The sequence below is a fragment of the Hesperophylax consimilis genome, chromosome 12, assembly GCF_061612785.1.
Source record: "Hesperophylax consimilis isolate HC1 chromosome 12, BYU_Hcon_1.0, whole genome shotgun sequence".
NCBI lineage: Eukaryota > Metazoa > Arthropoda > Insecta > Trichoptera > Limnephilidae > Hesperophylax > Hesperophylax consimilis.
This window is the reverse complement of record NC_142847.1, coordinates 28,903,611-29,191,968: the sequence shown is the minus strand read 5'-3', so window position 1 is coordinate 29,191,968 and position 288,358 is coordinate 28,903,611. Positions and strand designations below refer to the sequence as shown.

Genomic DNA, 288,358 nt, shown 5'->3' with positions numbered 1-288,358 from the left:
GGGTAGGTACCAGCACTCCATTGTGGACTGCTAGCTTCGCTTCTTTGGACAGTTTTTAGTAAGCTCCAACCGCGTCCAATCATCCATTAATTATCCATTATAACCAAGAACCCGGCCTCCCCTACTAAGTCACGAAGCGTAATCAGGAGAGATGGTAAAAGATACAAGTTCAAAATTTTCTACATAACATTATTCCTTTTGCCGCCATTTTGGATTTTTATGGTCGAAAGGTATCCCTCAACCAGTTTCTTTCGATCCGGCCCGCCACGCAGTAGATGGGCAAACGCATCCGCCGCCAGGACTTAGACAAACCTCACCCTATGAACCCGTGTACCCCTGCTAAGTTATGATTTTTTTATGGATTTCTTTTTGCGAAATATTCGTTTCAATCTAAATACGCAGACATTTCTTATAAACAATTCAAGAAACACACGTCATTTTGATTTGAAACGGTACCATCTCACAGTCATTTCATGCGATATTCGACTCTAGAGACTAATACTTTGAGTTCAATATCACAAAAGATTACGGAATCACATAAAACCTTGTGATGAACAGTCCACCGATTGCCCCCTTGATTGGTTCATTTAGTAAAACCATATATAGGGACACAGATCAACTTTGTCTAATAACTTCTTACCTGGATCAACATACTACTGGAATAGATCAATATATATGAGATCAACAAAATCTTTTGAACTTGATTAAACAAAAATGTAACTTAAATGCATCATTTACTACGTTTCGTGACTTAGCAGGGGTGCCCGGGTTCATGGGGTGAGATTTGTCTAAGTCATTTTATAAGAGAAATTTTGAACATTGATTGAATAAAATTTTATTTTAATGTATCTTTTACCATCTCTCCCGACGTAAGTTTCTTGTAATGATTAAGTTGAAACAAAGCGTAATATCCATAATATGTGCCTATTAAAATTGCGGTGATTAGATTGGTGAGAATTTAATTTTTCAAATTTTAAATTGAAATTGCTGAAAAATTTATTCTTTTTATTTTTTACTAAACATGGCTAAAGTCATTTCAAGCACCGATTCCAACCAACGATGTTTTAGTATATGTTCGTCAATCAACAGGGGCCATAATGTCTGTACATCAGAGCCCTCGAGAATTATTACAATTATGTGTACCGCCGCCCCGGGAGCCAATATATTAGATAACCAATACACCTACCATTAGTCACCGCCAACGTTTTAGCGAGATAGTTGTTTATTTTTTGTATTTTTTTACATCGTCTCCACACAGGAGGCCCTAAGGAAAATCGTAACCCTCAAGGCCTATGTCATCTTTGTGAATGCTGTGTTGGGGGAAACTATGTCGCCAACCGGTTGGGCAGCGTTATGAGGCGGGTTAAGGTAGGGGCTGTAGGAATGAATTTATTAATGCGGGTCTTAAAAGGCCCGGATTATATTGATAGCTCGTTCCACATGCGAGCCGACTTACGATAAAACGAGTCGGAGAAACGACCCGTTCATATATGTATAGATAACATCAACTTAACTGTGAACGTGTATTCCGCTCGGTCCGTCGAGTATCAAGCACGTGCACGGTGCACCGGGGATCAATGCTGCTAGCTCAACAGGCTCTAATAAAATATCTGTAGAATAGACACAGCATACGCACATTTCGTCATACATGATTTTATCGCACATATGCCTCAGGGATCTCATTTCTACAGTATTCTGTCTACTTTCAGCCTTCTTCTGCCAATTCCATGCCTCATTTCCATATATTAGGGTAGGTACCAGCACTCCATTGTGGACTGCTAGCTTCGCTTCTTTGGACAGTTTTTAGTAAGCTCCAACCGCGTCCAATCATCCATTAATTATCCATTATAACCAAGAACCCGGCCTCCCCTACTAAGTCACGAAGCGTAATCAGGAGAGATGGTAAAAGATACAAGTTCAAAATTTTCTACATAACATTATTCCTTTTGCCGCCATTTTAGATTTTTATGGTCGAAAGGTATCCCTCAACCAGTTTCTTTCGATCCGGCCCGCCACGCAGTAGATGGGCAAACGCATCCGCCGCCAGGACTTAGACAAACCTCACCCTATGAACCCGTGTACCCCTGCTAAGTTATGATTTTTTTATGGATTTGTTTTTGCGAAATATTCGTTTCAATCTAAATACGCAGACATTTCTTATAAACAATTCAAGAAACACACGTCATTTTGATTTGAAACGGTACCATCTCACAGTCATTTCATGCGATATTCGACTCTAGAGACTAATACTTTGAGTTCAATATCACAAAAGATTACGGAATCACATAAAACCTTGTGATGAACAGTCCACCGATTGCCCCCTTGATTGGTTCATTTAGTAAAACCATATATAGGGACACAGATCAACTTTGTCTAATAACTTCTTACCTGGATCAACATACTACTGGAATAGATCAATATATATGAGATCAACAAAATCTTTTGAACTTGATTAAACAAAAATGTAACTTAAATGCATCATTTACTACGTTTCGTGACTTAGCAGGGGTGCCCGGGTTCATGGGGTGAGATTTGTCTAAGTCATTTTATAAGAGAAATTTTGAACATTGATTGAATAAAATTTTATTTTAATGTATCTTTTACCATCTCTCCCGACGTAAGTTTCTTGTAATGATTAAGTTGAAACAAAGCGTAATATCCATAATATGTGCCTATTAAAATTGCGGTGATTAGATTGGTGAGAATTTAATTTTTCAAATTTTAAATTGAAATTGCTGAAAAATTTATTCCATTTTGTTTTTTACTAAACATGGCTAAAGTCATTTCAAGCACCGATTCCAACCAACGATGTTTTAGTATATGTTCGTCAATCAACAGGAGCCATAATGTCTGTACATCAGAGCCCTCGAGAATTATTACAATTATGTGTACCGCCGCCCCGGGAGCCAATATATTAGATAACCAATACACCTACCATTAGTCACCGCCAACGTTTTAGCGAGATAGTTGTTTATTTTTTGTATTTTTTTACATCGTCTCCACACAGGAGGCCCTAAGGAAAATCGTAACCCTCAAGGCCTATGTCATCTTTGTGAATGCTGTGTTGGGGGTATTTTGAAAGAAAGGAAGGTCAGTGAGTTCTGGGAAGGAAATAGGTATGGATGGGTGGGTAGTATTCTGGGGGTCAGTGTGTTCGAGTGATAAACATAAGATTCCAACTCTCCTACTGCGTTGCAAGGCGATGCGTTGAAAGAGGATTAATCGATCCGGCCCACCACGCATTTGGTAGGCAAGCGCATCCGCCGCCAAGAACCGAACAAACCTCACCCCATAAACCCGGGCACTCCTGCTAAGTCACCAAACATATCAAACTACTTGAGGTGGCTCTCGACTAGCAATCCGTAGGTCGCGGGTCCAAATAAATTTTATTAAAATTAATTTGCACTATTTTACAATTAGTGTTTGGTTATATCTGAATAGTTAGGTACTCTCCCACCTTCCTCCTCGTCATCTCCTTTGAGGTCTCCTTTGAGGATGCCATAGTCTCACTGGCTCCAGACGGAAGTTTTTGTAAGTCTCCATATTCAAATTCGGCGGTATGATTTTTTTATGTGACACCTCTCACTAGAGCGCCCCTGTCTTTACACGTTAAATACATAGAAACTATGTCGCCAACCGGTTGGGCAGCGTTATGAGGCGGGTTAAGGTAGGGGCTGTAGGAATGAATTTATTAATGCGGGTCTTAAAAGGCCCGGATTATATTGATAGCTCGTTCCACATGCGAGCCGACTTACGATAAAACGAGTCGGAGAAACGACCCGTTCATATATGTATAGATAACATCAACTTAACTGTGAACGTGTATTCCGCTCGGTCCGTCGAGTATCAAGCACGTGCACGAGGCACCGGGGATCAATGCTGCTAGCTCCTTTTAACAGGCTCTAATAAAATATCTGTAGAATAGACACAGCATACGCACATTTCGTCATACATAATTTTATCGCATATATGCCTCAGGGATCTCATTTCTACAGTATTCTGTCTACTTTCAGCCTTCTTCTGCCAATTCCATGCCTCATTTCCATATATTAGGGTAGGTACCAGCACTCCATTGTGGACTGCTAGCTTCGCTTCTTTGGACAGTTTTTAGTTAGCTCCAACCGCGTCCAATCATCCATTAATTACCCATTATAACAAAGAACCCGTCCTCCCCTACTAAGTCACGAAGCGTAATCAGGAGAGATGGTAAAAGATACAAGTTCAAAATTTTTCTACATAACATTATTCCTTTTGCCGCCATTTTGGATTTTTATGGTCGAAAGGTATCCCTCAACCAGTTTCTTTCGATCCGGCCCGCCACGCAGTAGATGGGCAAACGCATCCGCCGCCAGGACTTAGACAAACCTCACCCTATGAACCCGTGTACCCCTGCTAAGTTATGATTTTTTTATGGATTTGTTTTTGTGAAATTTTCGTTTCAATCTAAATACGCATACATTTCTTATAAACAATTCAAGAAACACACGTCATTTTGATTTGAAACGGTACCATCTCACAGTCATTTCATGCGATATTCGACTCTAGAGACTAATACTTTGAGTTCAATATCACAAAAGATTACGGAATCACATTAAACCTTGTGATGAACAGTCCACCGATTGCCCCCTTGATTGGTTCATTTAGTAAAACCATATATAGGGACACAGATCAACTTTGTCTAATAACTTCTTACCTGGATCAACATACTACGGGAATAGATCAATATATATGAGATCAACAAAATCTTTTGAACTTGATTAAACAAAAATGTAACTTTAATGCATCATTTACTACGTTTCGTGACTTAGCAGGGGTGCCCGGGTTCATGGGGTGAGATTTGTCTAAGTCATTTTATAAGAGAAATTTTGGACATTGATTGAATAAAATTTTATTTTAATGTATCTTTTACCATCTCTCCCGACGTAAGTTTCTTGTAATGATTAAGTTGAAACAAAGCGTAATATCCATAATATGTGCCTATTACAATTGCGGTGATAAGATTGGTGAGAATTTAATTTTTCAAATTTTAAATTGAAATTGCTGAAAAATTTATTCCAATTTGTTTTTTACTAAACATGGCTAAAGTCATTTCAAGCACCGATTCCAACCAACGATGTTTTAGTATATGTTCGTCAATCAACAGGAGCCATAATGTCTGTACATCAGAGCCCTCGAGAATTATTACAGATAATATAACAGATTACAGTGTCACACACACGTCATTTTTCGCTCTCTTAAAATAATTGCTTTCCTACAGTTAAAACATCAAATTGTATCATTGAACCTCGCAAAATTTTTCAGTGAACTCACATAAAATTGACTCTTATATAATCTCTACAGTGTTGATGTTAATTTGCTGTGAAACCAATATTATAAAGTCCAGTAAGGTGCAGTTCCGCGTAGCCATATTTAATACTACCTACTAGAGGCAGTGCAGTGCCGTGCGTGCTCTGACAGACATACATACTCAGCTATATATCCACTTCATCGCCGGTGCCCGACAATCCAGAGGTGCCCAACCTTTTCAACATGAACTGTTCTAAGTGCCAACTAACTATTACCGACGGCATCACGTGTTACTCCTGCAGTAAGCAGTTTCATTACGAATGCGGAGGAACATCTGAAACTACATTCAGAAAGGCTAATAACGAGAAAAGAAGAAGCTGGCGCTGCACTGCATGCAAAACTTCACTCCAATCATCCGCTACGTCAACCAACCCAATAGAAGATGTAATGGTAGAAATAAAAAAAATATCTTCTGAACTTGCCTCTCTCAAAACACTTAATAAGCAAGTCAAGGAAGACATGTCAGAACTGAAAAAATCTGTGGACTTCAACAACTCAAAATTGGATGACTTTTCCAATAGATTCCAAGCTTTCGAACAGTCAATGAGCAAAGTAGACTTTTTGGAACAAGAAGTTTCCTCCCTTAAATCGACCATCAAACAAATACAAGAAGATTCCAACAAAAGGGAGCAATGGATGAGACTACAGAATGTCGAAATAAAAGGAATACCTCAAGATAACAATGAAAACATTCCAAACATTCTATCAGAGATGGCAAACAAACTTGGCTTACACAACTTTAAAACTAACGAAATTGAGTTCGCCACCAGAGTCTCGGCGAAAGACCCACTTCATTCCAAATTAATCAAACCAATAATTGTTAAATTTACCACCCGCTCGCGTAAAAATGAATTCATCACCGAAATTCGACGAAGGAAAGGAATAAGCACGAAGGACCTGAATTACCCTGGTGACGATAGAAAAATCTATGTCAACGACCATCTGACTAGTTCTAACAAAAACCTCCTTTTTCGGGCCAAGGGTATTGCCAAGGAGAAGGGATTCCAGTTCACGTGGATAAAAAACACCAGGATATTTGTGAGAAAAAATCCCACTTCGCCTCCCATACCAATTTTCAAGGAAGAGGACCTAAAGAAAATAGCCTGAGTCGATCTGCATTCTCTTCGCGTCGTAAAATGGATTTTTCATATACTCATGTGTCTCCCCATACATTTCCCCCCTCCTTTTATCCACTCCTATTACACTCACCCTCCCTCTACCATTTCACCCTCTCCCACAAACTTTCTAATTCTTTTCTAAATCAGTCAACACTTCTCAAGAACCAACCTGGAATACATTTTACCGCATGTTGGCGACCCCCTGCACTCCCGACAATCAGACCTACTCGACGGACAATCGCGGTCTCACACACACTAATTATATTCTCCGCCGTGGTAAGCAAATTACCGTATACTCATTTGTCAACAAATATTTCACTCAAATATAAACTGAATAGTATTATTAACCGCTCTTACCTCAAATATGGATATCTACCTCCATCTAATTATATCAACATCAGAATAATATTATCACTAGCCGAGCCAGAGATGCGTATTACAAGATTTTTATACCATTATTATTTTAAACTACTTTATGCACCCATACCAAGAAATTATTGTGTTAGATGTACTTACTTTGTAAAACTGCATGACCACTATAACCGAACTCACTTATTGAAGTTATCATTTATATGTATAACTTACCGCCTACTCACTAATATTTATTCGAATACTCCCCATGTCTTTAGCAATATATCACCAGAACTGTAGAGGTCTTCGTACCAAGACTACGACGATCCTTCAAAATACCTTTTCAAACGATTACGATTTAATTGCCCTCACAGAATCATGGCTCACCAAAGGTATCAGAGACGAAGAACTTTTCGATCCTCGATACTATGTATATCGTAGAGACCGCGATTACGCTTCCACCGGTCAGCGTCTTGGCGGTGGTGTAGTGATAGCTATTAAACAGGAGCTGATCAGCGTCGCCAGACCAGAATGGACTTCTTGTGCTGAAGACATTTGGGTCACCATTCGCACCAATACTACACCTCACAGTTTGGTCCATATATGTTGCGTGTACATCCCCGGAGGGACTCAACATCAATATTTAATCGAAAATTTCCTAAACATGTTATCAGACGTAGTATCAAATAACCCCAATGATTCTTTTATTATCTTAGGTGACTTTAATCTTCCTGAAATTTCATGGATCCAAACTACGCCATCTGCTCACTATGCAGCTAGTAATTACTCTACTCACGTTTGTAATTACTTCGTAGACTGTATGCATTTTCTGAACCTCTCTCAATATAACGGTGAACTAAACTCAAGCGGCCATATCCTAGATCTGATTCTGTCAAATCTACTAATCTCCGTCGAATCTAATGACGACCCGCTAGTTCCCGAAGATGAACATCATAAAGCTCTATCCATTAGTGTGCCATTTCAGGAAACTCCTTCATTGACAAATGCGAAAAGAAAAGTTTTTCTATATAATCGTGGAGACTACGATTCAATTAATTTCGCCCTTGAACAAGCTGACTGGGCTTCCATTTTTTCTACCTCTCAAATAGAACCAGCGCTTGACGGTTTCTATACGTTTTTGAAATACCTCATAAATCTTCATATTCCTCATAAACTTTCGTGGAACTCGAAATATCCTCCTTGGTACAGTGCTGCCCTTATTAAGGTAACTAAGGAAAAATCAAAATACTTTAGCAAATATAAAGAACACAAGAACCAGGCTGACTATGACGCATTTTCCCTGCTTCGTAAACGGCACAAAGACTTATGTCGGAAAAGCAAAGCCCGTTTCTTGAGTAATATTGAAAACAATATTTCCTCAAACCCTAAAAACTTCTGGAGCCACGTCAAATCTTCTAACGCATCCCAAGGTGTCCCAAAATGTATGTATTTTGGAGAGCTGAAAGCCAATAATGGAACGGAAATTGCAAATTTATTTTCAAAATATTTCAGTTCAGTTTTCAGTAAACCCTCCGATCCACTTACCCTTGATCCAACTGACGTCGGGAACCATACATCCAATATAAGCAATATTGAGGTGACACGAGAAATCGTCTTAAAATACCTTAAGGAAATTGATATTCGCAAAGGTGCCGGTCCTGACGAAATACCTTCAATCTTTATCAAACAATGTGCACACAATCTAGCCTTACCCCTTTCTTTAATTTTCAATCGTTCCCTAACCGATTGCACTGTCCCTGTTATATGGAAATCTGCTTATGTGTCTCCTATTTTCAAAAATGGCAAACAAACAGACGTTAAAAACTACAGGCCAATCTCCAAACTTTGTATATTTAACAAAAATTTTGAAAAAATAGTCTATGACCAACTATATTCTGCTCTTAAGCCCAGCCTGAATACGACCCAACACGGTTTCATTAGTGGTAAATCTACAACCACAAATCTTTTAACCTTCACAGAGTACCTGCAGGATAATTTGGATAACAGAATACAAGTGGACACTGTCTATACCGACTATAGTAAGGCGTTTGACAAGGTCGATCATTCAACCTTGTTGAACAAGCTTTTAAAGATTGGTATTCACGGCAATCTTTATCGTTGGCTCTCTTCTTATATCTCCAACCGTAGTCAAATAGTAGTGGTTGCTGGATTTAAATCCGACTCTGTTGCTGTAACATCGGGAGTTCCTCGAGGCAGCCTGTTAGGACCGTTACTATTTAATATCTATATCAATGATATTGGTCACTGCTTTTTACACTCGCAGACCATCCTATATGCAGATGACATGAAAATCTTCTCACCTATAAAATCAATCGAAGACTGTCACAAGTTGCAAAAGGATTTACAACGTTTAAACGCGTATGTTAATGCCCATTGTCTGGAATTAAATATATCCAAATGCTTCATCGTACGCTTTACTAGAAACAAAAACATATTTATACACGAATACTCAATTAATCATCAACCTTTATCTACCAAATCAGAAATTAAGGACCTTGGGGTTATACTTGATAGTAAACTGAATTTCAATAAACATATTGACCACGTAGTCACTAACGCATCTTCTATGCTGGGTTTCATAATCCGTTCCTGTAAACAATTCAAAGACATTGCTACTTTCAAAACACTGTATTTCTCATACGCTCGTAGTATCCTTGAATACGCATCACAAGTGTGGAACCCAGGCTATGCAATACATAAAAATAGAATTGAAAGTGTTCAAAATAGATTTTTAAGGTACCTTAATTTCCACTCTTTTCGATCTCATATCAGTAATGAAGACTCTGCAAAGTTCTTCAATATACAGACGTTAACTTTCCGAAGAAATGTAGCAGATTTGGTAATGTTATTCAAAATTACACACAATTTAATCGATAGTCCTGATCTTCTTCAACGCCTATTATTCCATGTTCCCAATCGCAACAGCAGACAGTCGCTTACTTTTAATCTCCCTCATTGTAAGACAAATTCCAAACAAAACTCATTTATCTACAGATCCACACACTTTTTTAACTTAAATTATAACCATATTGACATATTTAACTCGACTTTACGCGACATAAAACAAAAACTCAATAATCAACAAAACTCAAACTAGTTCAATTCCTATATATTCCCGTCCTTTGCCTCTTAATCCTTATCCTATATTTCCCCCTCCTCCCCCCCCACCCTCCTTTATTTTAATATTTTTAATATTTCCTAACTAAACAAGAAATTAATTTAAGAGAACATCTCTATGCCATTGTACACCATTGTAACACCATTAACTATTCATCAGTGGAAAGTTCATAATTGGCATAATTAATAATATTATTGTATCATTATATAATTACAGATTTGCTGTCAACTTTTCCAAATAAATAAATAAATAAATAAATTACAATTATGTGTACCGCCGCCCCGGGAGCCAATATATTAGATAACCAATACACCTACCATTAGTCACCGCCAACGTTTTAGCGAGATAGTTGTTTATTTTTTGTATTTTTTTACATCGTCTCCACACAGGAGGCCCTAAGGAAAATCGTAACCCTCAAGACCTATGTCATCTTTGTGAATGCTGTGTTGGGGGTATTTTGAAAGAAAGGAAGGTCAGTGAGTTCTGGGAAGGAAATAGGTATGGATGGGTGGGTAGTATTCTGGGGGTCAGTGTGTTCGAGTGATAAACATAAGATTCCAACTCTCCTACTGCGTTGCAAGGCGATGCGTTGAAAGAGGATTAATCGATCCGGCCCACCACGCATTTGGTAGGCAAGCGCATCCGCCGCCAAGAACCGAACAAACCTCACCCCATAAACCCGGGCACTCCTGCTAAGTCACCAAACATATCAAACTACTTGAGGTGGCTCTCGACTAGCAATCCGTAGGTCGCGGGTTCAAATAAATTTTATTAAAATTAATTTGCACTATTTTACAATTAGTGTTTGGTTATATCTGAATAGCCAGGTACTCTCCCACCTTCCTCCTCGTCATCTCCTTTGAGGTCTCCTTTGAGGATGCCATAGTCTCACTGGCTCCAGACGGAAGTTTTTGTAAGTCTCCATATTCAAATTCGGCGGTATGATTTTTTTATGTGACACCTCTCACTAGAGCGCCCCTGTCTTTACACGTTAAATACATAGAAACTATGTCGCCAACCGGTTGGGCAGCGTTATGAGGCGGGTTAAGGTAGGGACTGAAGGAATGAATTTATTAATGCGGGTCTTAAAGAGGCCCGGATTATATTGATAGCTCGTTCCACATGCGAGCCGACTTACGATAAAACGAGTCGGAGAAACGACCCGTTCATATATGTATAGATAACATCAACTTAACTGTGAACGTGTATTCCGCTTGGTCCGTCGAGTATCAAGCACGTGCACGAGGCACCGGGGATCAATGCTGCTAGCTCCTTTTAACAGGCTCTAATAAAATATCTGTAGAATCGACACAGCATACGCACATTTTGTCATACATGATTTTACCGTACATATGCCTCAGGGATCTCATTTCTACAGTATTCAGTCTACTTTCAGCCTTCTTCTGCCAGTTCCATGCCTCACTTCCGTATATTAGGGTAGGTACCAGCACTCCATTGTGGACTGCTAGCTTCGCTTCTTTGGACAGTTTTTTGTTAGCTCCATCCTCGTCCAATCATCCATTAATTACCCATTATAACCAAGAACCCGGCCACCCCTACTAAGTCACGAAGGGTAATCAGGAGAGATGGTTATAGATGCAAGTACAAAATTTCCCATATAACATTATGCCTTTTGCTGCCATTTTGGATTTTGATGGTCAAAAGGTATCCCTCAACCAGTCTCTTTCGATCCGGCCCGCCACGCAGTAGGTATTTTTTATGGATTTGATTTTTGCGAAAGTTTCGTTTCAATCTAAATACGCATACATTTCTTATAAACAATTCAAGCAACATATATTAGGGTAGGTACCAGCACTCCATTGTGGACTGCTAGCTTCGCTTCTTTGGACAGTTTTTAGTTAGCTCCAACCGCGTCCAATCATCCATTAATTACCCATTATAACCAAGAACCCGGCCTCCCCTACTAAGTCACGAAGCGTAATCAGGAGAGATGGTAAAAGATACAGGTTCAAAATTTCCTACATAACATTATTCCTTTTGCCGCCATTTTGGATTTTTATGGTCGAAAGGTATCCCTCAACCAGTTTATTTCGATCCGGCCCGCCACGCAGTAGATGGGAAAACGCATCCGCCGCCAGGACCTAGACAAACCTCACCCTATGAACCCGTGTACCCCTGCTAAGTTATGATTTTTTTATGGATTTGTTTTTGCGAAATTTTCGTTTCGATCTAAATACGCATACATTTCTTATAAACAATTCAAGCAACACACGTCATTTTGATTTGAAACGGTACCATTTCACAGTCATTTCATGCGATATTCGACTCTAGAGACTAATACTTTGAGTTCAATATCACAAAAGATTACGGAATCACATAAAACCTTGTGATGAACAGTCCACCGATTGCCCCTTGATTGGTTCATTTAGTAAAACCATATATAGGGACACAGATCAACTTTGTCTAATAACTTCTTACCTGGATCAACATACTACGGGAATAGATCAATATATATGAGATCAACATACATAAGTATGCCAATTTGGGTAGATCAACATACTACGGGAATAGATCAATATATATGAGATCAACATAAGTATGCCAATTTGGGTAGATCAACATAAATTATGCATCCGATTTTCATACAAATTTTGAAAATTTTACTAACAGTATATCAAATGGTTTTTCTGGCAAACTGGCAACATTGATAAGTATTGTACCACTGTTGTCAATTCATTCAGATGTATTCCATAATAGCCAAGTTATATGGTGTTTAAGGTGGATCAACTTAGTCTAACAACTTCTTACTGGATCAACATAATACGGGAAGAGGACAATATATATATATATATATATATAATATATATATTTATGGAAACAAAAAAAACATCTTACTGTGGTTTCAGCCAATGAATCCATCTATATTTCAGGTTCTACAAATGCGGTACATTATGACAAGTGATATGTCCACAATCGGATGAGTGAATATTATGAATATACTAAAAGTTTATTAGGAGACGGCCTGCAATCTCGTTCTTAAAAGGATTTTAATACATCAGCAATACTATTTTTTCTCCCTGTATATCATACGAAATGTATTTCTAAATTAGAAAGAATATGAGATGAGACAAATTACTTTTAAAAAGTTGAGATATTTTTTTAAAATTAACTTTTCCTGAAAGTAAATTAACCACTTTGCTTCTAGTCTTGGGGTTGCAAGCTTAATATCTTTGATATTTGTTTGAAATGTTACAACCGTGTAGGATATATAAAACTTATTATCTAGGTATATCATTATGTATTCCGTGTGTCAGAGTATATCATTTATCTTATCTTTAGTAAATAACAAAGGCATTGTAGGTCCAACTTTTCGTAAACATAGATTGAATTCAACTAAAATAGAAGAGCTATTATTCAACGAAACCAAGATTAATTACTCCGTACTTGGGTTTCTCCTTAGCCGCTCGCCGTGAATAGTTTCAGGCTATTATATTTCTTTTAGAAACCTTTACTAAACGGGAGGCGTCTATCATACTAAGAAAAAATAATGTTTTCAAGATTTAAGCGTTTTATCTGGACGAGAGATAAATTACTGATTGTAGATTTACTGATCGTTTTTTTCAGTTCAATTCAATTAATTTATTAACTAACTGACATGTACCTGGCGTTTCTGGGGATTACCACTAGGAGATAGACATAAAACATCGTGGAATTTCAAGAAATACAATTCAGTAGTACATTATTTTGATGCAACTCATAAGATTTAGCAAGCGTTAGCAATGAAAATATATGAAAATATATTTTTTACGACTTGATTTCAAAATATAATTTTTTCTTTACTTTGTGTAAATATACTATGCGTGTATTATAAACTTAAACCTTTCGGAAGAAATTTTCTAAATGATAGTGAAAACCCCATCAAAATTCGTTGCGTAGTTTAGAAGAGCTAAGCGCACAAACAAACAGACGCGGAATGCGAATTTATTTTATATTACGTAATTGTAAAAAGCATTCACTTTGTGGCTCATCATAATTTATAATTAAAACACATAAATTTGTTTTTGAAGATATTTTTATGAATAACTTAGAAAATAAGATTTTTAATTGTAAGTCATCACTCTTAAATAATGTTCTCACTTGGAAACGATATGTAGACGATATTTTTTGTATCTGGACGGGAACAGAGCGGCAACTAACTAAATTCCTTCTTCTTATAAATTCATTTCATAAAAAAATTCAATTCACTGTAGAGGTAGGCAGTAATGCATCGATTAATTTTCTAGATTTAACACTAACTTCAATAAATAATACAATTGAATTTAACATCTATCGTAAACCGACATTCACGGATATAACTATACATAACACGTCAAACCACCCGATATCACACAAACATTCTGCCTATCATTCAATGGTACACCGCTTAGTAAAAATCCCACTATCAGCTGTTAATTTCGAAATTGAACTGTCAAAAATAAAACAAATTGCTCTAAATAATGGTTACTCGACACACTTAATTGATAAAATCCTGAATAAGAAACTTAAACTCATTTCGACGAATACATTTTTATTTGGTACACCTGAAACTAATAATAAAATCATAAATCCCTTTCAATGGCGTAAAATCTTATACATATCCAATTTTTCTTCACTTAGTACAAAAAATTTGCCTACCCACATTAAACCCGCGTTCTATACTGATAACAACTTGGGAAAATTACTTAAAAATACTAAAGATAAAGATCACAAATTTAGCCACTCAGGCATTTACCAACTATGTTGCAATGATTGTCAATCGTTCTACATAGGTAAGACAACTAGAAATATAAATATTAGAATCACCGAACATTTAAGATGTTTAAATAACAATAATTTTTCAGAGTTTGCCAATCATCTCATTTCCACCGATCATACTTTTAGTAAAGATACAGGGGTTAAAATTCTTCACCGTAGTAATAAAGGCAAAAAATTAGATAATTTAGAAGCACTTGAAATCAGAAAAGCCATCAATAATAACTCCAGTATAATAAATAACCAAATTAATCTGTCTTATAGTCCTATTCTTGACATATTTCCAGTTAACCGCTCTGTTCTTCCTGGAATTCCCGTAATTACCCCTTCCACTTTGTCGACATCTCTCTCAAACACTTAACATTTTTGTATTTATGTGTCAATATTTTGTGTAGTAGATTAGTTTTAAATATTCTCCTGACGATGGAAGGGATCTTCCGAAACCGGTAGAGTGAAAATAAAACTATCGTGGTCAAAAACAAATTTATGTGTTTTAATTATTATTTTATATTATTTAGAGATTTTAAAAACATTACAAAATTGTTCCTTTAATTCGTTTTTAAATACGTTTTTTTTGGAAAATTCTTTCATAAATATAGATAGTGAGTAAATCATTTATATTACTAAAACAGAGCTTGTCTTTTAGAGGAGCTGCATTGATGATAAACATGTCAATATTCGAATTTATTCTGTTCAACAGCATAGATTGCTCTCCTTACCAGCATGACCCTTGGCATGTTAGTCCTACAGACTGGGAGATAGAACAGTCTATGCTGTCAGTGACGGAGATAATTATCGGGAACTTAGAAATGAATGCTATTCATGATGACCGAGTTTTCAAATCATCCATAAATCAGTGTGTCAAGAAATGTGTAAAAATGCGCACACCCCTCCTGACCCGTAGATGGTTCCTTCTTAGATACCGAAAAATAAAGTCAGTGGGATAGTAGATGGGTAGTAAGTAGCCTTACTCCCTCGTGTAGAGAAATCTCCAATGTGAGAGAATAATTTACCTGGTGTGGACTTAAATTTACCGGTCCACTTATAATGTACGACGATTCCTCGACTACGAATCTAGAGGTCGTATATCAAATTTAAAACATAAAAAAGTACTATTGGTTTATTGTTTATATTTATAGAACTAATTTTCACAATCTAAATCAAGTTTAACTAGCAGTTCCGTGAACAGTAAACCTTGCGTCCAAAGAAGTATATTTCTATTTTTCTCTTATATTTTAAATCAAACTTTCCTCTGACTTGGAAAAGACTTGTGATAAAATACCTACCTACAATTATAAACTAATTATTTTAAGCAGTTTTTTTTAAAGTTTCAAACAAGGAATTACGCAATTCCAAAGAAACGTCACTATCTCAATGAAAAATATTTTTTAAAACTTTCTATCTACCATAATTGATTCCAAAGAAACGTTACTATCTCAATGATCACTCATTTTTCAAACTTTCTATCTATCATAAAATTGAAAAATTGCGAATAAGAAAGTGTAAATAAAACACGGCAGTTTAAAGTTTAAAAAAAAAGTCTTTATTGAATCATTAAAACGGCCACCACCATGAACCGCAGAACGGAATGCAGAAAAAAATTACCGACGGACGAAATGCAAATGATTGAGTTAAAACAGGAATTCGCTGCGCTGTCAATTATATTATTAATTTCTCCAAGTACCTACCCATTTCAGTTTTTTTTTATTATTGTGACAGCTGTTTTGGCGTTCATCACTATTTTCAAATTGTGGTTTTTAAAAAAACTCTCATTATCTCTCTGAGGAAGTTACAAATTTCAACTTTGTTATAAACATATGTAATACTCAGTATTCAGATTAAAAATAGTAAGTTTTAATAAAAATGAAGAAATGCAGTGAAATTAAAATGTTTTTTTTTTATAAATGACGACATAAACATAACATATTATCACGTAGATAAGGCAATACCATCTGCCTTTCCCTTGATCGAGCAACGTAGCCTGCGAATAATGCTTCGCTCAATGGGCTGTTCAGATGAAGTGCCGCCACCAATGTCAAAAGACGTCACGACGCGTCGGTACCTCGGCGGCCGGCTTAGCGCTAGACAGAAGCCTGGCACAAAGCCTTCGTCTGGGAGGCGTTACCAAGAAAAGACGTGATTAAATTAATATAACTAGCAATTAACTGTTCTGCTAGGTCTTGGTGGTGGCTATAAAGGCTTTGTCTTTGATTATATCGCTCCGTAGCATACAACGCTTACATGAAATAAGAATACATAAGTATCGTAAGTTTTGGAGTTTATGCGAACAACGCATATACTGTATATACTATGCTATCGGAAATGATATATTCGCGAAGCGTTAGCGAGAAACAACTTTTGTCTTGCCTAAGTCTACATGTTGTTTTAAGTGAACATTTTTTGTAAATACTGTTTACATCAAAACAAACTTTGTATTTCAAAATAAAAAAATGGGCTAGTGGGCGTCTGATATCAATTTCTTACTGACTGACCACTTCTTACTTTTTTTATTTTTTAAAGAAAACCAATAATTCTGGGTTACGAATAACCTGACAATATTTGAAAATCTCTATCTACCACCACAGTAACCGGAAAATGTTGCTTGTTTTGTGATGGAGGACTTAGCCAGCCGAGGAAGTTAACACACTACGTCTGGGTGGGAACCAAACGCGTTGTCAATTCAACCACCAACCGGCCACTACACTTATTCCTCCTTTATTTTTTACTTCTTTATACATTATTTTTTTAATGACAAACTAATGTTTATAAGACATGGTTTTATGTATAGCACAGAGGAAACCAAATTATTATAAGCAATAATTATTTGCATGAAATATCAACACAAATTGAAAATATTTCACGAGTAGGGGAATTGAATCCGCACCTTCTGATGTCCGGTCACGTGCTCTGAACCACTGAGCCACGTTGGGTTATTTCCAACACTCCAAATAATTCAATTTATACTAGTACTGTCTAACTATAACTGTACTATCCTAACTCATCTATACTCAAATATACATAATTACTACGAAAAAAGTTCAAATAAACGATGTACTCGAAGCAACAACAAAAATTTACTACAAATACCGATAACACATACTACGTTTGGTCAACGAAACTTTTAATACTTTGCGACAAGACTCTACAACATTCTTCCAGACAGCATAAAACAATGTGATTCACAAAAAAATTCAAAGATAATGTAAAAATTTGGATCAAAAATAAGAATAGGGCCTTCACCGGTGTATTCACCCAAATTCGCAGTTATTGAAGTCACCACATTTTTGAGCGAATACCTTCAGAGCGGGAGCACACAGAGAGCGGTCAGAGTTCTGCGTTCTAGTGACCGTTGACCGCTCAAGAGTTCCAAAGCACACAAGCGGCGTTCAAATTCTCGCGTTCTAGTTTCGTTTGGGTCTTTGCATATGCAACATGTCACTAGAAAGTTCATCATCCGATGAAGAATTATTGCTCTTGTGGAGCTTAGCAGCTTCTTAAAAGAAAAGGAAGTATTGCGTGCACCCAATCAACACAACGCGAGAAGAACAAGGCGAATTTACTAGTATTTTTCAGGATTTACTTAAAAATGAACAACGATTCTATATTTATTTTCGAATGTCGATTAATAGTTTTAATGAATTGTATAACATCATATAACCCGATATCGAAAAACAAAATACTAACTGGAGGAACTGTGTTTCATCAAAAGAAAGGCTGGCTGTATTTTTAAGGTATGTATTTATTTATTAAGGATAAGAAAAGACATTAGAATATTTAGAAATAATAAGAAAATATACGAATAAATAATTAACATCACTTAAATCGTATAATAAACTCCTTTCCCTAACCAATTCAATGAACTTTTCCGTGTTTGTAACCTCAGACATCGCGGCGTTCTGGCGTTCTCTGCCTCGGCGGGAAAAGAACTCTTAGAACGCAACGTTCCGTTTTGACCGCCGCGGTCTGACTGCCCGCTGTGTGCGTTGTTGTTATAGTATCAGTACATTCTAATGAACGCCGAACGCGGAACTCGGAACTCCTGACCGCTCTCTGTGTGCTCCCGCCCTCAATATCTTAATACAAGTATAGGTATGTTCAAAGGTATTAGGAACTAACACGAAAAATTCTGCCTTAACACAGGCTAGCCTAGTGAGGCAGTATTTGAGAAACCTCAACTGTACTTTCATTTTCTTTTTACCTTCACAATATTATTTTTGTATTTTTTTGTTAATTTTATAACCTTAAATATAAAAGTTACAAATCAATGTACACCATAATATGTATGTATAGTTGTAATGTGTAAACTTTCCTAAATAAAGATATTATTATAATTATTACTTTAATGAACAATTACTGCTTATTATAACTCGGGAAATATTTTCAATTCGTATTGATATTTCAGGCGGCTACTTATTGCTTATAATAATTTGTTATTCTTAATACATAATTACAAATACCAATTTCGTTTATGACTCTGTATACAAATTCTATTCAATGAATTTTAGAACTTTTGCTTTAAATTTAAAATTTATTTTCAAAATCGGATGTGTTTATTTGGAGAATTCCAATGACTATAAAAAAAGATTAAATTCAGGCCAACGATAAAGTGTGTACCTATAATATTCAAAATTAATATTTTACTTGTCATTTTCAAAATTGGAAATGATTTGACGAGAATTCAAACTTTCCTCCATTGATGATTATATTTAGATGAGACACTTCAACAATAACTTTTTACCCCAAATTAGTCCAACTTGACCTCCAACTACCGAATCCGACGAGATATTAGTACCCAAGAGCGGCTCTATGACTATTCATGTGTTATTTTTCATGGCTTTGCAGTAATATCATATATTTTTCTGCTCTCTAATGTTAGTTTTTCGTTTTCCCGTATTGTATTGTTTTTCTCTCAATTTTTTCTGACTTCACTGGTAGTCTGGACACCCGGTCGAATCTAAAGGCTAGAAATTTTTATCATCCTGGTATAGCTACCACTACTTAAAGTTGTTATCGTTACAATTTAATAAGATACCAGGCGCATAAAGATTCATGGAACACCAAATCGCCAAAATCTTCCAAATAATTAATGTCTGAGTAGGCACTTCCGCCCTTCGCAGCGAGTAAGTACTTACCACGAAAACTAGGTCAGAGACCCACCTCAGGTCATAGCCCAGGGATGTACGAATCATCCCCTTCCTCTCAGCTACAAGGTACAAGGGTACCTACCCCAAACCTCTCCAAATTAGACCGAAAAATTCTAGGCTTGAGTTCCCCAAAAGCTGCTGGGGTGAACCTGATGTTCACTTGATGTTATTTTCAAGATTGATAAATAGTTTAAAAAAGTAATTGTAAATTGGAGATAGAAAAAAATCTGTAAAATTCTTGCGATTTATTCCGCGTTTAAGTTGAAAAACAGTTGAAATATTTCGTCACATTTTACTTTCAAGATAAAACAAATTAAAAAAAGCAATCTTAAACTTAATTCAAAGGGTAAAAATGTATATTAATTTTTTTTAAGATGTGTTACGTGTTTTAATTGAAATAAAGCGCTTTATAGCTCGCGACATTTTATCTCATTTTAAAATTGTATTTGTTATTGTTACATTAAAATTTTATTATTGTTACATTTATTGTTGTTACATTTATTATTGTTACATTTAATATTGTTATACTTATTATTGATACATTTATTATTGTAACGTTTAAGGCTTTGAATATTTATTTCGAAGCATGTATATTATTTTGAATCACTATTTTTGGCTGCCAACTCAAAATTGAAAAAACCCCTTTTGTGCGGTTTTTTAAAAATTGAAAAAACCGCACAAAAGTCCCAACTGCCTGGAGTCAGTGAAACCATGGCATCACCAATTGGGTTATGTTGTGAGTCTGAATGTAATGCGGAAGGGAAGGAGATGGGGAAGAGGAAAGTCGGGAAGTACCTGGCTATACAAAAACCATTTCAAGCAACGTTTCAATTCTGAATGGTGGTCTTACGCAAGGGTGATACTGAGAGTATCTTCCACTCAGATAAAATATACTTGCGCACACCGGTATTTGAACCCGTGACCTCCAGCTTGCAAGTCCTTTAGACAAAGCTTTACCCTTAGGCCACGGAGGCCGTCAGTCCTCGTAGATTTTAAATATATATATATATATATATATATATATATATATATATATATATATATATATAAATATATATATCTCACTGTCCATCTTCAGAGGACTTATGTCCTGAATTTTGTCTCAAACTGAACGCTTTCGCGTGTCTGTTCGGTCCAGAAGTCAAGATACAAGTGGGTGCTTATCAATTCTTATGTCTAGGACGAAGTATGCGTGTTGATAGTGATTTGACGGTAGAGGGGGTGGGATCTGTGAGATCTGTCCGAAACGTCAGAAATTAAAAAGTCCTTTTAAGGACTACTTTACGCGGGTAAACCGAGAACATTATTCTACATATATATATATATACATACATTATTTGTGGAATCCCACTAAAAATAATTTTTACGGAATTGTATTTACAAACGGAATATGAACGAAATATATCCGAAGATTTCGTAGAAAACTTACATCGCGAATTCACAAATTATGGGAAATTTATTGCTGCTTTGAATCATTTAATGAATTAGTTATTAGGATTGAAGAAACTTAGATTCTTTTCCCATCTGCGAGTGCTATTTTTAAACTTGAATTGGATGAACTGAATAAATGAATAATCTGTTCAAGATTTTTGCCGATTTTGTAAGAAAAATATTTTTAAACGTGAAATGATTTAATCAAATAAATTCGCAAATAAAACACCCCATGTTCTTGTCCGTACTAGAATCGTTTCGAATGAAATATTTATTTTATTTTTTATTATTTTTATGAAACATTATATTATTTTTATGTATAGGTTAGGTTATCAGATGAATATTGCTGATTTATTAAAAAATCTCTTCAAATTATTTGTAATCCGGTTTGCTGATAAATTCCTCATATATCGGAATATGTGTTCAAGTATCTGCATTGATAATAATAATAATGGCGCCGTTTTTGTACAAAATCACCTCAAGGGTGCTTTACAAACTTATAATACATTTCTACAGTGATCTATGTTATTACTTAACTATTTATGGAGATAATATACAGTACAATACTTACCTGGTAGGTCACTTGAGATTAACACTTAATTAACATTATCTAATACACATAGCACTCTCTTTAGGGTGAATTGCCTAATACAAAAAAAAAAAACATTATCTAATTGTTAATGAAATTTAATAATAATTGTTAGCGAAATTTAGATACAGGATTTAGGACATAATTGGAAAATTGAATATAACCGGTCTTTCTCTTAGGAATGGTTTATTTAATTGGGTCGACAGCTTAAAAAGGTAAGTTTTTAGTTTAGATCTGAATTCTGTTGGAATTTGTATCCGTTATCATAATCTACACTACGAGAGCGAGTCACTACGTCTCCTATTACCGAACACTTTTTCCTTAATGGCGAAGCGACGGAACGTCCCCCCGGCTCCATTCATTAGCTGACGTGACCCCGTGAAGCGTGGATCGGGCCTCCGAAAGGGCAGAAATATATTTCCCGGCCGCATCCACGATCTCCAACTAATAATGCGTGCGTATCCGGGTTCTGAGGATGCTGCAACTTATGCCAGTAGCTTTCTCTCGGCCGCCGGCCACGTGCGGTTGGAATTCCAAACATCAAACGTCCAAAAGATCGAGATTCCCGCTTGACGGTTTTGCGTAGCCTGAATTTACAATTGAATATCATTTAATCTTACGCCGGATGGATTATTTATTTATGGATTACCGCTCCAACTTATTTCGCTAGTCGCGTGGTTCGCCCGTACACTATTTCTTCCAAAGAAATCTCCATTACCCACAACGGGAATGGTTGTTTTAATGGTTGCGGAAACGAATCTCGTCGTGCCCGAAGCAAACTCGCACTCGACGGTACAAAAAGGGAATGGAATCCATCCATACAAATAATTACTCCAAAATGGAAATCACCGCGACTATCAGCTGTCCAGTCCTCGATCCCACACGTTGACTGCCCAGCTAAAAAGTGGTTCCTTATTTTCGGCCAGGCCCAGATGTCACTCTCCGCTCGCCGCACGAAAAATTTCCAAACTACCATAGACAATCGTCCAGTTCCTAACTAGATTAGAGAAACGAGGGAGATAGATGTGATGATGCAGAACAAAATAATTAATAAAATATAAAAACAAAAGGAATCTAGCCGTGCATCATAACACATCGTTAATATCACCCTGATGAAAACCATAATTCAGAATCTAAACGTCGCTTGAAATGGTTTTAGCCTTATTTAGCAACATTCATCAATTGGGTACGATGTACATAGTCCGATCAGCAAAGTTTGAAGACATACGGAGCTTTTGCACGATTATACACAAAAAATTTAAAATAAGTCTAATGTATTCTTCTTCTCGGTGTCGGAAAGCTTCATGAGAATTACAAAAATGGCTGTCGGATATTGAAATAAACATACAAAAAATCATGGTTCTTTCTAATTAAAAGAAAAATATTATTTGAATCGTAAACATTTTTTTAAATGTGAATACCACCCAAGAGTCCAAACTGCTCCCAACCATCTCTAGCCAGAGAGACTTTGACATCCCTAATTGGGGAATGTTTTGAGGCTGAAGGTAGTGGGGAGGGAAAGAGATGGAAAAGAGGAAGGTATAGGAATACCTGGCTATTCAGATCACAATGGCTTGAGCCATTTCAAGCAACTTTTCAACTCTGAATGGTAGTCTTACTCCAAGACGATACTGAAAGTATCTGGAACGTTCTGTAAGTATTTTATGCATTATTTTAAAATAATGAATAGTCTAATAACACAAATTCACCAAATAAAATTTACTTGCGCAAGCCGGGATTGGAACCCGTGACCTCTGGCTTGCTAGTCGAGAACCTAACCCCTCGACCATGCAGACCGTCATAAATAAATCATCCAACTACAATGACTTCTTTCATGCATAATGTAATATTGTTAAAAATTGAATAAAACGAAACACAATTCAACTTTAAAGGTGAATTATCAACTTGATATGAATTGAGTGTATGGAATTAATCAATCATCTCTCGCTATTGTCCACCCCAGAATAAAAGCATTATTTGGAGAATAAAAAGTCTAAATATTTTCATTGTTTGCAAATAAATACGTTATGTTCCAGATGTATCTATGCTCAGGAAATTATCAATCAATTTACTATGTTTATAACTCTCATAATATAATGACCGTTGAGTCAAACAAGTTAGCAATTAAAATATTGGTGATCTCTTGTTGTGATTATAATATTTCATTGTTGTTTCAAAATATTCTCAATTTTTTGTAATTAAAATGGAAATGGATACATTTGGGAAATTCAAGGATAGAATAAAATGTATTGATTGGAATCCCAAAGGACTAGTATTGTCTGTTTTATATCAAAGGGTCTATTCTCTCCAACAACAAATAAACGTAATTAACTTTTGGCAGAATACGGTTTTGACAAGGGGCTAAAATACGATATTATTTCATCTGAAACATTTTCATGATAATTTTTTAAATATCTCATACTAAATTGGTACCTTACTAACAGGTTGATACTTTTTTTTTCTTTTTGAACAGTCAAAATGCTAAAAATCAAGTCTCTGTTTAAGCTGGGGGTGTAAATAATCAAACAAGAAGGACTTTCAACCTTTAAAAATAATTATTAACCTTCGCGGCGTATTTTCACTTCCAGGATTGTGGTCATAAATTGCCTGAATGTATACAAGGTGTTGGGGGGTAAAGTGCACTAACTTCGGGATGTGATTCTACGTGATGGTAAAAGTAAAAAGGAAATGATGTTGATTAAATGTGATGATGTTTAACCAGTCTCAATTAAAAATAAAACTATTACGCCATTTTATTACAGGATATTATTATAGGTGGGCAAAATTGATGGAATGCCGCACAACTCGAACTTAAAACACATATTTTTTCATACATCGTTTTAAATACATTCTCCTGTCATACTCACCCTCGACGTCATATGACTCATTTAGACTGCCTCGATCGTGCCATGTCCCTGAATTTTTCTACCAACAGTGAAAACATAAATAGAAGATTCAGATTACTCCGTGATCGATTGGTAAGGCTCTTGACTAGCAAGCTGGAGGTCGCGGGTACAAATCAGTACAAAGTACCGGCGTGCGCCAGTAGTTTTTTATTATTTCACAAATTACTCGGTACAAATAATATATCGTAAATTTACGGCATGTTTCAGAATGTAAAATACTCTCATTATCGCCCTGGTGTAAGACCACCATTGATAATCGGAACGTTGCTTGTAATGGTTTTGGCCTTATTTCACATTATTATACCCAACACAGGGTTTGGCGTTTTGACACTTTTTGTAATGGCTAGTGTTGATTTTTGTAATTACCAAACCCACAGTAAAATCACATAATTTTTTATGTTAGTTTGGTTAGGAAACGGATATGTATATTATTTACTGTGTGGGAGGGACAAAGGACGCCATGAGGAAAATAATTTCTCTCATGGCCTATGTCATCTTTTGGAATGCTGCGTGGAGGGTATTTTTTGAGGAACGGAATTGAAGGAAGTTCTGGAAAGGTAAAATATTCTAGGCTTTTCCAGGAGTGACAGAAATATGAATATATCGATGGATCGAGAGACCAGGTGGAGAGGTCAAAGAGTCTTCTCAAACCAGCCTCTCCCGATCTGGCCCGCCACGCAGCTGATGGGCAGGCGCATCCTGAACAAACCTCACCCGATGAACCCGGGCACCCGGTTACCCAAACCCCCCTCCCAAATTGATTAACATATTTTGCGTTATAAAAATTACGTGGTTAAATTTTCAGCTGAAGATTCGTACTATACAAATAAAATTAAAAAATAAAGATCTTTTAAAAGAATAGATAGAATATGTTAAATTCAACTATAAAAATAATTCACATACCAACCATCACAAGAGCCTTGTATCTTTAAGGCGAGGAAAAACATTCACAGTTTAAAACGTAATAATTTGTAAAAAATACACATTTGAATAAAAAATCCTAAAACAATAAAAAGAAGAAAAATAAACATAATGAAGATGAGAAAAATTACTTGAAGATTTTACACAAGGGTTTTTAATTATCCTTATGATTTAATATGCATTTAGTAAATTTATCAGAGGACAAATGTCAAATGTCATCGACTGAAAATATGTTTTTGAATTTCAGAAATATGAATATTGTGTGCAGATAGGAATGGGATGTGAAATAGTTGGTTTTAATGTTTTAACATTTTGAAGTTAGTAATTTGCTTGCAAATTAGGCATGTTGTATCATTTCTCAATTTTAATTACTATAGAAGATGAACATATTTTGTAAATGAATTTATTCGATTTTAAGATACATATTTATTTCAAGGGTTGTTTGTTTTTTTAAAGCAGAAAGTACGTGAAAGTTTATGGGTAGGTACCTTCTATGAGTTTTCCTTTTTAATTAACTGTTACGTTCTGTTTTCCTTTGAACAGTTGTTGATTGCACAGCTAAGATATTATGCCCGATTTTTTGTGAAAGAAATCTATTGTTTCAAGCTTGGAATAGCATTTTCATTTTTTTCTGATATTAAAATAAAAAACGTTTTTAGCAATCAAATCTTATATTTTATTGTAGTCCACGTAGGATAAAAAATACATAAGCAAAAAGCTTTAATATCGTTTTTGGAAGTTTGATGAAAAAATTTCGTTCATAATATATATTACATGTTTATTTTAAAGATTGCCCTTTTTACAGTTCGACAAAAAAATATCTTATCAAAAGAACTTAAGTTAAAAGAACTCTGAAAAAAAATGGAAGATATAGTTTTTGAATGGAGTTATTTAATTTGCCTACAAGATGTAGACATGAATTTTCTTCTCATTTTAACCCTCCGCATACCTAATTTCTACCAATTTAAAACAAGTTTCTCGTTAAGTTTTTTAGTTAAAAAAATGTTATTTTTGAAGATAATTTCTATACATTTGTTATGTCGAAAAGTTAACTAAATTAAATTCCCTCGATAGAAAAACATCGCATAGTAAGCTCCGAAATTTTTTGAAATCACGTTTTGCTCTATTATTTAATATGTAATAAGCATCAAAAAATTGACAGTGTATCTTTAAATGCAACCAAAACATTCGTATCGTGATTTATTAAATATTTTCACCATTTTTGCTTCATTATTGTCATTTTTAATATAAGCGCGCTCCCTCTAAAATTTGTATTTACATATCTTACATTCAAACCATCTTTGAACGCTTACTACGGGGCCTTAAACGTCAAGTGTGCAAAAAAGGGGGATAGGGGTGGTTTCTCGAAATCTCATGTAGACTTTATTTTGTGTTGAAGCTCAGGTGTGCACACTTTCAACAATCTCGGAATAAAACGATAGATTTATATTAAAAAAAACATCCGACACTTATCTTATTGTAAACATTTAAAAAAAGATAAATGATGAAGATTTAAGCTGGTGTTTCTCGAACTAGAAACTAGACGTTGAATATCATTACTGATAAATACAAAATAAGTGTATATTATGTAATGTGTAAGCACTTATTTTAAAATATATATACGCGTAATGCTTAAGTTCAAAGCTTTTTTTTTAAGAGAATTTTATTTTTAAAATAATTTTGAGATTTCATTTTATTAAGTCATTTTAGAATGCAAATTTGCCATAAATCAATACAAATATTAAAGTCGCCGTTAGCAACGGTAGCGTAATAGTAATCAAAAAAAAAATGATGATCGAACATTTTTATAAAGCTCCATTTAGTAATAAAATCACCTCAATGGCGTTTAACGATCCTGCCTATATTTTGATATATTAATGGTACCTAAAATTAACGATCCATTGAATCTATCGAAAGCCTCCCTAATGACTGGTCAAAGGGCAAGCAATTAATTTAAATAGAGAACTTCTACAAAAAAATGATGTTGGAATGTTTTTGTCAATAAAATATCATAATTTATCTTGACCACTAAATTTATATTGTGTTTTTATGTTGAATAATATAATAGGCAGATACCTTTTTTTACATTAGCTCCACACAGGAGACACAAGGAAAAAAAGTCTTTCCAGGCCATCATCAGCTTTGGGGATGCAATGTGGATGATTTTTTAAGGGAAAGGAAAGGGAGGAAGTTCTAAAGGAGAAATTTATGAGTTGGGTAGGAATTTTATGTATTATTTTTATTTAATTTAATTTTTATTTTATGTCCATGAGTAATGAACGTTCAAATCCATCCTTCTCACCGGGGTGCAGGGCGATGTGTCGAGAGTGAGAGTCCGGCTAGAGAGGTAAAAAGATCTCCCTCAGTCTCTTCCGATCCGACCCGTCAAGCAGCAAGTAGGAAAATGCATATGATGTCATCAAATTTCAGAAAAATGAGTGTGTGTGTGTACCATTATTTCAAATGTCTTATAAAGCGTTGGTAATAATAATAATTTTTATTCCAGAATTTGGGGAGGTTAGTGCAATCCCACTCGTCTCATATAGGTAAACATATATTTTTTACAATAGATATGTGAAAAATGCAAAAATATATGAAGAAGAATTACAACAAAGTACAACTTTGCAGGGCGTGGTCTTGAGTGAGCTTGGGAATAGCGCTCACTCAGGAGTGGCGCTTGGTGCTGGTAAGCTGCGGTCACCACCATATTGGCGGAGGCCATTAGCCTTGTCGATGCGCTGCTGTATCTTCGGTATCCAAATATGATAAAAAATGAAAATAAAATTATTGAGGATTAAACCTTCCTACCTAGAAACTTTAGTCGACTACTCTATAAACCTAACCAAATCCGGATTGCAAAAGACCGACTTTAATTTCGTTTATTTACTGCTATAATGTCTTTTGATTTCAGAGAAATGCGCATATGTCCACGTAGTGTGCGTGATTTATTTATTTATTTGGTACAATATTTTTTATATTTCAAAGTTTTCCAGTAATGTTGGCCTCACTGGGTGGCTTGTCCGTACTGAGGCCTTCATTTTATAATATATAAATATAATCTTCATAATACATTTAAAGAGAAAATAATACATTTAAAATATAATATTGTGTGTTTGTGAGTGATGTGTGTTTATATTGGTTTTGTGTGTTACGTGTAGGTTTTATTTTTATATTATCCTATGACATTTTGGTAAAATTGTCTTTTTTGTTCTTTAATCCATTTTGTAATTTTGTGTGTGAATTAATTTTTATTTTTCTCAATTTTAATTTCAAGTTTCACAATGTTGAAAGCATTTATAGCACGGTATTGGTAGTGTCTTTGTCCAAAGCTTGAATTTACTGTTTTATGTTTTCTTTGTACGCTTGTCTAACTTGTTGCCAACAAAAGTTGACAGAATGCATTGTCATCGTCAACGAGTCTGCCAAGTTTCAGCTCGATCCGATGTCGGTATATGGGTTTAATTCCGCTTCTAAGATACCACTTCGAATAGATAAACAACTGTGAAATTCGCTATCTGAAAAATCTGAAACAAAATGTGCAGTATTAGAATATAAAATTTCTATATGGATGGGTGAATATTCAACGGGGTGTAGGTCATTATTAACAAGAGAGTAGTTCTTGGTTTATTTTTATTTTATAAAGTAGGAAGAGAGCTAGGATAATAAAAATAATCACGCGTTAAAATACCCGTCCCAATGTTTGTTCAGTGTCCTGCGAAATAATGAATTTTTATTGCGTAGCATATTTCAAATATAATCTATTCGTATGGCAGAAATTATTCGCTTTTGTTTGTAATCTGACTTTAATATGAAATTTATCGTGCTCGCTACGTAAAGCAAGTTTATTTGTAACTAAGTATTAATTAATTGAAGATTTGTGGTTGGAAGTTGGGTAGTAAAATTTTCATAAGACTTGGACCTAAGATTATTTATTTATTTATTTATTGGATGATTTATATAGCGCCGCTTTTGTGAGATATCACCTCAGGGGCGCTTTACAGTTAATGCAGATATTACAAAAAAATATATAAATATTACAAATTGAAATTGAAATTAAGTTAAATAAAATGAAGTACAGAAACAGGTGACAAGAAGATAGAGAATCTGCTGCAAGAATCCTATGTGGTGAGGAAACTGGACCAGCTGCTGCAGCAAGAAAGTGCACCGCGTCCACCAACAGTGCCAGCACGAGGTTCGTCATCCATCCAGGTATGTGTCTGCTGCTAATAGAGCGCTGACACAATGTCCTCTCATGGATTCCAGACCTTGGCAGCACCGCTGTGACATTCGACGAAGGTAGAGGATGGAGACTCTGCAGCAAGAATCCTTGGTGGTGAGGAAACTGGACCAGCTGCTGCAGCGAAAGAGTACACCGTGCCCACCAACAATGCCAGCACGAGGTTCGTCATCCGTCCAGGTATGTGTCTGCTGCTAATAGAGCGCTGACACAATATCCTCACATAGATAACAAACCTTAGCCGCACATCTGTGACGTTCGGCAAGTCCATCTCCTTGTACACTTGTTCCTGGTGATTATGTTAGTGGTGCATTGTCATAATAAATTACCCTGGGCACTTGTTAGGGCTTCCAAGAATTCCATTGAAAACATCTGGCGTACCTACAGTTACCGATTCTCGTCCCAAGTTCAACTTCATCGAATTTAGAATATTTTTAGCACAATTTTCGATAATTCATTTTTAACACACTGCACTCTAATCACATTACTATAAAGTTCTGATTACTAATTGGTAAGTTAATTTAAAATGTTGATTGACTGATTTTTTAAATAATTTCAAAGGGATGTTGCCTCGTTTCCCTTGAAAATACTAAAAAAAACACAAAGCGGTTGGAAGACGGCATGACGCGTCCAGCTGCCACAAAGGGCGCTAACTAACAAAAACGAGAGATAAGATGAGAGATTAAGAAAAATTAGATGATAATGAAATATTTTATTTTCATTGGTTTTTCAATTTTTCCCGTGATTTGTTATTTCCATGATTTATATAAAACAGATGTACAAAGGTGTCCGGGAGTAAAGTGAAGTACATTTGTAAAACGTTTCTGAGTGAAAGGTACTCTTAGTATCGCCCCGGTTTCCACTTTTTCATCCGTCGAATTTATCGGCCTTTAAATACTACAGATTATGTAATATTAACACTACAGGTTTTAGCAGCTATACTTTTTAATATATTTTATATTTTTATACTATCACGTAGAATTATTTCCAAAGCTACGCAATTTACCTCCGGACACCTTAATATACTTATAATAAATATATATATACATATATACCTATTATAAATTAAATTACCTGTTATTACCTTTTTAAAAAGATTGTAATTAATCAGTTTTTATTCATCTATTTTTATCCGTTTATGAGAATTAAGGAAAAAAAAAAATATATATATATTTTTTTTTATAAATTCTCATAAACGGATAAAAATTGATGAATAATGACTGATTAATTACAATCTTGTTAAAAAGGTAATAACAGGTAATTTCTTGTTAATTTTTTTTAACATTAACCCCACACACGAGGCCCAATATTTTCCGTCAGAGTCTATGTCATCTTTGGGATGCTGTGTGGAGGGTATTTTTTGAAGTAAGGAAGGCGTAAGTTATGGAAGGTAAAAGGTATGAGGATTGGGTAAGAATCTAGGGATCGGTTTGTCCAGGAGTGACGGATATATGAATGAATCCCTCCCACTACGGCGCAATTAGATTGGTCGATAGACCAGTTGGAAAGGTCAAAGGGTCACCCCTAATCAGCCTCTCCCGATCTGGCACGCCACGCAGCTGATGGACAGGCGCATCCTGAACACACCTCACCCCTATAAACCCGGGCACCCCTGCTAAATCACCAAACGTATCGAACCACTTGGGATGACCTATGGCAGAGGTGTTTGCTGTCCAATACATAATTCTGGGGCGGCGGTATTTACACCCGCCTCTCAAAAACGATTAGTACTTTCGTAATATATCGGAATATGTATTCATGACGAAATGCGAAAATATTTTAATTTTTATGAACACGTGTTCCGACATTACCATAACACATTGTGCTTTACTGATTTATTGATTTTATTTATTTCGTCAAAGGCCTGCAGTCCAGAATTTAGCAGGAATACGAAAAATTTAAAGAGTTTATTTACGTAATTGTAAAAAGCATTCACTTTGTGGCTCATCATAATTTATAATAAAAACACATACATTTGTTTTTGACCACGATAGTTTTATTTTCACTCTACCGGTTTCGGAAGAACCCTTCCTTCGTCAGGAGAATATTTAAAACTGTTTTAAATATTCTCCTGACGAAGGAAGGGTTTTCCGAAACCGGTAGAGTGAAAATAAAACTGTTTTAAATATTCTCCTGACGAAGGAAGGGTTCTTCCGAAACCGGTAGAGTGAAAATAAAACTATCGTGGTCAAAAACAAATTTATGTGTTTTTATTATAAAGCGTTTATTTATTTTATTTTATTATTTATTTATTTAACGCCCAGAGGGCATTTACATGTAGGTGGTAAAATTTTAATGACAGACAGTTTTGAAACATGCGAAAAAAATAATAAAAATAAAATTACATTAAAAAATTATATATGCGACAAACAAAATTAAAAATAACAAGAACATAAATTAAAAAAAAAACAGCGATTTGACTGGTTTACAAAAACATAACTTCCATTTAGGAATAGTGTTGAAATAAGTCTTTTACGTAATACACAAAATTCGCAAAGTTAATATTAAATATATCAACATCACCTAAGTATTGGTTTCCCATTTGATTAATTACCAATATTTTGTATCAGTTAGTTTTTTCCGTGTTATACATTTTATTTTAGTAATGTTCCATCGCTTGTTTTGCACATTAAGCTCGTAAAAAATGATTATTGCAAGTTATGAGTTATTATTTCTCCTCGTCACTACAGCCGAGCTTTCAACTCTCTGGCCTAGAAATTATTTGCTTCACAATAGAGGTGACTCGAGTACCTACTTTATACATTTTAAAACAGCCAACGTGTGGTTTGTTTGAATTGTTCAATCAACCTTGAACTGTCAACAATACAACACAATTTCCAACATAACATACGAGTACTAATGTAAAATTTGACATTGCTTTGCTTACTTATACATGCTCCAAATTAAAATTATCGTGTCGAATAACCCTCAGAATCATGAAATACTACCGGTTTACACTACAGGTAGATAGATTTGTAAGAAGTCAACTATATTTTTAAAATCTGGGAAGGCTCCGTTGGGAAAATTATCTAGAAAGGGTGGAAGGAAGCTGACCAACAAAGAAGGTCTTTTAAAATAAGTCTACAGATGAGAGAGTGTTGGTGAGTCCAAACATTGGAATATGAACTATCTTATAAGCCAAATTTGTATTGTTGTTGTTTGTTAAACTGGACGGGGATATGAGACCAAGTTAACGATTCTCAAATCCAGGCCGCTCGCAATCGCCGTCGAAAGTACATTCGTTGATCGAAATTCTTATTCATCTCGAGTCTCGTCGAAGGTTCATGCTTACATAAGCCAAACGTCAAAAGTCATGAATGTTTACGTCGAGACGCGAGGCCCTGTACCAGTAGTATATAGTTGATTATTTTTATAACTAAATAGTTATAATGATCAATAATAATTATTAACTTTTTGTGGCGCCGTTTAGTCATATAATCACCCTGAAGCGCTCTTTGGATTGTGTTTAAAGTTGGTAGCCCCTTGTAATTTATGATTTATATTCAGGAACAACTTTATCTTTTTAACTTATTTTAAAGGTTATACCCAATATATCATTAAAGAAGAAGATAAAAGTAATAAATAAACAAAACATGAAACAGAACAAGACATATAAAAGTAAAAACATACCGATCACGCTAGGAATTAAACTCAGGATTTAGCCAGGATAAACCCGGGACAGAGATCAAGAGATGCTGGGTACAATTCTTAGTTGTGACCGTTAATTTTTTCACCTGTATCTTGTTCTGTTTCATGTTTTATTTAGATTTATCAGTACTATCTTCTTCTCCAATGATAATTTATTCATCCATTTTAACCCATTTACGCCTGCCGTGCCCAAACGAGGACGCCTTCAAATCTACCCACCATTTTGTTATTAATGTGATAAGTTTTGCTAACAGTGCATTATTGTCGAGTTAATTGATGTGTCTTACATTTTATATCAAACATTTTGGATAACACCATTTATAAAAAGTATTTTAGTGTCATAAATAAAGTGAATCTCAGAGTCGCGGTGATTACCAAATGTGAGTATTTTTTTTAATATGTTTACGTTCGTAAATTTTTAATTTTTCTACATAATCTTATTGAACACTTTGTTTACTTTGGAATAAAAATTTGATAAGTTAAAATATATAATTTACTGAACTGTGAACTACTTTTTTTTGTTGGTGTCCCCAAATAGGGACAGTGGGCACATAAAGAGTAAAATATTCTTTTTTTTTTACAGAGTTTTGACTGCACATAAATATGTCAAAACGGCAATTTGAAGTAAGCGATAACTATCATGGACTCCAGAAGGCCCTTGATGCTATTATGACAGAAGAGGACTCAGATGTTGAATTTGATATCGTTGCTCTTCCCCCAGAAACAAGTATCCTCACTGACGAAGAAGAAGGCGATGAAGACAATATTATTACCAATGACATGCCAAGAGATATTCCTGGAAATATCGAAGTTTTTGTAAACAGAAACGAAGAAGATTGGGACAGTTCTGATGAAGAGCCTTTGTCGAATTCCGCTAGAAGGCAACGATGCAATGTTGGGCCCCGTTGGCGTAAATGCGAGCCTAGCTACGATCACATGCCTTTTGATGAGAATAATGTACAACAACGATGCAAAAACCTAATTACTGATCTCAAAGGTAAAAATCCTGTTTCAATTTTCGAGAAGATTTTTGATCAGGAAGTAATCGATATGATTCTTCAATATTCTGATTTGTATGCATCATAAACAATAAACATGATATCAATATTACCGTTGGTGAGTTGAAAACATTTTTGGGCATTCTATCTCTATCTGGTTATCACACTTTGCCTCGCGAACGTCTATTTTGGTCTTTAGACGAGGACTGTAATGTACCTGTTGTTTCTAAGGCAATGACGAGAAACAGATTTTTAGATATCAAAAAGTACCAACATTTTTGTGATAATACTGTAGCTGCTGAAACATCAGATAAAATGTTCAAGATGCGAACCCTTGCTGAGGTTCTCATGAAGAAATTTATGCAATGGGGAGTGTTTCACACAAATCTGTCAATAGATGAATCCATGGTGAAATATTTTGGACGTCATCCGTCGAAAAAATTTATTCGAGGTAAGCCTGTACGCTTCGGTTATAAAAATTGGATGCTCGCTAGTGCTGATGGCTACTGCTACAATTTTGATATTTATTGCGGCAAGTCGCAAATACCCACCAATGAGCCGTTGAGTACACGAGTTGTGAAAAACCTGTTGAACAAGCTAAACACAGATCCTAGAGACCATGTTGTGTTCTTCGATAATTTTTTAACTAGCTATGCATTGCTGCGGGATCTATGGGAATCTGGCTACAGGAACTGTACGTGAGGGTAGGACCTGCAAATTTCCTTTCACACCCGTCAAGGAGATGAAAAAGAAAAGTCGTGCTGACTTTGACGACCGGTTCAACACGGTCAATAAAATATTGTTTGTTCGCTGGCTGGATAACAGCGTTTGTACAATGGGAACAAACTACGATAATTTTCTTCCGAGCTCAATCGAAAAGAAGAAAATCGATGAAAATATTCTTCAAGTATTTATGAATTACAACAGAGGCATGGACGGTGTCGATCAAGCCGATCAGTCGATTTCAACGTATCGAACTTCAATACGAGGCAAGAAGTGGTGGTGGGTGTTATTTACATACATGTTCGATCTACACATACTTAGTAACGACGTGAAGATGGACCAGCTACAATTTCACCCATCAGCCTCTGTAGTGCTCAATTTACAGTTTGAATTTACACTTTCCGGAGAAGTTGACAAAACAGTTACGATGCACTATTTGCCATAGTAAGGGACGTGAGGAGTGCAAAAAATGCAAAAAAACTTTGTGTATTGAAAAACCATCCTTCGAGAAATACCATACTGAATGTGCCCAGTGTCCCCATTTGAGCACGGCACTTTTTTTCTAGTAAATAAAAAAAAATTAAATATATTTTTTTTATTTTTGTTAAAAATCTCTATTTCCTACTACATAAAATGAATTTATTCTTTTTTCTACGATTACTTTAGTCTTGGGCGTAAATGGGTTAATGTTGCCTTTTGACCTGAAACCTGAGTAATATCTGAGTGTTTCTGGAAAGGGAGAACGAAATATTAAGATACAAGTTCGCTAAGATATTTTATGAGGGACCTTAGTAACCCCTTTAGGCAGGTACGTTAAGGTTAATTCGTTTGCCGTCATGTTTTCTCCTGACACACATTTAACCGTACTAAACAACAATCTTAGCGTCCATTGCATGACCGGAGGGGTGATGAACTTTAAGGTTCCTATCAACAAAACTCAAAGTTGTGTAATAATCAGAGATGTGATTTATTTCAAATAAATCCATTTCAAATGGAAATGCAAAATGCAAAATGGGTATTTTCCATTTTGCATTTTAAATGTTTTTCTAAAAACCATTTTGCATTTTGCATTTTAAATGCTTTTATCAATGCATTTTACATTTTAAATGCTTTTTTGCAACACTATTTCCACTCATCTTTTTTTCATAAGCCCCAAATATCAGTCGGTCCTCAACCTCGCTATGAGAGATAATTTACATTTGTCAAGTTGCTCCCTTGTAGGAGCCCTGGCAATTGAGTGATACCATTATAAAAAATACTGATTCAAATACAGAACATGGGGCCATGACGCTGTAATATTAAATGTTAGATAGCAGTATCTATGTTTTTACGTTGGCAACATTAGTCCCGCGCAAATTTTTTGTGGTTTCATAATCTGTAGTCGCGGTGTTTTTGGATTTACCATCATGAAATATGTTTGTTCTACATTGATGTCCATTATTAAATGACAAAATTGTTTAAAAATTTTATGATTATTTAATTGTTTGACCTGAAAAACCATTTTGCATTTTCAATGCATTTTGAAAATAGGTATTTTGCATTTTACATTTGAAATGCTTTTCTAAAAACCATTTTGCATTTTGCATTTTCAAATGGAAAAGTTTTGACCCTCTTCCATTTTGCATTTCAAATGGTTTTGGGTACCCATTTTGCACATCTCTGGTAATAATTATATCCTGATAATACATATACAATTGAAATATTTCCCTACTTAATAACATAAAAATAAGGATTAAAATGTATTTTCTAAAAAGAATTATAAAAAATATTACAATGCTAGTGAAAATCAAGGATTTTATAATTGGCGGATTTGTGAAGCTAAAAGTAATTATAAAAAAATATATTTGTGTCAGGATCATTGCATTTCATTGGTCATTGGTAATTATTGGTCTGAGGCAGTCAACTATAAGATAAGCAATATCATGGGATTTATTCACAGAATAACTAAACCTTTCAAATATCCTCAATCAATTCTAACCCTTTACCATGCCTTAATTAGAAGTAAACTTGAATATGGAAGCACTATTTGGAATCCACATTATTGCAAGTATGAAAACATTATAAAATCGGTTAAAAAAAATGCTTAGATTAATATCTTTCAAATGTCGACTACATGACCATACGACGCACGTCGTGAATACTTTAAGATTAATTCACTTAAAATAAGAAGGCAATTGACTGACCTAATATGTTTTCATAAAATTATCCACGGCCATCTTGACACCTCATTATGTCTTAGCAATATTGAAATAAATGTCCCCAATTCCCATTGTTTAAGACACCAAAGCATTTTTAACCTGAATATTTCCAAAAATAATATAGCATACTTTAGCCCTCTGAACCAAATGTGTATGACTGTATAATAAGATTGAGTGTGCTGAAGTAGATATTTTTGTTGATAATTTATATGGATTCAGAATTTTTTTTTGCTATTGTTAAATAATATGTTGCACTGATTATATTATGTATTACTTGCGTCTCTTGATTTTCTGTAATATTTGTATTTCATATATATTTTTTTATTTTGAATTTTTATTTGTTTTATATTTTAATCTTTATTTAGGAATGTGAAAATTAATGTGTCTTTGTATGTTAACTGAGTTTTTATAACTGGATTGTTCTCACGTAAGTGAGATCGTTTGTAAAAACCCAGTATAAATAAATAAATAAATCATCTAGATCTAAGGCTTAGAATAAACTCCCTCCGGAACTCAAGTGCTCAGGTATAAAGTAAAGAGTTACCTTTTTAATCTCTCATTCTCTTAAATTAAATATACCTACCTGAGAGTAGCATTCTTGTATTGTCTATAATATAACCTGTGATTATTTAAATAAAAGAGTTCAGTTTTATGCAGTAATAACTTTATTCTTCTTCTTACAAATGTACACATTGACAGGTCTCTTCTTAGTAATAGACAATAGGACAAGGTTAAACAGTATTGCCAACAAAACAATGTTTACAGATACCTTATAGCCAACCTAAGATAATTGCATTTATATTTCCATATTCTAACATAATCCCACTTTTTCTTATTAAATTTTTTTTATTCGAAGCCTTACAGCTGTTTCTTTCTCATACAGAGGGACGAATCTCATTTAGGAAGATAAATTGTAATCAAATCCTTGTACTGGTGTACCGCCCAATATAAAAGTTTTTCCTCTACTGACCACGCTCATTAAAGAACATACAAATACATTTTTATAAAAATAAATACTGGAATTAATGTGGTCTCAATTATGTCCTTTGCGTGCGAACTGTATAAAAATTTCTCTGATAAATAATTAACGGTGTTGATCTCATGTGACCTTCCAGGTAAGTATGGTCCTGCATATTATCTGCATGTACGTGTGCAGAATATAAACAAATAATAATATATGTACAGCATCACGTTCTTTGGTCGAATGCATCGTACATATAGTTTGTCTAGTATATGGTCAGTAATAAGATATCTTTGTAGAAAACTATTAAATATTGTTACATCGCCCTTGAGTTGATTATTCATAAAAAACGGCGTTATAATCCATTTTAATAATAATCCATTTTTTTTTATCCACTAACCCCACTCAGGAGGCACTGAGAAAAATAATGGGATGCTGTGTGGAGTGTCTTTTTAAGGAAAGAAAGGAAATTCTGGATAGGAATCATTTCATTTTTTATTTATTACAAGATAATACATTGGAATATGATAAAAAAATTATAATGTATTATTCCCGGTGAGTTTACAAAACACATTTCGGGAAAGACAACATTAGATTAAAAAGAATACAACATAAATACATTAAAATAAATAAACGCAGAAGTTATTTAGGAATTCCAAAGAAAGAATGTGTCAGTCATTAATAAAACTGCTGAGGAAATAGCTTTTAAGAGCTTTTGCCAATGTTTTTTTTGTTCGTTGACGGAAGTTTTAGATTACTAGGTAATGCGTTGCATTGCTTGTGTGCAATGTATTGTAAGGAGGTAATTCCAAATTTAGTCATGTAAGTAGATGACAATAAGTGTATTTGATTTTGTGATCGTGTTTTGTGCTGGTGTATGTCAGAATTAAAGACTAGTTTAGTGTTAGTGTGTGAGAAGTGTTGAATTATTTGTAGAATGGCAGTTGTGATGTTATACTTTGGCAGAATCGTCAGAATCTAGGGGTCAGTATATGCAGGAGTGATGGACTTATGAATTCATCCCTCCCAGTGCAAGACGATGGGTCAAGAGAGACCAACTATAAAGGTCAAAGGGTTTCCTCAAACCAGCCTTTCCCAATCCAGCCCGCCACGAAAACTGGTAGGCAGGCGCATCCAACACCAAGATCTGAACACACCTAACCCGATGAACCCTTGGGTGACTTATGGTTGGTTATCCAACACCTAAATAGTTCCCTTAAAAACAAATAAAGTAATCATAAAAACATTGTTATGATGCAGGGCTAGATTCCCTTTGTTTTAATATTTTATTCATTAATTTGTTCTGCATCATCACATTTATCCCCGCCGATTCTCTAACCTAGTTACGAACTGGGCGATTGTCGCTGGTATTGGTTTTGGTTGAATTTCGCGTATGGTCGCTGAGAGCGACATCTGAACCTGGCGGAAATAAGAAACACTTCTTGTCTGGACAGTCAACGTGTGGGTTCGTGGTCTGTACAGATGATGGTCGCGGTGCTTTTCGTTTTTGAATAATTAATTGTACGGAATGTAATTCCATTTTTGTCGCCGATGAGTGCGAGTTTGCTTACGGGCACGACGGGAAACGTTTTGTGACCGAAAATTAACCATTCCCAAAGTGGGTAATAGTGATTTCGCTGGACGGAAGTTGTTACGGACGAACCACGCGACCGGCGTTATTTGATTGAACGGGAATCCGTAAAGTAACGGTCAATCCTGCGTAGGATTGGATCATACGCAATTAATTTTTCGTGCCACGCATGGCTGTCAAGCGGTAACCTCGTTCTTCTTGATTTTTGGAGTTTGAATCCCGACATCGCACGTGTTCGGCGGGCCGAGAAAGAGCCCTTTAAATGGGTTGCAGCATCCCCAGGAACGGCTACGCGCTTATAGATAGCTGGGGTTTATGGATGCGGCTGGGAGAAGTATATCCACCTTTCCAGAAGACGAATCACGCTTCTATGGAGTTACGTCAGCTGCCGAATGGGGGTGCGGGACGTTCCGTCGCTTCTCCCATCAAGAAAAAGCAGTGTTCGGCACTAGAAAACGCGATTTTCTGCTCCCGTAGTTTAGATACAGATAGCTAAAAAACTGGTCGGTCTTTGGGGTAAGTCAAACTTGTATACTACTGTTGATCTGTCGAGCTAGGGCTCACCAGCAAAATATTCAAAGGTTTCCAATACATGTAATATCAATCCATGCACCGCCTTTTATTTATGTACAATGAGATACCATCCTAAAAAAACTATCATGATACTGACACGCGACCTGGTTGCAAACTTTCACCCCTGAGTTTATTTGTGCATAAACATTTTAGAAATTTGATACTACCTAGATTGGCGCGTTCTAATTGAACAAAGTTTATGTAACAAAATATTTGTATAACTAATAGTGAAGTACGGTAGAGAACCCCTCTGTTTTGGTGTATGATCTTCTGAGACTAAATTCCGCTTAACAACATCTCAAAATATCCTGAAAATATGAACTCATTTCGAATTTACGATTATTTTTAATTCATAAAAATAAATAATTTTCAGATTACGGTTAAGTTTTTAATTTAGAAAATTTCCAAGCTAATTTGAGTTCATTGTACGTAAATAATAATTCTACCCAGAAATAATTGCACACGATGCGATGTACCGACAATCGAAATTAGTATTGTTGATATCGGTAATTTCATAAATAATATAAGGTTACTTTTAAAATAAAACATTTTATAATACGCACAATTCACATTTTCATATCAAATAAAAACTAAAATAAGTGTTGTTACGCTGTGAAATATTTATTTTTATCTCTACTGATGTGGTATTGTTTAGGTTTTACGTTACCTCCGCTAGATTAAGCAAATCCTTTAAGCTGATTCTCATTTAAAATACAATCCATTTTATATGGAAATACGAGATATTTAATCTGAGAGCATTCTGAGAAATGTGGCTCCTCTGATTGATTTTAATTTATTTTTTACTAGCTCGACTTTTATTTACTTTCAATAAATATAATATCCATCTAGTATATATATATATATATAAACTTTCCAATTTTTTACTTAATGATGGTGAAAACCCTATCAAACTCCGTTGCATAGTTTATAAGAACTAAGCGCACAAACATACAGTTATGTGACTTTGTTTTTTGTTTTATTTTTATTTTTTTTATTTGGTACAATATTTTTTACATTTCAAGTTTTCCAGTAATGTAGGCCTCACTGGGTTGCTTGCCCGTGCTGAGGCCTTCATTTTATAATATGAAAATATAATCTACATAATACATTTAAAGAGAAAATTATACATTTAAAATTAAAAATACATAATAATATATTTAAAATTAAAAAATAATACATTGAAAATAATTTTATGTGTTTGTGAGTGATGTGTGTTTATATTGGTTTTGTGTGTTACGTGTAGGTTTTATTTTTATTTTATGCTATGAAATTTTGGTAATATTGTCTTTTTTGTTCTTTAATCCATTTTGTTATTTTGTGTGTGAATTTATTTTTATTTTCCTCAATTTCTATTTCAAGTTTTACACTGTTGAAAGCTTTTGTTGAATGGTATTGGTAGGGTCTTTGTCCAAAGCTTGAATTTACTGTCGGAGTTTTTATGTTTTCTTTGTACGCTTGACTAACTGGTATGTTAGTGTTATTTTGTGTATGTTGAAAATTATTTTTTTTGTAAAAAATGTGGTTTAGTAGTGTTTATAATTGGCGTATATCTAGTACGTCACAGCTGTTGAATATTTGGTCTGTATCAGTCAGTCTATGTTTTTTTAGTATTACCTTTAAGATCGTTTTATACTATTTAGAGATTAGAGATACCAATGTATTGTCACGATTATGAATTTACTAAAGTTTTTCAGGAAACGGATAATCTCTGTAATCTCGTTTTTAGTTCGTTACGATCTGGGATGTTCTGGGATTTTCCCGAACGTTCCAGACTATTCCCCAACAGTACAGAATGTTCCGGAAGATTCTGGAATGTTGTGGAATGCTCTGGAACACTCCCGAATGTTCTGGACTGTTCGAGAAATTTCTAGACGGTGAAACTTCTAGCCCTTATATCTTCAAAAATACGCCCTTCCGGTAAAAATGGGAACCTTCTTCATGGATGGGGGACAGAGGGATACCACACCATATATCTCCCTCGTTCGTACCGGGACTCATTTCTGTTGATAGAGTTGTCGACTCCCGTTCCTGGGTAAGAAGATTCAATCCTCAATCAAACATTTTTTTTATTTTTTTAAGCTTTAATTAAATTTTCTTAAGAGATTTGAGAAGACAATGCAAACAGCACAATGAAAAACACTGTTTTTTACTGGTTAATTAAAAAAAATGTATTGAGTGTGTTTCTAGTTGTTTTAACATTTGTATCCTTAATGTTTGCATTTTGATTATCACTCAGTTCTCTCACCCATGTTTTGAATTTAGTTTATACTAATTCCTGTTATTTTTATCTGTTGTATGCTTTACTACATGCATTAGTTGATAGACCCACCTTCGGCCGAGTGTGGAGACACAATAAGGGGCCTTGCCTATTTTTTCCAATTAAATGGACATCAACAGAACGAATGATGCAAATAACGTAGAAAGCTGAAATGGCTCACCGTTTTAGCAGATTCAGATATAGTAAAACATATCGTTGTTTTCCTTTGAAGAATCTTTTAAATATTTACTCGCCGTTCAGACAAATGTCATAACGGTTTAAATTATCGGCACGGGAAACTGTTTGTCAGTACCTACATGATTTATCGGTAAGTTTTCCTGACATAACAACAACATTGAATTTATGGCTCGTATTTCGCAAATAATCTAAGGTTTATATTAATTTTACGAATCGATTAGTCGGTCACTTCTGCCTATTGTGTGGATTCACAATAATACATTTATCAGTTTCTATTCAGGTTTGTTTTTGGAAACATATCAGGTTTCCAAGCGAATAGAAACAGACAATTTTGTTATACAATTCGCTTCGATTCGTTTAATGGCACCTTGGGATTTAAATTGTATTTATAAATACGTTACTGGCGTAGTTCAATCGTTTCCCTAAAAAGGTTTTGACGATATTTTTTAGTAGACATCTTTTTCCTATTGGACAAGTTTTGTGATAGTTATGGAACAAGCGATATAGCGTCTTTTATCCGGTTTGTACTGTTAAGGCGATGCACTACGTCGTGTAATATTTTAAATTGAGCCGCTATCAATAACAACCCTTACGTAAATGGCGATAAGGATTAAATTCCCACTTAACACCATCCTTCTGTTTTGATTTATGCAAGAAAAAAACATGGCGAAAAAGTGCCTTTTATTTTATTTTGTGGATGTTCAGGCATAAATATGTAATTTTTTTCGATCATTTTATAAATAACTTAATTTGCCACATTATACAATAAAATCATAACCGAAAATGGTTTCGTAAGTAGGAGATTTTGAACTTTAAAGCAGTTTTCATAGGCCTTATACATTATTTTTTTCTGGGCTTACAAAAAGACTTATCTAAAAAATACTCGATTATTTCAAAGGCCAAGATGTATTCTATTCGCAGTATTTAACTAAAGCATCTGAAACTTTTCTAGGCGATCAAATTTTCAAACCAAAAACACATGATTTTGCATTACTACGTATGGCATCGCCTTAAAGGAATGTTTTTATTTTATATTTATTAATTCTAAAAAAATAAAAAAAAACAAATGTTCCCGGGTTACGAATATCCTGACAATATATGAAAATATACTACTACCACCACAGTAAGCGGAAAATATTGCTCGTGTTGTGATGGAGTACTTAGCCAGCCGAGGAATTGAATACACTACGCCTGGGTGGGATCCAAACGTGATGTCAACTCAGCTACCGACCGGTCTATTATCTTATCTTGAGGATTATATTTTCCTATTTTATATTATTGGTGCAGCAAAACAGTCAGTGCAGTTTTGGGTCGGTACATCCCGTGTAGTAGGGGTAGGGGCCTGGGAGGGGTCTCATTGTGTCAGAAAGGTCGTGCCGTTTTTAGTCGTTACCATGGTTTCGTCCGGACAACTACAGGGCTTCACTATCCGCACGTTTATTGAAAATTTCCGTTCTTTCTTCGCCACCCATCGTGCCTTCCGGCTGCAATTTGCGACTTCTTCCTGTGGGGCTGCATCAAAAAAAAATCTTTTTAAACATTAGCCTTACATATTGGAAAACTTAAAGATTAAATTTGGGAGGAAATCACCGTTATACCCGTCGAGATATTCCAAAATGAAAACTTCAGAAATCGCCTACATTAATGTTTCGCTGCTGGGGGCTATCTAATGTCATCTTCATATATTTCTGATGTGATCTTCAAGACTTGATTCATAAAACAGCATGAAGTACCGAATACAATCAAATAAACCCTATAAATATAAAGCTAACCGATTTTTCTTATTATGGAGGCACAAGAAAATAAAATAATCAAATAAAAAGCGTCGTGGTCAAAACCTGAAACTAATATGATCACAAGAAAGAGACAGGCGGTGTTAAAATAACTACTATTTCTGGGAAATATAATGCATACTGATATATTATATGTAATGCCAACCATTTCACAAATAAAATTATTGGACATTCTCAGTTTCGTAGCAGATTTTAAATTACAAAAGTACCTACTTTTTATTGGTAAATGGAGTTCCAGGACAACATTAACTTTTCTATTTCATATTTTTGCTCAAGGTATACCAGCAGTTCTTTGTAATTTTGTTTTGTATGAAGATGTTATTTGTATTGTATTAGTAGTTTTTTTGTCGTGTTCTTAATCACCAATAAATTGAGTACCTATGTATCATGTAATGTTATTTTGATAATTTTTTATTTTATATTTTCATTAGGGTGGATCGCCATTGTATGGAATTTTTTTTTTTTAGAAATTAGTTTTCGCGGGGTGCGGAATAGATGCTCTAGATACATACAATTAAGCATACAAAATATCAATTTAAAATTTTGATAGCAAGTACTGCCCCAAAGCAGTTGAATTATTTAAAAATCTGGTAAAAAATTGTCCCTTTATAAAACACTTTTGTGTCAATATTAATACTTTAATTTTTACTTTTACATTTCATAATGAATAAAAATTGCCGCGCCTTAAATAATAATATTTTAAAAATGCGATAATATTTATTTTCCGCGAAAATTTGACAAATTGCCGAGTTCACTTTCTCGCGCCTCGCTCGCGCACCGCGCATCTTTAGATCAACCGTCCATATCTCGCAGTACAGTTTCAAGTTTTATTAATGTTGATCTTCCAACTGACCAACATTACTTTGTTTCACCTACTCCTTCTTATGTAATAAATCCAACAGACAGTGGACTATCTGTTGTATCCAGAACATTGGATCGATACAGTATTTCTGATCAGGCAGGTGCTGCCATCGTCTGCGCTACATTGCAAGATATTGGATTAGTGACAACAGACAATCTAACAAACGTGATCGATCGTAATAAGATTCGACGTGCTCGTGCCAAAACTAGGACCACACTGACTGTCATCAATCAGCCCCATTTTGATTTGTGCATTTGCATATCGTTTGACGGTCAAAGGATAAAACATTAATCAAGGAGGATGGACGCAGAAAAGTTATGATAGAAGAATATATCAGTCTTTTGAAAGAACCTAGCTCACAATACATTGACCACATAGGCGTTAAGTTCGGCGATGCTAAAACAATAGCTCACAAATCGTTTGCATATTTTGTGGCAAAATCCATTGATTTAGCGTGCATCGTGGCTATCGGATGTGACGGAACAGCAGTTAATACTGGAACTAAGTCTGGCATTATTCGACTTCTTGAAGGAAAGCTCCATCATCCACTTCATTTCTCGGTCTTTCAGTTACATACTACAGAGTTAAGTTTGAGACACCTTTTCGAATACCTTAATGGATTGACAACAGGTCCTAGAAGATTTAGCGGCCAACTAGGAAAGTTATTCGAGAACTGTGAACATCTTCCTGTGATAGAATTTCAAGCAGCAGAATGCAACTTACCTATGAACCTTACTTATGAAATTACAAAATCCCGTGACGACCTTAGCTTGGCTTTATTTACTGGAAATGTGCCGAGCAATCGCCGAAGGACAATGTAATGAAAACTTAGCGAAAAGAAACCCGGGTAAAATCTGTCATTCGCGTTGGTTAACAACAGTCAATACTATTCTCCGACTTTGCACATTGACCAAGAATCCGACAGAAATCAGGTGAAATTGACATAATTTGTGCTAAGAGTGTATGCTCCGATGTGGTTTCAAATAAAAACACAACCTTCGAGACAACCAAGAGCAGACTTCAACCGGCAAGACACCTCCACGAAACCATAAAATTGTCTCGTTACCTTCCAGAGCATTTGAAAAAGGTGGTAGATCCCGTAATTCAACGCAACGGGTATTTTGGCAAAGCGAAAATATACTAATTAGTATGTTAAACGACGAACGAAGACAGATTAGAGAGTTGGCTCTCAGACGGATTCTAAGTATCCGAGAACTTACGTTGGGGTTCTCTCCAATAAGAGTATTTAAGCTACCTACTTTTAATTTCAACGCAGAAGACTATATTATTGACTTAATCTACAGGGAAAAACCATCAGAAGCACCTCTTACAAAACTGATATCTAGCGAGACAATAATTGATGCCATTGTAGTCCACGAAATTATCGAATCCAACATTTTGTGTAAGTTCCGATTGATGCCCTGTCACATGCAAGCCACGGAAAGATGCATCAAAGTGGTAATGGCATCATGCTCTGCTGTTTGCGGCCCTGAAAGACGTGAAGGGTGGATACAAAACAAGCTAGAATCTTGTCGTATAATGCCAGTATCGAATTCGAAGAAGGACTATAAAATACAATAACTTTTATGATTTTTGACTTTATTTTTTAACAGTGTTTGTGATTTTTTGTGTAGCAAGGTTCCTCCTAATATTTTTACTGCAATCGAATTGAACGGTTCTTTCTAATATTTTTACTGTAATAGAATCAAACGGTTCCTTCTAATATTCTTATTGCAATCGAATCAAGCGGTTCCTTCTAATATTCTTACTGCTATCGAATTGAAGGTTTCCTTCTTATATTTTTACTGCTATCGAATTGAACATTTCTTTCTTATATTTTAGTGCTATCGAATTGAACGGTTCCTTCTTATATTTTTTTTATTGCTATCGAATTGAACGGTTCCTTCTAATATTTTACGACAATCGAATTGAACGATACCTTCTAATATTATTCTAAAATTTAATAATAATATATAGTTTTTAATTTTTAAGTATAGATAAAACGGAGCAAATTAACGCGTTCAAAAGGATTTTACACTAAGTTTATTTATCTTTTAATTTTATTCTTCGCCTTTTAATTGTATTTTGTTATGTCAAAGGGAATAAAAATTTCTTCTAATTATTTTCTGACAATACCGTGAAGTTCCTACTCCATAATTCAAATTTAATTATATTATTCTAAAGCGATCAAACTCCGCGAATTATTTAATTACAGTTTGCCCAAACAAAGTTCTATGATTTTTAATATAACCTGTCTTCTGTTGTCGACATAATAATCAGCTAACGTTTCCCTAACATCATATGGGTAAAATTATTTATTTAACAAAATAAATAAACATAACAACATATTTCTTATATCAAATAGAATAATAATTTCAGTAAATTTAACTTTTGTATTTTAAATAATCAAAATAAAATTATGCATATAAATTCCAATTTCGTTAAAATTTATAAATACTGACGTAATTTGGAGTTTACGGATGGAAATTGGAATAAAATTTAATCGCATAATTTTACGCCTCTTTGAAGTAAATAGTGGTTTTTTTATAGTAAATACGTTGAAACTAAGTGACATTTTAATTATATATAAAAAAAAATATATTAAATTTAGACTCATTTTTATAATACGCACAATTACCAAAAATAATACTATGTTTTAACTTAATTACTGAGAAGAAAAAAAAATTCAGTTACGCGAAATAGAAAATAGTGCATTTAAATAACAACTTACTGACTAACTTACCACAGCGCCGTTTCGCCGAAGGGATAGGCAGAGAGGACGGACCGCCAAACAACTTGGTCTTGGCACACACTTCTTGCCTCATTCACATTCATACATCACCTCATACATACTCTTCTATTATTCTGACTCTTGAAATAACCCTGATCGTGCCATGTCTTTCTCGGATGTCCCCGACTTCTGCTACCATTCGCATTCGCATAATATATTCTCCTCACACTCTTTTCTTCGCTCAAACCATCTAAGCGTCCCTTTCTTCATCTTGCTCACCACGCTTTGCGGATCTCCACATTTCTCACACGATCATATATAGTTTTACCACACATACGCCTCAGGGATATTATTTTAACAGCATTCAGTTTACTTTCATCCTTTTTATGCCAGTTCCATGCCTCACTACCATACATCAAGGTAGGTAGCAGCACTCTATTGTGGACTGCTAACTTCGCTTAATAATAATTTGGCTTAATAATAATAAAAATTTCTACAAAATTAATATAAGGATAATTTTCCGTCTTTAATTCTAGCCATGTTAAATTAATGACATTAGGCAATAGTGCCAACCGTGTAAAATGCATTTTTACCTGCTTGCAATAATCTCTGCAAATTATGTAAGTACCCGTTTAGCGGAATTTTCACGTAATGGATAATTTTTATTTTATTATTTGGTAAATATTTAATTACATCTGAGATGAGACTATGTTTGAATGTGAATTAAATTAGGAATGGATGCCGAGGCAGGGTTTTGTGGCATTTAATTCTGTCTTGCTAACCATGCAGTGAAAGGGAGAAATTGTTCATACAGCAAAAGAGTTTGAGCTGCCTGGAGCTAGTGGAAAGATGTCATCACGTATATTGTGAGTTTTGAGGCTAAGGAAGTGGGAAAAGGATGAAGAAAGACGAGGTTTGAAAAGTACCTGGCTATTCAGATCTGGTCAAATTTAAAAAAAAAAATCAGATTTTCAAAGCCAAAAGTATTAGATTGATATATTTTTGGGGTATGATGTCGTGTTGCGCTACTTTCTTCTTTAGCCAATATTTCGGACAGCATTACAATTTCCGTCATCAGAGCAGATAGGTGAGTTCAGCTAGATGCGTGAGAATAGTTAGATGTGAAAGATCAGTGCGACATATCACACATCTGCCTTGATGATGGACACCGTAATGCTGTCCGAAACATAAATTATAAAAGCAAGTAGCCAAACACGGCATAAAATGTATTAAAAATAAATTGCTATTAAAGCAACCTTATGAAATGCTGCGTTTCATTAAAATGTATTCATATTATATTTATATTTATAGCGACTTTATTATTATTAAGCTAATACGTAGTTCAAGTGGTTGTGTACATAAAATTAACGATAAGTGCTTTCCGCAAGTACCGCAAGATGGCACTAAACCCCCTGGGATGTCAAGAGACGCGTCACACATCCGGCGGCACTCATCTTCTGGGGGTGACTCGTGACGGAGATTGACGGCCATCGAGAATGCGCCGCAACGCTTTGCCGCCCCACCGACCGACAGCCGCCCACGCTAATGAAGGCTTATTATTTTGATGAATCTTCTAGAGATGTCGCCAGCATGCAGATGACATATTTTGCGATGAAATATTGTAATGATGTGAAAGGGGACCTTAATATTTTTACTCTCGTGGTTATGTGTGAACATACACATGACAAGTATAAAAAGTATTTGTAAAAACGGTTGCTTAAAACCGATCAGATATACCGGTAGACATGTGTTCTACACCAATTATTTATATAACTACCCTTAGGGGTAGAATCTCATAGGTGAATCAGGCGCTATTAAAATCCTGATTGTGGTGATTTTGGTGAGGTTTTAAAAACTATAATATATATCCTCAAACTGTATTTTTGTCTCCTTATAAGATTAATCTTATAAGATTTTATAATATTCTTAAACCTACTACCTGTACATGGTATAACAGCACGTACCCAAATGATTTTAACAGGCGATTTCTGTGCATATTTAGAGAAATAATGTAGTTGTGATTTTGGATCCGATGGAATTTAAAAAAAAAAAAAAATTTATATATACGTGTATGTCCATCTAAATCACACGTTGCAACTGAGTAGTTGGGCACAGCTTAGAGGGTCACGTGATACGCACTGCGTCTCGTTCCAACAGTACGGTAACATACGAGACAGAGCACGCATCAGGTGATCCCGTCGCGATGTCTAGTGGTGTGATCAGTTGCGACGTGTGGTAGATTTTTTTTGTTTTTTTTTTACTGTAGAAAAATGATACGATAGCAAAATGACTTCACTACTTTTTTTTCAAAATATTCTCAAGAATCGCTGATAAAAATCCTATAATTACTAAAATACTCCTGGTCAGGTGTTCACGATACAATATAATATTCAAATCAATTACAGAATCAGTCTCACTTCAATGTATCATTACATGTAAAAAAAATCTTTTATTGAATATTGCTAGTTTATAAATAATCTTTACAAATTATTAGTAATTCGATTAGAAACGGGGTTGCAGGCCCTTAACGAATAAATTGATATGTTTTTAAATAAGATTTAAAATACGATTGTATTATCACGATGTCGGAACACGCGTTCATAAAAATTCATTTCCGCATTGTATATTATCAAGGCAAATGCAGATGCATGAACACGAGGTCCGATGTTTTTGGAATTTACAAAAAAAAATCAGGAACCGGCCTGCATTCCCGTTTTTAACCGGATGACCAATAATTTGACGAGATTTTTTAATATATTAGCAATTATCGTTTTTCTCCATATAGGTATAAGAAGTCTGTTTTTTCGTTCATACATATAAGTATAAGGAAATAATTTAACTGTTAAAACATGGAAATAAACTCACTTATTAGATAACTAACCATCACGCCGTTTCCCCTCAAAGAGGACGGACCAAACAACTCAGTCTTGACACAGTTCGTGCTTCATTCACATTCATAAATGGTCTCGTACATACTTTTTTGTTATTCCGATACTTGGCATGGTCCGACTCAAGTATCTGGTTCAATTGATCATATCATATCTTCCTCGGGCATCTACCATTCATATTCGCCTCGTATATTCTCCTTAGACTCCTTTCTTCGTTCAGTCGCTATAATGCCCAAACCATCAAAGCGTCCCTCTCTAAATCTACCTACGCTAAATTAAATACAAATATATAAATAAAATCAAAAAGACATGAAAATTGCACGTTTTATAAAAATATATCTCGTCCCGACTTATAGATCGGGTGATGGATTACAGAAGTGCCGGACTTTATGAAGAATCGGATTAACGAGAATCTGCTTTATTTGTATAATTCCACAAAAGAAATTTCACCAAAAAATCAGTAATCTATAGGGGTATCAAAGTGCCACATTTTTCCAGAAATAAATATTACGCGGGGCATATTTCACAGACGAGTTTCCCTTCAGTGCGCCTCACTTTAGCAAGATAAATGTTCAGTCATCGTGACCACCCTCCCTTACCTAGGTACCTACCTGCCACGGAGACCGCCTGTACCACCACTGCTAGTGTCACGTCCATATGGTGACTAGACACCAGCTGATGTGCCCGGAACGTGTGGGGACTATTTATTTTTATCTACGCTTTTGCATCACTATTTATGATAACATGTATGTATACCTAGACATCCTTTCTATATTCTTCATATTCATCATATTGAATCCGTACTATGTTGACAAATACGTGCATGAATTATCAGCATCAGCCATTGTCTGTATAATATATTTATTAGTAGTGTTTGGTTTTAAAATGATGATATGCATAGTTCCTACCGGGGTGTCATTTATCAAGTTCCTAACTATATAGTTATACCTAACCACCTCCTTGCTGTAACAGTGTTTGAAAATTGGAACGATGGCAAGAACAGCACATTTGTTTTGAGTACACAGAAGAACGATTGAACAATTGAAAGCTGTTGAAAGTTGTTGGTGTTTTATCGTGTTTTAGAGACGGACGTTAACTATTTTGAAAGTGTTTAACATCATTCAAGTATTCATTCGTTGTGTTGTGTTATAATTACCTCGAAGTATCGCGGTGGAACTCATTATATTGTGATTGTGTTATGCTTGAACTCATTATATTGTAATTGTGTTATGCTTGAACTAATTATACTGTGATTGTATTATGCTTGAACTCATTATATTGTGATTGTGGTATGCTTGAATTCATTGTATTGTGATTGTGTTATGCTTGAACTCATTATATTGTAATTGTGTTATGCTTGAACTTATTATACTGTGATTGTATTATGCTTGAACGCATTATATTGTGATTGTGTTATGCTTGAATTCATTATATTGTGATTGTGTTATGCTTGAACTCTTTATATTGTGATTGTATTATGATCGAACTCATTATATTATGATTGTGTTATGCCTGAACTCATTAAATTGTTATTGTGTTTTGCTCGAATTCATTATATTGTGATTGTGTTATGCTTGAACTCATTATATTGTGATTGTGTTATGCTTGAACTCACTATATTGTGATTGTGTTATGCTTGAACTCATTATATTGCCATTTTGTTCAAAGAGATACAGTGGTAAGTGATTGGACTTCCGTTTTTCCTTCCTTCCATACATTGTTCATTCCTACAAATACTATCACCCAATTCGAACAAGCACCATTTCATTTCGTCAAGTTTAAAAAATATTTATAGTCCATGTTCATGTTCATTTGAAGCTGCAGTACGCAAACAGTTTCGGATGCAATAAGTATACATATAATAAATTAATGAGATAAAAAGTTAAATAAACAAATTGTAGAATAACAAACTAACCTGTAATAAAAACTTGAGATTATTTCACCCGCGATAGCATACACACAAATCTCAAACTATAAATGTGAAACAGAAAAATCTTTTGCACCTAGGTATTGAACCTAGGAACTCAGATTTGATGGGGCTTTACCTTACCACTGAGCTAATTCGACCATATCAACTTCGGTCGTATTTTAACTATAAATACTTTGACGAAGAACCACCAACATTGTCTTTATTTTTTTACGCATAATTTTAGGAGCTATCTTTATTATGTATATGTGATTGAGAAAACCTTCCCGAATCTAATTACGATCTAGATAGTGTCTTGGATAAATACATATTTTTTTTAAAGTGCGATATTTATTGACTTTGAAACCCCCAACGGTTTAATCATATTCAGACTGTACCTACCTGTCTAAAAAAATATTCAGCACATTTAATGTAATATATTTTTTCGATAAGTTTTTTTAATGTACCTTCATATCACACGTTGTCCAAAATTAGAATTGGAAAATCACATTTTCAAAAAAGGGAACACGATTTGAAATTGAATTGTAAAAAATCAAATTTGACCCAAAAAATTACTCCATTGAACGCAAGGAATATCTAAAAGCAAAAAGAAACGAATGGTCGATCCGCCCAGAGGTATGAAAAACCGGATATTCTGTAGAGACCTATAGCTGCTTATATGTAGAGTCAACCGGATATGGCACCATTTGCTACCCTTATTGGTCTGAATTTGTAAGAACAAAAATATTGGTCCTATTCTATACCATTTATATGCAGTTGGTCAACATCCCAGGGATACGAGATTAGACTGATTATCTTTTCGGATGATTTTTTTTAAATGTGAACTCACACGAAAGTCCCAACTACTCCTAACCATCTGAAGCCAGTGAGACTATGTCATCCCTAATTGGGATATGTTATGAGGCTGAAGGTAATGAGAAGGGGAAGGAGATAGCAAAGAGGAAGGTGGAAAAGTACCTGGCTATTCAAATCTGGTCACCAAACGCGTCCAAAGCCATTTCAAGCATCGTTTCAATTCCGAATGGTAGTCTTACACCAGGGCCATACTGAGAGTATCTTCCCTTTTATAACGTGCCGCACTTATACTAAATATGATTCTAAATAAGTAAATTGTGAAATAACACAAATTAAACAAATAAAATTTACTTGCGCACGGCGGGATTTGAACCAGTGACCTCTGGATTGCTAGTCGAGAGCCTTACCTCTCGACCACGGAGGCCGATTGACATATATCATATTTAAAATTTAAGATGATTTCTCTAGTATGCTACAAAAATAGTATAGTTTTTTTTTCTATTTGAGATACTTAACATAAAACTTTTTACCACTGATGCTGGACATTATTTCCTGCGCATGATAATAAAATAATTCCTGAAAAATTACCACGAACGAACTATGTGTACCATTTATTTCATGATGTAAATTAAGAACATTGACGATGGATAATATTATCAACTCTCCGAAATATGTGAAAAAAAAATCAGAAAATGATTCTGTTTCATCTAGGAAATGAACTGAACTTTATCTTAGACTTAGAAATACCAACATTATTTTCACTTTCTTAACGCATATTTTTTATCTGTTATATTTATACGATATCGCAAGATTCTAGTTGAATTTAATTTGCAATCTAGATAATGTCTCCAATAAATATAATGTATATTTTTATTTTTAACTAGCTCACATGTACCCTGCTCTACTCGGGGTTATGAATGGTTTGCAGTAAAGTTTTAAAGTAATGAATTCTATTATACCTGAAAACTAAGTGTATTTTTATTTGGTAAATATTGTAACTCTAAAGATTTGAATAATTTTTACTTTTTAAGTATTTGTTTCACTTGGTTGTCTCTTTTCTTTCTCCTACGTCCTCAACCTCTTCTGCCATTCACTTACACATCATACATTCTACTAAAACACCTTTCTTTATTCTCTTCCTCACATATGCCACACTTTGCCACACATTTATGCCATCCTCGGGGGTCCCCAAATTTTTCTACCATCTACTTTACATACTATCATGAAATTCGACTAAGTATGTCATTCAGTGCAGATAAAATGCGTTAAGTCTTCGTCGGGAGTCCCCAACTTTTTATGCAATTCAAAGTAGTCTCTAAACTCTCCTTTTGTAAATCAGCTCCACAAAGAAGGTTCTGAGGAAAATAATTCCACTCATAGCCTCGTCATCTTTTGGGATGCTGCGTGGGGGGTCTTTTTATGAGAGACAGGGGAGTATGTTGTGGGAAGAAAAAAGGTATGAGGGGAGGGTAGGAATCTAAGGATCAGTATGTCCAGAAGTGACAAACATATGAATCCATCCCTCCCACGATGTAAGGCGATGTTTTGATCCTGGCACTCATAAGAACAAACTCAGAAATTTACAGTGAAATCGGTCCAGTTGTTTTGTGTCAATAGGGGATAAACCAAGAAACATTAATATATTGTGAAATATGGTTGAGTATTTAATCGATAGATGGCGCTAGTCATAAAGCTTACTCCAGAATCCGTTAGATGTCGCTAGAGTGTAACAGGTACTTGTGAGATTACATTGTCAGAGAGCAAGCTCCTCGGGATCCAGAGAATTACCTACCCTTGGGTAATGAACAGTGTAGTTCAGACCTTTTTATTGTAACGTAAATAAAAATAATTAAAATAAGAACCTTTTACTAATTTCAAAGAGTTCCCAACACCGAAGTCTGCATAGTAAAGGCAGAAATAACATATATATAGAAGATAGATATGCCAAATTTATTGACTTTCTTGCACGGCTAGGATAAATATTCAACAGCTCTATAGTCGAATAACTCATTGAGTACCTCAAATTGTAATATATAACGAACGATACACAAAGTATACACACCTTCTGCAGTCAATTGAAATTTAATTATTATACATTACTTCTATTTTTTTATTCTGAACGCATGACTTTATACCAAGAGATGCTTGAAAATTACGCCTTCTACATCGACAGACATATTTGGGTACTTTCACCTGACAACTGACATTTCTAATCATCCTGTACTCGATGGCCGGAATTGCGACGTGTGAATTTAAATTCCTTTTACCTTTCCTCCGAATAGGTCCTTCATTTTTTTATAGAGGCCCAAGTTTCTTATATCGAGTGATAATACTATCCCATCGGGGTTAGGTAAGGTGCCCAATTTATTGTCAATCCTACTGACAAATTTTTTGGAACTTGTCCTTTGAATTATAACAACCTATTTATATTGAAGTCATATTATTGCGACACCAGTGACATTCCGTTAAAAAAATAACGTATTGGTACACATTAACTTTGACAAATCACAAGACATTTCGCATAATGGTAGGCATCCGAGCCGTGTAACTAAGCTTAACAAATCATTCCCAAGAATAAGGAACTTTTGCTAAGCAGACATTCAACTAGAAATATATAAACGTTTTTATTTTTTAAATAAGCAAAGATAAAACGAAAAGCGTCAGCCGGAACAGGATATTGAGAGTCATATATTTAACCGGATATTCACGAGAAGAGAAATAACACATAATTTGTTGTTAAAAGGGAATGAGTTGCCTTCAAGGGTAAAAGAAAAAAGTATTTAATTTATTGTAATAAATTTTTGAAGGTTATAGCCGTGTAATAAGAGAAAGATAATATTAATAAATGTAAAAGAAACAAGAAACAAAAAAAAACACAGAATTTAAAAAAAAAAACAACGGGCGCAACTGTGAATCGAACCAAGGATATATGTCTTACCGGGACAACGCTTTTAACCACTCGGCCACTGAAACATGATAATATTGCTAATTCTTAGGTTGAGATAGGAGATCGACATAAATTGGGTAAAATAAAAGTTAGCTGTACTCTTTTGACCATATTTTTTTCCTATCGCATATTTATATGAGATTTCATAATTAAAAAATGATATGATATACACATTTTTGAAGTGTTATGAGAACGAAGATTTAACATGAAAAAAACCTAGTTATGTTTACTAAGAAACGACATACATGAAAGCTAAGCAAATTTCATGACGCCAAAACTAACAATTTTTTGTTTGTTTTTGTTTTCTTTTTTCATATTACTATTCTAAAGATTAATAACTGCGTATTTTTTTTCAAATGGTTCTGGCTTTCACACTTCAAGAGTGTTCTAGGCAATTATTTCTAATTATGGAGAGAGGGAAGGGTAATTTATATGTGTATTTTGTTGAAATGGGCAAATTTAAAAATTATGTGGAAGATTGGAGTCAAATTCAGATTTAGAAGAGCTGAGATGTCGTATGGAGGGGAGGCAATTTTAGGTAAAGCTTGTAGAAGAGAGGATATTTGTTTAGAAAGGGACAGTAAAACATATATGATCTAAAGTTCCCACTTCTAGTCCACAGAATATACAATCCGAGGAGTCTAGCAAGTGATTTTGAAACTATGAGAAGGAACTGAACAATGTCCAATCCTCGTTCGAATTAGTGAGGAAGTTTATTTTTTGGAGAAATGGGCGAATTATGAAACCACGGTAAGATGGGATAGACCTTTGTATAGAGGTTTGGACGGCTCCCTTGGATTGACTAGCAATGTACCATACAGTGCAAGATTTACTATAACATTGTTAACATATAGGAAGACAGAAATACAAAAACTTTTACGGTTATAAGAACAAATTAATACTAGCAAATAGACGTAATCTAAGGAATCAGAATATATTCCATCTAGAATTATTTAAGAACAAAATTGCATACTTCAATCCATTGTCTAGCTAGAATGTGTCGTCTGTACAATTCTATTGAGTGTAACTACATAGATATATATGCAAATAGTCTCGCTTATTTTAAAAAGCAAATAAGCAATAGATTGTGAATGTTTGTTTGTTTTTTGAAGTGAAACTTCTTTACGCGCGTCATGCAATTTCGAGGAGTAAAACCAACTCATGACCGAAACGAAAATGCGGGACCGATTAAAGTTCATTTGATGTAGTAAAAGTTTTGAAGTAAAATATAAATGCTTCTTAGCTCATCTCGACAACTGGCGTTGGTGGTGTAATGGTCAGCATAGTTGCTTTCGAAGCAGTTGATCCGAGTTCGATTCTCGGCCATGGAATATTATTTTTTTGTTTTTAAGGAATTTTTTTTTTTTAATGGTTGACCATAATATCAATCCACTAAGTAATATTTTAGGCCTGTAGCATAATTGAAAAGTTAAAGAATGATATAAAATTTTTTATGATGTTAACGATAAAAAAATGAAAAAAAACATAAAATTAAAATAAAAAATGGGCCAACGGCACGCGGTGTTCCCAAGCGGTCACCCATCCAAGTACTGACCGCGCCCAATGTTGCTTAACTTCGGTGATCGGACGAGAACCGGTGTGTTCAAAATGGTATGGTCGTTGGCAAAAGTTAAACAATATTAATTTCTATTCTACCTGCCAATAAATATATGAAAATTAGTATAAAAAAGCCCTAATAATATTGAAAAAATTAGCAAGGTGTGTGCGAGGTTGATAAAAATAATCATTACATACGCGCTTGAAAAAGATCGTAATTACATTAATAAGTTTGTAGGAATTTTTTTTTTCAATGGTTGACCATAATATCAATCCACTAAGTAATATTTTAGGCCTGTAGCATACTTGAAAAGTTAAAGAATTTTATGATATTATTAATTATAGTAATGATAAAAAAATAAAAAAAACATGAAATTAAAATAAAAAATAGGCCAACGGCACGCGGTGTTCCCAAGCGGTCACCCATCCAAGTACTGACCGCGCCCAATGTTGCTTAACTTCGGTGATCGGACGAGAACCGGTGTGTTCAACATGGTATGGTCGTTGGCAAACGCTAAACAATATTAATTTCTACTCTACCTGCCAATAAATATATGAAAATTAGTATAAAAAAGCCCTAATAATACTGAAAACATTAGCAAGGTGTAAATATTATATACCTAGTTTAACTCACTCTCCTAACTCATCTTCGCTGTCTACAGGCAGAGCGCACGACTGTGGTCGTGAAGAACCGAGGTTCGATCCCCGCTTTAACTAATTTTTTTTTTCTTTTTTTATAACTTTTAATTTTTTTTATCACATGCTACTTATAAATATGTCAATAGACAGAAAAAAAGAGAGAATGAAATGAAAAGAGAGAGAGAGAAGAATACTAGAAGTTTCACTTCTGTCTTGCGTAGGCTTGACACACCCATTTTTTTTTTATTTACTCCATATGTTTTCTGTTTTATTTTTGTTTCTTTTGTTTTTTGGATCATATATTTATCCGTATGTTTTGTTTTTGATATCTCTTTTTTTTGCCTTTGGTCAAGTTTTGCTGTTTATATTTTTTTTTTGTTAATGCATATGTATAATGACACTTAAACTGTGCATGATGTGAACATTTTAAAAGTGAACTGTTGACATATACGTTGTTTTGCAGCGCTTATCTAACGATTTTTTTTTCATGTTCCTAAATGTTCCTAAACAATCAACAAATAAATAAAAATCGCAGTTTTTTTACTACTAGGCCAGAGGTCACCAAATAGCCGACCGTAGTCCGGTACCGGACCGCCGACCTATTTTATGCGGACCTTGTGTTAACAATACAAATATTCTAAACATGTAACTTGAGTACGTAATTTGATCATTTTTCCCGCGCTTTGCTGCCGTCAATTCGCCAATGCATGGGCGGGCCCAGAACGCATCATCAGTCGTCCGGTGGGTAAGGGTTGCGGAGCGTTTGTGTGGGCGAGGGGGTACGCGCTCACTCGCGCCGGCCCACGCCGCTGCCCGCCCCGCGTCTTCCGGAACCCATTCCTTTTATTCGTTCATTGATATTGTATGTACACATATTTAAATAGTACTTTTTGTGATTTCAATTGTAAAGCCAATCATTAGTAATCCGGAGTAATTTTTCAATTTTGAGTTTTGCCCCTTTGTGTGTGCAATTATAAGATTGACTAAATAGGTACCTATTCATTTTTTTATTCAAATAAAAAATTGTATGTCGTAAAGCTTCGTTCATTTTAAATAAACTAATTTCTACTAAGTAACAAACTCCCAGTTTCGAAGAAATGTACTGCCAATTAGAACTCAAGAAACTAAAGAACGCCGCCGAAATCGTGTATTTTGACAATAAATTTGACTTTTCCCCCCTATCGTGTCAATGATTCCTATAGCAATGCCTCCCCTATAATTGTTAACCAAATCGGGTGGAACAACAAAATTTTAAGATTACCATTTAAAATGTATAAAATATCATTTTGATACATTTTTTGTTCATAGCCACAGCTCCGATTTTAGAATTTTATAAAAGCCAAAAGGAACCGATTCCAAAAATAGCCGCATCCTTAGAAAAATAACATCATCGATCCAGCGGCAGTAGTTACCGTGGCACAGTGGCACACCTATATCTTTTTGATTTTGTTATTCGAGGTTTGGAAAATTTTCATATTGGGAAATTTTTGGTTATGAAAATATTTCTTCTGGAAAAACTGGTCGGAAAAAAAGTCGGTAAATTTGTTTTATTTATATTAATATAAATATTTTTTGATATTATGTGATGTTTGGAATTTTTCCATGTGGGGAAATTTTTATTTTCTTGCAAAATTTTCTCCAGGGGAAATAGGAATATCAGAATTTTTTTTCTTTTTGATATTATGTGAAGTTTGGTAATGTCAACATGTTGAGGGAGGTTTTACATTTTCTCGTCGAGATGCTGTTTGAAAACTTCAACAATTTTTTAGAAAATAACAGATGGCGCCACTTCCGTCTACAATAATCAAAACTGCACAGTCATTCAGATAAAAAATACATCAGATGACTTTATTAGAAATCTCATTCCATAGCACCCCTCTTATGAGGATATGCTGTGATAGAAAAATTGTTCTGCCGTGCGGTATCTTGAACAAGTCGTGGCAAAGACTATTTTCTCAATATCAACAGATTACCTGCTGTTAAGATTTGCGGTACAAAAAAAACAGAAAATATAATTTTCACAATCCCTAAGCTTACAATTATTATTCCAACGAGATCGTCATGCTTACGTCATGAATAAAAAAATATTTCGTTATTTTTCTAAAATAAACAAGTGTGAATTTTCTAACTGTCTTCAAGAGTTTTCTTTGACAAAAAAAGATAAAATTTACATTTTATATCAGCGCCTAACACTCAACACGCCATGCTGGTATTTTCATATAGAATTTCATTTCATAAAATATGTAGATTTCTGCTGTTTGTACGGGTCTTGAAAAAGGTTTTCAGTGAACAAGACTTTAAAGTATTCTGTGAAGTTTGTAAATTTGGTATAACTCTCTGAATAAAGTTAATGATACGAATCGCGATGCGTTTTTGGTTTTACAAGTAAAAGTGTTGTGGAAAGTTGAAATAACTTAAAATTAAAGTAATAAAATTGCTTCGGTTCTTGGTCATTAAACTCATTCAATCACTTTAATAATGTCAATTTGTTGAAATAACTTTTGAAGGTTTTACATATCGTCATGTATAAAATTTTCGTCAAAGTTTTTTTGCATATCTAATCTTATAACTGAATTTATGTGAAATTCTGATCGCATTTGTATTCATTATTAACAACCCTTTATAACTTAGTTCCACTTATTTAGTGCATGATTTTAATTTCAATTTGGGAGGTGGGTGTGGATATCGCTGCCTGAAGAAACCATTTATTGGATAACCAACACCTCCGCCACAGGTGAATCCAAGTGCTTCGCTACGTTTTGTGACTTAGCAGGGGCGAGTTCATGAGGTGAGGATTGTCTAGGTCTAGGAGGATGCGTCTGCCCACCTATTGTGTGGCGAGCTGGATTTGGGGAGACTGTTTGATTGAGATATTTTTACCTACCCAGCAGCACTCTCTCGACCCATCGTTTTGCGCTGCAGTGGTAGGATGAATTCAAATGTCCATTTCTACTTACCTCAAATTTTTTCCTTTCCAGATCTTCCTCTCTTTCTTTTCTGTTAAAAAACCCTCCACACCGCTTCCCCAAAGATTACACTCCAGTGTGGAGCTTATCTAAATAAAACAACACAAAAATTTCTTAAATAACTCTACTTCAAAATTAGTTTAATTTCTTCACTTCCGAACCAAGGATTTCTTCAGGCGTTGAACCGATAAATTGCTAGTTAGTAGCCAACAGCAATAAAGAAGAGTGTAATAAATCAAGAAAATTGCTTCGGTTCTTGGTCATTAAACTCAATCAATCTCTTTAATAATGTTAAGGCACGTTACGTTTTTAGATAAGAAATAGATAAATAATACAACAAAAACTTTCGGAAATGTATTTAATCAAGATATACTTGTACAGAGTTTAACATCACATACCCGAATAATTTTAACCTTCGATTTCTGAGGATATTTGGAGTAAAACATGTACATATCATTTTGCTGTCCGATTGTATATTATTTCATGTACATGTTTTATCTATGGGTACAGCCTAGTGGATCATGTGATACGCACTCTAACTCGTTCCAGCAACACGGTAGTAACTGAGACAGAGCGCGTATCGCATGATCTATCGCTACGTGTAGCAGTGTGTCAGTGCGGCATGTGATAGAAGTGGTAGATGTTTTTAATTGAAAAAAATATGTAATCAGTCAGCAAAATAACATCTACGTTTTTTACTCCAAATATGCTCAGGAATCTCTGGTTAATATCCTTCGGGTACGCGCTGTTAAACCCCGTATAAACCAAAAAGAAGCCGAAGGAGGACTTGCAAATGTCCTATCGGACAGAGGAAATGTCTGGTCAGATACTGCAAATATCCTATCGGACAGAAGAAGTGTCCGGTCGGACACTGCAAATGTCCTGTCGGACATTGGGAATGTTCGATAGGACATTTGCAATGTCCTATCGGACAAAGGAAAAAGCGTTGTTGAATTATTGAAGCTTATAGAATAGATCCTCAAAAAAAATTAAATCCTGTTTAATATCAAAAGGTACATACGAAGTGACAAAGCATATTTAAGTTAGTATTTCCATTCAAAATTGGGAAATTATTTTTTTTTTCACTTATTTAGGACTTATCCCAATTAAATTATTTTTAATATATTTTTAAAAAATGTATTTACTTTGAGAATCTTTTGGCAAGAGCGTAATATTATTTTACCCAAATATGTAGATTTTTTAGGACTTGTCCCAATAAAATAATTCTTAGTATATTTAAAATAAATGTAATTACTTTGACGCTCTTTTGGTAAGATTATAATATTATTTCAGCAATAATATTGTTGATATTTTTTGTTATTTCCGATATATATATATTTCGATTTAAAAATAAAATCATTTCGGTGGTATGGGTGAGGAAACATCTTTCTCATTGACGAGATTTATGTTGGGGTGAAGTGTGTTCCTCTCATTGTCCGCGCTTTGACTACTACATAATATTTTTAATTAACATATCTTCCCATTGAACTAATAATATCTATCTATTAAATGTAACTGTTGTTAGTATCACTTAAATTGGACGAAGCCCAACTAAATGCGCCCACTGAGCGGGTTTTTAGCTGCTAGTTATAGTGAATTCTTTACCCTCTAACGCATATATTTTTTTCAGAATTTATACATTCAGTATGGGAGTGATTAATTTACCAGAAGTACGAATATGCTGTCAATTTTTTGGTATCAAAACATCTAAAAGGGGATGCGTTTGCCCTCCTACTGCTTGGCGGGTCGGATCAGAAGGAACTGATTAAGGAAGGCCCTTTAACTTTTCTAGTCGGAATGTCTTAACCCATCGCCTTGCACTACGTTGACCTAATATCTTTTCCTTCCCAGTACTTTCTCTTCTTCATTTCCCTAAAAATACCCTCCACAGCATCCCCAAAGATGACATTGGCCCATGTCCTGTTTGGAGCTAATGTAAAAAAAATACTCTTAGGTGGTGTGATTTTTAAATCGAAATCAGATATGAGAGATATGGATATGGATATGGATAGAGCAACGGCTAAATTTAGGTAGACAATTAAAAAATATATATATTTCGAATTTCCCGCAAACAGCTTACTTATAAAACCCACAAATACGGGAAAAATTATGAAATGTGGATCTATTTGTTGGCTTTAAACCATAGTAAGCAATAAACATGTTTCAATATTAATATTCGGAAGAACGATTTTTTTTTCAAAATTAAAGCCGTTCTAGGTGACATGTAACTCAGAACAGGGATCTTAGAAGGCAACAGAAAACTAGAAGCATCTTTTTATGTAAACACGTTAGTCAACATGCCTTCTTATTTGTAACAGGAGTAGGTAATCATAATAATAAATGTCGTTGACAAAAGAGTAATGATTGATTGATGATAATAATTAATTTATTTTCGTAATTCGTCATCCTGTCCGCCCACCCACATAATGAATTGTAATCTTATACCATAACCTGACAGATCCATTAGCATAAGATACATAATATTATTATCATTGTGGGGTGTTATCATAATCTGCAATGTCCCTTACAAGATCATTGCTGTAATTACATCAAGCGGACATTAGGGTGAACCCTCAATAATCGAAGTATTATTTAAAGTTTGATTACTTGGGTATCAAAAGGTACGTGTGATTTAAAGAGTAAAAAAATATTTTTTTGTAAGCTTAGAAAGTCACGTGATTGACTTTTTCAGTGAAGAGTGAGAAAGTGTTGAACTTAATTATATCGTTACGCTATCTCGCCCTTCCTCATTCTATAACAGTCCAGCCAGATTTTAATCAGCAGTAATCCGATTCTTATAAAACTTTCATACCATAGTTTACATAGTAATACTTAAACTTAATTCTTAATTTAAACAACCGTCACCACAGAATCTATCACGTAAGTATTCTTTGCAAATGACTGGGAAAACATTGGCGCAGCCGGTAGAATTATTTTTCAGATAATAATAATTATAATGTGAAATTATTTCAATTTCATTAGAACTTTTGGCCCTATAGTAGAGGCTAGAATATGGGAAAAATGGGAGTGACATTGCTAAAAAATAATTGATTTAACAAAGTCATGTTTCAGTGGTTAATCGAGTGTGACAAACAATGGGTATAGAAGACAATTCTGCTTGATGCAACGATTTTGAAATGGATTTCGATAAAAATCCATGTCTTTAGAAAGCACCAACACACCACAGTTGATAATGTTACTTAATTCTTTAAACCGGATTTTTTTTTATGATTTAAAAAAAGTATTACAAGAGTTGAGTAAACTTAGGGTCAGTTGTTTTAAAGTAACTATTTAAGTTCTGTTAATAATTTCAGCTATGTGAAACAATTAGCCCGTAAAATGATAGAATAACACTAACTTGATGAATTATTCAAATTTCAATGACAAAATTCAAGTTCTGTGAAATATTATTTCACAATACTTTAATAATAACATTGAACACGACTTTCACAGAACTTGAATATTAACTTTGAAATTTGAATAATTGTTCAAATTCTTAACATAAACTTTATTTTTTTAATAATATCATACAACAACAAGTTGTTTTGTGCTTACTGTGAGTAAGTTCAGAACATTGTGAACTGGGAAAAATAATTCATTGATCCTGTACGTGATAATCACTGATTGAATATCGTGTGAAGGTGGTGTGGGGCATTCAATATGCTCAATGGGCTTAAATCGACGCAAATCACTCAAAATGGAGTAAGCCTTTAAGACGAGACAATACCCTAGAATAAAGCCAAAATCAAAACGACGTAAGTGAAACAGCCTTGAATAAAAATATGCGATGCGCAGCTCAGGTGTATTGGACAGATCTGCGGCTTAATTTAACCTATCAAATCTCTGAACTAAAGAGGGAATATTAACGACATTAATGATGAAGTCATGTAAAAACAATATTCGGCGCGCGGCCCGGCCTAATGAACGGACCTACGATCGACTTTGCCCTAGCAAGCCTAGAAAATCGATCTCTCCGTGGGGTTTATTTTAATTATTTCTGATGAACGTATTACTAAAATCTCAAATGTTTCTAGAGTGACCCCTCGGGAAGTTACTAATTCATAATCTAAAAAATAAAATCTGGTGATTACTGCTAATTTTATAGTCGAAAAACGTTTTATAAAGTTTTCGAACCGTTTTAAATAAAATATTTTAATAGTAAGGTCTTGTTTTTATTAATCTTAAATATAAATAACTTACATCCGTAGAGATCCCTCTAGAAATATTTTCGATTTTAGTAATAGGTTCATCAGAAATAACCAAAATGTGTGCGTCATGCAAACTCCCCTTATTGGAATCTTATGTTTTTTTTTTTTTTTTATAGTTTATACCTCACAAGAGTCCCAACTGCTCCCGTCTGGAGCCAGTGAGACTATGGCATCCCCAATTGGGGGATGTTGTGAGGCTGAAGGTAAGTGGGGAAGGGAAAGAGGAAGGTGGGGAAGTACCTGGCTATTCAGATCTAGTCACTAAACACGGCTAAAGTCATTTGGAGCAACGTTTCAATTCTGAATGGTGGTCTTACACCAGGGCGATACTGGTAGTATCTTCCACTCTGGAACGTGCCGCAAATACTATTTTAATTAATTTTTAATTAATTAATTGTGAAATAACACAAATTAATCAATCAAATAAAATTTATTTGCGCACGCCGGGTTCGACCCGCGACCTTCGGAATGGCAGTCCAATGCTTTACCACTGGACTATGCCGGCCGTCAATGTGAAATGGGTATCGCTGTCTGATAAAACCAAGACATTGGCATTCCCGCATCCTGCTATGTCGGGATTTCTGCAATATTTGATTTTTTTGGAACTGAAAAAAATGCTAAATGTACGCCAAAATTATATAAATGAAGTAATGCTCTTTTGACTTGCACTTGATTACGAGTTGAGAATTGCTCAAGTAGGTACTCAAGTGCCAGAACGCCAGAAGTCAGTACCAAGTTTTTACGATCACATAGTCATCTTGAAATACTTACTACGCTACGTTTTCCAGGTCTTTTTATAATATTACTCGTAACAAAGATGATTGATCTCAACTGACTGCGGAGAGTCCTGCCAGTGACAGTTTCATGTTTTAGTTTTATATTTTTTTACGACCGTTATTTAGCAAAATCTTTTTAAAATACTAACTATGTTAACTTTTCAATATTTTGCTAAAACATTACTAGAACCAAAGATCATTTATACAAAAAAATCCTATCTTTTTGTTATCCGATAATTGACTGCTACAGCAAAACTAAACACAAAAAACCACCTTAAATTATAATGTACTAGTAAGCCCGGGCAGACGTTGTCCTGCCACAGACCGCCTTCTAAGTAGGGAAGTTAAAATTAGTCGTTTTATGTATTTTTGGATGAGAAATATGAAAAACTAAAAATTGTGGAAAATTTTTAGTTTTTTAGAACTCCAGATTTTTAAGATCTATCGGGTCCAAAACTATACTATATATCAAGCTGGAACCGACCATACACATAGAAAATACACTGTGACTCGTGATTTATTTATATTAATATTAGAAGCTTGGAGTTAGCGAAACGGTATCATATCTACATACATACACAGTTTACCATAATCTTTACACATCTGCCCTGATGATGGTCACCGTAATGCAGTCCAAAACGTTAGCTAAATAAGGAGATAGCGCAACACGGCATAGTAAACCAAAAATAAATCAATATAACCAATCCATTTAAATCTACAAACAACTCATTTCTATTTTGAGGCGTGTATTATCTACTCAGTGAGTTTAATATTGCCTACTTTATTGAAATTGAATACTTAACTTATGTGAATGAACTTTGTTTACTTAATCTGAACTCTTTATTGAAATTAATGACAGAAATCTTTCAGCATCAAACTCACCCGGGAAAAGCGTTCAGTTATTAAAGATATTCAGGAAAACCCTCGTCAATCCATTGAAGGGTTTTAATATTACTAATACAATTTGAATGATTTTTTATTGTAGAGATTCATTAAAATCAATACGATTTCCAGCAAAGTGTATAGAATGAAAAAAACTGCTATTTGCTAAGATAACTAACAATAATAATTTGAATTAGTACCGCATGACCACAAAAGTATTAAAATAGTTGCTCTCACAATCTCCACAATCTATTGAGAGTCTCCTGGGCACAAGTAATTATTGGAGTTTTAGCATCATCGGAAGACGCCCTTGCTTGTGAAAAGGAACATAGATTGCCCACATATGAAAGACGATTCAAAGTCTAAATAATAATATCTTCTAAAAACCGTACATTCCAAAATGGTTCCAACTGGCCACAACGTCATTACTACATACATACCGACAATGTATTTTGATAATTAATTAACTTTATTTAGTTAAAAAATATATAATTTTATATACACTCCGGTTAGATAGCTGTCAACAACGTCTCCAGGTGTGACTTCAAAACCTCCGAATTCATTAATACAACGAACATGCCGTTTTGGATGCAAATTAAAAATGGCAAACTTTAAATCGTCAACATAAAAATATTTTCATTATTTTAATTTATTTTTTTATTTTTTGAGAATAAAAAAATGAAAATACCCTATTAATACATACGTCATAAGTAAAAGGGCAGCTAGAATTGTCACCTTCTGATGATGTACTTTTTGTTGTTAGTTGATGAACATGAAAAGTCTCGTAATCAAAGAAAAATTCCAGCTGCCTTTTTTACTAATGATGGCAGTACACCAGTTCCGGGTACCCGGCGACCAGAGATCCGGATAGCATGTGGAACAAGCAATGTGGTATTTAATTTATTAGTTGATTTTTAATTTGTTTTGTTGACATAAAAATCTGAGTGATTTTCACGTATTTCATTTGAAGAAAGTTTAGCGGAGGCTACTCTGATATAATATTATGATGAACCAATCAAAACAACTAACCGTTAACCCTTCCTTCAGTACCGGGGTAAATCTTATAATACTATCCTCCACGTATAATTTTAAATAAAGGCGTAATGGTTGTGGTATTTTTGGGATACCTAAAAAACCTATAAATACATAATTTACCACAAAAAATAAATAAATCTAAGGTTGTTGCTGCAAATAATACTACATGCTCGCTGGAACTATATTCACTGCAGAATACGCGGTCGAATAATGCGTCACCTTATACTCTCTCATTAGTTCACTTATGAGCCAATCTATTTGCACAGTATTTTTGAGTGAGGTGCTCCATCTCACTCACTCACTGACACTATTATAAAAGCTGTGCGAGGGTGTAAGGACATTCTGTGCTGCGGGTTGACTAGCAGGTACCAAATTATTGGTAAGTCAAGCTATACCCTCTGTAAACTTGTACGGTAATTTTTACGCGGCAGGAGTTGATGATTAACTATATTATAATTATTATTTCATGATCACACATTAACCCCTTACTTATAAAAGGAGGGTAAATGATAAATTTCAAGCGGCGTGTAAGGTCAGAACACTGAAAACTTGACTTATTACCATTGCGTTTATTTGGTTAAAATGGTCTTAAACTAGGTTGGAGAGCGGCTTTACCACACCAACGTTGAACGAGCGTATAACGATTTAATTAGTAATACGGTTATTATGTTATTAATAAGAATAATTTTCAATAAGCTGTGTGAATTAATTGAAAAAATGGAATTAAAATGTGTGGGGTCGCGGAGTCACCCCCCATGGCACAAAAGTTTTGTTTTATGTCTTGACATGCCGAAGGTTAAGAGAACACGCTTTAATCAGGGGTAGTTCCACGTCCATCACTTTCAGGTGTTAGGTTTTGGGGCGAAGTTAGGGACTTACTGCCGTTCCAGTAGCCGACGAGGCAGTTAATGTAATTCAACCCTTCACAAGGCGGTGCGAACAAATTGCGAATTAAGTTTTTGTCGACGGCATAAACACTCTAGGGTCATGTCAATTTAAATAAATGTTAGTGAATACTACCTTTTTGTGTTCTACGCGACATATTTTTTCGTATTTTCGATGGTTGACTAGGGTAGATACGAGTATATCTAGTGAGCTATCGAAAATTATACAAAAAAAATTTAAGCATGATATAACAGTAAACTGATAAACTGAATGTTAGTAAAACTTATAAAAGTAACATAAAATAATATAGAAGCTATAACAATACTATATATGAGGCAAATCGCTAAAACTACATTACCAGCGCTATTATAATTTGTAGAATTCAACAAAGTGCTGGTATAGATTACGCTTGATTCTACAAATAGAGTCAATAAATATATCAATAGTAACCCCAAACTTGTTGCCCAGTTCGTGCATCTTATTGGTTGTGAGTGTGGCTGATAGTTGTTTGAATCATTCAAAAGAATGTTACATTTTGTTTTGTAATCCTAGTCGGCACATGGAATTTAATAGTGGCAACGACGATCATATAATTTGAGATGGGCATGATTTTTCTATTTTTATGTGATACCTCACAAGAGCACCTCTGTCACCCTGTAAAAACAGTAGAACTATATCGCCACCCAACTTCGTAGCCTTGCAAGGCGGGTTAAGGTAGGAGCTATAGGAAGGCATTTAATAAAGCTGTTGTAAAATATGACTGGTTTACATGAAAGAGGAATTCTGCTAGCTTCTTTGAGAGGATTCCATTTAAATATTGTAGAACAGCCTATAGTGCGTCTGTACATTAGAGACGGCAATCGGTCTGTTAACAACGGAGGGTCAATCAGACGGACCGCTCTCCATTCAACAGAATCAAGTAGGTTTATCAAGTACTTTAGGGCTTCAGCCCAGATGTTGCTCCCAAATTAAATTACTGGACATACTTGAGTCCTTTGATTTTCTACAGCCAGAACCTTTCAAAGTTTTAAATTTTTAAGGTAACTAGAAATTTTATATGTTTTACTTATTTGTATTATTAAAGCGTTCACTCGTTTCACGCCTATTTCGATATATCTTCAGTTTTTTCGATATTTGATGGTTCTCACCATGGAATCTGTAGGTTGTCTTTTGGCTAGCCCAAATCATCCATGGATGACCACTGTTTCTCTTTTTCAAGCAGGCCTGACATCCTATGATGTCGGAATCCCAATGTCATTCAATATTAGTTCCCAGTAGAGATCAACTGCTTAAAAGTTTCAACAAAATATTTGCATATTGTTATATCTCTGCTTACTAGCAGATTTCTGTGTGTCGGGAACTCTAGATAAAGTAAAAGGTTCTTTACAATAATTACGTTTATTAACGTTACAATATTTTTTTAAATAAATTTAAAATAAATCAAATTTAATAATGTTATAATAATTATTAACTGTCACTGTCAGTTTGATAATGGCCTCAAAATCTGAAACAGCTGTCACATTAAAAAAACTGTAAAAATAACAGAAATACTTGCAGAACTTCATAATTATTATAACATTATTAAATTTGATTTATTTTAAATTTATTTAAAAAAATTAAATGGAGTTCTACGAATTAAACACCAAAACAATAGATAAAAGAACGTTACAATAAATTATGTCTGAATTTATCTACACTGTTCATTACCCGAGGGTTGGTAATTATCTGTTTCTAGAAGCTTGAAGTCTGACAAGGATACCCCAGAGGCAATTGCTACACTCTCGCGACATCTGTCGGACTCTGGAGTAAGCTTTCTGACTAGTGCCATCTATCGCTTGAATATCCAACTTATTACCATACACCCATGTTACGAGAAAAGCAACGATTTTAAAATATTTAAACAATACCCCTAAAACCATAAGTTTTAAAATAAACATACAAATTGTAATAATCCACACCTACTCGTACATAAATACTTCTAGTTAAGAACAATAAGTGGTTTGCTTTCTAAGAAAGAACAACTATCATCTTAAAAAAACTATAGGAAAACTGTTTTGTTTCATTTGAAACTAATAACAATCTTTTTAACTTTATAGATTACCCAATGATAAAATAAAATACAGATTACCACACGAAGTTGAAACATAATTAAAATGATTGATTCATAATAACAACTTTTGAAAAAAGTATCTAAAAAAACTAAATTACTATAAAAGAGATAATGGAATTTTTCGAAAAGAGGTTTATCATTATTTATAAACCTGCTTTCCTCTAACTTTCAATAAATCAGCTTCAAGGGGAAAACTTTCTCAATCGGTCACAAAGAGACATTATCTTTGTTGAACAAGACGGAAAATTATTTTCACTGGAATAATATGAAAGTTCTATTTGACTTGGCTAACTTTGTCTATAAATCAAGGGGGTGCTTAAATAGAACTTGACAAACGGATCCCTTTGTCGACTGTTCATTATTTGCTAAAATGTATACAAAAGACTACTAATGAACATTTTTTACCAAGAAAACATACTTCAAAAACCACAATATAAACGGACCAATTAGACAAGCGTTTAAAAGACATACTCTAACGGCAAACACAAATTTCGGACTAATACACCACAAATACCATGTAATAAAAGAATTCAACAATCAATGCACTCGATATAAAAATACCAGGGAAACAATAAACATTTTTTTATTTTTTTGTTTTATTTTTTTTTACAATCTAAACCTGCTAATCTGCTTTTGCATTTTGTCAGAGACATAACAAAAAGATAGATTAACGAAGAAAAAGGGAAATATTAACAACTATAACATATATACGTAGTACACAACCCCATTACAATACACACATCATTATGAACAACAGTTACTCATAGAAGGTCATCATTACAGATTTAAAAAAAATCTTCATAACGGGCGATTGTTCTACTATTGATTGTTGTACTATTTTTATTTCAGCTCATTTTTACTTTCAATTTATTATTTTATTAAATATTATTAATTTATAAAGTGAGGCACACACTATCAAACAATTTTTAAAAATATATAAATTTTTTAAGTGGATAAATTATTTTTGAGTTTGGGGTTACTTTAAAGCATTCACCAGAGGTTGTGTTCTTGATTCTAGATAAGCGGTCCGAAACCTTTTCAGAGCTGTGACTTTAAAATCAAAAAAGTTTGTTAAAGCGGCCCCAGAAGAAAAAAAATCGCCAATTTTTTGTTCAGGTACTCAAGGTCACAGCTTTTTCTAGTTGTTTTTCACTAAGTATTTCATACATTGGACAAGAAAATATATATTTTCTACTAGCTAAAGTCCTCGGCATTGCCAATCGATAGTAATTTTAATTTTTCCACTTATTTTAAACGTCAAATGTGAAAATTTTTGTCAAAACTATCAAATTTCTGATATAAGGGGTGGGAAAATGGAAAGAACTGTTTTTTTAAAACTCGAGAAGACAGAGACCTTCCGTTTATTTTGAAGGTCAAGTGTGCAAAATTTCATCAATCTTAAAATAAAACTGTAGAATTGTATAAAAAACCAACCACGATGCCCGCTACAGATACTCTTATTTATATAAATAAATGATATAGCATTAAATAAAATAACCAATTAATTAAACATCTACAATATAAACACATAAATCTGTTTTATTATAAATTATGACGAGCCACAAAGTTAATTCTTTTTACAAATTTGCTACAAAATTTGGCAAAAAATTATTGTGAACCTTGTGCCTGCCTATTTTGAGTCAAAACATTCATTCTTGGTGATATTACATATATATCAGAAACATATAATTCAACTGACTTTAAATCCACCTGTTTTTTTCTTCTAAATAAACTTTACATTTTTAAGATTAAAAGTGAATAGATTACTTAATCCTTGTTTTCCAAATCGTCTTCTGAAAATAATTTTAATAAATACCAATTATTACAAAATCTTGTTGACTCTTTTGGCGACCCCATTATTATGATTCATGAACCCGGGTTGCTAATCGCTGTTCTAGATAACGATTCAGCTATTTTATTAATATGTAAGACAAAAAGGCGGCCTCCGTGGTTGAGAAGTAATGCTCTCGACAAGCAATCCAAAAGTCACGGGTTCAAATCCCAGCGTACGCATCTAAATTTTATTTAAGGCGTTGCACTACGTCGCGTAATATTTTAATTTCAGCCGATATCAATAACAAACCCTTACGTAGATGGCGATAAGGTTTAAATTCCCGCTTAAAACCATCCGCCTGTTTTGATTTATGCAAGAAAAAAACATGGCCAAGAAGTTTTATTTATTATATTTTGTGGATGTTCAGGCATAAATATGTAATTTTTTTTCAATCATTTTATAAACAACTTAATTTGCCACATTATACAATAAAATCCTAACCGAAAATGGGTTCGTCAGTAGGAGATTTTGAACTTTAAAGCAGTTTTCATAGGCCTTATACATTATTTTTTTCTGTGCTTGTAACAAGACTTATCTAAAAAATACTTAATTATTTCAAAGGCCAAGATGTATTCTACTCGCAGTATTTAATTAAAGCATCTGAAACATTTCAAAAACACATGAATTTATGTTATTTCACAATTCATTCATTAAAAATAATAAAAAGTATACTTGCAGCATTTTCCAGAGTCGAAGATAATCATCTGAATTGCCAGGTACTTTTCTAAATTCCCCTTCCCCATCTCCACCTCCTACTTACTACCTTCAGCCTCACAGCATACCTCAAGTGGGGATACCATAGTCTCACTGGCTTCAGACAGTTAGGAGCAGTTGTGCGGTATTCACATAAAAAATTGTAATTCTCTGTAATTGCTATTGTATGACATTGCAGCCTAAATGTAATTAAATATGTTAATTTATATTTTTTGTGATCACTGCACAAGACACACTGCCCTAAAATAGTGTGGTATTTTTTTAATTTTCGTTCTTAAGTCCCCGATGAAAGGATTTGTGGACTCCAGGTCAAAAGGGTAATTGGCATAAGGGTCAAAACTCCCTTTAATAAGGGAACGAAGGAAGATAAGGGAGATATTGTCACGTAGGCACAAAATTCTTTTCGGCTTACATTACTTTATTTTATCCGCCAATATGTATAATTTCTCACCTTGCGTTGAACAGAAAATAAGACGCATGGCGTGGACTTTATTCACAAGAAAATTAAGGATTCTTGTCATCTGATTTTATTCACAAAAAACAGCAGAACATATTAAATCGACCTGGCTCTCGAGAAATAGCAAGTCCAAACTATTTAAAAAATAACAAATTGGTCCAAATTTACGGTACAGCTCAGGTTGCTGAAATAGAGGACTAAAGGATCTTTAATATAATAATCCTGAAGGACGAAGGAGTGTAAGAAGGCCTAAACAAAAGAGATGGTGAGAGGGCAACACAACCAAAGCATCTGGAAGAAGACAGCAGAAAACTGGAAGAAGTTTCTGCATTTCAAAATACGGCCAGGACTCTCCAAAGCAGTGATGATTAACCTTCTGAGGGGGCAAATTAATCCATTCATAAAATTTTGCGGGCCGCAAGGCAAAGCTTACATAGAGTTGCAATCTTTGCAGTTGGTGGTGTCACGTACCTATTTGTATTTTACAAAACGGTAAGTATAAGGAGTTGCTAAGATAAAACAGTCGCATAAACGACAAACAAAGGGCCGCAGTTAAAAAAATGATTAATGAAATGCCAAACTATTAAATTATTGCTGTCGATTTCAGAGATATTATTATTTGGTTAAAAAAACTAATAAAAAATACATAATCAAAGTTTGTCGTGAAACTTTTTTGTAGCTTGAAAAAAAGATTTTGAAAACGTTAAATATTTGATCATAGTACTCGGAAATTCTACGGATTGCTTAAATCAAAATTCTCCTATGTTGCTATTTAATTATTATTAAAAATACCATTATTTGAGAGCGTTCTCTTATAAAACGGAACCCATGCAAAATACCTAAGAAAGCGCCAAATTTTGTTTTACACAATTTTCATAAAAAAAGGTTTTTATTTACCCTAGATAACTAATCACTCATCGAGGCGACGACGCGCTACTCGGCGAAATTCGAAATCACTTACTTCCCCCCACTCTTTCATTACCTTCCTAATTTGAGTAAACAATGCAGCACGTGACGCGATTGCGGCCACACGCATACTAGGACGTGCTCTATGACCATCTCGAGGTACGTACATTCATATATTCTTATTTTACTATTTTGATATTAATTTGTACTTAATTTGTTCATTGCAAACCTTACTTTTGTGCCATGTAACAAGTTCCTATCTTAATTAAATATTTTTGATTTATTTATAGTGTTTTATTGCGTAGTCCACTCGACGAAAGTGTAGTTGTAATGAAACAATGGAATATAATACAATGAAACAGTTTTGTTATCTAGGGTTAAAAAAATCACCCCGTTCTACGGTAGGCACATAAATAAGGCTATTTTCATTTGGATATCGAAAAATTTCTACAACACACATTCACGAAAACACGTTTCGACGTAATCTTTACAGATTACTTCTCTTGGGGCGTTATTGTCGATTAAAATGCCAAACACGCCTTTTCTCCTCTCGCCCGAATTATTCAACCCACGAATAAGTATTCCCGATGTTCAATCCATTCAATATAGAATAAACAGAGGAAGTGCCCTTATAATACAGACAGAGAAAATACATAAATTACTCTTGTTAGAAAGAAACTAGAATAGTTTAATCGCCTACGTTATTTTTGTTAAACTACAATGTCAAATTCCAATCGTCTGTCCAGTATTACATGTGACACTGTTTTTATTTGTATTGTATTTTTTTTTCAATTTTCAGTCAGCTTATTATAACATATTAGCTTAAAAAGAATATGTAGTATTAAATAAACATTCAAAATATCGCGTAAAGCCAGCGAGAATAAAATGTTTCGAAAAAAAATCGCAGGAATATCATTTCAAAGGCAAGTGAATGATTATGAAAGCATTGCTATCAAACATGTCTTCTATATATTTGTTTGTTTAGGCATTTTTTATTTTTTATCATTATGTAGTTAGTTTATTAATACGGGCACCGTTATCTGAAAATAGAAGAGTAGCAAGAGATAATTTAAAAAACAAAAAAAGTAGATTAGAAATACAAGGTTATGAACTTGCATCATCGCTTACACAAGACAGCTAAACTGCTTTTGCCGGGCAGTCCCATTGAGAATGAATTGTAAAAAAAATATGTTTTATTTAAATGAAATGGGTTATTTTAACTTATTTTATTTATTATTTTTCGGGAAGTCGACAGTTGACATTTATTTCAGTGTATACATAAGTGTTATATAGCCAAAATAAAACCAATTATGGATTTCCTCCTTGTGACTTTACCTCTACTAAGACAGCATAGTAAGGAATAAGTAAATTAAATTTATAAGAAAGGAATAAGAATTCAAAATTTTATTCAAAACAAAAGATTATATAAAACGACAAATTACAAAACAAAACATTTATCAATACATTATATATTTATAGGCATGGAGAGAAGTTGATGATATAAATCAAAACATAATAGAAATATCAACAATAGAGACATAACATCATTCACAAACCATCAGAGAAATATTCTTTTATAGAAATCTTCTATTTGGTTGGTTCGCAATTGAAAATATCCACCTTGGATAATACGCTATTGTAATTATTACGATATTGTTATGATATGTAAGAAATAATTGTTGTTTCCCCAAAATGTCATGCAAATGTCAAGCCACTGAATAATAACCATAGAAGCGGTCAGCTTTGCCGCCATCTTGGCAACAATTTTTGTGCTATTTATGGAAAGATTTTTTATTGGTATACCCAGTCCTCTCTCGGGTGTTTTATTTAGTCATTGGTTCAATCACATCAAGATTCCCCCGAGGCTAGCAGGGGTTTGATTCTTGCCAACCTTACTCACCCATAATTAACTTACACGCAAAATGATTAAATACCTGATTATATAAGTTTGCTCGGGGACTCGGGCTATTTTGAGCTAATCCCATTAAAAGTAAAACTAAAAGGGAAGGGCAAATAACAAATAACTAAAATTCGTCGATTTAATATATATCTATTTAGATTTCGCTTTTGTTTTCGGTAATGAATTAATGCAAACTTTGAAGCGAAAATCAACGCATTTCCTTCATTTCAATGAAACCCGATTTGAAACTCGTTGTCGATGATAATGTACACTATCAACTTTTGGTCGCAATCGCGTGCTCACATGCGAACACTTACGCATTTCTCATGATATTACTGCAGTTTAAAAAATTGAGTTGTTGAGTCCAGTTCCTGCGTAGGAAGGTTCGATCTTGAGTCAAACTATTTTTTGTGCAAGTTTTACAGACTTTTAAAAATAAATAGATTTATTATAGTTTAAAAAAATGTTTTTTTACAGGGTTGATTTATTTCTAAATACAGATCGATATCAAATAAACGCGTTTTCATCTCGTAACGTGTTTTTTTAACCCTAGAAGCCTAATCTATTTTACAGGTACGTAAAGGTTAAACATACGTTTCAGAGGCGTACACATGTAAATTACAGCCAATAGGCCAAAATATATCTACTTGTGCCCTATTATTCGATGGAAAGTTAAAGTAGGTATGTAAACTAATAGTCAAACATAGTTTTATCAATGAAAACTACTATCACAGGTATTTATTACAACGAATCATAACATTATGCTTAAATTCAAACAAAAAAATTATCTTCTTAAAAATCAACTTGAACATATGTTTTTTTTAAATAATCATATATTTTTTTAAGATTAATTTCTTATTCTTGGGGCAAACATTAAAAGTAATCATGCTTTTAATTACTAACTATAATTTTAGAGCAATCTACGGAGACATCAACTTTGTGCTCAGAAAATACTGACTTTTTGCACATACAGCACACTAATTTTGATATTCTCTTTTTTTAGCAGCAAAATAAATTAAATACTGCGATTTATGTTTTTTGGGCTTTGGTTCTCCTGCCGGAAGTTTATTACCGGAATCAGTAGGTTTTGCGAAAATTTGGCTTATATTTTAAATTCGGAGCTTCAAGTCTGAATCCAAGGCTTGACTGAATCTGTGCTGAGTTGTTTAATGAATTCTCTTTTGTTTGAGAGTTTATTTGATCATGTTGTGGCCATAAATTACACCAGAATTAACAAAAAACCATGTTTAAGATGCCACAGAAAACAGCCATTGACCATCTATTAGTTTTGCGGCTGCACGACATTGAGGCGCACATTTGATAAAATGAATCTACTCCTCCTTTTGTTTGGTTCTAGAAATGAATCATGTCTGGTTTGCTACTTGACTTATTAATTATTGCAATTTCATCACATTACAAAAGGTAAACCATAGTTGCAGGTTTTGGTTTGTACGATAGAAGTGCCAGAGGGCCATCAAAACAAAACGTAGAACTGCCAATAGGTCGAGATCTCGAGTTCTTCAATTGTTCCTAGATTTCCCGCTTATTTCATCGAATAGTGCCCACTAGATTGAATTTGTAATTTGAGCTGGTCCTCGAGAGGTGCAGACCTTATTCATAGCTGAAGTCATTCAACCTTATATAGTGACACGGAGAGCACACTCAATTTTACGCTTAACACAATTTAATATTTTACAGTATTTTTAAACAGTGAAACTAACAAGTTCACGAGTCATTGAGAGACTGCAAGTTTAAGGAAGTCGGAGAGCAATCCTGCTGGTTCCTAAATTCATAACTGAGTGAGCATTGTCAATTTAAATAAAAGTCAAAACATTAAGTATTATTGTCACCCAAACTACTACCGCGCGGCTGGGTCCCTAGTATCTACTTCAAATCACTCTACCTTAAATACAGGCTGACCCATCCTCCATTTTTCCTAAAAAAAAAAAAAATTTAAGTTAATAAAATGGATTCCCAAGGATTCATCAATCTGGCGAGAAACGCGGTTGAGGCCCTCACTGAATTAATAATTGACCCAACAAGCAAATTAAACAAAGATCAAATTGCAAAAATGGTACCAAAAACAAATGCTATTCTCGGAACCATTGCTCAAATGGCTGCCAAAATGGCAGCACTCGAGGGTGAGCTGTCAGATTTTAAAGCATTATCCAATAAACCTAACTCAGTAGTATCTACTTGTGAAGCAGCCGACGAACTCGAAGAAAGAAAAAAAAGAGCAAATAATCTAATAATCATAAATATTCCTGAAAGCTCTAAGCTCAACCAAATAGAAAAAATACAAGATGACAAAATACAAATTACAAATATCTTGAATAAGATTGATAGTAACACCTCAGTCCATATTGCTAAATCAGTTGACGAGCTTCTCCCCCTAGACTGCCATCACCCCGCCCTAAGCATAACCATCACTACTAATAACTCACCAGATGACACAACTGTTCTTCCTAACCTAACTTATAATTTCTCCAAAGCTGACTATTCTAACATGAATCAATATCTTGCAAATGAAGACTGGTCATTTCTTCACCATAATAATACCATTAACTATAATCTTGAATTATTTTACAAAATTATTAATAAGGCCATTGAAAGCTTTGTACCACTTTCACACTTCAAGGAAGCGAAGTTCCCAAAATGGTTCAGTGACGAGCTAATTAACCTAGTTATATGTAAAAAAATTGCACACAAAAACTTTAAAAAATCGAACTCTCTTATCGACTACAAGATATTTCACAACTATAGAACTCAATGTAAAAAACTATCAAGAAATTCATATTTCAATTATATAAATGGAATCGAAAACTCTATACCTTCTAATATTCAAAACTTTTTCACTCACGTTAACTCTCTTAGAAAAAATAAACAAGGTTTACCCCTTTCAATGCACTTCAAAGAAAAGAGTAGTACTGACATGAATGTAAAAGTTAACTATTTTGCTGATTATTTTAAAAGCGTCTATGACGAAGATATCCCAGACAATTATATACCACCTTCGTCGCTTAACGAGAGCATACATATCCCTGCCATACACATCAACATAAACGACGTTATAAGTAAAATCAAATCCTTAGACAAAAACAAAAAGGCTGGACCTGATAATGTACATCCCAATATCCTGATAAATTGCATTACTTCACTGGCTGAGCCGATTTTTCTATTGTTTAATCAATCTCTTGACACAGGGTGCTTCCCTGATATTTGGAAACGTTGTTATCTAACTCCTATACTTAAAAAGGGTAATAAAAGTGATGTTACTAACTATAGACCAATATGTAAGCTATCTGTAATTCCTAAACTTTTTGAAAAACTATTACTTGATAAAATTTCACCATGTATTAACCATCTCATTGTTCAGAATCAACACGGATTTTTGTCGGGTAGATCAACTCTGACAAATCTCTCGTTATATGAAAACTATATATCAAACGCATTAGCTAACAGAACTCAAGTCGATTCCATATATACGGACTTTATCAAGGCCTTTGACAAAGTATGCCATAAAATTCTCCTGATCAAACTACGTAAGCTCGGTATTGACGGAAAACTTTTACAATGGTTTGCTAGCTATCTAACTGATAGAGTTTTACTTGTAAAAATCAATTTGTTCATTTCCAATCAATTTATAGCTACCAGTGGTGTACCACAGGGGTCTCATTTAGGCCCAATATTATTTTTACTGTTCATAAATGATATTGTAAATATATTTGATGAAGATATTAATACGTTACTTTTCGCAGATGATTTAAAAATATTTAAAATAATCAAAAGCGCTGAAGATTGTATCTGTCTACAAAATAATTTGAACAGGTTAATTAATTGGTGTTCTCTTAACAAACTTCATCTGAACATAAATAAGTGTTATTCAATTAAATTTTACAGAATAAATCAACCAATTATTCATTCATATAAACTCAATAACTCAATCCTTACCTCTGTCGAAGAAATTAATGACCTGGGGATAACTTTCGACTCTAAATTAAACTTTATATCGCATATAAATAATATTAATAATAAAGGAATGAAAATGCTAGGCTTCATTCTTCGAAATTCCAGAGGTTTCAAGAATATTTCAACATTAAAAATTTTGTATACATCCCTGGTTCGTAGTCAAGTCGAATATAACTCCTCGATCTGGTCCCCCCACTACAAATTACATTCAGATTCAATCGAAAAAATTCAACATAAATTCCTAAGACACATCAATTTTAAACTCGGTATTCCCATTGAAAATATAAATTATAATTACTTGATGAAAAATCTAAATTTATTAAAACTCTCAGATCGAAGAATTATATCCGACTTAATATTTATGTTCAAAATTGTAAATGGTAGTATAGACAGTCCTGATTTAATTAACCTCATTGAATTTCATATACCCACGAGAGCTACTCGTTCTAAAATTTTGTTTAAATGCAACAATATCAGGACTGAGTATTCCAAACACTCGCTTGTACCTAGGTTGCATGAAGTTAGTAATAGATACGCAGATGTGGCAGATCTATTTAACTGCACGCAAGGTAGGTACAAGAGGGCTATGCTATCAAATCTTTTCAATCAATATTAATTTAATCTAATTCTACCTTATTTACACTATAGAAACTTATGTACTTGTATCTCTTGTTTACTTACTTACTTACTCTCTAATGTCATTTCACATTCAAATGCCACATATATTTGTAATTCTTTTTTCAAAATATTTCTACGATTTTAACTGTGACATGTTATCATTGTTTATGGTATATTTATACCGTTTATATTAAATAAAAGTTATGTGAGATGATTGAACCTTATTTGCTGACCAAACATCCCGCGTCCATTCTTACCGCGAAGAGTATTTCCATGAACACGATAAATTCGCCCTGAGTTGGCAAATTGCGAAGCATGAGCAGAATCAGCTAGGTCAGCTTTTGAAATTTTGAGTCGGCTTCTTCAGTGGAAGCAGATTGTTGTAAAGGGAAAGCCTCTTCAGTTACATAGTTATTCTCATCTTCGCTATGAATGTCGTCCAAACTGGCTGTCTTCGTCTTCAGGAGCTGATTCTCCCAGAGAAAGACTTTTTTCTTCGTGTAAAATTTTCAAAATATAATTGCTGTTTAATATATTAGACCATGACATATTGGTATCTGAAACAATTCTAAAATAAACATGAAATGGACGAAAAATTAACGAAAGTAAAAACACATAATCTTAGTTAAAAGTTACACAAAGCCTTAACATACGTCTCGTAGGCGTACCTCAAAAACTCAAAAATGGCTGTACTTACCTTAATGATACAGGTACCAACGGCGAGCTCCCGTCGGCCACTGGGTTGGTTAAAGAGCACGAGGCGCTAATTTCAACCGTTAGAAAGAGAAATAGAATTTACGATTGTGTGTACGCTTTGCAGGCGTAGATAAGGCTTCAAGGGTTAAAACCTATCCATGTTTATTAGTGGCCGGGAAACAATAAATAGTTGGTAATTATTGTGAAGTAATGCGAAAATTTGATTAGTAAATTTAATGTTTAGGACAACAACATAAATAAACCAATCATTTTCAAACTTTTTAACAATTATAACACTTGGCTGACGGCCGGCGTGGTCTAGTGGTATACGCTTTTGACTACAGATCCGAAGGTCGCGGGTTCGAACCCGGCGTGCGCAAATAAATTTTATTTGATTAATTTGTGTTATTTCACAATTAATTAATTAAAATAATATATAGTATATTTGCGGCACGTTCCAGAGTGGAAGATACTCTCAGTATCGCCCTGGTGTAAGACCACCATTCAGAATTGAAACGTTGCTTGAAATGGCTTTAGCCGTGTTTGGTGACCAGATCTGAATAGCCAGGTACTTCCTCACCTTCCTCTTCCCCATCTCCCTCCCCTCCCCAATACCCTCAGCCTCACAACATACCCCAATTGGGGATGCCATAGTCTCACTGGCTCCAGACGGGAGCAGTTGGGACTCTTGTGCGGTAATACTGTAAAAAAAAAAAAAAACTTGGCTACTTTTCTTAACAACTTATAGTTAGATGTTTCACTCTCCATTACGTAAAGCTATGTAGTAAGCGTTTCAAATGGTAACTGAACAACTCAGAACTGTGGAAATTCAACACACTCTTGAATAGTAATACGAAGTTATAAAAAGGGAAAAAACTAGTTTAATTAGGTAACGTTAGGTTAGATTTATGGGAGAGTTATTTTAATTTTTTATTCATGGCTTTTAACGACTTTGCAAAAGTGTATTGAATTACCACTATCCTGAGTTGCTATTGAACCGTTTAAAATTATAAATAAGATTACTGAAGATGGTTTGAAAGGGTTATATTATAATGTGTTAATACGTAGATGGTTTGGGCATGTAGAGCGAATGAGCGAAGATAGGAGTGTAAGGAGGATATATGATGCAAATGCAAATGGTAGTAGGTAAGTCGGGGACGCCCGAGGAAGACATGGCACGATCAAATGAATCAGATACTCGAGTCGGGCCATGTGAAGAGTCAGAATAATAGAAGAGTATATATGAGACGATGTATGAATGTGAATGAGGCAAGAAGTGTGTACCAAGACCGAGTTGTTTGGCGGTCCGTCCTCTCTGCCTATCCCCGCGAGGAAACGGCGTGATGGTTAGTTAGTTAGTTAGTTGTTAATACGTGTGTTAGAGAGAGATTATATTAGAAAAACGATTGCAATTAACAGGCGAGAGCAAAAATATTCAATGAGGCATGACTTATTTAAAATACTGCAAAAATCTATCAGTCTATGTCTTGAGTAGCATTAGAAGAAAAACTGAGAATTTTTTCATACCTACGACACATTAAATAACAGAACCTGATTTTTTTTTTTCAATAATTTTGGCGCATTCTACACGAGCTTTTTCTATTGAGGATATTTCACAAAATTATTTTTTCAACTCTGCTAATGTAGAACCATTGCTTTTATTTTCAACCAATTTAATACGCTCGAGGCTGCCACACTCCAACTAAGGTTTTAGTTATTCGAATCGTGTTTAAAAAATGGTATTTTACGGGGTTGATTGGTTTCTAAATACAGATCGATATCAAATAAACGGGTTTTCATCTCGTCACGTGTTTTTTTTAAACCTATCCACGTTTATTAGTGGCCGGGAAACAATAAATAGTCGGTAATTCTTGTGAAGTAATTTGAAAATTTGATAATGAAATTATTGTTTAGGACAACAACATAAATAAACCAATCATTTTCAAACTTTTTAACAAACAACAAGATTACAAGTAATTGGGTTGTCTCGTTAAAAGTAAAAATAATCTGAATTACAAATCTGAGCGCCGTTTAGCATTAAAAATAAATAAAAAAATCAACTTATAAAGTACAAAGTTTTTTTTAACTTTAACTAATTTTATTGAAAGTTCTACAGAATAATTTAAATCTATATTTTGGTTGGATTGGAGTGAACATTCCTCTCCAGGGTTGGCTCTTAACTGTAGTGAACCTTTAAAATGTCTCAAAACTTTGTAACTGAGGATTGAATCTTCATCCCCAGGGACCGAAGTCTACAACGCTTACAACTAAGCCAAATTCCCATTTTATAGTACTGACATTAATTTTGTATTTTTACTGCTGTACATTTTTATCTGTTAAACATGTCATCTAATTTCGACAACGAGTCCACGAGTTTCATCTCGAATGAATGTTGGGAAGTGGTTTAATTTCCATTTCATTCATTCATTCATTTATTCAATCAAGAAAACGTAATAGAACTTCAAATAGATGTTTAGAAAGAGCAGATTTAAATACAAGGTCATTAAAAAACAGAAATGTACATTGGGACTAAATTTCGTTTTACGTTTGAACCTAATTTAGAATACAATATTTATTTTAATTGTCCATGAATCGGATCGAAAGATAATGTATTTTAACTTTTGTTATGATGAAGGGAGGGTTCTTTGGAAAACGCTTGATTGTTTTAGTAAATTTTCAAATTCTAAAAAGAATTCATTTGGATTATTTAAGTTAAATATGGGAAACTTTAAAAGTACCTACCTAGTATTTATAGGGTATAATTAAGAGTCCGAATTGCTCCCAACCGTCTGTAGCCAGTGAGACTACGGCATCCCCAATTGGAGTATGTTGTGAGGCTGAAGCTCCGATAGTTGTGAGGAGAAGGAGATGAGGAAGAGGAAGGTGGGGAAGAGGAAGGTGGGGAAGTACCAAGCTATTCATATCTGGTCACATTTAAAAGCCATTTTAAGGAAAAATTTAATTATGAATGGTGGTCTTACACCAGGGCGATACTGAAAGTTTTTTCCACTCTGAAACGTGCAGCAAATGTGATATGTATTATTTTAAATGAGTAAAATTTGAAAATACAAAAATTAATCGAATCAAATTTATTTGCTCACGCCGGGATTTGAACCCACAACCTGTGGCTTGCTAATCGAGAGCCTTACCCCTCGACCACGGAAGGCACCATTTATCATCCTATACTGTTCTCTGCGTGCAAAGTCGTGAATTTTTTAAGTGTGTGTTTATCTGAAGGGAACTGTCAGGTAAGTATGTTTTTCTGTATCTGTTTATAAATGATAAAATTAGATGTAGCCTAGGAACTCTTAATAAATCGTACATCACCTTTGAGGTGTTTTTTCACAAAAACGGCACTTTCCTAAAAAATATTATTATTACGTAACTGTAAAGTATTGCTGCTACATGTATCGTTTGTGAGAAAGAAGGAGAACATATTATAATGGAGCTATCAGCGGTAAGCCAATATTTAGAAATGCTAAGCCTGTCAAGTTGTAAAGAGGAACAGATTTGTGTTAAAAGTGTTTTCGTATACTTACGGAAAATTGGATGGAATTATCGTTTGTTTTGATTTCTGTGACCAAAAGTTGTGAGATTATGAATTTCAGCATAATACAGAGATCTTTAATGGAGTATCGCAGGATAATAATTCCATCATCGCTATTGTTTTGACTTGGGTTGGATAAGGTTTGACGTTTAATATGGGTTTTATCTATGTCAATGTTGCCAAAGATTGTGAAACTATTTTAGGTCAAACCCTACCAAACTGCTCACATAATAAACGTATCCAAATTTCTATACAAAACGGTGTCTATAAATTAATATTGAAATATTTATCAAACATCAAACAACTTCGGTAATTTTTGGATAGGGCCTGACACGCTTATTACGAATATTTTTTAGAAAAAAACTTTATATTCGCCTTAATTACTATAAAAGAAAACTTTTTGCATTTCGGGCGGCGGAAAATTAAGAATTTAAATTTTCAATTGCGTTAACCAAAATTCACTTCGCGAATCGATGCGGCGGCAATCAGCTGCCATTAGGTACGTCACTGTTATGTTGGTATCTCTGATACATTGCGTAGATACGACTATGGCTAGCTTCGTGGAATACAAATGGATTTGTATCACAAACCATGTTACACAAACCTAGCGTAGCCGGTAAACTACTTGAAAACTGGGATGTTTTTCTTGCCTTGACGCGAGCAGGCGTTATCAAGGGGCACTTTCTTTTGTATCACAAACCATGTTACACAAACCTCGGTATCCCACGAAGATAGCAACGGTCGTATTTAGCTCTTGTTAATGCATCAGTGATACCAACATAACAGTGCGTTCCTAATGGCGGCGCGCGAGATAAACACATACCACCGTCGACTTTTCTGCAGGCGTTTTTAAGATATACAATTCTGTAGTACATTATTTTGATGTATCTCATAAGGTTTAGCCATCGTTAACAATGTAAGCGCCCGAAAATATTTTTTTTGACTCGATCATCAAAATATCGACTTTTATCTACTTTCCATAAATATAATGTGCACGTATTATATGTCAGAACTAAACGTTCTCGACGAAACATTCCTGCGCTGGTTCTCAAGATGTCATACCCTTAAATTAAATATACCATTCCTGAGAGAAAGTCCAGTTATATCCAATTTACCAATTATGCCCTAAATACTGTATCTAAATATCGCTAATAAACAATTAGTTTATGTTAGTTAAGTGTTAATCTTATGTGACCTACCAGGTAAGTATTGTACTGTATATTATCTCCATATGTAGTTAGTAATAGCATAGATCATTGTAGAAATGTATTATATATTTCAGCAGCGCACTTGAGGTGATTTTGCACAAAAATAGAGCTACACAAATCATCCAAATATTATTATTATTATTAGCCTTTTGGAAAAAATTATCTAAATGATAGTGTCAAAATCTGTCAAAATCTGTTGCGTTGTTTAGAAGAACTAAGCCCACAAACAGACAGACCCGGATAGTGACTTTGTTTAATACTATTGAGAGATTAAAAAAATATAATTTCATACTTAATTTATTTATGTATGTATTGAAGTTGTAATCATTGCAAAGAAACATATCTAACACTAAAAAAAATCGTAAATAGCAGATGTGGTACTTTTTCACAATAAAGTTGGTGAATTCACGGATAGTTTTGCATTTTTAACTCAAAATCACGATTCTCGCACATGTGGTTCTTTTGAATTACGTGAGCAAATACACGCTACTGTAGAATAGTTTTGAAATATTTAATATAATATTAAAATAGTTTTAATGAAAAAGTAATGAAACATACGAAGTATATTATGCATATTTTACTTGTAAAATAACATACAAAATGTAGTAAATTAAGAAAAAATACATCGGTAGTTAATCGATTTTATCAACATATTAATAATTTATAAGTCTATTGATCCTTTTTCTTAAGGCGATGCCATACGTAGTAATGAAAAATAATATGTTTTTGGTTTGAAGATTTGGTCGCCCAGAAATGTTTCAGATGCTTCAATTAAATTAGTCGAGTATTTTTTATATAAGATTTTTTATGAGCCCAAAAAATATAATGTATAGGCCTATGAAAACTGCTTTAAAGTTCAAAATCCATTCTTACGAACCCATTTTTGGTTAAGATTTTTTTGTATAATGTGGCAAATTAAGTTATTTATAAAATGATCGAAAAAAAATTTAATATTTATGCCTGAACATCCACAAAATAAAATAAAAGGCACTTTTTGGTCATGTTTTTTTCTTGCATATATCAAAACAGGCGGATGGTGTTAAGCGGGAATTTAAACCTTATCGCCATCTTCGTAAGGGTTGTTATTGATAGCGACTCAATTTAAAATTTAACACGACGTAGTACATCGCCTTAAGGTATTTATTTATCCTCATTTTGTGTTATTTACCTTGCTGCGGTTCCCCAATTCATTACTTTTCTAAACCTTCCTCATCCCTTGCCCACTTTCTTCATCCTCTTAACCCTTAAATGCATACTGTTGCAAAACTGCAACATACCGTTCAAACCACCTTTAACTCTTTGGTGTATACTTAATGCATGCCGTTTTAGAATTATCAAGTTCACGGTAACATATTTTATCGAGTGGCATCACCTTTTTTTTCTTTCGCGAATGTCAAATGTCACTTTTTCTTTAACAAAGTGAAGATTCTCGAAAATTGGTTGGAGGTTAGAATTACAGTTTTGTTTTGCTGTTATTATTTTGATTTTCTTAGGTAAGTAGATACAATAATACAATAATTATATGTAATAACTCGTATTTTTCCGGTACACTTATTAGTTTTGAGAAATTGTTTTAGGTTTTTTATTTTTTTTTCGTACGTAAATTGTTCATATTAATTTCTATTAAATACATGGTGTTGTAAATTTGCAACAATTTATTTTTAATCAAATATCATTGGAAAAAAATTACAACAAAAAAAAATTCTTTATATTTCCTTGCATATGCATGTAAATATCTACAAAATAATTTTTTTTCCAGAAAAATAAATAAATCATGCATTTAAGGGTAATACTCCTCGAATACTATAGTCACAGTAATAGTTTAATACATGCAAAGCAAAATACTTACATTTTTTAAACTTTTCGGAGCGCACTTATATTTATAATCTCTAAATAGTATAATATAAAGTCGCTATCCGTGTCTGTCTGTTTGTGTGCTTAGTTCTTCTAAACAATGCAACGGATTTTAATATGGTTTTTACTATCATTTAGAGATTTTTTTCCGGAAGCTTTATATATAAGACAGGTTTATTACAATTATAGAAAGTAGAGAAAAGTCGATGTTTTGTAATAAAGATGAAAAAAAAAATTTTAAGGGGCTTACACTGCTAACGCTCGCTAAACCTTGCGAGATATATCAAAATAAAGTACTACGGAATTGTATATCTTTAAAAGGTTTTCAGAAAAGTCAGCAACAATATATGTCTACCGAGGAGTATACGCCAGCTCGTTTGAAAATAAACCGTTTTCAGATTTTTTCTCTCTATTTGGAGCGAATAAAAATTGGTAGTTCCAATTTCTGGCTAAACTGGCTTTGTACTCTATTTTTTCTATTCTATTCACAGGCGGTAGCTTACATTTTGAAAGGTAAACTTTGTTTTTAATCTCGATCGCAGATCCCTTGCAGGTTTTATTTAATGTTTCGAAGGTTAGTTTTATTGTTTTTTTAACGAATGAAATGTAGTATTATTTTTACATAGTGAACTATTTAGTCATTTTAAGTAAAAGACACCCTACATTATTGTAGCAATAACTTATGAATTAATGAAAAAAAAATCACTTAAGAAATTCAAAAAAGTCTACTAGGTTATTTTTGCCAGATTTAATTCAGGTTTGAAAGGGTTGTATTAAACAATGATGATCGCAAAAGGAATTGTTTAGGACGATAAAATTTTCAACTCTTTACAGACTCGACACGGTGTTAATAGCTTAATAAAGCACAGCCGCATCATAAAGCACAACCGCAGCGAATTCTTGACTGCTTTTATTGATCAACCCCTGAGTACAGGGGCCTTTCACGTAATTTCTTGGATTTTCTCGCTTTTTCCATACGAAAACTTTCAAACTTCTATTTACGCGCTCTTAAAGTTTATTTCTGCATTCCAACTTTTCGGTTGGATAAATCCGAAAATAGGTACGTATCACAGCTTTTAAGATTTTTGTTCTGAACCCCACAAAGTTGAATGAGAAATAAAACTTTTTGGGAAAAAAGACGAAACCTACCCTTAAAAGTTCTCGATTTGATCCTAGTCCCTCCCCTGCAATTAACGGTATAATAGAGCCTCATTATAAAACCCACATCACTTAAATAACACATTGCTTATATTTTTTGTTATTTTTACAAATGAACGATATTTTTATATTAATACAGGGTTTTCCAATAAGAGGTATTATTTTGATATTCAATCGTAAAAGATCAATGGTTTCATTGCTTTTGTGGCACGTAGCGCCATTTTGTTAAAAGTAAACGTTATTCAGATCAATACTATCCAATTTTGGTCATAAAAAATTATTAATCATCTCTCGATAGCGCAATTCATTCACCGTAACTGTTGCTTCAGCCTCATTTTCAAAAAAGTAAGGTCCAATGACTCCGCCGGACCATAAACCGCACCAAACAGTCACAAATTGAGGATAGAGAGGCTTTTTAACAATAACTTTTGGGTTTTCCGAGCCCCAGATGCTACAATTTTGTTTGTTGACAAGCCACCGAGGTGGAAATGGGCCTCATCACTCAAGATGATTTGCATTTGATTCACTCAAGTGAATTTTAATAATTTCAATGCATTGTTGAAGCGTGTATCGTCCATTTTTATTAATGACGTAGTTTCTACTTATCAAATGTCAAAAAATGTAAGCTTCAAAAGTAATTCCTACCGAAATAGCGGGCTATTCAAAATAACACCTCTTATTGGAAAATCCTGTAGTAGAAGTAGAAGTAGTGGTAAAGTAGGTAGGTACTTAAATCTACACAATACATTGAAATATTTGTTTCAATTGGATTACAAAAAATACGCCTAGTGCATGACACAATAATTTTTTCAGGCGGCCATAGAAAGAAATATAGAAAAAATGAAGCTATAATAAATATATATATATATCTACAAAATCTACTTCTAAATCTTCTTTATACAAAAAATAACATATTTGCCTGAATAATCTCAAATTTTTTAATTTTAGGCCCCAAATAAGGTCACTCTTTCACTACTCCCTTAGTCGCGAATAATGAGTTTTAGCACCTAAACAAGAAGTTATCGTGCAATAAAAAAAGCGTAAATTGAACGGCATCAGCTATTGATTTTTTGCCAATCGTGCACATAATAAATGAAAGATAAAAATCCGTATCATCAAAAAAGAACCAAATCTCTCATAAAGCATCGCCCAATCTTCTCTGTGAGAATTTTCACAAGCTTTTTAGAAAAGCTTCCTCGTAAGAGAAATAGGGTTACCGACAAGGCGCAAAATGCTGAAATTGTACTATTCCCTGTAATTTAATACATTATTCCGGGCACGGTTTTTCATTCATCTTGCTGAAAAGGGATGAGACGCATCAGGGGTAATGGATGGAGTCTATTTATCTTATTCTGAAGGGCTTGTCACAGTATCCGGAAACGATGGAAATACCGTAAAAAATTGATGTTTGAAGAATATTTTATAATGATCTTAATTGGAGAGCTGTCCTTAGACCTGTGGGTAGAGACGATGACAGATGTAGTAGTATCATAGTGTCTTTATTATGATAGTCTCTGTAGTTGTGTTTTTTTTGTACAACAGAACATTCATTCCAGTTAAAGTACAATTTTACATCATATCAGCATTTAGCTAAGTGACTCTTCAATAATTGTTTTAGGTCATTTGGAGAACAGTCACTTACATCTTAATTCTTTGCTAGTTCGTACAACATCACCACTCCCCTCGTCATGCTATGCTTTGCCAGGACATCGGTTTTGCCTTTTGGTACTCTGAATAGGTCATGGTATCGACTTCGGCTGTAGTGGTCTGGTACATATAAATCATAGCATCCCAGAGGAATAGGGTATCGATAAAATCGTTTCAAATTTTGAAAGACATAATAGCTAGACTTGGTTTCCGCCTAGTTTCCAGACTCACAGAATTAGTTTCCCCAAGTAAGTCGATATGGTGAATGAACCTAGGATAGGTTCCATGCGTCCGCATATAGACATACCTGAGGAATTTTTTCTGGATTTGCTCTATCATACCAATGTACTTCTAGTGGTACGGTGCCCAAACATCGCTTGCATACTCCAGCTTGCTTCTCAGTATGCCATCGAACAATGCTAACATAGCATCTTGGTTATTGAACTGCTTGCTTGTCCTAGTGACGAACCCAAGAAGTTTGTAGCGAGACTGAGTGAGCTGCGATATATAATCAGAGAATTTCAGTTCGGGATTAAAGAAAGTGTTAGTGTGCATCACGATGGGATGCATGTCAGTCACATCGCAGCGGGATGTGGGTCTGTGCTCGACGTAATTGACTGATAATGAACTCCTCCAGGTCAGTGCGCGATATCATAGTGGTGGAGATGTCCGTGGCGAATCGTCCACGTCGATCTTCCACACCACGATGGTGGAGATAATTCACAACTCAACTATCACAATTACACAATTCTCAATTCACAACTACACAATTCTCAACTACCATCAACTCCGCCAAAGAGCATAAAGTACTAGTTTACCAATCACCTATGGTGTTCCCCAAGGCAGTGTTTTAGGCCCACTTCTCTTTCTAATATATATTAAAACACTATGCAATTTAGATACTGGTGGCACAATACTATCATTTGTCGATGATACGGTTATCGAGTTTGAAGATGAAAATTGCAATTCAACCATTGAAAAGCACACTATGGCATAAATAAAGTAAAACAATGGCTAGATGCCAACCTCCTCACTCTCAATATTAATAAAACAAAATACCTACTTTTTTCCATACGTAAGCCCAATCTTTCTCAAAACTGTCATAAACTTACCACCCATTCATGCTCACAAGATCTCACCATGCCCACATCACCTCACAATAATTGCTCATGCAAGAACCTAAAAATAGCAAACGAAATCAAGTACTTAGGTGTTTTTTTCGATGATCAACTGCGCTGCAAGGCACATATCAATTATAATACAAAAAGACTCCGCAAATTATGCCACATTTTCAGATCTTTCAGATCTACCCTTAACCTCGAAATCAATAAAATGTGTCTACTTTGCACTCTTTCAAGCAATTGCTACATATGGGATTGTGGGATGGAGAGGTTGTACATCTTCAATTCTCCGTCCCTTGATTTTAACTCAAAAACTATTGCTAAGGATAATTTTAAAATGTCGCCCGTCACACCCATCAGAGCCACTTTTCAAAAAAATTGTAATCCTTGATATTCATCAATTATACATTAAGACTATTCTTATATACGGATGAAAAAAAATATCATCAAAAAAACACAAGAAAATATTCATACGCGTTACTCGTCACACCTAAAATGTGTAATTCCTCCAGCAAAAACAGCATTTGCCCAGCGACAATTTTCCTATATTGCTCCCAAGATATTCAATTCACTTAATATAGATACCAGAAAATCGGAAACTGAATATCTTTACATTAAAAATATTCAGAATTGGTTATTGGTAAAGGGAAGGAACTATTGCAAATAATGTCTCGTGTCATTAAATTAAATTAACTGCTCTTTTATTCCATTCTATTAATATGTTTTCTTCTTATTTTTTTTTCTCTCTCTTAGTTCTGTCTATCCTAACATCTTAACATTGTAATGTAAAGAAATATGGCTACCATAATACGGGAATGTGCCTAGTATGGTGGCTGTAGAAACAAAAAACTGTAATCATTTAAATATTTATGGATAAAGAAAAAAAAATCGATGCCGAATAATACAGGCATAATAATGCCGAATATATGGTAAAATGAACGGTGGTGGAATGTGATCGGAGCGATGTAGTCGGTAGCTCGACGCCATGTGGGCGGACTAAAGTTGATTTTAATCACTGGTGGTGAAGACCGCGGTTAAAATTAAATGTGTCAAAGTTTTCTGTATAATCTGTTCTAGAAGAGTTTATTAAAAAATAAATTTTGTGGTTGAAACAAATAGTTTAATTTATTTAATAATTCATTTATAATATAAGATGTGTTAACAAAATAAAATGAGAACTTATTTATTTACTACACTAGAGAAAAAATAAACTGTTGCTAAAAGTCAAAGTTTTCCCTGGTGATCCGCAATTCAGAGCCCAAATGTTGCTTGAAACACCTTTTTATACATTTTACGCAATTCTGAATAGACTTGTCCTTTGTGGACCATCTCTTCGTTCTGTTATTTAAATATTAACTCTACCCCAGTCTTACGTTGCCTCTGAGGCTTCAGGTTGAGGGTTGTCGGGGATAGAAAGCTGAGACTAAGGACAGGTTGTTTCTGAAGAATTTGAACAATTTTTCAAATTTCAAAGCTAATTTTCAAGTTCTGTGAAAGATTTTTTCAAGTTTTGTTATTATTTCAGTTCTGTCAAGCAACTAGCCTATAATTATATAAACACAGAATTTGAATATAACCTTCACAGAACCCGTAAATGAAAGTTGAAATTTGACGAATTGTTCAAATTCTTTGAAACAACCCATCCTTAAAGTGTTTAAAATATTATTCCCAAATCTTTTCACAACATTTTTTCGTAACAAAAAATGGTAATGATACGAAATGTAAAACAAAAATGGGCAACCAGATTAAATAAATAACTATACAAAAATAACATAGTAATTTTGTGTAAAAACCCTCATTGCCTTGTTAATTTTGACCAATGATGACCAATGGTTAGGTTGTGTCATAGTTTCGCCGTCACTGACCTGTGTCATCCTCTCTATCTCATCCTCTCAGTCTATGTGTGCGAAGAGTAATTTTAAGGAGATAAGGGATTGACTTTTTCTTTTGATTTCCTTCTATCTAACAACCTTTCCCCTATGTTGCTCCAGTGGCTAAAATTATATTACAATATTTGAATTAGTTTCCCGAAAACGAATTAATTTATCTATGATTTGCCTTATTGAATTAGAAATAATAAAAAAAATAATCATTATTATTTGCAAATTAAAATCATTAAAAAGTAATGGCGCATTCTTTGAATTTTTATATTTTGTTGGTATATCGCAAATAGTTGGTCATAAAACCAAGCCAACATTCGTGAGAATCAAAAGTGGTAATAAGATTTTTTTTGGTTCCACGTTTAGTAATATTACGTAGCAATTAAATTTATTAAAACATTTTCTCTTCTTCAATTTTGTGGCTTTATCAACTTATTTTTCTTTTCTCTTTATCAACTTTGTGGCATCATTTGTATTGCCTGAAAACAAAATACTTTGTATACACCACTATTTAATCAAAACAATCAACATGTTTCGAAACCAATGCTTTCTTTTGTGTATGTATGGTTTATCTTTGGGTTTCTTCATCAGGATAAATGTATACAAATACCTTGCGGTGCCCCGGCAAAGGCATGGGTCCTAGGTTCGAGTCCTAGATGACCTTATCTTTTTTCTGTTTCAGATTTTCAGATGAATCGCTAATATTGTTTTCAATAATTAAATATTAAAATTTGAGGTTTTACTCACTAATTTATTCCAAAAAATAAATTTATTTGAATATGACACCATTCTTTAAAAAAATCTAAGAATTTAGTATCATTTTGGTTTAGAGAATGATAAATAGCGGCGTAGGTCCCCCGTTTAAAATCCTTTTGAATTTAAGTAGCCAGTAACCAGGTATTGTTTTTGTTTAGGACCTCATTTGTTAATAACAATGGAATAAAATCTACAGGTACTATTGTTGGTAAATCACCCGCGCTAATGCAACACCACTAACACCCCTTCTTAAATTTTCAAAATTGTTTTTCATGTTTCTGTATACTTATCTCTCCTTTGGTGAAACATTCTATATTTCTATTTTTTTATTTTCACTAAACAGCTCTTCTTATCATTAACAAGCACTCCTTTCCTAAGCACTAGCACCAGTTTAAATAAGGAATGAATATTTGTTACATAAATCTATTTTTAATTTAGAAATATGTAATAAATAGGTACTGAATAAATAAATACCTATTTATCATTATATACTACCCAAATAAGTTCTCCAATTTATTGCTTGTTACTTTTCTTCAAGAAAGGGGTGTAAATGAATTGTTTTGTCCGTCGTTGGAACTTCTTCCAAGGGTAAAGTAATCCCATTTGTCTGTCAAACGCGATTTGTGGAACCCGACAACTTATATTCACGGTTTATTGTCATAATATTTCACAAAAGTCAATAGACACTGAGTTATAAACTCATAAATACAAAGAAGTATTCTGACGCAGCGTTAGCTGACATATTTGTTGTTCTCTTGTGATGCGATATCTTTTCAAAGTGTTTTTTCACAATGAAATAACTCCAACGATATGAAACCACAAAGCGTTCTGTCAGGAACAGAATATATTCCAGTTGAAAGTTTTCAACTTGTCACGAATTCCGAAATTTAATAAAATTATATTATTAAAGTAGAAATCTGTTTGTATGAAGTTGGAAAAAGAGTTTTGCTCTGACGTCATTGACTTTGAAATTTGCATTGCTTTGGTTATCTAGAATTTCTTGGTCAAATCGATTATATCAGCTGAGCTGTATAAACCCACACCAAAATTATATAAAAGTATGGTAGGTACATAATAAATGCCAGTTGAAAGTTTTCAACTTGTCACGAATTCCGAAATTTAATAAAATTATATTATTAAAGTAGAAATCTGTTTGTATGAAGTTGGAAAAAGAGTTTTGCTCTGACGTCATTGACTTTGAAATTTGCATTGCTTTGGTTATCTAGAATTTCTTGGTCAAATCGATTATATCAGCTGAGCTGTATAAACCCACACCAAAATTATATGAAAGTATGGTAGGTACATAATAAATGCTTTGATTCATATATGTATTTCAGTTATGATATCAGGCCAAATTATTGACGGTATTATATATTTCCTTCGCCTCCGGTGCAGTTGGAACGCATTAGGCTGGCCGCATACATACGTTTTCCTTATTCGATTTACGAATTCGTTTTCCGTATTCGGAATTCCGTGAGACTAGCGCAAAAGTTCGTTTTTCTTCATTCGGAATGTATAAACGTCAGAACCAGTGTTGCCAACAAGGGCGATATGTCGACATTTAGGCTACTCAGAGCGAGAATCGGTGCCGAAAAAATCCAAAAGGCGACTGGTCGCCAATTAAGCTACCTACTTCAAAAAAATCTATTTTAAACATGTCCCGAAATTCTCTAGCCACCCCCCCCCCCCCCCATGAAATTTATTTTTCTGGGGACAAATTTTATATTTTCTTGAAATTCTCTAGCCACCCTCCCCATGAATTTTTTTTATTTTCTGGGGACAAATTTTATTTTTTTGAAATTCTCTAGCCACCCCCCCCCACGAATTTTTTTTTTCACGTAAAAACATAAATTTTAAACATGTCCCACCTAATAACAGCAAATTCGGCTACTTTACGCTACCTATGTATGAGAAACGGCGATATTAGGTCAAGATCCGTTGGCAACACTGAATTACGAATGGAAATTTCCGTACGTTTGCGTCGGCACAAACAAACTGTATGCAATAGCTGCGTTCCACATGACGTCATTAGGTTTTTTCCATTCGTTTTCTCCGAACGCGCCGGCTGGCATTCGGAACGTGCGTAAGGAATTTGTTCCGTTCGGAACTAAAACGAACGTGTGCGGCAGTTAATGTATTTTCTACTGATTCCGTGCATTCGGATGTCCGAATACGGAAAACGAATTCGGAAATCGAATACGAAAAACGTATGTATGCGGCCAGCCTTAGAGAACTGGTCTTTCTACGGCTCGTTCTTGAAAAGCACTGTGGTGAAATTATTTTTCTTCTTGCCTACTGTGTGGAATTAATGTTAAAACAATTTTTTAAAAGATAAAACGGGAAAATTGAAATAAATCTACGATATGATGAAACAAAAAACGAAAAACGATAAACTCCTCAGCCATTTCCCGTAGAGTTAATTTTTCCGCGAACAACTTATGTGGTCTCATAAAAATCGTTGTCTCCCTTACCGTAATAATTATAAATATGAACCAAACGTTATTAAAAAAAATTACAAAGCTTTCAAATAAAGAAGTTAACAAGAGAATAATTAAAATTTACACCTCTATGAAACCCAAGGTTCAAAGAGAAATTCTGAGAAAAATTTATTAAATTTTGCTAATTTTTTATTAATTATTTTAATTTGAAACGACATAAATGAGGTGCCAGTAAAATGTCATTTGTCTAATGAAGTATGTGTTTTTTCAATATTTTAAGTTTAATTTTTAGATGAAAAAACATAGGGTGATTATGAAAATTTAATAATTTGCTTTTCTATTAATAAAATCTTGAAGCGTATCTCATAACCTTTCAAAAATAGTTTTTTTTCCGGATTCGTTCAGAAATATCCCATAAATTTGGATTATTTTTTTATTGAGAAGCGGAAATTCACGTGAATTCTCCGATTTCTGACAGCATCTATATATAACGGTCAATATGCCAGAGACCTGAAGGGTCAAATATGGGCTAAGATGTCAGTAAGTAGTAAGAGGATTACGAAAGAATTAATAAAATTAAAAAAAAAAAATTAAAAATCAATCTATACAACTGCTTTGATGATGGAGGAAGGGGGACACAATAATCCAAAAGATGATAAAAGGATAGTTCGATAATAAATATAATGTTGAATTAAAAAATCGAATTGTGTATATCCGGCTAGAAAACTGTTCATATCATTAATTTATATCAAGAAGTCACTTGCAATTATTTCCTTATTTCGATGGTAATCCCCCAGTCTACTCTAGTTGACCGAAAAATGTGAAAAAACGCGAAAGTAAACCACTGATCGCTAAACATATATAAGAACTAAGGTACACATTACAATAATTAATCTTAACAGCGTTGTTTATTTGTTGTCAGGCCCTTAATTTTACTCAAATATGCATTTGCAAACATTACATTAGTATGATTACGTTTTCATTAGTTGCTTATTTAGTCTTTTCGTTCAGGATCAAATTCATAAATGTCTTTCTATATCAAATTCTGTCGACACGCTAAGACCTTTTTCGTTATCCTAAAACTGGCTATGTGTTTGATGGAAGTCTTCCTTATATCCTGACACTAATGGAGTAGATCATAAGTAGAGCTGTGACAGGTTTTTGAAAATTTGAAGGGCATCATCAGCATGCTATTTTAAGTAATATAATTAGATATTTACCTCTTAAAATCATACGATACCTACCTTACTGAACATGAATGTAAGTGTGCATACTTTTTCTTGTTTACTAACTGTTATATCTCTGCCTTTACTTGCAAATTTAGTGTGTTTGGAACTCTTAATAAAGTAAAAAGTTCTTTACAAAAATTGCGTGTATTTACGTTACAATAAATAAGTCTGACTTTAGCTACATTGTTCATTACCCGAGGGTTGGTAATTCTCTGTTTCTAGAAGCTTGAAGTCTGACAAGGATACCCCACAGGCAATTGCTACACTCTAGCGACATCTGTCGGACTCTGGAGTAAGCTTTCTGACTAGTGCCATCTATCGCTTGAATACCCAACTTTTTACCATACATCACATGCACGTAGGTGCAATGGAGACTCTAAAATAGTTTTAAAAATAAAAATAGGTTCGTGCCGCTAGGAGGTTAAACAAAAATCCTAACACCGACGTTGGGAAAGTGGTGGATCCCGTCCAATGAACTGTGGGCCGGACATTCCTGAAAACACAATCAAATCAGCAACAAATGGCTTTTGGAACATTGATGAAACCAAAGCGCAAAGTAAATACTAGATAATTACGGAGATTGCGTTTTCGGATTATCAAATACACAGTACCCATCATTTAAAGGATTGTATAAAAAGTGGTATAAAAAATGCTTTTGCGTCCAGACATACATTTTATGATAAAGCATAAATTTAAGACTTCAAGAATATTGATTTTCTTATAAACTCAATCATAAAACATCTGTGTTCTATTTTAACCGAAAATTTCAGATACCCGAGACCGTAATAACAGGGGATTGCTTTAGCACACATTTTTATTATTTCCGACGAAGTAACGATAGTATATACGTATTTTGTAAAGCGATCCCTACGGATGTAAGTTATTTATGTTTAAAATGAATAAAAACAGTACTTTACCATTAAATTATTTTACCATTTAAATTTTAACGTAAAAAAGCACCAAGTTATTTTTTTCTAAGCGATAAAATTATAACATGTCGAGGGATTCATATAGAAAGATCTGAGATTTTAGTAACACTTTCATCAGAAATAATTAAAATAAACCCCACGGAAAGATCGATTTTATAGGTCTGCTCGGGTAAATTCGCCCGTAGGTCCGATCATTTTTTGACACGACTTGTTTGGTTAAGATTCCCACATTATTTTGATACACCAGTGCTATTTTTTGTGCATTAAGATTACGAATTTATTTTAGGATATTATCCCATCTTAACAAGATACACGTGGACGTTAAATATACCTTCGTCTAAAATTATTATTAACCATTCCGCAGCCAAGTGGGGGAGTAGGTAGTACCCAAAATTACTATCCTCCTTATACAGGCTGCGGCAGAGAAGACGGACGGTTTTAAAAAATATATAAAATAGTTAATTTTTACTCAAAAACAAATTTATTGATGGAATCAGGTTTGCGAGGAAATAGCATTTGAGGCAGTCAAGTGTGGAAAATCACATCAGGCATGTGGTGACCAAAATCGTTGATGCAAAGCTGGAGGCGTTCTTGGAAGTTCGCGTAGACTCTCTCCAACAGCGCTCTATATCATAGGGGTGAAAGCGGAGATCCATATTCAAAATTCGCTTTACCGAACGATCACTGAGGCGAAGTGCAGTAGCATGTTTCCGGGCAGATCGAGTCGAACTGCGAAGAAAGGCTTGTCGAACGCGTTCAACATTTTCAGGAGTTCGAACTGTTCACGGAGCTCCTCTTGGTCTTCTGTTGATCAGTTCACCACGCCTGCAAAGTGATTCAACCCAACGAAAGATGGTGTTTTGAGAGGGAACAGCTCTATTCCGATGAATGTTGAAGTGGCGACGAAACTCACGCTGTACGACGGTGACGGACTCATTATTTCGGACGAAACAATCATAGGCGAAAACGCGGTGCTCCACCGTCCACGGCTCCATGACGACAACTGGTAAAACAATGCTAGGAACTAACGAGTCAAGCGGCACCCCCCCCCTACCTCTCTCGTAGATGGAGGGGGAAAGTACTACCCATCTCAAAAACGTCCGTCCTCTCTGCCGCACCCTGTATTAGCTTAAATACTTGATATATCATTTTAGTATTTCATGTATTTCTGCGCAAATACACAAGTCACAATTAATAATTTACTGAATAATTGGGATTTGTATAGTTTAAAAGCCCATAAGAAAGAAAAATGCATGGGGAATGCATCGAAAGACCCACATGGAATCTTGGCCTGTCAAGAGTTAAGTAATAAACCTTCGCTAAGATGCATCCTTTTCCGTTTTATAACCGAAAACCCGGTACGTTATCAACACGCTTGTTAAAAGTGGAAAAGATTTCACAACGAACATGTTTATTTAAGTTATATTTTCACGAGAAAATTTATTTAGAAACCATATCAAATAACAGTGAAAATAAACTAGACTATTGAAAGAGCTCTATCCAAGAATCGGTCTAAGAAAATCCCATTTCGGGAATCATCTCAATTCACATAAAATAATCTCTCTCCTAAATACTATCATCACTGGCTTGTCTATCTTGTTGAAAGACAATGTTTTCTGAATTTGTGAGCGGATGCTTTGAATAATAAACGACGTTATTATCATTGCAAAATAACAGGAATTCATAAATACTTAGACATATTTGCCAGAAAAAGAAATGTTTTTCATAGAACGTTAAACATAAACATTTAATCTTGATATTGCCATTAAAATGTTTTTTCTACTTCGAAAAAACAACAAGCAATTTATTTTGGCTGTAATTTCTATCATTGACCCATCAATGTACATGGAGAAAAGTTACTAATATTCAATATAATGGCTAATTTATTAAGAATCTCTTCAAATTATTCATAATCCGCTTAACGAACGAATTGATAGGTTTCCATTTAAAATTTTAATAAAAATGGAATGTACGAGGCATATCCAGAAAGTAAGTGTACTGAGGCTCTCACGACCGAATGAATTTTATTTTCGATATGTTGGCTACACTTGCGTGTAGCCTGACTCTTCTCCTCCGCAACGAGACCTGTTCAAGGTCAGTACGTTGAGAAGTGTCAACGCGACAACACGTTTCGTGAAAAATGTCAATCCAATCTCCCGCCAAATGCGAAATACGCGGCGTCATCCGTTATCTCGTTTGGAAGGAAAAACCTCCGTTTGAGGTTTATAATGAGGTTAAAACTGCATATAGTGATAAAGCTATGAATTGTACGAGTGTTTACAAGTGGTATCGCGAGTTTAAAAACGGTTCTCACCTCTTCACCCTCCACCAAAAAGTTCAAAACCACAATTTCAGCCAAGAAAATCGTGGCATCCGTGTTTTGGGACTGTCAAGGCATAATTTTGATTGAATATCTGCCTCAAGTAGAGACCATCAACTCTGCAAGATACTGTGAGACCCTAAAAAAATGCGGAAGGCGATTCATATCAAGAGGAGAGGCATGCTGACAAAGGGAGTCAGCCTGCTGCACGACAATGCCAGACCACACACGGACAACGCCACGAAGGAACTGCTTGTTTCGTTTAAATGGGATATCCTGAACCATCCCGCGCATTCCCTTACCCTAGCACCTTCAGATTATTATCTCTTTACCTTCTTGAAGCTGTACATGGGTGGAAAAAGGTTTTCAACCGACGAGGAGGTAAAGGAGGAGGTGGAGAAGTGGACGAAGGGGTTGGCGGGAAACTTCTTCGAGGAAGGCATCAAAAATTGATACCCCGCTTCATCACCTGCATTGAGAGGAATGGCGACTATGTCTACAAATAGCTTACATATGTACTACGGTAATCATGTAATTTTTTGTTTCAATAAAAAAGATTTGTAACTTACAAAAATTCAGTACACTTACTTTCTGGATACGCCTCGTATTATCGCGATGTCGGAACACGTGTTCATGCAATTAATGCATTTTCGAATTTCGTCGTGTTATCGGGGCAAAAAAAAGTGCATGAACACGTGTCCCGATATATTAGGAATGATCAAAAAGTTTAACAAGAAACGGTCTGCAATTGCGTTTTTAAACTGATTTAAATAAATCGCAACACAGGAAATGCCTTGTGGGAGTGGTTTGTGATTAAAATATTTACCCAATCGAAGCTTAAGGCCCTGTAGTAAGCGTTCAAAGATGGTTTGAAAGGGAGATATGTAAATACGAATGTAAGAGGGAGCGCGCTAATATTATAAAAAACGATATCAATTAAGCGAAAATGTTTAATAAAACAAGACTCGTTTGAAAAAAAACTAAAACCACTCGACAATAGTAAAGTTTCATTGAAAGATACACTGTGATTTTTTTTCATACCCACAAAATATTAAATAACAGAACAAAACGTGTTTTCGATAATTTTCTGAGATTACTTTGCGATTTTTTTCTTTGAAAAGAATTTCAAATAATTACCGTTCGGCTTTACAAATGTTGAAATATTTTCTTCGAAAATAACATTTTTTTGTGGAACTTAAAAGTTACAGATTTATAGAAAAATATGACATAAATCGGTATAAACTGGAAACGCGTGAAATATGATTTAAGATTTTCACGGCCAAAAGTATTTTTGTTATTTGTTTTTGGGGTGTTATGCCGTGTTGCGCTAACTCCTTCTTTAGCCAACGTTTCGGACAACATTGCAGTGTCCATCATCGGGGCAGATGTGTTCTTGGCAGAGGGTTGGAGCTGGCAACACGGTATCACAACCTCATACATAAGCTCACATTTTAACACAACCTCAAAGAACACATCTGCCCTGATGATGGACACTGCAATGTTGTCCGAAACGTTGGCTAAAGAAGGAGTTAGCGCAACACGGCATAACACCTGGAAACGCGTGAGCTTAAAAATGTTCTGTGGATTTATTGGTGACCATTTAGTGATTTCTGATTGTATTTTACTATTTCTGTGCAATTGTTTATATTTTTTATTACTGCATTACATTATGTATTACAAATGCATACTGTACTGATAAAAATGTATAAAGCTCAATTTTTGCGTACAGAAATGCTGTACCAATGCCACATAAACACCTTTTCATGTAACTCGGTACATAATACAATTTCCTCCCATTGCCAATAACTTCTCATTCGAAACACATATATTTCACTTTAACGTCGTGTTCTTGTATCAAATTCCTTTGTCTGAAATAGAAAAGAATTATTCTTTCAGAACCTCTTGGAAAATACTTACTTTTCTGTTTAAGTACAAAGAAGTGTCTGCGCCTACGAAACGTTATATATTGTTCAACTACTAAGAAATTGAAATGCCCTTTGGGGATTCCAAAAAATACATTCGGTCTGAAAAATGGTTTCAGGAAACCATTCATTTTCAGCCTATTTAAGGCGATGCCATACGTAGTAATGCAAAAATGTGTTTTTGGTTTGAAAATTTGGTCGCCTAGAAATTTTTCAGATGCTTTAATTAAATACTGCGAGTAATAATTAAATTTCCTTCAGGGTCTGTCATTTGGAAAGCCGTGTGGAGGTTCTTGTCAGTTCTGGGATGGTAAAGGTTATGAGGGTTGGGTAGGAATCTAGGGATCAGTGCTTCCAGGAGTGAAGGATATATGCATATATCCCTCCCACTGCAGCGCAAGGCGATAGGTCTAGAGACCAGTTGGAGAGGTCAAAGAGTCTCCCCAAATCAGCCTCTCCCGAGCTGGTGTGCCATGCATCTGGTGGGCAGGAGCATCCTGAACAAACCTCACCCGATGAACCCAGGAACCCCTGCTAAATCATTAAACGTAGTGAGCCACTTGGGGTGACCTATAGCAGAGGTATTGGTTGTCCGATAAATGGTTCCCGGGGCGGCGGTACCCAAACCTGCCTCCTAAATTGAAAAATTAATTGTCTGTTATTGTCGTGACATTTAGAATTATAACAAACCAAGATACTTTTGCCACTTCGTAAAATAAAATTTCCAAAGAAAGGTTTAACAAGAAATTAACGGCAAAAAAACAGCAAATTTCATAACGCTAGATCTCACCGTTCCATTTATTTTGCAGCTCCATCAGATTGCATAACTTTTGGCTTTGATGGTCCAGGGGTAAGGCTCTCGACTTCGGGTTCAATTCCCGGCGTGCGCAAGTAAATTTTATTTAATTAATTTGCGTTGCTTCACAATTAATTCATGTAAAATAACAAACTAGCCATAACGCTGTTTCTCTGCAGTATAGGCAGAAAGAATAGACCACCACACAACTCAGCACTGGTATATACTTCATTCTCTTATACATACATTCAGTCAAACTTACATTAACGTTTTCCACGTAAAATTACGAAGAAAATTTTCCAAGAAACATTTTTTTTTACCATGCTGAGGGAAAATAATTTTTAAAGAAAAAAAATTTGCAATTTTTTTTAAGGTCGATATTAACCCTTATCATCCATCTTTTGAAGGGGGTTGAGACCCGGGAACTTATTGTCATTTTTGTACGACAAAAGTTTTCTTTTTTGAAACCTTAGAAGGCTGAAATGATTTGAAATTTCCACGGCAAAAAATATAATATTTGTTCATATGAAACAGATACATTTGAATGTGACATTATAATTTAAAAGAAAACAATAGCTGTTCACTTAGTTATTTACCACTTTTATTTTTTATTCTTAATGCCGACCGGGTTTCACTACAACCGTTGCTTCATCAGGGCTGTAAAATACTGTATTGAACTTTAAAATCTACAATCAACCAGTAACATGTGGTATCAATATATAAAGCTTATATGGGTCGCAAGAAGTTGGAGTGGAAAAGGATGTAGGAGTAGGTAGGGGATTGGGAAAATAGTGGTATTTGTCAATAGGGAACAACCTAAGTATTGGGCTTCTATTTAGGTTGATTTGATTTTTGATGACTTGGCCGTTCATATTTTTGGCTTTATGTAACTCTAGTGCCCACAAGTTATCCAGATGATCACTATTGAATTCTCACGAAGAAACCTGACCCCTGTGTTTTTATTAAATTTATGATCTGTTTCTATGAGATGGTTTGCAAATTCGGAGAAGACGCTACTATTTAGGCATCTTAGGTGTTCTTTGACCCAGATATTAATAATATATTATAGTGGTTTATATTGGGGTACAATGCCTTGTTGTCTTCTTTTTCTTTCGTATGATGGGGGGGTCAGAGGGGGACATCTAGGTCTGCGAGCCAGTCTAGGGCCTCAGGCGTCGCCATGTAGACCTCATCAATCCCGCCGGGGAATGAATGGAGCGGGCATTCGTTGACCACATGTTTGGTGATCTGCACCGCACCACATTCACACATCGCTGACTCTTTAAGGCCCCATCTGGGCATCATGTGGGCACAGCGGCTATGGGAGCACCTTAACCTATTGATGGCGGACCAGGTTTTGCGAGGCAATGAGAACCCAGGCTGTCTCTCGGTGGGGTTCTGTATGAGATGAGCATTTCCTACGTTGGCCGTTTGCCACTCAAGTTTCCACCTATCTTCTGGGGTAAGAGGTAATCGGAGGAGCCTCTCTCCTTCCGCCCAGAAGGGCTTTCGGGACTTCAAGCGGCATACCGGGTGGGAGACGACATCTTCGTGCAAAGGTATTGCACTTTTTTGCAGTGCCTTCTTGTATTCCCTCTGTGTTGCGCCATGCCTTGTTGTGCTACAACATTACAATGTTGAACAATTACTGATGATGGACACTGTAATACTGTCCGAAACGTCGACGAAAGAAGTAGGAAGCGCAAAACGGCATAATACCTAAAAACAATATTTTTATAATATAGGGTTTTTTTTATTTATTTCTGAAGGGATATCATTTTGAATAGAGCATAACTATGTTTTTAATTATCATTTTATTTATTTTCTTTTTGGTCATATGAAATATTTTTCAATGAATACATTGTTTATAATATTGTACATCATCTAGTACAGTTAAAAATATAATTTTGCCATTTCTCAGACTTTACATTTAATTTACATAATATTCTATAAGATTGGTTGATTCGTTTATCGTACATTGATTAGGTATTTATCTAACATTGAATATACATTATCCATCTAATCTATATCAATAAAATAAATTACAATATGTTAGAGAAGAATTCTCTTTTAAAAACAGAAGGTATGCATAGAATTCCAACATGAGCAAGAACCGTATTTTTTATGAGAATCATTTTTCCAGGAAAAAGTTAAATCAAATGGGTACTTTTCTCGTCTAGCATTAAACAAGCCTTACTTGACGTTATTAGGTAAATGCTTAGCATTTTATCGAGAAAAAACCACTTATGAATTCACATATTTTCGTACCAAATGGGTTTGCTTTTTAGCACAATAATCACCTGATTTCTAAGATATCTCCAGGTCTAAAAAATATATGTGAAAGCTTTAAGCGAATTGATGCGATTAAACAAGTTATTTTGCCCTTCTGAAAACTAGTACTTTGAAAGTCAAACAGAAATTGTTAGACGTAAGAGTTTACTTTGACGAAAACAATTATTATTCGACTTATAAATAGTTTCGTTTGATTATATCACCATAATTCTATTGATAATACGTCTTTAGGGTTATATATTTCTTGTTAGTAAAATAAACACATTGTTTTGTAAGAATAACAATACACCTTACGTGAAATAATCTCAAGAAAAATATAAAATCATATAAAATAAATTGAAAATCCAGAAGCGTAATATGATCTTGTTGTAAAATACACAAAAATATGAATATATCTAGAAGCGTATGATACAAAAGACTGACAGATTTTTTTTTCCTTTTTGTTTATTCAATCTGTCTTCTTTGAGACTGAAAGATTGAATTTCTAGATAGAAGACAGATGCCAAGATCAATGTGACATTCCTTTTACTGCGACTCGCAAAATCTATTATACATTTAACTAATTGAAGTGAATGTATAGGTACTTATGTTAATACTCTGGTTGTTAAGCGTTTTTTTCCCTACGTCTCAAGATTTTTTTCTTATTTTTTATTTTAAAAAATTACGAATCAATGATTCTTAAAATGCATGAATAATTCAGGCAGTATCTAATTTCAGAGATGTTCTAAGATAAGGAATAATGGAAATACATGTCGCATTAATATAAATGGAATACAGAAGAGGTTTTTGCTAAACTGAAGTCGACGAAGCATAAAGACAAGTGTTCCACGTTCCTCTGTATCATTTGTTTTCCCACAAACGTATTTTTTTATCAAGCGCATAATAACGTCTGACGTTGTCACAATACAGTAAAGAATTTGTTTTGTTTAGATCAGAATACAACAATATACCCAGTATTATTCCATTACTTTATAGTGAAGCTTATATTCCGAAGTACGTCTGAAAGCTTTTAGACGGGGGAGCGTTTCTTAGGACGGGTTGTTTCAGAGAATTTGAACAATTCATCAAATTTCAAAGTTGATTTTCACAATCTGAAAAGATTCTATTGAAGTTCTGTTTTTATATCATTATTTGCCAGTTGTATCACAAAACTAAAATAATAACAAAACTTGAAAAATCTTTCGCAGAACATGAAAATTAACTTTGAAATATGATGAATTGTTCAAATTCTGTGAAACAACCCGTCCTTAGTCTGTTGATGCATTTACTTTGTTCATTGTGGAATGAATATGCGGTCGGAGCTACGATAAAAGGAGAATAGTTTTCACCGAATTGCCTGACAATGGAGACGAAATCGTTATTAAAGCTAGAGACAACTGCAGAAAAGTAGCTTGCAGTGGGACGACTAAAAACTTCACCACAACGACAAACATACAACATCTGAAACTGAACTGTGAATCTTTAACAATGGTAATATTCTTGTTGGTTTATTTTGCTTTTAGAACAAAGAAGCACAGAGGTCTAGAAGTAATTTTAGAAAGCCTTATTTGAGGAAAAAGATTTTCAAACAAGCTTCGTGAGTCTTTAGAGAGAAAATTTTGCTGTAAGCAAACTGCTTAGCATATATTTTTACAAACACATAATCTTAAAATTTCATAGACAGACATGTTGTCCAGAGGTAAAGTGCACAAATTTCCAGAGCTACATGATATTGCAAGTAAAAAGGAAAATAAATTTTTTGAAATTTTAACGTTTTAAGATAATTTTTATGTACAAAAGTTGAATTCTTTGTATGGAGAAATAATTTTCATCTAGAAAAATCGGAATTTTGAAAAAGGTTATTCAACTTTTTTAGTTCTACTATCATGTAAAATCACTTCTTAAAGTTAGCGCACTTTACCCCTGGACACCCTATATAACAAATTGAAAACTTTGACTTTTGAGAAAAATGGCAGTAATGCAATAAAATACACACAATAACAAAGAGTTTAAATAAAATGCATTGGAAAGTTTTTTTATGATTTATGTATAGAGTGTAATGTAGATAATTAATTCTTCTACCTTACAATTTAATTTTTAATATTAATACTAATAATATGTACGATAAATGTCGAAGCAGATATTAATTGAAATATCAAAAGCAAAGGTGCAATTTACAAAATATGAAAATCTCTCTGAAAAATATGCGAATATATTATTATGAAATATTTATTACAATATTATGAAATCCTACCAAGATTCGTTCTGATTTATACAATAAGTATCACAATCTACACATTCAAGAAAGTAGTCTATACAATCACGTTTATTTAGTAATACAAATATCTACATATTATTAAAATCTACTGTACACGTTTGATTAATAAATATATTTTTTTAATAAACCAAGCTTTCAAGTAAACAATTTAAGTTGAGCTTTGTTATTTGCTAATTGAAAATTTCTTACTATTTATTTATTTTATCAACTGTAAAACCAGTTTTACAATATTTATAATAAAGATCCAATCTTCTTACTTATTCATTATTTTCTACACTTTTTTCTACACATTTTTACCTTGCACCTAGAGTGATATCTAAAATAGATACAATGTACAATGAACCAAGTTATTACACAAAGGAATTTGGTCATTAGGTTCTTAGTCAATAGGATACAATGTCGCCAATTGTGTTTCATGGATTTAAGCTTAACTAATGCGATTATATAGAAACCTAAGGTGACAACAACAACAAATTTAATAACAAAATAATACTTTTGAGGCCAATGTAAATAGGTAATCTTCTATTTGCATATGAATGCCAGCGGCTTGTACGTTAATCTACCTATATCAATGCTTTTGGTTATATATGACCCTCATAGCTTTGCCAACTAAAAGCACAATGATAGTAAAAGTTGGGCACGAGCTTTCAAATGATAATTACAAAAGCTTTTTTGACTGAAAATTTGAATTTAGGAAATAAAGTGGGATGTTTTAATTATTTTCTGAATTAAGAATAATAGGTTTTAAATCAAAATGCCGGGCATGTTTGTCTTTTTTAACCCTCGCCTTGGTACCGGAAAATTCCCCCAACTCCAGTTCTGAATATTCAGTACCAGGGTACATAAACATTAAAAGCTTTGCCAATTATAAGTTAGATAAAAATGAATAGTTTATAAGCAATAATTACTAACCAGAAATACAAATTCAATTTGAAAAAATCTTCCGAGAGAAAATAAATGCTACCGACAGGAATTGAACCCTTAGTTGAATTTTAGTATTTAATTTAACTATTATTGCTTTTTGATCTTTTCCCCTGAAAACAACCAACTTTATGTTTATAGGAAAGCCATGCATTTATTTTTTCTCATAATATTTTTTTTTATTTATATTTTGTTTCAGGCTAGTAATTATTGCTTGCAATAATTTGTAATCTTTTGTGATTTGCATAAAAACCTTGTCTTGTAAAAACATAATTTTGCCTTTAAAAATAAATGATGACATCTTCACATTTATTTCTTATATAATGTGCAAATGTGGGCTTGGGTAAAATATTATGTGTTTGCGCTGAAAACGAGAAAGAAAATATTTCCATTACAGCCGGCAGACCGCCGACCACTAGTGACAACCGCATATCTGGCGTGGTGAACAAAACCACGTAACCCTCTAGCTACTACCGCACCGCCCGGCAGGTTATCAACACACGGAGATAAATATGATTTTAAAAATCTCGAAACATTTTTTGTCGCGTTCGATAAATTCTTTAATATTTAAATTATTTAATTTTACGAGGAATGGGTACGATATGAACTATGCGTTTTATATATTAAAATAATTTTAAACATCAGATAAGTTGACGGCACTGGCAAGGAAGGGTTTTTTAACAATCGTTCAGATATTTCAAGTAGTTATATACTCAAGCGAGCCATGCTGCTTTTCAATATGGATAAACAATTAAATACTTCAAATTATTAATGTCTCTTTTCTTACAGCATCAAACTTTATTGAAACAAAGAAAAATATTCAGTACTGCAATTCACAAGATAAAATTTTGGGTAACATTTGCATGAAATCACGGAGAACACATTAAACATTTATGTACTACATTAGTATTCCAAAGATAGGTCGTACATCATAGTCCTTCTCACACGTCTTACATGAAAACAAAATAGACAGAAGAACAATGACGTCACGTACGATCTCTCTCTGGAACTAATAAGCCTATTCCATGGCGTTAGTCGGTCTCAATCTTATAGCGTCTTCTCTTACCACATCATACCAACAAAGCAAAAAACTTCTTGCCTAACTTAAGCGAAACATGAAATATTTATTTCTACAATGCACGTTGTGAAAACTTGGGTAAAATATTGATGAAGATACGGGTGCACCCCACTATAAAATTATATACAGTTGTTTCGATCGTTCTAGTGCATTACGACGGGTTTTGGTAAAACCCTTTAAGCGACAAAATTAAAACTATACCGGAGACGATAAAACGAATATTTACGGAAATACTAATTAGAGTGGTTTTATTTTTAAAATTTTGATATAAAATATTGTAATTCTATATGATAGAGCTATAATTAGAGGTGCTACTGCGTACTAATATAAACGGCGCGCTGACCGGAATCGGAACCGGAATAGTTGGAGGTCAGTTAGAGGTCAAAAAGCGGAACCAATTTTTTCGCTTCATGTCTCATCTAAATATAATGCATCAATGTTCTATATATCATTATTACAGATTTGAGGGTTGAGTCATTCCAACTATTATTTACTCGAAATAACCCAAAAAAAAGTGCGCACAGTTTTGTTTTTAGAATTAAAAATGCCTTAATAATATTTTTTTACTTTGAAACCATTCCAAAAGTAGGTAACACTCCCAAAATGTGGCTTGAAGGGATCTACCAAAACACAGTCATTAGTCATTACTTTAGTATACAAAACACTTTTATGTAATCTTAGGCAACTTTAGGGAAATCTGAAATGTTAAAAATTACAATTTTATTAACACGATGAAAACTCGGGAAAATTGTGATGAAGCCACGGGTGTACCACATTAAACGTTGATGTAGTACTCCCGTGGCTTAAGCCGTTCTCATGCGTTGATGTAGTAGTCTCTCCTCTTGTTGCACTTCTCCCGGAGGATGTAGCAAAGGGCGATGGTGATGAGTATAGCGATGGTGATGCCCATCCCTATGCTAACCCAGATTATCTCTTCGTTGATGCCACTGGTCGACTTCCCTGTTGAAGAAAAATATAGAAGAGGAATCAATCGAGGGATCAAGATATGAGATTCATTGGGATAGAAGAATAAGATTATTAGTGTTTAATAATTAATAGAAAGATAATAGAAATTGAGGGAGATATGACATGGAAGCATGCCGCAGTACTGTCGCAGAACTATAAACAAACTGCATGGAGCGTAATCGTTACTACCAAAGTGGTGGAACCAATGAAATTAATGTTTGGTACGTGGGAAGAAAAAAGTATGGCCACCCGTTACTGTGTTTTGATGCGATTTGTCGTAGTATAGATAAACGATGTTGGCAACACTTTTCTGTAAGCTTTTCATACTTATAATAGTACATTGCATATGTCCCGTGTTTCTATTATCTATTATTAAGCCATTTCTTGTCTTCAGTCCTGTACCAAGCTGTTACATAATTTGTTTGCTTTTCCAAAAAAAATCCATACGTCTGTAGGTACAGGTCACGCAATTAGAGTTGGTGAGAACAACACGTAATGGATTATGGGTATTGGTAGACACGTGTACACTTCCGACGTTCCGACAGTGACAACCTTGAAAACGTCACTGAGAAACAGCTTTTGTCCTAAAAGGTTTAGTGTGTTCAATTTACTTATTTAAGCAATCAACTTTTTTCACTTTCACCGAAATGTTCTTTTCTACAGTCAAACTAGAAGTTTGAAACACGGTATATGCAAGCAAAGCATCTGTGTACTGAGTTCGTATCAACAATGGATGCGACACCTATACGGCACGACTTTTCGTACATGCAAAAATGGTTAAGACGGCACCGAGAAGGTTAATAAACTATAATATATATCTATGACATCATCTCTAGAAGTTTTCTGGGAGAATGCATAGATTGAATAGATGAAAACTGCAACGTGTGAAAACGACCACTCACTCGCAAAACAATGTTTCCATGAATGAGTTCTACCAATGTAACGTAGTTCCGCAAATATTAAATGACTTTTTAAATCACTATATTGCAATATAAATTACAATATTTTATGAAGCTTAATGTTTTCAATGAAGTGAATAAATTGAGAAACATAGTTAAATGCATTAACGAAAAAATGTTATTATCGTTTTAGCCGCGGATCTCATAAATAATATATTAAACTTTACGCGCAATATGTATTAGCGTTTTATGATTATAAAACTTAACGATTCTGAAAATATACACAGGAGAAAATAAGCCGTCTATGATTTTTTTACCCTTTATTTCGTAATGAGTTTGAGTTGAGAAACCTGCACATGATCATACGAAGCTTTATCACACATACGCCACAGGAATCTTTTTTGTACAGAATTCAGTATTCTTTCATCTTTCCTCTTCCAGTTCCATGCCTCACTGCCACACTTCAGGGTAGGTACCAGCACTCCATTATGTACTGATAGCTTTGTTTCTTTGGAATTTTTTTGTTAGCACCAACCGCGTCCTACAGCCCTCCAATTTTACTAATGCCGTAGATAACAAAGATGAATATGTTTTGGAGAATCTGTTGTTTCATATCTTTCTAAGACATCCTCGACTTCTTTCCCATCTACTTGCTTGGTTTAATAGCCATCTCCATGCTAAGAACGACTATGAATTTGGGTGTGAAATGGTACAATATATCCAAAAACAATTTTTTTTTTTATGTGACACCTCACAAGAGTGTCCCTGCCTGTGCAGTGCACAGACAGGGGAACTATGTCACCACCCGGTTGGGCGGCGTTGTGAGGCGGAGTAAGGTAGGGGCTGTAGGAAGGGATTTGTTAATGCGGGCCTTGAAGAGGCTCGGATTATAGGAGGGAGGAAAAACAGATGCCGGTAGCTCGTTCCACATACGAGCCGACTTACACAAAAACGAGTCGTAAAAACGGCCCGTTCTCATGAAGCCAAGAAATTTGAAATATGAACAATTCAAAAAGAAAATAACTCCCTGAAATTTAATGCTGTATTGTACCCTTAATATACGTTTACTTAATCTATACTATCTAGCATTTAAAAAACTATGGTTTATGTTATATTGTTTCTAAAACTAATTCTCTAAAATTGTGTTTGTTTAATTATATTTGTAGTTAATTTGTTGGTTTAATTATGTTTGTAGTTAATTTGTATGTTGAATTACGTTTGTAGCAATTTGATATCTCTTTGAATATTGTTTACAAATAGCCTTTTAAGTATTATTTTCTTTTTGTATCTAAATACTCTTCCTATAAACACTAGTTACTATAGCTCACCTTATGGAGTAGTAGAATAATTATGAAAAAAAATCATATTGCATACTGTTATAGTTAGAATTGTTATATTATTTTGAAATAAATCCTACTAATATAATATATTCTCTTGACACACTGTTATTCTATAAAATAACTGCCATCTTTCAGTCTCTTTTTTTATTTCCAAACCACCATTTGCTGTTCGTCCTAGCATGGAATTACAGTCCGCTTTCATCGTTCCTCTTGTTACATTCCTCCAACAAGAATGTTCATCCCTACAGTAGGTACATTTTCCATTGCGGACTATAAATCTTTTTCAACTTCTTCAATGTTTCTATTATAACGATTTTTCTACTGCATTTACCTTTGGAACGCCAAACGCCTCCGACCAAATATTCTATTTTTGTAATAACTTAAAAATTTTGCACAATTATTTTTATTACAAATTGTGGTTTCGCACTAGATGATGTCTTAATATATTTATAAAAATTGTATATATTACTCATTTTAAATATAAAGTTAAATAAATAAATCCATTGCTATGTTTATGATTTCATTATAATGATTTAATAAAGCTAAATTAGTGTCCTTCACAATGAATCTAAATAAATATTGTAATACGAAATGACGGCACAAATTAGCACAGATAAAATAAATATCTTGGCAAGTAATAATAATATTTGGATAAAACTAATTCCTGGCCAAGCGAGAATAACTGTGCTTATTGTACTAGGAGCATTTTTTAAGGGAAAAAAAGCTACAAAAAGAACATTTGTTTTTACCTTGCCTATCGGCAAGGCTGGCGTTCAAATGATGAAATTTTACATTTCGACAGGCAATTCTAGCGCACAAGAGATTAAATCCCTAATTCAATTAAGTCTTTATCAGTCTTATGGAAAAATATACAATTTTAAAATTTACACACACTACCAATTTATAAAAAATAAACAAGTTTGGTGAACAATACTTTAATTATAGAAATTTATTAACGAAATCCTCATCAACGCTTTTGCTTCTACTATTACTCTCTTAGAGAAAATTAATTTACTCTGTGCCTTACAAAAACACTCCAAACTAACTATTCCGCATTCAATATTCAAGAATCAATTTGTTGCAAACTGCATTCAATTTTCCCAAGAACACTTATAATTCTGCACATAATATTATACTCAAATAAGAAGGTAATTGTGCAATTTATACATTACGTATAATATATCTTGGGCTTGTTTCCTAGTGAAAATTTCTTTTCAATCCACTTAATTAAGAAATGTTTCTTGAAAAAACTAAACAACAACACGTAATTTACATTGCTCTCTCGGTTATTGTCTTTTTTTCACTTTTCACCAACATCGAATAATATTAAACTGATAAATATTTGATAATGTACTTTTTCTACTTCATGTAGGTAGGGTACAATATAAGTTTTATCATGTGAAGGATGAAAAATAAGTGTTAATATTTATAATTTATAATAATATAAAAATATTCATCATTTTTCATAAATATGCAGGGTGTAAAATTAAGTATTTGACCCACTTTAACTAGTGATGCCTGATAATTTGGAGTCAAAACTGTAAGTCTAATTTTGTGGTTTTTTTAATGTTTGATGACAAAAATTAACAAAAAAATATATTTTCCACATATACTGGTCACTCAGCCAAATTACCTCTCAACCTATGTTGACCCTGTCACTCAAAACCTACTGATTTTTTTGTGTTTTTAGTTGAAACAAAATATCTAAAATCTCATCTATAATTATATAATATAAACTAAACAGTTTTCTTTAAATATTATGAATTGCTGATTAAAGTAAGTCAAGTACATACAATCCCATGTATATCTAAGGAATCAAACCTAGACTAAAATTAACATAGATCAGTAATTTAGTGATTTTAACAATAACACTTATAATTTTTTAAACAAAAACAATCTTAATAATATATGGAACAATCAAAATTAACAGATTTTTATCAATTTTATTAAGTGTGTTTTCCATGCCCACAAGTGCATTATTTCATGTCTAAAATACAGACGCCATGTAGGTACTTACCTAACTAGCTTTATTGCTATAAAAATACAGTTTTTCTTAACCATGCGATGAAAAAAAGGGTAGTTTATTCATTCTCTGAAAAAAATCAACTTAACAACATTAATAAATTTAAAAATCTCAAATCAACTGGAGACAAATATATAAAAGGTACCACAATTCACATATTATGCTAACCAAAGATATAAGAAGAACGAGATATGCTATGTTGGCCGCCGGACCGTAGCCGGAGTACTACCTAATTAGGGTACTTTGAACGGTATGTGGACGGGAACGGGACGTGTACGCACAGAAATCTGTTCTATGTATTAGTGCGGATACCTTAGCGTAAGCGAAGGTGTGCAGTAGTATTGGTGAACAAAACTGGCGACACTCGGCAAAACAATTCCACTCAGTACGAACTGCTCATAGCACATCTCGTTCTTCTAATATCTTTGATGCTAACCCTAGAAAACTCACGGAAAATTCACAAAAAAGTTGTAGAGTAGCCAAAAACCTATTTGTATTAATAGATAACATGAAAGGTCCAAATAACTCAATACAAATGATTTAAGAAACTGGTAGTACTATAAGTATTTCTGATAGCTTTCAGTGGAGAATTGTAAGACGTAACTGGTGCAGAAAATAGCAGTTACTAGCGAAAATTAGAGACAGACCAAAAAATGTACGAGCGAGTTAAGTCAACAGACTGAAGTTACCCAAAGTTTTATGAAGCTTATCTTAATTTTAAAATTGATAGTCTGTTTTTTGAAGCAACAAAAACTTTCCAACAGTGAGCTTTCGCCGTGATTTCTGAATAGCTTTATAGGTCACCTATTTGAGATCATGGCGTAATTTTTGTGGTGAATTATAAAGCTTTGAAAATAATAATCATAAAACTTTCAAAATTAAGATAAGGCGTCGTATATTAATTCAACAAGAAAAATGATTTCGAAGAATTTCATTGTGGCCTTTGAAACTAGAGCGAAGTAAAACTTTTTATTCATCCTTTTAATTTGTATTTATTGTTATTTTATTTTTATAATTTAAAGTAAATCAAATTTAACAATGTTCATTTTAAGTTCTTCAAGTATTTCAGTTTTTATTATAGTGCTGTTTCGTCGTTCACGGCCATTATCAAACACTGCTTGTGATATATTGAGATGACTTATATACGGTGTGTCCGAGGGTAAAGTGCGCTAACTTCAATAGAGGATGATTCTACATGATAGTACAAGTTAAAAAGACAAATTACTTTTTTCGAAATTCCAATTTTATTTGTATGGGAAAATAAATATTCTTTTATGGAAAAATATTTTTATATGGAAAAAAATAAAACGTATTTTGGAAAAAAAAAAATTTCTTCTACCATCTTGTAGAATCACCTTATGATGTTAGCTGATGTAAGCGCACTTTACCCCCGGAGAACCTGTATGTGATTTAATTTACCCTGTATTTTTATTTGTGTGATGTTTGAAATGATTTACTATTAATATTTTCTGTGCAAACCGATAAACCTTTTATTTGCCCTTTTTTGGTGATGTCAGATGTGTCTCGATTGTTACTAGTATTTATTTGTGTTGCGTGCGTTTTGATTTTTAGAAGTACATATTTTTGTTATGTAATATTCTTATGTGATAGCCTAACGATAGTTACAACTCGTCGGAACCGGGACTTTGATATTTTACTAAAATGGAAGATCGGAAGGAATTTTTTTTAATACTAAATGGTGATCATTTAATAAAGCATGACAGAAGTTGTAAAACTACCATGTGATTTACAAATTTATTGATAAAAACCGCTTAGTTTACTCATTTAATACAAAAAAAGCTGCGTTCTCTGAAGTTACAAACTACGATTTATGTAAGTTCTGCACAAAAGTCTCAACTGCTTCCAACCGTATGGTGCCAGTGAGACTTTCCCAATTGAAGTCACTTGTGAGGCTGAATGTAGTAAGAAGGGGAAGAGGATGGAAGAGAAGTACCTGGCTATTCATTCATGGTCACCATAAAAGGTTAAGCTATTTCAAGCAACGATTTGATTCTGAATGTTGGATTTCCACTCTGGAACATGGCGCAAATATACTACATATTTTTTAAGGAATAAATTAATAATTGTGAACAATACAAATTATTTAAATAAAGTTTACTTGGTCACACCAGAATACGAACCCGCGACCTCCGGATCGTGGCCAAAGATCGTAAAAACTAAACGACGGATGTCGTAAAATATTAGAATTTATTTGCAAACGTTTGTAACTTAATGAGTAATACCTCAAATTGTAATATTGAATTTTTGAAGACAATATTAGCGATTCCTAAACGAAAATTTGAAAAAGAAAAATCAGAAAAAGATACGGTTATATCTAGGACACGAACTTAGGACCCTTGCCTTGCCGGGGCACCGCTCTACCAACTGAGCTAATGTAGTTAAGTATTCTTATTTGAAGTATGATACAGTTAATTATGACCGAAGGACATAGGGTCCCATTATTTCAGTTGGTGGAGTGGTTCCCCCGGCAAAACAAGGGTCCTGGGTTCGAGTCCTAGATGTGACCGTATCTTTTTATGATTTTTCTGTTTCAAATTTTCGTTTAGGAATCGCTTATATTGTCATCATTAATTAAAAATGTTTTAATTTCTAGTGTTAATAGGTTGAAACCATAAAATGCGTTGATACATTTTGTAAAATAGATGGGTTATACACTAATGAGATAATATCTTCACGAGATATATAATTCATAACAAAACAGTAGAAGTCATACAGTGGGTTGCCATATTAATAGGGACACCTATGGAAAATGTGTTTTTCACACTTTAGGTTCATAAAACAGAGATGTTTATGATTTTAGGTGCAGTTATTATTATTTATTAACAAGGACATTGAATTTTGAAAAAATAAACACCGTATTTGTCCTTAATCTGCAATTATTTTATTTTTTTTATTATTTTTAAACATTATCGAACAAAAAGTTAATATTTCGTAATTTCGCCTTTAGCCGCAATAACAGTTTGTACACGCCGTGGTATACTCCAATTCACAATTTTTCAGTAATCTTTAGGCCAGGAGAATGATGCCACACCCGGATGAGGGTTTCGATGAGCTGCTGCTTCGTTGTAATCACCTTCTTGGCAATCTCCCTCTTGGTGAGCTCCTACAGGTTTTTAATAGGGATCATGTTAGGGGAAGTCCCCGGCCAAGGTAAAACCTGCACATTTTTTTCAGCCAGGAATGCAGTGACAGTCCTGGCTTTATGACAGGGTGCGGAGTTGTGAAGATGACGTATTCCTGGCCACCAGGGAACCATTCTCCGACTTGAGGCAGTAATCGATTTTCCAGTATTTGTCTGTACTGATCTTGCCTCATAGTCCCTTGCACGATGTGGAGGCGCCCAATCCCTTTGGAAGAGATGACTGACCACATCATGATACTGGTAGGGTGTTTGATAGTCTCTACAAGGCAGTCGGGATGAAATTTCTCTCCTGGGCGTCGTCGGACGAACGATGATTAAACCAACAAAATTTGGAATATGGACTCATCAGAGAAGCACACCTTAAAAACGGGCCATAATCAAACTAATGGAATTTTTTGAAAGCTGGAAAACTACGAAAATGTTAATTACTATATTTCAGTTCTTTATAGTCATGTTTTGGTACGCGTTGGCTCATTCCAGTAGTTTTTTCCTCATATCTACTGTGAGGCGAGGTTTTTTAGCTGGCCGATGACCAATGAGGTTCTCCTCAGCCAATATCCTCTGGACTCTCCTTTGGGAGACTTCGATATCTTTTTCGTTGATCATCAAGGTCAGATGAGACACACTCTTTTTGCGGTTTTGGAGACAGACGTCTTTGATTTTGAGGCCAGTAAGAGGTGTAGTGATTCGTTTTCTGCCACATTTCGCAATGTGATCCAATTCAAGGGGCAGGTTTTGATTGATTTTCTAATTTATCCTGTTAACCACAGACTTTAAAATACCTGTAATGGCTGCTATTTCCCTTTGGAAATGTTGAGTGTTTAACAATAGTGTCTTCACTTCCGGAAATTTTCTTGGGGACGGGTCTGAAGACCTAGCCATACTGAAAAAAAACAGAACATTGGACTCAATATGGAAAAACTAAATACTGAAATAAGATATGAAAAAAAATTACAGAAATTAATAGATAATTAATAATTACTTACATTTTTGTACAGCTAAACTTTTAAAACGCGTAAATATAATTATAATGTATATTTATTTATCAGAACTTCAATCACGCATTTTCCCAAAAATGCTGGCCACTTGCAAAAAACCTTAAATTTTCGAGGGATGTGGCACTTTGCGAGTGTTGCCACTTCTTAAAAGTGTCAGTGGTGATTCCAGCAACAAAAATAACGAAGGAATGGCCATCATATCCAAGTTATTTAGAAGTAGAGACAACGTAAACATAAAAATCAGGAAATATTGAAACTGTCCCTATTAATATGGCAACCCACTGTACCTAAATAGAATGCCTTGGGTACACAGTAATAACGGGAATAAGGGTTTGTTTTGAAATATTCAGATCTATAATTTCCTTCATTAGAAAGGTATATTGCTTTGAAACCGAAACCACAACTTATTATTATACGTATTTACTAGAATAATGATTGTTTCTCTATCTGCCTGTTTCACATGGAAACATGGACACAAAACTAAGGCATTGGAACGGAAGATAGAAGCCTTAAAAATGTAGATACACAATTATCCTAAAACTCAATGTTATCGATTGTGGGGCTGAGGTTTTGAGATATTGGTTAGCACTTTTATGAATTTCTTAAAAATTGGCACAAAACTACGTGCTACAGATACAAAATAACATATTCTAAAATTTATAACTTTTACTATGCAACCCTGATTTTTTTACATTAGCTTCAGATGTTTACTTATGGAACCTTCTTCCCCAAGGACTGGCTCTTAACTGATGTGAACTTGTAAATAGCCTTATAAAACTTATAAAAAGTATGTATGACTGATATTTGAACCTTTCCTTCCAGGGGCTACAGTCAACAACGCTAAGATCTAATTAGATAGCAATGAATTCTAATTAGATAGCAATGAAATTTATTTATTTTAGTTTAAAAAATCATGTCAAAACTTCAGAAAAATGCATGTGTGTGCCGCATAAAGATAATAAAATTCATAATCAACAACAACGAGTGTATCTGCCAAGGTTCAGCTCAATTGGATGTCAGAAAATGGGTTAATTTCCACTTTCAAGATTCAACTTCATTTTTCAATCGAGTAAACAAAATCTAAATTCAAGTAGATGTGTTTTTATAAAATCAGGCCAAATCAGCAGAAACTGAAGATACTGAAACAATTATTTTGAGTACTTTCTTTTCAGCTGAGGATTTGGTAACTGGTTGATAAATAATTAAAATTCCATTCCACTCTGTAAGAGAAGTTTCAAAGTTTCGGTCTTTGAAAGCTGAAACTGGAGCTCAAACTAACCTACGTGTTCCAAAAGGATTTTGCTGCTTCTCTTCGTTTATTTGACTTATTTTTGCTTTTAAAAAATGTGTATACCACAAAGACTTTTACTGCCCGGAGCGATTGGGACTGGAGTAGCTCTAGTAGGAGAATTTCTTAAGACGGATATAAATCAACGCGAATGTTTTGAAAACACAACTTCTGTTTTATGTTACGACAGCCTTGGCACAATAATTATGCTCATTGGCTCTAGATTACAAAAAAAAAGATTTTTGTAAATATAATACTGACGCAAATCTTTGAAAACTCAATCAAATTGTAAGATTTGTGAAGCTGAAAGTTTTTATTTTAATAAATCTTCACCAAGAATCGCGTTATTACATAATTGCCATCAACCCGTAAAGATACAAAAAAATTCTATAATATAATATATCTATTTTCAATTTTCGACCTAGTTGCGCTATCTCTTGGGCTAATGGCCATTTTCACAGAAATAGATTATTATTCATAAAATTATGTTGGTAACTGCTTTATCGCTCGTCTAATATATAATATGTTAAGTAGTATTTTTTTAATTACAAAATCGTTGAATTTGAATGTGCAGGAATATTTCACAATAAACATGCACCAACAACCGAAATTAATATGTTCAATTACGTCTAAGGCACCTTTCACTTCATTCCACAGACAAAGGTCTGCTCTCAACATTTGTTCTGGTTTTAGATTCTGAATAAATTTTACTGTGGTTAGGTTAGTAGGTTGAATTGAATAAATTTTCGATTCTGAATTTATTGTGGTTAAGTTGGGTTGGATAAATGTTCAATTCAATTTTTTTTTGTGGTTAGGTTAGTTAAATTTTGGATTCTGAATATTATTGTGGTTAGGTTGAGTTAGTTAAATTTTCGATTCTGAATATTTTTGTGGCTTGGTAGGGTTAAATAAATGTTCGATTCTGAACATTATTGTAGTTAGGTTGGGTTGGTTAAATGTTGAATTCAGAATATTTTTGTGGTAAAGTTAGGTTGAGTTACTTAAATTTTCTATTCTGAATATTATTTATTAGGTTGGGTTGGTTAGATGATTGTATGTTAATATTGTTGTGGTTAGGTTTGGTTGATTAGAAGTTCCATTCTGTATATTATTGTCATTAGGTTGGGTTAGGTTAGTTGGGGTTGGTTATATGTTCGTTTCTGAATATTATTGTGGTTAGGATGATTATGAAAGTAAGTTCCACGCAAAATGATTTATGTGAAATAATTAATGTCATTTCGTTTAGAACCATAGTCAAGTATATATGTCACACGGCAAAATAAATTTAACTAGCCACTCGTTTTAAAAATACCAACAAAGCCTAGGGTATGTATTAGAAAATCAATATTTTTAGTGTCCATAATACAGATTTATAATGTTAGTAAAGGTAATTTATCAAAATACAGAAAATTCCATTACATAAATGCTAAAAACATGAACCTTTCAAAATTTATGTTGAGAAAACCCCACCAATTTCAATATTAATTTGTTCTTTCAGAGAATTTGAACAATTCTTCAAACAGAAAAATTTAATTTTTAAGTTTTGTGAAAAAAAAATCAAGTTCTGTTATTATTTCAGTTCTGCCAAATGAATAGTCTATAATGATATAATAACAGAACTTGAATAGGACTTTCACAGAACACGAAAACGAACGTTGAAATTTGACAAATTGTTCAAATTCTGTGAAACATCCCATCTTAACTGTTCTAACATTCATAATTCAGCATTATGCATCTGTTGTAATGTATTTCTAAGGACGGGTTGTTGTGTTACAAAATTTGAACGCTTCATCAAATATGTAAAAAATTAATATTCTAGTTCTGTGAAAGTTCTTTTCAATTTCTTCTATTGTCCAAGAACTGTGAAAAAACCGGTCCATTATAAAATAATAACAGAACTTGAAAGTTACAACTAGAAGTTACACAGAACTTGAATTTTAACATTGAAATTATGCGTCTTAAAATTGCCACAGTTGTAATGTATTTCTAAGGACTGGTTGTTTCAAAGAATTTGAACAATTCAACAAATTTTAAAGTTAATATTCTTGTTCTATTAAAGTCCTATTCAATTTATTTTACTGTCCAAGTACTGTGAAACCACCGGACCATTATTGAAATAACAGAATATGAATATAAATTTCACAGAACTTGAATTTAAACATTGAAATTTGATGATTTATTGTAATTCTTTGAAACTTCCCTCCTAAGAAATCGAGCTATGCTAAAAGTCTGCTTCTGTTTTAATAAGCTAGTTTTTTCCTTATTTTGACGCTGGAAAAAAGAGATTTTAGTTATTTCATCTCCCTTGCGTTTACACTGTACATTAGGGTGTATCGATTTTTAACTTTTTTTTTGTTTTCAAATTCCAAGTTGAAATAAAGTTGCTACTAGGTACCACAACTTACCACAATTTTTTTTGGATTTTTAAAAAAATGTGTAGGTCTCCCGCACAAGGCCTAAAGTTTTAATTTTTTTTAAAAAAATCAATTTTTTTTTAAATTTAAAAAAATAAATTCATAACTTTTGTGTTTATTCCAAGTTAAAAAACAGTAATATTAGGGCATAAAAATAAGTAAGAAACGGTTTTTTTTTATAAAATATGGTATTTTGGTCTCAAGCCACCGGAATTAATTGTACTTTTCTTACAGAAGGCATAAAATGAGACAATATATATTTACATAATTCTTATATACATACACTAAAAATATATAGCACATATATACTATATATATATAATATGTTTTATACCTGAAAAAAGATAGTTGGACGGTGTAAATTGTATGAGAAAGGTGTTGAAAGAAACTGATGTTATTTGCTATTACTGTTGTTTATTACAAAAGTATAAAAGGTTATAACATGTCATAAAATGTAGTATAAAAACTAAGTACAAAATGTTGCTGATTACTTTCCATACGACATAAGTGGCAGTTTTCTTGTTCTACTGCAAATTTACTGACTTGTTTAAGTATTCGTCCTTTCATCTTGGCTTCAAAACCTTAAATCAAAATTATGTATAGTATTTACATAGGCCTAGTGAAAATTTTATAAATGTTATTACAGTTCCCAAATAAAATTTCAATTTAATATGGAAGACAGTATGATAAAGACGTTATTTAGAAACATTATAACTACAAAATAGTCGAAAAAAACTTACTTAAATTCTAATCCTTTGCAGAGGTTTTGTACTGGCTCTTGGTCTCGAACGTAGGTAACTCTTTACGGTCTTCCAGTCTGGCACGGATAAAACTATCTCTTTCGATTAACCCACATACTCGCTTCAAAGCTTCTGTGACTTCCTTGACAATTCGTTCCACCGCTTGAGTGTGAGAAGGAATTCTAAATTCAACCCTTCCACTTCTGCCAGTTTCCGCAATTGACTCCAACTTTTCAAGGCTCATATCAGTAACAAGAGGGGGTTCGGTTACTGAAGTGGATTTCCAATCAATCATATCTATATAGTCTTCGGCATCAAAATTGATCTGAGGGGGTTTAAATACCCTTACCCCTTTCCTTACGGTTGAGCGAGCTTTCTGGATTCTCTTATAAGCCAAGGCTCTGATATGTTTTCGTTCATCGAACAGCATAGCTATCAAAACATGCTCTGGGTGAGCCATGAAAACATTTATCTGTAACGTTGCATGGACGACTTTTCTTAGCTCATCTACCAAGTAATTGCTGAAAAGAATCATTTTAAAAAAATGAATGGAAGGTTGCGGGATTTGGGGATTGCACTTAATTGAGAACCATGATGGTATGTAGACCTTCATCATGAACTCTGCAAGCTTTCTTAGCTGAGGGGTCGGATCATCGGTGGCTACATACAAACGAAGGACTCGATTTGCCAGAGTAAGCCACCTGGCGTGCGAGATGTTGCCGGGGTTTCGTTTGGCCAACTCTTCTGCAATAGAATTGTCTTCCATATTAAATTGAAATTTCATTTGGGAACTGTAATAACATTTATAAAATTTTCACTAGGCCTATGTAAATACTATACATAACTTTGATTTAAGGTTTTGAAGCCAAGATGAAAGGACGAATACTTAAACAAGTCAGTAAATTTGCAGTAGAACAAGAAAACTGCCACTTATGTCGTATGGAAAGTAATCAGCAACATTTTGTACTTAGTTTTTATACTACATTTTATGACATGTTATAACCTTTTATACTTTTGTAATAAACAACAGTAATAGCAAATAACATCAGTTTCTTTCAACACCTTTCTCATACAATTTACACCGTCCAACTATCTTTTTTCAGGTATAAAACATATTATATATATATAGTATATATGTGCTATATATTTTTAGTGTATGTATATAAGAATTATGTATATATATATATTGTCTCATTTTATGCCTTCTGTAAGAAAAGTACAATTAATTCCGGTGGCTTAAACTTTAAAAAAACATGGTTCATATATGTACACAAAATTACAAAATTTCATCAAAATTAACAAACTTTAGGGCTTGTGCGGGAGACCAAAATACCATATTTTATAAAAAAAAAACAGTTTCTTACTTATTTTTATGCCCTAATATTACTGTTTTTTAACTTGGAATAAACACAAAAGTTATGAATTTATTTTTTTAAATTTAAAAAAAAATTGATATTTTTTGAAAAAAATTAAAACTTTAGGCCTTGTGCGGGAGACCTACACATTTTTTTAAAAATCCAAAAAAAATTGTGGTAAGTTGTTGTACCTAGTAGCAACTTTATTTCAACTTGGAATTTGAAAACAAAAAAAAAGTTAAAAATCGATACACCCTACTGTACATATAGGGGCGCTTTTCTGAGGTGTCACATAAAAATACAACAATGTTACTTAATAATATAATAACTTATTCTATGAATAATACTTAACACAATAGTAATAATAACAAGGTAATGACATAGAAGATGCCATTGGTAACGACATGGATCAAAAATTCACATAAAATACTGAAGAAACGTGTAGAGTTTTTAAGGAGACATCCAAACGACACGACACGACAAGATACATCACAACACTGATCGGGCGAGCAACGAGCCGTTTACCTGTGGCATCTTCGATTGAATACATACAATATTTACCATTATAATTGTTGGTATAAATGCCAATCTTCCCGGCTACGCGCGCATCTGTCAGCGTGGCGATGGTCACGAGGATGGTTGACCATATCAGATGAATTACCCCTGGAAAGAAGAGAAAAACATTTTATTTATTTAAAAATTGATATCTGTTGCTAATTCAATGTTATTGGATGGTCTTTATTTATAAGAACCTCTTCCTGTTTTGAATACTTGTCTTATGACAAGTAATCAAAACAGGAAGAGGTTCTCCTAGTGACGTGTTTGTGATAATTATGGTAACACATTCCCAATCTCACATCCTACAACAATGCATATAATTTAGTATATCTATTTTCGTGTTAACCAGTAACCAATCTTCTGGATATATAAAAATTCATCCCGCGTGTGTTTGTGCTCGTAAAACTCGAAAAGTAGTCGACCAATATGAATATACGAATCTTTTGCGCGGTTTTATTTCGATTACTGTATAATAATGACTCGCCATTTAATAAATATTTTATGTGCCATTTAATAATATTTAATAATTCGTCTGTCTCGACACAGGTGTACCCTAGTGAGACAGATATCGATAAATATACGTAAAAAACATTATAATGATATATAAATAAATAATATAAAAAATCGAAATTTTAAAATTGGAAATTCATATGTTATACGGCAAATATTCTGGTCTAATAATGTGTAATTTCTATCAACTAAGAAATTCTAAAAAAAAGTACCCTGGGATTCAGAGGTCTTATAATGATTTATAAATGTAGAAATTTTAACTATACAATTGTAAATGTTCTCCAAAATGCCCTGGAAAGAATCTCAGACTTGTGATGTCCCGAAAGAAACCATTCATCTGTTCTGAATGCAATTACTAATGTTATCCAAATTGACCCTGGTAATAAATTACATCTTTGCGATTCTTCCAAGGATAAAGAAACCATCCTGTCACTTCGAATGCAATCAACAATATTCTTAAAATTTGTTTTGACAGCATCGCCATTCCATTGTAAAAATATTATGTACACAATTTGGCTGTCCTGAAACGGGAATCCTTCCCAGTTGAACTGACAAAGGTTCATTTTGTTTTTATTTTTTTTTATTTTTTTTTATTTAGGAAGCAAACAGTCGTACAGTAAAAAATTATAACAATAAACATTCATATTATGTTCTAGACCAATTAAGTTCTATTGAGTTAAATGTTGATTTACTATTTTTTACCTACGCAACATATTAAATGGCATAAAAATAAACATAATAAAGAAATACATAAAATTAAAATTAAAAAAAATAAAGAAATACATAAAAACAAATGGAAAAAATACAACTTTTCGCATAGCTATACTATTCACTACGGGTGATAATAATGTAATTTTAACAATAAAAAAATCGAATAAATTAAAGTATTTTAAAAACAAAATTGCTTAGCAACGCTAGTTTAGGCATATACTTTGCATTTGCTCTCTGATTATTTTTTGTAATATCAGATAGAAAAGAATTAGCTTTGATCCCAAAAAATATAAATATTTAAAGAAGAGTATATCAGATAACGCATTAAATAAACTGCCAGTAAGCCATAGGATATTTAGGTAAATAAATAGGATTTTAAAAAAAAATTATTTGAGGACCCCAGTAACCAAGGTAAACAACAATATTTGACATTCATTTGAAAAAAATAAAAATATATTTTTATGTTGATAACGTTTTTCTGGAATATAATATATCATAGATTCGTAATGTTGAAAGGTAGTTGAATTAGAAATTATAGATTTGTTATGTCGAAAGGTAGTTTGATTAGAATATTTAATTTGGTCACATTGAAAATTATTTATTGATTTGGTTACTGGAATGTAGTAGTAAAGATACAATCATCTCCAAGTTGTTTTGCAAAATGACAACAATGTCATTTGCAACCAACGTAGATGAACAGGGGATTATTATGTCATCTGTACAGATGAACATGGATAGTCTAAGACCCCAAAAAACAAAAGCAGGTATTCCTAGACAACGTATGAAATGGACGAACGATGTCAATATGTTCATTGTTCGTTCATATTTTTATGTAACCAAAGTAGAAACAGATATGTTGTTATATAGGAAAAAATTACATTTACTTTTCTCACAAAATTATCCGATTGCCCAAGTAAGCGAACAAAGATTAGCAGACCAAAAGCGAGCTATTTTCAAAAATAATTTAATTTCTGTAGTCACATTAGAACAGATTAAAAGAGAAGTAGCAGATAGATTGCAAAGGGGAAATAATTTAGAACAAATTAACACAAGTAACAATGTCATATCAGATGCATTGAATGTAGATAGTTTGGATAATATTCTAGTCGAAATGTCCAATGATATTACAGTAGATTCAAATAACTTGGCCGTTATTTATAATCTTAGGGAAATCAACATTGCAAATTTAAACTTTGTTGATGAAAATGTAGTAGAATTAGCTAACTTACTTCATAATAATATAAACAGATATATAGATGTAGAGCCAACAGTTAGACCAAAATTACCGAAATTGCATACGTCAAAGAAATTATCTAAATTAATTTTTGAATTAAATAACATAATTTTACCAAAAATCATATTTGACGAAATTAGTTTTTTAGATCTTCATACAATAGTATACGCTAGTGCGATTACTGTTTGTAATAAGTTAGGAATTAAATTATCATCCTCTGACGATAGATCATATAGTTATAGTAAACCAGAATGGCAGATCAGATTAGAAAATGATGTAGTATTTTTAAGAAGTAACATAGCTAGAGTAATAGAATATAAAAATGGAAATAGAAGTAGGAAAATTTTGAGACATGTAGATGAAATTTGTAGAAAATTTGGTTATAACATTGATAGTCATAATAATGAAAATATAATCAATGATTTATTGGATTTATTAAAACAAAAATTAGGCGTAAAAGCTAGTAGATTAAAAAGATATAATTATACGTATAATAAAAAAAATAATAATAGATTATTTCAGAAAAATGAAAAAATATTTTATTCCAAACTTGACGATAAACAAAATATTATTTCGAATAATAATATTCCGTTACCATCTGAATCAGATATGCGCGATTTTTGGACTAAAATTTGGAGTAAAGATATAAAACATAACGAGTCAACTCCATGGATAGAAAATGAAGAACTCAATTTTTCAGGTATTGAACAAATGAGTTTTTCTAATATATCGGTTGAATTGTTAACCAAAATTATTAAAAATACTCATAATTGGAAAGCCACGGGTTGTGATTGGATACATAATTTTTGGTACAAACGTCTGACTACTTTACATCCTCTTTTGGCAAAAAATCTTTCAAAATTTGTCAGTCAACCTCAAAATTTTCCAAATTTTCTAACTAAGGGTATTACTTATATGTTACCCAAAAGCGAAAATATTAATAATCCTTCTCAGTACAGACCCATTACATGTTTACCGACAATATACAAAATTTTAACCTCTTGTTTAACAGATTTAATATATACTCATTTAGATGAAAAAAATATTTTATCTGAACAACAAAAAGGTTGTCGCAGAAAACATATGGGATGTAAAGAACAATTAGTTATCGATTCTGTAATTCTAAAACAGATTCAAACTCGAAAACGTAATTTACATACTTGCTATATAGACTACCAAAAGGCTTTCGATAGTGTCCCGCACTCGTGGCTGATCAAAGTATTAAAAATATATAAAATTAACCCCATTATTATTAGCTTTTTGGAAAATATTATGTCCTTTTGGAATACCAATTTACTTATCAATTTAAAAGGTAAGAAAATAGTAATACCGGGCATTTCAATTAAAAGAGGGATTTTTCAAGGAGACTCATTGAGTCCTCTTTGGTTTTGCTTAGCATTGAATCCTCTATCTAAAATGTTAATTAAAAGCAAGTTTGGAATAAAAGTTAAGGGTAATACAAGGGAGAGTAGTACAATTTCGCATTTATTATTTATGGATGATATAAAATTATTTTCGAATTCTGAACAAAATTTAGAGAAAATGATCGAGGTAGTTAAAAACTTTTCAGATGATATCAAAATGACATTTGGTTTAGATAAATGTAGAACGATCCATATAGAGAAAGGCAAAATTGTAGATGGGGACGAGAGTATATTTAGAAATTTCCAAATTACTAGTATGAAAAGGGATGAGGTTTATAAGTATTTAGGATACCCACAATCAAATAGATTAGACCATAGTAGTATTAAAAATGATATTAGGATTAAATTTCAAACTAGGATAAGGAAAATTTTAAAATGCAATCTATCTGCTAAAAATTTAGTAAAAGCAATAAATACTTGGGCAATACCTCTATTAACGTACTCATTTGGCATAATTAAATGGTCTAATACAGATTTAGATAACTTAGAAAGATTAATTAGAACTACGCTAACAAAGTTTAATTGCCATCATCCAAATTCAGCTATAGAACGAGTTAATTTACCTAGAAATTTAGGAGGTAGAGGTATAGTCAAAATAACTTCTTTGAAACATAATCAGGTAGAAATGCTAAGAACTTTTTTCCATAGGAAAGCTCATAGCTCAGAAATGCACAAAATAATTTGCAAGGCAGATAGAAATATTACACCTTTAAATTTATACGATGAGAATGCCAACATTTTTATAAATCCCAACCAGGAATAATTAGATTCCTGGTCAAATAAAATTTTACACGCAAAACACTTCAATTATCTCAACCAAACGTATGTTGACAAAATTAAGTCAAACAAATGGTTGAGTATTGGAGAGTTGAGCGCAGAAATAGAAGGATTTATGCTTGCAATTCAGGATAGAGTCATTAATACTAAAAATTATAGAAAGCATATAATCAAAGATACAAATCAAATTGATAATTTGTGTAGAAAATGTTTGGCTTTTCCGGAAACTATAGAACATATTATATCGGGATGTTCTATATTAGCACCGTCCGAGTATACATTTAGGCACAATCAAGTTTTAAAAATAATTCACCAAAATTTGGTAATTAAACATAACTTGATTGACTGCCGTAATGTAGTACCATATTATGAATACGAACCAAATTCATTTTTAGAAAACGAATTTTATAAAATATATTATGATAAAACTATACTAACAGACCGAGCGATTAGTCATAATAGACCCGATATAGTTTTACATGACAAAATTAAAAAAATAACTTATATTATTGATGTTGCTATTCCAAATTCCTGTAATATTCAAAAATCTGTTAGTGAAAAAATAAGAAAATACACAGATTTAGGAAATGAAATAAAAAGAATTTGGCATTCTCAGACTATAAAAATATTACCATTCGTTATTTCGGCTACTGGCATTATACCTAGCTCTCTAATTAAAAATTTAGGCGTATTAGATCTATCAAAAAATTTATATATAAAGATGCAAAAGTCGGTCATTTTGAATACATGTAGGATAACAAAAGATTTTTTAAATATTTATGTTGAGGGATCAGTAGGATTTATAGGCCCTGTTAGAAGTTCTACCGAGCCGAACCCTCTGATATGAAAATATCTGGAGACGGTGAATTTTTTTTCCCATTTGATATCTGGTGATTTGACGTGTTGTTGTTCTTGTATTGTTTTGTATTTATTTTACTTATATAATGCACTTACATAGTGTTGATTGACTAGCTGATCATTTGTGGAAAAGTGAGTGGAAGGGTTAAGTTTTTCCTTTGGGGAAGACTTAACCCGGACAACTAAATCGGAAGTTTAAAAATAAATTAAAACACTTTGTTTTTACCATGATAATCTTTATTTTTTATATAAAGTCAACATGTTTGGAGAACGATGTTCTCTTCATCAGGACAATTAATGTACTAAAAACTAAATTGTCAAGTATATAGAGACAGGTGTGGGTAGAAAAGGAAGTAGTGTGGGGGGGGGGGTTGAGGGGAGGGGTGAGAGGTGGAAAGGGGAGGTGCTTAGAAGATCAAAGACAAAAAATTACAATGGAAATATATTTAATACAGGGTTATTCACAAAATTAGTTTGATTATTAATAATATTTAAATTTCTATTGACATTTTTCCTAATTTCTAATATTTCTAAAAGGTTTAACTGAAAACCACTAACATTAGTGTGTAAAATTTTAAAACCAGTATTTATGTCAAATGAATGGTTGAATTCAATTAGATGGTTAGCAAATTCCGAATAATTATTGCTATTTAGACATCTCAAATGTTCCTTAATCCTTGTTTCAAAATTTCTGCAAGTTTTACCTATGTAAAAATGGTTTCAATCATTGCAATTCAATTGGTAAACTCTGGATTTTTTCATTTTTAAGTCTTTGTCCTTGTTATTTAGAATATAAATTTTCAATTTATTATTCGTATAAAAAGCTGGCTGTATTGTATTAGGAATTTTTTTCCCTATTAAATTAGAGGTTTGATGATTTACAAACAATATTTTTCTCCATTGCTTTTTAATATTATCACTAAGCAATGGGTAAATGTAGGACAAATGAAATTTTTTCTTATATTTTTTGTTTAGTATGTCGTCGATTAATTTGGAGTTATAACCATTATTAGAAATTTAAATATTATTAATAATCGAACTAATTTTGTGAATAACTCTGTCTTAAACATATTTCCATTGTAATTTTTTAATAATAATAATAATAATAATAATAATTGGATAATTTGTATAGCGCCGTTTTTGTGAAAAATCACCTCAAGGGCGCTGTACAATTTATTTCCTAGGATCTACATTTGTTATTTAGACCAACTGTGCCAGCACGAGGTTCGTCATCCGTTCAGGCATGTGTCTGCCGCCAATATAGCGCTGAAATGTGTCTGCTGCCAATAAAGAGCGCTGACACAACATCCTCACATAGACAACAAACCTTGGCAGCACCGCTGTGACGCTCGACGAAGACAGAAGATGGAGACTCTGCTGCAAGAGTCCTAGGTAGCGAAGGAACTGTACCAGCTGCTGCAGGGAGAGAGACTACCCCGTCCACCAACTGTGCCAGCACGAGGCTCGTCATCCGTTCAGGCATGTGTCCGCCGCTAATATAGCGCTGACATGTGTCTGCTGCCAATAAAGAGCGCCGACACAACATCCTCACATAGATAACAGACCTTGGCAGCACCGCTCTGCAAAATCACCTCATCCTAGTTTACCTTAGTCTCTCCAGTCACCTCCCAGCCTTTCATGCCACCTAGTGCATCCTCTCGACCCTTTCAGACTCCTTCCTGGCTCCAATACATTCTTTCTATTGTCGTTATCCGACGATTTCACACCTCTGTCTCAGACCCTTAGGGCTCGCTTATCGTAGGCTATCATAAGCAAAATCTTGAACCAAAGTCAAAGTGAAGTTTATGTGTGTCATCTGTAACAAAATACATAAACAAAAACAGAAAACAAAAACAAAAACTTTAAACAAAATATGGCTTATCTGTCCTCCAGGCAGACATCCTCGGTTGAAAAGGTCCCGTAAATCCCGACACCACTTGACACTTGAGTCAGGTATAAAATCGTCGACTGCATTGAGAAATCTTTGTTTTAGCTTCACTTTCAAAATTTAATCGGTTTAAAATGCTATAATAATTGCAAATTCCGGCTAAACGGTAGAAGTTACGCGCATTTCGTGAAATAAGAAGGTAAGCACTATATAAAACACGGATGCTGAACAATTTTCAGCGATCTCTTAACAAGGGAAACCTTCTGAAAGGATTAAACAAACCGGAGCGGTTAAAACACGTCCGCAACTAAGCGCAACACCTAATAAATTGTGCCATGTCTTCCTCGGGCGTCCCCGACTTCTGCTACCATTCACATTTGCATCATATATCCTCCTTACACTTCTATCTTCGCTCATTCGCTCTACATGCCCAAACCATCTAAGCGTCCCTTTCTTAATCTTACTCATTACGCTTACATCAGCCTTGCACTCTTTGCGGACCTCCACATTCCTCACACGATCAAACATGGTTTTACCACACATACGCCTCAGGGATCTCATTTCAACAGCATTCAATCTACTTTCATCCTTTCTTTGCCAGTTCCATGCCTCACTTCCATACATCAAGGTAGGTACCAGCACTCCGTTGTGGACTGCTAACTTCGCTTGTTTGGACAATTTTTTGTTAGCGCCAACGGCGTTTAGTCCTCCATTAACGGGATTACCTGCATTTACCCTTCTTTCAATATCTCTGTCAGCCTTCCCATCTCTCGTAAACATACTTCCTAAATACACAAACTCATCCACCTGCTCCAAGTATTCCTCATTCACAATTATATTGCACACTGTTTTCGTACTCTCTCTTTCAAACACCATTACTTTAGACTTACTTACATTCATCAACTCATTCTTCATGCATACTTCGTTCATCCTAGACACGAGAGACTGTAGATCTTCTATACTATTAGCAATCAGCACCGCATCATCAGCATACAACAGGCAACATACTTTCAAATTATTCAAATTCGCACCCAATCCCACCTCTTTCAATTCTTGCATACAATTATCCATGTATAGATTGAATAACCACGGTGAGATTACGCAGCCTTGTTTAACACCTTTTGTGATATCAAACCACCCCGTAAAATCACCGTTCACCCTAACACATGCAACGCTTCCCTCATACAGAGACGCAATTGCCTGAGTCAGATTTGTATTCACTCCATACTTGGACAACACCTTCCATAGCTTTTTCCTGTCGACTCGGTCGTATGCTTTTTGTAGATCTACAAAGGCACAGAAAAGTTTCTGGTTTTTTGCCAGAAACTTTTCAGTGAGCATACGCAATGAGAAGATCTGGTCCATGCACCCCCTACCACTCATAAACACCATTGTATAGTTATGGTAATAATAGTATGTGTGTATGTATGTAATTGATCATTAACATCCTGTTGACAAACTGCTTCATTACAGTTTAACGGGATTGTAGCTTGAAAACCAATTAAAAAAAAAAAAAAAAAAAAATTAAAAACATACTTTGTTGGACGCGTAGATCACAACAATCTAGTAAACAGATATAAAAAAAGCGTACAGTAAAATCAGTTTCTTTTTGAGGATCCCGTAAGTAAAATACGGTTGAGAACCCCTGCGTCGTATTGTTCCTTGAAATAATAAAATGTGAGGAACGCCGTAACAGCATTACGGGAGTGGTGGCGCGGGGAACCGGACCCGCCGTAATACCCGCACCGTTTATAATGCCATTATTCACGGCTGAACGCATCAGCTAGATGCTGGGCATGGGCAGTAAGGAACATTGGACATATGAAGCACTGAGAACCCCGCTGTAATCTCTCCGTCTGTTAGATGGAAAGTTCATGGGAAAGAGGGAGAGGTTGCAACGATCACAGTGGTTTCAGGCTTCCGCGGCCAGCAAACAACTGCAGTAACCGCTGATGCAGAGCTTTGCTTCGGCAACAAACAAAAAAATTACATATAATATGTCTGTCGACAGTGGTTTGGTAAAACTCTTCAAGCCATTAAATGAAACTTTTACAGGAGATATAAACGAAATCTTAAGTTTTTCAAATTTTGATGTAAAATATTGCAATTCTATAAAATTATGAGTGATTTAAGGGTTGAGCAATCTCATCTAGGGTTTTCCCGGGATAACCTAAAAAATTACGCTTAAATTTACTTTTTAAAACCACTGAGAGGTAACATTCCCAAAATTTGTGGCTTGAAGGTTTTACCAAAATACAGTCGAATATATTGCGCTTCTTTCTTAAGAGGGTTTGGATCGTTGCAAGATGCAAGCAAATGATTAATCACTAGTGACCGACTAAAGTTTCGGTTTAGGTTTCGGCCAATAAACGAGTTCCGGCCGCGGTTTCGGCCAAAAAAATTCCCAAGGACAGAAACCTACGATAGTGATGTGTCGGATCAGGCTTTACTCGGGCGCGTGTCTGTACATGCCTCTAGAATAACTGAAATATTATTTTAAAAGAAGCAGTTGTATAAATAATATCGTTCAAATAATAATTAGTTATTGTATTGCTATTGTCTAACATATTATAGACTAGACTGAATTGTTTACTACAGTAAATAGTTGTAAGATAATTTGTATTTGTTAATTCCTTTAGTTAAGTACCTACAGCGTTCATTGAAGAACTAATACAACAACAAATCAAAAGCGCTAAAAGTAAACCCAATTAACTCAAATTTTTTGGTATCTTTTATTCCATTGTACTTTATTCAACACTAACTTTAACAAACTCTCAAGTTTAATGGTAAAAAAGACTAATTATTTAGGGATTTAGAGTGTTTTTTTTTTTACTTTTTTGAATTTGTTCAGGTTTCGGACGAAACTATAATGCAAGCCGAAATTCGGTTTCAATTTCCACTGAAAAGCCAATTTCGGTCGGTCACTATGAATCGGTTCACACTTTCAAACATGGGAAGATGTATGAGATGAATCTGTAAAGAGACAGGGATGTTAAAAACGTATTTAACTAGGCTGTTAGAGTTGACAATATAATATGTAACATCAAAACTGTTTATTTAATCACATATATAAACTAATATGATATCTATGAACATGTATTAATAAATGTTGTAGAGTTCGATGCAAGCCTGGTTCCTACGGGCTAGTAGATATCATTGCTAAACACAACAATTAAGGGTATAGAAAAGGTTGACGAAATAAAATTAAAAAATAGTATTAACGTGTTAGCTCAACTGAATAGTTGACAAACATTTACAAAATTAGTTGATCAACCTAAAAACCGGTTTTTGTTGAAGAAATCATTACGTTAAAATATTATCCAAGTACTAATAAGACAACAACGCAAGCAGCCGACAAGGTATTCATATAACCACCGAAACGAGTCCAGAACAAAAAGCACGCACCGGTGTAATATGTACCTAATGCTGTTGGATTAAAAGTTCGTCAAGAGACAGGAGACTGGTCGCTGGCTGACTGGTACCGTAATTGTCTTTGATCTTCTAAGCACCTCCCCTTTCCACCTCTCACCCCTCCCCTCAACCCCCCCCCCCGCACTACTTCCTTTTCTACCCACACCTGTCTCTATATACTTGACAATTTAGTTTTTAGTACATTAATTGTCCTGATGAAGAGAACATCGTTCTCGAAACATGTTGACTTTAAATAAAAAATAAAGATTATCGTGGTAAAAACAAAGTGTTTTAATTATTGAAGTGAAACTTCTTTAGGCGCGTAATGGATTTTCGATGGACGGAGTAAAACCGAGTCAGGATCGACACGAAAATGCGGGTACCCCCACCACCGCTCACCGTTCACTGTCCCTCTCTCACCATATGCGCTTGTTGAGGTGGGGGAGCCGCTCACGAACGTTCTCTCTCTTCTCTTCTTTCCTCTCTCTCACACCAGCGAACTGCGCCACGCCAAGCATCAGCTGCTTGGTTAGTATACTGCGTCGTGAGTGTAATACGAGTGAAATACGTAATTGATTGTGGTTCATACGGTTTAACAAAAGAAGTTTCACTTCTGTCTTGCGTAGGCTTGACACACCCACTTTTTTTTATTAATAAAATGGTGCCACAAAGTGAATTTGCAAAATTTGAAGAAGTAAAGTATTTTAATTTATTAAGCTTAATTTTATATGATATCAAGTCATGGTTTAAAATGTCTACATATTGTGTATTTTTTGTAATTTATATATATATATAAAAATAAAAATAAATAAATATAGAGTGCAGTTTGGGTAGAATAAGTTGGAGACGCCCGAGGAATACTTAATGCAATATCTCTGCACCGGAATGAGATACAGAGTCGAATTAAAGTTGATTTAATGTAGTTTTTTAACAGTAACACTGTGGTATACAGTGCTGAATGGTAGGAGAAGTCAGAGAAAGACATTTGCAGTAGCGAAGCATTGCGAGGTTCACCAGTATTCAATGAGAGCTAATCAATATATTCACATAAGGGTTACATTTTTCAAGTGAAGTGTTCATGAGAAATACTAACAGTAATTCATCCACACGCAAACCTCTCTCACCCCAACACTTCTCATCATTAATTTAATGTATTAAAAGCAATATTAAAATAAGATTTGTAGTTACGATTGGTATTAAGATGGGTATTTAGTTCTTCTTGTGACGTGTTTGAAAAAAATTAAATATTTTACCGTGTATTCATTCACACGCTAACCCTAAACTCCAAACTCCACAATAACGTAGGTACTTTAATTAGTAGACTATTGTTCAGTAAATATGAATTGTTTTAATGTTAATAACTTCAATTTATAGAACTCCATTTTGATTTCTTACCTTTACCTCCTAAATTTCTAGTTAAATTAATTTTGTTCTATAGCTGAATTTGTATGATGGCAATTAAACTTTGTTACCATAGTTCTAATTAATCGTTCTAAATTATATAAATCTGTATTGGACCATTTAATTATGCCAAATGAGTACGTTAATAGAGGTATTTATAGCTTTTACTAAATTTTTAGCAAATAGATTGTATTTTAAAATTGTCCTGATCCTAGTTTAAAATGATATCCTAATATCATTTTTAATACTAGTATGGTCTAATCTATTTGATTGTGGGTATCCTAAAAACTTATAAACCTCATCCCTTTTCATACTAGTAATTTGGAAATTTCTAAATATACTCTCGTCCCCATCTACAATTTTGCCTTTCTCTATATGGATCGTTCTACATTTATCTAAACCAAAAGTCATCTGAAAAGTTTTTAACTACCTCGATCATTTTCTATAAATTTTGTTCTGAATTCGAAAATAATTTTATATCATCTATAAATAATAAATGCGAAATTTTACTACTCTCCCTTCTATTACCCTTAATTTTTATTCCAAACTTGCTTTTAATAAACATTTTAAATAGAGGATTCAATGCTAAGCAAAACCAAAGAGAACTCAATGAGTCTCCTTGAAAAATAATATTATTATTAAGTTCTGTTGTAGACTTATTATTTAGCTTGACAGCTGTATCCTGAAGGCATTATCAAACTATGAAGAGAATTGAAAAGACACAGATAACCAACACATTATGTAGGAGGTAGTATTGCATTCAAATATCTACTACTAAAAGACTCACTTATTTTTAATCTATGAAATTATTACAGAAAGGCAAATTGGTTTTTAGGGAATGCACTATATTAAATATCATTTAGAATTTAAAAAAAATCAATGTGTATCCGAGACACTATCTAGGTTACAAACCAATTTCAATATAAATTTGTGATAATTTAAAAAGGTAGCTTCCGAAAAAATTGGGAAAAAATAAAGATATTAGTAATTGTGAATTTTAAATATGACATCGACAAATATGACGTTTAATAGATAGGTTCCAATGATGGAATAGTTAAGACGCCTGTCCAGGTAAAGCAAGATATTCTGGGTTTGATTCGTGGTTGTGACCGTTATCTTTTTTATTTTCTGTGTCTTGTTCTTTTTCATGTTTCGTTTAGATTTATCAGTATAATCTTCTTCTTCGGTGATTTCAAACTCTACAGCAAAGCTTAAATATTTTGTTTCATTTCAAATCTTTAATGTTATTTAAATTTTTCATGATTTATAAATCTTTCAAGATATTTAAATCTTTCATGATATTTAAATCTTTCACGATATTTAAATCTTTCAAGATATTTAAATCTTTCATGATATTTTTAAATGTAGAATTTTCTGAGATGCATTGAATTGTTGAAATATCTAGATACATCGGTGATGTGTCATGCAGCTGCGTTGAACTTGGATTGAAGTTAATTAATTTGGTATTTGAGAAGGCTTACATAAATCCCATCGGAGTAATCTAGACATGGAGGAATATACGAGGTGACTAATAATTAGTCGCCTCAGTTGGAACGTTACTTCGCACTGATTTACGTTGATAAGATAAATCCAGTTGTATCCACTTAAGCGCGAAAAATCAAGGTCGAAATTGACAAGGCATGTCATAAGTTTGAAAGGTTGGTTTGAAGGGAAGTGAGTCAGCTTTGGGATGCTGATATTAGACAGTGGCTGATGAGTGATAATGCCTCAGTGAATAATTTGAAGAACGTCAAGGAATAAGCTACTTAATTAGTTATCGGCCCCGATCGCTTAATAAAAATACAATTTGGAAGGCGGGAATGGATACTGCCCCCCGGGAACATTGATTGCGTTGTGTTCAGTGGTTCACCACGTTCGGTGATGTGGCGGGGTTCCCGGGTTCGTGGGGTTTAACGCCAACTGCAGCTCAATGGGAGGAATGTATTAATTCGTCCGTGACTCCCGAGGGGCAATTCCAGGGGATAAGGAATTGTCCTTAACTTTTAAATTATTAACAACTTTTACGTTAACTGCTGTTTAAATTGTGTCGGATGATAGCAGAATTATCTTATATTTAAATTAACTACTTTTTCGTTAACTGTGATTCGAGTTCTCTTGGATAGCAAGTAAAAATGTAGTTAATTTCAAGGTTACCTATAGACAATTCCTTATCCTTAAGTAAAACCGAATCGCCCCTCTAGACACACTGACCCCCAGATTCCCATCCAGCTCTCATACCTATCCCAGAACTTCCTCTCCTTCCTTTTCCTAAAAAGACCCTCCACACAGTATCCCAATAGATGAAATATGCCCTGAGAGGAATTATTTTTTTAGGTGCCGCCTATTAAATATAATGTAAAAAAAGTTATGTTTAAAATTCGAAAATTATTGCATTGAGAAGTCAATCACTGCAATGATTAGGTACCTACGCGGTGCAGATCACCGAACATGTGGTCAAAGAATGAAGACCACGTTCAAAAGAGTAAGGACCCAACAATACCTAACACAGTAAACAAATAAGTCAAAAGATCCTGTTATTTTTTTAATTATTCGGGTATTTGGTTACTACCACGATCCGCAAAAGGAAATTCCGTTAAATAATAATTAATAAATCCGTTAATAAATAACTTTTTTTTAATTTTCCACTTTTCGTTATATTAAGAAACACAATCGTACAATAGAACTAATCTGTTGAATTGATGGTGGTAATAAGTTTAATAAGACCATATCGTTAGTGTGAATAACCATGTATTTGGAGAGAAAAAATGTTTAACTCCTGCAGCTGAGGCTTTCAAAATCGTATTTTTGTGTTTTATTCAAACCACAATTATTTTTAAATCCCAGGATTTTATCCTAATGTATGCCAGCTGCTTGAAGGAGAATCATTATTCTTGTCATCACTGAAATTTATGCTAAATTATTCATTTGATTTTCAGAAAAATGCCTGACTAATTTACGTTTATATAAATCTCCATAATTTATGAAAGACAGTTAAAATAATTTATTTTTCTCAAAAATTTCTTACTGAAATTAATTGTACGCAATATATTGTTTTGTATTATATTTTTGTACACATAATTATAGTCGTTCGTTAAGGATTTAATCGAGAAAACTTTTGAATTTACTTTGAATAGAATAATTGTTTAAAAGTTCTTACTACCCCAATACTCTTTCTCGAGATCTAGGATGTTTTGTATTGGAGTAAAATAGTTTCAAATGCAAAAAAACTCGTTGCTGTGTGTAGTTTGTTGCTCAAAATGGTTTTTGAATTAATTTACTTAAAAGTTTATGGAATAAGCTACCCAAATATCTAACCATCAAATGGGTACTGCAATTGGAGTTAAGTCGAAGGCAGTACTGCATTGCTTGCATACACACTTCAAAGATGTTCTTCAACCTCAGATTTGCAAATTCGAATAAAAATTATGAATAAAAACAACAATTGTTAAATAATAAAAAGATACAGATACAAATTATGGAAATTAAATATCCATACAAAATCCAATGAATTTTCATAAATATACAGGGTGTTGAGGGAAGTTAGCAGTCCGCAATCGAGTGCTTTTACCTACCCTGATGTATGGAAGTGAGGCATGGAACTGGCAAAAAAAGGATGAAGGTAGATTGAATGCTGTCTAAATGAGATCCCTGAGGCGTATGTGTGGTAAAACCATGTATGATCGTGTAAGGGATGTGGAGATCCGCAAAGAGTGCATGGCTAATGTAAGCGTAATGAGTAAGATTAAGAAAGGAACACTTAGATGGTTTTGGCATGTAGAGCGAATGAGCGACGATAGGAGTGTAAGGAGGATATATGATGCAAATGCGAATGGTACCGGAAGTCGGGGACGCCCGAGAAAGACATGGCACGATCAAGTGAATCAGATACTCGAGTCGGGCAATGTCAAAAGTCAGAATAATAGACGAGTATGTGTGCATGTGAATGAGGCAAGTGTGTGCCAAGACCGAGTTGTTTGGCGGTCCGTCCTCTCTGCTCTGGTTAGTTAGTTAGTGTTGAGGGACGCCTTGACTTTTTTTTAAATTAAAAAAAAAACATCTTTCAAATGTCGTCACTGGCCATTCAGCTTAGTAATCACCGAACACAGCTATCATTCCTACTGATTTCCTATGTTTTTTGTTGAAAAAAAACATCAAAAATGTAACCGGAGACCAAAATTTCTTTTTCTCTCCAAATAATCTCAGGAATCAATGGTTAAGGTAAGTTAGTTAAGTCCCTTAACACCCTGTATATAAATATACGTTTGATCTCCACGATTATCCGTAAATATCCATAAATAAGCATTTTAAATTCATATATGTTCATTTATATTCAGAATATTCATAAACATCGTTAATGTCCATAGGGCTGTTTCTCAGTGACGTTTGAAAAGGAAGTGTTGTAACAATTAAAAGTTTGTATTATTTGAGTTTAATGATTACATGATTTATAAATACGTTGGTATGTTTTCCGTTTTGGGTAGGTCCCTTTATTCGGATTACATTATTTAATAAAGTTCCAAATCAGAATTATTATTTTTAAATCTTATTCTTCTAAGCTGTCTTCGCATTTTGATTTCATATCTTCTGATTGGAATTTCATCGTTGATTGAGCTTTTCCATCTAACACAAATGTAAATTTGGTTTGCAAATTTTGGACAATTTCTGTTTTAATTTAGTGAGGATCCCACCCACTCCAATTAAGTCAAAATATACAATCCATGATGTCTAGCTTGATTTTTGCATTATTTTATGTTAAATGCCTTACTTTCATAATATACCTAAATCATCTTTAACTTCCTACCGTTGAAAAGCAAACTTAAAATTATCGTTTTCTAATATTAAGAGGAAGCTACAAGCCAAAAATGTGTATATTCTTGGTATATCTTATATCGTATGAAATAGGCATTACAATCGCTTGACAAACGGAGTCTAGAAACGTTCGATTTCAAGCAAAAAACTGGTTCTTACTTTTTTGGTATTCATAATGTACACCAATTCATTATAAAGTGTAATCAAAATAGTCATTTGGCATTAAGCTTCGCCTTAAACAGGTGCACAAACTTCCGGAGGTGATTCTACATTAATATAAGTAAAAAGAGAAATAACTTTTCAAAATTCCAAAGTTCAAGGATATTTTTTAGTTTAAAAAAATTCAATTATGTTTACGGATATATGAATATTCTTCTAAGGAAAAATATTTTTGTATGGTTAAAAATATTGAATTTCGATTAAAAAAATTATCTTTTTTACTTCCATGTAAAATTAATCATCTCCCAAAGTTTGTGCACTTTACCCCCGGACACCCTGTATAACAGTCAATATACTAAACTTTTGAACTGAAGTTATCTATAAGTTTCTTTACAGTATCGTTAAGCAATACAATACCAATATGGCAGATATAGGAGATAATTTGATAATAAATATTGTTTATGTTTAGTAGTCACAATACTGTGTCACTCCACGCCACTGGCGATAGAATGAAACTAAAATAGTTTTCTATTCACAAGAACAGCGCTGTATATTACGTAGTTGAATTTAAATAAATTTATCTTTTATAGAATTTTTGTACGTATTTTATATAATGTTTGTTATTATTTTTTATCGCTCAATTGGGCTTTTTTACATGCCAAAACAACGTTTAGTATTTAAGTGTATATTTTTTTATTTATGTTAGTTAATACCTCACTAATTAAGAATTTCTCATGTTTCGAATTTTTTTTATAATTTCGGGAATACTACCATGAAAATGAACACATTTGTACAAAAAACAGATACGTACAAACTATAGTGATTTGTTTTGGGGGTATTATGCCGAGTTGCGCTACCTCATTCTTTAGCCAAAGTTTCGGACAGTATTGCAGTGTCCATCATCAGGGTAGATGTGTAATTTACAATTAAATAACTAAATTACACATTGAGTAAGGTTCCTAAAGTAAAACAGAAAACTTTCGAGCATGTAAACTGGGTCACTCTGACAAATCGGCAATTGCCGAGCATTTAATTGAAACCAAATTAAAAAAAATCGCATTAATATTAATAAAGACGGAGGGGCTCTATAGTTCGCGGTATCCGGTGATAGACGGCTACACCAAAACAATTATACAGCTTTTAGAGGATTGGAGTTGGCAACATCTGCCCTGATCTACACTGCATATACACTGCAATGCTGTCCAAAACGTTGACTTAAGAAGGAGGTAGCGCAACACGGCATAATACCCCAAAAACAAATCACTTTAATACTTTTGTCTCAAAATCTCAAATCATACCTGACGTACACACTAATTGTTAAAACAATCTGAATTTTTTTTTAAATACATCCATAAATGTGTTAAGTTTAAATTAATATTAATTTTATATGAGTAATGCAATACCTACGTGCACAGTTTTTACAAATCTTATTTTTTTTCTTCTTTTAACGATCTACGTGTTAGAGCTTCTTTGTTTCATATCAATTGTTTCTACATAAACCCTTAAGTAATAACATATTTTATCCCGAATAAATTGGTATCAGCCACACTCCATTGAATGTACAATGTTCCAAACTACGCATTTGCATACTGGCAAACAACAGTAATGCAGCGATAACTCACAAATTGCTCGCGCAATCTCAATTCATACGGTACTATGAACAATTGATACACATTTCTCTTCATATATCCGTACACTTTTTAATATGACACCACACAAGAGCGCCCCTGTCTATACAGTGTAAAGGCAAGGGAGCTATGTCACCACCCGGTTGGGAAGCGTTGTGAGGCGTGCTAAGGAAGGGGCTGTAGGAGGGGATTCATTCGCGTATCTTGAAGAGGACCGGACAATCTTTATATAAATGAAGGAGGTAAAACAGATGCCTGTATCTCGTTCCACATACAAGCCGTCTTACAGCCAGGTAGTTTCTTTACAACATTCCTCTCACTATCTTTACAACTTTTCCTTCTAAACTTTATTAAGTCTCGCAGCATCACATAAAATGAGATTCCATAACTACAAAAACCCCCAAGTGGTTAGCGACTCAACTGCGGAATTTCCTAAAGAAATTATTAACTTTTTAGTTATTCTATATAAACACAATATGCCAATTTCTTTATTTTTTTTAAATTAATATGTCTTTAATTTTTTTTCAACCAAGGCTTATTTGATACCTTTTAATAAAAGGAAATAAAATTTAAGGTATTTATCGAAAACGATCGCGTTTTTAAACACAAAGGTTCATTTGTAACGAGCACCCGTTGCCAACCAAAAACAGCAACATAAAAAGATATCGGAAGATTATATCCACAGAACTTCTTCAAATACGAAATATAAAATCGAGTTCACTTCTTGTATGACTTCTCTCTAAAGCTTCGGACAAATTTCTCCAATTTCTTCAAGTTTCAAAAGTTCTCTTCTGTTTTCATTTTCTTTCTACATCTTTCATGGGAAGAATGAAATGTTGAAATTATTTGCGGAGTTGGGCGGTGCATTTTACTGAGACGGAGAAATCGAATAACCTCGTAAGTGAAACTAACAGAATTTTGTACTATAGATTGCATAAAGACCGGTCTACTTATTGATATTTTTTTGGTTTACACAAAATTAGTTGTATTATTACGGATTATACTAAATACCTTATCGTATTATTATGGATTATACCAAATAATGTTATTTTATTACAACAGGTCATGCGAATTAATTGTGTTTTTACGGATTATACTAATTACATTAAATAATGTATTGCATTATTACGGATTATACTAAATATAATAAATTATTTATTAGAATTGTATTATTATTAATGTATTGTATTGTTACGGATTATACTAAATATACTAATGTATGTATTGTATTATTACGGATTGTACTAAATATACTAATAAATGTATTGTATTAATACGGACTATACTATTTTATTGTATTAATACGAGTAATGCCAAATAATGTATCATATTATTATGAACTATATGTACCCCGCCACGCGTTGCTGTGGCTCGGTCTGTCTGTGCAGATAGATAAACAATATCATGTTTATCTTTTACGTCCAACAGATGGCGCTGTTTAAAAAAATATATTTCACCTGTCACAGCCTATGTGTATATAGGTATCTAAAAATACGCGTATTCGAATGCATCGCTGTGTGAAAATTTCAAAGCAATCGATGAAAACCTTTGGTTATTTAAGATTTTGAACAAACGAACATTTATATCCCTATTTATTTATTTTATACAAGTTATTCCTGATAATGTATACCACATAACTATACTAATTTAGCGGTTTCACTTTCACCAATTTGATTCCTTCTGTGGGCTGCGAAGATTGAAAATATCCGTTGTACTGCCCAATAATAGGACCAAATCCAAACCACTCGGAACATTAGAACGTCAAAAGACGTAAATATGATAATAGCGGTCAAGACATTAGAACGTCTTTTCACGTAAACGTGCGAGATTTTACAAAAATCGATTTATTTCCATCACTAGTATACGGATTGCCATGATTTAAAAAACAGAGTATCGATAATGAATAACGCTACGCGTCTGCATTCAAAAATATCTATGGAATTTAGAGGTGCATTATCTGAGTCGATTGAATCTGTCATCTTGTTCGTTCATAATTTATTGCGTTTTTAAATAATTTATTAAAAATATTTTAGTTTGGACGGTTAATATTTTGAGGTGACTAATAGTTTTTAATTATATTTCTTCAATATATAAAGTATTATTTCTTTATGATACTCAGAAAAAAGTACACTTTTCACAGCTTTGAAATAATGGTCAGCGATTTTTACATATTTTTGACGTTTTCAGAAAATGTATATTTAGAAACGCTAAATATTTACGTATAACAAAACAATACGATAGTGAATTTCATAATCTTTCCAAAACATTTTTTAGAATGAGGCTATGTTTCCCAAAACGTGAGTTATGAAGCTTTTAACAAAACTCGTGAATAACACAAAAATTTTCGCGTTTTGACAGTTCGCAAAGGAACACAAAGTAAATAAAAGTCCTTTTCTGAGAGGTTTGTATTATAATATTTAGATACAAGAACCAAAGTCCCTGCTGAGCTCAAGACTGATAGGGAGAAGGAGCCTGGGAAGGCCAAGGTTAAGATGGAGCGACAACGTCCTCAAAGATTTGTCTGCCTTGGAGCTTCGAAACTGGAGAGAGCTGGCGCGGGACCGAGATGAGTGGAGGAAGACTCTTGAGGAGGCCAAGACCCACCAGGGGTTGTAGAGCCAAAAGTGATGATGAATATTTGGATGAGAAATATAATGAGAAAAATGAGGTTCCACTTTGGTACCTCCAATGATGATCTGGCCTCCAACGCTTCCAACGCTCTAACGCTGAACGACCGGACGCTACAAAATCCGTTCAACGTGCACCTGTTATTGTGTTATAATAGTCGAAAATGTTTCATCAAGATACTACGCAATAGTCGCTTTAATTGTATAGCTCTATGACAAAACACAATATTGTGAAGTCGACTACAAGTTATAGCTATTGTATTTTTTTAACAAATAAATAGCTTCTTTTAATGAATTTTAACAATTTAAAAATTTTCTTAAAAATTGAAAATTGTTTTGTCACTAAAAATAAGATTTAAAAATGCCGGAAATAACCTTCAGAGTGTATAGTCGAACTTACCTAATCGTGTCACAGACATTGGAGGCACATTTAGGAAAAACGTAATTTAACTTTTAAAAATGATTGATAAAATTATATAGACAGCCCTGATTTACTAAGTCTAATCACTTTCAACATACCAACTAAAACTACTCGATCTATTAATCTTTTTAATTGCAAAAATAACATCAGGATTGAATCTTACTCATACTCATATAAATACTCGCTTCTAACTATATTGTAATACTTTCGTAGAAATTGTAGATGTGTTCAACTGCACTGAATATGGTTTGAAGAAGGCTATAATAACATACCTCAGTAATAATAACAATTTAGGTTTAGCATAATACTATTCTTCTGCGTGGGTTCTACGTAATTTTAAATGTAAATTATTATTTTTAATACTGTTCCTCTGAATTATTTATGTACGTATTATCACATGTTCGTAAAGGCCCACAGGGGCGTATAACGTTTAAATAAATAAAACGAATTTCAATTTTAATTCCAATTTTTTATACTCAAAATATGGTCGATTCTTGTCAATTTTAATTTGGGAGGTGGTCAATGGGTACCGCCGCCCCGGGAACCATACTCTGGGTTACCAACACCTCTGTCACAGGTCACCTGAAGTGGTTCGCTACGTTTGGTGACTTAGCAGGGGTGCCCGGGCTCATGGAGGGTTGTGCGTTCTGGATCACACTGATGAATGGGTCGGCCTACTTACTGCGGGGCGGGCCGGGCTGGGAGAGGCCGGTTGAGGGAGATCCAGTAAACCGGTTATCGCTGTCCGGGCCGCTGGATAGTACAGGGGCCCGACCCTTGGGCTCACGACCAAGGGTGGGCTGCCCCATCAGCCAGCGAAAAAACCCTACCGGTGATGTTGTGCCGGTTCGTGACCGGTGGGGACCCAGCATCCAGCGTTTGGAGCGCGCTGGGCGACCTCCACAGCCGGACTCTCCTGCCCATTGCCTGGAACCGCAGTCAGAAGAACATACCTTACATTTGGTGTGTCCAGTTGCTCCACTCTCCAACTCCCCACCCAACCTTTTTAACCTAATCCTTCCCAACCCATCCTAAATCCCACAAACAAATAAAACAAACTTAAAAACTATGAACTCACAACAAATTAATATAAACTCAGCGACAGCGAACAGTAGGAGTCCTCAGTGTGGACCGAGGATGAAGGTGAATTTCGCTAACATTCGCGGTCTGCACACCAACCTAACTCCCATCCACCACCACCTTCTCTCACAAAATCCCCATCTCCTCTTCCTTACGGAAACACAGATTGCCGAGCCCCCAGATACCTCCTATCTGAACTGCCCAGGATATCATCTGGAAAGCCTTTTCAGGCCAAAAGGAGGTGTCTGCCTTTACAGCCGTGCTGACATCAGCTACGCTCGTCTCGCAAATATCGAGAGCGCAAAACACGAAGTGTTATGGGTACGTGTGGATCTCACCGGTATGATGAAAATTTATGCGTGCCTATATCGCTCACCAAACCTTGCCGAATCAGACACTGTTGAGTTGTTATACTTAAGTGACACTGTAGATATTCTCTTGCCCCGTTACCCATCGGCCGAGTTTGTAATCCTGGGGGACTTCAATGTTCACAATGAACAATGGCTGAAGTTCACGGGCCCAACAAACTCTGCCGGTAGATCAGCGGAATCCTTTGCTCTTATCTATGGACTAAGCCAACTCGTAGAATCTCCGACTAGAATACCAGACATCCCATCACATCGAGCCAACCTACTCGATTTGTTTCTCACTAGTGAGCCACTCGGGTACAGAGTGGAGGTGACAGCGCCCTTAGGATCCTCCGACCACTGCCTGATTACCACCTCTGTCCCATCCTCCATGAACCGTCAACCTGACAAACATGTAAAGAGGAAGGTATGGCATTACAGGGCAGCAAAATGGGACGGCATGCGGTCTTTCTTCGGCGCCTTTCCTTGGAGTAATGTATGCTTTAGCTCCGAGGACCCATCAAATTGTGCACGCGAGGTAGGAGAAGTAATCACATCAGCAATGGATTGCTGCATTCCCTTCTCCGTCAAATCCTCTGGAGCGGGCACAAAACCGTGGTTTGACCATTGCTGTGCTGAAGCTGTCAGACTCAAAAATACGGCTTTTAATGCACTCCGGAAGATTAACTCCATGAATAACCTTTCGGAATACCGAAAACAGGCAAGGAATTGTAAGAGAGTTCTAAATAGAGCTAAGAGCGATCACGACCAGAGAATTGCAAAAAAACTGGCTGACTATCCCACTGGTAGCCGTGCTTTCTGGTCACTCGCTAGCTCGATTGGAAGAAATGAACCTGCAGAACCACTTTCCCACCTCTGACCAAGCCTGATGGTCGGCTGGCTAACTCGGCCCGCGAGAAAGCTGAATTATTAGGCAAAATTTTCGCGGAAAACTCAACTCTTCAAGATAACGGAGAGACTCCCCCTTCCATTCCGCACTGCGGTTTTCAAATGGAGGAACCGAAGATCCGGAACAGAGAGGTTCTCCGAGTCTTGAACGAGCTGAAAGTCGACAAAGCCAGTGGGCCGGACGGAATACCTGCCTTGGTCCTCAAGAGGTGTTCTGCAGAAATTACTCCAGTGCTCGCGAAATTATTAAGGCTCTCTCTCAAAGGTGGAAAGGTGCCAGATCTTTGGAAAAAGGCAATCGTCCACCCAATCCCAAAAAAGGGGGACCGCTCCGACCCATAGCCATCACTTCCATACTCTCGAAGGTATTAGAAAGGGTGGTTAACAACAAATTGCTCACATATCTCGAGAATAGCAATATCCTAAGCGATCGACAATATGGATTTCGTCGAAACCGATCGTGTGGCGATCTACTCGGATATGTGACGCATATTTGGGGGCGGTACATGGAACGTTTTGGTGAAACTCAAACCGTTGGGTTGGATATCTCCAAAGCCTTTGACAGAGTCTGGCACCGGGCGCTTATCGGGAAGTTACCATCGTATGGGATCCATCCAACCCTGCATAGTTGGATTGCAGACTTTCTGAGGGGAAGAACAATTCAAACCGTGGTTGACGGCTCTTCTTCCTCACCGCACCAAATCAATGCGGGGGTGCCACAAGGATCTGTGCTGTCTCCGACGCAGTTTTTATTGCACATCAACGATCTCGTTGAATGTGCACCAATTCACTGCTACGCTGATGACAGCACCGTTCACGAGGGTTATCTTTTTGACAGGCCCCCTTCCACCTATGATGTCCGAACAGCTCGGGAAGTTTTGAAGCAAAAAATTGACCACCACCTCGAGATGGTTCGTGCCTGGGGTAAGGCCAACTTGGTCAGTTTCAACGTCTCAAAAACCCAAGCGTGTCTGATTTCGGCAAAGAGGGAGATCAATGACTGTCTGGTGCAATTTGATGGGAGCACTCTCCCCAATAAAGACTCCATTAAAATGCTTGGAGTTCTATATCATACTAGCTCAAGTATCGGGGATCCATGGAAGCACGAGTAAATCAGGCCTCCAAAAAGTTGGGCGTCTTGTACAGGGCTAGGAGATTCTTCAACAGTGACCAGCTGCTGACCCTGTACAAGTCTCAAGTATTAAATTTGGCCGCCCAACTATTGAATTTGGGAGCCACCTTTGGACTGGTGCCCCAAAATACTTGATAAACCTGCTTGAATCTGTGCAAAGGAGAGCGATCCGTCTGATCGACAACCAGTTGTTAACAGACCGATTGCCTTCTCTAATGCATAGACGCAATGTAGGCATGCTGTGTCTGTTCTACAGGTATTTCAATGGAGCCTGGTCCAAGGAGCTAGCAGCATTGATTCCTGATGCACCGGTGCACGTGCGCGAAACTCGACGGACATGAACTGAACACCCGTTCACGGTTGACGTTGGCTTCATGAGAACGGGCCGTTTTTACGACTCGTTTTTGTGTAAGTCGGCTCGTATGTGGAACGAGCTACCGGCATCTGTTTTTCCTCCCTTCTATAATCCGAGCCTCTTCAAGGCCCGCATTAACAAATCCCTTCCTACAGCCCCTACCTTATTCCGCCTCACAACGCCGCCCAACCGGGTGGTGACATAGTTCCCCTGTCTGTACACTGCACAGGCAGGGAAACTCATGTGAGGTATCACATAAAAAAAATAAAAAAAATTCACTTTCGCACGCAATTCAAATTCAAATGAAGAAAAGTGACATATCTTAGGTGAAATAACTTACTGAATATCAGCACTTGCAATCTTAAGTAATATTTTCACTTGTAAGTCTCCAAATAGTATAAAATAAAATCCATTTGTTTGTGCGCTTAGCTCTTATAAACTACGCAACGGATTTTGATAGGGTTTTCAGAATCACTTAAAAAATTTCTTCAGGAAGGTTTAAATATATAATTCATGCATATTATATTTAAAGAAAGTAGAGAAATGTCGATGGTTATCACAGAAAACTTAACTCCAAATCATTCACAACCACGAGTAACGCCGGGTACACTTCATCTAGTTTTAAATAAAACATGTTTCAGTGACAATTCATTTGCGCCTTCAGTGCAAATAGTATCAAATATCCACAGACATAGGAATTAATAGACGAGAAGATAATGGCGAGGGGTAAAATCAACTGTTGAAGAACGAAGGGAGTGAAGCTGACTGTGATTCGTCAATAAATCAATCTGACAGTAAATAGGCATCTCGCATTATAATATCACCATTTACTTCTTAAAAGTAAAATCTGCTTTTGAATGAATAGACATTTTTACGTGGGAGCGCAAATTACTCGCCACGTTATGAACAAATTTGCGAAGTCCAAATTCGGCAAAAAAATTCGGTTCCATTTTCAGAGTCGAATATTTCGTTTAAGTATTTAGTTAAGACACTTTTATAAATGTTCATAATTTACTTCCCAGCAACCAACCAGCTTTGTGTTTCGCGTCCAGACGTTTCTCGATGTGATAGTAACAACTAATTCATATTATACGATGTGAATATGCTTAAAATAAAGTAAAATAATGCTTATATATGGAATGTAATACGACAATTGGGTTTATTCTCTTTTTCACATCTATTTTTACAAGTTTTCATAGTACAAGTCAACATTTTGCCGTGTTATTTCGTAAAATGAACCGATGATGCCTCGACCATAGTTCGCACAAGAATGATGACGTCACGTTTTCAAATTTCACTTGAGGCCATACGCGAGCACAGCCGGCTCCAATCGAACCGGTTTGGGGAGTGGGGATAATACGCTTTTAATCACTTAGGGCAGGTCTACTAATATTCATATGTCTATGCAAATATCAAATGAATTGTAATTTGAAAAAAGTAACTTAGGACGGGTTGTTTCGAAGTATTTGAACAATTCATCAAATTTCAACGTTCATTTCTGAGATCTGTGAAAGTCCAATTCAAGTTCTCTTATTATATCATTGTAGGCTAGCTGTTTGACAACACTGAAATAAAAACAGAACTTAAAAAAATCTTTCACAGAACTTGAAAATGAACGTTGAAATTTGATGAATTGTTCAAATATTCCGAAACATTAATAACGATACACCGAAGAATTGCTAACCACATTTTCAAAATAAATTACTTATTTCCGAAAACGAGGTTTGGCTTCGCCAGAGCGATTTGCAAATCTGCCATCGAATTGAGTTATTTGACAAGAGAATTTAGATTTGATACTGAAAGGAATAGCTGTAAGGTTTCTTGTTCGTTCTTCTGCACTCCTCTCAAGAAAAATAATCCGCTTTAGTTCGGTTCTCGTTAGATGCACTCAGTTCGAATACAAACTCAGATTTTACTGTAAAAAACATTAGTTTCCAAAATTTAATTAGTTTTTAATATTTTTATGTAACATACTGGGTGTACTTAATTTAATGTATATTATCAAGAAAGTTTTTTTATATATAGGTGCGTTTTGCAATTAAAAACAAAAATAAGATATTATCCATCACACCTTGCCACTGGGCTCAACCTAACGCATCACGTGATACACATTCTGTCTCGTTCCAACAGAACCCTACTTATGAGACAGATATGTTGCGGCGTATCGCAGTGTGATCAGTGGCGACGTGTGATAGAAAAATATATGTATTTATATATATTTTTAAATATCAACCGACAGTAAAATGATATATAAATTTTTTACTCCATATATGCTCAGGAATCGCTGGTTAAAGTCTTTCAGATACGTGCTTATACATCAAGTATAGCGTGATATTTGAGCCTGACATTTACAACACTTTGATCGAAATTCTAAATAATCTAATCATCTACCTACCTAATCTACCGAATTTGCTTGATGGAACGACTCTGAATTCAATATAATGACGCCTGTAGAATCATATTTGGATACCGAAGATACAGCAGCGCATCGACAAAGTTCACGGAATTAGGACAAAATGGATTTGCCGGCCTGATGAGACACCGGTTCTAATGGCATTCGCTAACACGTTGGTGACCGCAGCTTACCAGCACCAAGAGCCACTCTTGAGTGAGCGCTGGGGACAAGCTCACTCAAGACCACGCCCTGCATACTTGTCCTTAATTGTTAATTTATTCTTTTCATATATTTTTTGCATTTTTCACATATCTATTGTACAAAAAATATGTATATTTATATGGTGCGTGTGGGATTGCAGTAACCTCTCCACATCCTGGTATAAAAAATATCGTTATTATTATTAAAAAAAAAAAACAGAAATTTTGTATGTCTAAGCAAAAGCTCCTAAACGGTCTTACGCCTTTGTCGCGGTGGTTTTTCTTATTTCATATAAAAAAATCAAATTCTAAAAAATTTTGTGATTTATTTTTGTGGTATTATGTCGTGTTGCGCTACTCCTTCTGTAACCAACGCTTCAGACAGAATTACGGTAGCCATCATCAGGGCAGATATGTAATCGAAGATTTTGGTGAAGTGTGTGCTTATGTATGTATATTGCCAGCTCCAATCCTCTAAGAGCTGGTATTACAGTATAATTTAAAATGGTTTTTTGCGTTTAGTTTCTCGTCAACTTTCTCCAGCACGAAAAATAGTAGTAAAATTATAATAGCATCTTAGCCCGACTGAAATCTGCGGCGGTAGTTGGCCGGATAAGATTGCACTGAAACCCCTAATAGCTCTCCAAACGTTTGCAAGCTTCACTAGACTTGCTAATCACGTCATTACGGCGGGCGAGGGGCGGTTGAACAACCCTCTAGAACTTATTACACAATATTAAAAATGAACTCCTCTGAAAATTGAATGTGTTACGTACAGCGAATGACTTATTTTCATAAGTGTTTTTAATTAAAAAAACTGCCAACAAGCTTTCGCTTTTATTTCGGAATTTCAGTTAAAAGAAATAGAATTCGCTTTTTCGCGTCAAATTTAAAGCTAAGGGTTGGCATTTACACAACAATTAAAGTTTAAAATCAAGTACGTAAATGTATGCTGGTGTTTTAAAGGCAATTGTCACATCACAACAAACACTACAAATATCGTAACACATAAAGCAATATCATATTTTTACTTTATCGTTTTGTTCACAAAATTATAGTCATACAGCTTTAGTTCAAATCTAATGATTTTCTAGAGAAATCATATTTAGGCTTTGTATAAATCCAAAATTAATAAGAATAATAATATCTTTTTTCAACAAACATGATAATTGATAGAATACATAACAAATAGATAAATTTGTTGATTCTCATAACCTGCCTCACTAGGCTAGTGGCTAGCCTGGGTTGAGGGAGTCATTTTAATAGTTTTAATCTTAATCTTAAAATAAACGACTTTTGGGCTGTCATTTCAAAGAATTTTAAAGTTAAGGACAATTCCTTAATCTTAAGAGATATCGTCATCATGTCACTGATCTTATTAGTAACGTAATGAAACTTGCTTATCAAACGAATTGGACTCTTGTTCTATTAGGCTGATAGTGTGATAAAGCCCTTTATTAAAGACAGGTTATATTGTACAAATCAAGTAAGTATCTCATCAGTACAGGTGACAATAATATTTTTTTATGGACATATTTTTATTTTACCTTTTACCCATTATTGTTTGTAATTTAATTTTGCATACAAAGCTAATTATTTTTAATATTTATTAAAGGTAATGTTTACAAGACAAGGTTTTACTCAAAACACAAATTTAAAAAAACAAACAAAAAAATGAAAACAAATTAATATGTCTTATTTAACCCTCGCGTTGGTACCGGAAAATCCCCCCAGCGCCAGTGCTGAGTATTTAGTACCAGAGTACATACGTATTTAGAACTTTGTCATTTATAAGTTTGATAAAAATGAATAGTTTAAAAGCAATAATTAGTAGCATGAAAAACAAATATAAATTGAAAAAATCTTAAAAATATATCAGTAGATATATATTATATATCTAGTGAGCTATCGAAAATCATACACAAAGTTTTGAAAGCATGAAATAACCTTGAACCGATAAACTAAATATGAAACAATATATTAAAAAATTAACATAAATTGCCCTTTGAAATTTCTGAGCGAAGTTAAGCATTTCTCGGCGAAGTCATTCCACTCGAACAACGGGTGGTTCAAACCATTCTTTGTTGGAGTGGAATGACGTTTGGCGTGTGTATTTGACGAGACTCAAAAATAAGTACTTCGACCAATGTGTGTACTTTCGGCGGTGATTGGGAGTGGCCTGGATTGGAGTATCGATTTCCTCATAGTTTGTTCCTGTCGGCATGCTTTAATTTTGACGTTTAATTTTAATCACAAAACACCTAGCAATCACGCAGACCCGTGAAAAATCAAGCGTTTTTTCTATTTTGAAAATGCTACTTAGGTAAAACACTATATGTACGAAGAAACTTTATCGCTTTTCTGAAATCTCTAAACAAACACTTACAAAATAGAAAATAACTCTGAATGCAATATTTCTAGAGATCATTGAACCAGAGTTACAGACAGACGTCACAACCGACATTAGTATTTTCAATTACTAATAAATATTTCAATTTAAATCGAAAAAAATAAAATAATAATAAGCGTCCCTTCAATCCTCGGAAGGACATTACTAGATCTGACCGGGGCGTCCATAAATTACTAGTCACGAACATCATATTCCATCAGAGGCTCTGAAGGACAGATCCGACCGGGGCGTCCATACATTACTAGTCACGAACATCATATTCCATCAGAGGCTCTGAAGGACAGATCTGACCGGGTCGTCCATACATTATTAGTCTCGAACATCATATTCCATCAGAGGCTCTGAAGGACAGATCTGACCGGGTCGTCCATACATTATTAATCTCGAACATCACATTCCATCAGAACCTCTGAAGGACAGATCTGACCGGGGCGTCCATAAATTAATAGTCACGAACATCATATTCCATCAGAACCTCTGAAGAACAGATCTGACCGGGTCGTCTATACATTACTAGTCTCGAATATCATATTCCATCAGAACCTCTGAAGGACAGATCTGACCGGGTCGTCCATACATTACTAGTCACGAACATCATATTCCATCAGAGGCTCTGAAGGACAGATCTGACCGGGTCGTCCATACATTACTAGTCACAAACATCATATTCCATCAGAACCTCTGAAGGACAGATCTGACCGGGTCGTCCATACATTACTAGTCACGAACATCATATTCCATCAGAACCTCTGAAGGACAGATCTGACCGGGTTGTCCATACATTACTAGTCACAAACATCATATTCCATCAGAACCTCTGAAAGACAGATCTGACCGGGTCGTCCATACATTACTAGTCACGAACATCATATTCCATCAGAGGCTCTGAAGGACAGATCTGACCGGGTCGTCCATACATTACTAGCCACGAAGATCATATTCCATCAGAAGCTCTGAAGAACAGATCTGACGGGGGCGTCCAAACATTACTAGCCACAAAGATTATATTCTATCAGAGTCTCTGAAGGATAGATCTTACCGGGCGGCCATACATTACTAGACACGAAGATCATATTTCATAAGAGGCTCTGAAGGACAGATCTAACCGGAGCGTCCATAAATTAATAGTCACGAGCAACATATTCGATCAGAAGCTCTAAAGGATAGATTTGACCGGGGCGGCCATACATTACTAGTCACGAACATCATATTACCATCAAAAGCTTTGAAGGACAGATCTGACCGGGGCGTCCATACATAACTAGCCACGAAGATCATATTCCATCAGAAACTCTGAAGGACAGATCCGACCGGGGCGTCCATACATTACTAGCCACGAACATCATATTCCATCAGAAGCTCTGAAGGACAGATCTGACCGGGGCGTCCATACAAAATAAAACTATTTTTATATTTTATAACTAATAGATATTTTACTTGTTGGAAAGAAAAATAATAATTCTTCTCGTTTTTTCTCCAATATTATTTATACTTGTTTACATGGATAAAATCCATAAAATTGTAATAGGGTATAATTTCAAACAGTTGAAAGTTAAAAAAATATTTATATTTTTTTTATTGTACAAATGGCGTAAACAAGTGACACTTTTCGTACAAATTTATTTTTTTAGAAATGTCAATGTTTATTTCAAATACAAATATTTACAAGATAATTTTATCTAGTTTCTAAAACGGTATTTCTTTTAACGACAACTTTAAAAATAAGAAATATGTCACACATTTTAGATCCCACGGGAATATTCCGAAATTTCATAATATTTCACCGTATCGTTGGGATTTAAAGGTAAAAATTATTTTAAAACCTAATGGTTTAAACAAGTTGGAATTTAATATTTCCACATCATTCATACAGCAAAACTTTAGAATTTTTTGTATGCAATAAATAAACACATTAAAATAATTTACAAGTGTAGATATTTCGAGGCTGATTGAGGAAAAACGATATTTTAACGAAACTGCCAAACTCAATTGAGAAATTATTTCTCGTATTTGAATTATTAATTATTCTTCAATGGATCCCTTATTCCGTCGAAAGGGTTTTGAGTGTTTTTCCAATCGACTTTGAGGGCTTAACCGGAGATTTTCACATATTTAAATTACACGAAACAACTGTAATTCCCAATGGAAAACGGTAAAATGCCTCGCAAAAGCTCTTCTCGGTAATTATTGTAATCATGTAGTAATTTTGCTTATTAAATTTCATAAGGCTTTGACTGGGAGCTTTACACATTACCAGAAATGTTTAAGCACAGAAGAGCAGTTGTTTGCAGGAGAGATCCGAATAAGCTGGCACCCTAAACCGGATTAAATTAATAAATAAGCTTCAAATGTGTGCACATTATAAATATTAATGTTCTGACGCTAGACCTTTGACTCATAGCTTGTGGCCTCGTTATTATTAATCTTATTATTTATTAATAACTAACTGACGTGCACCCGGCTTTGCTCTTGTTATTAATGATTTTGTTTTGTGGGTGTGAATTCTAATTTAACTGAAAACTAGGTGTATTCTTAACCGTCCCGCAGCCAAGTGGGGGATTAAGTAGTACCCAAAATTACTATCCTTCTTATATTAGCTTTAATACTTGACATATCATTTTAGTATTTTACGTATTACATTTACATAAATTAACATCAATAATTGACTGAATAATTGGGATTTATATAGTTTAAAAGCCAATAAAACAGAAAAATCATGCGGTTGTCGGACGACCCACTTATAGACGTTTTAAGTCAAGAGTTAAGAAGGAAATAATACTATTTTAAACACTTTTTAATGTCTTTGTTTCACTTTATCGTGCCATGTCCTCCCCGGGCGTCCTCGACTTCTTCTACAATTCACTTGCACGTCATATATTCTCCTTGGACATCTTATTTTGTTCCTTATAATTATTAAATAAAATTTAAATTATAAATAATTATCTATGTCTTCTTCGGGACTTGCGACTTTTTTTACCTGTCCCTCCGTGTTGTATCATAAAATACGCATTGTTACTGTTAAAAACTACATCTTACATCGACTTTAATTACACTGAGTATTTCATTTTAGTGCCCAGAAAAAATCATTATGATACTGTTAAAAAAACTACATTATGTCGTCTTTAATTCATTCCAGTGCAAGTCTTCCTAAGTGTCACAGAAGATGTTGTATATTTTCCTCAGGCGTCCCCGATTTCATTCAAACCATCCCTGCCACTAATAAAAACAATCCTTGAAATTTTCTGCGAAATCAGTTTAGTAGTTTTCGAGTACAAAGGGTAGAAACAAAAAACATTAATGTTTACATACAAACGAGTAGATAGATACACTTGTTTGTTTTTCGATTATTTAAATAAATTATTGTCAATATTTGTCAACATTATTGTGTTATTTTTGAGCAGGAAACATTTTATTTAAGCAATATGGATCTATTTTTACCATCCCCTAAATTTGCCTTGATAATATACAACGAAGAAATGCGGAAATATTATGATTTGTATAAACATGTGTTCCAACAACGTTCGGGTTTAATTAAAAGCGTATTAGAAAACCTATCAAGTCATTTGTCAATGACCTGCAAACCGATTTTTAACCAGAATACGAATGCTCCACACACCTTACAAAAAAAACTATAATTCAGCAATGTGTTATTATTTTAGCAAGGCTTCATTTTTTCAGTCTTTAACTATTTCTAGAGCAACGCGAACTTTGCAGCTAGAATATTATAATAGAGTATGCCAACGGGGTTGTGAAAATGTTAACCCCTTAACTCCTCGCCCCCATCTTGAATATCTCGTTTTATCATATGGCGCTGTTTATAAGAACCCAGCCCCCAGAGAATAGCTTCTTTCAAACTCCGCAAGAACCTTTTTTATATACATTTCTTGTACACTACGTCTAGACTAAATGCATCAATTTTCTTGGTGATGTAACGTTACGAAATTCTTGGCAACTCGTAAAAAGATGTAATGTGATTATATTAAAATTTTACTTTCTTTTTTAAAGCAGAATTTCGGTATTGGCAGCTTCACATAATCAAGAATGCAAGGAAACCACAATTAAAAGTACAACACATTTATACCTACTTATCCTGCTAGTTTTTTAAAACACAAAATATCTTTATGTAATTAACTAACCATCCCGCCGTTTTTTTTTGCAGGGGTAGGCAGAGACAGAGGATGGACCGCCAAAAAACTCGGTCTTGGCACACTCTCTTTGCCTATTCATCTAAACTCTTCTATTATTCTGACTCCCGACTGAAGTACTGATTCACTTTATCGTGCCACTTCTTTCTCAGGAGTCCCCGACTACTTCTGCCATTCACAACTTTATATAAGTATTTAAATAAGTCTCCAATTTAAATTTACTATATTATTATCTATTATCAAATGTATGTCACAACAATATATATACGCAGGGCATTAAAAGACGCAAATGACCAGTGATACCTGACATTACTTGCAGTGAAAAATGTTATGAAAATTTTGGTCTCCGGTGACATTTTTGAGGTTTTTTTTCAACTAAAAATATAAGTGCGTATTAAACAGCTAGAGTCGATGTGAAGGATTGGGCAATTGCTCGGCTGAGTGGCTATAAAATTTTCAAAAATGAAAAAAAAATCTGAAGAACACGTCCAAAAAAACCAAATTTTTGTATTACATTTTATGTCACGAAACACCTTAAGTCAAGTACGTCACTTAACACCCTTTCTGTTGCTTCGTTTATTTGTGTTATTTAAGGCGATGTAATACGTCGTGTAATATTTTAATTTGAGCCGCTATCAATAACAACCCATACGTAGATGGCGATAAGGTTTAAATTCCCGCAACACAATTTACTTAACACCATCCGCCTGTTTTGATTTATGCAAGAAAAAAACGTGGCCAATAAGTGCCTTTTATTTTATTTTGGGATGTTCAGGCATAAATATATAATTTTTTTACAATTATTGTATGAATAACTTAATTTGCTACATTATACAATAAAATAATAACCGAAAATGGGTTCGTTAGTAGGAGATTATGAACTTTAAAGCAGTTTTCATAGGCCTTATACAATTTTTTTTTTCTAGGCTTATAAAAAGACTTATCTGAAAAATACTCAATTATTTCAAAGGCCAAGATGTATTCTACTCGCAGTATTTAATTAAAGCATCTGAAACATTTCTAGGCGACCTAATTTTCAAACCAAAAACACATGATTTTGCATTACTCGGTATGGCATCGCCTCAATTGAAATCATCAGTCATAAGTTAAGTGTGACAGGAATAAAATATTCCGTGTAAAATCGATACATGCATTTGCGCGTTGTTAACACTATTTGATCAAATGATTAATGGGTAATTCAAGTTATGATTTAAACCTGCGCATGACATACGCGTGGGCCCAATGTGTATTTTAGACGAAAATTTAGGTCAGGCTTTACAATGCAGAATCGGCCCAAGCGTGATTTTAGGGAATGCAATTTTATTTATTGATAAAGACGAGTCGACGTGGCAAAAGTTAAACAGCATATGGAACTAGTAACTTTAAAACCGATTTATTATATTATTTTAATATATGAAAATGGAATCATCATAATTGATGATTTCTAAATTCTATTCCAAATAAAAAACATATTTTTTTACTAGCGGAACTCCCCAGCGATGCCCGGTCTTTAAGCATAGTTTTTTTTAATCAGATGAAGAACGTAAATTTTCTCTTATTTTGAACGTCAAATTTTCATCAAGAAGTATCAACATTCTGCTTTTAGAGGGTGGGAAAAGGGGATAGCGTGGTATTTGTGTATCTCTGCATCAGTCCAATGTCACACGTGACCGTCGATCCAATATCGAAAGCTTACATAGCTTAATGGTATATGCATTCCACTCGTCGGGAGATTGAGACTTAGATTCAATTCGATTTAATCAGGGTGAAAGCTCGTTGATACTTGCTCGGGGCCCGGAAGTTTGTCGCTAAGCCACTTTATTTGAAGTATCCACACTTACGGGATGTTCGCACGTAAAGTGAACTAACTTCGGGAGGCGATTCTACATGACGACGGAAGTAAAAAAAATATTACTTTTTTTAGAAAATTCATAGTTCTTTTTCCAGTACAAAATAATTTTTCAGGGAAGAATTTTTTTCACTAAACAATTAAGCAATCAAACTTTTTTACTTGAATACTACCTTTAAATGTTGGTATTTTGAAAAATATTATTTAACTTTATACATCTATTTGAATTTCACTTTTATATTTGGGAATGAATGAATGAATATTTTCAAATCTTGGAAGTGGAAATTGACCTATTTCTCGACATCCGATCGAGCTGAAACTCATCAGATAGACTGGTTTTCAATGACTTTGTATTCTAATCATAAATACATACGCGCACACATCTGTATTTTTTCGGAAATTGAATGACATTATTGATAAATTTTACTTCAGTTAATGTACGAAATAAATATCGGTACTCTTCAATTAGGATTTGGCTAAGATGTTAGTAGCGTTGATTCCTTAGTAGGAAGGTTCAATCCTCAATCAAAATAAAAATAAATGTTTAAAAGACATTTTAAAGTTTCACAGCAGCTTAAAAGCCAGTCCCCGACTCCTCGGGAGTCAAATAAAAAAAATAACCGATCAGCCCAAGAGACGACAAAAATGGTAGAAAATTGAAAAAATATATAACCTGTAGAAAAATTGTTTGTTACGGGTTATTTTTTTTTCACTTTTACCTCCATGTAATTGTAAAAACACCTACCATAGTTAGTGCACTTTACCCCCAGACAAATCTAAATATATAGCTCAATCCATAGATAAAAGAAACAAGAGAGGTAATGAATACTTCAATTCGCATTTACTCACAGGAGTTTCGTTTCTACCTACATAGAAAACTCATTACTTTTATTGGCTCCGCCATGCATATCTGTTTTGTTTTGATTTTCCTGTTAATCCTATCCGCTCCCATCCTATAAATTGAAAAAAATATTACTGGACGTAATATTTAAGTTTAATTAAAATGTAGGTTACTTTACTTGAAAATTTATTCAGAAACAGAGCGGAATAAAGTTTTGATTATTAATTTCGTATTAAATTTCACTTCACAATAATTGTAGGAGAAAACCTCTAAGAGAACTTTGATTTAAAGCATACTGGCATGGTCCTCCCAACCTTGTAAAAAATCCAGTGATATTGGATGGAAATCATTGAATTTAATACACAGAACATAATTGATTATAATACATGGAATGTGATCAATTGAAATGAATGTTTATTCACATCATTACCTCAACAGAAGCAGAAAATAACTGTTTTTACACGATATTTGCATTTTTTGTTATATTTGTAATCTAGTTGTTCACACAATCATTTCCACTAAGAGCTATGCACTTGATGGAATCTAGTCGAAAAATAAGACAAATGCCGAAATGTTTGTTTTACAATTTTCGTTTATTCAAGAATTGCGTTCGGGCGAAACCGGGTTATAAATCTAATATCCTCCTTTAGGATCCAAACAACTAATATATCAGTTCGGTGAAATCAAAACTTCCTTCAGGTGCACTGCAATGTGCAGTGTGTAGAGCTAGGTTTTACAAGTTTTAAACGCATTTCAGAACTGTAATTGTACGGGGCGCCATCGTGGCAGCCGGCAGCGTTTTACAATCGCTCCTCGTTTATTTTTAAAATATTGAGAAATTCTCAATTTTTTCAGTGTAAATATACCATTAAATAATCATTATAATTTTTAGGTTAAGTGAATAAACTCGAAATAATTTTAAAGTTACCAGTGTGGACGTAATTCGGAATTTCAGAATAATGTTTGTTACGATTTAAAAATCAATCTAACAGTGTTTCTAAATACAGTGCCATAGACCGAATAATTTGTGCCCTGACCATTGACCATTGACCACATGTTTTGTCCCTTCGGGTGCCGGGTCTCATCTCACTAACACCTTGTTTTGTTTTTTTGTGTTACTGAAAATATGTACCCGATAATATAAATGTGCAAGCCGGTTAGTTTATGGCATCAGTATGGTGATTGTGTACGATCGAGAAGAACTAATTGGTTTAAAAAACACTCGTGTGGCATTAAAACCTTTAGCGGCTGCAAAAATTAACTTTTACAATCTAAATCGCAACCCTGCTAAGAAAATAAGATTTAGAGGTTGTCGGGGAGGACGAAATCGCAAAAATAAATCAATAAAAAATAGTGCAGTAACCCACAATCCTGAACATGAGAAGACAGATGAAATAAAAACTTCAATAAGAGGCGTATACATACAGCGCCATGCAAATTTACAAACCCGGCGACTCGCAGTGGCAAATTGGAATGCACGCTCAGTGAACAACAAGGTGGATGATGTTCACGATATTATTAGCCAGAAGAAACTGAACATCCTATCGATTACTGAGACGTGGCATAAAAACTATGACTCCACCTCCATAAAAAAGTTGCGAGCTCTTGGCTATACGGTCGTAGAACAGGCAAGACGAAAATCGCCGGACGACCCCAGAAACAATAACATCTCATTTGTGAATCATGGAGGGGTGGCAATCATCGGTCGTCAAGGACTGCGTATATCCAAAATCAATATTGGAGATTACCAAACTTTTGAATCTCTGGGATGTTGTATTTCTTCAATGGGGGCGTCTTTCACACTAATCACTATCTACCGACCGGGGTCGAGGATCATCACTGCGGATTTTTATAACGAATTTGCGCAACTTTTAGGGCGGGTTAATGCCCTACCTGGTGCCCTCATTATAACCGGGGACTTTAATATCAGAATAGATAGGAAAACTGACATTAACACAACAAAAATTTTTGATATCTTAGAGTGCTACGGATGTAGGCAATGGGTAGATATTCCGACTCATGACGCAGGCGGAATACTTGATATTTTTGTATCTAGGAATACTGACCCACCGCTAATAACCGAAGTAATAGACGTGGGTCTCTCAGATCACAGGCTTGTGCGTACCGAGGTAGAATTTAATCCTTCCAAACCTGTCTACAAAACGAAGACGACCAGAGCGTGGCGAAAGTTTGACTTTGCCCTCTTTGAGGAAGAACTGAAAACTTCCATCCTTGCAAAATTCGACATAAATAGTAATGTAAATTCGACATCTGGCCTAGTAGAAGTCTATAATGATATTTTAACTACACTAATAAACAAACATGCCCCCTTTTCGACCAAAACCTGTGCTGTTCGCAAGTCTGATTCCTGGTTTGACGCAGAATGCCGGGAAAAGAAGAGGGCTATGCGTCGACTTGAGAGGACATACAGGAGCGGAAAACTAGCCAGCCAAAGGGAAGCGTGGGTTAGTGTGCAAACTGAATATAGGGAAACAATTCGGAGAAAAAGAGCCGATTACTGGATTACGAAGATTGAGAGTGAAGATTCGGACCCCCAGCGACTTTGGAATTCGCTTAAAACTGTCAGAGGTGAGTCTGAAAACTCAACCACGGCAGCGCTCAGTCCGAAAGATTTTTCCGACTTTTTCCAAGAAAAAATCGACAATATTCGGGCCACAACAGCATCTGCACCTCCACCTTCGTTCACAACCTACAACGGCGAATCCTTTACTAAGTTCACACACACTACATCGGAAGAAGTCACCAAAATTGTGTCCAGTTCACTAAACAAACAATGTGCTTTAGACCCAATCCCAACGTGGCTTCTGAAAAAGTGTCTGAAACATATAGTACCATTCCTAGTTTACTTATATAACAAAACTTTTGACTTAGGCGAGGTACCACAACTGCTTAAGAAGGCCCTTGTCTCACCAATTCTAAAGAAACCCCAACTTGATTCTGAGGATTTAAGTAATTATCGTCCTGTGTCAAATCTACCTTTCATCTCAAAAATCCTAGAAAAAATTGTGATCAGGCAGATAACCGCCCATCTGGCGAAAAATGAACTGCTGTCAAAGTACCAATCAGCTTATAGGAGGTACCATTCTACAGAAACTGGATTACTGCGCGTGTTGTCAGATTTGATGCTTGCAAATGAGTCAGGTAAGCTAGCTTTGCTATCACTATTAGATCTGAGTGCAGCATTTGACACCATCGACCACAATTTCTTGATCGACAGACTGGAAAAAACTTTTGGACTGGGTGGCGAAATTATTAAGTGGATAAAATCATACCTCTGTGGCCGAACCCAATCTGTACAAGCGGGCGTTAAAAACTCTCCCTACGTGACCCTGACTTCTGGAGTCCCCCAGGGTTCAGTCTTGGGGCCCCTACTTTTCATTCTGTTCATCAACGATGTTGCCAAAATTATAGATTCATTCGGACTTCTTTCCCATTGCTATGCTGACGATCAGCAAATTTATTTCTACTGTGCACCGAATGAGAAAGACAAATTAAAAGATATTACTGTTAAATGCATTGGTGCCATAACAGAGTGGATGTCTTCGAACAAACTTAGACTAAATCCATCCAAAACAGAATTTCTCTGGACAGCAACAAAAAAGCGCCAGTCAATGTTAGACAAAACTCCTCTCATTACTTCTGGCTGCAACATCATCCCTAAAAATGGCATTAAACTCCTAGGTGTTCATCTAGATGAAGATCTCTCACTCAAATCCCAAATTAACAAAACAGTAAGCGCAGGTTTCTTTCACCTGCGTCAAATCAAATCTATAAAAAGAAATATTCCGGCTAGCGCCACAAAGATGTTAGTAAACTCCTATGTTGTATCACGACTCGACTATTGCAATGGCATATACGCAAGTCTCCCTAAAATATACACTGACAGACTTCAGTCAGTTTTCAATGCTGCAGCGAGGCTGATAACTGGTGTTCCCAAATATTCCCACATCTCACAACATTTGCGGAACCTTCATTGGCTTAAGTGCCCTGAGAGAATCCAATTCAAACTCTGCTGGATGGTTTTTAAAGCCGTACATAATATGGCGCCACCCTACTTGTCGGAACTCTGCATTCCAAACGATGTTAATGTTAGGCAAGCAACGCTTCGATCAGCATCTTCAACAGCCATAGGTAGACTTTCAGTACCTATGCGCAATCACAATACCAATTTTGGAGACCGAGCTTTTGCAGTAGCAGGCCCAACAGCTTGGAACAAACTCCCTTCATATTTGCGAAAGATCGACAGCTCATCTGAGTTCAGAGCAAAACTAAAGACTCACCTTTTCAACTTGTCGTATCCAGAATGATAACCTTTTTTATTGTATTATTCATCAGTAGTATTTCATTGCTCAGTCCAGGGGATTTTCTATTTGACTTTTTTTTTTTCACCGCTATTAACCGTTTATTACGCGTAAACAATTTTTTTTTAAATATTTTATAACTGACACCACGCGCAGAAATCATAACAATCGGTATTTGTAAATATAAATTAAATATGTATGTTAGTCGTAAATCTCTAGTTTAAGCCGTAGTTGTAAGTCGTTTTGTAGCGGTATTGTGTAAAAATGCCCACTTGGTCATAAAAATATGTATAGCTTAGTCATTAGTTAAAAGTCTTAGTTGTAAATCACTCGACATTAGTCTTAGTTATAAGTCTCTCTCTATCTATGAAACTTAGTTATAAACCAAAAGTAATTAAGTCTAAGTGATTAATGCATAAATTAAGTTGTTAAGCGCCCTTGAGGTGATTTTCTCACGAAAACGGCGCTATATAAATAATCCAATCATTATTATTATTATAACTGTCCATGAAAATTCATAATAAAACGTTGACATCGTAGATGCCCGAAACAATGCTTTTACGTCCAACAGATATTGCTGGCTTTAAAAAACAAACAGCCCATTTGAAAAAAAAACATGTTTGTCCAACATATTACGCTGTTTACCAACTGCTGTAGTAAAAAATAGCATGTTTATCGAACGGATTACGCTGTTTACAACTGCTGTTGTCAAAAATAGCATGTTTGTCCAACAGACGGCATTATTTAAAAAAAAGTTTGTTTTTACTTGTCACAAACGACATCTATATAATACCGGTATATAAAAACACACCCGTAATCGAATGCAACGTTGTGTAAGAAATTCAAAGCAACAAACGAAAAATTTTATTTATATACAAAAAATATAATTTTAAATATTTGGCTTTGGAATATTTACAAAATATTACCAGTCTTGACATTATGAGTGAAAATATATAATTTATTATGAATCAATTATTAATTATTGACAGAAATTATTTTAACGATAAATATTTTTTAACTTTAAATCTTTAAATAGTATCAACAAAGTCGCAATCCGCGTCTTTCTGTTTGTGTGATTAGTTCTTCTAAATTAAGCAACAAATTTTTAAAGTGTTTCCGCTATCACTTACAGAATTTCTTCCGGAAGGATTATGTATGTAATCCATGCGTAGTATATTTAAGTAATTATCGTCCTGTGTGAAATCTACCGTTCATCTCAAAAATCCTAGAAAAAAATGTGATCAGGCAGATAACCGCCCATCTGGCGAAAAATGAACTACTGTCAAAGTACCAATCAGCTTATAGGAGGTACCATTCTACAGAGACTGGATTACTGCGCGTGTTGTCAGATTTGATACTTACAAATGAGTCAGGTAAGCTAGATTTGCTATCATTATTAGATCTGAGTGCAGCATTTGACACCATCGATCACAATTTCCTGATCGACAGACTGGAAAAAACTTTTGGACTAGGTGGTGAAATAATTAAGTGGATAAAATCATACCTCTGTGGCCGAACCCAATCTGTACAAGCGGGTGGTAAAAACTCTCCCTACGTGACCCTGACTTCTGGAGTCCCCCAGGGTTCAGTCTTGGGGCCCCTACTTTTTATTCTGTTCATCAACGATGTTGCCAAAATTATAGATTCATTCGGACTTCTTTCCCATTGCTATGCTGATGATCAGCAAATTTATTTCTACTGTGCACCGAATGAGAAAGACAAATTAAAAGATATCACTGTTAAATGCATTGGTGCCATAACAGAGTGGATGTCTTCGAACAAACTTAGACTAAATCCATCCAAAACAGAATTTCTCTGGACAGCAACAAAAAAGCGCCAGTCAATGTTAAACAAAACTCCTCTCATTACCTCTGGCTGCAACATCATCCCTAAAAATGACATTAAACTCCTAGGTGTTCATCTAGATGAAGATTTCTCACTCAAATCCCAAATTAAGAAAACAGTAAGCGCAGGTTTCTTTCACCTGCGTCAAATCAAATCTATAAAAAGAAATATTCCGGCTAACGCCACAAAGATGTTGGTAAACTCCTACGTTGTATCACGACTCGACTATTGCAATGGCATATACGCAAGTCTCCCTAAAATATACACCGACAGACTTCAGTGAGTTTTCAATGCTGCAGCAAGGCTAATAACTGGCGTGTCCAAATTGTTAACGTTAATTATTATGAATAATCGATAAATAATTGGTATCAATAATTAATAAATAATTATTATCAATAATTAATTGATAAATATTATCAATAATTAATAAATTATTATTACCATTAATTAATATATAATTATTATCAATATAATTTATCGTTAAATATAAAAGTCAATAATTAATAATTGATTCATAATAAATTAATTATTTTCATCCATAATGTCAAGACTGGTAATATTTTGTAAATATTCCAAAGCCAAATATTTAAAATTATATTTTTTGTATATAAATAAAATTTTTCGTTTGTTGCTTTGAATTTTTTACACAACGTTGCATTCGATTACGGGTGTGTTTTTATATACCGGTATTATATAGATGTCACCTGTGACAGGTAAAAACATACTTTTTTTTTAAATAATGCCACCTGTTGGACAAGCATGCTATTTTTGACAACAGTAAATGTAAACAGCGTTAGATAAAACTGCGTCACAATTGGATTTGTTTTTTCTTCCTAATATTTTGTTTATTTCGCTCCACGTTTTTTTTATATCCCTAAAACAATTATTGAATTTGTTTTTGAAGAATGTTTTTTATGCATCTAATATTTGCTTATTTAGATTATTTCTGTATTTTTTGTAGTATTTTTCATATTTCTTTGTTGGCATGTTTTTTCCATTTTCTCCATAATTTATCCCTCGTTTGTATATTTTCTATGAGAATATCGTTCATCCAACTTTTTTGATTATGGCGATACGTATTTTTTACTAATTTTGTGATACTACTTTTTTCTTAGATTTTTTTAAAGTGTGATTTAATGTCTTGATATATGATATCCGGATCAGTGTGGATTTGAATTGAGTTCCAATCAGTTTTTGTAATCATTTCTCCAACTTTTTTTTTCAGATAGTGCAGTGTTGTATTCATGGTGCGATATTTTGCTTTTGTCCCTAGTATAAAGGTATACAGACACGGCAGTTATATAATGATCTGCTATCCTTGTTTCACATACGCATGAGTTAATTTCACACTTTTCTTTTTCTCTAATATATATGTGATCCAGACACGTCGCAGTTGTGTAGGTATTTACCACCGTCTCTCTCGTAATGTCATATATACATTTCACCAGAGCGTAATTAGCCATTAAATTTTCGTATTGCAGAATTATTTAGTCGTGTTTATTTAATAGGTTTAAGTTAATTTCTCCAAGTATCAAGATGGTTTCCTTAATATCAATGTTTCGTATTATATTTTCGATCTGTTGTAGGAAGGTTTTATTGTTCGTGTTCGGGGGTCGATATAATGCAAATAGATGTATGCGTTTGTGTTTGTTTACGAACGTATGACTAAAATCTCAAATTTTTCTAAAGGGATTCTTCGGGAAGTTACTAATTCATCGTCTAGCAAAATGAAATCTAGTACTTATAGCTAGGTTATTTAAGAGTTGAAAAACGTTTTATAAAATTACTAAACCGTTTTACAAAAAATATTTATAGTATTACGTCCTGTTTTTATCAATCTTAAATGTGAATAAATTACATCCGCAGGGATACCTCTAGAAACATTGGAGATTTTAATAATACGTTCATCAGAAATAATTAAAACGTGAGCGTCGAGCAAATCCCCGTTATGTCTCTTTAAGCTCTTAAGAAGTATTACCATGTTAAATTTCAATGTTCCAAGTTATTTTATTTAATCGGAAACAATATTTTAGGGTTATTTTATTATTGCTAGCAAAACTAGTAGTACCAACGTCAAAACGCAACATTTTTTTCGATATTTCATTTTTCTAAGTTATTTAATTAAATTGGAAGCAACATTTTTATGTCTGCTTTATTGGTAGCAATACTAGAAGACTGTATCGGTGTAATGTTGATACCAGCGGTTACAGTAACGAGAGTTTCTAGTTTCAACACATAAAATTTCCAGAAATACTTTCTTTTACGTTGTCAGCAAGGCACCAATATTATTATATAACTTATTTATAGATGTTCCTTGTTACAGCGATAAATTCTTTTTTGTAGGGTTCATAAAACTTTACAACCAACTTCGCATAACACATGCAGAAGTTCAGAACGAAACATAAATTGAATCTTATGTGCATAGTTCGTACCCACAGTTTTAAACAAAACGTTTCAAAAATGTTATTTTGAGATAAACAACTTTATTTTATTTTCACATTCAGTTTATGTGAAAAAATGAGGAATTTCTAAAATCATCCATATTTATTGGCTTATAGATGGAGTCCTCGTCCTTCGCCCGAGCTTAAAACAGAATTTTTCGAAATCAAATATAAATACTAATTTTCCTCTTATTTTGAACGTCAGGTGTGCAAAATTTCATCAAAAAATATTAAAATTCTTTTTTAAGGGGTGGGAATAGAGGATTGGAGTGGTTTTTAGAAATCTCGTGTAGATAGTGACCTTTCTCTTATTTCGAAGGTCAGGCTTGCAAAATTTCAGCAATCTGAGAATAAAACTGTAGATTTTTATTAACACTCCTTTATATTTGTATAATTGCTTTATTGCAAGCAATCTAAGATAAACAGATAGAAGAAGAAGATTTATAAATTTAGGTAATAATTTTTTACTATACTTAAGATATATTTTTTTAAATTTTAAATTGTGATAAATATTTTTGATATAGCTGAAAATACATTATCTACATACCGTTATGTGGTTTATTGTCCCTTTACGACAATAGTTTAGTATGTATATAATTATAGTGTGACTAATGCGTTTGTGATTGCCAGGACTTAAAGACAGTTGTAATTTAAGATTTTCAACGTTGCCAAGAAAAAATGCTACAATGAGTACACGTCATATTATTGCGTGGCGGGGATAATTCATTGAATTCAGTAAAACTTAACTTTTCAGAATATCTGTCAATATTCAAAGTAAAACTATATAAGTTTTTTTCTAGAAAAATTCAACGTAATATAATTTTTTTCAGGAAACGTTAAAACGAAAGGTAGAAACCTTTTTCTGTAATTTAAAAAAATTTATTCGCTTCTTTTTCAGGATTGCCATTGCGTGATCTCCGCATCTTAAACATTTGTAAAATTTCTCTCCAAAATGTTTCAAACACTTTCCATAAAAGCCCTGAAATATTAAGCCATTTAACACCCTCCAATGACATTGAAAACACGAGGGTGGTTTTTTCCAGAAATTGTGATATCGTATTTAAAATTTTCGTTAAATTTATTTTAGGCTTGGTACGCACAATTAATATCCTAGTTTCACATATTTTGATTGATTAAATTCAAGATTATCACGATATTAAAATGGTCACATGACGTGACAAAACAGCGTGTTTTATAAAGGACAAAACTTTATAATTTAATAATAAGCCGTAAAGAAAGCCACAAGTCTTCCAGCACTTTTCAGAAGATGTGTGCTATATACGTAAGAAAAAAATTATGATGGGTATAGTGGACGATGTAAAAATAAATTGTACAAATGTCACTGATGTAGATTATCCACACTGTCAAACAGGGACAGGTAGTTGGGTAATTTGGTAAGAACTAGGGTGGGGGAGAGCAGAAACATATATGAAGCATATAGTTGCGTTAACATAGTATATATTTTTTAGAGATAACCATATTTTTTAAACATTTTTTTACTCTAAATATTCTTTAATAAACTTACCGTGCTTTGGGACGTTTTAACGAGTTGAAAAAATCATCTGAAACTACATACAGTTTTTTAAAAATCTAATCTATCTGAGATCTACATTTTTAGAGAAAGGGTTCACATTTATGAGAATTGATAGACTGTAAAATCTTATTGGTTGATTCTGGTTACATTATTTCCTTATTTTTCTACAATTATGAAGAGATTTTTTGAAGTTTAATTCAAGCTTTTTAGGTCACGAATGCGCCATCTTTAAATTAGAACTTTGGACTGTGTTTGGAATATCTTAACTTTCCGATTGCTGACAACGTTGATAATCTTTCTGATAACATTTATTTGTATCACTTATCGAGAACACGAGAAGAGCGCATTTGCTAGTTTGTGACTGATTACAACTCGTACAACTCTGACTTTAATCGAACCAACGACATTCTCTCATATGTTGTCTTCTTCCAAACTTTCTTTGATTTAATTCGTAGATCGGATGTAAAGCATGTACACTGTGAATATTAATCATTAGCAACTATGGTAAGGACTGGGAACAAAGCAGTCATACGCTTTTATAGCATATTTACCACCAATCTATTTAATTGGTAGATCGGATGTAAAGCATTCACACTATTAATATTAATCATTGGCAGAGATGTGCTTTATTTCAAATAAATCCATTTCAAAGGGAAATGCAAAATGCAAAATGGGTATTTTCCATTTTACATTTTAAATGCTTTTCTCAATGCATTTTTCATTTTAAATGCTTTTTGCAACATTCTTCCTACTATCTCCACTCATCTTTTTTTCGTAAGCCCCAAATATCAGTCGGTCCTCAACCTTGCCATGAGAGATAATTTATATTTGTCAAGTTGCTCCCTGGTAGGACCCCTGCCAAATGAGTGATAACATTACAAAAAATACTGATTCAAATACTGAACATGGGGCCAGGACGCTGTAATATTAAATGTTAGATAGCAGTTTCTATGTTTTTACGTTGGCAACATTAGTCCCGCGCAAATTTTTTGTGATTTCATAATCTGTAGTCGTGGTGTTTTTGGATTTACCATCATGTAATATGTTTGTTCAACATTGATGTCCATTATTAAATGACAAAATTGTTTAAAAATTCTATAATTATTTTAATTGTTTGAATGAGAAACCATTTTGCATTTTTAATGCATTTTGAAAATAGGTATTTTGCATTTTCAAATGGAAAAGTTTTGACCCATTTCCATTTTGCATTTCAAATGGTTTTGGGTACCCATTTTGCACATCTCTGATCATTAGCAACTATGGTAAGGACTGGGAAAAAAGCAGTCATACGCTTTTATAGCATATTTACCACCAATCTATTTAATTGGTAGATCGGATGTAAAGCATTCACACTATTAATATTAATCATTAGCAGAGATGTGCTTTATTTCAAATAAATCCATTTTAAAGGGAAATGCAAAATGCAAAATGGGTATTTTCCATTTTGCATTTTAAATTTATTTATTTATTTATTTTATTAATACAAGACTTAGAAGGTACATATGGTTTTTGTGATATTTCACCCTCCATGCTAGGGATGACCCTGTGTTATGGAGGGTGAATTTTACAGTTCTTGAGAGAATAACATTAATTAAACAAGTAAGTATACATAGAAGATCTAGAATCGTAATGGTTATTAAATGCGATGAAAGTATGACATTTATTTGTTTGATTATAACTATGTAGATAATTATAATGGTGGAATGGATTACATGTATAATCAGAGTTACGCAAGTAAGGAACGTAATCGTTGGTGTTGAGGGTAAGTGGTGTACATATGACTTGTTGTGGTTATGAGCACTGATGTGTGAGGGGTTAGTTTTACTCGAGGTTATAGCTATGATGTTTTTTTATTTATGGATGAACCTGGTAAGATGATATGAATTATTTGAGTAAGTGGTGCCATAGGTGTTTAAAAATGATAATGGTAGTGAGAATTTTTTACAGTATCTATACATAGTTCTGTCATAACAGAGTTCAATGACATTTTTATTGGTATAGGTGGTGAATTTCTGGTACTTAGGATCAAATTCAATTGTATATAAATAATATTTTGGTATTGCAGGGTAATAAGCAATGTTTACATAAAGACTGTTGTAATAGAAAGATATAATCATTAAGTAATATTTATAGAGAAAGTAAGAATTGTGGCTATAGTATGCTGTTTATGTATATTTATAGATAATGAGAGTGGTGCGATTGAAGAGGATTACGATGTTGGCAAGACTAGGAAAAAATAAGCCTGGATAATTTGGATTTAGTAAGTTAGAGTTACGTGTAATGATAGTAATGCTATTGTTAATTAAAATATTTTTTAGTGGTTAAAAGGGTATATGCTTTTCTAAAAACCATTTTGCATTTTGCATTTTAAATGCTTTTCTCAATGCATTTTCCATTTTAAATGCTTTTTTGCAACATTCTTCCTACTATCTCCACTCATCTTTTTTTCGTAAGCCCCAAATATCAGTCGGTCCTCAACCTTGCCATGAGAGATAATTTATATTTGTCAAGTTGCTCCGTGGTAGGAGCCCTGGCAATTGAGTGATAACATTACAAAAATACTGATTCAAATACTGAACATGGGGCCATGACGCTGTAATATTAAATGTTAGATAGCAGTTTCTATGTTTTTACGTTGGCAACATTAGTCCCGCGCAAATTTTTTGTGATTTCATAATCTGTAGTCGTGGTGTTTTTGGATTTACCATCATGTAATATGTTTGTTCAACATTGATGTCCATTATTAAATGACAAAATTGTTTAAAAATTCTATAATTATTTTAATTGTTTGAATGAGAAACCATTTTGCATTTTTAATGCATTTTGAAAATAGGTATTTTGCATTTTGCATTTAAAATGCTTTTCTAAAAACCATTTTGCATTTTGCATTTTCAAATGGAAAAGTTTTGACCCATTTCCATTTTGCATTTCAAATGGTTTTGGGTACCCATTTTGCACATCTCTGATCATTAGCAACTATGGTAAGGACTGGGAAAAAAGCAGTCATACGCTATTATAGCATATTTACCACCAATCTATTCAATTGGTAGATCGGATGTAAAGCATGCACACTATTAATATTAATCATAAGCAACTATGGTAAGGACTGGGAAAAAAGCAGTCATACGCTTTTATAGCATATTTACCACCAATCTATCTCATTCATACTCGGTTATTTTTTATGCATTTAGACATATTTTCCAATAAACAACATAATGTTGAAAAAACAGCATGGTGATTTTATCACAATATTTATGAAGCTGTACGCATTACCGTTTTCCCTTTTATTGTTTGAATAATATAATAATAGACATTTTCTATCTCCCATACTACATAGATACTCGTATAAGGAGTGGAATCTACGAATCAAAACTGATATATCTATTCATTTAGAATTGAGAAGCGGGTATGAGTACTGTCGCCTTGGAAATTCATTGGATAACCAATACTTCTGCCATAGATCACCCAAAGTGCTTTGCTACATTTGATATCGAGGCCTTGGTGGCGGGTATGTCTGCCCACCTACTGTGTGGCGGGCCAGATTTGGAGAGGCTGGTTGAGGCATATCTTTTTACCTCTCCAGGAGGAATCTCTCGACTCGCATCGCCTTGCACCGCAGTGGGAGGGCTGAATTCAAACGTCCTTCCGTCTGGCTGACCAACAGATTTCTTCTGACTCCTCATATCTTTTCCTTCACATATCTTCCTCTCACTCAGCATCCATTTTTTATTCGTACAAACAGGTCTCCAACTCGTCTTGGAAGGAGTTAATAAATAAGTGGTTCTTTTAGATTAATCAGGGATTTATTAATACTCCGCGTATTATAAAGGTGACTCGATAGTCGACTTAACTAGTAGCTGGCTAATTGGAATCTGAAACAGTAAGTTTCTCTGAGAGCCTTTCCACTGGCCCTGGCGACTACTGGCCACTGGCTCCATCTTGCGGACTTCCACGCAAGCTCTATGCACTGCCACCTGTGCGTGCATCTATGAAGCTCTTACTTCCCAACGATGATAAAGGCCCTAGGGAAAGTATTTTCCCCAGAGCCTTCTGTATGGAGCTAATGTAAAAAAAATCCCATAAGCCACTTATCGGGCGATCAAGAGTAAAAACTGCTTTTGGGGGCAAATATGATTTTGGTCAATAGGCGTACTTTGTGCACTTTGATATATAATGATATTTATTTGGAATGTGACTTTCCGAACCAGAAGAATAATCAACAGCATTAATTGATTTTTCCGTGGGCCTAGTAAAACATTCGCCTGCGGCGCTTTCTTTTTACGCGCCACGAATGATATGATTGAATAATAATACTATTTGCATGATTTGGAAAGCGCCTTTTTTGGTGCAAAATCACCTTAAGTGCGCTGATGAAATGATGTTTATATGGAAAGGGGTATTGAAGAAAAATATACATACTTACTTGAAACGTTGGCAATGGGCCCAAAAATTTTGGGAACCTTTGATATAAAATCGACACTGTTGCTACTAATTCCTATTTTTGTAAATAATCATTTTACTACGAATATATTATTAATTGAGTCCAACACAGGGTAATAAATCCGGTTTGACTTAATTTAATCTTAGTAAAGATTGATTTGCTTTCTGAAGTCAAGATAGCAGAGAAATAACCCACCTAGTGTTTTCAGTGCCATTGCCATCCGCAAAAATGCGTGTAGGTGCGGATGTCTGAAACTGTTCAAAGCTTTGAACATCACTCAGGTAGGAAATATTTTGAGTTTTAAGAGGAACGGCTGCTTGGCCCTTTTCATACAAAATTTAAATTTGGACTTGAGGCTAAAATTCTTAACCAATCTGAAAAATATTTTTTTTAATTAAAAAATGTGGCAAATATCTAGTACCGTTTTGTGCTACTTCAATTATATGTTTTTCAAATTATAAAAAAGGCCATTAAGGCGATGCACTACGTTGTAACGCAAAATCATGTGTTTTTGGTTTGAATATTTGGTCACATAGAAATGTTTCAGATGCTTTAATTAAATACTGCGAGTAGAATACATCTTGGCCTTGAAATAATCGAGTACTTTTTAGATAAGTCTTTTTATAAACCCAGAAAAAATAGTGTATAAGGCTTTAAAGTTCAAAATCTCCTACTAAAGAACCCATTTTAACTAAAACAAGTGCCAAAACGAGAGGAGGTGGTGTAGCCATTGCTATCTCAAAAAATCTCAGTTCTTCAAAAATATCCACAAAAAACACATCCATCGAGCAACTATTTGTCAATGTGAACACTTCTAGAGGTAAAATAATAGTGGGATGTGCATACTTACCTCCGAATTCTGATGTCCAAAGCTACAGCAATCACTGCGACGAGGTTGAATCAATTTGTGCTAAATATCCTAATACTAAACTACTTCTAGTTGGTGATTACAATCTGCCACATTATGATTGGTGTAATATGAATTCTGTCAATTCTTGTTCTAATGTTAATATTCGTGTTATTAGAGATATGGCACTGTTCTTAGGTCTAACACAGTGTAATAATGTTCTTAATATAGGAGGTCGTACGTTGGATTTGGCACTGTCAAATGTGTCTGACATCTGTGTTGTGAGAAGTACCGAAATTCTATTACCTGTCGATGTTTACCATCCACCACTAGAAATATGCATGTCCAATCTTAAACCAATTCCTATCGTAAAAAAGGTAGTAGAAACCCGAAATTTCAAAAAAGCTGACTATGTTAAAATTTCAAATTTCCTTAAACAGACTGACTGGTCATTCTTTGATAGCGACGATGATATTAATGTACACCTTAAAAAATTTTACTTCATCGTTAATTCTGCAATTGAACAATTTGTTCCTTTAACGACTTACAGAGAAACTCTATACCCAAAATGGTTCTCAAAAGACCTGATAGACTTAATTTACCTCAAAAAATTATCTCATAAGAGATTCAAACAAAGTCGCCTGGCCATCGATTATACTGCGTTTCAAAAATTGAGGGCAGAGTGCAATAAGCTCTCCGCAAAATGTTACAAAAATTACATTAGTGATGTCGAAGGCTCTATCATGGACGACTCAAATTTCTTTTGGAAATATGTTAAATCCCAAAAAGAAAATGGTACTTACATACCTAGTAGTGTGTCATTCGATTCTAAATTATCCCAAAATCTTCAGGAAACTGTTAATCTTTTTGCTGATTTTTTTAGCGGCGTTTACATTAATGCAAGTGAAGACAGCAATATTTCGTGCTTTGATTTGGTTGAAACTCTTGATATATCTGACTGTAATGTAACCATAGACGATATTATATCTAAGCTGAAGAGTCTTGATTCCCGAAAATCCGCAGGACCTGATAATGTTCCGCCCAGGTTTTTAGTAAATTGTATGCATACATTGTCATATCCTATTCATAAGTTATTTACAAAGTCACTCTCATCAGGTGTATTCCCGGACCTTTGGAAGTTTAGTCTTTTAACGCCCATTTTCAAAAAAGGTAATAAGAGCGAAGTAACAAATTATAGGCCAATATGTATAATGTCTACTTTACCCAAACTTTTTGAAAGCCTAGTACTAGATAAGTTGATATCCCGAATCAATCGAACCATCTCTCCCCTTCAACATGGATTCATTAAAGGTAGATCTACTCTTACCAATTTGATATTGTACACGAATGATATTGTTAATGCCCTTAATGCATCACATCAAACTGATTCCATATATACTGACTTCAGTAAGGCATTTGATAAAGTAAACCACAAAATATTATTACGTAAACTAAAATTGTTGGGAATAAGAGGGAGCATGTTGGAATGGTTTAAGAGTTATCTATTAGGAAGGTACTTAGCAGTCAAGATAGATTCGTTTACTTCTTATACATTTGCTGCCTCGAGCGGAGTACCACAGGGATCTCACTTGGGCCCAATATTATTTTGTTTGTTTATCAATGATATTGTTAATATTTTTACTAATGTTAAAGTCCTGTTATTTGCCGACGATCTGAAGATATACAGAATAATCAAAGACGATGACGATCGCGCAATTTTGCAGTTGAACCTTAATAAACTATGTGCGTGGTGTTCTGTCAATGATTTGCAACTAAATTTAGGTAAATGCCAGATTATCAGTTTTTACAAAGGCAAAAATCCACTTAATTTTTCCTATTTTATGAATGGTGCTAATCTTCTTCGTGTATCACAGATTCGTGATCTTGGTGTTATATTCCACGAGAGTCTACAGTTTAACGAACACATCGATGAAATAACAAGCGATGCGATGAGAATACTAGGTTTTATTTTGAGAATGGGAGCAAATTTTAAAAGTATGTCAACATTAAAACATCTGTATTGCTCGTTAGTACGAAGCAAATTAGAATACAATTCCACCGTATGGTCACCGTACTACAAGGTCCATTCTCAATCATTAGAAAAGGTACAAAATAAATTCCTTCGGTACATTAATTTTAAAATGAAAATTCCAATCGAATTTATAAATTACAATAACTTGCTTGCTGAAACTAAACTTCTTAAATTATCTGATAGAAGAGTGTTAATTGATTTGCTATTTTTATTCAAAATTATTAAATCTTTAATTGACAGCCCTAATTTGTTGGAACTTATTTGCATTAATGTTCCTGCTAGGCAAACTCGCAGTAAAGATACTTTTAAATTTAACAAGAACCTCAACACTAATTATTCTATTTTTTCACCAATTCCTAGAATTCACAACCTTGCGAATAAATACTGTGAACTTATAGATATGTTTGGTTTTGACAATTTTGTGAGCTTTAAAAGGCAACTTATTTCGATTCTATCGGCTAATAATTAACTTTTATAGCTTTAATAATTTTATTACATCTTCTCCCATTCGAAACCTTTCAAGTAAATTATATCCATATTTGTTTGTTTTTTATTTGCTCTACTATACACTTATAATTGTATGCATATACCTACTAACTACTTTTTATACATAACACTATGTTCCATCTCAGATCTTATTATTTCTTATTCATGTCGATATTGCTAAATTCTATTAGTTTTTGCTTTTTACAGGTGCAACTCTTATTTTGTTATTTTTTTTTTTTTTTTTTAAATCTCTGTTATAATGTTCTTTACCTCACGAGTAAGTTACACTCTAATTTATATTGGTTTATCGATTTGTTAAACTCACAATTAATACTGGGTTTAAACACACCCACTTACTTACTTTTTATGTTGAACTTTCTTTTACTTACTATTTCATGCTTGGGTATATTTTATATTGAATCCATCTTATTAGTGTTTTGCTAATTTGCACAAAATTTTATTATATGTGTTGCTTTCTTACAATTAACTCCATTTATCTTCTTATGTTCAATTATTGTAATCAATGTAAATGTATATTTTCATGTAAAAGCCCATTAGGGCGTAAATAAAATAATAAATAAATAAATAAATAAATTTTCGGTTATGATTTTATTGTATAATGTGGCAAATTGAGTTATTTATAAAATGATCAGAAAAAAATTAAATATTTATACCTGAACATCCACAAAATAAAATAAAAGGTACTTTTTAGCCATGTTTTTTTCTCGCATAAATCAAAACAGGCGGATAATAGTGTTAAGCGGGAATTTAAACCTTATCGCGATGTACGGGGTGTTATTGATAGCGGCTCGATTTAAAATATTACACGACGTAGTGCATCGCCTGAAAGTAATCAATTTTTCATGATTTTATAGGCAACTATTGACGAGTTAATGATAATTATTTTAAAAAAATATTTTGCACTACTGTGTTAATAAAATGAAATGTAAAAAAAACATGTATTAATTATTTAAAAATCATTTTAATGGGCTTAAAATAAAATTACAAACGAGGGGGTTTACGTTGGAACAAAAAAATGTCTAAAAATGATTTATTTGGTATTTTTTTATCTCCTTATATTTACATAATGGGTTGGGCAAGATTATTTTTTTAATAGTTACCATATAAAATATCAAATCCCCTCTAAAATCATTGAATAAATTATTAAATTTTCACGTATAAAACACTTCGTGGATATACACATACATTAATTATTATTACATAAAATAAAACCTTATAAATAATTAAAATAAAAAAAAGTTGCATATATATATGCAACATACTAGGTATTTGCTATACCATACAATCCCATATAGACCTGTCACACCTAAAAAGATGATGTGTTATAAGTATTTAAAACAATATTATTTAGTTTCGTCAAGTATTTCGGCCTCAAACCCCAAATTTAAGTTTTGTATGAAAAAGGCCGCGCAGCCGTTCATCTTAAAAACGTTTCGGGATGGATTTGTAAGAGATCTGAGAGTGACGTAAGATTTTAGTCTCTCATCTTCCTTAATCTGACGGAGCCTGCTTGTGGCATTTCATCTCAACATAATATAGAGTAATAGAATTATTCAACATTTTAATTTTTCAGAACTATTTTAGGGTTTCAACGTAAATGTTAAGCCTAACAGATACCGACAACTGTGGCATTTTTACTATAATTTTAAACATTACTTATAAGAAACAAAACTTTGACAGAAGGAATCATCAATATATATATTTATATATATAGAATATATAATATGATAATTCAGTACTGGATTTCGATTAAAAAAATAGCCGAAATCGACATGTTTAAAAAAGGAAAAAGAAATATAAGCCTTTCTTTCAATTATTACAAAATAATTTTACTTTATGTGAAAGAAATAGATAGCAAAGAAAAAATATTTGCTACTATGTAACGATACCCTGTGATTGGTCATTAGGTAGATTCTTAGAATAAATAAGACGAATAAAAGTGCCATCAATACAAATTTGAATGGATACAATTGATGCATTGACCCAATAGCCCAGCGCTCTGTTTTACTTACACTCTCCTGACATCGTAGATCTTCCATCCTAGTTGCATTTCGTAAACATAGTTTTGTATTGGAAAATTAAGCCTGGGTTGGGCAAATATTTGGAAACACATCACATATGGCACTTCTAGTTTTCTACTTTATTCTGTGGATAAGGTTGTCACAAAATTTCGACACTTTACTATTGATAAATCAATCTATATTTAAATGTTAAATTAAGTAAAAAATAAAAATAAATTTAAATTGAACAGAAAAAAATAAAATTATGACAAACTATTGTCAATTGGCACATTAGTTAAAATCTTTTAAAACGCAATTTAAATTTGTTTTATTTCAAATAAATGTAATAATTCAATTGAGTTGATAATTAATATCGTATATGAATTCAAATAAAGGTTAAATTTCTGTCGATCGTCTTCAGTCATCCCTTGGACTTGGTTTGTTGTTAAAAATGTGTGTTACTTTTTAAACTTTGGACCACGATAAGTACGCGACTATGTAAAAAAGATAGTAAAGTCGAAAAAACTTGAGAAGGAAAAGAAAAGGTGAAAAGTAATGTTAGGAAATACTTGATTATCCAGTTTTAACATCTTCATTTGAAGGTTACATTGAGTTAGGTTCCTAAAGTAAAACAGAAAACTTTCGAGCATGTAAACTAGGTCGCTCTGACAAATCGGCAATTGCCGAGCATTTAATTGAAACCGGCAAGACCCAAAACACATAAAACATGCTTCATTAGGGAAATTCATAAAAATACCATTAATATCAATAAAGACGAAGGGGATCAATAGTTCTCGGTATCCGGTTATTGACGGCTACACCAAAACAATTATAAAACTCTTAGAGGATTGGAGTTTGCAACATCTGCCCTGATGATGGACACTGTAATGCTGTATGAAACGTTGACTAAAGAAGGAGATAGCGCAACACGGCATAATACCCCAAAAATAAATCACTATAATACTTTTGGCCGTAAAAATCTCAAATCATACCCTTTGGTAACTTTTACACTTGAACGAGGTTTAAATGTACCTACTGCATTTTTATTTTAAAATACCTTATTTGATTTTGCTAACGATGGGATTAGAACCGATCGCGATCTCTGGAATAATCCTTGCATCACTGGATAAACCTAACATCACAGATACCTACTTCCGCGCTTCAGTTTGACCATAAAGGAACCAAACAAGGGTGTCAGGCTATTGACTTTAACGAAGACACCATATAATTTAGTTCCATTAATTAGAGGCTAATAATTCATGGTAAGTGGGGAGTGAGGAGCCTAGGAGGTAGTAACGTGGGTAATTTACCAGTTTGCGGCCATGTGAACCTAGAGCCGCCTAAGTAAATAGCCATTATTTTACCCCGAGATCACAAAATCCATTATTATTGTGAAAAAATTAGTGTATTTTTATGTTGATGAATAAAATTTCTATGACGATTTAAACTGCTCCTTTTCAGATTTGACGCCAAAACGACATGTTCGTTTTTATTGGTAAATTCGGTGGCTTTGAAGTCACGCTAGGTAATGTTGTCGACAACCGCCTCATCAAGCAGTGGCGTTTTCCATGTTTCCATGGTGGCGTTTTAGTCAGTTGGAAACATTTCAGAACCTGCATTTTAAATCGTTTTTAAAACCAATATTTATGAAAGAAAGTAATAAATTTGATATTTTTAGTACCTACAATGGTCAGAATTGGGAAAACTAAACATTGAATCATCCAGACATTTCTGACGGAATTCATAGTTTTTAAAAATACCCCTAGATAAAGTTATATGAACGTTAAAATAAGCCCTGTAATAGTAATGAACCTAGATAATATTCATTTTTTTTTAAATCGTTCCAAGTTGTGGGCGTAAAAATCCATCACCGTTTATGTATGTGGGCACGCGAGCGACGCTACACTAGGGAATATTTTTTTGAATTTGGAATTGTTTCCAACTGTCTAAAGACTCTCTTCCGCGGGCGCCGAAGTTGAAAACTTACCCGAAATAACATATTATTTCTCCGTATATATAAACCTAATGCCATACTCTTAAAAATTGGAACATTTTGGTTTTATTTTAATAATTGTACAATGGATAATAGACCTATTTTTAAGCTCGTCTTAATCTTATAAAAATTTACATACGGAACACGATAGGTACCTAAGCTCAATCTAAACTAAGCCTTAAATGGAATTGTTTTATTCGCATCAAGTAAAGAAATTAGAAAAAATCAGGTTATTCAACACTGCTTTCAACAAAAATAAGAAACTTGCTAATTCAATTTTTTTTTAAATAACCTCATTATTTTTGGGTGTTATTTCATCTGGAAAAATATAGTTTATATCAAAACTAACATTATTCCAAACAATCAAAAGACAACAGATGATAAAACAACGAAAATAATATAATTTAATAATTCATTCTTAGATATTTTGTTTAACCAGCCGGTAATCATTGAAATTACAGCGAATCTACGTACAAAAATATTTATTTAAGCAATCTTTCCCGTCACAAATATAAATCACAATTCTGGATGAATTTCACAGATTTCTTTTTTTGTTTTGTGGGAAAATAAGAAGCATTGATGTCACAAACATTCCTGGAATTGGCGGAAACATAACCACAGATATTATCGGAACAAAGACAACTATTTATAAGATTAATATACCTTTATAGAAAGATATTTTCAGAATAAAAACTAGGCATTTTTCACAAATATATCAATTAATAGGTGAATGTATTATTATGTATTTACTAACGGCTACGAAATATACTATCAGTCACAACAAGTAGTTCGCTACGTTTGGTGACTAAACTGGGATGATCGAGAGAGACTGGTTGAGAGATAGACCTTTTGAACTCTCCAGCAGGACTCTCTCAGGACATCACCTTGGTTGAGTTATGGATTCATACGTCCGTCACTCCTACCCACCTCTCATAGCTTTTTCATTCCCAGAATTTCATCTCCTTTCTTTACTTCGACACTCGTTATGCAGGACCCGGGTTCGAATCCCATATCTTTATAACTTTTATTTTTTTTTATCAACGATTTGTAATAATGTAGTAAAAAATTACATAAATTTGTTAATTTACCTTTACTTTACTTTACGGTACCTATATGATATTTTGGTCGAAATATAGCTTACAAATCGAGCCGGTAGAGTCGCTCGGTATTTTGATTAATTATTTTTATTTCCTATACAACATCTCCAAAAATGACTAAGGATCTGAAGGGAATATAATCTATTACAGATATTTCCTTCCGCAGAAACAATAATTTATGAACATCTCTTAGAAACTCAAAAGTAAGGTACCCAAACTAAAAAATAGCGGCATTTATAAACTTCAGTGTGACGAATGTAACGCTGTATAAGTCGAACAAACTGGCAGGTCTTTTAATACTAGATTCAAAGAACACATGCAATACTTTAAAAGTGATGGTAAAATTCAGTCACAATTTGCTAAAGATCTTGATAAAAAATAACTCACTCAATGATAATAATAAACCAACTTCGTTACATATATAAAATAAAGTCCGTAAGCTCAGTCTTTTAGAGTAGTTGGAAATTAATAAAAATTCTAATAATCCTAAAACTAGTTCGATAAATAAATAAACAAACACACTTCGCTAGCTACTCCCAGATATATTCTAACCAAGTTCAATTATTATAGAATATACAAAAAATCTAATTCAATTATTATAGAATATACAAAAAATCTAATTCAATTATTATAGAATATACAAAAAATCTAATTCAATTATTATAGAATATACAAAAAATATAATTCAATTATTATAGAATATACAAAAAATATAATTCAATAATTACAGAATATACAAAAAATATAATTCAATTATTATGGAATACAAAAAATAAAAAAATTATGTAAAATAATGCATGCAACGACTTTTATTCACAATTGAACAATACAATGAAAATTATAACCACGTAAACACCTCAGCACAGGTTCTCCCAGTGAGGTGTTCATGAAACATATAACATTACCCACCACAGTGTCACCTACTCAAACCTACCTCACATATTTATTTTTATATTTTTAATTTATTTTAACTTAAATTATAACCATATTGACATATTTAACTCGACTATACGCGACATAAAACAAAAACTCAATAGTCAACAAAACTCAAACTAGAAGTTCAATTCCTATATATTCCCGTCCTTTGCCTCTTAATCCTTATCCTATATTTCCCCCTCCTCCCCCCCACCCTCCTTTATTTTAATATTTTTAATATTTCCTAACTAAACAAGAAATTAATTTAAGAGAACATGTCTATGCCATTGTACACCATTGTAACACCATTAACTATTCATCAGTGGAAAGTTCATAATTGGCATAATTGATAATATTATTATTGTATCATTATATAATTAAAGATTTGCTGTCAACTTTTCCAAATAAATAAATAAATAAATAAAAAAAACACCATATTAACAACATTTCTAAATTAATGTATTATATACAAATGTAAATATTTGGTAGACACTGTAATAATTACAATAATGTATATTATATGTAATGTATAAAAATAAATAAATAATAAGGAAAACTTTATAGGGTAATAACCATTCATATCCGATACTCGGAAATCAATAATGGCGTTGTTTATAAAAATGAATTCTGTTTTCATTGTAAGTACCCATATGAAAATAATATAAATATACAGTCTGCAAGCGGTTTCACCACAATAATAGTGATAATGTAATGCCCTCAGAGGGCGAAATATCTGTCATGCCTAATAATAACTATACAGCACAATTTATTTTATATATTAAAAACATATAAAATAAATTTGGTATGAAAAACAAAGTTATTTTAACAAAAATTTGGTATGAAAAACAAAGTTAATTTGTTTTAAACAAAGTTATACAAGTGTTTGCTACTTGTGAAAAAAATAAGTAAAGTTCGATTGTAAGTGTTTTTTTCGATGCCTGTCTCACCAGGAAATACCTGTGTCGAGACATACGTCAGTATGTACGCACGAATTTGCTTGACAAATTAATTTATTTATATTTTGTGTTTTGGTTTTATTAAATAACCTTTGAATATTTTCATACGCGGACGTATTAAGTATTTTTAGACTGAAAGTATCCTTTTCCATTTTGACACATTTCCGTTTACGATAAAATGATTTTCACGAGAAATAATAAATAAAATGACATTTATACTACCCAAATTTGTGAAAAACCACCTCAGTATTTCGATAAAATTCCGCGAAAACCTGGTTTAAAACCTCTACAAAATCTGGTTTAGAGGATTTAAGAAAAATAATACATCGTTTTAAATGTATTCTGACTTTTGAATTTGAAACAATTCTGTAACAATTTATTTTTGTTCTCGGTTAGAATATGATGATGTACCTTCTTCTACATAAATTAAAGACAATGTTCATAAATATGTACTAAAACCAGTCGACCAATTTCGCTAAAAATTCCAAAGTATCTTATTAGTGATAGGTGAGTTTAGATAGAGGTTTAAATGCTAAAAGAAATCGGGTACGCCCGAATATTAACTCTAAACGGATTTTCGATCTATTTTATGAACAGCAAGCAAAGTATAAACAAGGAAAATATACGTTATTTCCAGTCCGGCCTCCGTTTTATGACTTAATTGAGTAATTAACCATATTTACAGCCATTGTTTACGGACTTCCTTGAAGAAGTTACTCTAATTTTCAGCACAGAGTCGTTGAGAAACTATGGTTATTCCTTTTTGAATGGCAAAGAAAAGTACCCTTACATCGCGTCAGTGGCGTGCGGTCCATAGTAATAAACCCTCGTACTTTTTTTTTTTTTTTTTTTTTTTCATGTGACACCTCACAAGAGCGTCCCTGCCTGTGCAGTGCACAGACAGGGGAACTATGTCACCACCCGGTTGGGCGGCGTTGTGAGGCGGAATAAGGTAGGGGCTGTAGGAAGGGATTTGTTTATGCGGGACTTGAAGAGGCTCGGAGGTATACGAGGGAGGAAAAACAGATGCCGGTAGCTCGTTCCACATACGAGCCGACTTACACAAAAACGAGTCGTAAAAAGGCCCGTTCTCATGAAGCCAACGTCAACCGTGAACGGGTGTTCAGCTCGTGTCCGTCGTTATTCGCGCGCGTGCACCGGTGCATCAGGAATCAATGCTGCTAGCTCCTTGGAGCAGGCTCCATTGAAATACCTGTAGAACAGACACAGCATGCCTACATTGCGTCTATGCATTAGAGAAGGCAATCGGTCTGTTAACAACGGATTGTCAATCAGACGGATCGCTCTCCTTTGCACAGATTCAAGCAGGTTTATCAAGTATTTTGGGGCACCAGCCCAAAGGTGGCTCCCAAATTCAATAGTTGGGCGGACTTGAGACTTGTACAGGGTCAGCAGCTGGTCACTGTTGAAGAATCTCCTAGCCCTGTATAAGAGGCCTCCAACTTCTTGGAGGCCTGATTTACTCGGGCTTCTATGGATCCCCGATACTTGAGCCGGTCTGATATAGTAACTCCAAGCATTTCAATGGAGTCTTTATTGGGGAGAGTGCTCCCATCAAATTGCACCAGACAGTCATTGATCTCCCTCTTTGCCGAAATCAGACACGCTTGGGTTTTTGAGACGTTGAAACTGACCAAGTTGGCCTTACCCCAGGCACGAACCATCTCGAGGTGGTGGTCAATTTTTTGTTTCAAAACTTCCCGAGCTGTTCGGACATCATGGGTGGAAGGGGGCCTGTCAAAAAGATAACCCTCGTGAACGGTGCTGTCATCAGCGTAGCAGTGAATTAGTGCACATTCAACGAGATCGTTGATGTGCAATAAAAACAGCGTCGGAGACAGCACAGATCCTTGTGGCACCCCCGCATTGATTTGGTGCGGTGAGGAAGAAGAGCCGTCAACCATGCTTTGAATTGTTCTTCCCCTCAGAAAGTCCGCAATCCAACTATGCAGGGTTGGGTGGATCCCATACGGTGGTAACTTCCCGATAAACGCCCGGTGCCAGACTCTGTCAAAGGCTTTGGAGATATCCAAACCAACGGTTTGAGTTTCACCAAAATGCTCCATGTACCGCCCCCAAATATGCGTCACATATCCGAGTAGATCGCCACACGATCGGTTTTGACGAAATCCATATTGCCGATCGCTTAGGATATTGTTATTGTCGAGATATGTGAGCAATTTGTTGTTAACCACCCTTTCTAATACCTTCGAGAGTATGGAAGTGATGGCTATGGAGCGGTAGTTAGAAGGGTCGGAGCGGTCCCCCCTTTTTGGGATTGGGTGGACGATTGCCTTTTTCCAAAGATCTGGCACCTTTCCACCTTTGAGAGAGAGCCTAAATAATTTCGCAAGCAGTGGAGTTATTTCTGCAGAACACCTCTTCAGGACCAAGGCAGGTATTCCGTCCGGCCCACTGGCTTTGTCGACTTTCAGCTCGTTCAAGACTCGGAGAACCTCTCTGTTCCGGATCTTTGGTTCCTCCATTTGAAAACCGCAGTGCGGAATGGAAGGGGGAGTCTCTCCGTTATCTTGAAGAGTTTTCCGCGAAAATTTTGCCTAATAATTCAGCCTTCTCGCGGGCCGAGTTAGCCAGCCGACCATCAGGCTTGGTCAGAGGTGGGAAAGTGGTTCTGCAGAAATTTCTTCCGATCGAGCTAGCGAGTGACCAGAAAGCACGGCTACCAGTGGGGCAGTCAGCCAGCTTTTTCGCAATTCTCTGATCGTGGTCGCTCTTAGCTCTATTTAGAACTCTCTTACAATCCTTTGCCCGTTTTCGGTATTCCGAAAGGTTATTCATGGAGCTAATCTTCCGGAGTGCATTAAAATCCGTATTTTTGAGTCTGACAGCTTCAGCACAGCGATGGTCGAACCACGGTTTTGTGCCCGCTCCAGAGGATTTGACGGAGAAGGGAATGTAGCAATCCATTGCTGATGTGATTACTTCTCCTACTTCGCGTGCACAAATTGATGGGTCCTCGGAGCTAAAGCATACAGTACTCCAAGGAAAGGCGCCGAAGAAAGACCGCATGCCGTCCCATTTTGCTGCCCTGTAGTGCCATACCTTCCTCTTTACATGTTTGTCAGGTTGACGGTTCATGGAAGATGGGACAGAGGTGGTAATCAGGCAGTGGTCAGAGGATCCTAAGGGCGCTGTCACCTCCACTCTGTACCCGAGTGGTTCACTAGTGAGAAACAGATCGAGTAGGTTGGCTCGATGTGATGGGATGTCTGGTATTCTGGTCGGAGATTCTATGAGTTGGCTTAGTCCATGGATAAGAGCAAAGGATTCCGCTGATCTACCGGCAGAGTTCGTTGGGCCCGAGAATTTCAGCCATTGTTCATTATGAACATTGAAGTCCCCCAGGATTACAAACTCGGCCGATGGGTAACGGGGCAAGAGAATATCTACAGTGTCACTCAAGTATTTAAACAACTCAACAGTGTCTGATTCGGCAAGGTTTAGTGAGCGATATAGGCACGCATAAATTTTCATCATACCGGTGAGATCCACACGTACCCATAACACTTCGTGTTTTGCGCTCTCGATATTTGCGAGACGAGCGCAGCTGATGTCAGCACGGCTGTAAAGGCAGACACCTCCTTTTGGCCTGAAAAGGCTTTCCAGATGATATCCTGGGCAGTTCAGATAGGAGGTATCTGGGGGCTCGGCAATCTGAGTTTCCGTAAGGAAGAGGAGATGGGGATTTTGTGATTGAAGGTGGTGGTGGATGGGAGTTAGGTTGGTGTGCAGACCGCGAATGTTAGCGAAATTCACCTTCATCCTCGGTCCACACTGAGGACTCCTACTGTTCGCTGTCGCTGAGTTTATATTGATTGGTTGTGAATTCATAGTTTTTAAGTTTGTTTTATTTGTTTGTGGGATTTAGGATGGGTTGGGAAGGATTAGGTTAAAAAGGTTGGGTAGGGAGCTGGAGAGTGGAGCAACTGGATACACCAAATGTAAGGTATGTTCTTCTGACTGCGGTTCCAGGCAATGGGCAGGAGAGTCCGACTGTGGAGGTTGCCCAGTGCGCCCCAAACGCTGAATGCTGGGTCCTCACCGGTTACGAACCAGCACAACATCAGCGGCAGGGTTTTTTCGCTGGCTGATGGGGCAGCCCACCCTTGGTCGTGAGCCCAAGGGTCGGGCCCCTGTACTATCCAGCGGCCCGGACAGCGATAACTGGTTTACTGGATCTCCCTCAACCGGCCTCTCCCAGCCCGGCCCGCCCCGCAGTAAGTAGGCCGACCCATTCATCAGTGTGATCCAGAACGCACAACCCTCCATGAGCCCGGGCACCCCTGCTAAGTCACCAAACGTAGCGAACCACTTCAGGTGACCTGTGGCAGAGGTGTTGGTAACCCAGAGTATGGTTCCCGGGGCGGCGGTACCCATTGACCACCTCCCAAATTAAGTTACTAAACCATTAAGTTACTAAACCATTAAGTTACTAAACCATTAAGGTACTAAACCATTTAATTAAAAAAACTTTTGAATTTAGGTATTCATTAAGTTATCTTTTTCTTTTCCGAGAAGTCAAGCATTTAATCTAACTCAGGAGCGTTTTGTGTCGCATTCCTGATTGACGCATAGACATTTGTGCATAGAAACCTTATTTGCACGAATTCATTACCGACGCAATACTATTATATCATATTCCTAATATTGCCTGAATTACACCTGCCGAGTGCTTGGCCGAGACAGTGCATTCGGCCGAGTGCTCGGCTGATGTGATCAGTACATTCAGTAGGTATAATAGCGGTAGAGTGATTTAGACAAAACAGACCCTTCACTCGCTCTCCACTCGGTCAGTGCGATCAGTCGAGTCAGTCAGAGAAAGAAAAAAAAAGTGGGTGTGTCAAGCCTACGCAAGACAGAAGTGAAACTTCTAGTATTCTTCTCTCTTATTATTAGGGCTTTTTTATACTAATTTTCATATATTTATTGGCAGGTAGAGTAGAAATTAATATTGTTTAGCGTTTGCCAACGACCATACCATGTTGAACACACCGGTTCTCGTCCGATCACCGAAGTTAAGCAACATTGGGCGCGGTCAGTACTTGGATGGGTGACCGCTTGGGAACACCGCGTGCCGTTGGCCCATTTTTTATGGTAATTTCATGTTTTTTTTTATTTTTTTATCGTTACTATCATTAATAATATCATAAAATTCTTTAACTTTTCAAGTATGCTACAGGCCTAAAATATTACTTAGTGGATTGATATTATGGTCAACCATTGAAAAAAAAAATTCCTGCAAAGTTATGGATGTAATTACGATCTTTTTCAAGCGCGTATGTAATGATTATTTTTATCAACGTCGCACACACCTTGCTAATGTTTTCAGTATTATTAGGGCTTTTTTATACTAATTTTCATATATTTATTGGCAGGTAGAGTAGAAATTAATATTGTTTAGCGTTTGCCAACGACCATACCATGTTGAACACACCGGTTCTCGTCCGATCACCGAAGTTAAGCAACATTGGGCGCGGTCAGTACTTGGATGGGTGACCGCTTGGGAACACCGCGTGCCGTTGGCCCATTTTTTATGGTAATTTCATGTTTTTTTTTATTTTTTTATCGTTACTATCATTAATAATATCATAAAATTCTTTAACTTTTCAAGTATGCTACAGGCCTAAAATATTACTTAGTGGATTGATATTATGGTCAACCATTGAAAAAAAAAATTCCTGCAAAGTTATGGATGTAATTACGATCTTTTTCAAGCGCGTATGTAATGATTATTTTTATCAACGTCGCACACACCTTGCTAATGTTTTCAGTATTATTAGGGCTTTTTTATACTAATTTTCATATATTTATTGGCAGGTAGAATAGAAATTAATATTGTTTAGCGTTTGCCAACGACCATACCATGTTGAACACACCGGTTCTCGTCCGATCACCGAAGTTAAGCAACATTGGGCGCGGTCAGTACTTGGATGGGTGACCGCTTGGGAACACCGCGTGCCGTTGGCCCATTTTTTATGGTAATTTTATGTTTTTTTTTATTTTTTTATCGTTAACATCATAAAAAATTTTATATCATTCTTTAACTTTTCAAGTATGCTACAGGCCTAAAATATTACTTAGTGGATTGATATTATGGTCAACCATTGAAAAAAAAAAAGGCGTTAAAAACAAAAAAATTATGTGCGATGGCCGAGAATCGAACTCGGATCAACTGCTTGGAAAGCAACTACGCTGACCATTACACCACCAACGCCAGTTGTCGAGATGAGCTAAGAAGCATTTATATTTTACTTCAAAACTTTGACTAGATCAAATGAACTTTAATCGGTCCCGCATTTTCGTTTCGGTCATGAGTTGGTTTTACTCCGGTACTCGAAATTGCATGACGCGGGTAAAGAAGTTTCACTTCAAAAAATGGTGTTTTATACTTTTGTTATTACACAACTATCATTATTTTTCATACTTGGCGTAACCATGTCAATAGCACTTTAAACGAGCTGACATGCCCACTGTCTCTTTTACAAGTGATCACTTCTACTCTCCAACAAGTTGCTCGACCGAGTAATAAAGCGAGTGACTCGGCTGAGCACTCGGCTGGTGTAATTCAGCCTTTTGGAATAACTACTTAAATCCTGTAACCTAATAAAGATTTATCACATGTTCCGAATTCAAATACCATAAAATCACATTGATTTATTATTTTAAGGCGAGACATGAAGCGAAAAAATAGGTTCCGCTTTTTTACCTCCAACTGACCTCCAACTTTCCCAATGCTCTAACTACAACTACCGAATCCGGTCTACGTGCAACGGTTATCGCGTTATTATAATGGAACAAGTTTCGACGAGATTTAAATAACGCAGTAGCGCCTGTAATTCTAGCTCTATGTGAAATCAATCATTTTCCGACAGCCGTTATCGCTGCTTTCCACGCTTCGAGAACCAAAAACATTAAAAAAATAGTCTACGCGTTTATTTATTTTGCCAACAATCACTTCCAAGCGCTCCATTCGATATCATCCATTAATCCGATTTACGTCCTCTTCATCAACCGTTGTCAAAGTTTCCACGGAAAGCGTAGCGCGACCATAATTCACTGAGCAAGCGGAAATTTACATGTTTTGATGTTTTATCGATGAAATGCTTTCAGAAGCTTTGTGGAAAAACTGGGGAAGATTATTGCATTCACAGGGAAATTCTGAGATGGAGTGTGTTTGATATTTCAGTACCTACCAGTGGCGGTTCGTGGCGATGCTCAATGGGGGGTATAATTAAAGTTTTACTTAAAAAAATATAAAATTTTCAGTATATTTTCATGTTTCGAATATGTGTCTATAAAAATGAAGGAAAAGTGAAAAGTTTTTATCAAAAAACCCAAAATATTTTCTGTACACCAATAATGACTTATTATATTTAATTGTGTTTTGTTTTAATCCGGGGCGCACCCAAATTTGACATTTTTATTTGAAAGTGATATATTTATGCCATTTTCACAAAAGCTCTGACTTCACGTGGACAACGTATATCGGACGCTTCGCCGTGATAAAATATGAATATTTTGGCCTTGAAGATAGAGACGTACGTACCTCTTACTCTACGAGACAGGATATTGTTCGTATGAAATATTTAATTTGAGTTATCTGTTCATAGGTGCGTTCTGGATTACGCTCCTATGAGTTAAAGTGGCGCGCTGTTCAAAATGTATTAATATAACCATAAATGTTCTTATTTGCTTATCTTTAGAAGTTCAGAGAACATCACCACTGATAACTATAACCTATCTCTTTAATGGGGTGTGGATATTGTGAATACTCTGAGGATCAAAATTTTATCATTTGAGAGTAAAATAAGTTATAACGCTTTTAGAAAACATGTTCGGATCGACAGTAAAAATAGTACTTATTGAGTAAGAGGATTCGTGTGTTTGCACTAACCCTGTGAATCGGTTTTCATTATCAGGAGACTATTCACTAAACGCTGGAAGCGTTATTAGTATCTGATGAATAAAGTCTGCTTTGCTTTGTATCTTTTGATAAACTCAATATAAAGAGATGATGGATGAAAGAAACTGGATTGTTATTTCAGAGGAAACTGATGCAATTTTGTGATAAGTGAAACAAAAAACCTTTAAACCAGGATTTAAATATATGCCTTGTATGATTTATCAATATTTATAATGTAAGTTTATACTAACTAACCATCACGCCGCTTCTCCGCAGGGGTAGGCAGAGAGGATGTACCGCCAAACAACTCGGTCTTGGCACACACTCCTTGCCTCATTCATTTTCATACATCGTCTCATACAATCTTCTATTATGATATAATGATAATTTAATAATCTTATTACTATCATAATGGATATGTATTATATTTAAAAAAAATAAGAAAAAAATATATAACTTTACATATACATTTGAAAATAATTTATAATTAGTTATACATATAAAGTGAAGTGAAAGAGAAAAAATATAAAGTTGATATAATATTATTCTAAATAATAGTATTAGAAAACTAATGTGATAATATTATGCTAATTAGGTATTAATGTAATTATCTAAGTTACATTATATTGTTTATTTTATTTTAAAATTTATAATAATCCGGTTGTAATCTCTTCCTTTGTTGGGTGATAGATTATGCTATAAGTTCAAAGCATTTTTTATAACTCCATAATTATTTGCTCGCCATACAATCCCATACATACTTGTGCTACAAGTGTGAGCGTGGCTACTACTTACGGCAGGAGAAGGGGTCAGAACAATTTACGTATAGCCGTTATTAAGCGGCTGTCATCTGTGACAGATCCCATACAAAGAAATGATATTCCGCGGCAGTCCCCCAATTGATCTGACCCCCTCTCCTGGGGAATATTATAGCGTTGTGTGTCAGCCTTACAAATAATCCGTACATGCCACGCCCATATTATGCGCGCATAATAAAGCGTGATGTATCTAAGGCTTAAGCCACACCACTCCAGTGTACGTGTAGTAGTGTCGTGCAAAAATTAATGGAGTGAACAAGCCCATTATGTTTTCATATACCTATGTATTTTCAAAATTTGTTTTTAATCGCATGCTTACAAATGCTGGGTACATTTCAGCATTTTAAATATTATTGTAGGTACCTTTTTATTGAAAGTTTTTGAACATTGGAATAGTTAATACAAGATAATTTAAGTATAAAATTCAAGGAAATATTAAGTTTAAACAAAAAAAAAGTGGGTGTGTCAAGCCTACGCAAGACAGAAGTGAAACTTCTAGTATTCTTCTCTCTTATTATTAGGGCTTTTTTATACTAATTTTCATATATTTATTGGCAGGTAGAGTAGAAATTAATATTGTTTAGCGTTTGCCAACGACCATACCATGTTGAACACACCGGTTCTCGTCCGATCACCGAAGTTAAGCAACATTGGGCGCGGTCAGTACTTGGATGGGTGACCGCTTGGGAACACCGCGTGCCGTTGGCCCATTTTTTATGGTAATTTCATGTTTTTTTTTATTTTTTTATCGTTACTATCATTAATAATATCATAAAATTCTTTAACTTTTCAAGTATGCTACAGGCCTAAAATATTACTTAGTGGATTGATATTATGGTCAACCATTGAAAAAAAAAATTCCTGCAAAGTTATGGATGTAATTACGATCTTTTTCAAGCGCGTATGTAATGATTATTTTTATCAACGTCGCACACACCTTGCTAATGTTTTCAGTATTATTAGGGCTTTTTTATACTAATTTTCATATATTTATTGGCAGGTAGAGTAGAAATTAATATTGTTTAGCGTTTGCCAACGACCATACCATGTTGAACACACCGGTTCTCGTCCGATCACCGAAGTTAAGCAACATTGGGCGCGGTCAGTACTTGGATGGGTGACCGCTTGGGAACACCGCGTGCCGTTGGCCCATTTTTTATGGTAATTTCATGTTTTTTTTTATTTTTTTATCGTTACTATCATTAATAATATCATAAAATTCTTTAACTTTTCAAGTATGCTACAGGCCTAAAATATTACTTAGTGGATTGATATTATGGTCAACCATTGAAAAAAAAAATTCCTGCAAAGTTATGGATGTAATTACGATCTTTTTCAAGCGCGTATGTAATGATTATTTTTATCAACGTCGCACACACCTTGCTAATGTTTTCAGTATTATTAGGGCTTTTTTATACTAATTTTCATATATTTATTGGCAGGTAGAATAGAAATTAATATTGTTTAGCGTTTGCCAACGACCATACCATGTTGAACACACCGGTTCTCGTCCGATCACCGAAGTTAAGCAACATTGGGCGCGGTCAGTACTTGGATGGGTGACCGCTTGGGAACACCGCGTGCCGTTGGCCCATTTTTTATGGTAATTTTATGTTTTTTTTTATTTTTTTATCGTTAACATCATAAAAAATTTTATATCATTCTTTAACTTTTCAAGTATGCTACAGGCCTAAAATATTACTTAGTGGATTGATATTATGGTCAACCATTGAAAAAAAAAAAGGCGTTAAAAACAAAAAAATTATGTGCGATGGCCGAGAATCGAACTCGGATCAACTGCTTGGAAAGCAACTACGCTGACCATTACACCACCAACGCCAGTTGTCGAGATGAGCTAAGAAGCATTTATATTTTACTTCAAAACTTTGACTAGATCAAATGAACTTTAATCGGTCCCGCATTTTCGTTTCGGTCATGAGTTGGTTTTACTCCGGTACTCGAAATTGCATGACGCGGGTAAAGAAGTTTCACTTCAAAATTCTATGAAGGCAAAGTCTGAGCGAGCTTATTTTAATATATTTATTTTTTAAATGTTTTTATGATTAAAGATTTTAAAATTAAATTTAATATATCGAGTATTATGTAAATCATTCATATTCTAGGAAAATAAATGTAAAATGGAGTAGTTATAAGCAAAGTAAAAATATGATAATTAACGGAATTAACTGTAAGATGTGGAAGTTTAAAAATCAAATTAAAATTTAATCCAAAAAGAAAAACGCTAAAATTCTGCCAAGGAGTAAATACTACAGATGACTGTGACTTGTAAGAAAAATATATCTATTTCAGAGCATTTTAGCCAAGATTTGATATGAATTTTATACGAGTTAATGTTTAGATTCAATGTGGTCTTTCAAAGGTTATAAAGTTTTCAATTATACATTTTAGGGATAGTAAAATTAGGCTTCAGGCTTTTGTTTTGCAATGGGGTACCTACAAAGATATTAGAAGAACGAGATGTGCTATGCGCAGTTCGTACTGAGTGGAATTGTTTTGCCGAGTGTCGCCGGTTTTGTTCACCAATACTACTGCACACCTTCGCTTACGCTAAGGCATCGCTAAGGTATCCGCACTAATACATATATATGATTTCTGTGCGTACACGACCCGATACCGTTCAAAGTACCCTAATTAGGTAGTACTCCGGCTACGGTCCGGCGGCCAACATAGCATATCTCGTTCTTCTAATATCTTTGGGTACCTACTTAAAATACTTACTTACTTAAGCCCCCGCATACCTGATTTCTACCGATTTATAACAAGTTTCACGTTAATTCTTTATGATTTTAAGTTTAAAAAAAAACATTTTTGAACATAATATCTATACGTTTGTTATGCCGAAATGTTAATAATATCAAATTCCCTCGATAGAAAAAGATCGCAAGAAAGCTCCGAAATGTATTAAAAATACTTTTTTTCTGTTATTTAATATGTTACGGGCATGAAAAAATTATCGTGTATCTTTAAATGCAACTAAAGCATTTGTCACAAGATTTTTGCTCTATTTCAAATAAGTCGTGTTTTATTAAATATTTTCACAATTTTCGCTTTATTATTATCGTTTTTAATATTTGCGCCCTCCCTCTAACATTCGTAATAATATATCTGTCTTTCAAACCATTTTTTGACCGCTTAGTACTGGGCCTTAAGTGCCATGTCTTACTTTATTTTTTTATTGAATGAATAGTTAATACATATCAACAAACAAGTCCTGCTAAGCCAATTGAATTGGCTTGTCAACAGGTACTTAAAGTTTAGTTACATATACATTTTAGAAGTTATAATTTACATCTCATATCTACTAATGGCAGAAGTGAACGAAGCCTTAAAGTCAATTGCCAATGAACTAACAGAATGTCCCAGGAATAGTAGATTAAAGATGAACCTCGAAAAAGCAGTCATTTCATTGAATAAATGGTCAAAGTTAGAAATAAAATGCAAAGAGATAAAATTGAGACACGAAGATAATAATTTTATATAAAATGCTTAAATCCTAAAATAGAAGATAAAAATAAAGTAATAAAAAATATTTCAATAAAAAGTACTAAAAAACAGTACCCACCTTGAATTTAAATGATATTGGAATAAAACACAGCGGAAATGTAAAAATTACTAACATGCAAAAATAAAACATTTTATTCAACGAAAAGTATCGTGGTACTGTAGATCTGAACTCATTTCAGCCACAAAGAGACAGAGAATTCAATTCGGAGTATTCGAAATACGAGAATATTGCAGCCAAAAAGTTCAACCGATTTCTCAGTAAACTCATTATTTGTTGAGATTTTGAATTATATATTATGTTTCCAATAGTCGTTCGAGTGGCTATTCTACGATCTCCAATGGTTTCAAAACAGAAATAAAACTATTTACCCTTGTTTACCCGAAATTCGTCGAACATTCGAAAGCTCTACGAAAGTTCAATATGGGAAAAAGACAAAGCGGAGCAATGACCGGAATAACAAAGTCACCCTTATCTGAACCAGTGATCTCTTTTTATTTTCATTTAGAATCACTGGATTTTGTGGAGAGGAGAAGGAGATTGAAGAAGAAGGTGGGGAAGTACCTGGCTATTCAGATATGGTCACCAAACACGACCAAAGCCATTTAAAGCAACGTTACAATTCTGAATGGCAGTATTACACCAGGACGATACTGAGAGTATCTTCCACTTTGTAACGTACCACAAATATACTACATATTATTTCTAATGATTAAATCGTGAAATAACACGAATTAATCAAATATATACAATAGGGAATTCTCTTCACATCAAAAATTCACTTATTATTAATTATTCATATGTAGAAAAACTTCAGACACAAGAATACATAGTTTTTATAATTTTCAAAAATCATTTATTAAAGTTATAATTACTTTCAAAACAGGCGCGAACGAAATATTTCAATGCAGCTAAGAACGCCCGGTGATTGATCAAGCGTTCAAGGGCGAACGATGACGTCGCGGTTGACCGGCCTGAGTAGATCCTGCAAACCGATGGCGGCGGCGGCGGCAAAGGTGTGACGTAGCACTTGTGACGTAGCGGTCAAGATGGCACATGACCGTTTTCAATTTTTAAAACAACTACAAAAAATTGAAAATGCATTTAAAAAAAGTGGGTGTGTCAAGCCTACGCAAGACAGAAGTGAAACTTCTAGTATTCTTCTCTCTTATTATTAGGGCTTTTTTATACTAATTTTCATATATTTATTGGCAGGTAGAGTAGAAATTAATATTGTTTAGCGTTTGCCAACGACCATACCATGTTGAACACACCGGTTCTCGTCCGATCACCGAAGTTAAGCAACATTGGGCGCGGTCAGTACTTGGATGGGTGACCGCTTGGGAACACCGCGTGCCGTTGGCCCATTTTTTATGGTAATTTCATGTTTTTTTTTATTTTTTTATCGTTACTATCATTAATAATATCATAAAATTCTTTAACTTTTCAAGTATGCTACAGGCCTAAAATATTACTTAGTGGATTGATATTATGGTCAACCATTGAAAAAAAAAATTCCTGCAAAGTTATGGATGTAATTACGATCTTTTTCAAGCGCGTATGTAATGATTATTTTTATCAACGTCGCACACACCTTGCTAATGTTTTCAGTATTATTAGGGCTTTTTTATACTAATTTTCATATATTTATTGGCAGGTAGAGTAGAAATTAATATTGTTTAGCGTTTGCCAACGACCATACCATGTTGAACACACCGGTTCTCGTCCGATCACCGAAGTTAAGCAACATTGGGCGCGGTCAGTACTTGGATGGGTGACCGCTTGGGAACACCGCGTGCCGTTGGCCCATTTTTTATGGTAATTTCATGTTTTTTTTTATTTTTTTATCGTTACTATCATTAATAATATCATAAAATTCTTTAACTTTTCAAGTATGCTACAGGCCTAAAATATTACTTAGTGGATTGATATTATGGTCAACCATTGAAAAAAAAAATTCCTGCAAAGTTATGGATGTAATTACGATCTTTTTCAAGCGCGTATGTAATGATTATTTTTATCAACGTCGCACACACCTTGCTAATGTTTTCAGTATTATTAGGGCTTTTTTATACTAATTTTCATATATTTATTGGCAGGTAGAATAGAAATTAATATTGTTTAGCGTTTGCCAACGACCATACCATGTTGAACACACCGGTTCTCGTCCGATCACCGAAGTTAAGCAACATTGGGCGCGGTCAGTACTTGGATGGGTGACCGCTTGGGAACACCGCGTGCCGTTGGCCCATTTTTTATGGTAATTTTATGTTTTTTTTTATTTTTTTATCGTTAACATCATAAAAAATTTTATATCATTCTTTAACTTTTCAAGTATGCTACAGGCCTAAAATATTACTTAGTGGATTGATATTATGGTCAACCATTGAAAAAAAAAAAGGCGTTAAAAACAAAAAAATTATGTGCGATGGCCGAGAATCGAACTCGGATCAACTGCTTGGAAAGCAACTACGCTGACCATTACACCACCAACGCCAGTTGTCGAGATGAGCTAAGAAGCATTTATATTTTACTTCAAAACTTTGACTAGATCAAATGAACTTTAATCGGTCCCGCATTTTCGTTTCGGTCATGAGTTGGTTTTACTCCGGTACTCGAAATTGCATGACGCGGGTAAAGAAGTTTCACTTCAAAAAAGAAAAAAAGAGGCACATAATAAAATAATTATCTTTATTGAAATAAATTATTTACAAAATGCACTAGAATTCCCTATTTACTTGAGCACGCCAGGATGTGAACCCGCGACGTTCAGCTTGATAATCGGGAGCCTTACTCCTCGACCACGGGGCCGTCAAACTGTTCGCAAATCGAGTTGCTGTTGAAATACATGGAAGTTACTCTTTCTCATTCATTCTGACAATAAGAGTTAATTAAAAATTTGCATGAAACTGGAATTCCAGCTCTACATTATTGGTGAGACTAAACTAGGGAGGCATGTGGAATTATGATATTTGAAGCACACGCGCTCGCCTCGTCTGTGCTTCGTAACAATGTTTTTGTTTGTTTTATTTTGCTTGCCTGGATTAAAAATATATTTAAGTATAATATAAAAAAATATCGCGGTGAATAATATGGTGTGGTGGGTGTACTGATAATGAGCGTGATTAGCTACTAGTAGCTAATGTGTAGACATTCAATGATAATCCAAGCAACAGCTGCGCGATACGGGAGTGATGATAGTAGCTTTCAGGGTTCTTCCCCACAGAAAAATTGTCTCATCAACAGTGTAGAGGAGACATACAAATATGTTTTTAGATGAAGAGATTTTTCATCATATTTAATTTAGTTCAGAACGGAAAAGAGTCAATATAAATTATTTGCCGATGAGAGAAATTACGTTGTGAGTTGTAATATTTGCGTTTACCAAATAATAGAGAACATGCTGCAAACTCAACGAAACAATAGCTTAAATTTCGATGGATTGTTCGATTTGCTGCTTTGTAAAACTCATTTCGTCTTTAATGTTACAATACACTCGTTATATTCTAGGTGTTCATAGATGGCGTTAATTAATTTATTTTTATTAAAATACGCTTTTCGCAAGGTATTGCTTGTAATTGATTGTATTTGTAGCCTATTTAAAGCGGCTACGTCGAGGTACCTAAAGTCAGTCAGCCAATAATTTGTCGCTACAGAGTCTTACAACTGGGTACCCAGTACAAGCGCCCGCCGCCAAAAGAATCGGGCAGCCGCTTTGGTCGGTCCCTCGCACCTCGTCACACTCGACTCAGGGCCAAGGGCCAAGGGTACGCAGCCCATTAGCGCTCGTATCAAGCTGTCAAGATCCACAGTATCTTCGCTCTCTTACTTCACACTAGAGTACCAGGAAGACCCAACGTCTTGCCCGGCGCTGAACACCATCTATAAGTACAGTATCCACCAACGCGGTGTCGAGCCACTGACTTCATCGCCTCGACCAGTCCACCGTTCATCTCCGCTTACATCTGGTGTCGATCTTTCCGAGGACGTTCACCGACTCGGTATCGATCTTCTGCCCGGGGAATTCACCGTCGACTACATCTACCAACTGCGAGAGCATTGATTTGGAGTCATATCTCTACTAACTGACTCAATAAACGCTGTGACCTCACAACCTCTTTCATTTGTCTCCTTACCACGTCCCAAAAAATCAATAGATTTTTCCGTAATTATCTTGTTTTAAGATCTTATTAAAATATTTTTCATTACTGGAGATGTTACTTTTCATACAAAAATGCACAGTTTTGTGGGTTAATTGTGATTTTTGTATTTAAAACCAATTTATATAATCTCCTTTATATTCATATTTAATATGTCGAAGATCAACACAGGATTTATAGAGGCAAATTTTTTCTCCCTTTTTGAATCGTCGATTGTACTCGAAGCGTTACTGATAAATAATTGTAGTTAGGTTATATTATTATGTTAGATTACGAATTACAACTATTTGAGCAGTGTGGGAAAGTCGAAAACCCAGTCGTGCAAACAACATTTAACTCTCTTTAACCTTAACCTGTACGTGCAGAGCTTAGTGCCGGCACATGCTGATAAGTAATAAGGATATTGCCGAGACGTGTGGATAGTGAGAGGAATGGAGGTAGTAGTGTATGGTGATTGGTATTTGGTATGGACTCACGCGGTTGGTTGTGTTTAGCGCCGATGCCTCTAGTCGGTGACGGTAAGAACATCGTGACTATAACGCTGAAAGGAATTGGTTTCATCGCAGGTATTATCTTGTAATACTCGTTATGTCGAAGCACTTAGAAGGAGGGTCGCAAAGTTTTGTGAATTTCAATTTCAAGAGAATATTTCAACGTAATTTAGCAGAAATTTTGACTAACTTCATAATAAAGCTTTAAATTCCATCGTTTATCTGTTTCTTTACTCTAAAGCTCTAGAGGATGCAAATTACAAGTCCGGCAAAGGCTAATATAAATCTATTAATACCAAATGGATTTTCAATATATTAAAATATTTATAGTATATTTGCACTTCGTTTAACAGTCGAAGATATTTAAACTATCGCCCTGGTGAATAGAAAATGTGCATATAATCTGATTGCCTAGTTAATTTTACCATTCTCTTTTAGGTTTCTACACCATCTTCCTTACGTTAGAATCCGATCAAATTAACCCAAGTTATCCCAATTTTACGAAAATACTCAAAACACACAAAACGAGCGACGTAAATCAAAAGAATTCCAACTAATCCTCAAAAAATAAATACATTTGGACAAAGAATCTTCGGAGATTGTACATATAAACTATACAATAATAACTCAACAAATCAAGACAAATAAAAAGTATAAATCTATACGAAATCGCCCCTAAACAATGGATATTCAATAGTATTCAAAGGTCGACCAATAACCAGTGAACTCACGAATCACAACACACAAGACGCGACACAAGTCTCGCGAATTTCATAAAAAAATTATATTTATAATTTATTTCATTTAGAACTTTGGATGGTGAGTAATATTGTACAAGTAAATACATGGTTTTATAGGATATTCTATGTTAAATGTATTGGTAAACCGTAGAGCAGGGGTGCTCAAACGGTCGATCGCGAGTGCTTTTTGAGTCGATCTCGAGAAAAATTTCCCATTTTTATGCCTTCTTTTTTATTATTTATTTGTAGCTTGTAGCGGACTGAGTTACTGAACGGAGTGTTCTGGAACAGCTGGCAAATTTCGTATTCGCTGTGAGCTGAGAAAGTTCCACGTGCCGCGGAGCGCGGGTATGCACTGTCTCTGGACCTTTCCACTGAGTGCCGATATATATACTGGGCTGTGGGAGCAGAATAGTGGGAGTCAGTAATCAGTCAGTCAGTTTTTGACAATGATTCCTCTGAAAGGAAAGACTCGTGGCGAAGATATATATGACGTTTTCTTCAATTTTGTAACAAACTATAAGCTACCAATATATAAACTAGTGTGCATTACAACCGATGGAGCGCCAGCAATGACTGGAAACAAAAATGGTTTTGTGGCATTGTGTCGAGCTAACGACGATTTACCTTAGTTTTTCTCATTCCATTGCTTTATTCATCAAAAAGTTTTGTAACAAATAATTATAAGCAATAATTAGTCATCCGAAATACTAATACAAATTGAAAATATCTCCCGAGTAAAAATAAATGCCGCCAACGGGAATTAAACCCATGCCTTCTGATGTCCGGTCAGGTGCTCTGTATCCACTGAGCTATGTCGGCTAATTTCCAACCCGCCAAATGATTCAATATATACTAGTACCTCAATCAACAATTACTGCTTATTATATTTTTTCATCTGTAAACAACCAACTTTATTTTTGTAGGAAAGGCTTTGTTAGTGCTAAATTTCTCACTAAATGGCGTCGAGACATATGATCTCTTCATTTATTGGTGAAATAATTTTGAATTGTCAAATATAATTATTATTATTAGATATATAATTTAAAAAATAATAACAATTTTTGTGTTCAAAAGTACTAAACATGAAGGAGATTATGGACATAGCAATAAAAATTGTGAATTCCATCCGTGACCGTAGCTTGCAACGACGGATCTTCAAATTACAGTTAGAAGATAGTGAATCTGCTGAACACACTGATCTAGTTCTTCATACGGACGTCAGGTGGTTGAGTAGCGGAAAATTCCTAGAAAGGTTTCAAGAATTATTGCCCGAAATAATAAATTTTCTGGACGAAAGAGGTGATGACACTCAGATGCTGAAAAATGGAAAATGGCTGACTGATTAAGTTTTTTTGACAGATATTACAATGCATTTAAACACCATTAACTTGGAGCTTCAAGGTAAAGGAAAAACTATTATTGAGATGATTAGCGCAATAAACGCATTCAAAAGTAAATTGCAACTTATAATAGATCAACTGAAAAAAGAAGAAACATTTTCCGTCTTTGAAAACAAGGATTCCTCAGTTGAATTTTGATATTTATAAGGGAGAGTTATCAAATATTTTGGGTGAATTCGAAAGACGTTTTTATGATTTCAGTAAATTGGTAAATATCGCATCTTTTATGAGTTACCCTTTTTTGTGTAAAAACATTTAGGGATCTGCTACTGAAATAGCAAGTCAGTTTAACATGGACTCATCTTCTGTTGAAAATGAGGTATTGCAGATAATATCAGATTTACATCTCATAGACAAAAATCCTGTTTTATTCGAATATTCCATCAATAACATAGCTTTAGAAAGAGTCACGGAAATGAAAGATCTTGGAATTATTTTGGACGAAAAACTAAGTTTCACCAATCATGTCCATCAAATTGTGAACAAAGGTATGAAAACACTAGGCTTCGTATTAAGAACAACTAAAAACTTTAATTCTTTACAAGCCATTAAACTATTATACGTATCTCTAGTAAGAAGTCTAATTGAATATAACTCAGTAGTTTGGTCTCCATCTTACAAAATTCACATTAACAACATTGAGCGAATACAAAAAAAATTTCTACGTTTTATAAATTTTAAATTAAATATCCCTGTCGAAGACTTGAAATACAATTTCTTATTAAATACTCTAAAAATACATACATTAGAAGATAGACGTAAAATAAACGATTTAACGTTCTTATTCAAAATACTTAACTCTAAATTCGACTGTTGTGAACTCCTGCAACTTATAAACATACATAGGCCCACAGTAACAACACGACAAAATACAATATTCTACAGCAGCACACATAAGCGTAACTACATTGCCCACTCTCCGATACAACGACTTCACACCATGGGAAATCATTACTTGGGTGATGTTGACATATTCAATACCAACTTGGCAAGTTTTGTGGATCATTTAAAACATTTATTTCATCAATACTCCTAAACACATCATGTAAACCTACAAATAGCTGTAATTTTCTGTTTTTGTTTCTTGTGTTTGTATGTCTTGTTGCATAGCTTTTATCAAATGTAATTTTTTTTTTTGTAACTTTTAAAGTATCTGTCAAATTAAAATTATGTATACTACCAACCATGTAAAAGCCCTCTGGGCGTAAAATAAATAAATAAAAAAATAAATAAAATAAATAAAAAAAACATCTGATACGAAATTCTGGTATTTTATATCTGAAGATAAATATCAGAATCTAAAGCAAATCGCCCTTCAGTTGACGGCAATGTTTGGGTCAACATACTTGTGCGAGTCTGCATTTTCTGAAATGAACATAATTAAGTCAAAATATCGCAATCGACTAACTGACGAACATATGTCATCGTGCTTGCGATTAGCACTCGGTTATTACGTACCATCGTATGAAAAGTATGCTGAGGACATGCAGTGCCACGCTTCAACATCCAAAGTCATTATTTAGTTAAGTTTAGAAACTAGAACTCGTTCGCTTTTGTTAGAACCAATAAACTTGCAATTTTGAATAAATATAAGTTTTTTCATTGACTTTTTAGTGCAGACCTACCTTGACTAAAAAAAATGCATATTGCGAACTAATTTCTGTCGTTCCTCCAAATTCTATGTGGATTCGTGGCCATGCAATTATGCAACGTCCCTATATATATACACTTATACCTGCGCCACGATACACCTACATAGACGAAAATCCTGCATCACGCATACTTCCAGCCTCTCAGAGTCAATCGATCGGAATCTAATAACATTGAGGTAGATCGCCAGCAGTTCAAGTTTGAGCACCCATGCCGTACAGCATATTAATTAGTTTTGCTTAAAATTCTGCCTCAATACAGGTTCGTCTAGTAAAATTCTGCCTTGATACAGGTTCATCTAGTAAAATTCAGCCTCAATGCAGGTTCTCCTAGTAAAATTCTGCCTCGAAACAGGTTCATCTAGAAAATGTTTGCCTCAATAAAGGTTCGTAAAGGCAAGCTATGTCCAACTTAAATATACCTACTGTTATTACCGAGCTATTATGTATTTTTCTATTACATCTAATGATACTTTAATTAGTATGTGTGTATGTTTATATTTTTGTTATGTTTTGATTACAATTAATAAAAATAAATTGTTGAATACCGCCATCTTAAAGGTGAATTTGGATGTTGTGTCTGGAGAATAGCTAACTTCATGGCATTACAAGCATTAACTCCATATTATATCACCTTACCTTACCACCAAATAAATGAAAGAGAAATAATTTTCGGCCACAAAAATTGGAGAAACTACCTACCAAAAACTAAAGACGCTAACGTGAACTAACACATATAACACTTGTTTTTTATTCTAAAAAAAAGTCTAATATTTTCTACTGATATTTAAAAATTTCATAAGCTGACTGTTACGGTGGGTAAAATAAATTCAATAAAATTTGTTTACTGTGTGCGTAAAATGTATTCTTTATTCTTTAAATATGTAATTGGGTGTTGTTTTATATTAAAAAAGTGAAGTCCCTGGCGTTGTCAGGGCTTTAAACAAGGTTTTTTAAAATCAGACATGTAGCTCGTGGACAGTAATGTTTCTCTTATTTTAAACATCTATGGTCTTACTAAAAAGCGTTGTGAAAATTTTATTCAATTGATAAACGACCGTGTATGTGAAAACATTACTAATTGAAACAATAGAAAGAAACTGACATAAAATATTTTATGGAAAGATACATAAGATGTATACATCGCTTGTCCAGTCACAGGGGGTTGTTTATCTGTTGTATAAACTTGAAACAACAATAATTTGTCCAAGAAATTTTAATGTTCTATATTTTTCTTCATTTTCAAGATGTCCTAAAAACAAAAACCGTTTAAAAAACTAGATAAAATATTTTAGTTTAAAACATGAAAAAAAATCTAATAACAAACATTTGTGATTAAAACGTCGAAAACTTTCACAGAATTCAAAATACTCAATTCTTTATTTTAAAAAAGTAACAAAAAAATCGTTACTTCATTTTTTTCTCTTTACAATTAAAATTTTTAATATTAATTCCCAGGGGATAATCAAAAAATATACATTTCGGCACAATTTGAACCATGATTTTTTATCATTTATATTTTAATACCTATGCAAAAGGCATTTATGTTATAAAAAGATTACTTACATGGAAATTTTTAAAAATTCACGGGGTAAAAGTCAATTAAAAAATAATATGTTCCAAATAACCTCTTTTTTCCGGTAACATGAAAGTATATTCACAATGTGACATTATTAATGGATAAAAAGTAACCTTTTCTGAAGAAAAGTAACCCAGATAATAGTAAGTATATTAAAATATACTGACATAATAGTGAACTGGTCATTAGAAAAGAAATTATTAACGAAAACATGTTTTAAATCACACATTACAAATCACAAATCAGAGTTTTAATTTTCCTACGAAAAACATACGCATGTCGCCTTAGGCGCATGCGTGATTCTGCCAAAGAGATATGTTGTCAGATCTTACGCAGCCAATTAAATAATTTTTTATTAGTAATAATCCAAATTATAAATTGTATAGTCCTTGTACTATGTGTAACAAAAACAATGTTTGACGGTTGTGAAGTGATTATTACGAAGGCTGCAAATGTGTAAAATTAAATCACTAAATGAAATTTCTGCTTTAAGGGGTGAAAAAATGGGTTGGGATTGCACATTTAAAATCTCACATAGACAGTGAACTTCCTCCTGTATTGAAGATCAAGAGTTCGAAATTCTAATTTAAGGGGTGGGAAAAGGAGACAGGGTTTGTTTTTGGAAATCTCACGTATACATTTACATTTATCTTCCTCTTTTTTTTTAAATTCAATCAATGTCGGATTCAAACAGTCGATTCGTATAAAAAAGCAAATCTACTCTGCCGGACGTGATGGGAAATACTTATTTTATTTTTATTTTGTTTATTGCAGAAACAAACAGTACATAATTACATAGATGACAATAGTTACAAAATTATAAAAGTTAGTACAATAATTGGTACCAATGACATGTTGCTGACATATATGCATATGAGGTATATTATACATTTTACGGTTAAGTTACATTTTTAAGTTAAGTTAAATTAGTGTGCTGGGGAAGGAGAGAGGTGTGTGTGAGTGTTTGTGTGTGTGTACGTGTGCATGTGTGTCTGTGTGTGGTTGTATGTGTTATGTGGGCGAATTAAGTGTGCTAAAAAAGTTTTTCTTATATAGAGGGAGAGAATCAAAAAATATATCGGTGTTTGTGCTTGTTTGAATTGAGTTGAATGTTTGAAGGATACGAGAAATAGGGGAATTGGCTGCAGCGTTTGTATTATTACTAGTTGTGTAAAAAAGGTTGGTGTGTCGAGTTCTTTTAAATGGGGTGTTAAAATTTATTTGGGATAGAAGTTCTGAGCAGTCTATTTCGTTGTGTATTATTTTATGGAGAAAAGTCATGTCAGCTACCGTTCGCCTGGATTTCAGGGATTGGAGAGTGCAGATATAATTATTGTTGTATTTATAACCTAGGTACTTAATGAATTTATTTTGTATGCGCTCTATATTATTAACATAGTAAGTGTATTTGGGATTCCAGACAGGCGATGCATATTCCAGTGTACTTCTGACTAGTGAGGAATAAAGCATTACTAGCGTACGAGGATTTTTAAATAATTTACTCAGACGCAGTACGAAACCTAACATTTTGTAAGATCTGGTAGTGATTGAAGAAATGTGCGTATTAAATATAAGTTTACTGTCTACGTAGACTCCAAGGTCTTTACATTCGCTTTTTGAGATCACGGGTTCATCGCGGAGTGAATAGGGAAAGTTAATTATATGCTTGTTTCTGGTGAAGGACATGGTGTGGCATTTCGAAACATTGAGCCTTAAACCTTATACCTATAAATTTTGTGAAAATCACTGAAAAATAGTTTTGAACTGCCCTTGGATGATCGTGTTATAAACAATTTGAAGTCTGATATGGCTTTAGTGCGATACAAAATACTAAATTCCAGAAACTTTCTAGACGCCCTTTCCCTTGTTGCTCAGTTAAAATAATTGTAGAGCTGAGTGCGAGCGAGGTGGGTCGTTAATCGAGCAATGTTTTGCTGGCAGCAGACTACCCACAAAAGCTTTTTGTGATCGTAGCACTCACCCTCAGTTTTCATGTTTCGCCTACACCAATCTGAAACCACTCCATGCTAAAATATCGTAGAAATTGTTTCTAAATGGGACTAAATGCACGCAATCTACTCTATGTATAATGTAATATTGAAATATTTTCCATACATTGTTTTAATGTTTCAAAGCTAAAAATTAAGATTGTTTTTTTTCGGTAGATGTGTTGAATTTGTTATATGTTGCATTAAAAATAATAATTTGTTGTTATGCCTTGTATCATGGGGTTACTAAAAATATGCCGCAGTTAATTACAGTCTAAGTTATTAAAAGAAATAAAATGGCATAAATAATTTTTAAAATATTTTTTTACAAACTTACAGACTTGTGCAAATTATTAGACCAAACAAAATTTAGGTGTTTTTCATTTAAGGAAATTTTTATTATTCATCTAATTGTTTCATATTTAATTGGAGCTATGTTTAACTTTGTTTTTAATTGAAATAACAGCCGTGGCTCTCTTACAACAATGCCAAAGTTATCCACAAAAAGGCCTGGAAATAGCCCCTATCTGTGGCCGATTGTTAAGATATATTTTTAAAAAACATAATCACTCATCGAGGAGATCAGTACCAACAGCTGCAAACATTTCATTAAAGTATTAATATTTCATCAAAGTTTGAAAAAAAATTGTTCGAGTCTTGTATGGGATAAGTGAAGCCCGCAAAAATAGTGTAAATTCAACAAGACACCGGCACACGTGGACACTTTTATGCCAGAATTGTTCAGGTAGAGTCCAGTTTGTAATGGCAGTAGGACCAGACTTTATAAAACCAGTAGTAATGTTGTCAATAAAATAATGTATTATTTTTCCCGAGAGCTGTCAGATAAGGAATGACTGCTTATACCAGTCACTTTTCTATTTATTGTGAAAAATTGTACATTTCCCACACTCGTAAAAGTAAAAGTTAAGTACTATCTATTACTTCTAAATTTTAAAATGTTCTAAATGCAATATAGTACCTACCTAGTGGTATAGGCGTAATTATTGTAATACTTGTGATTATCCTTATTTCCTCATAGGACGCACGAGAGAGCAAAGTAGAAAAAAGGACATTTTTTTTAATGCCTGATAAGGCCGAAAATTCATTAAAATTAATTGCTTTGGTCTTAGCTTGAGGAAACGAGATAAAGATTGATAGTTTGATATGATATGATACTATATTATACAGTAAACAGATATGATAAGGATGTTATCAAAGGTTTGTCATCATAAAAATGTGACATGAGCAAATATGTTTATCACGTCCGATAGAAATCTAATAATCTGCACTTGTCTGTTGCGTGAGAAGCCTTGGGATTGTTTACGCAAGAACTTTTGGACCCAAGAAGATTAGTGAAACCAATAAAAGTTTTAAGAAATACGTGATTGGATAGTTAAAATATTGTGAATGTTTCAAAATGTATGTTTAGTTTCAAATGTGGCAGTAACGTTGTGGATAATAATAACACGAAGACCAACACAGATTGCTTCACTTATTATATGGATCAGTAAATAAGGGACTTGAGTGAAAAATATTATGGCTTAAAAATATATATTCATATTCATCAATAAACGCTGATTTGTTATATATTTAAAATGAAATTTATTAATCGTCATTAAAAAACGAATAAAACACCATCAAATAAGAACACAATTTGTTGGTACGACTGAATCTGCTAATTCTGACATCGCAACCAGTCTACGTAGTAATGCAGATTTTTAAAAACCATTGAATTGTTTGTTGGATGCGGTCATGGATGCATTTTGCACTTTGGTATAATACAATAACATTAGTGACGAGATACTAAAATTTTGCTTTGTATTCTTCAATGTTAACGCGTGTAATCTTAAGAATAAAAAGTGTCTCGACTGCCATACAAAATAAGCTTTTTGAGACGTCACACGTCACATCCATAGATTTGATACGATTTTGGGAGACGGGAAAAATTTTGAAGATTATTTTAACTTTGAACTCGTTTGTAAAACTAAAAAAGACTGGTATCTAAGCAAAGTCAAGAAAGTCATTAACGATAAAAAATTTAAAAAAACTTGAGTTCATTATTGAGCGTATTTGTTTGATCTAACAAATCAAAAAGAGTAGGTTGTGTGTGTAGATCTGAATACAAACTATTTTCATGCAAGTTCCATTTGTAATTAAATAGAAAATTGCCTAACTGCTTTATCTAGAACTGAACTTAATTACGACATGCCAAGGGGTTCATATGCCGGTTTACCGCTGGACTAATTATTTAGACGTGGAGTATGTCAGGTACGGGTTCCATGTAATGTAGTTTAGACATATGTACGTGCAACTGGGCTAGAGCGTACAAAGTAAACATGTGAAAGTCAGATTAATGCGGTACGCCACATAGAAAATACAATTTCCAACCACTTTTGAAGATTTGTCAAGTTCTGTAACTATTGTAGACAAATTTAAATTTCGCTCCCTACATTAACCCAGAATGCATTATGTGTAATCATGCTTTAGACACTGAAAATATAATGCACACTAGAAATGCCTTGCATGTAGTTTTGCAAAGTGCTTTTGGTTCTAGCCCATTTAGCAGGCGCTTGGTCCATTCCATTAAATTAGATCTTAGCGAAAATTTCACAATGATGATGAAACACAGTTCTATATTTTAAATTTGAACAAAGACTTCTAGATTATGAAATACGCCCACATCGCAGTTCTTGTTTTCTTCTATATTCTATGATTTTAGGTATTACCTAAATACGACGCAGGAGTGATTTATAGGTACATAACTATCCAGGAATAATAACACATCTCCACATTACAGCTTTCCTTTTGACTTGTGTTAGTTGGTTGGAAATATAATCTAAATTGAAAGAAATCAGTTTTCAATCAATCAGTACGGCTTCATAAAAGACAATGCAATTGCGGTTTTGTTCATTGACCTCGTTTGATCGATTTCACCAGAAGTATGGTTATAATTGACCTTGTTTGATCAATTTCACCAGAAGTATCGATATAATTTACCTTGTTTGATTAATTTCACCCAAAATATCTGTATAAATGCTCGTTAGATCAATTTCACCCGAAGTATTTGTATAATTAACGTTTTTTGATCAATTTCACCTGAAATATTTGTGTAATTGACCTTCTTTGATCAATTTTACCCTAAGTGTTTGAATAATTGACCTTACATTGGGAACACAATAATGCTTATAATACGCTTATATTGGTTAATCGCTTCAGTAGTCGTTGTAGAGAAAACCGCCAACCAAATTACGAAATCAGTACTGTCGCTTAGTAAGCTTCACTTTAATCACACTATTTGTTTAATATGCTTGGGGGAAAATAGCACACAACTCAATAGTAACGACGATTATGAACAACAAAAGCCGTCATTTGTAAACTGTCGCGATGGCACTGACTCGGTCACGTGACACTTCAAAATGCGTAGTACTGTACTTAAGTTGGCCTAATACATAATATCGGTGTGACGTACCCAGCCTATCAACGTGAAATAACATTACCCATTATCCCAAACATACGGCAGTGTAACAATAACTTTGTAATGTGCCATTGACAGCCTACTAAAGCAGTTAAAACTTTAAGCCAGAATGTAAGCCCTCAGGGCTACCGTTTTAATCGGGGGAATACTTGTTAATGCGTAGGTAATGATTACGACAAAAGTTGTGGAAGTGTTTCAGCTCGGCTATAATTTGAATGGATCGAAAATCATCGTATGAAAAAAAACTTGCCATCAATATTTTTACTACACAATAGGTGTACCCTGCCACGCATTGCTGTGGCTCAGTCTGTCTGTGCAGATAGAGGAATAATAGCGCGTGTTGCTTTAACGTCCAACAGATGGCGCTGTTTAAAAAACCTCTCCCTATCTGTCACAGATGATGTCTATATATAAAAAACGAGTATTCAAATGCAACGTTGAAAATTGAAAATCAATCGGTGAGGAAATTTTGGAGATGAAAGATTTTGAACAAACAAACATTTACATGTTTATTTTTATGTACATATTTTACAAGAAAATTATATTTAATCTAATGTATAAATAACATAGGTCACCCCAAGTGGTTCGGTACGTTTGGTGGCTTAGCAGGAGTGCCCGAGTTCATGGGGTGAGGTTTATATAGGTCTTGGCGGCGAATGCGTTTGCACATCTACTGCCTGGTGGGTTGGATCCGGAGAGGCTGGGAGACGTTTTGATATCTCCAGCCGGACTCTCTCTCAACCAATAGCCTTGAAACGCAGTGGAACGGATGGATTCATCCGTCACTCCTCGACACATTGACCACTAGATTTCTACTCACCCCTCATACCAAACAAAATACGAAAACTAGCCTACATCTTCAAGACGTTAAGAAATATATTGGACATGGTTACATTAAAAACTGTATACTATGCGCTTGTGCAATTAATGTTTTCATATAATGTTGTATGTTGGGGCTCTCGTCACCAGACTACCCTAGAGCCTTTAAATGTGGCACAAAAATTAATTTAAAAGTTTTTTGTATTCGTCACAGTTTTTATATAGTGTAAGTAAAATGATGTAAGTGAGGCAGTTGTACATAATACACTTTGAAATATACTCTGTAAATTTTATAACAACAGTGATACTGCCGAAAGATTATAACAAGTGCGCAACACTAGATTGGGTTCTTCTTTATGGTGCTGCCAGACGCAAAGCTCACATCAAAAGTTAATGTACAGCGCATCATCTTTTCTACCGACACACGACGCTATCAAATATTTCTTCCTATGGTAGGAGAGGGGGTCAGTTGAATTCGAGAGCGGCCGAGGAACATAATTTCATCTGTCAAAGTGATAACTTTACTTACTGACAGCTTGAGCACGTTTTCGAAATGGATGATACTTGTCGCCTATTGCTGGATCTGTTGGACAGCTCATCCTCAGATGATGATGCCGCCAACTATATAATTATAAATGCTATTTATAAACTTTTTAGATTTTAAACAATCTGCGCGTAAATAGCGCATTTTCACATAACCTGACATAACCTCTCCGTCGAATCAGGAAATTCGCAGTTCGCACGCCGATCGACGAAAGCGACATATAATAAATTATTGTAAAATAAACTTTCGTCCAAGCCGTCCAACTTTTATCAAAAAACCGAATGATATTACCATATAAACATACTGAGATTAAAAATATGATTAACTTTGAAAGGGCCAAAATTAGTTTACTTCAAATTCAAATATTGATTATATTTATATTTTAAATATATGTTAAGTATGTTTGCCAAATAAAGTTTTTTTTTTATGTTTCTAAATTTACTAGCACACATGACGATATGAGCTAACATAATAAATAAGAAATGCATTATTAGGCTGCTTATGTCATGGCTGTCAAAGGGAACACGGAACTTAGTCGGTAGCTCCGTAATTAAAATGACCCCCTCTCCTTTTTACGGCGGAGAGGGGGACGCATAACTTTTCAAATATCGCGTCGGGAGCGGTTACGTAAAATAAATTCGGTTAGCGAAGTTCAGAACCACACTTATAGCGCGTTATCTTTTTACGTGTGTCGGGTCTGTATGGGATTGTATGGCGAGCGCTATTGTGCTTTATATTATCTGTTGATGTGAGCTTTGCGTGTGGCAGCACCATCAATGTATCAGCCGGTGAATACCAGAACATCCTTTGGACAAAGGAGTTTTTCTTATAAAGGTCCGTTGTTTTATAATATGCTTTGTGAAAATTTCAAAATTATATATTCGTTCAATCTATTCGAGGAAATTTTCAAAAATTTCATTTTCAATATAATCCCTTGTATGTATTGTGTACTTTACTTATTTGATTAAATATAATTATGTTGATGTTCATCTCGACATAAGAATTCCCGAGTGAGATCAGCGGCGAAGGATTCTTTTGTAATGTACCATTTTATGAATGAATAAATAAATAAATACCTTTTCCTTCCCAGAACTATCTCTCTTTCCTTTCCCTAAAAAGACCCTCCACACAGTATTCGCAAAGATTACATAGGTCCTGAGGGATTTTTTTTTACTCTGGACCTTCTGTGGGGAGCTACTTTAAAAAACAAAATGTTTTCATCGGGTTTTTATAAACAGTCAAATTTAAAATATAAGTATTCCGAGGGAATCAAAATTTGATTATTTCGCTGCAAGACAATTGCATTAAAAATTAATATAAATAAATATATAGCAAATTCTTTCTGATACAAAAGATACATATTATTTATTAAATGAAAAAGTTTAAAAACATCGGCGTTTGAATACTTGTAATAGGCTACTTTAGTTTATTTAACATGAAATATATATCTCCATACACAGAGGCGGATTTGCAGTCTTGGCCGCCCTAGGCCCCAGACCATGTAGCCGCCCCTTTCTCAGTATCATAGGTGTGGCGAGGGCGGCTGCGGGGCGTGAGGGCGCGCCATGTGCTGTGTGTGAACACGCTCTTGCATATCGCTATTTCGTACGTAGAATATTTAGGTACTTAGGAAGAAATTTCTTGTTATCATATGTGTCTTTTTTGTCACGATTGGCCGCCCCTAATATCTGGCCGCCCTAGGCCCGGGCCTACATAGGCCTATAGGCAAATCCGCCTCTGTCCATACAGGTGATGACAGTTTGAAGCATATATGGAAATCGGTATTAATAAATATGATAACTGGATTATTTAGACTTTGTAACCGATGAGGTTTCGTTTGCCGATACATTCTCCAACGTAGAACCACATAACGTTATATTATACGTACATATTCAACGCCCACGAGAGTGGACCGCCCTTGATGCTCTTGACAAGGCTGCCCAGCTCGGTTTTGATCTGCAGGATCTCTCCGGGAGTGGGGGGAGTAAGTTCCACTTTAGCGTACTTCAAATATTTAACTATAGAAGACAATATTAGCGATTTCTAAACGAAAATCTGAAACAGAAAAATCAGAAAAAGATACGGTCACCTCTAGGACTTGAACCCAGGACCCTTGTCTTGTGGGTTGGTCAAACACGTGAAAATAATTAAAATCAATTACACGCAATATCAATTTATCAAATAAATTGTTATTTGTTCAGTTTCAACTATATGTGTATACGTGCATACGTGTATAAAGTGTATACGTGCCTTTTTAGTTGCCTCCGCAACTACGGATTAATTGCTAATTTGGCACGACGCTCGACGGTAGTGCAGAATTGAAATTACGCCCAGTTGGAATTATCACCGTGGTAAAGGAAGCTTTACACAACTACAGAGTAGAATGTTCCACAATTTAGTGCTGTCACATGAGAGGTACGTTATACTTACTATAAATTACATCAAATACCCCATTATATTAATAATACCTCCAACTTCTGACATTTCCCATACATTCTGATGGCAACATGCTGCACTAGTGCCTTATGGCGACATGAGTTGTGCACCTTTGTTTACTTTCATACATTTTAATGATTTTATGCGATATATATTATTTATTGTACAATGATAAATTATAGCAATAAAGTTTAAAAAAAAAAAACAATTTTAAAAACTAGGTAAGCTACATATTATAACCTTACTATTTTTTTGTGCAGAAAAATATTAAAGCGGCTATTAACTCTGTATTTATGGTTTAGAAAGGTAATAAAATACTAAGAAATATAATTGTGAGAAATTTTATAACATAAAATATATATATATAACGAACGAACCTTACTTATTGGGATATTTTTGCATTGATTTTTTTAATAAAAACTAGATTTATGCCCGTTGCAGGCAACTAACGGGTAAAAAAATGTTTGAGTAAATTAAAGTGTAAAAACAAAAGCAATGTATGATTTGGTGTTGAATGTGGATGAAGCGCGAGGTGTGTGCCTAATTTTATATTTATGATGTGATTTTTGAATATGGGTGAAGCAATGAGTGTCTGCCCACAAATGTATTAAAATATATGCATGTTTGAACGGTGACCGGATAAATCATCACAATGATAATTCATCACATTAAAAAGTTATATAAAGTCATGGAAAGTGATGAAACAAAATCTTTATTAACTGGGTTAAGTAGGTTCGGTTAGGTTAGGTTAGGTTAGGTTAAAAAAAATCCTCGTTTCTAATGACTTTATATCACTTTTAAAAAGTGTGTTGAATTGTCACTGTGTTGAGTTATCATGGAACCGTTTAAACGTATGTGCCTAAAATTAGCTTTTTGACCGTTGCAGGCAACTAATTGGTAAAAGTGCTAAGAGATTTGATGTTTGAATGTGAATGAAGCAAGGGTGTGGGACTACAAATTTAAAAAAAAAAATAATCTTTGGAGACGAAAAGGTGACAAGGAGCTTACTGATCATTTTTTCACCGAGCCATTCGGGTTGTGTAGGTTAAGACGCGTAGTTTGATACTTATATCGTATGTACTGTTCCAACTTATGTCACCGACACTCTTGAAAAGGGATTTTACCGCTTTATTCAGTACACTTTCTGCTAATCCAAAGCTTTCAGTTAATGTTGGAAAAAAACATTGCTTTATAAACACGCAAAATGTAAAAACTTTTAATTAAAAAAATGTTTATTTATAAAAAAAACCGTTGCTTCAACCAAAGATATTAGAAGAACGAGATGTGCTATGAGCAGTTCATACTGTGTGGAATTGTTGTGCCCAGTGTCGCCGGTTTTGTTCACCAATACTACTGCACACCTTCGCTTACGCTAAGGTATCCGCACTAATACATAGAACAGATTTCCGTGCGTACACGTCCCGATAGTATTCAAAGTACCCTAATTAGGTAGTACTCCGCCTACGGTCCGGCGGACAACATAGCAATATTTTATAATATTTGAAAAGACATGGTTTCTACTCGCGTCCAGAAAACCTGTTTATGTAATTCAAATAACGCGGGCAACACTATCAAAAGTGGTTCAGATTAGCACTAATCTTTTTAAATCAATTAAAAATATAAGCCTTTTTTTTAAATCGTCTTTTTAAAAATTATTTTTCTGAAAATGATATCATTCAAAGGTCCACTTTTTGAATTCACGAACGCCGTTTTGTAATAAATCTTTATTCATTACGAGAAATGTATCGAAAAGCACACAAATTCTTCGCTTCGCAATTTGAAAAATATTTTACAAACGTTTGGCGAAACCGAACGACGAAATTTACGGAAAAAAAATTAAAAAAACAATTTAGTTTATAGTAGCAAAAATTTTTTTTTTTATAGAAGAGTTAGATTCTCGCCACATTTTTTCCCTTTTCTCACACTTCACAAGACGGTTTTTTTCTACCGGCTGTCGAAATCATTATGCTGACCGTGCTCCCCTAATACTGCCTAATGCCACCTAATAACCACAGTCCATATCCTCGTCGCATTAGTCAAGATTGATCGTAGTAGATACCCAGATGGGTCCATATATCTGATATCAAGTGAAGACTCTACCTTTTTATAACGAAACTACTGTTAAATAATTCTTAAAACCCCGACTATCCCTACACAGTATAACAAACATTTAATCATTACAAACATGTTTTAGGTGTTCTCAACCATCCAATGCAGCTTGTTCTTGAAGTTAGTGGAGAGACAACGTTTATAGGGAAGTCCAACTGAAAATCTTCTGTTTGGAATTGCCGGCAGTATTTTATGTGCAAGTACACACGTGATCAAGCCAGCTCCTATCCTGTTTCTGCAGCTAATTCATCTTTCATTTCTCATCCAGATTTACTGATCATGTGTAAGGGTGGGGCGATATACAGAAAGCTTACAACATCTTGATAACTAGCCCTGATTTACTTATCACCGTTACATGCATTATTATAATGTATCAAGTTTTCTTACACGAGCAACGAAATCAAAATTGAAAATGGCAGGTTTTAATCAGCCTATGCCTACGATATGTACATAAGCTGCCTAATGCCTACGGCATGTAAGCTGTAACCGGTTTGCGCCAATGCGGCTTCTAATTTTCCACAATTTCTGAAGCAAATTGTTTTTGGCTGGTATTTTCACTGTTTAAGCAATTTCCTTAAAACAAATATTTGTACACGTAGAAAAATAATGGTAAAAGTTAGTTTTGTTAGAATTTAGGAAATATACCGAATACTGATCATTACTTCGACTGACACTTTGAGAAAAACGGGCTGCAAATAATACAATATCTTTAAAATACACAGTAACGTGGCTTTAATAAAATACGGTTATTTTAATTTTTAGCCGAAAGAGCTTTAATTTTTTTTTAATGACAATCCCAAAACCATACCTACTTAAATCATTGACTGTGGTAACTTGATACAAATAAATTTATAATAAAAAATGTTATGAAATTTCTGAAAACTTTGAATTTGAAAACAACAAATCACACATTATTTTGCAAAATGAAAGATTTACAAAAATAAAAAAAAAAAATTCAAAAAAAAAAAATTAAAACAGTGAAAATCTGATCAATGAGAGAGAGACTCTTTCAAGAATCAATAGAATTTTGCTTTTAAATCTGTCCTCGTTTACGCAAAATATATCGATATCGGAAACGATATTGTTCAGGAGCAATATACTCTTACCCACAATAGGAATAGGCAGAATAGATAGGCAGGAAGTTAGAATAATGTATGATAATGGGCTCTTAAATAGTTTTCGACAAAGTCTCGCATCAGTCGAATTATTTCCAGCCTAAATAAGTGAGAAGCAGCATTCCCTTCTCCTCTAAGCTGCAAGAAGTGAAGACTGAGCATTCTTAGAAGAAAGTTCGTCGAGTAGAGCCAGGCTTAGTGGCCGCCCTCCCTCAAGTAGAGAAAGCTCAGGAAACTATTTTATACTCTCCTTTGTGAGGGAGCACCCCGCCTCATGAGGATTCCAGACAGTTGAACCATTCCCCAGCCTACTGAGGACCAAGGAGTAGTATTTGAGTACTACGAGTATACAAGGTATACGAGTAAGTTGTAGGTTTTCATAAAGAGACCTAACAAGAGCACCATTGTTGGGCAGTAGTGGCTGTAATAAAAGTGGCCCGGACTATATGATGGGGGAAAAATAGATGCCGGTTGTTCGTTCCACATTCGAACCATCTTATACAAAAACAAGCTGAAGAAACTGCCCGTTCTCATGAAGCCAACATCAACTGTGAACGGGTACACCGGTGCACCGGGGATCAATGCTGCTAGCTCCTTAGAGCAGTGGAAGATACTCTTAGCATCACCCTGGTGTAAGACCACCATTCAGAATTGAAACGTTGATTAAAATGGCTTTAGCCGTGTTCTTCCTCCTCTCATCTCCTTCCCCTCACGACATACCCAATTGGGGATGCCTTAGTCTCACTGGTTCCAGACGGTTGAGATATTTTGGGACTCTTGTGCGGTATTGTCACATTTAAGAAAAGGCTTATCCCATGTATATTATTTTAGAAAAGTGCAAAGGTGTTCTGTTCGTGTTCATCCAGTTTATATTGATTATTATATTTATTCGATTTCAATACCCACTAACATCAGGAATTACCCAAACTTCGATATACCCTGTTTCTTTTCCACTTTCCTCTCACCTAACAACAAAACTTACCCCAATTAGGAAAACAATGATCGCACTCGCCTTAAATGGTTGCAGAGCAGTTGGAACTTTTTTACGGTATTCAAATAAAAAAATTCAGCAATTGCCATAATTAAAAAAATATATTAATAATAACACTTTTATAGAGTAGCTTAGTGTTATTACACTTCAAGTGCGCTTTACTATAACAAACTTCAAAATAGTAATTTAGTATTAGTGGTCATGTCCTTAAAATTATTCCGACAGTGCGCCTTACCCAATACAGATCTAATAATATAACATTAAATGTACAGTTTATACAAAGCGACGACAAAACAAAGACTAACAATAACAGTGCTATATAAGCACATGACAAAACAAGAACATTACAAGAAAAACATAATATAAAACAGGAGGCAATTAGAATATTCTGAGTAGAAATAAAAGGTACAACAAAGAGGCAACTGAAACCAAACAATAACCGAAAGTTTGAAAATATGGCTTATTATAAAACATAGAAAAAAGTTAAAGGATTTTTTAAGCAATTTTGTGTTTAAAGCTCGTTTAAATTCAGCTAAATAGATACCACAGACGCTCCCAGCACTGTGACTCAAGTATAGCATTCATATTTTCGTATTAAATAAAACAATTTGATAGATTCAACGGAAAGCTGCAAATAATCGTACTCTTTCAACCTGGCTTAATTTCGCCATCGCACAATAACGTGAATCTGATAGTATTATTACGCTAGCGTCTGGACGATCTAGGCCCTCTGATTGATCGAATTCAAATCGTATGTTTCGGGTAAATCCCGAATAGGGGGTCTGCAGGCAAAATTCGACCACTCTGCCCCTCTGGCGGTATAATAACGAACCAAATGACTGGCGCGAATATTTAAATATGCAGCTAACAATACGCAAAATTACTTGACCATTAACAAGCGTTTAATAAGAAGATTTCTTCTGGAAGCTTATCACTTTGTGATGGTATTATTTATTTTATTAAAACATAAATATCTTTGTTTACATCACTTGATTTTATTTTATTTATGTCTATTCTTGAATACACGTTTTACAAATTATTACAGTGGTTTATATTGCAGTACAGAGAAAAAAGTACAGAAAAAGGTATAAAACATTAAGAACATAGGTTGATTTAGGTAAAACTGTGTGTGGATTACATACAACCTTTATATGTTACATGAACGAAGTTCACCTCATCATGAGTAAGTATACATTGAAGTCAAAAATCAAATATAGATTACAATTGGAAAGAAGAAATGGAAGTAGGGGGGAGGGGTAAGAGTGGGCGGAGTTTATCAGAATTAGGAATTACAATATCGTTAGATGGAAAGACCAGTTGAGTGGGAAAATATTTAAAAGAGGGTTTATAATTTTTTTTGCTCATTAATTATATCTGATTATAAATTGACATGTTTTCTTATTACTAAAATTTCAAAATTATTTATTTGCGATGCTTTATATCCTGTGTGAAGTATTTTAAGACCTGATTTTTTATCAAGTGTGATCATTATTCAAAAGATGATCAAACTCAGATTCACTATTTCCATTTAGAGCTCCGAGATGTTCTTTAGTTCTGACTTCAAAGTTTTTATTGGTTCTACCTTTGTAAAAGAAATTACAATCATCCCAATTGAGTTTATAAACTCCCGATTTTTTTGTTTGATTATCGGATTATCGCTATCTTTATTATTAAGAATATATTTCCTCATTTTGTTAGTAGTGTAAAACGCCGGTTGAATAGTACCAGGAATGTTTTTATTTATAATTTTGGAAATATCGTTATCCACAAATAGAATTCTACGCCAATGTTTATTTATATCTTTAGAAATAGGGTAAATATACCATTTGAAGAGATCATGTTTAATTTTTTTTTATTTAGTACTTCAACTATCAATTTATTAGAATAACCGTTATTAAATGATATTTGTTTTATGAATATATTGTTTTATGGTTACATGCTATTTGTGTTTTCAGGTCTTAAAATACTTCACACAGGATATAAAGCATCGCAAATAAATAATTTTGAAATTTTAGAAATAAGAAAACATGTCAATTTAAAATCAGATATAATAAATGAGCAAAAAAAATTATAAAGCCTCCTTTAAATATTTTCCACTCAACTGGTCTTTCCATCTAACGATATTGTAATTCCTAATTCTGATAAACTCCGCCCACTCTTACCCCTCCCCCCTCCTTCCACTTCTTCTTTCCAATTGTAATCTGTATTTAATTTTTGACTTTCATTTTTGACAACCAAGTGCCGCCCGCAGGGCCTAGCAGCAAAAAACCCGCGGAGCGGGTTTTTAACTGCTAGTGTATTATTATTGGTCTCCGTTCCATTATGAAATTAACGCTTCGGTTCGCTAAAAAGCTTATATTGTAATAATTTATCACGCGATGTTTAATGAATAAATTTCATGTTAGCCCGTTCGCATGGAATTCAATGGACTAGATGACTAGATGGACCCAAAGCTCGTAAACAGTGAGGTCACCATGTTTTATCATGGCACTTGGGGAGAGTGGACCAAACCGGGCGGCCCTATAAAACTGGTCCACGCAAAACTAAAAATGAAACTTAAAAATTACAGTATTTTTTTTATTGACCTTTGATTTTTTCCCCGTTAAACTACAACCAAGCAATTTTTCAACAGGATATACATATTCCACTACAGTTTAAATTTGTATACATAATATTATTACTAATAATTTCGGATTAGATCTGTCAAAGAATCGTATTAGATCTGTGAATGTATTTATTAATAAAAATTAAAAAATCAGTCATTTTAAATACATTTAGGATAACGAAAGATTTTTTAAATATTTATTTTGAGGGATCAGTAGGATTTATAGGTCTAGTTAGAAGTTCTACCGAGCCGAACCCTCTTATATGAAAATATCTGGAGTCGGTGAATTATTTTCCCATTTGATCTCTGGTGATTTGACGTGTTGTTCTTGTATTGTTTTGTATTTGTTATTCTTATACTTATAATGCACTTGCATAGTGTGGATTCACTAGATGATCAATTGTGGAAAAGTGTGTGGAAGGGTTTAGTTTTTCCTGTGGGGAAGATTTAACCCGGACATAAAGTCGAAAAATATAATATGCATAATGTTGTTGCTACTTATAAGATATTTAGATTATTATTATTGGCACACAGTCACATGATATGATATTTATGATTAGTATATAGTATTTCTAATTATGAGCCATGTTTTAAGCACATATCTGAATTAATTTGGGAATTTACAATTTTTATGTCATTTGGCAACATGTAGAACATTTTGGGCACGTTATTTTCTAGGGTTCGCTGTCCGTATTTATTGTTATGTTTTGGAACAAACATGCCTTCACTCTTTGTGAACCTAGTATTGTATTCTTGTTCCAATTTATTTTTGTATACAGAATCAGATATATGCTGAATCAATATTTTGTCCTATGGTAAGGCCTGCACAGGAGAGATATTTAAGTTTCTATACAACAATGAAATGTAATGTATGCGAGTAATTTAACTATAGAATTTTGAACTGATTGTAGGTTATTTAAGTTAAATCACCTACAATCAATTAATGATAATGTAACTGGAAACCTTCAATCTTTAACTCCTCAGGCCTCTGCATTATTTTGACATAAGGTCGGAGTATTTCCACTTTGAAATAAAATGCAAGAAATCGAATATTTCTTAAAGAATCCGAAAATTAAAATCTGCTTTTGAAAGGTGATGAAATATGAAATGATTGATATATTAAAAATTTGAATGCGAAAATATAAAAATAATAGGCTCACCTTACGTTTCTTGTAACTAAAATTGTACCTACTTAAAAAAACACACGCATTTTATTAGACAAATGTATCAAAAACGTTTCCGTTACCACACTTTTTTATAGGATCATATAAAATAATTAATACATTTGTCATATATCGTTCGGAACCTTTGGTTTCATAAAGGTGCACATTTTAACTGTGCTGTAACTAATTTCTAGATTTGAATATAAAGCGTGGTGTGTTCTCCTTTTACCACGGTTTAGATCATATTTTTTGCCATTACAGTTAAGTTGATCGCCGTCTTTTGTCAATCTCCGATCGGGAAATGATCCAAACGGTGAAAATTTCGTGCTTTGTACAATGCTTAGAAAAGCGCATACGGTTACCCTGATAACTTTTGTTGTCATTTTTTTATTCGCTGGAGCCAATCATGCTTTTTCTATATCATCCACACATAATTGAAAGGAGGGGTTCGTTCACGTGTTGCACTATTAAACCACAGTATCGTTAAGAGGAATACATTTTCGTGTATTATTTTGGTTAATATTTCAATAATAGTTTCGTTAAAAGCGTAATTACATTATGTATTATTTATTGGCAAAAGCCCACAGAGCGGAATGAATTCTATTTTAATTTATATTGTTGAGTTGGTGTATTAGAAATTCACTTCGAAAGTATCGCACATGGATAAAAATGAGTTTTGCTTATTTATTAATAACCTTTTCAAATTATTGACAATCCGGCTTAAAACGGGTTTGCAGTCCTCAATTAATCAGTTTAAAGGTTTCCTGATAAATTTTTAGTAAATTACGCATTTGCCTTGATATCGGAACACGTGTTCAAAAAATCATTTCGTCATGATATCTTATCAAGGTAAATTCACATGCATTTACCTTGATAATATATCATAATATAACACGTGTTCTAACATCGTGATGACATATTCGTAATTTACTAAAAGTTTATCAGGAAACCTGTTAATTCATTCGTTAAGGCCTGCAATTCTAACATATGTACACTGTTGAATTTGTCACATGAGAACGAGTCGCTTCTACGACTAGTTCTTGAGTTCAACAGCTTGGATGTGGACTCAAAAAGTAGTCTACCGATATCGCTGAAAACTTCGAAGCTTGTTTTTATTAGTGCCGATAGTTTTTAGAGACATTTAAATGCAAGATTAAGTCGGGGACGCCCGAGGAATGCAATATCTCTGCATGGTAATGAGAGATATAATGTAGTTTTTTGACAGTAACATTGTGATATACAGTATGAATGATGAAAGAAGTCGGATTCGCTCGAGAAATACAAGAGCGATAGAAAAGCATTGCAGGGGATCTAGTTCTTAAGCTTTACTCATTTTTCTCCGTGCGATGTTTCAAAAAATGTTTTCTAAAAATGTTTTTTTTTATTATGGCCATCAGTATCAGTAGAGAAGCGCTATTTTTGGACCGCGTGCTAAGACCTAGATAACAGGCAATCCGTCTTCTCAACCTCTCCGTGCAAAGACTCGTAGCAGTGCTTTATAAGTTCACTTTTGCAGTGATTAATGTACAACGGGCGTGTGAAACTGCGCGGGAAGAGGCTGCAATCCCCGCGTACTCGGGAACATGTGGGCGGCACGTGGCCTAGGTGGGCATACCTGAAGTCTGCTTTAAGAGGAATCTACAAGCCAAAAATGTGTAAATTCTTGGTATGCCTTAAATCGTCACGAAAATGGGTAATGGGCATTAAAATCGTTTGGCAAACGTAGTCTAGAAACGCTCGATTTTAAGCACAAAAGCGGTTTTTATTTATTTTGTAGATAATTGTTGGGAAGTAAGAGCTTCATAGATGCACGCACAGATGGCAGTGCACAGAGCTTGCGTGGAAGTCTGCAAGATGGAGTCAGTGGCCAGTAGTCGCCAGGGCAGTGGTAAGGCTCTCAGAGAAACTTACTGTTTCACATTACAATTAGCCAGCTACTAGTTAGGTCGACTATCGAGTCACCATTATAATACGCGGAGTATTAATGAATCCCTGATTAATCTAAAAAAACTACTTATTTATTAACTCCTTCCAAGACCATTTGGAGACCTGTTTGTACGAACACAACAATAATTTTATAAGAAAGCAAAAAAAGCTAATCAAGGGAGACTATCACAGACGATCTATTGTATTTTTTTAAGTTGTTTTATTTATGCGTTCATACATTACTATTCAAAAAATAATTTTTTAGTAGTTTACATTTGTGTTTTATGTTGCGTTAGCAATTTTTTACTTGAATTCTACTCAAAGGAAAAGATAGGAAAAGCTTCAATTTATATAAAGCATATTTTTTGGTTATAATGTAAAACAATTCATTATAAAGATTAATTGAAAATTTTGATTTAGCATTAAGTTTCGCCTTAAAGGCGATGCAGCATTTCAAACACGTATTAATTTTTATATTTTCATTCTGGGCACAACGTGATGAACATGGCGAGGAAACTTAAATAAAAAGGGTGAGCAAAAACTTGACTGCATGACCAATTCCAAGTAAAATATTAGTCATTCAGAATATATCTGTCAAGTGGCCTTGACCGAATAAATATATTGGACTTTCGACTTTCTCATAACATATACGTGCTTTAATAATAGTATGATATGAAATTTGTCAATTCATTCGTTATAGGCCTCCAGTTCCATTTTTAACAGGAAAACGAAAAATTTGATCAGATTTTTAATAAACTGACAACATTTCATATAAGTAAGTTTTCTCTGTGTACGAAAAGAAAATAATAAAGGAGAATTACGGAAGGTGGGTAACGAAAGGTAAGTAACGAAAGGTAAGTAACGAAAGATAAGTAAATTAAAGGAGTTATTGATCAATAAAGGTAAGCATATGTTTATAAGACAAGGTTTTATGCAAAACACAAAGGATAACAAATTTTTATAAGCAATAATTATTAGCCTGAAACACAAATATGAATTCAATTCCCAATGGGTTAAAGGTTCAATTCCCGTCAGCGGGCTTTATTTTTTCTCGGAACATTTTTTCATTTCATATTTGTGTTTCAGGCTAATAATTATTGCTTGTAATAACTTAAGAAGAATTACGAAAGGTGGGTAACGAAAGTCAAGTATGGAATGCTAAATTGAATTCGTTTCCTGTGTTTTTAGACATTGAAATTGTCGATTTTTTATAAGATGTGTCCCATCAACTATTTAAAAAACATGGAAATACGTGTGCTACATGAAATAGTACCTATTTTAATAATTTCACTAATCTCAATTCCATTCTGATTGGATAATGTCAGGAATAGAAAACAATCTAGAAGTTTTTGAATTCCAACTCAGACACGGCGCCGAATAAACTTCCGTGGAATAACAATGGAATTTAGTTTGTAAGTGAATGTCTCCTCAGGGTTTAATGCATAACTAATGTGAAATGTGATTCACAACACGGAAGTTTGCCAATGTGATGAAAAGTCGTAACAGCTTTTGTGTTCCACATAATGGATAGAATAGACATATACCACCACCGGTTTTACTGTAGGCCTTTTTGAGATACACTATTTCGTAGTACATTATTTTGTTGCATCTTCTAAGATTTAGCCAGTGTTAGCAATGTAAGCGCCCGAAAATATATTTTTTGACTTGATTACAAAACTTAGACTTTTTCCATACTTTTTATAAATATAATATGCATGTGTTTTATACAGGGTGTCCGGAAACTCGTAGTACAAGCGGGAAACTGGTGAATCTACATCACATTTGGAGTCGATTTTGTAGTATATTTTTTTTATTTGAGCTTTCGTTATCGAGTAAATCGAGTTTGAAGTTGATTTATTTTTTTTTTAATTTTTTTTTTTTTTAATCAAATTCTTATAAATTATTACTGAAGATCAAAGTACCCAACTAATTAAAACTATTTGAAAGTAAAACAAATGAAGAAACTCGGATTTGAAGCATTATTTTGAAATCACCCTTCATTTAATGATAGAACGTCCAAACCCTTGTCCTGCCGGAAGGAGCTTCCGGAAGGACAATTCGACGAGTGTGCGTCCTGCCAGCAGTACGCAATTTTTTGCGGTTTTTGTATGAATATAAGAGGCTGTCCTTCTAGCAGTACTCGACTTTTATGCATGTTAAAAATAGGCAGAGGTGACAAACTTTCTGTATTTTATTTAATAAAATTAGATATGGGCGCTTATTAACATAACAGGGTAGAAAATAAACAAGAAAATGAAAAAAAAAACGAAAGTGAAAATTGTATTTATTTTGAGAAAATTAAAAAAAGGTATAATAAAATAAGACATGGGCGCTTATTAATATAACAGGGTAGAAAATAAACAAGAAAATGAAGAAAAAAAAACGTAAGTGAAAATTGTATTTACTTTGAGAAAATTAAAAAAAGGATTATGCTGGAATTCCATTCGCGATATGGTAGGTGAAGCAGTTTCTTCCTGTCTGTGGAGAGCATAAAACACATCGCGGACCACATGTCTTGCAAAAAAAGCTCGCCTTCTGCTGTTTTTTGTTGACTCTGGAGCAAACTATACATTTGCGTTGAACTCTCTTTCTGTCATCTGATTTTGACAGGGCCTCAAGAATGTGTTCTCCGCTGTGAGCGATGTTCTCGTGTGGTGGCGGCTCATTCTCTTGTAGGTTATCATCGTCATTAATAGTTAGAGCTAATACCAGGTTGGTAGTAAACCACCTGTGAGACACCTGATCATGTTCGGAGCGAAAGAAATTATTAAAAACCAAATACGCATTCGTTTCTATAATGCCCAGAACTGAGGCATATATTCTATGTTCCCATTTTTGTGTGCCCCAAGCTTTCTCCAATGCCAATCCATCCTGCCTAATGTGATTGTGAATATCGATAGCCGCAGCCCCGTCAAAATATTGCTGGACTAATTTAGGCCGATCGACTTCTCGGTAAAATAAATTTCCTTCATCGTCCCACCTTCTTTTGCGTGATGGCAGGCCAGGCAGTGTCGTTTCGCAAGTGGCTACAAATGTATGAATCTTTTTGTCTCTCCAGGCACAGGCAGTGAGCTGCACAGAGTCTTTTTCTGCTGTACTCACAACAGATGCCCCCTTATGCGTAGGACACTGAGCTGCCATCTCAGACACAGGATAGAAACTATGTGCTGTCTTTACCAGTCCAATAAAATACAATCCAACTTTGAATAACTCCACAGCTGTTTTGACTGAAGCAAACCAAGAGTCACCAACTATAACTCTGCCAGAACCATACCATGGCTCTGTCAATCTCAAAGTAGTTGCAGTTCCTGCGCCAAATTCTCTTTGCCATTTCTTCGTACTCATTGCTTCTTTGCCCTCATTAATTTCCATTCTGATCATAATGTTTGTGTCACTATCACACGCTGTTTTTACTTCACAACCGACTCCTTTTGGTTTTCTTTTAATCTTCATAACTGCTGGCATTCCGTTTTTGAAGTACGCACCCCTTCCATACCAGGCGAACATGGATTCATCTACAGTTATTTTTGACCCAGGATGGATGGTATCTTTTAGTTTATCATTCACCATCGTTACTAATGTTCTAGTGTTACGCCATTTATCAGAAAAATCAAGGTCTGAGGATTGTGTGAAGCGCAATGCCATGAGAATGATCTCAAATCTTTGGCGGCTCATACCAAATCTTTGTCCAAAATTTGCAGGGGGATATATTCCATCAGAGGTGGTATTCCAATAGGATCGTCGATCTGGAAGTTCTTGAAGAGTCATAGCATATAATATGCCAAAAACAGTTAATAATTCCTTCTCGTTCAACAGTTTTTGTCTTGCTGGAAACGAATAGTTGGTGCAATGGACTATGTAACTAAGCTTCTCTCTCGGAAATATCATGAAAAATGCATCCTTGATACTTCGTGCGGGCCCCAATGGTACTAGCAAGGTAGCTTTGAAATAGCCTTGTTGTCGTTGATCGACACGTATTGCTTCATGAAAAGTCCAGGTAACACCCTTTGCAACTGTTGTATTTCGAGCAGAATTTACGTTGCTTGTACTTGAATTCGGATGTACTGAAATACTTGTCTCGTCATCTTCGCTCGAAGAAGAAGAACCCGATTCAGACGATGCTGAAAAAAAATCCATTATTAGTGATCAACAGACGCAAAGGGGTGTAGGTACTCAATATATTTAAACTTAAAATTATTTTCCAAATAAATATAAGCAATAATTATTAGCCAGAAACACCCATACAAATTGAAAAAATCTTCCGAGAAGAAATAATAACCGCCGACGCGTCGCGACGGTACTCACACCCTCCTGATTTCCGGTCAGGTGATCGATCCATTGAGCTACGCCGGCCTATCTCCTGTCCCGTCAAATTATTCAATATGTATTAGAAATATTTCGTTCAACAACTATTGCTTATTTTATTATTTCACCTAAGAACAACATACTTTATTATAGTAGGGAAGGCAATTTTACTTGCTAAATTCCCCACTAGATAGCGTCGCGACAAATTATGTCTACATTTTATTGGTGAATGCTTAGAATTGTCAAATATTATTATTTTTCGTCGTCGGCAGTTATTATATCTTCTCGGAAGATTTTTTCAATTTGTATGGGTGTTTCTGGCTAATAATTATTGCTTATAATAATTTGTAATCCTTTGTGATATGCATAAAAACCTTGTCTTATAAACATTAATAAAGTTTATCAGTTAAAAAATAATAAAAATATTTTTAATACACACACACCCAGGCACAGACACACAGGCAAGCACGCGCCCACACACACAGACACGCAAATACATACGCATACATACCCATACAAGTCAAACTTAGCAAAGTTAATTTATGTTGTGCCTGTCAAAAAAAAATTGTCAATCACGTAAATAATGGAAACGAACAAGCAACCTCCAAGTACTATTTTTTCTATGGGAATATACTAGGCTTACTATAAACGTAAGCCTATGAATAAAATAAGAAAGTTTGTACTTACAATGTTCTTCATTTGTATTTGCTTCCACTAAATTGTCATTTTCGGTTTCAGCAATTAGAACTCCAACGGGCACGGTTGATATTTTTTTGTCAATTTCCCAATATACCCTTGCATAATTGTTTTCTAACTTTTTTACAGTGCCCCAACAATAACTAATGTCGTAATTATCACCAAAATGTTTGCGACTCCATGTGTTTAGGCCATCATTTTCGTCGAAATACGTGGCTTTGACGCGAACGCGGACCCCACGTCTTATACTCGCCGCCATTTTGGCCAGACTGATCGCAGAAATACGATTCAAAAACTCGCTGAATCAGAAAGAGACGCACTATGCAATGCAGTTAACGGCATCCTGCTAGCAGGCCTACAAAGCCGCATATAAACAAAAAACTTACGTCCTACCGGTAGTACGTAAAGTCCTGCTGGCAGGACGCTGGACGTTCTATCATTAACCCGGTGTAATCATAAAATATTTCTGCTCTGCAGGGTTAAAACATCTGTTATTCAACCCTAAACACCAGAAAAAACTTTAACCCTAAAATAGCCAAAAAAATTATTTTTTTTTGGTTTTTTTTTTTTTGAAAATGCTCAAATCAAAAAACTTTATGTTTTTTTGGGTTCCCCATGTGGTGTAGATTCTCCAGTTTCCCGCTTGTACTACGAGTTTCCGGACACCGTGTATATATATGTATATATATATATATAAACCTTTCGTAACTAAGAACTAAGTGCACAAACAATATATATTTTATATACTATTATATTATACTATTTAGAAATTATATTAGCGATTTTCAAACGAAAATTGGAAACAGAAAAATCAGAAAAAGATACGGTCGCATCTAGGACTTGAAAGCAAAACCTTTGCCTTGAGGTAATGGGACCCCATAACCTTCACTTTCGTATTTAACTTAGAATAGGAACTAACAAAGAAATAAATAATTTTCTCAACGCATACTTTTGTAATCATTTAATTTAATTTAATGCAATCGAGATAGTGTCTTGGATACATATATCCTATTTTTATTATTTAATGTGCGACATCTATTGACTTTTCTGTAAGTCTAGGAAGATTTTTTTAAAATAAAATAATGAGTTAAACCTCAAATTGTAACATTTAATTATTTTTATAGTTTAATCTTACTATTATAAATAAATATGGAGCCAATAAAAGTGGAATTAACGGACGAAAGAACATTTTTGTTATACGCGCGTTATGAACAGCGACGCCGGCGCCGCTCTCGACTGTGTTAGGTTGGGGCTACGCGGGGCGCCATTGTTAAGGGCGCTAGTGTTAAGTTAGGTACCCCGGCGTAGGGTGCCAGTATTAGTGTGGGCGTGCGGAAGATACCTTTACCTGTGGCTAGCTCATCAAGCGGTAATGCTGGACAGCTTCTCTCACGGCGTGGAACGTCAACAGACTTACTTTATGGACCGGACTTTGCTATAAAGAATTCATGGATTGGCCTCAGTTACTAAATGAAAGAGAGAATATGGTAGAACAAGTTTAATGCATCAAAATGGCATATGGCGTCACAGCGTGGGACAGGCATTAGTTGATAGCATCATACAAACATGAGTATTATACAACATAGGATAATCCTAAATAATTCTCTCTGACTAGTTTCGGTTACATAAGCAGGGGCTCACTCTCTGGCTCCGGAGTACATGACAGAAGTTAATACGTTTGATATGGTACACACAAAATGGGGACAGTTCAATAGCGGACTCACGTGCATTTAAATAATAGTGTCGGATATGGTCTCTGCAAACCTCGTGCTGGCGGTTAAATGTTGTCAGGTGTCAGCGCCATCATCAGGCTCATCGAGTGGATTATTCCCATTCTACTAGAAAAACATCGGCTGCCAGGCCGCGCATGGATTCGGTACACGTGTTCAACAAAGGACGCGGGAACTCTTGTCACAATAAAAGACATGACCTCGCGCTAAGAGGGTAATCTCGGTTCTGGGGAGTGGGTCAGGAATTATCTTGTTCGCGGTCCGATGCGCTAGTGACGCCATGCTAAAACGGGCGCGTCGTAATTAATACAGGGTTTTCCAATAAGAGTTGTTATTTTGAATTGAATTATCCGCTATTTCAGTAGATGTTACTTTTGAAGCTGTCATTTTTTTGACATTTGACAAGTAGAAACTACGCCATTGATAAAAATGGAACGATACACGCTTCAACAACGCATTGAAATTATTAAAATTCACTTGAGTGAATCAAATGCAAGTCATTTTGAGTGATGAGGCCCATTTCCACCTCGGTGGCAAGAGTTATTGTTGAAAAGCCTCTCTAACCTCAACGTGAGACTGTTTGGTGCAGTTTATGGTCCGGCGGAGTCATTGGACCTTACTTTTTCGAAAATGAGGCTGGAGCAACAGTTACGGTGAATGGATTGCGCTATTGAGAGATGATTAATGATTTTTATGGCCGGAATTGGATGGTTTTGATCTGGGCTAATTTAATAATAATTAATAATTTTAATAAGTTTAATTTTAACAAGACGGCGCTACGTGCCACACAAACAACGAAACCATTGATCTTTTACGATTGATTATCAAAATAACACCTCTTATTGGAAAACCCTGTATTATTTTAAATTTACCGCTCCAGTCGTGATTTAAAAAAAGTTGGTGTGTGTGCGGTTTGAAAGCATTCAACGTTTGCTTCCATTTAAAAAAATAACAGGAAGGCTTGGTATCAGTGATAAGGGCAGTTTCATTTTAAGAGCCAATGAGGAATTCCCTTATTTTTTTTTAATTTATCAAAGTTCACCTTCTAACTTAAATACAAATATATATTTTTTTTAAATTTAAAAATGTTTACATTTTTCAAAGCCCGCCAAAACGATCGAAATTTGGGGGCACGCATACGCATGACGTCATACGTGCCTCGGTTTTGTTGGTCAACAGTAAGGTCAATCCCGCCCGGGCCGGGATGAAATTTATTTAATATCAACGGTATAAATATACCATAAACAATGATAACATGTCACAGTTAAAATCGTAGAAATATTTAAAAAAAGAATTACAAATATATGTGGCATTTGATTGTGAAATGACATTAGAGAGTAAGTAAGTAAGTAAACAAGAGATAATGTACATAAGTTTCTATAGTGCAAATAAAGTAGAATTAGATTAAATTAATATTGATTGAAAAGATTTGATAGCATAGCCCTCTTGTACCTACCTTGCGTGCAGTTAAATAGATCTGCCACGTCTGCGTATCTATTACTAACTTCATGCAACCTAGGTACAAGCGAGTGTTTGGAATACTCAGTCCTGATATTGTTGCATTTAAACAAAATTTTAGAACGAGTAGCTCTCGTGGGTATATGAAATTCAATAAGGTTAATTAAATCAGGACTGTTTATACTACCATTTACAATTTTGAACATAAATATTAAGTCGGATATAATTCTTCGATCTGAGAGTTTTAATAAATTTAGATTTTTCATCAAGTAATTATAGTTTATATTTTCAATGGGAATACCGAGTTTAAAATTAATGTGTCTTAGGAGTCAACAATTCTTTTGAAATAATTTGTATAAAGCAGTGTGCGAGTCTACGCATCGCAACTAATGCATTCGGCCGACCGACCCGTGAGGTAGCCATTTAAGTTCTGTCAAAATCTCTTGTGGTTTTAATCGAATCAGCGTTTGTTGATCTATATGAATTTGTGTTTATTAAGCCATAATATTCCTTATTGTGTGAAGCATCGGGCGGACTGCTAATACAAAAACAAGAATTCATTCCACATTTATCCTTTTCACCTGATATTATTTTTTCGGTTTTTTCTTTTTATGACTCACTAAAAATTGGCTTAGCGATTTTTTTCCTCCAAATCACTGGATAAAAAAACTACTTAAATCGCAGGTGATTTGAGATTTTCACCGCCAAAAGTATTATCGTATTTATTATGCCGCGTTGCATCCTTCTTAAACCCCCGCATACCCAATTTCTACCGATTTATAACAAGTTTCTCGTTAACTCCTTAAGTTTTTAAGTTCCAAAAAAAAAAAAAGATAATATCCATACATTTTTTAAGCCGAAAAGTTAATTATATGAAAACCCCTCGATAGAAAAAAATTGCAAAGATCCGAAAATTATTTAAAACACGTTTTGTTCCGTCATTTACCGTTAAAAAATAAATTGTTAGTATTAATAGTACAGTCCATATCTACCCTACGAGAAGTTGCAACGATTTTAGAAAACAATATTTATTATAAAAGTTTCAAAATGTTCGATGAACTCCCTTTACATGTTAAGAAATCCAAAAGTCTTGCAGTTTTTCGTGGGTTATGTCTCAATAATGTGAAGTGTAAATACTAGTACGTAGGTAATAGAATATTTTTATAGTAGTATTAAAATAGATATAAACTGGATGTAAAATGTTAAATTTTACAACTTACTAAAATATACTTTTAAAAAAACGACAATTGTGGGAGAACATTATGCAGAACTTTTTTTTTTTTTTAAAGTAAATCCTACATCTTGGCATCATCCCAATGACATTTCAAATATGAAATAAGCCGTGAAAAGCCTTCGTTCAAACGTGGGATGATATATGAATGATGAAGATGATATTTGCATAAATAAATTATCACGTAACACGTCCTACTAGATATTTATTCGAAAATCGAATTTGAGTGAGGGGTTGATATTTTTTTATTATAAAAGTAGAAATGCCTACAGTCATCAATCCTAGTCAACCAATCAATCATTCAAAGACCGTTGATTTTGTATAGAACACAAAACAAGTTCGACAAATTTGTTTTTATCTCGTAGGAAATTAAAAGAGTCCGGGAAAAACGAGTGTTGAATAAAGTGTTATTTCCTGTCAATCGATAAAGCAAGCCCAGTGTAATATAATTTGTTTAAATTCATGAAGCCAAAGGTTATTTAGGACGTGTTTCAATGCAGCATAAAAATATTTGGTTATTTTTACTAAACATTCAGCTGCGAGTTTTGTTAATTAATACTCCTTAGATATGATGCATGGAAGTTTCGTTTGAAAGCATCTGGCTACTATCATTTTTTAATCACCGAATTAATTTAGTCACGTAATAGTTTCATTTTTTTTAACTTTATTTGGCATACAAACAATTTCAAGCGGTAAAGTTTCCGTATAAAATACATAAAGTAATGTTGAGAATCGCAAAGAATGCAAGGCTGATGTAAGCTTAAAGAGTAATATATGACGCAAACGTGAATGATAGAAGAAGTAAAGGACGCCCGAGGAAGATATGGTATGATCAAGACAACCAGATACTTGAGCCGGGTCATGTCAATAGTTGTAATAACTGCAGAGTATGTATGAATATCAATGAAGAAGGAAGTTTGTTCAAAGACCGAGATGTTTTGCGGTCCTCTCTGCCTACCCTGCGGGGAAACGGCGTGATGGTTAGTTAGTTATCTACCCTTGTTCGCTAGCAATTAGCTGCAAAAAAAGCAAGTGGAAAATACAATGATCCAATACTAATTTTGTTCCCCCGTCGCGTCGCAGCTACTAGTGTTGATTGCCTATCTCTCCGGATTTAACTCTATGACTAGGTGAAGTTATTTACGAGTATATAGTAAGATAGGATAAAATAATGTTTGAAAAAAAAGCGTTTTGAAAAATAATATTTAAAAAATACCTTTTTTACTTTCAGTCTTTCAGATACATTAGATGAGGAAGAAGAAACTTTCCACAAACTCTAATAATTCATTTTTTCGCACTTAAATATTTTAACAAACATAAATATAAAAGTATATTCATTTGATTTTATTAATATTACTTATTGATAAAGTTAATAATGAGATAAAGAGACATTGTGAACCCACACTTAAGTTCAAGAAATACATTTGTGATTTCCCCCAAGCAACTAACCCATGCTAAAAAATCGTATCTCACTCAAAAGTCCATATTCTTGGTTTTGTCTTGTTCGACATGGCTTTTTTAACTCGAAGGCATAAATGAACCAATAAACCTTGCAAACATGATAAAAACCGTGCAACACCGTCCTCCACAAATGATTTCTACTGGCTCCGTCACACGTGTTCGCCTCCACTTATTTCTTTTTTATTTTATTTTTTATAGTTAATACCTCACAAGAGTCCCAACTGCTCCCGTCTGGAGCCAGTGAGACTATGGCATCCCCAATTGGGGGATGTTGTGAGGCTGAAAGTAAGTGGGGAAAGGAAAGAGGAAGGTGGGGAAGTACCTGGCTATTCAGATCTAGTCACTAAACACGGCTAAAGCCATTTGGAGCAACGTTTCAATTCTGAATGGTGGTCTTACACCAGGGCGATACTGGTAGTATCTTCCACTCTGGAACGTGCCGCAAATATACTATATATTATTTTAATTAATTAATTGTGAAATAACACAAATCAATCAAATAAAATTTATTTGCGCACGCCGGGTTCGAACCCGCGACCTTCGGAATGGCAGTCCAATGCGTTACCACTGGACTATGCCGGCCGTCATAGTCCAGTTTTTTTTATATTTCTATCTTGTTCCAATCCTCCTCCAGTCAACCGACTAGTCTCATACCTATAAGCTATTCTGTAAATTTTTTTTCACATTACTTGATTCAAGTACAAAAGCGGCTTCAGGGGTTCAAGAGTGGAAGATCATTTGAAAAAATATGTACGCTTATTCTTTATTTAATTTTCACAATTTACATTATAGCAGACCCGTGAAACATCACGAGATGCTATAATTGTTGGATTTTTGAAGCTGAAAGTTAAAATTTGCCTCAGAGCCTTTTAAAAACAAACATCATTAATTTAGAGACGATCAGAAATTTACATTTCAAATGAACACTGCTAGTAAACTTGAAAAATTGTGACATTTGTCAAAAATTTAAACAAAAATGCTTGTTTTAAATACCATTAATATATTGAAATTACTGTTAGTTACTCTGGGATTTGAATTCGCGACCTCCAGCTTGCTAGTGGAGAGCCTTACCCCACCACCACGAAGGCCGTCAAAGGTCGTTCATCGCACCCTTCCTCGAGGGTTCTCATTTTTGTTTCATAAATCCTATAGTACCATGTCTTTCTGGCTTCATACATCAGGGTTAGGTTAAGTTAGATTAAGATAAATTAGGTTAGCTTAGAAGTTTATTGGCGAAACTAATCAACAAAATTGCCTACATGATGATGGTCTCTTGATCGGTACGATATTTGTATAAAATATGAGATGGAACTACCAAAACACAGCAGTGCAGATGCAAAAGCGACAGCAACTTTACTGTCGAAACTAATTGACAACTCCTCGAACTAATATTCCGAAACAAGCGTTATCTAAATATCGTCTTATAATTCAACATCCAACTACAAATCTTGACGTGTTAAACTCTGTACAGAAATAAAAACATTCACAACATAAATTTCCAAATGACAACTTGTAAAACTTCTTCAAACATAACTTGTTAAACCTTCTTTGTTAAATTTATGTAATACACGCTCATAAGAGCTGTTTATTTTTTACACAATTCTCATTATTTACTTATTATACACTTATCTACAAGCATTTACTGTGCACCTCATCTATCTTAAGTGAGTCACTTTATATAAATAAGGTAATGTTTTTTTTATTATATTACCCTAACAGGATTTCAATTTGCTTCGTTATTTACTAATGTTTCTTTTACTTTTAAAATCAGAAAGGCGTTAATTATATATAAATAAATAAATAAAACACTGTATGTAGGGGGGAAGCATGAAACGATTCCATAATCAACCATTATTTATTCCACAGATCCCAAAACTGTAGAGTATACATACTAAACAGAAATACGAAGGTAATAAAAAATATAGGTATGTAATTGATTTTTTCTCCCCATCTCGTCTCGACTCGCAGTTCATATCACTTCCTATACAGATTTATTTTCCTCACGTAGAAGATTAAATGCGTGCGGAAAAAAAACGATTGATGAATGACACAACATTTTATTCCCTGTCAATAGCGAGCAGTCAGGGAACAAGTTTACGTATTTTTCATTCTTCAATGCTAAAAATAACATTATTTGCACTTCGTTCGAGATTATTTTTTAAATATGCGTAATTTCATTTAACCCCTCCGACTTTTCGCGAACTTGAAGCTAAGATGTCTTTATCGAAATGTCAATTTCACGAAAACGTTGTGTTATTACCGCCTCACAATCAAAGCTCTATAAATGAAACATTACTGAACGGAGCCGAATAGTAAAAACTGTTTTAGAAAGGTTACAAAATAGGCTTTCAAATTGTTGTATCATAAATAAATATTAACATTTGTAAATATTTAAATTTAGAATGGAAACATGAAAAAATTGTAAAAATGACTCACCTGTAATGTTTTATGTAAAAACGATACTAAAATCACGGATAATGTAAAAAAAAACACTTATTTCATCGTACAAATGTAAATAAACAATTCTGTCACTTCACTTTTTGACCATTTCATACAAAATATATTTTTAAAAAAACAATTAAACTTGCGAGGCGGGTCGGCACGTCAAACGGCTTTCTTGGCGTCGTTTTACGATTTGGCGGGTAAAATTTGCTTCCACTGAGTAGGTCTTTTTACGGATTTCTATGGATAACTTTGAATAGAGATGTGAAGCTTCATTCAATACGAATATTCTACTTTTTGTTTTAGGGATGTCACTAGAAGAATAACGGAGTTATGACGATTTTTGTGGAAACACACGCGTTGACGTGTAAACACGCTTATTGTACTTGACTGCTATCGTTATTTTATCGTGTATATCTGCTTACGTTGATGACCGGTTAAGTAAGTGGGACAGCATTTCAAACGTACCAATCAACCAAACGATTTTTATAAAATACTAGTTGAAACCCCCGGCTTTGCCACGGCTTTACACAGTTTATTTAAAGAGTTATTTTAAAACATTATGTGGACAGTAATGTTGCTCTCATTTCGAATGTTGATTGTGCAAATTTTCATCAATAAGTATCAACATTCCCATGTAAGTAATAGGACATGGGGATGGGGAGATATTTCAAAATCTCGTGGATATAGTGGCCTTTCTCTTGTTTTGAATATCAACTTTGCATTAAAATTTCATCTCAGAATAAAACTGTTAGTTTGTATAAAAATAAAATCCACGCCTCCTGCTACAGACGCTATGAATCAGCTGATCGGTAAGTAAGATTTATCGTTCGTCAGCAAATCGGTTTGAACTCCCGAACGGTGTATATAATATGTATATAACTATAAAATTAGTATTTTTTTCACCTTTTTGTAGTTTCCAAGGAAAATGCAGTGTCGGTTTATGTGCTATGTAGCTTTAAACTATACCGTACCTATCCATAACGTAAAAAAAGAGAAATGGTATATTTTGCGCCAAATCAATTGTTGATCTAAAGCAAAAAAATATTAAAACATTGCAAAATAAGACTGTTTGCAGACAACGCACTAATTTATATTGCAGAAGATAATTATGAGAAAGCAATCAAAAAGATAAATAGTGACTTAGAAACATTGTCAAAATGGCTCAAACTAAATAAATTAAAACTAAATGTAAATAAGACAAAATACATGCAAATAGGCAGAACAAATACGCACGAGGAACCAAAGGTTTCTATAAATGGAGAAATCATAAAAAAAGTGGAAGAAATTAAATATCTAGGTGTTATTATAGACTCAAAATTGAACTTCTCAAAAAATGCAGACTATACAATTAAAAAAATTGCAAAAAAAATATCATTTCTTAGTAGAATCAGAAACAAAGTAAATAAAGAAACATGCCAGATAATATACAATACAATTACATCACCACACTTTAATTACTGTTCAAGTATTCTTTTCCTCTGCAATAAAGAGAAAATGAAAAAAATGCAAATACTGCAAAATAAAGCAATGCGAATAATACTTAAGCGCAACATATACACACGGATAAGAGACATGTTAAAGGAGCTGAATATTTTGACGGTGAAGCAAACTGTGTATTTGAATGTACTTATTTTTATACATAAAATTAACTTAGGGATGATGTCTAAGGAACTGAAAATAAAAATAAATTACAATAACGAGATACACGGACACGGGACGAGAAATTCTAAGCAAATTAGATTGCCAACAAGAAAAAAAACAAGCACCCAAAAATCTCTGATGTACCAGGCCGTTCAACTCTATAACAAAATCCCGAAGGAAATTGCTGTGATAGAAAATATTAATAAGTTCAAAAATGAATTAAGAAAATATGTCTATCTCAATTATTAATGTTTCTTTTTTTGTGACTTTAGTGAAATATTTAAAGAAAGATTATGTTTGCCAAACAATGTACATGTTTATATGTTTATAAAACTATTAGCACACACGAAGATGTGAAATAACTTAAGATTAATAAATAAATTAAATAAATAAAAATCGTTGTAATTAATTTAAAAACTCAGGTGATCGTAAAATAATTATATGAGTGTTTAAAAACTGGGGTGATCAAACAATAATTATATGAGTGTTTAAAAACTGAGGTGATCAATGAGTAATTATATGAGAGTTTAAAAACTGAGGTGATCAAAGAGTAATTATATGAGAGTTTAAAAACTGAGGTGATCAAACATTAATTATATGGGTGTTTAAAAACTGAGGTGATCAAACAATAATTATATGAGTGTTTAAAAACTGAGGTGATCAAACAATAATTATATGAGTGTTTAAAAACTGAGGTGATCAAACAATAATTATATGAGTGTTTAAAAACTGAGGTGATCAAAGAGTAATTATATGAGAGTTTAAAAACGTAAGTGAGCAAAAAAATAATTATTTTATTTAAAATATTACACATAACTTTGTCAAAACGTTCATAACACTGCCATAATATTTCCAACAAATCCATGTGACAGAACAAATTTCACACGATCTCTGTTTCAATGTCAATTTATTAAATACATCTATATAAATAATAGGGTTTACACATTTTTTCTGCACCTCTCACTAGTGATAATCTGTGTCGAGACAGGCTACGAGTAATTTAAGAATATTTTATGTAAAACCGGACAAGAGTCCCAACTGCTCCCAATTATGGTCTATGGTATCCCCAATTGATGTATGTTGTGAGGCTGATAGTAATGGGGATGGGAAGGAGATGTGGTCACCAAAAACGGCCAAAGCCATTTCAAACAAAGTTTCCATTCTGAATGGTGGTCTTACACCGGGGCGATACTGAGAGTATCTTCCACCCTGGTATATTCCACACAAATATGTTATGTTAACAATAAGTACCTATCATTAAGGATAATTTCGACAGGTACATATTTTACAAGTTGGAAACGGAGATATTTAACAGAATTATGTAATTCAGGTTGGTATTTGTATTAAATTATTACCCTCTAAATATAAACTTTTAAACATTATTATTATCATTACTAGCTGATCTGTACCCGGCGTTCCTGGGGTTATAGCCTTTATAATATATATAATTTTGTAGTATATAATTTTGTAGTATATAATTTTGATGTATATCACAAGGTTTATCCAGCGTTAGCAATGTAAGCGCCCGAAAATATTTTTTTACGACTTGATTACAAAACATCGATTTTCTCTACTTTTTTTAAACATAATATGCTTGTATTATACATACAACCTTCCGGGAAAATTCCTCTAAATAATAGTAAAATCCCTACCAAAATTTATTGCGTAGTTTAGAAGAACTAAGCGCACAAACAGACAGACGCGGATAGTGAATTCATTTTATACTATTCAGAGAAGATATAAACCGTCAAAGGTTAAATCCCCGACACGTTGAAGATAAGGCAGATTATTACTCATTATCTTTATTTCTTTGTCTATCTTCTTTGAACATTCATTTTATAAGGGTTGTTTATTCTTCCCCTATTTAATACAATGATCAAACAATGGGGTTGCCGTATGAAAAGAATATACTTTGTGGTTGGATAATAATGGATATTGTTTACAAAACATGCCTCCGTTCCTCGACACGAAGAAATTTTAGTTACAGTTCAAAACTAATATGTATTTTAGTGTGGAGTAAATGCCTTCAAAGTTAGGAACTTAAAGTAACTAGTGTCTAGTATTTATATAACGGAGAGTTTATGAAAAGAATATGAACGAAAAGATGAAAGATGTCGTATGAAGATTTCTTAACAAGATAAACATATATAAGACGTGTAATTTCCTGATTCGTGAATGTTATGTTAATAAATTACATGTATTAAAACCATCCACTGTTTCAAATAAGTTTTATTATATGGAATTCCACACGGATTCAAACAATTGAAAAAATATCGTCTTGCTTTTTTTACTACGCCAACTTTTACTTGTATTTTTTTTTTTTTTTTTATTCTAGATAAAAGAAAATTACATTTTCACTTATTTGACTAGAAATAACATATATATTACACATAAATATATTACACACCGATATTATTCACTTTCATTGTTTAGTTGATTGAGCATAAAACTGAACAATTTTTTTTTAAATGTACCTATACTTTTTTCATTTTTAATTTTGTCTGGGAGGCAATTATATATGTTGCTTCCCTCGTAACCAATGGATTGCTTGCCATAATGAGTATATATGGTGTTTAAATGTATTTTATCGTGTTGCCGTGTAAAGTGTGTGTGTACTTAGGACATGACATTTTTTATTAATAATGAATGGATAATTTGGATAGCGCCGTTTTTGTGAAAAATCGCCTCAGAGACGCTATACAAATATGAAAAAACCACAAATGAGACGAGGAAAGTAGAGTTAGGTTAGGTTAGTACGCCTCCATAATTGGGAACTTGGGAAAAATAAGTGAGGATATGGTAAAAAGTTGGGAAATAGGAGAGAACGAAAATATAGAATTGAAATTTTTGTTGTCTTGACGATTTATTTACAAGAGAAACATAAAAAAAAGTGCAATTTCCCATCTCGTGTAAATGGTATTGTTTTATGATGCGCATACTACGTCATACAGTGAACTGGGAAAGAGGTAAAGGAATGAAAATAGGAATATTACCTACCTGTCTATTGAGTTATGCGTGACGTTTATTAAACATACCAAAATAAAAGTCATTTTAAGCAACGTAACGTTTCAATTGAACGTCTCACTAGGGCAATATTGAGAGTATCTTCCTCTCCAAGACAGAGTGCGATTTTATTTTGTTTAATTTTATAGGTTAAAAAACATGTAGGTACTTAACATTTTTTTTAATCGCTCTTTGTCGTCTTTCGATTTCCTAACATAGGTCTACATATATGTTGTGCATTGTTTTGTAACTTAAAACACTTAGTAACTGTCTTCAATTTAATAAACTTTGCAAGTTATTTAGTAAACTTTGCATGTAATTTAATAAACCTTGCATGTAATTTAGTAAACTTTGCACGTAATGTAGTAAACCTCGTATACTTAAAATAACCTGTTAACCGTAAATTTTAAAAAGAAAAATAATTATTACGTAGGCATGAATAAAACAGTATTATAAAATTTCAAAAGAAAATAACTTACCGTGCATTGTAAACATCTTTCTTAGAAGATGATTTCCTTTATAGTTCAAACCAGTCCAATCAAATAGACCAGCATTCGACGAATTGCTCCCAAAAATCCAATTTTGTCATCACCAATCGCCACTGTATGCACAGCCTTCAGTAATAAGTTAGTTTTGCATGCCATGCAAATAATTATTATAAACTTCACCCCCGGATATAATTTGTTAGAACACTCGATAAAATTTCCTTAAAAATTCATCGATAATCTTTGGTACATTTTTTTCATAGCTTTTCTTAGTGTTTTTTTCTTTCGAATTTGAATTTTAAATGGAATCGGCGTCGGTAAAAATGCCGACGTCGTTACCGACGCGTCACCCCTGCCCGGGAATATGGGATGAACTGAGCGTGCGAGGGATGACGCGCAGGTTATTGCGCGGAGGGTGACCATTCTAGGGGCAGCCACCCTCTTAAGATTTTGAAGTGAAATTTTCTCTCGGAAACTGAAGATTTATTACTTAAATTATTTTTTGTTTGCTTGGTGTACATATTTATTTAAAATCTGTTGGAATGAATTCTCTGTTTTATATCTCAATATAAATTAACCTGAACTTTCACTGTCATAAAATACAGTTCTGAAATAGAATTAAATAAAAATATTTCTTTCACTTTCGTTTTAAGTATTCACGATTAATAAATTCGCTTTCGAGTATGGAAACTCGGCCACCCTAAGAAATCGGCAATTGCCAAACATTTTATTGAATCCGGCCGTTACTTTAGATTTTAACACTCAATATGATATTTGAGTTTGACTTCTAAAACTCAACATGACGTATTTTAACACTCAATGAGTTTGACTTCTTAAACTCCACACATCTCGTATTTTAACACTCAATATGATATATAATAATAATAATAATTTTATTCCAGAATGTGGGGAGGTTAGTGCATATAAGTTTGACTTCTTAAACTCAACACCTCACATCACACTGAAGTTACGCCGAGTAGCTGATCACATATATGTATTTGATTTTGGTTATATCACTATTCTTAACAATCCTACTATATCTAATTATAATAAATGTATCGATGAATTTTAACTCTATTCCTGATACTTCAAATAAAAGACTGGACGAGTTGTTTCGGAGGATTTGAACAATTCATCAAATTTCAACGTTCATTTCCGGGTTCTGTGAAAGTCCTATTCAAGTTCTGTTATTATATCATCATAGACTAGGTGCTTGACAAAACTGAAATTAAAACAGAACTTTAAAAAATCTTTCACAGAACTTGAAAATGAACGTTGAAATTTGATGAATTTTTCAAATCCTCCGAAAAAACTCGTCCTAAGCCGGGTGGTAACTACGAGCTTGAAATGAACAATATCATATTTTAAATCTGGAATCGAAGATTGAAGCTTGTCTTGTTTAAGTATGTTTTAAACATCGAATTCCATTAAAAATGCCATTGGTAATTTTTTTTCTAGTCATATATTCCCAAATGCATCCTAAAGCATCGTCACCGTAGATGCTTCTCCCCACAACACAGCCTTCCGCCCTACCACCCACCATCCCCTCCCCGCTAGAATTCCCCGTTTAACCCCAGCCACATAGCCTTCCGATCCACAACTTATTAGGATAGGGCAAGCCCTGGGGCGGACCGGGAACTCGGAGCCACTGCCTACAATCTACTGCCTACTGTAGGTTGGGATGATAACACCATTGAGTTGATCTGCAGGGTTTTTGCTAATGTGAGGAGGATGTCGGAAGCAGTCAGGAACCTCGGATTATTTAGTGGGTGATAAAATATGTTTTATCTATAGTTTCCGTAGAATAACGAAGAACACGAGAAATGCCTTGTGGGGGTATTTTGTGATCCAAGTCTTGCCCAATCGAGGCTTAAATTTCCGATACAAAACTGTGTTTCCTAAATTCAAATGGAATGGAGATCTACGATGTTGATATCTACAAAGCACTTGGCTGTTGGACTAAATGAAACATTTGTTTCTTTTTGTATGTAACCTTGTGTTACAATATTATTATTATTTGATGTACTGCAAATACTGTGTAGGTAATACTGGTGACTATATAAACGTTATAACTAATGTTTTTTCTACTAATTTAGGAAGCAGTCGGGAAAATTCTGGTTTCTAAGATTAACTGTAGTATTTCTTCTTTTTTTTATATCCTTATCCAACAAATATATTGTGATCGCAATAGGGGAATCTGGACTTTAAAATATTAATTGTGAACTTTGAAGTGACACAACTATGGTTGGAGATGGTGAATATGGAGTATGAAAGGAATCCGACTTACCTTTTTGATGTTCTTCAAAGCTGATGGTGGTATGATTTCAATCACAGAAGATAAGATTTCACGCACAAGCTTCCATAAAATCCAGGTTGTATACGAAACATACTGAGGGAACCGAATATATTCACTGCACAGGCCTTCTACCCTGAGTTGATATCAATAACAACACTGTATACAAATAGATGTTCATCAAACAGGCTCCATCAATAAACTGGTTTGACAGTCACTTTTATTATTTTAAAATGTCACACACACACGTAGGTATAGCCAGATAATGATAGGTACTTGTAGGTAAAAATAAGATAGAAAAATGCAAGGACAATGTTAAAGGAAGATTAATAGTATCATATTCAATTAATTGATATAACTTTTGAAGGTTATACACATAATCAATCATTAAAAAAAGAATAATAATAGTTAATATTTCTATTTTTGAGACCGATAATTCGTGGTGGAATTCCATTATAATATATTATAATAAAACAAATAAAAAACTTTATTCCACTTAATTTTATTTTGACCGTAACCGGTTTCAGCTCGTCAAAGCCATATTCAGACTGGTCACCCCAGTCTGAAGATGGCTTTGACGAGCTGAAACCGGTTACGGTCAAAATAAAATTAAGTGGAATAAAGTTTTTTATTTGTTTTATTATAATATAAAATAATAGTTAACATAAAACAGAACAAGACATAAAAATAAAAAGGTTACTGTCGCAACAATGGATCGAACCCAAGGCCTCCGTCTTACTAGAATTTTAACTACTAAGTTATTCATACTTGATTTACCTTATGCCAAGTGCTGGAAGGAGAAGATAAACACTATAGAGTTTATGATTTTCTCCCAATAATGTAGAAATTCTCTATATGTACCTATATTTTGTTAACTCTGATATTTTTTTATCTAACCTATATTTTTTTAACACTGATTTCTTTGATTTAATCTGTATAACTAAAAAAAATAAAATAAAAATGTACATTATTATACGTAAAAGCCCTATGGGTGTTTAAATAAATAAATAAATAAAGCACTCAACTACCTAAAATAAACTGGGGGATAATTAAACGTCTTTTATTTATTTATTTTTATAACATTGGGTACCGTATACACGTATAACCATTTACTGGAGACAAATACCAGTGCCCTTTAAATACTGCAAGCAATAATGGTAATATTGGTTTTCACTCAAATATTGTAACTTGTTTTCTCTATCCTGTGTGGAGCTAATGTAAAAATAATTCAAAAATGATGTCAGGGAATTTATTTTTCTTATTGCAAGAAAGGGATTATAAGACCGTTTTCTGGAGGCTTTTTCTACTTATGTGGGAAGAAAACGAAAGCAATCAAATATCCAAGATTAAACTAAGGATTTCCACATAATGAAATAACATGTTATCTTTCTTTTTCTTATCCTACCAAATAAATATAATATTACAATTAACTAGGTACTAACCACACTACTTACTGTTAAGTGCAGGTAAGACGAAAACACCGCTTAGTTTATCTGGATCTTTTTTCTACTAATAAATGTAAAAAGGAAGTTGGAAGCTGTCTATCTAGAATCAACTGAAGGTTTTCTGCAGAATAGTAGGTATATCGTGCTTCTTTTTTATAACTTGACCCAACACGCAAACTTTCAAACCCCAAAAGCAAAAGAGCGATTGTGCAAAAGGTGGTCGTGTAGAATTTGGTAAAAAAAATATGCGGAAATGAGAAATAATATCAGTTATTAATCTGGTAGTATAAAACACATTTTTTTCCGATGAAAACAAGTGTTGTGTCCAAAACTAGTATGCTTCAAACTGTAATAAAATGTTTTGAAAACAGTTTTTTAGCATTGCTTACAGTCCTTTTTTTAATTAAGTCCAGAAATTTACTGTCCAAATAATAATAAATGAAGAGCATCTGACCGGCAATCAGAAGGCAGCGGATTCAATTCCCGTCGGCAGAGTGTATTTTTTCTCGGAAGATTTTTTCAATGTGTACAGGTGTTAAGTGACCTTTTTTAGTTATTTATTCTTTGACCTTTAGTTTTTTAAATAAACACATTTTTAGGATATTTTACGAACAGGAATTGGTCATAATTTATTACAAACATATAACTTATGATAGGGAAACTGTTCTAGCTTAAATGTGGACACATTGTGATGAATCAAATTTCGTTAAAAGTAAATTTGAATTAATAAGTGCATCCAAAGAAAAAGAAATTGTTCACAGAAGTGGGTCACAAGGACAAGAAGATAAGAAGGGAGAAGGGCAGGGGAGAGAAACGGGCCCTACAAGTTCATAGAAGACCAACAGTCAAAACTGACAGGGAGTGGTGGTGGAACACCTAGTACGGTGAATGAAGAAGTTGCAGTCAAGTTCTTGAAAGTGATGCTGAATTTATGTTCCGCCCGGTGATGTAAGGTGATTCGCAGGATATGTGCTCCTTCCGGCGAAGTAAAGCGAAGCCAGAGATGAAGCATGTGCGGTGACGAGACGCGGCCAGTGGCCAAATTTCGAAGCACAAATGCGCTAGTAGAAGACTTTGCTGGAGACTCGGTTGGGAGGGCCAGAAGCTGCCATCGAGGACTTCGGCCTTACTCAGAACCTGACAGAAAAGTTACACGCAGAAACAACAAGACAGACAGTGACAGACAGTAATTAACAATGACGATGTGAACAATGTAGAAGCAACCCCAAACCACACGACAACTAGTTAAGATTTAGGTATGAGGAAATTAAAGTATAATTGAGATGTAGTATTGAAACTTGGCTAAACTTCATTAAAATCCATTATCTCCCTTTTCCCAACCTAAACGACCTGAATTGGTGAGAAAGCGGAGTGGAGAAAGTACACGACCGAAGAGATAAAGTATAAATCTGGCCGTATCTTACTTAGGCAGACAGACGACTCGAACATAATATCAATACACAATGAAGGAGATATTGAACGAGTGAATCGCCAACTTATATGACTAACGATACACGGTATGCCTATATTTAATGTCATCATGCACACATTTCCAAATACCGCCACTCTATACCTTTATAACCACTAAAAACATATTTTAATTAACAATAGCATTACTATCATTACACGTAACTGAAACTTACTAAATCCAAATTATCCAGGCTTATTTTTTCCTAGTCTTGCCAACATCGTAATCTTCTTCAATTATACCACTCTCATTATCTATAAATATACAAAAACACCATACTATTGCCACAATTCTTACTTTCTCTCTAAATATTACTTGATGATTATATCTTTCTATTACAACAGTCTTTATGTAAACATTGCTTATTACCCTGCAATACCAAAATATTTTTTATGTACAATTGAATTTGACCCTAAGTACCAGAAAGTCACCACCTACACCAATAAAAATGTCATTGAACTCTGTTATGACCGAACTATGTAAAGATACTATAAAAATTTCTCACTACCATTATCATCTTTAAACACCTATAGCACCACTTACTCAAATAATTCCTATCATTTTACCAGGTTCATCCATAAATTCAAAAACGTCATAGCTATAACCACAAGTGAAACTAACCCCTCACACATCAGTGCTTATAACCACAACAAGTCATATGTACACCACTTACCCTCAACACCAACGCTTACGTTCCTTACTTGCGTAACTCTGATTATATATGTAATCCATTCCACCATTATAATTATCTACATAGTTATAATCACCCAAATAAATCTCATACTTTCATTGCATTTAATAACCATTACGATTGTAAATCTTCTATTTATACTTACTTGTTTAATTAATGTTATTCTCTCAAGAACTGTAATATTCACCCTCCATAACACAGGGTCATCCCTAGCATGGAGGGTGAAATATCACAAAAACTATATGTACCCTCTAAGTCTTGTATTAATAAAATAAAATAAAAATATTAATAATAATATTTTTTAAATATTTTTTAGATTAACGTGCATGAATAAAAATATTATATTAAAAAACGTAATAATAATAACGCCCAAGTAGAACAACCAAGAGGGGAGCTTTCATTATATTTATGGTATTTGCAGTCGGAATAAAGATTGCAACTTTCCAGAAAAAAAGACGCCATGAAAAACATCCTTCACAAGCGATTTGCAAAACTTTTCTTTCACATAATCGAAAAATATTATTTTTTTCATTTATAATCCTGATGAAGATCTTTGGTTTGAACGGGTTAAGATAGCACTATTTCAACAGGTAATGAAGCGATGAGAGTAATTTGTATTAAGCTTACCTGAGTGTGATAGTTTGTAGTTGGCAGTTGGTAGCGTGGAGTACAAAGGTTTTATAGATTTGTAAAAGCGGTAATAAAAATAAACGTTGGAGAATTCTCAAGCTCGCATGAATGTATTTACCCAATTCCTTGCGAAGCTTCACGTTCTTATTTCAAACGCGCTTTTTTATATTTATTAAAATTCGTCGTTTCCATTTTCTTTCTGCTACCTATCTCTGTTTATATTTCAAATGTTAGAGCATGTAAATATTTGAATAACCTTTTTCTCTTTGTTATGATAAATATTTCCGTATTTTACAAAATAACATATTCTCCTCTCATGTTTATAGCCCTTATATTACATGCTACTTACCTAACTTAACCTCAAAGAAATCCCTAACCCGTGTTACCCAATTCTCTCTCCAATAACTTTCCTGTCAAAAACAATGGCTTTGATTTTATTGTGTATTCTTTGAACTCTCAAATATAAAGGAAAATCTAGCAAAAAAATAAACTACCCAATGGGGTTTTTCACAGACTGAATATCGTCTAAAAATGTGTGGGAGATTTAAAGATTATTTTTCTGATTATTATTATTGTACCGAAAATACGTGATTATGTTTTTATTCATAATTATTGATTTCAAAAACGATCTAAAACCGCAAATGCGAAACCGGTTCGAACTGGTTACAACGTCATTGTGACATAGAAACCGTCGATGTCAACGCCGCTGAAATTACTATTACAAACAGGTAGTTTCAGTGGCAAACTAAAAATGATACATTTATAAGTAAAAATTAAAATATAAATAAAAATTTAAACTAAAAATAAAATTTACACTAAAATTAAAATTGAAATTAAAACTAAAATTAAAATTAACACAAAAATTAAAATTAAAAATATTATTAAAATTTAAAATTAAAATTAAAATTAAAATTAAAATTAAAATTAAAATTAAAAATAAAATTAAAATTAAAATTAAAATTAAAATTAAAATTAAAATTAAATTAAAATTAAAATTAAAATTAAAATTAAAATTAAAATTAAAATTAAAATTAAAATTAAAATTAAAATTAAAATTAAAATTAAAATTAAAATTAAAATTAAAATTAAAATTAAAATTAAAATTAAAATTAAAATTAAAATTAAAATTAAAATTAAAATTAAAATTAAAATTAAAATTAAAATTAAAATTAAAATTAAAATTAAAATTAAAATTAAAATTAAAAATAAAATTAAAATTAAAATTAAAATTAAAATTAATTTCAGTATCGTAATTTAACATTATAGAAAAAAAACAATGTTAATTTCTTTGAACCACTATATTTTTTATACACGCAGACCGGTTACGGAACAACCGTTCCTTCCTCAGGGAAAAAAAATAATACTAACTTGAAATTACGTACAACATAAAATGTTACTAAGTGTTGAAGTGGGGGTGGAGGCGTGGACTAGGGATTAGTGAAGAGTGGAGAGAAGAGATACAATGGACGGTGAAAGGGAACATGTCTAAGATGGGGTTGTAAGACAATATTTTTGCTCACTGATAATGGAGTCAATATTAGATATAAAGATGTTTCATTATTTTTTTTTTAATTAATATTATTGGGTAGAGAGCTTAAAGCTTCTAGGATTGTGGTAGAACTTTTTGTAAAGTCCTTTGAAATGTTTTACAATTTTACCCTAGTTAAAACGTTCATCACGTAATATTATACCAACTTCACCACTATGGATTTTTGCAATATTTGCACAAAAGGTGGCATATGGAGAAAATGAGTATTGATGATTTATTAAAACCCTGTTAAAACTTATCATATCATTCCTTATAGGATATAATAAAACTAATAATAATACTAGATTTTTAATTAATTAGCAATATTTTTTATATCAGTAAGTTTTTTCCTTGCATAAATACAAAATCTACTTAAAATATTACTTCAAGTTAAGATATTATAGCAACATAACTAATATTATCTTAGATGAAATATATTCTAAATTGACTCATTCATGTGAATCTCACATCAAACATTTATTTACTAATTAATCATTCTGAGAGACGCGGTACAGTCCTGTTATTTACGTTTAATAGCAACTTATAAATGTGTGTGCCATGTCAACGATTAAATCGATCCAAACAGTATGTAATATCGGCAATTAAATTGGCGTTTACCGGGGACCATTTCCAATTTCAAAATCAAAATAAAATGGCGCTGAATGGTCATATGATGACAATGTTACATTTGAATTAAAAAATACCTTAGAATCTTGAGGTTTATTTTCTTTGTTTGTTTTTTAAATGATACTTAGGTGTCCTACATATCCTTGTTACTTTTTGATTTGATAAATCCGAATAGTCCCGACTTACACACTACGTGTTGAAAATTTTTTAAGTATTATATTTTATTTATATTATTGTATTTAAGCAAATTTATTCCAGGATTCCTCTTAGATTGATTATTAACTGGACACACACGGCAGAGCCAACGAGCCAAGTGGCCCGGCACCGGTTTAAAACTGATCGTGAGCACGCTCTGCTTAATAATCTCTATATATAGCTTCGCCGTGTATGTACAATCCCCGAGCAAAAATCCGATCAGTATGAATTCAGACCTCAAGTAGTAAGTATGGCCTATTCAAGCGGGCGTGATTTTGTTCTAAATAAATTCATACGTATTTTATGTCATAAATAATATAATTTCCTACTAATTCATTTTAAATACACCTTTGTTAAATATTACTAAAAAAGGAACATATGTTATGTACCCATGTTCACACGAGCGATCGGTTGCATACATATATACATTTACCTTATTATTTAATTAATTTCATTCCTCAAATATTAATATGGAAACATATGAACTGCTTACCGTGGTTTAAAGTCAATGAATCCACATAGATTTCGACGTTTATTCCATATTTTAGGTTATATTAATGTGACACATCCTGACAAGTGATCAATCAAAACGTTTTTGCAAACTTACCATAACATGCCAAAAATCGCTCGAGTGGATAAACAAATTTAGTTTATAAGCTCGAGGTGTTCACTCAATGGCGACCCAGATCAAACTGGCCTGGCACGGCTCGGTCGTGTCAAAATGGATTCGGTCAAATGGCTCGGGGCCAGGCTTTGCCGTGTGTGTCCAGCCTAATACGACATTAAATTTTTTTTTTTTTTCTTTTTGAAACATGATGCACAGAAACATATTCGTAGTTTTAGACAATATTTGAAATACTATAAATTACGGTACGTTATATAAAACACATATTGGTACAGACGCCTAGTTAATTGGATTCATATAGAGATTGAGATTAATTAGGGTTTGATATTTATAGTTCACCCACACAATCTGTCTTTGGAGGGTCCTCGATGTCAAAATATCACTTCGAACATTGGGTCTTTGAAATATAGGGAAAGTTATTAATACGTTCATGTTAAGTACGAATGTAACATAGCAGATATTATTGTCAAATTGCCCATTTTCTACTTGATTCCCCGGATATTGGTTTAGGGTTACTAAATATTAAAGGTGACGAAAAATGTTTTTTGCACACAGATTTTCCCCTAAAAAACTTAATTACAACAATTAACTAACGAATCCACTCACCTGGTGGTCTAGCACAGTAAAATTGATAACTTTACAGTATCGAAGTGATAGGCGTAACTACCGACGATTTTATAGCACGGTTGCACTATTGGTACCCAGAGCGTTATACCGCAAAAAATCAGAAATCGTTATACGCTGACAACATCTCACATCTCTCTGTGAATTGTCATTCCTAAACTTAATTTACAATTTCAAATTGAAATATTAATGTTAATATACATTAGTAGTTCGCTTGTATTTTTTCCCTTTAGCCATAACTAAGAACTTTTGCTTCTCGACGCTGAAACAGAATCAAAGATCGCGTCTTAGGGGAATTAAATAAGTCTATGGATCATGTACACTTTTAGTTTTAATAGCCTAAGCTAGCCTAATTCGTTCACTCCTATTCATTAATTAGTCAATTATTTTGCAAAACGAACGACATTATGCAAAGAGTCATTCATATTAACAGCTTATCCAACACCTTGGAGGCCTCGCTAAAAGTAACGGCTTTTGACAATCAACTGTCGGAATTATATTCTGACCGTAATTGCAAAAAAAGCTAACTGACCAAAGATGACGTATTTCTTAAATATTGTATTGACATAGGGCTTTATCGATCGCTCGTTCTAGACCTTCGGACCGTACTCCACAATATTTTTACATTCATCTTGGTGTGGCATTTTTCATTGTGGCATGTCGTACTTTTATTAAATTATATTACCCGCCTACTGAAAAATATATCCAAATTTTTGAATTAATACTTCTCTTTAACTTAATCATTCAAAGAAACAAGTATTTACGTCGGAGGAGATGGAAAAACATGCACAAAGTTAGATAATAGATTAAATAATTTGTGTTTATTTAGACTGAAGCGGATCAATTCGGCAAACGCCACTTCATACTAAAAAATGCAACATGGTGGCAAAAGCTTTTTTTAAAAGGGAAATTTTGAACTCTGATCCATAAAAAATAAAAATTTTATGTATCTTTACCATTTTCCCTAATGTAAATAGTTGTTGCTTGTTGTAATTAAGTTGAAACAAAAATTTATTAAATAATTTGTGCGTATTACGAAGAAAGTGGAGTAAGAAATCTTTACAATGATTACTTAAAGATTTGTTCACTTCAAATTTTCTTCACAGAGTCAATTTCAAAATAACTTTCGCAAAACATTTATAATTTTAAGAATTGAATTATTATAAAACTTAATAGAACAGTGAAAACAATGAACTTCTTTGAAATGTAAGTCGTATGAAAGTGACAGGAATAGTATAAAATTTTGACACCTATTTTACAAAAAACGAAACAAAAGCTGAATCCTAAATCATGTACAAATTTCTATTTTTCTTATTCCAATGTGCATACCGCATAAGAACCCCAAATGAGGCTATGGCATCCCCAATTGTGGAATTTTGTATGGCCGTGGGAAGGAGACGGAGAAGGGAATTGGAAGGTGGGGAAGTACTTGACTATTCAGATCTGGTAACTAATTTAATTTCAAGCAACGTTTCATTTCTGAATGGTGGTCTTACACCAGGGCGATACTGCAAGTATATTCCAATCTGGAATATGCTAACGTTAAAAACGTGAAAAAAGTTAAATAACACAACTTTATTAAATCAAATTTACTTGCGCACGCCGGGATTAGAAACCGTGATTGCTAGTCGAGAGCCTCAGTCATCAATATTCATATAGATTTATAGAATAAGAAAAAAGTATAGGATAAGAAATATATGTAAAAGGTATCTGAATGGAAGAAACAAACAAAGCAGGTAGGTACTATAAATTCTACGTTGATTGAAGGTAGAGATATCCTTAATGTTTGCCTCCAATGGAAAATCATTTCAATGGGAGAAGATTGGAGCTGAATTAATTTTAAAATTCCTTTCATTTCCTCCACCGACATTTTACGGTTTGTTAGGTACTCGTGTAATATTTCATTTGAAGAAATGTTTCGATGTCAGATGACACAAAAGCCGATGCTTTATCGTCGTGAGAAAATGTCCCGGAGCTAAAAAACGGAAAAGGGCTCCGTAAGCCGAAATGATTCGGGGCCGTGTGAAAAAACAGATCGCCGTAAAACTCTGGATATGTGAGGCTTTTCTTTCATAATACGACAAAGCCATTGAAGTGAAATAACATGAGTGTTGGTTTAATCTACACCAGAATGGCCTTCGCAAAAAGAAAACATCAAAATATTATATTATCAAAGGTAGGTAAAAATTTTTCAAATGACACCTATATTCAAAACAAATCCGAGTTCTACTGTTTATTGAACCGGAGTTGTCATAAAAACGATTTAGTGAGTGTTGTGTTGTGAGTGTTGTTATATCTGCCTTTACTTAAGCAGACTTCGTGTGTTGGGACTCTTATAATCAGTAAAAGGTTCTTAATATATACTGTTTATTTACGTTACAATAACCTGTCTGGCCAGCTACAATTGTTCGTTACCCGAGGGTAGGTAAATCTCTGAGCGCGCAGATGCTTGCCTTGCCGATAATATCTATCGCTAGTACCTGCTATACACTGGCGTCATCTGGCGGGCCCTGGCGTAAGCTTTATGTCTACCGCCATCTATCGATTAAGTACTCAACCTTATTACCATACATCACAGTTAGTGAAACCTTAAATTGTAATATTTAATTACTAAAGACAACATTAATAATTTTAAACACAAATATTTCAAACTGAAAAAAATATAGGACATGAACCCAGGATCTTCGCCTTTCCGAGGCGCAGCTCTACCAACTGAGCTAATGGGACCCTAGATATTTTTTAATTTTTTTGTTTCAAATTTTTAGTTTAAATATCGCTAATGTTTTCTTCAATATTTTTACTGTTGATAATTAGCACATTGCCCCCCAAAAGATTCAAATTGCCTCACGTCGAGAAATACTGTGAGAGTGATAATCTGTCAACCGAGCGGAAAACTTCCTATTATCTTCTTTATCAATGGAGTAATAAAACTGTGAGAGTAAAATAAAAATGCTGTCATTATTTGTACCGTTTTTCACATATTCATCATATTTTTTACTGTGCAATTTTTTCCAATGAAGTAAAATGGATTCTAAACTGTTCTCGTTTAAAATGCCCTGAAACACGGAATACCTGGTTTGAGTTTGTAACCAACCAACCATAAAGTCAGTCCATTTTTCCACTATGCACTGTATTTCTGGTTGGCGGATGATTGTGCATATTTTCTCTTGGCAAAGTATTATCGATTGTAGCGGTCAGTTGTAGCGTGAAATTTTCATCTCGCCTAAAATACAAACGTTTTTTTTAACATTAGCTTCATTCAGAAGTCCCCTTTAAATGTGAAACCGCACCAGAGTCCAACTGCTCCCAACCAGCTGGAGCCAGTGAGACTATGGCATCCCAATTAGGGTATGTTGTGAGGCTGACGGTATTATAAGGGGAATGAGATGGGGCAGAGGAAGTTGGAAAATTACCTAGCTATTCAGAACTGGTCACCAAACACTGCCAAAGCCATTTCAAGCAACATTTGAATTATGAATAGTGATCTTACACCAGGGCCATGCTGAGCCATATTTATTTGAATGAGTAATTTGTGAAACACAGATTAATCAAATGAAATTTACTTGTGCAAGTCGGTATTTGATCCAGCTTGCTAGTCGAGAGCCTTACCTCTCTAGGCCTATGTCATCTATAGGGATGGTGTTTGGAGGGTATTTTTTAAGGATGGAAATGAAGTTCTGGGAAAGAAATTGGTATGAGGGGTGGGTAGTAATCGGAATAGGAATAGGAGGTTCAGTTGTAACTGCGACATTTGGGCTAATAATAATTTAGACTCGATTGGTCGCCAGTGAAATGCAATAATCTCACGTACAAATTCAACCACTCTTGGGCCATTGTAACATAATTAGTAAAAGACAATGAGGATTGCTTTGTTATTGAATAAAAGAAGTACGATGATTAATTTTATATTTATTCGTAACAAATAGGGCTAGAGACTCTAAAATAACAAGATTAGCATGAACTCAAGGGGTGTGCGATAATTCGAAGAATTGATCGCACGAAAGGAATTTTAAATTAGCATTAATAGTTAAAAGTGTGACATTGTGTATAACATAAATATCTGACCTGATTCACCGAAATGGGCGCCATACAACTCTTAGAAAAGAATTGTAAATAAGTGAGAGATTGACATGATGACCAACGATTAAATATAACTAGCTATGTCCGCCATCAGCGTCTCCCGTGAAACATGTCGACTAGAGCAGTTGCCCGTATCACATCTATTGGCGCGACCTCACCGCAAGGCTGTCCGATTGGTACTGGCTTTAGGAAATTATCTCTTGCGCTTCCTTCTAGAAAAGCCCATAGAGCACGAGTGCCATAGATGAAGGCGGTCTTGGATGAAGTTTGTTAAATCGGTAGCGGGGCAAAAGTGAACTGCTACACAGTGTGTCCAGGAGTGACGGACGTTTCAATCCATCCCTTTCACTGCGGTGCAAGGCAATGTTTCGAGAGAGTCCTGATGGAGAAGTCAAAGGGTTTCCATCAACCAGTCTCTCACGATCCGGTCTGGTGGACAGACGTATCCGCAGTCAAGACCCAGACAAACCTCGCCCCATGAACCGGGGCACCCCTGCTAAGTCACCAAACGTAGCGAACCACTTGGGGTGACCTATGGCAGAGGTGATGGTTATCCACCAAATGGTTCCTGGGGCGGCGATTCCCATACTCGCCTCCCAAATTAAATTTTAGTTTGTTAACACAATTAAAAAACCTTGTGTTTTTTTTTTCAATTTGTGTGTCACTTATTATTCTGTCGCGAATAAGACATGTACATAATAATGAACACATGTTGAACAATATTATTTACATCAAAGATAGACTAAAGTCAGGGGAGGGGTTAGAGTATAGACTGTAGCTAGGGAGGAAATTCAAGTAGTGGAACTGGTCCATAAATTGTGAGAATTTTTTATATTGTACAATATCAAACCGCAAAGTGATTGCTTTCCGCGAAAATACATCGTAAAATAAATATGGCTGTAAACAAACCCCAAGGAATAATAAATACATTTAACCTGATTACTTTTTCATCGTACTTCATGTACAAGATTTCGTTATTTACTTGACAATACTATTATATTGATTTGGTGATAACCTTGGTGATTTGTCGAGTAAATTCAATACTTTTTCTACGATAGCGACTGAACAAAATTTGCAATAAATTGATTTGATCTCACCAAAAGACCGTAAATGTGTAATTATTTAACATTTAAGAAGAAGATACATGTAAGTATGTGTTATTTTGATGTGTGTATTTTATAGTAAAGTGTGGTAATAATTAAAAACACGTTTTCCAAGACATTACAATACAAGCGAACAATTAAGCTGCGTTTCCAACTATTCTCATAACTGCAAGTTTTCTAAATGTGGACAAATTTTACGCTACCGAGGGTGAAAATTTAATCGTCCGATAAGGAGAAATGCAACCACTCGAGTTACGGAAAATGTTTATTATCCTTGATAAATCCCTTGATTTTTCGCTGGTATAAGCTTGTGTGAAAATAACAAACAAACAAAGTTAAATTTGTATAAATACAATAATAAGTTACCTTTAAAAAATTACTATGCAAATCTAAACACCCATCTTATTATTATTTTTTTATCATCATTTGTATCCATGGCACAAAAGATAACAAATTATTATAAGCAACAACAACAACAAATGTCGACATAATATGTCTCAACGCCATCTTGTGGGAAATTCAGCACTAACAAAGTCTTTCCTACAAAAATAATGTTAAATAAAGTTGGTTGTTTACAGGTGAAAATATATGCAATAATTGTTGAAATACTAATACATATTGGATTATTGGCGGGTTGGGAGCCGACGTAGCTTAGTGGTTCAGAGCACCTGACCGGCAATCAGAACACAAAACTAAAAAAACGCGGGGTTAGAAATCCATTTGTATAAACTCCTGCCAGATTACACCCAAAAGCACCAGAGCAAAAATAGCCCCAGACTAAAAGTCTCCTTATCTTAATGATACTTGAAACTTTTAAATGCATCGTCCTAAAACAGAATCCTGCATCAACTAAACCCACCACCAAACAGGAACAGGAGCACGTGAATGGATTTTTTGCGTCGTTATTTGCCGCTCGTGGTACAATCGGCACATAAACGTAAAAGTTTTCGGATTGGGGTTACTTTTACGACCCGAGCGTAATTCGATAAATTCTCCGGGGAATTTGATGGCACATATAGGAAAATTGGCGGGGGGGTAGATACCCCGTATAGGGATTTCATCGCGCGCATATAAACGTGCTTACCCGAGGAGGTTTACACCTCTGATGGTAAGACCTCTAAAAGGTAAAATGGCGAAAGCCATAATTTTATTAATGTTTTCATCACAATCTTTTTTTGTATTGTACGACTCTAATATGTAAGTTTTTTGCCAGACATCTTTAACCTAATCTAGTGTCAGCACTGGAAAAGATAAATACTTGATAAATAATAATAATATAAAAGATAAATATTTATTCAGATAAATACTTTTTCCACCTGATTGTCAAGTAGGATTCCTTGTGTCAAGTTCTTATTGAAAGTTTCAAGAACTGATAAACATTGATTTTTTATGTGATTACCAAACAAGTGGTCTAACTGCTCCCAGCATCCCCGATTGGGGTATTTTAGGAGGCTGAAGGTAGTGGGGAAATGATGGAGATGAGGGAGAGAAAATTGAGGAAGTACCTGGCGATTCAGATCTTTAAACACGATTAAAGCCATTTCAAATGATACGCGACGTTTCAATTCTGAATGGTGGTCTTACACCAGGGAAACTTTAAATATTTTTCACTCTGGTTCGTGCCGCAAATATACTTTATATTATTTTTAATGAATAAATTATGAAATAAGACAAATTAAATTTTCTTGCACACGCCAGGATTTTAACCCCCGACCTTTGGATTACTATGTCTGAGGCCGTCGAAAACATTGATTGTCGACACTGCTTTTAAGCTAACATAGGCTTGAAAAATACTGAATCCGAAGAGTTCTTTAAGTTATATAAAGATTCGTACAGATGTAGCTTTATAACAGTGTTTGCATATGAATTTATCCATAATTATTTTAATGCAATATTTATGAGGTAACCATCATTTACCTCTTCAGTAATAAATAGTCAACTTCATGTAGCGCTGTCAGTGATTCAGTCACCTCCAGGACTCTCCCGAAAATACAAATAAAAAGTTATCATATATTATTCTTTTTTTCTTGACCTTGTCATTCAAGTCAGGTAAAATTACAAAATCGATTTCATTAAATTGGTATCTTGTTTGTACCTACCAGTATTCCTTTTCAGTCGTTGAAGTTCCATGACAATATTTTAATAAGCCACCTGTTAACAACAATGAATGTTTCAAAATTAAGTATTTATTCCAATCAAATGACAAATACAAATACAAATACAATGACAAATATAAATAGCCATTTCACGTTTATTTAGGATAGATTTTTAAAGCATTTACTTGTATTATGGTATTTATTTGTTGCAAGACTATTCCAGTAAATGAAAAGCAACTAGCAAATAGCTAAATACGAGTACAAACAACTTTTAACAAAGCCACACATGGGGTTGCGTGGGATGTCAAGCGAAACTTTCAACCCCACCCCCCTCCCTCACACTTCCCACCAGCCAAGTTTGAACAAAAACAAGTTTAAATTAATAAAAATGTTTTATTTTATGACATAATTACCATTTAGGATTCAGAAAGATATTCGACAGTATTTCGCACCTATCTAAAAAATGCCCCCCAAGTTGAATTAACCAACCAACCAACAACACGTAAAGTGATGAAGACACTTCAGATATTGGTGTCCCTCAAGGTATTGTACTAGGACCAGTGTTTTATAATCATTTTTAACGACTTTAAATACGGGTTACGTACATCTTACGTACGAGTTAGGTACATGTATTCCCTACAGAGATCCAAAAATACACGAGAACACTCCACGCGCCGTTGTTTTTGAGGCGGCGCGCGTGAGCATTCTCGGCATTAAGAATTTTGAAAATGGTTGTATCTGATACTCCAACCATTTCTGCTAGCTGTTTCTTCTTTATTCGGGCATCTTCTGTTAATCAATATTTCGACTTTTTGAATAATTTCCTGAGTGGTCACCACGATAGGCCTTCCTGGCCGTGGGTCGTCTTGGAGCGACTCCCTGCCTTGTTTAAAGAGGGTATTCCACTTGTAAACCATAGTTTTACTTGGACAAGAGTCTCTTCTATTTTCCTTGCTTGGTAAGGAATTTTATAACAGCGCGAAACTCGATTTTATTCATATTCACAATGTTCCCCTTGATTGACTTGTTTGGGTCGACGATAGCTCAAAGACTAATGAACTAATTAGATAAAACCAGGTATTTGTACTAATAACGAGTTGCTCAATTAGTACCCAATTCAGCGACAGCTCCACTAATCGCCTACCTACCCATTCCGCGAACTTAATTATGCCCCCTCGTACCACCACATACTTAGTGATTTTGATTCCAAATAACCTTTCCTTTTATTGCCAAAGTATCTTCTAACGTATAAGATATCTTTAAACTTGAAAAGTTCTGGAAAAATAAATTAAACTACAAACGCTTTTAAGATATTCGTGTTAAATATAATAATAATAATTTATTAGAGAGTGCTCAATATATTATACCTTGCTGAAATTAGCCTTAGCTGCAGTAGTATTTTCTAGTTGTTCTTCAACTTTATCTGGTAAATATTTTTGTTTCAGTTTCATTCGAATGTTAGATTGTATTTTTAAAGAAATAAACAATATTACAAATACTAGATTTACTATTCTAATATGGATACTAACTTCATAAAAATACGTGCATTAGTTAGATACATATTTTAATAACAAAACTAGAAGAAAAACAAAGAATTTCAAAAAACACATTTCTTTGATGGCAATACTGGGTAATTTTTTTAACACAAAAATGTATTTAATCTTGAATAGGTTAAGAACTGTACCAACATATTGTCAGTCATTCTGATTACAAATAATCTCCTTCCATCCGACTTCGTTTAATCCATAGCTCAAGGGACACCATGTAAAAGAGCGTTCCTTGTTATATAATTGCGGCCAGTAAAGTGAATATTTTCCTTCATTTTCTTTAATTTAAAACGCTGCAGTTTAGAGTTATGTTATTTGACCTCAGAGAAGGAAAGTAATCCTTACCGACTCAGCTTTTCGTTCTCGTTGAATGCTTAAACGCGACCACTGGTAAATTGCAATTTTTTTTTTTTTCATTTTCCAGTGGTGACTGGCGAGACTGTACATGTACATTCCATAACATTCATAAGGGGTGCTTTTAGTAAAAATATTTTTTTGAAGTTCTTTGTTTTAATTTGTGCCATTTGTTTCGTTGCAGCTATTGACAAACAATCAATTCATAACAAATTATCAATTCTTGACATTTTAGTGTATTTTTACAAATTTAAACGAATTAAACATATGTTATAGGTTTGCCTTCATCGAATACTAACTTTCTTCTCTCCCTTTGTGACTGCCATTTGACTCTATTCCTGTTAATACACGCATCCCCCGAGGGCAATCATTTCCTCTCGCGCGAAGACTAACAAACGACGTTATTAAAATTAACTACTGCACTCTGTAATTCAATTATTAGTTGAAAGTAGATATTTACGACTCCGCAGTGGCTCCTGCTCCATTGGTCTACTTAGTGTCGGGAACTTCGCATTTTTACTGCATTAGTTTCATGTGCAAGAGATGCGGAAATTTGCCATTGTCTAATTATTTTCTAACGTTGAGATGGCATCACCTGCAGACGCCGTAAATTTTGAAATCCAATGAAACTAATAAGAAATTAAAGACCATAACTTATTGAATGTGAGCTATAAAATTTATGGGACGGTGTGTTAAAATATAAAATGACAGTATCAAAGTTATTACCGTCTTATAGAAAATGACGTAAAAGTGTTTGTCAGAAATGTATGTTAAATATGTGCGAAAATAGTATTCAAATTTAAACAGCATCAATTTTTTGGTAAAATTGCAGAATTCCGCTTTGCGCTTTAAACGCATTATTTATTTAAATTAAACATTACTTAATTACTACAAGAAACAACAATTTACATCAGGCAGTTGAATAAGCACGCACAAAATATGCTATTGGGTTCTTATTTTAGGTTAATTAAATAATGTAGGCGTATTCCTTACCTTCAAACTAACTCAGATCATATAAGCAAGAAAAAACATGGCTGAATTGAATAAAAACGTGAATCAGAAATAAATTTTTCAATGTAGTCCATGAATATTTTGGCAAGAATTGGGCCAAGAGGAGAAACCCATAGGTAAACCGTTATTTTGTTGATAAAATTTAGCGTTAAACGTAAGTTAGTGTTTTGAAATAAACGGTTTTATGTTCAATTTATTTAATATATCTTTAGTGATTTTACGGTACTCTTGGATCAGGTATCCTATTAGATACCATCACTGGCTCTAAAGTAATAATAAGCCAACTCCGTTACACGTACAAAATAAAGCCGTAAACTCAAACTTGGAGAGCAATTGGAAATCAATAAAAATCCTCTTGATCCTAATGCTAGTTTGGTAAATGAATAAATATATATAAGTTGAAGTTCAGTTCAATACTTATAGAAAATGTTTCTATGATAACTCAACACAGTGACAATTCAACACACTTTTAAAAAGTGATATAAAGTCATTGGAAACGATGAAAATTTTTATGTTTTTAACCAAACCTAACCTAACCTACTTAACCCATTTAATAAGTTCATCACTTTCCATGACTTTTTAAAACTTTTTAAAGATGTTATGAATTATCATTGTGATGATTTATCCCGTCAACGAAAAAACATGGCCGTTGAACGTGGAATTGTCATAACACGTCACATTTGATTAACAAAAAATGGAACTTTAATGTATACTTTTTCATCTCCTCCGACATAAACAATCGTCTCTTGAAGTAATGCAAACGTAAGTAATGGAATTCTGCAAACCTTAACAAATTATTTAATATGCAGTGATTTTTTTTTTCCGCGTAGATCTTTTTCCAGTAAAGATTACTTGCAGTTGCGTGGCTTAAAGTATATTTTTGAAATACCAAAAAGTTTATTTTTATTCTGTGAAATCGATTGTACAAAAGTCAACTAGTAAAAAACATATTTTTCTTACTTAATAAAATAATAAAAGATTAAACTTTTAACCTTTGTTCCATTATCTATTTTTGTAATATTCCAACGTATTTTTGCCACAAAAAAAAATAAAAATGTTAAAAAGATAAAATTCAATAAAGCTCACTAAGTTCCCCATCACAACTCTATCAAGATCTATGCTTAAGCAGCACACTTTACATGAAATAAAAAAATCCTTTCAGCAGCACAGTTTACATGAAAAAAATGTACGCTGTACCTGGTTCAGAACACAAAGAAAACTGATACAAAGACCTTAATTTATCCACATATAAAGTTCTCAAAAGTGTGTCCCAGTTTCTTATCAAGTCAAATTTATAGTTCCTGAATATAATTTCAGTCCACGTTCTCACAATAAAACCGTTCTTTTACGATGATAAATGCTGAATACTTGTACTAAAAACCGTTTCTTTCCGTTTTTAAAATGATCATAAAATTAACGTTGAATTGAATTTTTTTCAACGTCTGCGGCGAAGTAACTTTTAATTTTTTCAGCCGCTCGAAACTAATGAGAATTAATAACAGCAAGTCTCAGGCGTCTTATACACTTTCTTAATGTTTCTTTCAATGAAAAAGCAATTTCTGGAAACGAGAGAACTATAAAATGGCCGTAAATTTACTGTTTCCTTGCGATTTTATTATTTCATATCGGAGGGAGTTTTAATAACTTTGTGTTTGTTTGGATGTTTCAAATTAATTTTAAAACAATTTCGAAATTATATAAAGCGCTTAGTTATATTTCTTAATCGGTGTATTTTTAGAGTGGAGAAAAACAGCTTTTTTTATCAAGATACTGTTAAAAATGTGACTGCATCACCATTTCCTAATGAAAAATGAGTCAATCAGGATATATCTCGTTTTCACGCAGGTGGAATTGTCCGATTTAAGTTGGAACAAAAATTTTTTTGTGTATAAATTTCAAAACCGACAGAAATAATACCTTTTTAACAATATTTTCTTTTTTTAAATTTATATTTACATAGTAGGATGGAAAAGATTACTTTTGTTAATTTATATTTCATTATATTTACATAGTAGGATGGGATAGATTTCTTATTTTGAATTTATATTTAATTTTATTTACATAGTAGGATGGGAAAGATAACTTTTTAAATTTATATTTAATTGTATTTACATACTAGGATGGGAAAGATTACTTTTTTTAATTTATATTTAATTGTATTTTCATAGTAGGATGGGAAAGATTAGTTTTTTTTAAATTTATATTTAATTGTATTTACATAGTAGGATGGGAAAGATTACTTTTTAAATTTATATTTAATTGTATTTACATACTAGGATGGGAAAAATTACTTTTTTAATTTATATTTAATTGTATTTTCATAGTAGGATGGGAAAGATAGGTTTTTTAAATTTATATTTAATTGTATTTACATAGTAGGATGGGAAAGATTACTTTTTAAAATTTATATTTAATTGTATTTACATACTAGGATGGGAAAGATTACTTTTTTAATTTATATTTAATTGTATTTTCATAGTAGGATGGGAAAGATAGGTTTTTTAAATTTATATTTAATTGTATTTACATAGTAGGATGGGAAAGATTACTTTTTTAATTTATATTTAATTGTATTTACATACTAGGATGGGAAAGATTACTTTTTTAACTTATATTTAATTGTTTTTTCATAGTAGGATGGGAAAGATTAGTTTTTTTTAATTGTATTTACATAGTAGGATGGGAAAGATTACTTTTTTAATTTATATTTAATTGTATTCATATACTAGGATGGGAAAGATTACTTTTTTAATTTATATTTAATTGTATTTTCATAGTAGGATGGGAAAGATTAGTTTTTTAAAATTTATATTTAATTGTATTTACATAGTAGGATGGGAAAGATTACTTTTTTAAATGGGAAAAGTTTCCTCTAAAATAGTAAAAAATTGAATTCATTAATGGCCTATATTTTATAGGCTAACCGAAATTTTAACAATATAAAGTGTATTAAATTGTTATATTTTGCCTATGTAAGAATTCAACTTGAGTAGATTCTCCTGCCTGGAACTTACATTATAATATACTCGTACATGGACAAGCTGTTGACAGAATACAAAACAAATTCTTACGTTTTATAAATTTTAAAATGGATATTCCAGCAATTATGTTGAACTATTCTGTTAAATTATATGAATATGCTCAAATTGTCAGACAGAAGAATTTTCACTGACTTGGTATTTCTATATAAAATTCTAAATGATTTATTTGATTGTCCGATATTGCTAGAATTGATAAGCTTCCGGATTCCACAACGTAATACTAGAAGTCAAGATTTATTTCATTCAGAAATTCTGGGACTAACTACCATATGTATTACTTTTTTCCCAGAATACTAATGGAGAGAAACAATTATACCAGGTCAGTGGACATATTCAATTTATCTTTACACAAATATAAAATGTTGTTAATGGTAATAATTCAATTATGTACAATAAATAATGTAAATTTCTTAATATCCATATGTAAAAGCCCCGAAAATAGGCGTTAATTAATGAATGAATTAATAAATATTTTCTAATTTAAAACACAAACAGGCGCCCATGAGGTGATTATGCACAAAAACGGCGCTATACAAATCATCCAAATATTATTATTAAATAAAACAGCAAATATCCATACTAGATATTTGCAATACCTTTTGGTTTAAAAAATATCTTTTTAGTTTGGCAATATTTTGGCCTCAAATTTAAATTAAAGTTTGGTATGAATAAAGCCGCGCAGCCGAGAATACTTAATTATTGTAACTGTGCTCGATAACACGGGCGACACATATTTTATCATCATCGTGGACGGTCACCTGTGCTAAGCCCTGAAAACCTATATTTTAATGCTATTAAGCCCCAGCACTCCGAATTAATAAAACATATTATTGTAGAAAGCAATCACTTTGTGGTTTGACATATTTAATAAAATAAAATACTTTTTGTTTTAAAACCACGATATTTATATGTATTTATTTGTATTTATTTGTGTATACAAATTAATACAAATTAATTAAATTAATAATACAAATTAATAGTATTAATTTGTACCCTGATGATGCTTAAGTAAAGCGAAACTGGTCGGTTCTAAAATTAATAAATATCGTGGTTTTAAAACAAAAAATTATTTTATTTTATTTATAAAACATACGTTTATTGTTTTTGAAAATAATATATACACATTTTTAAAGCCAAACCGCTAATTATTTGAAATTTTCTCGATAGAAAAACACATTTTATTCTGGTCTTTAACATGTTAGGTATGGGAAAAATCTTAGTGTATCTTTAAATTCAGCTTAGACATTGTCGTGATTATTTTTTGCTGTATTTTAGACGAGGCGTGTTCGATGACATATTTTCATAATTTCAGCTTAATTATTATCGTTTTTTAAATATTATATATCTCCCTTTCAAATTATTCACTTTTTCTTTTCTTTGACGCCTTAAACTCAGTGTAACTATTAAACCCCTAGGAGTAAAAAATCCCACCGTCTTACTCAAAATAGATAATACGGAGTGGTAAGAACAAACTAGTAGAAAACGTTAAACACTCTTACTGCGTGTACCGACCGTAATACCCCAGTATTTGTGTCCAATAGATTTTTAAACTGCCTGACCCCAGGATTATTTATTTATATTTATATTTTCAATGCATATTTATAGAATAAAAAATTCCAATAACAAAGATACATTATACACATACACAATCATAATTGCCTAATTAGCGTTTTAAATTTATTAATGCTTAGGTGGAAAATGTCGATGTCAGAGGCTAGTGAGCTTAGAAGGACTATCATTCTTCCGAGAGGCATTGCTAATGGTAAGTTAGTCCTACATCTCCGAAGAATGAATGGTTTGTGCCTAGGAGCTCTTGCGAAGGGTGACCAGATAAATCATAACAATGATAATTCATCACATATTTAAAAAGTTATATAAAGTCATGCAAAGTGATGAAACAACAACTTTATTAACTGGGTTAAGTAGGTTAGGTTAGGTTAAAAAATAAATTTTTCATCGTTTCTAATAACTTTATATCACTTTTTAAAAGTGTGTTGAATTGTCACTGTGTTGAGTTATCATGGAACCCTTGCGAAGTTATCAGGGACGTAAAAGAAAATTTTATTCAAAATTTCTGGATTGTTGATGTGACCGTTCAACAAGTTATAGGCCACCATCAGCAACGCAGCTTTCCGCCTGTTGACAAGACTATCGATACCTAACATTCCGGAAAGGAAGGCTGATGAGTATAAATAGGGATAATAAATTATATTATAGGCACTTTTTAATATTTCTATTTTTGAGACCGATAATTCGTGGTGGAATTCCATTATAATATATTATAATAAAACAAATAAAAAGCTTTATTCCACTTAATTTTATTTTGACCGTAACCGGTTTCAGCTCGTCAAAGCCATCTTCAGACTGGTACACGAAATTCGTAGTCTACGGTTTATATACACAACATAAATATTTGGTACTGGAATTAACAAATATTTAGAAATTCGACAATCTTAAACGACTTAGTAACAAATAAAATTGATTAAAACCCTATAAACTACCCCTCTCCCCCCTCCCCCATATGTTGTGTATATAAACCGTAGACTAAGAATTTTGTGTACCAGTCTGAAGATGGCTTTGACGAGCTGAAACCGGTTACGGTCAAAATAAAATTAAGTGGAATAAAGTTTTTTATTTGTTTTATTATAATATATTATAGGCGTATTACTACGGTTTTAAGACAGAGATTGCGGACTTTATTAAAAAATTGGTTGATTTAATAAATATCGATCTGTCGCGCAATGAAAATGTTAAAAAAGCAGTATTACCCATTGGCAGCACTGTCAGAGCAATATTTTAAATCGAAATATCGATTTACCAAAGAAAATACGGAACGCAATTATCAAATAGGCCAAATTTCGAAGCAATTCAAAACAGACCTAGTCAATGACATCGCAAATATCACCTGAGAAACGTGAAGTTAGGAACTAAACGCGCAATGCTAGAATTATCATATTTTTGAGGATTGGAACAGAGTGTTGCCAGTCTAATAAAATGTTGCATGAATATAATTATGACTTAATATTTTTACCCGAGCAGTATACGGCCCTTCTCACAGTGTAGCTTCACCTGCGTTCCAGCGGTGTATTACGGAATCTTTATAAGTAAGACTGTTAGTGTGTAACTAAATCCATTATCAACCGTCATGGCTGTGTAAATTGTATATTATCGACCACAAACTTTTAAAACTTTTTTGATGCCAACATTGTCAATAAAAATTCGTATTAAGAGATTTTTACGATAGTTTCGGGGAAACTTTGAATTATTTTACTTACCTACCTAAAGAAGATTAATCGTTCGCATTTTAACTTATTTTAAAAGTTTCTAAAGAGCTATTGTTGAGATATTTTACAAAAATTGCTTTATACAAACTATCAAAGTTTTAATATCTTCATTATTTATGGGCGTTATGGATGAGCGGCATAACAGTAACAATTAATAGTATTTAATCTTAACTGTTTTCTTTGCACTTATCATAATAATATCTTTTTGGCTCGTTGTTTTCCTGTCAGAAAGCGGACTTAATAAATCAAGCCGACGCTTAACGCAAAAGCAGCATTTGATAAATGAGCAAAAGCTCGAGAATATCTCACTCAGAGTTGATTGAGACAAGATCTTCACGGAGTACGAGAACTTCTTCAGTTAAGCGCTTTTCATATTATATGAGGATCTTCTTAATGTCCACAATAATGTTGATTTTCGCGATAAAAATGTTGTGAGATTTATACTAAAAAATTGTCATTTACTTTAATTCGAGAACATTTATGTGTATTTCTGTTATTCATTTACTTTAATTCGAGAACATTTAAGTGTGCTTCTGTTATTCTTTGACTTTAATTCGAGAACATTTATGTGTGTTTATTTTATTCATTTATTCATGTACTTTAATTTGAGAACATTTATTTGTGTTTCTGTTATTCATTCATTTACTTTAATTCGAGAACATTAAAGTGTGTTTCTGTTATTAATTTACTTTAATTCGAGAACATTGAGGTGTGTTTCTTTTATTAATTTACCATAATTTGAGAAAATTTAGTTGTGTTTCTGTTATTCATTTAGTTATTTTAGGATAATCAACAGTTTACATTATATCAGTTTGTACAAGTGTAGTATACAACCAAAATAAAACCAATTATTGATATAGTCTTTGTGACTTTACCTGTAATAAGACAACATATTAAAAATAACGAAATTTATTAGAAAACTAGTAGATCCCCCGCTATGCCTCGCTATTGCTAATGTCTTTCTCAGGCGCCTCCGACTTCTTCCACCATTCAATATACTATAATTTTACTGTTAAAAAACTAAATTACATCGATTTTAATTCTGTACCTCAGAAGTCAAAGATCGGTTGTCACATTTTTAAAATTGTTCAGGAGAGAGAAAATAGTATTTTTTTCCTTTGAACATTGTGGGGATATCAGACCTTTTACGTTAACCTAACTTAGTTTCAAACTGGCGTAGGACAACCGTACAAAAAAACTAAAAAGGTCTCATACATAACTCATGTTCACAAATAACTCGACAACCGACCATTGACTTCTGAGGTAGGTACAGAATTCCATTCCCTATCATTGCGGTGCAGAGATATTGCATTAAGTATTCTTCGGGCGTCTCCGACTTCTTCTTCCATTTAAACAACTCTAAAAACTCCTGCGACTAACAACAATAAACTTTGAAATTATCAGCGATATCTATCGACTGCTTTTCGAGTTTTGCTAGCACAAACATAGGCAGGCTGATTATTAAGATTAGTAACCAGTTACAATTGAACTTAAACATTTGGAATGCATCAACACCTTTTCATGGACGTTATTATATTTATTCAGCTCGCAATTTAAAAAAAACTACTTTCGGTATAATGTTATTATTACATAGTTGAGTATGAATTATCACGCTATATTATAAGTATATGTAAGATTTTTTTTACTTCCACACGGATGAAGAAAATAATTTCCCTCAGGGCCTACATCATCTTTGGGGATGCTGTGTGGTCGGTCTTTTTAAGGAAAAGAAGGAGTAAACATGCTGTGGGAGGGAGGAAACAAGCTGATGAACTCGAGAACGATTCCGTAGAACCGTATCGATTTGACCGCCTTTCTCAGCAGTCAAATATTTTGGGGTTCCAGACCTGTAAGTCGAAAAATATGTGAGATTTTTTAGAAATCGTACAGCAACTAATTTCTTTTCGGATTAAAATAATATTTTCATTAAAGAAAAAGATATAACTAACAAATCTAAATGTTCTGTTCCATGTTCCGTTTAGATTTGTCAGTAGTATTTTCTTCTTCCATGGTATATTACATCGATGTGTATAACGGGTATAAAAGTTTTTAAAAAGTTGTTCTTATAAAAATTTTATATTTTCAGTTCACAATGTCGTATACCAGACTACGATCTAATTATGTTTACACATAATATACAAAAAAATAATTAGGTACGAATGAAATATACACATAATATAAATATTATTAGATACGCATGGAATGTAGATATTATTGGGTACGCATGAAAGAAACGTATTATAAGAGAATAATAATAATAATAAAATTTCATTTAAATAGCGCAGTTTAGTGTCATTTCCCTTCAAGTGCGCTTAACTATAACAAACATAAAAACGGTAATTAAGTATTAGTGGTCATGTTCTTTAAATTATTTCTATCGTGTGCCTTACCTAATACAGATCTAATATTATAAAACTAAATGTACTGTTTATACAAAGTGATGACAAAACTTAGAATAACAATAACAGCAGGACAGGACAAAACAAGAATATTAAAACTAAAACATGAGGCAGTTTGTGCTCAGAAATGAGAATTTTCTGAGCAGACATCTTAAAAAGGTACAATAATGAGGCAACCGAAACCAAACAATTACCGGAAGTTTTAGAATATGGCTTATTAAAATATATTGAAAAGCATGAAATATACATATTATTAGGGACGCATGAAATATACACATAATATACATATTATTAGGTACGTATAAAAAAAAACATATATTCTGAGCCATTTTCTGCTGATATAAACTGAGACATTAGCTGTTAAAATAATTTTATTTATATTATGTGGGGAAGTAAGAGTCTACGAAATAATTTTATATTTTTCTCGACAAAAACGAAAGAAAAATAGTTTTTAATTTTAAGACGTACAGGTCAATTTTAAACCATTAATACCAGGAGCGAAGCATTTTAAACACAAATAATTTGCTGGCATATGAAAATGACTTAACAAACACAATCGACAGCATTTTTTTTTGTTAAAATAAGTTATTCTTAATAAAATAAAATATAGAAAAAAAACAGAAAAGTTCCAATAAGGGCGTGAGCACACAGAGAGCGGTCAGAGTTCTGCGTTCTAGTGACCGTTGACCGCTCAAGAGTTCCAACGCACACAAGCGGCGTTCAAATTCTCGCGTTCTAGTTTCGTTTGGGTCTTTGCATATGCAACATGTCACTAGAAAGTTCATCATCCGTGAAAATATATTGCTCTTGTGGAGCTTAACAGCTTCTAAAAAGAAAAGAAAGTATTGGGTGCACCCAATCAACACAACGCGAGAAGAACAAGGCGAATTTACTAATAATAAAATTTACTTAAAATTTAAATTTACTAGTAGCAATTTCAAACCAAGCTTCGACTTTTTTTTCGCGTTTTTTATAATTTACATCACTTAAATCGTATAACAAACTCCTTTCCCTAACCAATTCAATTAACTTTTCTGTGTTTATAACCTCAAACATCGCGGCGTTCTGGCGTTCTCTGCCTCGGCGGCAAAAGAACTCTTAGAACGCGGCGTTCCGTTTTGACCGCCGCGGTCTGACTGCTCGCTGTGTGTGTGCGTTGTTGTTATAGTATCAGTACATTATAATGAACGCCGAACGCGGAACTCGGAACTCGGAACTCCTGACCGCTCTCTGTGTGCTCACGCTCTAACTACTTTTCAGTAGTTTAGCGATGGCAACTTTTCACATAAAAAATATTTAAAAAATATAAAAACTTATTTTGCTTAATTACAACAGTGATAATAATAAAAAAATAACAATTTGTTTTAAAAATATAAAAACATATACACAACAGTGATAGTATCTACCTATAGTTTGTATTAGACTCTAATAGAAACTATTTCTTTCAGCGAGCCAATAATGACTGTAATCGTTCTGCTTTTCATTTTATAGATATCGGTTGCTCAACGAGATTAAAATAAATTAACCTAAAATACATACCTTCCTACATGCTAGCAACTGATTAAAAATATAAATTGATGAATAATTAAATTAACGTTTGAATGAACAATTAATTGGCATTTGAATGAACAATTGAGAAAACATTAGGATAAACAACTAAATATGCGATGTATGAAATGTCACAAAATTTTATTTAATAATACCTTACAAACTGATGAAATAATTGAATTCCCAAAGATTTTATGATTCAAGGAGAGATGTGTTGTTATCAATATAAACAAAAATACTTTATTGAAATAATAATTTTGGTGGTGTGTCTCTGTGTAACTCCGATGATATCTGGAACTGGGATTTGCTTTGATTTTCAAAATTTTATCCGATTGTGGGAATGATTCAGACAAGCGGCAAAGTGGGTACAACTTATTTTACTAATTAATAATTCTATATTTGAAACGATAATTTTTTGTAAATTTTTTTGATAGATGTCTTAATTTGTCATGTTCACTACGGTATTCGTAGAATCGTCTCTAAAATTGACAAATTTTACTTGACAATCCTGAGACAAATATAGTTTTATAATTGATGATAATGATTTTTCACGGAATTTCTCTGGTGCAAAATAAATACGCAATGTAACCCTTTTTACTGAAAAGACCCTCCAGAGAGTCGATAAACGTTTTACATTCCCTCAATGACAAATCTTTTATGCACACAGACCGAAGAATAACCTTTCTTATCTCATCGTGAAACTTCGTCTTCAGGAGTCAGTAGTTGTGGCAGAATATGCCCTAAAAGCTAAACTAAAACTAAAGATAAGAGCTTCAGAAAAAACCGTAAGCTTAACGAATCAAGCGGAAAAACTAATTACGAATCAACATACAAATAGCTTTATATGTCTATGAGAAAGTTATCTTTGGAAAATTCAGGAAAAGAGTATTTAGGATGGGTTGTTTCAGACAATTTCAACAATTCATCAAATGTCAAAGTTGATTTTCTAGTTCTGATGGTTATATTTCTGTTAAGTTCTGTTACTATTTTAGTTTTGTGAAACAATCTGCTCAATAATAATATAATAACAGAACTTGAATAGAACTTTCACAGAACTAGAAAATCAACTTCGAAATTTGATGAATTGTTCAAATTCTCTGAAGTCTACCAAGAGTGAAAGCGGCTTTCTGTTATTTTTTTTCTAATTTGAAAGTCACGAACCAATAATTTTTATGTTTTGAAAGGTTTAAAAAGTCCTGCTTTAACTCAACCGTTTTGCACTTCGTTTGTCTGTTAATTTATTTGTATGTTCTGTTTCCGCTATAAGATAGTGGACGCTTTAAAAGTTGAGTAAAAATTATTGTTTTCAAATTTGAAATCATCTTGTTTATTTAAAAATTCTTATTTCCGTGCTTTCAATATTATGGTACCTACCGGTTTAAAGAAAGTTTGAAAAAAGAACTGTCACCACGATACTGACATTTATTTTTTTTATTTTTATTTTTTATTTATATTGGCTTTCACCCATTAAGAGTGATCTTGGCCATACATTACGACATTATTCTTATTAATAAATACAACAAATTACAGGATAAAATTGATTACATAACATAACGTAACATAAATAAACATAACATAACATAACATAACATAACATAACATAACATAACATAACATAACATAACATAACATAACATAACATAACATAACATAACATAACATAACATAACATAACATAACATAACATAACATAACATAACATAACATAACATAACATAACATAACATAACATAACATAACATAACATAACATAACATAACATAACATAACATAACATAACATAACATAACATAACATAACATACATACATACATAACATAACATAACATAACATAACATAACATAACATAACATAACATAACATAACATAACATAACATAACATAACATAACATAACATAACATAACATAACATAACATAACATAACATAACATAACATAACATAACATAACATAACATAACATAACATAACATAACATAACATAACATAACATAACATAACATAACATAACATAACATAACATAACATAACATAACATAACATAACATAACATAACATAACATAACATAACATAACATAACATAACATAACATAACATAACATAACATAACATAACATAACATAACATAACATAACATAACATAACATAACATAACATAACATAACATAACATAACATAACATAACATAACATAACATAACATAACATAACATAACATAACATAACATAACATAACATAACATAACATAACATAACATAACATAACATAACATAACATAACATAACATAACATAACATAACATAACATAACATAACATAACATAACATAACATAACATAACATAACATAACATAACATAACATAACATAACATAACATAACATAACATAACATAACATAACATAACATAACATAACATAACATAACATAACATAACATAACATAACATAACATAACATAACATAACATAACATAACATAACATAACATAACATAACATAACATAACATAACATAACATAACATAACATAACATAACATAACATAACATAACATAACATAACATAACATAACATAACATAACATAACATAACATAACATAACATAACATAACATAACATAACATAACATACATAACATAACATAACATAACATAACATAACATAACATAACATAACATAACATAACATAACATAACATAACATTACATAACATTACATAACATAACATAACATAACATAACATAACATAACATAACATAACATAACATAACATAACATAACATAACATAACATAACATAACATAACATAACATAACATAACATAACATAACATAACATAACATAAACATAACATTAACATTAACATTAACATAACATAACATAACATAACATAACATAACATAACATAACATAACATAACATAACATAACATAACATAACATAACATAACATAACATAACATAACATAACATAACATAACATAACATAACATAACATAACATAACATAACATAACATAACATAACATAACATAACATAACATAACATAACATAACATTAACATAACATAACATAAACATAACATAACATAACATAACATAACATAGCATAAACATAACATAACATACTTAACATAAACGGTACAGAGCTGGAACAGTAGATTATCACAAAATTATAAAAATAGGAACCTGTGTACAATATAAGTGGGCGCTTTTCGTTATTTAACCAAAGATTTTTCTAAAATTAGGAGCGTTTTTTTTAAACAGAATTATGAAATTGACAATCTTATAAACAAACACAGCATATGGGAGTAAACAAATGTGATTATAAAACATAAAGATAAACATAACACAAACATACCATGAACATAACATAAACATAATATCATAACATAACATGAACATAACATATCATAAACATAAACCTACCATTAACATAACATGGGTGTAACATAAACATATCTTAACAGAAACAATACAGAGCTGGTAATAATAGGTAATATAGTTACAGAATTATAAAAATAGAAACCTGTGCACAATAGTAGTGGGCATTTTTTGTTAAGAACAGATTTTTCCAAAATTAGAAGCATTATTTTTTTTTTAACAGTACTATGAAATGAATATAAACCAATATAATAAAAGAATCAAGAAAAATATACAAATGCATAAATAATAGTGTTTTAACTCAGTCAAAATATGCAGAGTTGGGATTAGTAAAAATAGATGAAAATAGGAACCCGAACAAATGAATACAAATGAAAGTAAAAGAAATTTGGTGTATATTTATTATTATGGTCAGATATTAAGGCCATTTTTATAAATAAATTTTGCCAACAAATGGTAAATTTCAAAAAAATTTTGTTTAGACTAAGAAGGCAGGGTAAACTGGTAGGCAATTTAATATCAAGTTTTACCAATTCATGCATGAAGTTTGGAAATTGGTCATTGATAGGACACTCAAAAAAATTATGATCCAGAGTATCCTCTGACCCACAATCACAGTACGGCGAACTGACTATGTGGAACCTGGCAAGATGGCTAAGACAACAAGTGTGACCCAGCCGCATTCGGGTTAAGGAAGAAATATATTTTTTAGGCATGGTAGTGTATTTGTGAAACCAGGGCCTAACAGGAATAGAAGGTTGAATTAATGAGTACTGGTGACCTTTTATCAGAGAAGATTTTTTCCATTCAGAAGACCATTGGAGTTGGTACTTAGTTTTTAGAATAGGGAAATGGTCTCTGACCGGAATAGGGATATTACTTAACGGACCATGGGCAGTGGCTTCCTTAGCAATATAATCAGCCATGTCATTTCCAGTAATACCGAGGTGTCCCGGTATCCAGGCTAGGACCACTGATGCATGAACCAGTGACATGGAATGTAGTAGGTCCCTGATCGAGCAGATTAGAGAGTCACTACTGGAATTGAGTGGGGATGCGCTTATTTTTTGTAGTGAGCTAAGTGAATCTGAAAGGATGAGTGCGTTTTTAATATTTAATGATTTGACGAGTTGAAGAGCTTCTATGATAGCTATGCATTCAGCAGAGAAAATGGAGCATTCTTTGGGAAGTTTGTGTGGGAAACAAAATTTTCTGTGAGGAACATAGACACTGGCCCCGCAATTGGAGTCCTGACTAAGTTTGGAACCATCTGTGAAAATTTTTATGTAATTTGGCCAGTTGTTTTCAATAATTTTGTTAAATTCTGCATTATTTAATTGAGTTGAGTTTTTAATGTTTTTTTTACTTATTCCTATAAATTGATGGACCTTCGGATAGAAAGTAAGGCTTTCATAGGGGCATGAGTATAAGGGAAGAGATTCATTGAGATAGGTGTTTGAGGATAAATCCAGGAAAGAGTTGTAGCAATCATAGAAAAGGGGAGGGGAATGATTTTTCCAAAAGGGATTTGAATTAACCTCATTCTTTAAGGATTGGAGTATAGGAATCAAGGGATGGGATGTTATTGAACATATTTTGAAAACATATTTTTCTGCTAGGCATCGCCTTCTTATATGTAAGGGAGGTTCGCAACATTCCACTTGCATTGCGTTGATTGGAGAATATTTCATGGCTCCTAAAACAAGGCGAAGAGATTTTGACTGGATTTTATCTAATTTATGAAAATTTGAAGTGGACATTGGCTCAAACAGACAAAATCCGTAATCGAGATGGCTTCGGATGAGGGCATTGTATAGAAGTTTTAAAGAAGCTGGGTGGGATCCCCACCACACACCGGCTAGAAATCTAAGGGGATTGATGTTGCTTTCACATTTTGTAACAACGTGATTTATATGAGAGTTCCAAGTAAGCTTGGAGTCCAAAAACATTCCGAGGAACTTAACTTCCTTAGAGATAGGGATGACTTCATCACCAAATCTCACCTGAATATCCGGAAGCCTTCGTCGACAAGTGAAGATGACAACTTTTCTTTTGGCAGGGGAAAGTTCAAGACCATTACTATTTAACCACGCCAAGAGTTTTCTAAGAGCGTTGTTAATTGCTGATGCTGCGATGAAAAGATTGGCGGATATTTTGTAAAACGTTAAGTCGTCAGCATATTGGAGTATGTTACACATGAAATGAATAGATTTTTCCAGATCGTATGTGTAAATATTATACAGTATCGGGCTTAAGACAGACCCTTGAGGGAGCCCTTTGAAAATTTGTCTTATGTGGGGAGAGGATTCGGATCCATCTACAAAAACAGTTCTTTCGGAGAGCAAATTGATAATGAATTGAACCAATTTAGGAGGAATACCAATCGCCAGTAACTTTTCTTTAAGAATGGGTATATTTACATTGTCGTATGCTCCACAGATGTCTAAAAATACTGCAATACAATATTCGTTTTTAGATAACGCTAATTTGACATCTGTAACAAGAGAGGAAAGGTTGTCAAGAGTACTTTTACCCTTTCTAAATCCAAACTGGGAAGGGGGAAGAATGTGATTTTTCTCTACAAACCAGTCTAATCTATTCTTAATCATTCTTTCAGCTACTTTGCAAAGTGTTGAAGAGAGAGCAATCGGTCTGTAACTTGAGCCTAGACTTGGATCTTTGGTACTTTTGCAAATGGGTATGATTTTTTGAATTTTCCAGTCCGGGGGAATAATACCAGAGTCCAGAAAGATATTTATGAGCGAGAGAAAGTAGGAAAGGGAATCGTCATCAGTGTGGCGGATGAATATGTTCAAGATTTCGTCATTGCCCGGAGCTGAGTCTTTTAGGTCTTCCGTGGCTCTTTTTAACTCGTCTATGGAAAATGGAGCATCTAACCAAGAAGAAAAATTTGGGGAGTAACATAAAACAGGCACTTCGTCAAGATTAGGTACATACGAGGGAGCAATTTTGTTAAGAAAGTCAGATATCCAAATACCAGAATTGTGAGATGACTTCGGCAGGGTAAAGGAAGACCTAAACCTGCGAATCATGGACCAAACCTCCCCCGCCAGAGTAGCAGGGGATATATTAGTGCAGAAATTACGCCAGCTGTTTTTTTTTTTTTAAACGGAATGTACGTTTAGCAACAGCTTGGGCATTCTTGGCTTTCAAGAAATTTTCCACTGTCATCTGTTGGCAGTATGTCTTATTGGCCGCTTTCCTCTCCTTCAGCACTCGAAGGCATTCTTCATCCCACCAGGGGGGAGGGTGAGCCTTCGTGCCTACAGGGGATGATTTGGGAATAGACTTGTCTGCAGATTTTAGAATGGAATCAGACCAAGATTTGTAAGAGGAGGTGCAGTTATCTGAAGAAGGGGTAGGCAGGAAAAGGGTGTGACCCTGGACAGATTCTCTAAAATGGCACCAGTCGGCTTTTTTTGTGATAAATTTTGGTTTGCTTTTAAAGAGGTTAGTATTTAACCCTTGAGCCAGATTTAGAATAATAGGATAGTGGTCACTGCCGCAGGGGTCTGATGAAGTTCTCCAGGAAATTAGTGGATATATACTTGGGGAACAAAGAGTTATATCCACTGCACTAGGGCTCTGCCCAGGTTGACTTAAACTTGTTGGGGATCCGTCATTTAGAAGGCACATGTTCAAGGAGTCCATAAGGTCAATTATTTTGATTCCTGAGGGATCCGTTGATGAAGAACCTCAGAGAGGGGA

The 288,358-nt window shown here is 33.9% G+C and overlaps 2 protein-coding genes and 11 non-coding genes across 13 annotated transcripts; 10 read left to right on the top strand and 3 right to left on the bottom strand.

Annotated features, from left to right (window-relative positions):
* Positions 1 to 5,805: 5,805 nt before the first annotated feature.
* Positions 5,806 to 6,453, top strand: LOC149419452 (uncharacterized). Its single transcript, XM_089637590.1, has one exon. It carries the CDS (start codon positions 5,806 to 5,808, stop codon positions 6,451 to 6,453), a length of 648 nt encoding a protein of 215 aa, XP_089493716.1.
* A 52,077-nt stretch (positions 6,454 to 58,530) lies between these two features.
* LOC149419451 (5S ribosomal RNA) lies at positions 58,531 to 58,649 on the bottom strand. The gene has a single exon (XR_016302925.1). It is a non-coding gene; the product is annotated as a 5S ribosomal RNA (ribosomal RNA).
* Positions 58,650 to 58,971: 322 nt separating this feature from the next.
* On the bottom strand, positions 58,972 to 59,090 carry LOC149419450 (5S ribosomal RNA). Its single transcript, XR_016302918.1, has one exon. It is a non-coding gene; the product is annotated as a 5S ribosomal RNA (ribosomal RNA).
* A 53,876-nt stretch (positions 59,091 to 112,966) lies between these two features.
* Positions 112,967 to 251,008, bottom strand: LOC149419440 (uncharacterized). The gene is made up of 3 exons (XM_089637830.1): positions 250,653 to 251,008; positions 128,277 to 128,378; positions 112,967 to 113,489 (listed from the first exon to the last, which is right to left on the bottom strand). Exons 1-3 carry the CDS (start codon positions 250,666 to 250,668, stop codon positions 113,344 to 113,346), a joined length of 264 nt encoding a protein of 87 aa, XP_089493956.1. The 5' UTR covers positions 250,669 to 251,008; the 3' UTR covers positions 112,967 to 113,343.
* On the top strand, positions 195,731 to 195,849 carry LOC149419449 (5S ribosomal RNA). Its single transcript, XR_016302917.1, has one exon. It is a non-coding gene; the product is annotated as a 5S ribosomal RNA (ribosomal RNA).
* Positions 196,173 to 196,291, top strand: LOC149419448 (5S ribosomal RNA). The gene has a single exon (XR_016302916.1). It is a non-coding gene; the product is annotated as a 5S ribosomal RNA (ribosomal RNA).
* On the top strand, positions 196,615 to 196,733 carry LOC149419447 (5S ribosomal RNA). Its single transcript, XR_016302915.1, has one exon. It is a non-coding gene; the product is annotated as a 5S ribosomal RNA (ribosomal RNA).
* LOC149419446 (5S ribosomal RNA) lies at positions 200,077 to 200,195 on the top strand. The gene has a single exon (XR_016302914.1). It is a non-coding gene; the product is annotated as a 5S ribosomal RNA (ribosomal RNA).
* LOC149419445 (5S ribosomal RNA) lies at positions 200,519 to 200,637 on the top strand. The gene has a single exon (XR_016302913.1). It is a non-coding gene; the product is annotated as a 5S ribosomal RNA (ribosomal RNA).
* On the top strand, positions 200,961 to 201,079 carry LOC149419444 (5S ribosomal RNA). The gene has a single exon (XR_016302912.1). It is a non-coding gene; the product is annotated as a 5S ribosomal RNA (ribosomal RNA).
* Positions 204,257 to 204,375, top strand: LOC149419443 (5S ribosomal RNA). Its single transcript, XR_016302910.1, has one exon. It is a non-coding gene; the product is annotated as a 5S ribosomal RNA (ribosomal RNA).
* On the top strand, positions 204,699 to 204,817 carry LOC149419442 (5S ribosomal RNA). The gene has a single exon (XR_016302909.1). It is a non-coding gene; the product is annotated as a 5S ribosomal RNA (ribosomal RNA).
* On the top strand, positions 205,141 to 205,259 carry LOC149419441 (5S ribosomal RNA). Its single transcript, XR_016302908.1, has one exon. It is a non-coding gene; the product is annotated as a 5S ribosomal RNA (ribosomal RNA).
* Positions 251,009 to 288,358: the final 37,350 nt, after the last annotated feature.

Excerpts from the sequence above, each read along its gene's own strand:
- LOC149419452 (XM_089637590.1), top strand. The coding sequence starts at position 5,806 with ATGTCAGAACTGAAAAAATCTGTGGACTTCAACAACTCAAAATTGGAT.
- LOC149419440 (XM_089637830.1), bottom strand. Across the intron at positions 113,490-128,276 it reads TTATACCAACAATTATAATG|GGAAGTCGACCAGTGGCATC; the intron begins GTAAATATTGTA and ends TTTCTTCAACAG.